General features: G+C 36.7%; 1 protein-coding gene across 1 annotated transcript; it reads left to right on the top strand.

The window, feature by feature from the left end:
- Positions 1-21,139: 21,139 nt before the first annotated feature.
- Positions 21,140-195,245, top strand: LOC120767848 (roundabout homolog 2). Its single transcript, XM_040094147.1, has 12 exons — positions 21,140-21,471; positions 120,569-120,762; positions 151,804-151,906; positions 171,104-171,388; positions 171,896-172,036; positions 174,076-174,207; positions 174,390-175,715; positions 178,085-178,183; positions 178,500-178,740; positions 179,484-179,644; positions 182,957-183,137; positions 191,563-195,245. Exons 1-12 carry the CDS (start codon positions 21,333-21,335, stop codon positions 193,457-193,459), a joined length of 4,899 nt encoding a protein of 1,632 aa, XP_039950081.1. The 5' UTR covers positions 21,140-21,332; the 3' UTR covers positions 193,460-195,245.
- Positions 195,246-211,280: the final 16,035 nt, after the last annotated feature.

Raw genomic sequence — 211,280 nt, 5'->3', positions numbered from 1 at the left:
GATCTGCTAGGCTAAAAGTAAAAACAAAATATTTAGTTTTGACGGGCATGATCGATTGCTGGTAAATACATATACATATGTTCTAAAAATCTTAATGGCTTTTGTGTTTACTATATGTTTTTTCCGATTTTTTTGGACATTTCTGCGTATAGCAAAGGAATTTTAAGGCCATTTATATAAATATATATGTACTAACAGGCATTACCTCTACTAACAACTATATTTTGTTCACACATTTTAATATTATAAAAACATATTCTAAATTAAAATATACATACATATAAGCATTTTCACTTACTTGTAAGGTATCCATTTCAGAGCAGCCTTTCCTTACTTTGATATTTGCAGCCTCTTTTCTCACCTTCATACTCTTCTACACTAACACTTTCCCACGCGCCGACTCCAGCAACTCGCTAGCAACACATATTTTTTCTCTGACTAAATAAACACTTGAAATCGAACGCATGCACTAATATTTTACATACTTTCTATAAAGCACTCATTGCACTCTATTTTCCATAAAATTATTTTCAAATTAACACAAAATTTACTATGAAAACGTTAATTTTCTTCTCCTGTTGTTGAATTGCTATAGTTTTCATTCGCCTTAGAACAAACTAATAACTTTGACGTATAACGGATGTGAAGGCGTCTAATTGACTTTGGTTGCGACAGGGTTGCATTCGCGTTGAAAAAGTTTTAAGTTTTTCGAAACCCATTTGTTTTTAAGAAAAGTTTTTTTCTTTGAGTAAATGAAATACCGACTTTGCAGAACATACTATTATTTACAAAAGGTGCTGCGATAGGGTACATAAGTATGTATATCTAACTGTTATAGTTACTTCACAATAAGTGTTTTTTATTAAAACAATAGAGATTAACAAAGAGTAAAAAACTCTTTATACCTACTTTAGTATAAATTCTTATCAAAATTAAATATTTCATATGCAAGACTGATTCTATACCTTTATATGACTTTTTGAATTATTCGATTCGATCATTCCGTAGATAACATGGCTTACATACATATGTATATGCGATATAGCAGTCATTAGCTCGCCGGAGATGAGCTCGCTCAGTTGGCTCCCTACGTTTCATGTCATTTCCGGAATAAATAACACTAAAACTTTGATGTTCTCATCTGATCATCTTTGTGCGGTTTTCTTTCTCGAAGTGGGGTGGCAAATAGAGTTATTACCTAGGTTATTAGTAAAAGGTTATTGTTGAAATTAAAGCAAAAATCAGATATTTTTTGAACTTATTTCGTCTTTGTTTTGTATTGTAATAATTATTATTTTTGGATAAATTATAAGTGTATTTCTTTTTTTATTCATTTTAATATTAAGAATGGCAAATTTTTCTTTTTAATCACTGCACCATTCCTTATATTTTTATTTTTATATATTAAGTTGGAAAAATATTTGTGCCCACAGATTGCAACTCTGTGTGCATATCCAACTTTACTCGTCAGTTTCCGTTTATTAGTTTCTTACTTCCCTATCCGTGTGACGTTGCACAGCTGATGCGAGAAAAGATTTTTAAACGAAAGTAGCTAATAAGGGAAGCGCAAAACGAGAGAGAGTCAAATGTTCTATGGACACCTATTAATTTTTGGCAATATTTTTTTGTGATTCTAATAAAGTGTTGTACACATACATATATTTAGCTAGTAATATCAATAGCTTACTTTTACATTATATAACGGCAAAGTGATAAATTTTGAATGACATTAGCATCCTATCATAATCGGTCCATTAAGATTTGGAGAACATCCAACAACAGCAATCGATTATAAACAACAAAACTAGCCATAAATATATTTGTCTTTATTTTAGCTTCTAGCAGATTAGTCAATACGAATAATTATATTTACTATATTCAAATACTTTATAATTGCACACAACAAAACCTTTAAAGATGTGCCTGCAGAAAGCACCCTGTTAAATGAGCTTTATACACTTTCGGAATCTGCGGGACTGGAAAAATTAGAAAACACCTAAACAAGGACTGCAAGAACAATAGATTATCACCTTTGATAAACGAGAGTTTTTCACACTCCTACCACACTACTGCCTCTGTTACATCGAAAGCACGAAGTGACGCCTGAAAGCGCATGCAACCGAGCTGCGCGCATTGGGTTTCCAACGGCAATACGAAGGACAATTGACTCCAGGGCGTCTATAAGAAACTATTTTAAACATTAAATACCAATAAAACTTAATATCACTGGATTAAATATACAAGTTATGGAAAAAATGAAAAGGAAAAGTAAGCCTTAACCGAACTGTAAAACGAGTGCGGCGCGATATTAGTGCCAGTTTTGTGTGTGTGTAAGCAATTCAGCCAAAGTGAGCGTAGTGATTCGGTAAAGTGATGGCGATTCCACAGCATTGCTTATAGGAAGCGTGTAAGGTATTAGTGCGTGCGTGCGATTTGAAGTGTTTATTTCGGGCGAGGAAAAAACACATATGTGTTGCAAGCGGAGCTGTGGGAGCCGGCGCGTGTAAAAGTGTTAGTGTAAAAAATGTGCAGGTGTGAAAAGAAGCTGCAAATATCAAGGCAATGGAAAGCTGCTCTAAAATGGATACGTCGCAAGTAAGTGAACATACCGAATATGAAATGTATGTATATTTTCATTTGGAATCTGTTTTTATAATATTAAAATACATATGTAAAGAAAATACAGCGTCTCGTAGAGGTAATGCCTGTTATTACATACATATTTGTATGAATGGCCTTGAAATTCCTTAGCTATGTGCCGAAATGTTCGAAAAAATCGGAAGAAACATACAGTAACAACAAAATACAAATGCATTTGCAAATATGCGCAAAAACAATTTAGATAGTTGGTGTGTTGGTGGCACTGCATAGAGAGAGATCATACGTATGTATGGTGCTCTCATGTGAACTGTGTGCGCACGCCAAGCTAGCGAGTATGCTCTTCGTTTACGATGTAACTGGTAATGAAGTTCGATGGAGAGAAAATTTCTCATTTGCTCTAATATGTGATAAGCTAAGAGTGCAGGAGTTAAGGGTGAGAAATAAAATGTTGTTTTTTTTTATAGTGTGTATGAGCTTTGCAGCAGTATTTTTTTGCATTTAAGTGAGTGAGTGAAGGGATGGTGTTGAACCAAGTGATGTGTTGAGCACATAGAGAGTGACAGACTTCAAACGACATCTGTCAAATATTAAAATACACAAGTTCGTATGGACACAATTATGTAGTCGTGCAGCTGTCTAAATAAATGTGTTCTTAAGAACGTGTGTATTTTAAAATTTGATATAAGTCGCTTGAAGTCTGTCGTTTTCTATGTGTTCAGCTTATTATTGTTGAAAGTTTTTGATTTGTAATTACAATGCATATAATATACAATACTTGAGAAAAAAAACAGCGCACTTTTCAAATCAGTTTTTAGTTTTATTAATAAAATACATCGCAATAATTTGCTACGTAACGTTATATGAACTCTATATAAACAAAAGAATTGCAATAATTTATTTTTATTCAAAAGTTTATACTCTCAAATTCAAAATAATTTTACATTTCTATGTAAAACTATATTAATTGTTTAGTTTATGCTAGTATTTTTTTAGTATAAATTAAAAAAGCTTTATTTCTGAAAATTTAAGCTGCACATTTTTTTTTAAATATGTAGGTGTTTCGTGTAACAAATATTTAATCAAAATTTCAAAAATATTAACTATTATTAGGCATTAATATCTCATCCTTTTATTCTATTTTTATATACAGTTCAATAACATATTGTTTTACTTATAAAAACAAACATTTGTGTAAAATCTACAAATTTTGGCAATACCCATGCCACACTACTTAACCAAATTCGATCAGACGCTAAGCAGCAGTCGAAAATTAAAATTTTCTGAGAAACCATTGTGCCATTTGAAAATATTTTTACTAAAAACTTAAATTTAAATAATGTTTCAATGAAACTCTGTAAAAATTAAGAGCGCGTGTTTGATTTCATATGTTTTTTTGCTAGTGAAAAAATATGTATTGCTAGTGAGTAGTGTAAGCCGGCGCATGTAAAGTGTGTTTGTGGGATTATAGGATAGTGTAGCAGTGCGAAGAAGTCAGAAACAACAAGGTGAGGAAAAGCAAATGACATGTAAGTCATTAACGATGTAAATAGCAACAACTTTTTACAAAAGTAATAGGATGACTGTGTAGCCCAAATGGCATTGATACTCATTGAGCTTTCGATGTAAGAGAATTTGGCGATCGCAGAGAGGACCATTCTCTTTTGACTTTGAGAGCATTTTTTTAAGAGCGCGTTAGTTAGTTCTCAAAAAATTCTGCTCTCTTGACTTCATGGTCTTTCGTTATTCGCTGCTCAAGCATAATAGAGAAAGGGAGTAGGAAATCAAAGAAACGGATCCAAACGAGTAAAATATTAAAAAATGGACACAGGGTTGCATTTTTCTTTAGAATGAAAACCAAATAACTAGTTATAGATGCTGTAATATATTTGAATTATTATTTTTTTTACAAATAAAATTTAATTGAAAATAGAATTTAAATTTGTAAGTACTAAATAAATAAATAAAAAATAATTATTTCAATGCTTATTTAAAACAAGAAAAAACATGAACTTCGGTGGCACCGAAAATGGAATACTCTTCAGAAATAACGAAGTTTCCACACAAGAGCTTGATTTTATATACAATTATATACGATATAATAGTACGATTTCAAAAATTTCCTCAGATATTTTAGCGATGCTTTAGAAAGTTATACATCCCACATTTCGTTAGAAAACCTTGTCAAATGAAAAAGTTTTTCATACAAGCAATAGATTCCGATCGTTCAGTTTGTATGGCAGCTATATGCTATAGTGGTCTGATATCGATGGTTCCAACAAATGGGCAACTTCATAGAGAGAAAATTACGTGTGAAAAATTTGATTGATATCGCGAAAACTGAGAGACTAGTTCTTTTATAAGCAAAGTATCACGTATATCGTTAATAATAAGAGGAAAATAAATTAAATAAAATGAGTGTTAAATAGAAGTGATACCAAATACTTATATTTAGAAGAAAAGCCATAACCCAAGTCCACCTCAAATTGGTTTGCAAAGTACACTTATCTATAGAAATAGTATGAGAAAGACTATGTTGCGATTGGATGAGCAACGTTGCAACGCACAAAATATATATATATAAATATAAATATATATGTATACCATAGCATATAGCTGTAATATGAACTGACCGATCAAAATCAATATAAAAATCTTTTCATTACTTTAAGAAATCCTGTGAAGGGTATTACAACTTCCATGCAGCCTAAGCTTTTTCAAGTTTTTCTTTTGTTTTGCTTAAGAAAATCTGACTAAAAAACAGTTTTTTGGCACAACCACTACTTTTTGACCAAACCAAGGAGTTTTTGTTGTGCATATTTAGATTTATGCTTTTTGTTTTTATTTTTATAGGAAGCCTAACCAAATTCAAATATTTTCAGTGTTTAATTACACCCAATGTAAATATATATATTTTGCAAAAGAAAATTATATACAAAGCGACAACCAGTTGGAAGCAATTTGGAACGTTGAATTACCCACAGCAAAGCTCTAAATAGCATATTACAAATTCACGAAAAAAAAACATTAGTGAAAACCAACAAAAAGTTAAACGCGACAAGCAATAAACACTGCGTGCTACAAATATGCGACAAAGAATGGAAAGAAAAAATAAATATTTAATTTAATTATATCAGACTGACACCAATAATGGCGACAAAAACAGCGCAAAAAATGTCAATAAGCCAAACAACAATAATATCAAACACATACAAACAGTATTCACATCTGTTTGTGTTAGTTCAACAGTCGTAGGGAAATGCGAAAAAGACGAGAGTCAACGTCATTGTCATTGCACTAATATTTAATAAAAAATTCAGAGGCACGTCTTTGTGTCAGGCCGAGAAAAACCGAGACACGAGCGAACAACAGCGTAGAGCATCCAAAACAAACAAACTGACGGACAGCTTCAACAATAACAACACACACACTAGTTGCTAGTGGTAGTCTTACAACAGAAGGCACTGCTTGTGGCAGCTACAGTACATGGTACATATTTGACACCAAATTACAAAAATCAAACCGAGTGTACAACAACAACAGCAGAGTAATGCTGCTGAGGCTATAAATGTGTCACAGCGTCTATGTACAAGTACATCAGTGTCAAAGTGACACTGACAGCTCACATACACACATATCTGGCTGCGTCGAAGAAGTTAGGGGCGACGGAATAGAGTTAATATGGGGCTAAGTCAAAGTGAGGGTGGAGAAAGTTCATATTAAAGCGACTTAGAATGCTCACATTGCTGCTTTTGTGGCTGGGCTGAAGCATTTGCTGCAGCTTCTTTTATTGTTGGTTGGGAGCGTGCGGCTTTGAATAGGAAAAGCGGTGTAAATGATTACTTCGAAAGGAAAACGCAACTAATCTCTACGCATGCTTTGTTATTGTTGGTGGAAATTAAGTAAATGAAATTTCCGGAAGCATGCAAAGCTTGTTTTTTCTGTAATTTGTCTTCTTTCTTCGCGGGATCCTGTCTTGCATTAATGTGTGGAATTGCTGTCAAAAGTCTTCTTTATCTAAAATACTATATTGCTCTTAACACATATTGCAAGAACATTTGATTCAATTAAAAAGCTACTTAATAAGTTTTCTGAACTTGTAAAACACTCTGCTTCGGATAATGAATATTAAACTATTCTAGTTATTTTCAAACCGACTAGTATTAAATTTTTCCACTTAATTATTTATCTTAAATTTTGATTAAGATTCCATACAATTTTTTTCTTGGAACTGAGTAAATATAATATGTTTGATCCGTATCTATGCATTGCTAATAAACAAAAGTGGTCAGACTTAGCCAATAGGAGGGATGTAGTTTTATCACCTCGATAGTCACTTACAAGATGCTTCTAGGGATCGGTTTAAAGCTTCTTATGCGTTCACCTTATAGTCTGGACCTGACACCATTTGGTTACTAATTGTTCCTGCATCTTGCCAAAATCGACTGTCCCAGGCTTTTTCCAATTATGATGAGAGTTTGTTTCTATAAGGTCTTATGAAATGATTATAAAATGGTAACAAGTTGTAGAACTAAACAGTTAGGTTAGGTCGTTGGGTTGATTCAAAATCGATGGATTTCACTCGGGCAGATGTTCATAGTTTGTGGTATCCTTAAGCTCCTAAAAAGTGGATCACCAGATCCTCATAGATTGAATATGTGTTTCGATCTTATATTTTTCGGCTTTCTTCATACAGCTTAGAGAAAGACAGATCTTGCGAGATTCTTTTCTCGCGATAAGTATTTCGCAAACGCACAAATTCTGGTTTTTGAGCAAGGTATGCTGAGGTGACTGGGGGTCCAAAGGTCTAACGCTTGAATGCAGGAAGACTTCGGAGTATCGACTCGATTCCAATCAGCTGAAATTGCAGTAATTCTGCCCTTCCGAGCCAGTTGAACTGATTTGCAGTTTCTAACAATTCCACTGTGCCCACCCATACTAGTTTAATACGGAAGAAGCTTGAATCATTTACTTGTTTTGAGCCCACAGTCAGCGAGCTCCAAGCTAGTATACCCTGAATGCACACCTCACTGAAGGGAGCTGAGCAGTACATCTAATGCTGCCTTCATGGCAGCCATCTTCGTTTGAAAAACGCTACAGTGGTCTAGTAGTCTGAAACCAGAGTTGATGGGTGCTCCCGACAGAAGACTCCACCACCTTCTTTCCGCTTTAAATTCGGTCCATCCGTGAAATAAGCTCAATGCTTATTTTACTCAAATTTTTGCTACCCCGCGAAACCAAAGAATATATATTAACATACCTATAATATAGATATATTCTAGAGAATGTTAGCTATCAAACTTAGCTTTAGAAACGTCAGCTTTGCATTGCCATTGTCATAGTTAAAGAGCCACAAACTTACGCAGCTGGATTATGTGCTTCATGATTACTCTCTCCTGTTACCCTTCCTTTGCAGTTGCTAATTCCTACTGGACAGTTCTGGTCAAATCACAGACTACGCACAAAAGAGATACCTTGCAACAACGCGCACTTTTAGCTAATTTGAAAGTCACTATATGTGGCACGCGTTACGCGTACCTTTGCATCTGCATTGGTGCCAGTGTGTACACGCAGCATTGTGGATGAGCTAGTATGTTTTGTATGGCTTTGCGCAGCTTCATTTCAATGAACATATGTCCCTTGCCTTCTGATGCTCTTTCAATGTTTCTTCAGCGTCCCTTCTGAAACACGTCAGAGCAGTGCAGACTTTGTTGCCTCATTTTGCATTTTGTGCGTTTTCCTAGTTTTTGGCACAAATTTTGCCCTGCTTGTAGTAGTAGTTGTCAATGTAGTTAGTGTTCTTGTTTTTGTTGCTGGGTAGATTTTCTTTTGTGTCACACATTCACTATGTTGTCCCTGTTTCGCATTAAAGCGATAAGCCAAATTGATTCAGTCCCATGCCAGTGGCCCAAGCGCACGCAAAAAGCTTTGATTTCACACACACACAGACACGCACAGATGCGTACATACGCACGCCTGCTCGTGTGACACGTGATATGCTGCAAGTTGGCATTCAATTAATTAAATGTTCCAAAGTTACAGATGCGGGTCTTAAATACTCACCCACTCATTCATTCACAAGCACGCTCCAAACGGAGCCAGCACCCAAACATCCATTTTTGTATGTATATTTGTATTTGTATCTATCTGCCGAGGCTTGGTGTACTTCTAGGCGAAGTAGTATTCCAGAAACCTCTCAAGCATATATCTTTTCATACACATACGAATAATTTTGGAACATTTTTTCTATTCCATGCACCCGCATTTTGTATATGCTCACCCATATCCATATAATTTGTTGCACACTTTCGTCTCACCTCCGTTTTGCTCGAATATTCGCACATGTGCAACTCAATTCAACTGATGGGTCAATTTGATTAGACTTACCACACAAATGAGAAATAATAATCGTACACGTTCGGACATTTGGGTTAATCGATTCATTTGTTGTTGTTGCACACATTTTGCCATGACATAAAATATAGAGAGAAATGCAACGCAGCAATATTTTGTTGAAATTATGGTAGAGGGTTGGGTTTTATTAGTTTTTCTAAATTCTTGGTATATTGTGATTTTTGAAGTTTATTCTAAGGAGTGGCGAGAGTGCTTTTAAAAAGTTCATATTTTAGTTTCTTGATCCTATTTTTAGTTTGGGCGCAAAAAAAAAATAAATAAGCTCGATATTACGAAGCTCAATTCTACTTAGGCCACGTGTGTTGTAATTTAAAAGTACTAAAAGAGTTTCAAAAGGAGCTTACCTGACGGGCATTTTACTGAGTTATAGTTTACGGAGCCCTTTGAGAGGTACAAGAAGGATATATTTACTGGCGAAGTGAAAAATTCCCGTCCTAACAAAATAAAACATTTTTTTTTTTGTTGCAAAATACGTTTTTTCTTCAACATAGTTCCCTCCAATTATCGCGGCCCTTCAACTTTTTGATACCATTTTTGTTGTATGAATTGTATTTTGCTTCCAAATAGGTCTCAATTACGGCGATCATTTCTTTATTGGAAGAAAATTTCTTCTCAGCGAGCATTCTTTTGAGATATGAGAACAGGAAATAGTTGATGGGGGCCAGATCTGAAAAATACGGGGAATGCGGAAGCAAGTCGAAGCCCAAATCACAGACTTTTATCATCGTTTTCACTGACTTGAGACACGATGCATTGTCAACACTTTCCGTTTCTTCAAACGCGGCCGTTTTTCGGCGATCCTGTCCATCAGGCGGTTCGATAATGCTACGTAATAGACGCTGTTGATAGTCCTTCACTTTACGGTCAGCCAAAATTATCTTGTGGCCTCTCTTGGGCTTTCTTTCTTTCACCGTATTCGGTGCTCATTTCAACACATCTGAACTTAGCATACCCATCTTAGAGGACCGATTTCCTGAAAAAGTGTCCGGAAACTCTTCTTCAACCCATGCTTTTGCTTCAACTAACGTTTCTCTGTTTCCATTTTATCCATTTTTTCACAATAACAAAAGTTCCTGCCCTCAAAATGATATAACTCGCAGCAAATGAGCCAACATCTGTTAAATTTGTAAGGCGCATGTATATAGGTTGGGGCTAAAAGTCATATGAATTTAATTCTAGTAGCATCATCTGTGTATCAGATCAGGATTAGTCGTGCCATAACTGATAATGCATTCCTAGTTATTAGAACTGAAACTCGAACCTTGAATTTAGAGTAAGCTCCTTTGTTGAGTGGAAGCATAGAACTACCACGAATTCCAATAGGTATCTAATTTTTTTGTAGCACATTTTTTTTTTTTTATTTTACTCGAAGAAACCATCTGTGGTGATCACTCTGCATTTTTTGTATATAAATGCGACAAAATCTGATCTCCATTCGATTTTTTGATTACACATGACATTTTTCCATTATCTGAACTTTGCTCACTCTAGAGAGAGGATTAATTTAATAAAATTTGGGACTTCATTGAATTATGTACATATATACTATTATATAAACGTTCGAATTAGAGTTCGCAGAAGACCTCCGTTGAGCAAATAAGAAATAATCTTCCAATGATAATCTCATAGACACTCCCAGAGAGCAGGAATGACAGTAATTTTGCGTATATTCTGAAACAAATGCCATAGTTTAAAGAGAAATGTTCTGACGTGAATCTGTGACCATTAAAGGAGCAGCAGTATAATCACCTATACCATTTATGTTTACCCGTTTTACAATAATTTTTAGATTTCTGATAAAGTCGTTAAACTAAGCGTTCATCAGAGCAGCTGTATTCATCAATTCTTATAACTTTTCGACAGAGGGCGCTTTTAGACCCAATTTTTAGTCTATTTTATAATTTTTGGCTAGCTAGCTAAATAAGCTGTTCCTTATTCTAAAGAAACGACCTTATATTGGCTTTTATGTCCTTTGCTTCCATTGATTTTTATTAATTTCACTTTCATTACTTCAGAATATATTCCTCTAAGTTTTATATACTTTACTCTCCACTTAAATATGTAAAACACTATGTGCCACGCAATTAATCAAAAGTGAAAAAAGTCACTGTAAATAATTACCCCAATAAAATTGTTTCACCTTCATAATTTTATTTGCATCAAACTTTTCAACTTCTCAAGTTCGCAAAATAAAACAACACCAACAACAATAACATTAATAACAATGTTCACATTGGCATTATAAAGTGCAAAGCTGAAGCAGCAAGCATTTGAACAGAGCGCTGCGGCGAGCGGAAAATGTGGTCTGGCGCCCTACAAACAACAGCGAGCCACCGTCAGTCAACAACAGCAGCAACAACGGCAGCAAAAACAATAGCAGTCAGCGCAGAACTTTGTCGATACGCTTCAAACAACAAGCGAAGCTTCGCCTTTGCCACTTCACGCTAAGCAAAAAAGTACATAATGTAAACTCTCACTTTCCCGCCCCTTACCGCACCGAGAGCACCGAGTTAAGCCATTTCTTCTCGTCCACGCACCGTTACTCCGTCGCTCTTTCATCGACACCTCTACTTGCCACACTTCCGCGCATTGTGCTTAAGTTTTCCACTTTTCACTTTGACTGCCAGTCAAAGCGCCGACAACCGACAACAACAACAAAAAATAAAAAAAAAAATATATTGAAAGTTATTGTTTTTAGTGTTAGTGTAGGGGTATTGGCTGGATTATGTTGAACGTGTCTGCTATTGTTGAATGTTGCACGTTGCATGCCGTGGGTGGCGAAACCGCATAAGGCGAGGGAGAACGAAAGATTGAAGCGACACACAAAGGAAAAACACACATAGGGAAGACTGTTGGAAGTGCCATCGACAGGATATGCATCGAGCAACAACAACGTAGTGCATGATGTGAGAAAGGAAATATGGAAACTTATTAAGCACACATAAATATGTATCAAAAGTTGCATTTATTCACATATGAATGTTTGGATTCAGTTATCTCAAGGTGTTAGGCAAAGCTTTGTAGCCCTTTAGTTGTTTTTTTTTCGTTTTTAGGGGAGTGTTGTGTGTGGATTTGCAACTAGTTTGTGGTAAGCCTGAAGTGTACGAATCCACTTGTAATTTTCCGCTACTTTTAACAATCTTAATCTGTTAGGGGTGTTCCCTCTTTTCGCTTTGCCTAGAAGGTTTGGTGCTATATATAAAATATTTGACTTTTACGGCATGATAAAAAATGATAGTCCAATTAGATTACGTTGAGCAAGCCCTTGCTACTTGTTTCAAAAAGACTGACGCTTGAAATTCTGCGAAAGTTTTCTTCAAATATATGCTCTGAATAGAAAATTGACTGTTGCCTTTTTCTACGCTTGGAGCGGGTACATAGGTTGCAATCCACTTGGGTGACTGTCAATTGGACCGGAGTGAAGTAATGGATCCATGTTTCATCCATTGTCACATATCGATGCAAAAACTCGCCCTTATTGCGCCTTAACATCTGCAAACCCTGCTCCGAGTCATCAGCTTCCCATTGTTTTTGGTCAAAAGAGCTCGCGCGGCACCCATTTTGCACATAGCTTTCTCATACCCAAATATTCGTGAATAATATGATGTAAACGTTCAGCTTGTATCTTTAAACTTTGCTTTACGGTCACCCAAAATTATTTTGTGGACTTTTTTGCTGTTTTCGTCAGTAACAACCGCTCTCGGGCGTCCGCTGGGTTCACCGACCTCGGTGCTCATTTCACCACATCTAAACTTAGCATACCAGTTTTGATGATTGATTTCTCAGAGGCAGTGCTCAGAAACTCGTCATCGAGCCAAATTCTTGCTTAAACTGTATTTTTTTCCAATAACAAAAAATGCTTCACTCAAAATGATACAACTCACAAACTTTAATTCAAATGTGAGTCAAATGTCTACACTTGTCTTTTAAAGGTTCTAGTGGCGCCAGCTTTGTGTCAGGGTGAGGAATTTCAATTTTCAGTTGACCCGTTTTAACCCTATTTCCTTTGTAACAATCGGAGATTTTCGCTGGAAAAATATAGGCTTTGGGCATCTTAAGCTCTAGTGAACCAAGCCGAGAAGAAGTTGGGTATTTTGAGATTTTAGCAAATAAGTTAAAAGGAATTGTATACTATGATAATACAGCGCAGTCAAGTGCCAGCACATCTGTATTTTAACAATCTTCTAAGCAATAAAACTTTAAAAGCAGAAAAACATTATTCTGAAAATCGCCACAGTTAGGGCTGACCCTAACCTATATTTTAAGCGCAGCGCTGATGATTCCAATTATCACATGTTCAAGGGTCAGTCACAGCCATGGCGCAATACAGGACACATGAAATCAAGAAAGATTACACACACACTCATAAATAAATTTACAATGTTCGCTCCCTCACACAACAGTAGCGCCGATTCCGTTATGAAATCTTACATACGTATTTGTTAGAATGGGGAAAAACTTAATAATATTTCTGTTTCAATTCTGCACTCCACCCGCACGGAGATCAGCGCCATCAATCCCACCTACTAAGTTATCTGTCAGGCGTTCTTGCTCTCCGCCACACCAGGCCCTTAGTAATTTATCATTCACTCAGCGGGCAGCAACTTGAGCAACGCAGCGTCTGCATTGTTCTTGTTGTTGGTTCGAAGTGTGGGAGCATTTGTTGTTGCTTATTACAAAACATTACCACAAGCGCAGCGAGTCCAGGTTGGTTGGCCGTTGGCCGACTTTCCCTGCTTGCAAGGCCCTGCTTTGGGTTAATATTCGTGCTTCCACGCTTGCTGCTTCTGTCAGCTGCTGCGCTTTGTCATGTCTCGCTACTTCAGCGCACATACTTAAGGCATACTAACGGTGAATATATAACATATTATATATATATATAAATATATAATGTATTATATACATACATCCTCATATAGGTAGGGTTTCTAGGTTATTTTTATGGCACATCCTGGCGTGTCTAAGTTCGCTCAGCTTTCTTCCACTTTTCCGTCTTCCATACACTTTGCTGCCAGCATTTTTCTTGGTTTTCATTACATCCGTTGTTGCACTTGAAGTTGCACACACACACACGTATGTAGGCATGTATGTATGTTTGTGTTTTTATAATGCTGCGGTGTATTGTTCCAAGTCCCTTTTTAAGGATGGCTAATGCTTGCAGCAACTGTGTCAAATGCTCATCATCTTGTGCCGCCATGCATGAGTGTTTGTGCGTGTGTGTGCGTGTGCTTTTCGCTGTTGAGTGCTTGGGAAATCAGGTCGCAACCTCACAGTTTTCATTACGTGGCTCGGATTTTAAACTTGAGCTACGCGAAGATAAATGCGCCAAAGCGAAGCCGTGAAACGACGTCACTAAAGCCAGCTACGCCAATTAACAAGGATTTACATTTTTTTGTTGTGTACGTACGAGCTTGCGCTCGCCTTTTTTCTCCACCGCCCGAATACTCAACCGTCCACAGATGTGGCGTAAAATGAAAAATAATTGGAAAATTTAAAACATTTACCAACACATCAATATTGTGTGTGTAGTGGAGTGGTGGCTGTTGGTGGTAGGACAGGTGAAAGCTCTTAGCGGCAATCGGTAATGTCGGAGATGCCGTTATTTTAAGTATAGCATTTCTAAACTGAAACTAATTCAGTTTTTGCTGCGAGTTTGTCGACCCATTATTTGTTTTCATTACTTTTTATCTCACTATGTGTGTCGTTTTTTGGTAAGGACATGCCAATAATCCTGTGAAATCGAATTTGTTCATTTTGTAAAGGATTTATTTTTATGTGAAAACCTAATTAGTAGCACATTAGTTAGAGCTTTAGCGGAAAGTTTTAATTATTTGTCAGGCATTATATCATTTGCTATTCGTTTATGGAGGTCTGTATTCGAGTTCGCACCTATTAGGCTACAATAATTTTTTGTTGACAATTTTTTTTAATTGTTATAAAATTTTTACTCCTTTTGTTTATCTAACCAGATTATGGAGGTAATTTTTAGTAAATATTACGAATGTAAACATTTTGTAAAGTATTTCAATTTTCTATTTTCAATTATTCGACGCATTAATAACAACGCCTAGATGTAGGCAATAAAGTTTTGATTTTTGGTTAAGGTGTGAGATCGTCTAGATTTTACACAAAGAACGCTTTTTTCACTTGAGGTTAGCTTAGAATTTAGAAAAAGAAACGGGGTTTCACTTAAATTACAGTATAGTGTTCTGAACACATGTTTAACAGAGCCTAAAGTAAATAATTCGTTCCAATTTTTCTTTCGTTTAGAATAAAATATCTTTGTTAAGTCTTCTTTGAGGTCTCTGAACCGGCCGAACAACTCAAAAAAATACTATAGAAACAATGTACTTACTTATGTCGTAATCTAGACATAGGCGCAAAATGAAAATCTAGCAAAGTCGCACACCCATTCATAAACTGTATGTAATTGGAGTTTGATTGAAAATTACAAAATAAATTTCGAAAATATTTCGCGAAATTCTAAATTTAAAGAGAAGCTATCTTGAAAGCATCTATAAAATTTCTTAAACAAAAGTTTCTGATATTAAAGATTTTTATTTTCGAAATTGTTATTAGTTTTAAGGGGTTACATGAGTTTTCTCGGATAAAAACATCTTTTTTTCAAAAATTTTATTATATTAAAATTGAAATATTTTATTACAATTTTTTATTCTTACAAACATACACTATTTAAAAAGAAATTCTGACGTTCTTGAAGAAACATATTTCAAACTCGGTAATTGCGACGCCATTTCCGGTGACCTCTCGGAAGAAAATTGCACCCGCGTTGACAGGATAACTCCTTACACGATAACTCCTTACAGGATCATCTAAAATGAAAATATACGTATGATAATTAAAATCTTAACTTAGAACTTGGACGAAGGAAAAAAATTAAAATTGGATTTTTGACAGATACTTTTACAAAAAAATTAAAATTCCATAATATTTTTCAAATAGTTGTAATCGAAAAAATCTTTCGTCCAAGACTTTAAGAGTTGTATCTCAAAGACCTGTGTAAAATTTCATGAAGATCGGTTAAGTAATACTCGAGAAACTTTGCCAGCCGACTTCAAGAACACAGTTTCGAGAAAAACCCGTTTAAAGACTGCTGTGTCTCTGAAAACATTACTCTGATCCATTACTTTGAACTTGAAAATTTAGGACAATGTTCTAGAGATTATAGAGGTGTTGTAGAATTTTATAAGCCAATAAAAAAATTGGTTTTTTGAAACCCGTGTTATATTACGACTTCTATTTATTTAAATTTATTTTATAACCGACTTTTACACTAACTACCTTCAGTTCGGTGTTCCGCTCTCCACGTGTGTTCTACTACTGGATAATTGAGCTTCACGGGAGCTTTGCCAGCACTGATCCACCATCGGATCTTCCGCTGTTGCAAGATCCTTTTGGCCCAAAATCGAACGTAAAAGATCCAGTGAGCTCTTTGTCCTCAGTAAAGCTAGTCCCTTTCTAGTTATGTACACTCTGGCATGATATTGCCTTAACCGTCCATGATGCCAGGTTGCGAATCTTACCGAGACCAGCTATTGAAACTGTATGAGAGAAGACGAGGTAGAAACTTCTCAAAACCTCCTTCTTGTTTTAGCCGCATTTGCGAGATCAAGGCTCAAACGCTTGGGAACTCATTATTTCAGACATCCCGCCGAACCTGTTCAAATATATATTGACCACTAGGCGCTTTGCTGATTTATAAGATCGAACACGGGAGTTCTGCTTTTATGGGCTCACAAAGGACTGCATGTAGTAGTCCAAGTGCGATTTCGGGATCACCAATCTAACATAACTTTCAAAAATTAAGAAAAGTGTAAACATTTGTGATTATAATTGCACTCCAGTTCCTCCACAAAAGTCCAAATACTTTTCCAGCACACTGTTGTCAGCACTCGCTACCAGCAACAAACCAAAAATAGCAACGAACCGCATTTACTAGTATTCAGCGAGTTACCACAACGAGCATAATGCCTGCACGCGAACTGCTCTCTCTCTATTCACACTCGCACTCCTGCTTCCTGCGCCGACTCACCATTTTCGCCGGTTCACGGGCATAAACAAGCAAATAGCGAAGCAAGTACACTCACGAAATGTCTGTCTTCTTCGTCGCTGCCATGAATATGCCCACACGTTCCAAAGCAAATACCGAAAGTATTTGGGAAAGCCACTTGAATTCGTTAATTTCGCTTAAGTGAGTGAAGTTGTAAATGGAGTTGTGATAAAGTTGCATACAGCAATGAAAATATTTCTAGCCGAACGATTTTATTTGAGTTCAGCGAGTATGCACAAAGACTCCAACTATAACTCTTGTTTTCCTTAGTTGTTGTCGTTATTGTTGCTGTTGATGATGATGATGTTGATGAAGATGGATGAGTTTCAGTGCAATTTATTAATTCAGGTATTTACTTATGTGGCAGGGAGAGAAAAATTACATTTTACGCGTTGAGAGTTTATCGACTGTACCGTTTTGAATTTACTTAGAGTATGCTTCATGAATTTCTTATGAAAATTAGTATGCCGTGGTTTTTATTAATGCAATGAATGAAAGCAAGCAGCAATTTATTTAACTTTAAGGAGTGCAGAAAGAATTTGATAGATCAATAAGGCTTGCTTCGAAATTTTGAGGTTATACTGAAGTGAGTTAGAATTTTACAGAAATTTAGACTTAAATTCAGTTGCTTTGCCGAAAAAAAATGTCTTGAAGTTTTCGTTGCACCGAAGCTATAATACCCTTCACAAATAAACAGTTTTTTCATACAAGGACTTGATTTTGATCGCTCAGTTTTTATGGCAGCTGCATATTACAGTAGTCTTATAAAGGCGCTTTCGGAAAAGGAGCCAGTCCTTTGTCTTCTCATATGGCGGTAACCAGTATTGTTTATATGCTTTTGCCAGCAGATTTCCACTTTTCATTCTTGATCGAGGTTTTTTTTTGTTGAAAAATTTTCGTTAGTTTTAATTAAGATTGAAATAGTTAATTCTTGGTAATGTTTCAAGCCTTATTTCATACAACTTTGGCATGGAGCTTTCGACCAAGTGTCTAGTCATACCGCCAACAGTCTTTAAAATCTCTCCAATAGCTGCGAGATTGACTTTGCTAAGTGCCAGTAATTCGGATGAACTCTTGCGGTTCACTTTGGGATAAAAGCATCTCTCTCAAAAGTAGTGGTTGTTGATCAGAGCCTGACACGCATACTGATGGTCCATAGGTCCAGCGAGCACCATCTCGACTCTAATCGTATTAATTTGGGCTTAGAAGGCCTTCCCTAGGAAGCTCATTCGCTTTGAAGTTTCCAGCGATTCCGCTGTGATCGGGCACCCATTCAAGTCCCATATGGAAAAAATGTAAAGTTGTTGCTGATGGGGTTATGCATTCCTTGATAAGTTTTGAGCCCACAGTCAGCGAGTTCAAAGCCAGTTTAGCCGTTCGGATAACAGAGTTAATGCGCACTTCTCTGAAAAATCCTGTACTTCCAAGCAGCATATCTACTGCTGCCTTGATGACAGCCAATACAAAATTCGTCTCTGGTGCATGAGCAAAAAAGGAACCGCTAGGGGAAAGTTCCGCGATGCAGTGGGTTAAATTGTAAGGTATAGAATCAAAGTGATAAAGAATTTCAATGTATTCCTTCCCGCGACCCCTTATACTATATGTATATCCGGCTTCGCTAAGTCTAATATTAGCTTTCGTCACCAAGCGTCTACCAGCTATGTCTAAAGGTGCAACGTATAGAATACAGTGAGTGCCACAGTTGGTGTTGTCCTTAGGATATCACAAGTGCCGATGAAAGTGGCTTGGCTGCTTAGCCAATATAGTTTTTCCAAGCACTCTCCACCAGACAACGAACCCATAAAATATTACTGGTTTAACTACGGTTTCATAGAGCCAAAATATTTTTATATGTTTTTTTTTTTATTCTTCCAATTTTAATTTTTCTTTGTAATCGCATAGTAAGTTTTTTTTAAATCTGTAACTTGTACAAATTAAAATAATTCCCAACTTTAAAGCCCTTAAATTTGGCGTACATAATTCCATATTTAATATGCCACACTTCGCTCCAAAACCACCCACAACTCGTATCATAACAAAATCTACCTTTTAGTCGAGCAAACAATCAGCTGTTTGTGCAAAAATTCTCGCCGCCGGTAACTCGCTGTGCAACTCTCTGTCGTTTCGGCCGAGCACAGGTGCTCGTACAGTTGGTCGTGCGATTCCCGGCTGTAGCTGAAAATTCCGCGCTACACACCTGCGATTCCACTCCGAAAGGAGAGTGCAGTAATTTTGCGCCCACAGGAATTCGCTCTTTCGGAATCAAGCGCTATACCGAATATTTTTGCACATGCCACGAATACAGCACGGCCGTCGTAGCAGCTAGACGAGTGGCAACGAGTGCCGTTATATGAGCGCTTCGTAAACGGCAATTCACCACACTTTGTAATTCATTCATAGGCGTTTGTTTGTGTGTGTGTATATGTGCGGAGGTGTGTGCGTGTGGTGGCCTGTGTAAATAACTTCAAACTTCCTGTTGAAACGAAGCAAAGCAAAGAAACAACAAAACCAAAAACAACGCAACTTGTGCGCTCCAGCAACTGTGTACTTCCTGCCAGGACACGAAATTCAGTTGAGCTTTGGTTATCGTGCGAAAAGGCCGCAACTACGGTTGTTCGACGTCGTAAATGTTGGAATTTTTTTCACGCAAACTGTTGATGATAAACCAATACAGAGTGTGTAATGAACAGTTGTGTTCGGGAAAGTGTTGAATTTATTGAAATTGTGACGAAAAATGCTTTTAATTTTAACTTAAAGCTGTAAAGATTTTGCTGCAACTAACGGTAGTTCAGTGTGTGTGCTTTAAATTACTCTTTAGCCGGCAGCGCTGGCCGTTTAAGCGGCTAACTGGCCGAGCAAAGACAGCGCAGTGCGAATTTTCAAGCGTTGCAGCACTTTTAAATTGCCAGTGACTTAAATTCCTGCGTGTGTGTGTGTTGTGACTTTTCCGTTGCCTACGTTTAGGCACTTAACCCAACAACAGCCGCAATTTAAGCCGCCTCCAACATCCTGCTGTTGCGGTTAAGCGCTTGTTCCGGTCGCGTTGCTGGCGCTACACCGCCGCGCCGCACCGTCAACGCATTAATATTGCAGTCGTTTGCTGCGTCACGCCGTCACGCCGCCGCCAACATTTGTTTATCATTGACGCCGTTACTCGCTAATTGCTGTGATTCGTCGTTGTTGCAGACGCTGCTGCGCCGCTCAAGGCTCGTTAGCCGCTGTCTGGCTTCGCTTGGGTGCTAACTTACACAAATCCATTTTGGGTTAAGTGCGACAATTAATTTTTGTTGTAATTATCGGCGACGTAGTTGGCAGGCGTTAAAACTGTCTAATTGAATTGAATTGTGGACGCAAACGAATTTGTCGAGCGAGCACTACGTGTTTGTGTGTGTGTGCGGGTGCTCGTGTGCATTAGTAGTACTTGAAACACTTGTGTGTGCTAACGGCGCTCAATGTAACGCTTGACTGAAAGTGTAGCGCCTTGAAGTGGGCTATGTTTTTTGGATATTTGTGGCTTTTCTTGCTGTAAACGGTTTGTTGAGTGAATTTTTTAAAAGTTTTTTGGAAAATTGGTGTACTTTGAAAACTGATTAAGTTGCAATTGTTAAGAAAAAAACTTTAAAACAATTGCGGTTTAAAAAATAAGTTGCAAACTCAAAATTTCTTCAATTAGAAATTGATGTGAGTATTTTTTGTATTAAATATATTCAAAAATAAAAATAAAAAATGTAGTTGTAAAATATACAGATCTTGGTGGCTTAGCGTGTGTTGTACAATTCTACGACGAAATGCAAAAATACATCAAATTTAATATAATCAAAAAAGTTTTACGTAAACTTAATAAAAATACAAAATTTGTAAAAAATGTCTATCAAGTGCTTTAAATTTTTTGAAAATGTGCGCTAAACGAAATTTTCAAACAAAATTATTTATACATAAACTAATTTTAAAGTTCATTTTGACTTAAATACAAACCAGATATGCATAATTGAAGCAAAAAATAATTAAATGCTTCATTATAATGGCATTTTCATGCATACACAACATAACTAAATATTTACGAAAACATAAATGTAACCAAAAATCCAAACATTTAAGTCTCGAAAATGTTTTTTGCAAAGTTGGCACCAAAAAACAACGAAATAAACACAATAAAATTAATTTAAAGTTGACTTTGAGCCACAAACATTGTTAGGCGCAGCAAAAGTAATAAATTAAAAATACAAAAATTGACAACCCTGCAAATAAAATGCTACTGCTTGGCCTCTTCAGCCACCTGCTAAGCAGTGGCAAGTTCTGGACGACGCGGCGCACAAACGCCAGTCAACACATGGATATACGATTTGTCTTCGTCATATTTTTTCTGCTCAAATGGTCACATGCACAAGGTAAGCGACAAGAAAAAAACAAAAAAACAATTTAAAAAAAATGAAATAAAAAAATATATGCAAAAGACAATAAGAAAGTATATGAAAGAACCTCAAAAAAATAGACAATAAAAAGGTAGAAGAAAAAACCTCCAAAAATATTAAAAAGAAAAAACAAACAAAAATCTTAAAAGAAAGAAAACAGCAAAAAATTTATACAACTTTAAGTTGCCAAACAAACAGCAACGAAAATGTAGCTAAAACCCAAAACAAAAACAAATAAACAACAAGAAAGAAAAATACAAAAAAGAATTGTACACAAACCCGCACCAACAACACAAAGCTCATTTAAACTTTTTGTGCTTGCGTTGAAGTGCAATAAATTTATTAGTTTGAAGTTGTTACAACACAGCACATAAATAACGGCATTGTTATAGGCGAGCTGTAAGCCATATAAATGTAAAAGTCCAACTTTTCCGGACGCTTGTTTCAGGCGATAAGCGTGTGATAAAGTGTGGCGGATGCTTGTGTGTGTGTATTTGTGTGCCTCTAACCTTAAATGTGCCGCTATCTACTTAAGTAGAACGGCATAATACTATGTAGATTACCGCTATATGTATACATTTACATACCTTCATACCCATTTAGGCTCCTGCTGGCTCTCAGGCCTGGTCCTTGCCAGGCACACGTTGATAAAATTGCCTCAACAGGCGGCAATAGACACGTAATATGATTGTGTTTAATGTTTAGTACGTGACCAATGAACAGAACGGAACTTTTGCTTTTAACGGTACTGCCTTTCATACATTTTTTCATGTAAGGCTTTGTTTAAGTGCAGAGTATTTACGATATAGTCTAATAAATGTTGGTTCAGTAGGTCAGGTAGCGCATTTATATGTCGAAAAATATAGAAGCTTTGTAGACAAAAATGAAGCGTGGCAATTTCAGGTAATGTAAACATCAGTAGGCAAGCTGAAAACTATCACATTCCAATTTTCATTTAGGAAGTAAGAAACCACTAAATGCTGCGAAGCTGATTTTTTATTTCATATACTTGATATTTCGTAGAGCCAGCTCTGAAATCTGACATCTTACATATCCTGTGAAAATTTATTTGCTATTGTGGGCAATAAGTAGTAAAACTTTTTAATTTACATTTCGCGCGAAAACCCATTCGTCAAAATATGCTTTTTTACGTTGGTATGACTGTCAGTGACATCTCTGCCAAATGTCACATTAAAATAATCTTTAGTGTTTAGTATACGCTTGTCTCTCTGCAGTACATAAAGTGCATTCGGCGATTTTTACGATGAGTAAAATTATTCAGCAAAGTAGGTCCATTAAATTTCATATTGGAAAACAAATTTCTGGTGCCAAAAGGTTCAGAATGTTAGAACAGACGTTTCCAGAGTAGTGTCATATATACATATTTTATACAAACAAAGAGTAGACATTTTATCAAACAGAAGGTTTTCTAACTTTTCAGATAAATGTGATATTTTGACGTGAGAATTCTTGTTTGAAAATTAGGTTTTTTTTATTTCGACTTAGTATTAAAAAAAACCTAATTTTTCAAAATGCTTCCGTTGCTTTAAGAGCTAAAACCAGCAAAGCAAATGTATTTATTTATTTATTTATTAAATGAAAAATAATAACACAATTATTATCTCACAGAGTAAGATAAAAAGTAAGTAAATAATAAAACTATATTGTCTTAGAATATCAAAAATTTTCAAAGAAAAAAGATATATTTCTACTTAAAAAAACAGCGTTTTTGGAACATAAGAAGGAAAATTTACTCAAAATTTCGTATATGAAGAAAATTTGTTTTGCAAGTTGAAATGAAGAACCTAAAAACTTGGTTGACTGAATTTTTCAAACAATTTTAGAAGTTATGAGAAAAATGTGTTCATACAAAGGTGTTAGATCCTTTTATTACCTACAGTTCTGGCATATAACATTTCTCTATAGGTCTCCTGGTTTTGTCAGAAATCGAGCTAAACCATTTTAATCATTAAAAATTTAACCATGCCCTTCCCTTTTGCTTCTCGACCTCAGATCGCACGTTAATTATTTTTCCTTTTATTTCTGCTTCTTTTCCAAAGGGTTTCAACCAATTATATATTGAATTTTTTCACATTTTATCACTTGCATTAATTCTTCACTGGCCTAAAATGCTGCCGTTGCTTAAAGAGCTAGAACCAACAAAACAAATATATAAATATATAATATAAGGACAGTATTGACTCGAATAAACACATTTTTGTCATACGGATATATAGTACTATTATAATGAAAGAACTCAAATTTCATTTTCCGTCTCATTCCTTCAACGAATTTTTGGTAAAAGATCACCCATAGGCACTGGGGTTTTGTTTTAGAAAAGTCCACTTTTTTGCCATAAATAACGGATACAAGTAAATTTCTACATATTTTTCAGTCCAACAAACCATAATCCGTCTGATCAAATTTGACCCGGACTGTAATAATTTATTTTTTCCATTTTTTCACGCATCTCTTTTGTGACCTCCGCCCGGCGTAGTTTTTTGCAAAAGATTCAAACCCAAAACTTTAATCAAAATATGTCGAGTCGTTGCATAAATGATGTTGAGATACTCCGTTATATCTCTCGCTTGACACAAATTTCCGACCCCCACTGAATGCTTTGTGTTGCTGAATTGCTTATGTTTGGAATATAGTAGAATCCCTATAGACACTTGTGCAATATTTTTTACAAGTTCAGTTCGCACGCGCAGTTTAAATTGTCTAGTCCGGTTCAGTTTTGATCATGACTTGGTCTAAACTAATTTTGTTCTTCTAGAAGAGATTCATTACTGATTTCTAAGTTTATATCATGTGCGCTTCATACTTATGTCAAAATGATCAGCTGGGCATGAAGAATTGATAAGGTTCGGTTGTAGGTTATTCAGGTATTTTTTACTCGAGCTGTGATTGCATGTGCAATCGAACTAGTTAAATCATTGGAATATAGAGATTACAAATTTTTATTAGTTAAGAGATTACTGTACTAAAGGTGTTTCCTGTATATAGATATTAATAATAATCGTTTCTCTGTCTTCTTAAATGCTTAAAACAATATTTTAAATTTATATAACTTCTCGACTTATTTGACAAGAAATCTTGCATAAGAGGTAACACTGCTTCAAAAATAGCTGAAAGTGGTCAGCCTCTTCTTCTTCTAAATATGTATGAATATTATCTCTAAACATATAAGAGTGTAAAATCGAGAACCTACTCTCATGCAAGTGACTATTATTTTTCAAATAATGCCTTTCTAATGATACCATCACAGGTTTTGGTGCTTTAGCCTACAATATGTATCATCTACTATCTTTCTTCCTTTGGACTGACATAGTTGGAAGTACAAAATTTTGAGTTCACAGAACTTTTCATAAATACATGTTTATGTTATATTTTCTGTAATGCAAATTGGTTCCACCTAGAAAATGGAGTTAATATTTAATATTTTCGAAGAAGATGCTCCATTAAATGTTTTAGTCAGAAAGTAATGGATTATAGTAGCCTAAGTTAATTAATTACTTTTTTGGTAATACAAATCAGATAGTTTAACCGAATTGTAGTATTGAAAACTGATAGCCGGAATGAATGAGGCAAACTACTTGGTTTTCGTTGATTAGGAATAAGTGTTAAAACTAAGACTGTTAGTTAATCACAAATATAAAAACCAAAACAAAATTTCTTTATTGATAAGACAAGTCAATAATAATAAAGGCATTCTTACAGAATACTAAGTTTTGTGCGAGCAATTAATAGCTCTTAATTCTCTATTTTAAATATGTTTTAATAAAATGCAAAAAAAAAGTATCATAATAAAATCAAAATTTAGTTTTTTATTGCTTACGATTCACTACAACATATCATATATGTATGTAATATCGTAACATTTCAAGCTTCCGCTCTCAGATATAACCAATATATATCCAACTTATAACCATTTCATAACCAAAACCCAGACTTTGTTGTTTTTTGTTTTGTTGTTTTATGAGTGGTTTGTGGATTTTTGATCGCCTGTAAACCTGCGAAAAGTGATGTTGCGTTATCTTGCTTTTTAAGTGAAGATATACTTGTATTAGTTAAAGAGGAACGAATATGAAAAAATGATCGATTTTTTTCTTTTTTAGTTAAAATGCAAATAAATCCTCCAAACTGCAGTACGAACTACTGAAAAATTGAACCAAAATCTTTAAATACCTGGTCCTCTACTACTATAATCGTGAATAAGATTCAGGATTAAACCCACATTCAAATGGGGAACATATTTCACAGTCTATTAAGGCTTTGCTGATAAGATAGACTACCATTATCATCACAACAGTAGCAAAAATTTCTCATATTTATACTATTATACCTAACACCAGCCACTCACTGAAACATATCACCTTTAATGTCTAAAAATGCACTACGTGTTCACCTTAAATCCAATGCTCGTAATTTACTCAGAGCATGGCCGCCGCTGAGAATTTGGGTTAACAGGCAGCGACTGTAATAAATGCAACTCAAAAAGGAAAGTCGAAGTTAAAAACAACAACGGAAATAAACAAAAATTTGGCAACCAACTGCTTGCCAAAATATACGACGATTTTCCCAGAAAGCAACAAGAAATTGTAGTCTACACCGATATCGATTTCTTGCCTAGCTGTGCTGGCGCTCGCATGAAATTGTAATCAATATGCAGGACTCGGGGAAAACGTGGGCAAACAGAATTTATGCCCTTTTGACTGCAGGCTAGGCGGTCAACGATATGAACTGCAGCCACATGGCAGTGTGCTTGATATGTGGAAAATGTATAAGAAAATGGAAGAGAGAGAAATTGGGCAAGCTTTATGCTTAGGCTAAGTTATAAATAATAAAAGCTAAATATGTACATGCATGTACATAAAATTCCATAAAATCTGCCAAATTGTGGGGGCCGGCACAATAATTTCGATAGTTTTAAAGGTAGCCTTTCGGTATGCCCTTGAGTGAAGCATACATTTAGGCGCTCAAGCAAAAAATAACGAAAATCCTAGCAAAGGGAAAGGAATTCTATGTGTCTGTGCACACGGTCGCTTGACTGACGAGCACCTATGCATGCTAGGTTCGGATAGCGGGCGCTGAAGCGTGGTATAGTGTGGAGAGAGAGAGAGAGAGCGCGCGCATGAGGGGCCGACTACCTTGCACGGCGCATGAAATTTAGCATTCAGATATGTAAATGATAATTGCCTCAATGGTGAAATGAATAATTCATATGCTGTTAGATGCGACCCAACAAATGGACAAGCAATTTGCACGAAAATACAAGCGCACGCACAACAGCGACAAAGTGTTTTGCGCGTTTGCTTTACATTTATATTACAAAATGTTTGTTGGGGTGTGTGTATGCGTGAAATGCATAAATGTAATTGTATATATATATGTACTTAAGTGTGCGTATGAGCCCATTTAAATGCAAATAAATCCCCTGATTAAACGCTGAAAAAAGTGCCGTTTCGCAAGCGTTAAGCGCTTGAGCTTCGAAAAAAACGTCCAAAATGCGCAGCCGGTGGCTAATTCATTTTACAATTCCATGCTCAGCCAATTGCCTGAAATGTGTAATTGAATGAATTAAATGCATAAATAAATGAGTGTATGAATAAGCCATAAATGCGTGTGTGTATGTGTTTGTTGGCGTTTTCATAATGAAAGCGCGCATATCCGGCAAACATTTACAACACGTTCTCGCACTGCGCTGCTGTGCGGCAAGCGTACTGAGGCGTAAAGCGAGGGCGCGAAAAAATGTTTATTTATTTAAAAATTACCACATTTAAAATTTCGCACACAAAACGCGCTACTAACTGTAGTATTTCACGTAAATAAAAGGAAAACAAGGAAAAAAACTAAGGCAGCAGATAACATTGCGCGTAAAATTGCCGCAATTGTTGCATATACCCAGGCGCTGTGTGCTCAAATGGGCAAACAAAAGCATGGCGGTGGCAGAAACAAAAGGGAAATTGCAGCGGCAGCCGTAAAATGCCAATAAAATCGGCAAAAATCAGCAATAGCTTCCGCTGGCGTGCACAAGCATGTAAAGAGTGTGATGTGTGTGTGCATGTATTTATATTGCTGCCGCTTATTTTTTATGCAGCACATACATATGTGGATGTGTAGGTATGCATACTCGTGTCCTCTTATTTTATGACCGTTGCAGGATTTATTTATACTCCAGCGTAAAATCGCGCATATCCGCGCAGAGCTTGTTTATTTTACAACGCTGTTACTCATACCGATAGTACCCTGCAGGAGCATCGGTAATAATTTTCATACTTGGTAACATTATTCACATTATTTTTAAAGGTCAACTAATTCTTTTGGTAGAAATTATTATCTGATGTTAGTTTAAAAATTAAAAAAAAGAAATAAGAAGAACTAGTTTTTTCGAAAGTGGTCTGCAACTAGTTACTTTGAGGTCGGTTTCATATATTTATTGTAGTAACTAAATTGCAATACAGAATATGTAAAATGTTTAAAATTATATAATCCATTGAATTACTAGTTCCTTTGAGAGTAGTTAGAAACTAGTTGGTTTGAAATTAAAATATTTATTTGAGTACCTAAATTGCAAGGAAGAATTTTTAAAAATTTAATTATTTAATGAATTATTAGTTATTTTGAAAATAGTTCTAAACCAGTTAGCTAGAAATTTGCAACAAATTATATAAAACAATAAGAAATGGGAAGTTAGTATGTAAAATGTCTTAAAATTCAAATATTTTATCGAATTACGAGTTGTTCGGAAATAGTTCATAACTAGTTACTTTAAGATAAGTTTAAAATACTTTTCAATAACTTAGTATATGTACAATTTTATAAAATTGTTTAGTCTATCGAATTGGCAGTTCCTTTAAGAAATAGACAGAAATAGTACTAAACCAGTTTGCTTGTAGTTAGTTCTTTTGATAGTGCTACACCAGTTAGCTTGAAATCAGTTTCAAAGAATAAAAGTTTGAAAAATTTGGCTTGAAATCCGAATAACAAGTGTTTTTCAAAACTAGTTCATAAATAGTTATTTCAAAACCAGTTGAGGAATATATATTTAAGTAACTAAATATTCTTATGAATAAAAAAAATTAAATAAAACAAAGACTAGTTCTAACGAACCTACTCCGCAACTGGTTACTTTGGAAGTAATTAAAAATTATATCTTAAAAAATCAGTTGATAATATTAGTATTTGAATAGTCTATCGAATGACTAGCGAGAGGATTTCGAAAAGGTAGTTCATAACTAGGTACTTTGAAACCAGTAAAAAACATACATACATACATATGTTATAGTAGTTTCCATAAATGGTCACAAGAACATTAAAAAAAATCTTATAAAGGACTAGTCCTTACAAAACTAGTCCGCAACTAGTTGATTTAAAACACTCTTAAAATTACATATTTTGAAAAGCATTTGATAGCTCATTAATTTTGAACGAGTTTTGATTAGTTAAGTCGACGCGTTCAAAATATTAAATAATATTTTAACAAAACTAATGAACAGCGAGAGATGAAACTTTATTATAACACGTAAATATCATCCAAACGTACCTCAGCAGCAGTTACTTTCGCAATATACAGTTATTATTCGCTTTTAGTCCTGGCTTGCGCTGGCTTCATTCACTATTTGCTTATGCATATACATATATAGTACAAGTATATACAAACACATATATATATACATAAGTATATATGTATTATAACATGCTGCCAGGTATTTTTTGTGCACTGTAACGTATTTTTCCCACTAGTTGACCGTTATATTTACTGATATATTTGACCAACTGTGCCTTTGTGCATTGTGGCACGATTGCTTGCATTGTGAAAGCATATGTGTATTTGTGTGTAGCTTGTCCACGCTGCGCCAATGGCCGTTTATACGCTCCATTGTATCCAAAGCTTATAAATACACATGCTCGTATGTATGCTTGTTTGTGTGTGTGTGTGTTATGCGTTGAGGCATTTAGATTGTTCGCCATGATAAAACAACGGATCAGACAACCAAATGACAGGATATTATTCAATTGAGCACAGTTTACAAGCTATAGCGCCTGCCATATTCGCCAATGTAAATACCTATACACATATACATTCAAATATGCATATGTGTAAAGCCAGTCTCTATCTATAAAAATATGTACGTATACATACATATACAAAAAAAACAGCATTATGAATACCAAGTAGAGGATATTACGGAAAGCTTTGAGCTCCCACAATCTTAGAAAAAAAGGACCGAAAACTTTACATACATTGAAAGTGATGAATTAAGGTTGCAATGAAAAGTTATAAAGATTTTATTATATAAGAAAGCTTCAAGCAAAGCAATAACAAAAAAATAAGTTCTCTCATTTGAATAATATGTCGTTAAATTTTATAATATTTTTTTTTTTTTTTGAAATAGAGCCACTAAAGAAATTTCTCCTCGTGGTGGTCAACGTAACAGACAAAGGATTCATAAAAAAAACAAAAATTTAAATTGCAGTACATGAGAATAGGTCCAGATTAATCGATGAATTTGAAAAAGAAAGCATTTTTGGCAAAGTTGCAAGCAGAATAGTATGATTTTAGGTATGATTTTTAATCATCACAGATGGAAGTAGCCAACTGGTTTAGTCTGACGGACCGCTCTCTCAAAAGTGCCATCTTCTAAACTTTTATTGCTATTGCCTTGAGACCTTGGGAAAATATTCTATACATATCATAATATTCAAAAAAAAAAAGCCGATGTCAAAATCGCCGTAACCCGTTAACAATAATCGTTTTTCATGCATCTATTAAGAACTCCAGTCAATAACACCTAAAATCTTAGAAAACGCAAGAAAATTGTTTAATTTATGACCTTGTTTGCTAACGTTGCCTACCTTTAGGCGCATTCTTGTACTTTGTTATAAACAAGCTGCTGTGAATGACAATTTAATTGATTTTCAGATTATTTAATTGATATTTAGATAATACTTTGATTTTCAGCTAAAAGTTTTCATCTTAAAATTGAAATAAGAATTCCGAAGAATATTTTTATTTAAACAAAAAAATGCTTTTAATTATGTAGTTTTTAGTTTTTACTTTTAGGTTTGATTTGTTACTGTTTCATTAAGCTTAAAAATAATAATTTCAGTTTAGTTTTTATAAAACAGTAGAACATTTTAAAATATACAGTTCTGTATGCTAAACGTTGTCTACAATTAGGCGCATTCCAATAATGTATTAAACAAGGCATAATGACAACTCATACAATGGCGTCAAATGTTTATCGTGTCATCAGTTTGTTTAATTTTTATGGGATGAAAACGGTTTATCGTGCTCTCAAACTATGGGTCCCAAGAAAAAAAGTTATATGGCAAAGTTGTAAGTAATGAAAATATCTATAATTTTTGTTCACACAACTTTTTCACATAAGCTAAAAAATGTATGTGAAAAACTCAAAAACCTTATTTTTTTGCTTTTTTATTAAACTATTTTTTTATTTAACTGTGCACAAAACTTTGTTTTCTTTCTCAAAATTTGTGGCAAAATTACCTTCTTATATCCCAAAAAGAATTTTTGTATAAAAATTGTTTTTTTCTTTCTTTATATTGATCAGATATCGGAAAAAAATCATTTTTTGTTAACAAAAAATTTGGTAAAAATATGCCTCTCTCCTAAATCAACTCCTTCGCATATAAATGACAAGGAATTTGTGTCGTGACATGCTTCACTTAAGCAGAAAATTCACAAATAGTAAATGCGCATAAACGCCGCGAAATATGCAATGGAAATGAGGACAACCAAGCGGAATCGGCGCAAATGCGGACCTCGACATCAATAAGAGCACAAGCGTACGAACATTAAACTGAGTCTGAATAGATGAAGTAGACACGCTTACAAACACACATATGTATACAAATACAATGTCTATGGAGTAAATTCTTATACAAGTAAGTCCCCAGCACATTTGATTCGTGTGTGTCTTCGAATATATGGATGCGTAGACGCTTGTATGCCAGCTGCGTGCTCACCGCAATCAACAAAACAAACGGCGCGCCACACACAAGCAACGCTGTGTGCCGATAAACCGGCACAAGTGTGTTGTTGTGTGTGTTTTTGTTGGCAGGGTGGCGGTTTATATTGAAATTCAATTGCAGTGCCAGTCAAATCTGCTGAGCCGTGATGTGGCATGCACGGTGGGTTTATCATTCATTGATTATGGATGTGGGTTTGTATGGATGTATATGTACATATTTACATACAAACATGTGTGTGTATATTATAGTTTCTGTACCTTGCTAAGAGCAGGCGTATGTGAATATTTGATACAGTCGGCCTCACGCATTTACTTTTTGTAAAGTTTTTTTCTGCTTGCCTGCGCTTGGCTACTTTTTCTGCGAAATATCAAAACAAATAGCTCTGAAACATATGTAGGGAGGAATTTTATATTCCTTTGTGAGCAAAAAACTTACATGTGTGTATGTATACTTGCACTAAAGTCACAGTGACCGTGTCAGTTGCTGCAAGATATTCACTTGAGACTCGATTGTAATCTCGAGCGGCTATCAATTCCATATCACTTCGAATGTCGAAAGAAAGAACTCTTGCAGATCAAAGTAAAAGTATATACATATATGAGGAAGGGAATGTGAAAAGAATACAAAGGTAGCATAAGTTTTTAAAATATTTGCTTAAATAACAAGGCTGATGCAAGTTATTTCGAAAAAAGAAACAAATTTCTTTGGAGAGATTCAAAGTGTTAAGGAGTAGATATCAAAAAATTTTAGAAAAGATAGAGGTAAAGTTAAATAATGGGTTGTCAAAAAAGTCTTGCGGTATTTTTATTGATTTTTTTTTTTTTTTTATTGAAATTGAAATGAATTTTTGATGACTCATGCCCAGCTCTTGACCGATGCTACGGCTGCTACTATGCCGGTCTCTTTCGACCAATTCAGCGATTTTATCGCAATTTTCGACGACAGGCCTTCCGGAGCGTGGCGCATCTTCGACCACCTCTACACCAGAACGAAAACGTTGAAACCATCGTTGTGCGGTGGAAATGGAAACTGTATCGGGTCCATAAACTGCACAAATTTTATTGGCGGCTTGAGATGCATTTTTGCCTTTATCGTAGTAGTACTGTAAAATATGCCGTATTTTCTCTTTATTTTGCTCCATGTTTGCGACGCTATAACTCACGAACGACTTAAAAGAAACGACAATCAATCAAACGGGTGTTAGCGCGTGAAATGAGCTTTCCAAAAAGGTATAGCTTGACCCGATGCGACGAAAAAGACTAGAACTACGCGCTTTCAGCGCCAACTAGCGAAAATACCGCAAGACTTTTTTGACAACCTAATATAAGCTACATTATAGAAGCATACTAAAGCAGCAGTTATTAGTATTAGAAAGTATTATTAGTGAAAAATTCTCTTTCATAGCAGCTTTTGTACCATAAACTATATGCATGTGCCTCAATGTAGGCTGCGTTTAGTTGATTATACTATACGTTATAAAATTTCATATCTCTCGAAAGTTTTTAAATGGAATTACCAAACATATTTTTGTTTTAAAACATGAACCTTTCCTTTTTACTTTTTGTCCTCAGATCGCTAAAAAATTAGTTTTCCTTTCATGTTTGTTATTTGATTTTTCTCTTACTTTTGGTTTTAACCCACTATGACTGTTTTGCTTCCAAAAATTATCTAACCTGGTCGAATTTGTGAATATTCTATTTTTATTAGGCCATACATAAAGTGGAGGACATAAAGGTAGCACAAGAAAAATGTAATATTTATACAAAAATCATATGATATTTATAATCGCGGTACCTTTTAGGCCTGCAAAAGGAAAATTAAGCAGCCTTTTCCATCTGATCAAATTTGACACGGACTGGAAAAATCAGCTTCTAAGTCGAAGTTGTCTTCAGCCGATTATTGGTTTTTGTGGTATTCGCTTCAAACATTAACCAAAATGTTGTGATTCTTTAAATTTTATGATATATTCGTCATTAACAGCGGTGGAAGAACAAAAGCAACCAATTTTTCGATAATTTCATGCAATTTCATAATGTCTTGAGCTACTAAAATATTTGTGTTCGTTATAAAGTAAACTTCTTAAAAGAATTTTTCTACATTTTAAACGATTCCTTATGAGTGGTTTCAGCAGAAACACAAAATTTCAAGCGAAATATTGGGTATCGTGGTGGTGAACATAAAACCTGTGATTTAAATTACTTGTAGGTACCCTCAAAATATTCAAAAATGTTTGCTCGAGCCACAAATATGTGGAATAACATCTACCGGGGAAGCAAAAGTGTAAGAACTTGTTGGATATTCGTTCAAATAATGGCCAATCTCTTATGTGAGGCATCATATGCTACAGACTCTTGATGGAAGTAGAGAAAAAATTTCTGTGAAAGAAAATGTTGAAATAACTCCGAATATGTCGATTCATGCGTGCCGAAACTCATTAAATTTCAAGAAAGGTGTTTTTTAGCAATACGAGATGAGATAACTGTACCTATAAATGGGTTTCTTTATAATATTTTCTCTATATTTGCATTAATTAACTAAGCTATTCACGCTTCAACACTAATTTAAGCGGTTTGCAGTAGCCCTTTTTATTTCTAGTTCCTATTTATTCACACAATTACACCTGTGCCTGTGCGCAACAATTTCCAACATTCCCAGGTGCTTGCTGAATAAACTTCCGCATAAAACTGCCCACTGTGTGGTAAAAACAACAACACTATTTTCGCACAGCGCACAGCGTGTGGCCATGATAATGAGGATAACAACGGTGTTTGCACAATAAACGCGATATTTATGTAAAATGTTGGCTAGTTGTTATTGCTGTTGTTGCTTTTATCATCAGCAACAGACACAAACGAGGAAATTTACGTTGCTGTTGCTGTTGTAGCGGAAAGTACAGCTGTGAAAACAATTGGCAACGGCAAAAGGATGCAACGCACTCACACATTGACATATACACATGCAAATAAATATGTGTGATGTGTGTGTGAGCTGACCTATACGATATTGTTGCTCTTATTGTCATTACTGCTTTAATTGCCGTTGTTTTTGTTGCTTTTGTTGCTGCTGTTATTTTTGTTGTTGTTTTTGTATTTGTTGTTGCTGTTGCTGTTCCTGTTGCAGCTGCTGCCTTTATGCTCGCGCATGTTTTCACTGCCACATTCTGTCTCCGCCACTGCCGCTCCCGCTGCCTCTGTGTCCGGCCCCGCCCGCTGCATCTTGTCAGCGCCACTGTCGTCATGTTGCCTTTGTCGCACACCATGTTGCGCACATCAAATAAAATTGCTTAATTAACTTAATCAAAATATTGTTGATGTCCTTTTGCGGCGGTGGCGTCTCATTTGCCAGCGTTCACGCCACGCTTCGGGCTAAATGAATGAATACTTGTATTGTGGTCGCTGTATTATTGGCAAGTGCAGGTGTCCACAAACACCTACACACACACACATATATATACATGTTGATATCGGCATGTTGTATGTGTTGGTGTGTGTGTGCCTGTATTGGCGTCAGCCTTTATCATTCTTTGTGTGCGCTGAATATTTTTATGTGAAAGTGGACACTCACGACTATACATACATACATACATTTGCATGTGTGTGTGCGTTTTATTTGTTGGCGGTTGACACATGGACACAAGGAAATGCTTACTTTTGTGCATGAGAGTATGTATCTTACAAGTGTATACCTCTGCTTGTCTACATGTATGTGTATGTTATGTTATTTTTCTACCATTTTGCTGCCCAAATTTTCCGTCTCATAATTATGCGTCGGCACGTAATATTTTTAATAAAGTTACATCAATAAAAATTAAAAGCTTAATTCATTAAGCTTACAGTTATATATATATGTATATACATACATGTATACAAGTACATAGGTAAAGTTGAGAAGCATAGCCAAAGGCGCTGAATACAAATAAGCAAAGTAGCAGAACAAATATTATAGCGGGTTTTTCAGAGAATCACAGCGTTCGGAGTTAATCTGTATGGCAAGTTCATTTTTGTGGCGCCTGCATGTATGTCTTCTTCTTCTTTATTGGCGTAAAAACAGCTTACGCAGATATAGCCGTGTACAGCCGACATACTATATATGTATGTATGTATGCATAAGTAATGGCAATTTTTAAGGAAAATTAAGTAGATTAAAAGATGGTATATACAAATATACTTATATATCGTGGTAGGAAAATGTCTGTCGAACAGGTGATATAAAGAATATCTAAAATGTATTTACTTCAGTTGCAGCTATAACACTATTCACAGGCATACTTGTTATATGCTAGAAGTGCGTAAAAAATCTTTATATTGATTTTGATTGATCAGTTCGTATAGCAACTATATGCTATAGCAATCCGATCTCAGCAACATGTTCGATGATTACTTATTGCCATAGGCAATATTCTACTGCTGTGGGCAATAAATAGTAAGACTTTTTAATTCAAAGTTCCCGTGAAACCCATTTGTCGAAATATTTGTTTCTAAGTTTGTGTGACTGTCGGTGATATCTATGTCAAATTTCACATCAAAATAATAATTAGTGTTTGCGATGAATGAAATTATTCAGCAAAAAGCTCCATAAAATTTCGTCTGCGGGTTCAAATTTCTGTTGCCAAATTCTTCAGAATGTTGAAAAAGGTCATCGGTTATAATTGTTTGTCGTAAACAAGTCTTTTTGATAGCTACATACTAATTATTCAAAGAGGTCGGAGAACGCGTTAACGATAAACCACGTCCCCGACGGCCATCAACACCAACTTCTGATCAATACGTCAATAAAATAAAAAAATCGGTACTTGCGATTCGACGATTAACTATCAGAGATCTTACTGGCATTAATGGAATATCGGAAGGAGCAATAAAAATCATGTTGACAGATCATTTAGACCTTAGAAAAGTGAAAGCACGATTGGTTCCAAAATCACTAAAATTTTTCGACAAACAGCGTTGCGTTAACGTCTGTGAAACAATGCTTTCCGACTACCAGGATGTCATGAAACATATTATTACTGGCCATGAGACTTGAAGCTATGCTTACGACCTGGAACAAATGGTTAGTCGGCTAGATTCTTCGTGAGTTGTGCGCGAAATTTTCAACCAATATCGTGCTGCAACTACCGTATTCGCCTGATTTAGCTTTGTGCGACTTTGGGCTATATAGCAAGCTCAAATGACCACTCCAGGGAAACCGATTTGAGTCAATTGAAGGCATTATACGTGAATCGCTACGCGGATTGAAGGCTATTCCGGAAGTTGACTTTAATAACTGCTTTGAGGACTGGAAGAAACTTTGGCACAGTTGTATTAGGGCCAAGGAGGATTACTTTGAGGAGAACAACATAGACTATGAAGAATAAGTTAAGAATATTACAATTATGACCAAAGTTTTACAATTTTTATCTCGTAGTAGTATCGTCAAAAAAGTTTTCCTCACAAGAACTTGGTTTTGATCAGTCAATTTATAAGGTAGCTACTTGTATATGCTATAATGATCCAATATCGGCCTTTTCAAAGTGTGTGGTTTATTTTTTTTAACCTGGACGCTATAATTTCACGTTGCATATTTCATTCAACCACACGATGGATTCTTTATTTCTCAACCATGGTATATCAAACAATTTTGATGAATAGTGAAAAACTGAGATCTTGTTTTGCCAAAAGTATATATAGGTTTTGAAAGCTAATATAAAAATTATATTAAACAAGTAAGGAAGGGCTAAGTTCGGGTGTCACCGAACATTTTATACCCTCGCATGATAAAGTGATAATCGAGATTTCATTATACGTCACGCTATAATTTCACGTTGCATATTTCATTTACATATTTTTCAAATACCGTATTTGTGTAAAGTTTTATTCCGCTATCATCATTGGTTCCTAATGTATATATTATACAGAGAAGGCATCAGATGGAATTCAAAATAGCGTTATATTGGAAGAAGGCGTGGTTGTGAACCGATTTCACCCCCATTTCGTACACGTCATCAGGGTGTTAAGAAAATATAATATACCGAATTTCATTGAAATCGGTCTAGTAGCTCCTGAGATATGGTTTTAGGTCCATAAGTGGGCGACGCCACGCCCATTTTCAAATTTTAAAAAAGTCTGGGTGCAGCTTCTTTCTGCCACTCTTTCCGTAAAATTTAGTGTTTCTGACGTTTTTTGTTAGTCGGTTAACGCACTTTTAGTGATTTTCAACATAACATTTGTATGGGAGGTGGGCGTGGTTATTATCCGATTTCTTCCATTTTTGAACTGTATATGGAAATACCTGAAGGAAACGAATCTGTAGAGTTTGGTTGACATAGCTATAGTAGTTTCCGAGATATGTACAAAAAACTTAGTAGGAGGCGGGGCCACGCCCACTTTTCCAAAAAAATTACGTCCAAATATGCCCCTCCCTTATGCGATCCTTTGTGCCAAATTTCACTTTAATATCTTTATTTATGCCTTAGTTATGACACTTTATAGGTTTTCGGTTTTCGTCATTTTGTGGGCGTGGCAGTGGGCCGATTTTGCCCATCTTCGAACTTAACCTTCTTATGGAGACAAGAAATACGTGCACCAAGTTTCATCATGATATCTCAATTTTTACTCAAGCTACAGCTTGCACGGACAGACAGACATCCGGATTTCAACTCTACGCGTCACCCTGATCACTTTGGTATATATAACCCTATATCTGACTCTTTTAGTCTTAGCACTTACAAACAACCGTTATGTGAACAAAACTATAATACTCTCCTTAGCAACATTGTTGCGAGAGTATAAAAATTAAATTATCAAATTATATTTCAAAATTATTGTCATCTTCATAACTCCGATCATATAATTTTAAGCGAAGTCTCGTCGGTATGATCATCAATCCAAGGAAAAGAGTCAAAAAACAGCTAGTTTTCTGGGGTAGTATTCTAAAAATATTGATTTTTTGGGTTCAAAAATCCTTAATAACTATATTCGCTGCCATGGTGTCTAACAATATGTTGATAAAATGTTAGGTTTACCAAAAATTCGAAGAAATAATCAATTGCATGCGGTTCACAGTTCAAAATGAGTCCTTGTTCCTTGTTTGCATATACCAGTTATTAAATGCGAAAAGACTGTCTAGAACGTACACTTATACAAGTATGTTGGGTCCAATTTTTTGCGGTTTTCTTCTAAAGTAAGGACTGTAATACCTTATACTTTCATAACGCAGAGTAAAAAATATATATTATTAAGTACTCATAAATATCCGAGAGACCTAAATACCCAGATTAATGTGAAACTATTTAGTTAGGCGCTACAGTTCTCTTTCTCTTCCGAGTTATTTACATTGTAAACTGAAATGACGGGTCCGCTTAAATCTCATCAATTCAGTAAAAGAAAATAAATTTTTAAATTTATATTCTAAAATATTCCATATCAAACAACCACACTGCATCCACTGAGAGCTGATCTCTTTCTCGCATATCATTATGCTGCTATCACTTCCGTGGTGTCGCTATCAAATGACTTTGCTCCATCACATGTATGAAAGAGGAATATACTTACATTCGAGTATGTACGAGTATGAGAAACGAGAAATGATATGCAGAATCTTTTTTCTCTGCTTCTAGTCACACATGCATTCGAAATGTTATCTAGAATGCAAAAAGAGTTCGATGAAAAGAACGTGACTTTGTGAACGTGAGTCGGGCAAAAATAGGTCAAATGCTGGAGTTAGTGCAGAGTCATTTAACGCAATGGCGTCGTCACATGTTCGCTCTCATGAGCGATTAAATGCGAAAAGATGTAATAAATTTAGATAGCATATGTTATTCTTATCAAACTTTATGAGATTTCGAGTGGCAGGGGGTGAATTTAAGATGTTAGACATGGGCTTAGATATTGGAAATGCTTTGTAGCATCAATATTACTTAAGATATGATGGTAATTAAGGGAGAAATGGTGATCAGACCCAAAATTAATGAAGATAGCATAAGTGTAGTGTGTCTGAACTTTGTTATGGATGAGAAAAATTATTTTTCTTTCAGAAATCTTCTTAGTCGTGGTCCTATAGACCTTTTTAATGTGCTCAGGATCCGTAAATTCCATTATATTAGTTATTGTTGATACTTCTTTCAGAAAAATATGGGTTTGAGGGATGTTCGACAAAGAATTGGACACATTAACCGAACAAACTTGAGCTGAACAAATAAACTAATATGACTGCATCTTGACCTCTTCTTTTTTCATTTCAGGACTTTATTTATCATTGCATGTCTTTAGGCGTTATATTTATATTTCATTAATTTCATCCCAAAGAAATGTCTACTTCTCAAACGGTTATTAGAATACTAAAATTTAATATTAGGACTAAATTTTTACCGTTATTTCTTAAATAAAAACAAAAGTCTATAATTTTTCGAAATTGTTGTATTTTAAGCTTTCTCTTTTAATGAAAAGTGAAAGCCATGTATATAATTCTTTACAAAAATATTAAATTTTAATTATTTTTCATGATGTGCAAAATCCGTTTAGGATGAGTTGATGCTGTGATTGTTTTTTCTTACTGTATGCTCATTCTTTGGTAACCGCTACTTCTTAAGAAAGCTTGATGCCACCGCCAGAATGTCATTAATCATATTTTAGAAAAGAAAAGAATAATGTATTCTTTGGCTGACCTGTCAATCACACCAAATTACACATTGTTAGCGAACCATTACACAAATTTAAAAAAAATATTTGTGGAAAAAAAATTAATTTGAGTAAAACGCTCACAAGTAAGCATTTGCTTGATAATGCTTACCGAGAATAAAGTCGGTTGTTATTGTTCCTCCTTCTATTATCCTATTTGCAAGTCATCATTGAAACTTTTTGCAACTATATCACCACAAGCTGTCTGAAAATTCCGCCACAGCCTGCGATACTTTTTTAATTCGCTTTAAATATAAGAAACCTAATGAATACAGTTGGGTCTATGGTCCATTAAATATTAATTATACAGTCGTCGCATTCCGGCCACCATTATACAACAAATATTCCACAAAAAAGTCTCCAACAGGCTACTTATTGTGGGCAACAAGTATTCGAGTTCCAACTGCATTGCTCGGGTAACGCGCCAGGCATACGCTTTGTAGAGGTAGCGCGCCTATACTGCAAGCCCCCGCGTTTGCTGGTCATTGCCATCTTTGGCCCGCGGTTATTTGCCGAGTTTCTGTGTCAGCAATTAAAATTCATTCGTCATCCAATTTGTAATTATTTGTACGTTTTTGCCGCACGGAAGTTGCAACTTCAGCAGAGCAGGCGCACAGCACCACCAACCGTCTGCCTGAGTCATCAATACTTTACAGTTATGTGACTTCGTTGTTCGCGCAGTCAAAGCCTTTAGTTGTAGTTTCGATATAAAAGCTAAAAAAAAAAAAACAAAAAAAAACAAGCAAAAAACATTTAATTTCAGCAGTCACGTGATGCGTTGTAAAGCTTTTAACAAGTTGGTTCGTTCGTTCGGACGTTCGCTTGTGATAAATTTTCACGACTCACACAATTGAGATCGAAATCAGTTAATGAAGCATTCTTTACAACATTGTGAACAAAATCGCAGTGCTAATTTTGCGTAAACACGCATGTCCTGCGACAACAAGGATACCAGCTGGCCGACAAGCGCGCGCACTTAGCGGAATGTGGCGTGTAGTTATGTCATAATTTCTATATACATACAATACATATATTTATAGTGAATTCTTGTGTTATTTTTACTTACTAACGGCCGGCAAATGCGCCACTGTTCGCATGCAAAAGTAGAGGCTTTCGTGTGAGCTGTCGTGCATTTTAATTAAATTTTAATAAAATCAATATTACTTAATTGAGACAGCAAACAAAAATACCGCCACTCAGTCAGGCAGTCAGTCGCTCACTCATTGCTCACGTTGTGTTGCTGACTATCAGCGCTTGCCGGGTATCATGCGCCCGCGCATTAATGCAAATAATAAAATATTAAAATGTGTCATGAAATGTGGAAAATGCGCAAATAAATTGAGGCTTGTGCACACCATCCAAATGAAAAAGGAAATGCATATTTAATGGCGTTGTAAATTAAAATCAAATTGATAACTAATGGATAGTGAGGTTAAGTGCAGTTACAGTTTTTAAATGAAAACGGCGAAAATATAGTGAGGCAATTTTAAAATAGGAGAAAAACTTATTAAATAAAAAGAAAAATATGGAAAAAAATTGATTTTAAAAAAGTTACAAAATTAAAATTGCTTTAAAATTCGCTTATGAAATGTAAATGATACTCTAGTATGCCATACCATTAAAGCTACCAACAAAAGCAGTGTTAAAATAAGCGCAGTAAAGGGAGAGAGAAATAAGAGAATGAAAAAATGATAGAACATTCCGGCGTAAAAGAGCTGGAAGCTAGGTGGGAAGATTTAGTGGCCTTCTGACTACCCCCTTAGACCTTTCGGAGGCTCATTGTGGCAGCACCGAGACTAATATCCCTTGTCCTATAGCCTCCTGTCTGAACCACTTCTAAAGAAGTTCATCAGTAGGGAAAGTTTTGTTTGTGCAACTTTTAAAGCATCGTCAAGAAATCCCTAACAGATAGTTGCGATTATTTTGCATGGAAGATCCTTTGCAGACTCCTTTTCCTCTATCTCATGGCAGCTTCTACAAAAGTCATTGTATGCATTATATCTAGTATGCGTAGATTGTCATCTTTTAGCCCCGCTATGGTGGAGACTAAATTGAGGAAGATGCATTAACTTTTGTCTTATCGGCCACTTCTTCAGAGGCACACAGAAGACCTTGAAAAATGGATTTGCCCATGAAAGGCATGCTGACGTAGAGGCCATTCAAAAGGCTTGCACCGGCATACTGGCGTCCATACCGGCTAACGAGCTAAAATACTCGTTTGACATGCTTTTGCACCGTGCAGAAAGCTGTATTGAAGCAGAAGGAGACTATTTTCAATAAAATAAATTGATTTTGCCGAAAAAAACATTTGTTCTGTTTGTTTTTTTAAAGTCCTGTTTACTTTGGAACGCACCTTGTATGATTAATAAAAAGGTTACAAATCAGGATTTGAAACTTGGGCTGGTTGAAGCGACAAAACAACAAACACAACTACCAAAGAGGCAATGGGTCCGGTAGACAACAGAAAGGAGAATCACTTCTCGGCTCAGAATACAAAAACACGGCAGAGGGTTCTTAACAATTAACGAGCGCTTAACAGCACAGCTTACTTCCATAATTAACTTGCAACAAAGTCAGCTATTAGACTTAGGGAATCCTTTCTATTAGTCACCTCTACATAATGGGGAGAATTCTAAACGGGAACTTACTAACCGTTTTTGCCCAATACCGAAGCTTTTCAACTCTGCATTCTCTTCCATAGAAGCGTGAAAAAATGGATGTTGGGAGGGAGGTAGATTTGGGTGGTGGTGTCCTTTCAGCAAAATTAGGCGCTCAAATCAATATAAGGCATTTTATAGGAATGTCATCGGAACTATTGGTATAGAGTTTCTTGACTACATTTCGGAAATTGCATAATTAAGAACATTCGTACTGATGAACTTCATCAAACGTAGGGGATTGGTCAGAGAGGAAGCAATGTATTGAGGGGATTTTAGTTCTAGTAGTTTCACAATAGGTCTTCTAAAGATATAGGTGCGTCATCAGAAAGTCACTCTACCTACTGATCTACCTAAGCAGCTCTAACCATATCAGCGACATAGTTGGGTATGATCTTCAGACACAACTGTCGGAACCACTAATACCCCTACAGCTATTATATAGAAAAATAGGATAGATATTAGTGCATCTGGTGCTCCTTTAGATTCCTGAGTTTATACTTGTATCCATCTTGCTAAAGTGGCAATATATTTTACTAACTCAAACTAAAGCTAAAAGAAGTTTAGAGCATTCCAAAGACTCATAAATACTTCAAATAGGGTGAAAAAGTCTAGATCTCGCAGTTCCGAAGCAAAACAGAAACCTCTGGTTTGACTTGGGTCATCAAACCAACATAATTCTTCTGACCAATTTGGTTGAAGATATGAAGGATCAGGTATTCATCGAAATTATGCAAGGAAAATTGTCTATAAAAATAAAGACAACAACAACAAAAATTGATGTTACTTAAAAGCAAAGACAAAAAAGGCTTTTTATGAAATGCTCACCCATATTGCTACAGAAAATCTTAAGTAGACTTCGTACTTTATTAGCTTAGCATGCAAGCTGTAAAATAGAAAGGCTGAAAAAAACGAAAATTATATATTATATGGATATACATTCCATTTTAGAACCCTTTTAGCCATTTCCTGCAATAAAAATTTAATCAGAGCGAAATTATACATACATATGCCACACACATACGTACAATTAATGCCTATAAAAAAGCTCTTGCTGCAGACCACATTCTTAAATTACCAGCATTGAAATTGTCACACACAAGCAAAACTGCAATAATGCACACATACACACACAGCGTGATTATCGCGCACAGCAAATGTGAGAGGCATACACTCAGGCGCACGTAGTTGCAATAAATTTTAAATTGCGACACATTAGCACAGATAAAAACTACATACGAGCGGGCAAATTAAACAATGCAAATGCCAAAAAAACAAACAAAACACACATTCATATGCATAAATGTAAATACCAGGCCACATGCCAGGACTAATGTGTGGCAGTGTGCGTGAGCGCTTACTTTTGCATGCACAAGTGACAGCAACCGCAGAGCCACAGCCACATACCATCGCATATGCACTGGTGTGGGCATAAATTTCTGCTGTGTGTGAAATTGCTGCACACATATGTATGCATGTGTGTGCGTGGCGTGTGAGGGGAAAAAGCGCATGATGAAGCAAAAAGTATGTTGACTTGGCAAATATGACAAAGTGTGCATTAGTTGACAGTTCGCACTGTCACAGTGCCTTGTTGGCCGCCTTTGCGGAGCCTTCACGACTAAAAATACGCAAAAAGCCGCATGGCAGAGCACAGCGAGGCATGGCACAGCACCTCACCGCAGCAGAGTTCGGCGCGTCAGGAAGCAACTATGCAGCCCTTTGTCCTGTGCGTTCGTGCATTCTCGCTGTCGCCATATCTGCTGTTTGGTCTTTTAGCGGTTTCTCCTGTTGAGCTTATCTGTAATATTACAATGGCAATGCGCTTTTTGACGCTGCCGCAATTACAATGAAAAAGACCGCGACAAAGACAATACAGCGCGCTGGGAATGATGTGGCAGATTATGGTGGATAAAAAGTGCAAAAAAACAACAAAAAATAAAAGACAATGCAATGAAATATAAATATAAAGCAAATACAATGCCACATAAAGTGGCAGCAAAGCAAATATGCGCGACATAAGGACAGCGCAAGCTGGATAACTTATGCTTGTATTCATACACACCACACACACACATATGCAGGTATAATGCATATTTATATATAATTAAATATGTATGTGCCTGCATCGCATATGTGTGGCAAGTATGCATAAAAAGCACTTTAGTGGCGCTGGTAATGGTGCGCGTGAGAAATCGCTCTCAGCTCTTGTGTGCAGAAATTTCCAAATGTGTGCTTTAATTAAAAATGTGTCACAGGAGTAAATCGCTTGTGCCACACAAAGGAGTGAATATGCGACTGAAAGTGGCGAGCAAAATGTGAAATCATAAAGCTAGAACAAAATTCCAATGGTGCACAATAACGTAAGATTGGTTGTTATAACAAATGAGAATCTAGCACAAATTATCAAGTATTCGTTTAGAAATTGTCGGAGGCGAGAAATACTAAAGTTGAGATTCGTTCCCACGACAGTTGGGTTTAAGTAACCGGAATGAACCCAGATCCGTTATCCGTTCAAGTACTGCCAACTCGGCACCATATCTCAAAATTACTTTATAAATGTTTCTGTGGCTGCAAGATCAACAACAAAAACTAATGTATAGATATAATTGTGATAAAAGATTGGTGGAATATATCTTTTTTCTGCCAAAAATGAGAAATGACCGATAGTTTTAAGTGTCTCAGCAATAAGTTAGGCTGTTAATGACCTCCCTTGAAATGTTAATTAGATCTCATCTCACTTCTCCGAGTTGGAAAGGTTATGTCGCGGGGTTGGTCCAAAATCGATGAATCCCACTTGGACAGATATTAATCCGTTGTCTTAACCATACACTCTTGAAAGATGGATCACCAGATCCGCATCGATAGACGAAGCGTTTTGTTCTTAACAAAAATGATTAAAGCGATTAGTATCAATTGCAGCAACTTATCTAGTTTCGCCAAAGGTGTGTAAACTCACCTATATTTCAAACTTGAAGAGCTGAACAATTGAAAAAGAAGTAACAAGATGATTCCACCGCGCTTTCCTCCATAGCTTTTGACAGAATATTTACCAGTAGCGCATGTAAACCTATTGGACAGTGTCTAGTCAGAACACCTATAATTGTGTCAAGATTGACTTTGCTAAGTGCTAGTAGTTCGGTTGACGTCTTACGGTTCACTTTAGTTTGAAAGAATCTCGCAGTCGCACAGGTTCTGGTCGTTTATCAATGCTTGACTTCCAGGGAGGTCCACAGGTCCAAGACCAGAGCATCCATTAAAATCGGATGAAATTGGGAAAAGGGTGCCCTCCTTAGCCAACTCATTGGCTTGTAGTTTCCAGTGACAGCTGTGACCGAGCTCCCATATGAGTCTAATATGTAAGTAGCTTGAAGTTATTGCTAATGAAGTCAGTCACGTCTTGACTAGTTTTAAGCGCACAGTCAGCGCCCTCAAAACCAGTATAGCGGTTCGACTGTCGAAGTGAATGCTTTGAAGGAAGCTGCACTACGGAGCCGTATATTTACTAATGCCGTGATGACAGCCACCTCCGCAGTTGGTCCTTAGCTTCGGTCCTTTCTTAAAAAACTCACTGTACCCCTTTTTCAATGGCTTCGTCTCGAGCCCAATTCCCTCGTACTGAGCTGAAAAGTAATTGTCAAAAGAGGGTTCTGCCGACCAGTGATCTCGGTTGGATACCCACATTTCTTAAATCTAATAGCAACCTTAGCCACATAGCACCTACCAACTATGTCTTCAAGTGCAAGCTGTAGAATGACATTGAGTGCCGTTGCCAATACCGATGTAGGCCGCTCTTTGAACTAGCTGGAACTGCTCAACTAGTGTAGTTTTTCTAAGCGCCTTCCACCATACATCGACCCATAAAACAATATTGGCTTAACTACGATTTCATAGAGTCAGACCGTTGCTTCAATTACTTTCTCAATGATATTTGATTTCTATGAACGCTTCTTTTTAAGGATAATACCCAAATACTTCACCATGTTCACCGGTTGAAGACAACAGCCTCCCAACGAGTGCAGATAAACATCTGAGATTTTGTATATACTTGTAAATAAAACTTAGGATTTATGCCTAATCCATTTCTATCTGCCCATTTGGTAACCACAAAGTAGCACCAGCGAAATCGAGAAACTAAAATACTCCAAAATATCTGCCGAAAACAATTCTAGAGCTTCTCGGTAATTGTTTGTTTTATAAACCCGGTCTTACTAGTTTGCAATTCAACTTTTCAATTTATATCATTTAAATTATAGAATTTCGTTTGCTGGCTTTCTTAAAATTGAAATTCGTTTGAATGCTTTATTGCTTTTATTTTTCAATTTTCGGATTTGATAATCATAACACTTTAATAAAACAGCTAATCGGAAAATATGTTTTGAAGCAATACCTTATAATTTTAAAGATCTTAAATTCAACAATGACGCAAAACTCGAATTTTCCAATAAATATTCATCAAGATTTCTTATATTAGCTAAAGTATTAAGCCTAAGCAAGCAGATTTAATTCTCGATCAGAATAAATTTTGAAACCATTTAATTGAAATTATGGATTTAAAAGGATCGTAGTAACAAGTAGAATGATCATGGTGCTTGATATTATGTACTCTACCATATTATGTATGACGACTAGTTCCCGTCGAGCAGTCCTGAATAAAAATTTACTTCATACCATCCTTATCAGGAATATTCCATTCGATTATTAGTATTATGATACGCATCAATATATATTCAAAACACTGTTTCATCAAACGTGAGTAGTGTTCAGGCAACTTCATACTAGTTGCTTTACATAATAGAAGTATAAGTAAAACTTGGTAGTATAATAGCTCAAATACCATTTCTATATATCACAAAAACTATAGTAAGAATATATACATATGTAACTACTATACATATATGCAAAACTCCCCAACAGTTTACTTTACTGTGACCTAAAAACACCAACTCACAAGACCTTCGGCAAAAAGCTTAAGACCAGCGTTATCATACTTCAGAAAAACGCCATCTTAACCTTTGAATGCTTAAAGGAGCAAAAATAATAACAATAAAGGAGAACAATAGCTGAAAATGGAAAACAAAAGAGCCCTCGCTACGCGCAACAGACTATAATTCAAAAGTAATACAAAAGTCTCGCAGCGCCAAAAGCATAACGGCGCAAGTGGAAAACAATGGCGAAACTACAAACTTTGAGTGCAAAGAGAGAAAAAAGAAAGAAAAGTAACAATAAAATCAAAAAATAAATAAAAGAGCAGCAAAAACTTAAAAAAAAAACCGTATATGCAAGTATGAACAAAGGAAAGCAATGGTTTTAAGATAAGGCTTAGATATAACTTCCAGGTCCACCTTTGAGATCATGACGAAATCTTAGAGCGCGATTATTTTCAACGACAGTAGTATCTCGCCCAATAAAAGTTAACCTTAAAGCAGTTTTCGAGATGAAGAATAATCCTTGGCCCCCAGCGAATATTTCCTGTTCTCAGATCTCAAAAGAATGCACACTGGGAAGAAATTTTCGTGAAATGAAAAGACGATCGCTGAAACTGAGGCCTTGTTTGATGCAAAGGACAAATCGCTTTACAAAAATGGCAGCAAAAAGTTGGAGGGTCACTAAAATCAGTATAATTAAAGGGTATAAAAAACTCGAATTTTGTCAAAAAATATGCTTTACTATGGCAGGTCGTGGAATTGACGAGTTATTTTGGCAATTTTTCGAGCTCTCGTGCAACGATTGTTTGGCATTTTTCGTTGAATTTGTTTGTTGCTTTCTTTCACACTGTGTTATAAGGGCGTACTACACTATCATAGTGCGTTGCAACACATGACTTATCAAGATGACCTAATAATAAGAAGCTAACATAATGCTAACTTCATTACATTCAAAGTATAAGAAAGGAATTACCTTTCTACTAAGTTAGTAATACAGAATAGAGCGGGTGACCAGGAGTTACCTACCAAATAGTTATAAAATATTTTCAGTAAATATCTCTTAGTTCTATTTTGGCTCAACAATATTGTTGAGTTGTTTTTGAATTTTTTCTGCTATACGAAAATCGCCTCAACGACATACGCGCGCCATTGGCAATTTATAAATTTTTAAGCAGCCCTAAAAAGTGCGCTAAAATCTACAACAGCAGCTTAAGTGTCTATTGTTTGGTATTGTTTGTGCAAGAAGGGCTAACATTCAAGTTGAAGAAAGGAGACTATTTTATATATTTATAGGTTGAGAAGCAGCTAAAAGTAATTCGCTATACAAAAATTTTCAAATAAAGTGGCTAAAAACGCCAGTGGACACACACACGCAAGCTGATAGAAATATGACAAAGCTTAACAAAAGCTTAAGAAAAGAAAACGGTAAATGCATAGTTAACGGAACGTATCCGCTGGTATGGACGCAATGACATAATGGCGAATATCGGACAAGTGGTATATTGACCGAGTAGAGGATACGACACAGTTCGCAACTCTGAAGTGCCGAAGGATGTAGGGCCAACAACGGTGGGCAGTAAGTACTTAAGCGCTTAAGTTTCAAAGTACAAGCATAAGTGGTCCTTTTTGTTGTTTTAGAACAGAAAAAATCCAAATGAATTTGTGTAACTAATAAAAAATGCAGAGACTAGAAAATAAAGACGATGAAGAAGTATGTGAACAATGTTAAAGAAAGGCGAAAAAAGTCGCAAAAAGAAAAGCAGCAAAAAACTTATTGACATTTAAAAGCTTTTCATGTAATCATTAAAATTGCAAAATTGACATTTTCAGCACAAATCGACAGTAAGCAGCATGAGCACGAATACTAAGCAAAGTAGAAGCAGTAAAAGTGTAGCGAAAGGATGTGCCAGGAGCAGAGCGCAAACTGGCTCAATAATAAATGAAAGCAACATAATGAGCACACCAAATGCATTGTGGTGCAAATTTGAGATATTTTTTTGTTGCAGTTGCAGCTGTAGTTGAGAAAGAAGGATTTGCATAAGCGGGTCACGCGCGTAATTTATAATTCCCTTGCTTTTTTTATTGTTTCCTTTGTTATTAATATTTTTTTTTGCTTTTCTATCAGGCAGATATTGCAAATGGAAAATATATACCCGTATATACGAATTTATAATGCACCGTTAAGTGTTCAAATAAAAATTTATGCAACTTGGCGGCAAGGTTACCCCTGATAAGTTATATTTTTATGTCAGGATTTGCTTGGAATTATGTTTGAAGACAATTAAATGCGATTTAAAGTGTGCTCAAATACCAGTGGGATGCATAATGTCTATTTCAACACACACACACTAATAAAAGTTTGTTGTTGGCGGTAGGGGAGGAAGTAAGGCGTAGTTTTCTCCGCGGGTTTTGCGTGAGGAGCCTTAAATGAGTGCATAAAATGCTTATTTTTCCCATTAAAAGAATGATTTGCAGCTAAACGCTCGAAAATAATATTTCACTCCCCCCATAGTATCAGTTATTCACTTAATCTGTACATTAAAATGTTATGGCAGATTATTTTTAGAAAAGTGAAGAGGGTGAGTTATAGGCTATAAAGATTTAATACATAATTTTTGGAAGATTTCGAGTCCACAGATCTTTACTTAATGAAACATGGTATTGAAGAAAAGAGGATGTTAACAAAGTGATTTGAATATGTGGACTAAGCCTTCCATCACTGTACTAAAAGTCTCAGAAGCTTAAATGATAGCTAAAAACAGTTCTCAACGTTTCCGTCAGTATATTTAAGTCTACACATTCTTCTACTAGACTCACTTGCGTTGCCATATATCCATAAACTCCTCTTTTAACGTATTTCCTTTTCAAATCGATACAAACTCTAAACACAAAATAGCAGATCAATTGAAAAATCACCAGTCTGTCACATAGTTGACGCTACTTGAATTAAATCCATATGGTTTTTTGTTAGTCCTAGCATTGAGAAGTTCTACTCTATATATTACATTGTTCTCGAATCATTATTTTGTGAATTATATCATTTTGAGTTAAGCAACTTTCGTTATTAAGAATTTGCTTTTTTAAGACCTTTTATAGAACGACGGATCATTGTTGCTATATATTTTGCTATAATAAGACAAATTGTCAAAAGTAGCCTATTAAAACAACATTCCAAAGCACTAAGTTAAATATTTTTAAAAATAAGCTGCCATTGTCTTCAGAAATCTGATTCCATCAGCAAATTCAGCTTTTCGTACAATATAAAACGTTGCCTACATTTTGGAGCCTCTTAGCAGAGACACACACCTAATGCATGTTTTGTCCATCTTTCAGAATATATTGAGTTTCTTACTCAAATTATGATATCCTTAAACCATTGTCACCGAACTCGAAGCGACATTCTCGTTACTTATAAACCTATTATTGCAATTCGTATATAAATTATTTTCTACACAATATCTACATCCATTACAGCTGACTGCCCCACACCGATAACTCAGATGCAATAAAAGTCAAACAAAGGCTATTATCATATAAGCCAATAAAAATGCGTCTGTCCGAGGTAGCAAAAATCATTTGTTCTTATGAGTTTTGTGGCAGCAAATAGCCAAGCGCAAACCGGGCGAAGAAGAGGTGGGATAATTTGGTAATAAAAATAGATATCAATTTGATAGGCAATGAAGGAAAGCTTCTCCGCCGTATCGAATTACATGTGAGTGGAGCTGAGTGGAGGGGAGAGAAGAGTAGAGGAGAGGGCGAAGTGCAAGCGCCATTAAACGCAGGTTCCTGTGACTCTTAGATAGCTACAGCAGGAGATAATGCATATAGCAGATACAAAGCATTTCTAAATATGTATGTATTACATACGTATCATTTTATTAAAGCTGAAATTAATATTTTCTTCAAACAACCCAACGCTGTATTGGGGGGCGGAAGGTATACAAATCCAATTTATTTGATTCCAATAAATGCTGACAGGCTTCTCGCACAACCTTTGTCAATTGACTAAGACGCTTAATGGCAGAGACAAGCAGTATTTACATACATGTGTGTGTGTGTATTACATACTTGGATGTTTTCTATATCCTTACTGCGTTCTTGGATTTTGAAATCGTCGCAAATCGAAGACAATTGCATATGATTTGTAGCGTTTCGCTTTTCACATTGAAGGGATTAGCGGTAAATGGGATTGATTGAGTATAAGCAGAGTCAACTAAGGTATTATATACCTTATATGTATATATGAAGCTTAAGCGGCATTTGTAATGGCTGCGAACTAAATTGGGGGCATATCATGTGATATAAGCCGCTTTTCGATTCCTTTTAGCGCTCAGCGGTCTTAAATCTTATTGCTGTTAAGCCTTTATGCTGCAGTGAATTGCTATTTGAAGGCAATGCTATTTCGTCTATATTCGATTCGTTTTAATCTCAGTGACCTCACGAATTAAGCTTTTTTTATTAAAAGCGTTAAAAATTACTAGAGAAATTGAATTGGGTTTCTTAGGGCTTTAGAAGAACACGACGGTAATACTAGCTAGTTGAGCGAACTGAGTTTCGACATATGAGCATATTTCGCGTTACTCTACGTAGTTTAAGGCATTGTTTTGAGATTTTTTATAAGAAGTTAAGACCTTAAGCTGGTAATGAGGTCAATCCCAACAGGGGTTTCGCTTGAAAAGCTTACAACGTCACTTAAACCCCTATAAACCCCTTGCAAATCGGCAAAGTGCTTGGGCCGATCACAAATTTGTTGAGACCGATAATGTAAGTTTCTAATATGTCTCCTGGTTCGCCAAAGACTTGACTACCGAGATGTTTCCGCCTCAGCCTTGCAAAGGCTAGAGAATGGTGTCAAAAAATTTTGCAGTCGCATAGGAGCGGGTCGTTAACGAGCGCTTCCAAGTGCGCGCGAGGTGCATTAGAGCGCAGGATTCCAGCGGAGGTCCAACTCGGTCCCATTACAATGTGAGCGGGGAACATCACCTCCTGGATAGCTCGAAGGCTTTGCAGTTGCTAGCGTTTTCGCTATAATCAGGCAACGAATCTGATGATAGAGGTGCTTGATGCTATTTCTAGTGAGGGCAGGCAGTCCCTCTTTAACTTCGAGCGCAAAGTTAGTAAGTTCAGAGCTTTCAGAGTGAATGGGCACTTCCGTGAAAGAGACAGAACTATTGTAGCAGTACGTTTACCACTACCTTAAAAGCAGCCATTTCTGCTAGAAAAACACTACAGTGGTCCGGTAGTCTAAAGCTAAGACTGACGGAGAAGTCCTGACAGAAAAATCGCCTTCCTAGTTTTGATCTATTAGCGAAAAAACTCACTGCTCCTTCTTCTCCAGCGATCTTTTCCCATCCACATATGTTTCGTCGGTATGTGGGTGGAGGAAAAGCCGCTATGATTAACCTCTACATTGGCGGGATTTATGTTTTCAGGAATACTGTTGAAAAAAGAGAGAATTCCGGCGTGTCTTTGTTCCGACCCCCTTCATATGGCCGACAGTGGCATTATGTGCTATGAACTGAATGTACTGGGAAGACTTTTCAACACAAATTTCCATATACTTAGCCTTAGCATAATGATTAAAATTAAATATTAAAATACTAAAAAGATGAGGTTTGGTTGTCGTACTAAAAATATTTTCGGATAGTTAGTTAAGGTTGATACATATTTTCTTTGAAATTGACTCTGAAGAAAGAGCCAGGAAAGCTCTGTGATGGCTGTACTCTTTTCTATAGAAACTGCGCGATTAAAGCTCGATTTATAGCGGTATATTAGTCGATTGAGGACTCTTTCGTAGAATAATCCAACACCGCTGAAGTGATTCCGACCTCAAATGATCACCAGGGGATGTTGTCCGTATAATGAGCAACGGTTTAAAAAACTTTAAAATTGGGTCAGCTTAGATAGCTGATCCCTCAGGATAATGGAGGTATAAGTGGAGGGATACTTGAGAGCCCCAAGGTCAGGCTGTTACGTTCTGTCCTTTGTTAAGTGAGACGAAAAACTCGTATAGTTGCCTATTAGCTATCGGAAAAGTGCTCTGAATCCATCACCGATAGATCCGATTATCTTAGGATGGCTTCGACCACCTTTTCGCATTTTTAAGACATTGCCATCCATATATGAACACATAAGTTGTGATATTCGCCAAAAATGTTTTCACGCCGAGTTAGCCAGACTGCGGCAGATACTCACACAGGCGCAGCTGTCCAAATTTAATGCTAAAACATCAAAGCACCAAAAAAGCTGAGGGGGAAACGCAAACATATGTATACATTTTATGCATGCGCTCTAAAAATAGCATATCAAACTCCAGGAAAATATAAATAAATATTATAAAATAGAAGTCACATAAATAGGTGGGTCTTTATGCATGCCCCTTATTTATGTATATTGGAACAAGAAAAGTCACTTCGCCGTAAGCGCTATCATCTGCGCCATGGCGCTCTGCTCACGCACAACTATAAACTTAAGCAGATCAGGGCATTCAGCTGCGCTTATGCCATACACTTGCGGTTTATTTTTTTTTGTTGGATATTTTCCATGCTTCAAGTTGTTATGCTTGTTGCTGCTGTTGTTGTTATGCTAATGAAATTGCCAAGATGCCATAGCACGCACACATTCGGCGAGCGCGTGCCACCCTCAAGCCAGCTATTATCCAGCAAATATGTATGCGGTATCGAAGTAAAACCGAATATCAGCAAACAACTTTGCATACTTCAAGGGGTCTTAGCCGCTCCACCCGCTTCATATACATACAAGAATATCAAGTGGACACTTGATGCTTAGCCTAAGCAGTGATGCGTCGCAAGTGAAGTGCGTGTAGTTGAACAATATTTGCGCATATTGTAGCTATGCACACACACACATACACGTGCTTGAGCATTAACCAAGTTAAAGATTTCACACACACATACACAAATTTTTGCTTTCCTGGCATAAAAATTATTTGAAGCGCCTTAAAACTGCTCCCCTCCCTCGCAGCTGAGCACAAAAAATTTAAATATGCTTTGTAATCAGATTTACCGTTATTGCATGTATGTGGGTTACGCTCCCTGCGTTCGATTTTCGTTTTTGTTCCGTTTGATTTTTGCCATAATGATGAGGGTTTATGATAAATGATTGGAAATATGTTAGCTAGCATTGATTTTGCCCCGCACAAAACGCCGTTGAGGGCATAACGGTAGCGTGGGCGCAAATAAAAATCGTAAAATTAATTCCAATCACACACCAATACTTATGCACTTCACCCACATGTCATTGTAGCGAAGGGTCAGCGCGCAGGCAATAGCATTCAGGTTCAGCACTTTCCACACTACAGTCGCCCCGCCGCTCCCGTAAATGTGCTAGGCTTTAAATGTGCCGCCTGCAAGAATGTTGCTAACTTTGCCGCAAAGTTTGCGATTGCTCTACTTGACAGCCCCAAGCTGCGGCGGCTCTTAAGCCCTGCTCTCCATCTCGCTCGCTATCTCTCTTGGCAGTCATACGTGTCTCCGCTTATTTCCTGACTTTTTACAAACATTGTTTTTTCTATTTATTTATTTGCTTGTGTGTTTGTACTTTGTTTGGCCTGTGCTAAGTAGAAAGTTTGATGTGTCCACTATGTCGTAGCAGGCATATAAATTGAAAAGTTTAAAAAGGCCTGCGCTGCTCTCACAATGCCAGCGCAGTGAAAAGTTTCAATTCGTTTATGTTGTTTTCGTAGAATTTTTCTTTACTTTCACAGTCAGTTTTGTTGCTTTTTTTCCATTTTAAAAGGACTTTGAAAATTTTTAATCATGTCATTTACAAGTTTCAGAAGTTTGCAAAATGTTCTTGACTACTTTGGAAGCTTAAGAGAAACACTTTAAAAGCGCAAATTAAGTAGTTTAATCTGCAAGGTATTTAGTGAGGATTTGAGGTATTTATAATGCGAGAAATAGCTAAAAAATATGTCGTGAGCTTTCATAGCACCAAAAATACATTATTTAGGAAAATCTATCAACAAATAGAATTAATTTGTATTAAAAAGTTATAAATATTTCTTAAATATAATGTGTCAGACCAAATTATATTAAAAGCAATTGCTAAATATTAGAACAAATCTATTATGTTGACCAACTATAACATTATTTATTATTTTATGCGGTGCTTGTCATCAAAAAATATTGCCTACATTTAGGTGCGTTTTAGCGGAGACATAGACCTTACATTAAATATGTCATTCGTATTTCTAATCAAACTGCAACCTATTTTCTTTACCATTTTTACCATTTTGGTCGACCACTTTTGGCCATTTTTCCGCTAGACATTATTCCATTAGTGTGAAACTGTTCTCATTTCTTGGCGAAAAACTGAGACAAATAATTTTCACAAGCTTCTCTTGAAGCAAACTTTACTTCATTAAGGGGGCTCTGCAATGACCGAAACAAATGATTGTCCGATGGTGCAAGGTCAGTGCTATATGGTGGATGCATCAAAACTTCCCACATAAGCTCTCCCAGTTTTTGCCGAGCCATCAAAGATGTGCGTTGTTTAGCGTTGTCCTGATCAAGGCGAATCCCTTTCCGTAGCTTTGATCTCATCAGTTGTTGGCAGAAAAATGTAGAAACAATCATTCGACCAACTCATAGCGGATGATTCCCTTCCAATCCCACCAAAGTCTCAGCATAACCTTTCTAGGCATCAATGCTGGCTTTGCGACCGTTTGTTGAGCTTCACCACGCTTGGACCATTATCTTTTGCGCACATTTTTGTCGTATTTGATCCACTTTTCGTCTCCTGTTACTATTCGCTTCAGAAATGGTTCAACATCATTTCGTTTCAGCAAAGAATCGCAGATATTAGTTTGATCCAAATATTATTGCCTACATTTAGGAGTGCTCTAGCAGAGACACACACCTTATGAGAAATTCAATTATGAAGTTTTGGTTATTAGAGAAAAGGATTGCCTACATTTAGCAATGTTTTAGAAGAGACACGCACTCTATATTAATTTTTTAATCAAAACTCAAAATGTCTAAAATATTTACATTTTCAAAAAACCACCTGCGGCCTTATATAGTTGCTTCAATATTTAGAATTACTCTCCTGACTTTTCCGCTTTTAAAAGCATATTTCTTCTCTATCCACTCGCTCTGGTATTTCTTTGTCAATCGCGGTCTGCAAAAAGTTCGAAACTCCACGCACCGCTGCTTGTCTTCCGTCCACAATTTTCAACAAAGTCTTGCGCCTCAGCGCCTTGGCATAGACTATAAATTAAATATGCATACCCTTAGCGGCAAACGCCGATTGCTACGCGGCTACTTGAGTGTCGGCTCCTTTGACTATGTGTGTGTATGCGTGTTTGAGTCTACGATCGGAATTTAATATTTATGAAATGCAAATATTAAACAAATAAAAACCAAACATGCAAAGGAATTTATGACGGTCACATTGCCTCCAACCAGCGACCTCAACCTTATTCATATCACTGCGCGCCTTAGTCAAGGAAAGGCAATCGCCGTTCTTTCTTATTGTCTATTTTTATTTTGATGTTTTTGTAATTTTGTTGTCGTTACTGCGTTTGGATTTTGTTTTATTTGTCTTTTATGTGCAAGTTGCATGCCACAGCGTTGGTTACACGCTCTGCTCGTATACTTTCTCCATTGCCTATTACGCTCATTAAGTGGTTCGAATGCCTATATTCTTTGGACTGTAAATGTTTGTTTTACGAGCGCTGTGGCAACACTGAAAACAAAAATCTTAAATCTCAGCTGTTGGAGGTACGCCTTTTTGCTTTATTATACGCGTTCGGGGAGGGACGTGTAAGGACTATTTATGTGTATATAATAAATATTTTACCTTTGTGGAAAGCTCATTTCACGCGCTAACACGTGTTTGATTGATTGTCGTTTCTTTTAAGTCGTTCGTGAGTTATAGCGTCGCAAACATGGAGCAAAATAAAGAGAAAATACGGCATATTTTACAGTACTACTACGATAAAGGCAAAAATGCATCTCAAGCCGCCAATAAAATTTGTGCAGTTTATGGACCCGATACAGGTTTCAACGTTTTCGTTCTGGTGTAGAGGTGGCCGAAGATGTGTCACGCTCCGGAAGGCCTGTCGTCGAAAATTGCGATAAAATCGCTGAATTGGTCGAAAGAGACCGGCGTAGTAGCAGCCGTAGCATCGGTCAAGAGCTGGGCATGAGTCTTCAAAAATTCATTTCAATTTCAATAAAAAAAAATTCAATAAAAATACCGCAAGACTTTTTTGACAACCCATTATATATGTATGTGTATCTGCTCTGTAAAATATTGCAAGAAGCATACCTTTTGGCGCTCGCTAATTAGTATCGGAAATTTTATTCAATCAGCTGTTGACTTAAACTTCACAAAGGGTTAATTGAATAAGAGATAATGTGACAGTTGGTTCTACCTAAGCCTTATACATATATAATGATCGGGTCGTACATGAAATGTATGTATAAGTGCAATTGAACTGAAAGAATATGCTAAAATTTATGCGCTTCTTTTTCTCCTTCTTCTTCTTTGGCAGTACAATCGTGGGTCGATCTGGGCTGAGAACGTACAACTTCGTCAATTGCCTCTCTCTATATCTATCCCAAGTGCAGACTGGTTTCTAAGTTTTTAGCCCTTTCATTGTATGAGTGGAGGTCCTTGCTTCCGTTGTTGAACCACAAGGCCTAACCCATGCAATCGTTGCATTTTTATTCGCTGAACTATCGGGTGATTTTTTAAGAGCTTGATAACTTTTTTTTAAAAAAAAACGCATAAAATTTGCAAAATCTCATCGGTTCTTTATTTGAAACGTTAGATTGGTTCATGACATTTACTTTTTGAAGATAATTTCATTTAAATGTTGACCGCGGCTGCGTCTTAGGTGGTCCATTCGGAAAGTCCAATTTTGGGCAACTTTTTCGAGCATTTCGGCCGGAATAGCCCGAATTTCTTCGGAAATGTTGTCTTCCAAAGCTGGAATAGTTGCTGGCTTATTTCTGTAGACTTTAGACTTGACGTAGCCCCACAAAAAATAGTCTAAAGGCGTTAAATCGCATGATCTTGGTGGCCAACTTACGGGTCCATTTCTTGAGATGAATTGTTCTCCGAAGTTTTCCCTCAAAATGGCCATAGAATCGCGAGCTGTGGGGCATGTAGCGCCATCTTGTTGAAACCACATGTCAACCAAGTTCAGTTCTTCCATTTTTGGCAACAAAAAGTTTGTTAGCATCGAACGATAGCGATCGCCATTCACCGTAACGTTGCGTCCAACAGCATCTTTGAAAAAATACGGTCCAATGATTTCACCAGCGTACAAACCACACCAAACAGTGCATTTTTCGGGATGCATGGGCAGTTGGCCACCAAGATCATGCGATTTAACGCCTTTAGACTATTTTTGTGGGGCTACGTCAAGTCTAAAGTCTACAGAAATAAGCCAGCAACTATTCCAGCTTTGGAAGACAACATTTCCGAAGAAATTCGGGCTATTCCGGCCGAAATGCTCGAAAAAGTTGCCCAAAATTGACTTTCCGAATGGACCACCTAAGACGCAGCCGCGGTCAACATTTAAATGAAATTATCTTCAAAAGTAAATGTCATGAACCAATCTAACGTTTCAAATAAAGAACCGATGAGATTTTGCAAATTTTATGCGCTTTTTTTTAAAAAAAAGTTATCAAGTTCTTAAAAAATCACCCGATATATTCATACAGCTCATACAATTTCAGGTTCCATCATTTTCGATATTCAGCTGCCATGCGAACGGCTTTAAAAATCTCTCGAAAGCTCCAAGCGCTTTTTTATCTCGGTTTGTCATCGTCTTGTTTCAGAGCCGTATAATATTACGAGAATAATGACAGACCATTGGAGCCTAATCTTTGTTCGTCGAGAGGTGAATCTGCTTCTCAACTACCTACCGATCTTAAGGTGGCACAAGTTGGCAAGAGTTATGATATTCTGCGCGGGACTTTCAGTCTTAGATTATGTCTATATGTTCTATATATTTGCTTAATGCTTTAAGGCTTTTTTTCTTATGAAATTTCTGTTCAAATCGAGGAACAAAAAATGAGTCTACTACATATGATTACTACAGTTGTACGGTGATTGAGAGTCATAACACATCTCAAAATGATCTCTTGATTCGAGACCTTCTTTAATCCATTAAAGGAACTAAAGAAAGTTGTTGATGAAAGGCAAATAACAAAGATAATAGTCGAAGAAATGAAAAATAGAAGAGCAGCAAACGAATCTGAAGAGCATGAAAACAAAGCAAACAACTTGAAAGTAAACAAGAAAAAACGAAAACAACAAATAATAACAAAAGCAAAACAATTTTCAGTATTTCTCATGCGAACAGAACAAGGCTGTGAAACAAAAACTAAATAGAATGAGCAGCAACGAAGAATAGAAACAAATTAAAAGCAAACAACGAAATGGAAATTAATAAACATAATTGCAGAAACGGCATTGAAAACAGTGTAGATTATAGAAAAGAAACGCCTGTGTTGATTGGTAAACAAAAGAAGAAGAGTTATGAAAATTAAAACAGAAATTGAAATAGTAAACAGAAGAGCAACGAGAAAGGCTATAAGCGGAATGTAAATCTTTCAAACCAAAAATGGAATAAAAAATCACTTGAGGCTTGCAAAAAATGCTCGCCACACAATCGAAGAAAGGCGAAACGACTAAAATTTTCAGCCACAAGTGCATATACAATAAAAACTAGAGTGCGCACAATGGCGGATTCCACAAATCATTGAAGCGGCTTGGAAGATTTGTTTGCAGTTATTTTTAGAGATTTGCAAAAGTAGTGAAAGCGGAAAATTACGCCACAGACAAATAATAATAACAAAAAACCAATCTCTTAGTTACTTGCTACAAAAAAGGCACTCGAACGTCGGCATTGTTAGCGCGCAACGCAGCGCAGACAATTTTCGAACAAACTGCTTTTAGGCGCGCCAGCGAGCAACAATGTTGCAACCTGCTTAGGTATTGCCAACTTTTGCGCACCCTGCGTACACACTTCAACCTTACTTGAAGGCAACAAAGCAATCATAATGGGTGTGGTAAAACCGTAGGCAGCGGGAGAATACCATGGAAGTTATTGAAAATAAGACAAGAAGTAGAAACAGAATATTACAAGTGAATTGGAGCAGATATTTCAGGCTTGCTAGGGAGGTTACAAAAGATATTGTGTTGGTTCAATATGCGAACCTCATGTATGGAGCCGCAGCTGCTGCGTGACCACGCAGTAATATTGCGCCTGTAGGTATGCTAAAGCAAGATGTGTGCGAGTTTTTTGAACTGAAAGTGAAACCGTCGCCAAACGCTCTATTTCTTCATAAACACTTGCAGCCTGTTTGTCTAGCTGCATAAGTAATTTTCGCTTGCCATATCACTTACTTTTGCTCTAAATCTTACATTGCGCTCTATTTCGAAACTTCAGCTTCCTTGCGACCTGCTGAAAAAGAATGCATTTGCATTTTTCATTTACCACGCACTTTTCACTTCTCATTCCACCTCAAATCGTTTGTAGCACGCTTATAATTACTTGCCGCTTAATGCATGAACTTTATAAGAATATATACCCACACATATGCATATTTACACGAATGCATCATGAATGAAACTCACTCGTCTAAAAGCAATACACAAACAACTATTGCCTGCAGCAGAAGTGATGGCGGCACTGCCACTGGCAACTTACGCGACACAACAATTAGGGGAAATGTTAACAAGCGCACTTTTCAACTTGCCACCAGTCAGACAATTAGACAGGCGGGTAGTGTGTATGGTATAGACAGGGTATACATATTTTTATATATCAATGTGTATAGGAGTTTGCGGAATAGATAAATAGCTCTTTAAAGGTGCTGCATTGCCATCAAATTCAAGTAGACAGGTTCGAAAAGAGTACTTATTATCCCTTTTTGGACCGCACTTGGGTAAAAGTCTGGCTGTAAGGAGCCTTTAAGAAGTTGTGAGTTGTGAGTGAGTAATTTACATTTAAGTTTTTAACTGATTTTATTATTATTTCATTATAATGAATTTTAACGCATCTTGATCCCTCTAAACGTCGACTTTTAATTTTGAATAATTTGAAAAAGTGTCTGACGGTGAAGAAGATTTGTCGCTTACAATTATCTGATACCCAAAATGCCAAACGATTTTTTATTATTACGATGTGTACAAGTCCAAAACTTAGTTCCCGAAAAACTGGCGGCTTCTAAACAAAAAAAAAAAAATTTGAAAATATTTTAATGTCAGAAAATTTGTCAAAAATATTACTCCTTCTATCATGAGTCTTAAGAAGGACCTCATTTGGAGAGCTTCTATATATTAGACCATAAAACGCTTATAAATCGATAAAGCGCTTTGAGCTGATCACAAATTAGTTAGGACGTCTTATGTCAGCTTCTGCTGTGACTCCTAGTTCGCTGAAGGTAAGATCGCCGAAAGCCTCAGCCTTAGAAAGGCTGGACAAGGAAGTCTTTAGACAACTTTGACAACTTGTGTCCAATATGATTATCAGTCTTACCGCTTGAATGCTTATTGAACAATTTTTAATAAAAACCCATACGATTGCGGTGAGATGAACTTTGCTAAGGGCAAGTAATTCAGAAGATCTCCTCTGTTCTACTCTAGACAAAACGGATTTTGCAGTTGCAGGTAGTAGATGACCTGCGCCTGCTAAGCGCACACCAGCTCTATTGAACCATTGGTAGAATGCAAGATGCCAATGTAAATACAACTTGATCCCTTCCATTGTGAGCGCTAGAATGCTCCCGCTGGCTAGGTCGTCGACTTCGCAATTGTAGTGATTTTACTATGGCCAGAAACCTAAACGAGTCTGATGACGAAATAGCTTGCTGCTATTTCGAGTGAGAACAGACACTTCAGCTCAGCGCTAGTGTTGCCGCTCTGCTGTCGGAGTGAATGTTAACCTCCTTAACAGACGCTGCATTTCGCGGCAGTACCGCCACCTTATAAGCATTTCTCCCTGACAAATGCCGCAGTGGTCTGGTAGTCTAGAGCTAAGTTCGACAGAGAGATTCTAACTGACAACTCCCCCGCCAATCTTCCCTCATAGCTTCGACTCATCCATGAAAAATCTCACTGCGCCAGCGACTCCTATTATACACATGTCTCTTCTCGGTATCGGAGCAGAGAAGAATCGCCAAGTATAATTAGGTGGAGTAAAATTTTTCTCTTCGACTTTAAAACCAGCCTTTCGAGAAAAGGATGTGTTTAGACGTAGATTACACTAAAACAAAAATTGTTTAAAAATGTGCTCGGAAACTGATTGCTGAAATAACTTCAAATTGATTTTGTTATATAAACCAACTTTGAGGTACAGGCCAACGATTTGAATGATAGCTCAAAACAAAGCAAAAGTATGGACTGAATTGCAGATCTAAACATAATAGAACCTTGGGTAGCCTATATGCCAAAACCTGTCGTAAAAGGAGACTCGACTTCACCCTTCTTTAACTCTATCATCTGTCTAGTTAATAGTTATATGTAACATACTTATATGTACATATGTATGCTGGTATCTTCATATGAGTTAGCAAAAACTGTACGGAACTTATATACATACATATATACATACATAGATATACAAGGCATATTTCTATGAATATAATGAAAATTATTTCAACTCAAAGTTAGTTTGCATTATTTCGCACTACACACACATACACTCTTTTTACAACAAATTAATATGTTGGCACATATAGTGTTCCACACACACGCAAACCAGCCTCCGTTTATGCGTTTATACATATATGAGTAGATATACATATGTATGTGTACGTGTGAGTAAATTAAACAGCACGCTGACACTCTCATTTCAATTCTTCGCTCTTCTTCGCAGCGATCTTCTTGAGAGTTTGCTTTGCTCGATGCTCGACAAAGCGCATTGTTGTTGTTGATTGCAAGCAATTTAAGTGCAAACATTGTTGCACAGGTATTACACACGCACGCACATAAGCGAGCAGGAAACACACACAGTCAAATGCATTGATAATCGGTAAAAGAGTTGTCAGCCGGCAATCTACAGAGCTTGAGCGCATTTTTATTTCGCAACTTTTGCACAGTTTTGCTTTTTTTTACTCCTTTTCACATTCATTATTGCACTACTTGCAAGTTTCATTTCTATTTTTGTTGTTGTTGTGCAGTTAAACTCCTTCGTGCAGCGACTGGCGTCTTGCGCTGTTGACTGCTGACTTTTAACGTTGTTGTTGTTGTGAGTAACTGTTGATTGTTGCTGTTGTGTGCTAGATATCAAGTTGTTGTTGTTGTTGTTTTGCATTGTTACAGCTTTAGTTGTTAACTGCTTGCAATATTTGCTTTCAATACACGCACACACAGAACTACAAACGGACTCACATATAGACACACACGTGTGTCTGACTTATGCAACTACTTCCGTGTGTTTGTTTGTGTGTGTGTTGGTAGTTGTTGCGACATTCCAATTGCAATGTTTGCTTGTACTCACTCGCATGTCAGCCAGCCAGGCAGCCAGCATTGTCACAATGCCAACTTCATTATCCTTGTTTATTCCTTTTGAATGCTTGTTTTCCTTTCATTACTTATCTTCCAACGATGATGATTCCCACTCTCGGCGCAAGTCGTTGAGACAGCTGTGGCAGTTAATGATAATGACTTCGTCAGTTGGTTAATTGTTCTACTTAAATGTTGTTGTTGTTGTTGTTGTTTTTGTTACTGTTGTTGTGCTTTGGTTTTTGTTCTTTAGCTGCAAACGAGAGGAAATAAAAGAAAGCCAAATAAATAAAGCAACATTTGTTGAACTCATTAACACGAAGAAAAGATTACTTTGAATGCAAGTTTTAAGTAATGAACGCATACATATTTAATTTATAAAGTTAATTTAATTTTCTGTGTGACAAAGTAACGGAAGTTAACTTATATGGGTGTGCTTTGTTTGAGTGAAATCGTAATAAGAGTGGCAAGAGGATGAGGATGAGAAGTTTGCATTAATGGGTTATATTCATATGTTAATTTAAAAAAAAAAATATTATAAGTAATGACAAAAAAGTACAAGGAATATTTATTCTGTCGCCTCCAAAGTAATCTCCATAAGATGTAATACACTTTTGCTAACAATTTTTCCTCGAAACACTTTTCATAAGCACTTCTTGGACTGGCCTTCAGTTCCTTCTGCGAATTTTGTTTTATCTCTTCGATCAATTCAAAACGGGTTACACGGAGCGGCATTTCTGTTGGGGGAATTAAAGACAATCACACGAATTCAAAACTGATGAATATGGTGGTTGATCGATGGTATTCATTGAGTTTTTGGCTTTAAATTCGGTCACAATCGTGCCTCGATGCGACGGTGTATTAACATCGAGTAAAATCCATGAATTGTCCTTCCACAATTCCGGCCATTTACGGTTGTTCTGACACAAATGTCTCAGTATGGCCAAGTGTAACTCCTTATTGATCGTCTGTCCTTCCGGAACAAATTCATGATGCAGTAAACCAAAAACAATGAGTCCCATCTTGATTTTTGAGCGGCTTTGGCGTGTTTTTTTAGTTTCAGCTCTTTTTCCCTTTCATTCCGATGATTGTTGACTTGTTTGCTTGTCAAACTCATAAGCCCATGTGTCATCGGCAGTTATAATGATCTCTATGAATATAGGATCAGAATTTGCATGACCAAGCATGTATAAAGGGACCTGGTTACAGTACTCTTTTTGAAGAAAATTTTGCTTTTCGGGACAAGTCACGCAAGAAAGCGTTCATAACCAAAATATCCAACAAAATCATTTGAACGGACTCGCGAGAGATGTCGTGCTCTCTTTCCAGCTCTCTAACACTTGTTAGACGATTTTCAACGTATTTCAACGTATTTGACGTATTTGAGATAATTTTAAGGCGAAAAAGCTTCGTCACGGTAAGATAATATTTTTGGGAGGTTCTGCTGGATATCGGCTAGGGGTCTAGGGAATCCCAAGTTTCTTAAAGTTAGTAGCTGTTTATTATACTAATCTTTTAAATGTACATTATTTGTTATTTATGTAAAAAATAAAATATTTATTCAAAAATATTTTGCCGAAAACGCATTTTTTCTAACCTGCAGGTGGAGATAAGCTCTTAAGAAAGCTTTTTTAGTGTGACAATTGAACTAAATATGCTGGCTTGAGAGTAAAATTCAGAATAATTGTATTTTTTAGCAAAATTTATTATAATAATACGATTTCATTATTGCTATTATTCTAAGCTTCGATTTTTAGTTTTTCACCTGAGCTTAAATCATATGATTTGATATCACCTGACTTCAACCAATTTAATTAAAAGCGTAAAAATGGTAGATTGCCGGTTTTTGTTTTAAATATAATTTTATCTAAGCTGCGGTGATCTGACATCACATGATTTCATATCAGGTGACTTAATGGTACTTAATAAAAATCAAAAATATAAATGTTGACAACGATTTCTACATTTTGCGGTATTTGTTATGATTATATAAGATCTGTTTCTGATTTCTAAGCACTTCCTTCATTTGACGTCGGATGAATGAGTATCACGTGACTTCAATTGAAATAATTAAAAACAAAAATTTTATATTGTATTGTATCGTACGATAGTTCAAGTGAAATTGAGAATTATCACATGATCAATATCATATTACTTGACATCACGTGACATAATTTTTTTTTTTAATTAAATAAATGAGTATTATTTCCAGTCTTGTTTTTTGCTGTATAACATTTTTAGCGAAATAAAAAATTGTCATATGATCTACATCACAACATCATATGATCTGGGATCACTTGATATTTATATATTTTTAAATAAACAAACTGCAGCTGTGGATTCCGTTGTATAATATTTCTAGCGATGTTTAGAATTATTACATGTGCAACGCAGCATATGACCTGACATCACATGACTTAAATTTATTCAAGTAAATAAAGAGAGGGTATTATTTGCAGCTTTTATTTGTATTGAAAGTTAAAAGAGTTAATTAAAATTATATAATTATTACTTTCAATTCGATTTTGTATAAAAAATAGCCCTTGATATGACATCATGTCATATAAAGACTTATACTAAAATTAAATTATTACTATATCTTCTATTCTGAAAATTCGGAACTAATTTCAGTGGTTTAAAACAGTAGCAAAGTGTTTTTAAAACTAAATATTATGTTTAAAATTGTAAAAAGTCAAAACCTCGGATGTGATTTCACATATTTTTTAACACATATTTCATCATATTGATATACTAAACTGCGCAGTAATCGTTTTACAATCTTACAAGTAAAATATAAATACTGTACTCATACAGCGATTATAGACAACATCAAAATTCTATTTTTCACCGAAACAGCCACCCATCTTCCCGTAATAAATTGCATCAAATTAATTTGGAAAAGTGAACTTCAACTCCAGTCACATTTCAGCAAATTTCATTTCCTGTTGCACAGCCATTGAGCGATAAACCATCCACATTGCTGTTGTTGTTGTCATGCTACAGTTTATTATTTATTTTCTCGCCTCAATTTAATGCCGTTGTCATTTTTCGCATGATGCCTAAAATCTGCTCAATGCTGTTCGTGGCACTGATGACCGACGCTGAACAACGCTGTGATGCTGACGGCAGAAGTGAACAAATGAATGAATGCACGAAATTTATTGCATCGAAATAAATCATTGATTTTAGTTCCAATTCAATTGGATTTCAATTTTTTATAATGACAGGCGGCGATGGCTGCTACTGACGGGTTATAATAGAGGCGAAAGCATGCCCTGACAATGACGAATGCGGGATGTGCGTGCATGTGGGAGGGTGTGTGCGACTACTGTGGGTCTAGACTGTTTATATGAGTTATTAATAACGGAAATTTAGCTGTGTAAAGTTATAAAAAGGATTAAAGTGAAAAAATATGTGCTGCATACTTTTCGGCGCTTAAGCTTAATAATAGAACTAACCGGGAGAACTTAGTATATTTCTAAAATCGACTTAAAATATAATTTGGTGATATTTTGTGATTCAGCTGAAATGTTTCTATGGCTGAAAAACAGTTAGACTCTTTTACAGCGCCTAAAAGTATGCATAATTTCTTTATGTTACCAAAACCAACTTAAAATATATTCTTCTGATATTTTTGAAGACACTTTTACAACAGACCCTAAATATATGCAGAATAATTTTTTGAAATCATTTTCCTATGCAACTTGAATTTTTTTCTTAGTGTCTGTTCGTTTCATCCACACTCTAGACTGAGAATGATTCCAAAAATAAAATTCCAACAACATTCGGTTGCTTTTAGTTCGCCGATTGGTTAGCCCCATAGCTTTGTCTATGTAAGTATTGCCAATAGCAACAAGAGCCATTACAACAATACGGACAAGACTGCGTTTTTGAGCACCATCGATCAATGACAAGAGTGCAAATGGAAAAACATTGCCAAAATAAAATCTTTCCAAAACGAAAATTCAAAGCTTTACCCGAAAAACGTCAACAACAACAACAGCAATATATGAAAAATGCAAATACTTCAGACTTAGCCAGCCAGCAGGCAGACAGTCAAAACATTCAAATCATCGTCAGCGTGCCAAATGCCATCAACAACATCATCGCCGAATGGTGGAAAACAAATTCATATATATGAATGTACCGTTGTCTCTGCTGAACTGCCAAAAATGCAAAACAACGAAAATATTCGTCAGCGAAAATCAAAAATAGATAGAAATTTGCGCAAACAATTCCCGAAAATGCAAAGTGCTCTCAAAGCAGCGCGGCCTAAGCGACGGCTAACACACACATACACACTCGTAAGCATGAGAATATTTGTTTAGCGCTTATGTAATGGCATTCAATGAAAAGTTCCAAGTCGACAACAACGAAATCAATAAAATTTCAGCAGCAAACATTTGCATTTGGCCAAATTAATGCAATATCCGTTGTGCGCTATTTTTCGCTTTTAATGTGGCGGGCGGGAGGTCATGAAAAAATATATCGTCATATATTTAGAAAAAATCATTTATTCAAATACTCCACCTAAATGCATTGCAATTTGTTTGAAGTGTATATTTGATATTGAATATATTTTATTTTTGTTTTTGTGCTTTATTGTTGTTGCAATTTCGTTGTAAAGTCCATTAATGGATAACATATGGTAGTGAAAATACTGTAGCTTGCCACTCAATACTCGGAAATTAAATGCGCATTTGCAAGTGCAGCTTAAATAAACAGTTATTACAGTTGCATTTTCAATTACATATATAGATATGTATGTGTATATACATACATGTTAATGTACATTTACTTTTTGTATCAGCATGAGCCATCAACAAAACTGCATTTGAAATCAAATTAACAGTTTGTTGTCAATAAAAGCTTTTTAGACATTTAGTGTCATTGAAAAAACTATTTTTTTATAACAAGTAATCATAAAGTAAAATGTAATAATAGTCAAAAATGTACATACCTATGTCAAAAAAATAATTTTGTTCTACAGAAATGCATTTGGATGGCTCTTCTGTTACTCATATTATTTATAAAGCAATTTATAAAATCAGCATATTTGTACTTTACAAAAATAAAGAAGAAGCTTTTCAATATCTCTGTGTAAAATGTCATTCTATTGACAAAACTATGCAGTTATGGAATTTCCATTAATGCTTCATAGGTGTGAGTCTTCGCTAACTTAAAATGAAATAAGCCTAAATGTAGACAATATTACTGCAATTTCCTTTTAGCACTTTTTGAATTTTTTGTAAAAAATGTTAACAAAAACTACTTTCTTGTATTAAAATCGCTTACAAATTACAAAAGTTTTCTCAAAGCACGTTCCTTCTTCTAAGTTGGCCATCACACAATTATATTTCATAGTATTTAAAGGGGTATGTCCTCGCTAACTGAACATGAAGTAAGCCTTGATGTAAGCAATATTATTGAAATTTATATTTATAGGTGCATGTCTTCACTAACTTCGCTTAATATTATTGTAGGCCGTAATACATAATTATATTTTTTTCATAATTGGTTGTTTATATTTTTGCAAAAATCAAGAAAATGTTGTGTATAAAATCCTTACTTTTTTTGAAAGCAGAACGACCTGGAAATAATTTTTAATTTTTTTCTGAGCATTGTTATTGAGTTTGATCCTTAAGTAATGAAATTGGATGTAAAATCAATTCTATAACCAGTACAACATTTATTGAAAGCAATGTGTTATTCTGCTGAGATTGAAAAGTATTTACTTTTTATACTTTAAAACAATTTTTTTATTTGTAATCGATAATTTGTGTTATTATCGATATTGTACGTTTACAAAATTTTTGATTTGTTATCGATATTTTGTATATACAATCAAACATATTTTATTATAATCGATTACATCAGCATATCGTTATCGATTTTAAGTAATTTGTATATACCAGTCCATCTATAATTATTTAGGAACATTGATTTTCGAAGCAGATCCTTGCTCTCTATTCACTTATCAACAATGTTACTTTTAATCGATAATAAGCATTCTGAGGTGCTTTATTTCGTTGTTATTATATGGTGCTTGTCTATTGTGGATTGTCAGCCTCTAAGTCTGTATCGATAAATAAGAACCATAATCGATAACTGCTATTTTCATTCTATATTCATTTATAAATTAATTTAATCGACATTTAGTAAAATAACAACATATTTATTTTGAAAACCAAACATATGCTGTCTATATAGTAAATAATTTTTAATCGATGATGAGCCCTCTAAGGCACATTATTGTGTTACTGCTTTATGGCTGTAGTCGTTCTCAAGTAGCGTAACTGATAATTTGTTTCTTAGACTTGTCATTTTTATCAATAGATAGCCACTATAATCGATAACTCTTAATTTTTAATCGATGTTTGGCACAAAATTAATTTAATCGATATTTAGTACAAAATATAAATTTAATTAAAATTTGCGTTATTGAATCATTTTCCTGAGTTAGACGCACTTATTTACAAAGCAAATCCTTTCTGTCAATGTGAGACAAAAGAAATTATGTAAGTAATTTTACCCCATACTGAGAACCTTCTAGCGCTCTACTTTACTGTTATATTAAAATTATAATAAAAAAAGGTTTAATTGTATACAAATTTTGATTCTTTGTAAGTAGTTTAACTGATAATTAATTCCTTACAGTATTAGTTTTTATCGAAAACAATAAATTTAAATCGATAACTTTTTTTAATCGATATTTTATAATGTAAATAAATACTATCCATACTTCATACCCTAAATTAAATTAATCTATGATCGTGTTTTTGCATCATCGAAGTTATTCTCGATAAATTTTAATCTGTTTTTGTTTGCTTCCACACTTTGCACTCATAATCGATGGTTCTTAATTTTTTAGAGTAAATAAATATAATTTCATACATAATTACAGAAATACAATTAATCGATTGTTATATTTCGGAGTTATCGAAATTATTTTCGATATTTTTTTTATCGAATTTTATTTGCTTTTGTTGGTAAAAATCACGCAAAATCGAACTGTTGATATTTCGAGTACATACATGTATATAATTTCATATAGAATTAAAGAAATACAATTAATCGATAAAATGTTACAGAGTTATCAAAATTATTCTCGATACCTTTTAATACATTTTTTATTGATAAAAAACACTCATAATCAAACACTTTGAATTTTCTGGAGTATATAAATATAATTTTATACATAATTACATAAATAAAAGGAATCGATAAAATGTTACAGAGTTATCGAAATTATCCTCGATTAATTTTAATCGATTTTTATTGAATGTTTTTTATCAACACAATAAATTTTTAAGAAGTTCTAAAAAATTTTCCAAATACTTTAAATACTCACCATCGATCACTTATCAGTCTTTTTAAAAGACTCACACCTTTTGTCTTACACACGCACCAAATGAAAGAAAAATTATACTACCACATGCCAATCGGCAGAGCTAACGTTACATGCTAAGCTGCAGCGGCCAACAACAGCAAACATGTCTTCCGCCATTTTTCAATTTTTCACACAACAATGATGTTGATTTGATGATTCACTGCGACTAGTCAATGTGATTCGGCTGCCGAGGCACTACAATGCAATCAACGCAAAGCGACACACACACACATACACATAAATGCTAGCAACCGACTTACAGCGGCCACTGCTCGTTGTATAGTTTATTACGTTCGACTATCAAATCCAGTTTTGCAATTTCACAATCACTTGCCACTTGCCGCACGCCGCTTGCCACCAGCCATGTTGCACCAATGTCCGGCATTTGCGATTCAAGTGTAAATGAAATATTCGTGAATTTTGCAAATTCACAAAATTGAAAATTTTTGAATTGTTGCCACACAGCGGAGGCAAGTAGGCGAGTAGAGCATGTTTGATTTCTTGTTGTTAGTGTTGTTGTTAATTCGACTGGCTGGCTGACTGACTGAATGAATTGGCTGAGCGTTGTGTGAACGTAACATTTATTGAATTTTTCAAACCATCCACAGACATTACGTCAGTAATCTATGCATGTATGTGTAAACATATAAGCACTTTTGTGTGCGTGTGTATGTGAGCAACACGTTTTTGCGTGAACTGGCAAACTGATTGTTTGACTACAATTCGAACTGCCCTAACTGGAAGTGATGTGTAGGTGACAGTGAGTTTGCGAGTGACTACTAGCGCCGTTCAAGTGTATATTCGTGTGTGTGTGAGTGTTCCACGCACACTGTGTACAGTCAGCTGCAGTGTAGTAGTGATAGGAACTCTGTCAGTGAGTGAGACAATGTGACAGCAAACGTAATAAATGGAATTGCCGCCACGTTGATCCTTTTTGGCACACACACACACACATGTGCATATGTGTAGCTGTATATATAGCACCTACACACCTTCACTTCGATCGACACCCACTTTTACAACTATATTTACAACTCTATTAAGCTATCAGCTGCCTCGCTCCACACGCCAACTCAGCGCCGTTAACTTGCTGTACCACTACTGCCACTACACACACATTTATATACATTTCCACACACATATCTACTTCCATAAAATTGCATTTCATTGCTGACGATTCCAATTTTCGGTGCTCTTACGCGACAGGTGAAGATGGTGGCACCGTTGCCGCTGCGCAACGACGTCACATTGACTGTCGAACATAGCGACGATTAGCTCGTCACTTCGACGCTGCCTTTGACGACGACTAACAACCGTTGGAGCGCTGGTGCGTTGGTTCGGCGGAGTGGGTGGCTGGTTGGCTTTGTTGGCGGCTTGTATGGCTAGAAATGTTGCTGGCTTTCTTTGTTCCTATTTCATGTCAATTTGACAGAGAGCTTTGCGGATCTGTAGAAAATGAAATTCCACCCACACACAACCACACACTCAGACGCACACATATACATACATATACAATATAACAGCATGCAGCAGCAATGTTCGCCTAGCGACAATTTTAAATATTAATTTCCAGTTGCGTTGTTCGAAATTGAACAAAGTGAATAATTTCCCTTCTTTTTACCTTTACTCGCACATCGCTTTCCTCTCTCGCTCATACTCATGTTCTTTCTCTTTATCGTTGCAGGTAAGCGGATTACAATTGCCAGATTATGTACCTATTAATGGAGTTTTCGGCGACGGTCGCTCGTAAATGTAAAACTTTGTAAGTCCATATGCGTGTGTGTGTAACTGTATATGTGTGTGTGTGTGAATGATAGCATAATGGCATTTTACCGGTTATTAAGTGTGTACATGTCGCTGGCGCGCAGTGTGTGCGCTCAATGCTGCCGATTAAGCGCGATTGTGGCATTTAATTTGTGTTTAAACTTGCATTTTAATAGTTTTGTCGGTGATTCAGTTATTTAAGTGGCATCATTGTAATATGGAAATATGATTGAGGCATTAGTGCTGAATTAAAATACCACTTTGTACCTTTTAAGTTGAAAAAATGAGCACAAAATGTGAATTGAAAAATGTTGAAATGCAATTTTTATAATTTTTTAATGCCGTTTTGATTAAAAATTATTGTAGTATTAGATAAATTCGTTGAATATGAAAGATAGTAAAAAATGGTATTATACTATTTATCGGCTCCATAAATATATTGTTTTTTAAATCCGTTAAGCGTTTTTTAAATCAATATATTCTTTTATGCTGTTAATTTCTGCTTTCAAGCTTAGTCGCCAAAGCAGTTATTTGAGTTAAAAACTTACATTGAGTAAAACCGGGTATAGAAAGGGTTGTCTTTATTTGTGTCTTCTTCGAAGCACAATATGTTCGATTCTCATACCAAATATTTAAGTATAGAAGAACAAGTCTGGTACTAGTGCTTTTCAATCCAAAAGCTTCTATCGAAATATTTTCAATTGACTCATACAGGGATTGTCGATTAAAACAAATTTATTGAACCAATCGTCACAATTCTTTAAAGACTTTGAAACTAACGCTGCCAGCGGGATTTCCAAGCATTAAAGGCATCATGGAAGGCATTCTACGGAATAGCCTTGAGAGCCGTGGTGTATGCTGCTTGGATCCTCTCCGTCATATCACCTTTCATCGGTCTTTTCAGGCAAGGAAACAAAAAAGTTCTGGGGGCCCATCTGGGCTGTAGGGCGGCTGTGGAAGCGTTAAGATGCCAGCCTTGTTTAGGTAACTGTTCACAAGAAATATGATGGGAGCCGGGCGTTGTTGTGGTGCAACTTCCAATCGGTGGTGTTGGTTGTTGCAGCTGTAGAACACGCAAGCGCTGTTGTCGCACCGTGTTTTGGTTGTTGACGCCACTGTAGGGTGTTGCGGGGCCAGACTTCTGTAGCATGGGGCAACGTACGACATATTCCATTCCACTCACGTTCCGACGTATGACGTTCTGACACAGAGCAGATTGTGCGAGGAATCAGCAGTTCCTGAGTTGTTCTGGCACGAGAATCGGAGTGGGACTAAAGTCGGGAAGGACTGATGAGAATAGCCGTCATGCTACCTGTTTGAGCTCCAATGGACCGTAGGAGTCCTTTGTTGGCCACTCGAGTGGATTGCGGCGCACTACGCGAACTTGGTGCAGATTCCACAGCCGTAGAGACTAATGTCGCAGTAATGCGTTGACAGCATGGAGCCAAGTAACTCGTGGACCACTTCCGAAAGTTTTCTCCGATTTCGGGTTGGAATCAATGCCAACATAAGTTATTCTAGTGGTGACAAATTTAATCTAAAACGGTGTTAGTTCTGTGAAAAAACAGATCTTGACCCGTTAAAATTTGGGCAATTCCGCTAATGTACAACCAGCTGCCGTCGGAGTTGTTCGCCATTAACAGTGGAGCCATAAACACTTTCACTGACTGCCTCTCTGTAAATAGCATACTTGGAGTCAAACCACTACCCATTGCAGACGACGAACTCTAGTTGCCGCGAGAATTGACAGTGACTCTTGCATAGCTTCGTTCTGGATACTTGCTATGATGTGATTTTTAAACTCTTACATATCCAGAATCGACGTCGACATATCAATTATATTTCCAGCATGCAACGAGTCCTTGCATGACTCTAACCACCTTTCGCATGCCCCGCTAATCCCACATATCTGACACCCCTCTCCCTATGGTCCGACCCCGTCGAAACAGTTCGTTTCCTGTCGTTTCCACTGCTGCATTGATTCCAGCTCCTCCAAGGAAGAAACCTGAAAATAAAAAAAATCCCGTTAAACTAGAAGATTGGATTTCTCTTCGAGTTATCACTGTAGCACATTCGAATAATTTTAAACCGAGAAAAACGTGTTTAAATACATATAAACAGACTCAGCTAATTGAACTGAGCGCCTACCTTTTAGAAAGCTGTAACTAAAATAAATTGAGAATTTGAGATATCGAATTGAAATATTAGTATGTTATTTCTAAAGGTATGAACTATCGAAATATGAAAAAAATATCGATGTTTTAAAATTAAAACTTAAGTAGAAGTAGTTCACTATTTTTAGGCTTTGTAATTTTGTCGAAATAATTTTAAGCTATGAAGAAGAGTTAAATTTTCTATATTCATCGATCTTTTGTTTATTGTCTGCGGAGCATTTAGGCTCAATTCGTTAGGGCTATTTAAAGGTTTAATGTCCCCAAAAGCTTGCTTTGTATTGGCAAACCTCACAATGACCTCAATTTTACACCGACGAAGGTGGCGCTTCTTGTGGAGAAGGAACACGATGCCAGCACTCCAAGTCATATTCTAGAATCTCGCGTACAGAATATCATTTGTCTCCTTATTGATCTTGCCTATAACCGTCCAGTCGCTAGTCGACATTTACCGATTCCGTCGCTATAGTTGCGGCAGCGTATTTTCCATGTCCACCAAATCCCGTGTGGTGCGATTAACTTCGTTTAAGGCACTGACGCAATATTGCTGCGGTCCACCAGCTCCAGTTTCGCAACTTTTCATAGATTTTGAAGCATTCTGACAACTTCCCTCATACATTTCAGCCACGTGTCATCATTACGCTTTAGGATTATGACCCGTCATGGTATCGTGCTCAATCATATGGCGGCAAGTGTGCACTTTGTTCGGCTTCCATTTAGCTTCATCACCAGTATTTTCCACCGCCCTTGTGAACTATGTCCCGCTCATAGACCGCGCCAAGATCAAATCTCATTTCGAAATTTCGTTGGAAATTTGTCGTCCGCGTGCTTGACTTCTAGCTTCTCTCTATGTCCCTATACTTCCTCTTTTCAAAGTCGCCTTCGGTTCGCTGTCCTTCGAACATTGCCTCTTTTCAGCGATGTGTTCCTCATTGCCATTTGTAAATACTGGACCCAAGGGATTGCCCAGTTACGAGTAGTGAAGTGTGTCCGGCCGTTTTTAATCTACTCTACGACCCAAACCAACCGTTTCACCGCGTCTGTCTTTAGGTTGAACTTTCTTTCAAGTCGGTTATATATCGTGACAACCGCTTTTGCATTCAACACCTACTTGCTTGGGTTTTACCAGGATCCTCTCTTATTGCCGGAGTTGGAACCGTCGGTCACTTGATCAAGAGAGCGAAGAGTTCTGCTTCTTTTTTCATGTTAATACTCATCATCATCATCGGTTTCATGCCTACGAGTTCTCTCGGACTGTGGTACCTGCAGTGTAGATGTGGCTTGGTGGTAGTACTCCCGTTACAACGAAAGTGAGGTCTCCTGAACCCTCAAAATTTTGAAAATTCATTATAATCTTCTTATTACCAAACGATTGGTTGCCACAGATATAAGAAACGCTTTACAAAAAAAAAGTAAATGCGGTCCACTGCTTAAATTTTCCTCACAATTGTTTTCACTACCCATTGCATTGATGTGCGCAATTGAATGGTGTTTTTGAGTAGGTGGAAATAATTCAACCATTCAGTTGAGTAATTACGTGAATACGCACGAAATTTTCAACAACAAAAGCAACAAAAATGTGTAATCTGTTGCTTGTGTGGGCGGACGTGTTCAATGAGAGACTCGTCAGCAGCCTGCTCACCCCTTAACAAGGCACATTGCACAGAAATAAAAGCCATCCAACACGTTTGCTCACATATACGACCACCTAAGGAGCAGTACCTGCACACCAATTACTCATAGATACCTTATCGGTTGTTTGGTGACACGGACTGGGGACATAACCGGCAGCCAAACCTAGAACCACCCAACGGCTCGTTTTATGCTTATACCTCAACCCTTTTTTGCTTCGTTTTTCAAGGAATAATCAGCCTGCGTGGCTTACGCTACATTTGGTTGCCCCACACATACATATGTACATACACACTCTCATACATACATAAATATGCCTACAGTTGACTAAAATTTCCCCAGCAATGTGAGTTGCATTTCCAAAGCATACCTTCGGGCGCAAGCACCATTTATTCACATATGTATGTATTTAGCTTTGTGTCGCATGTCACTGCATGTGTTCATGTAACTATGTCTGTGTGTGCATGCGAAAGTTTTGCATGAAATAGAACTGTCTCAACATTGATTCGTAATCAGTCACCCACTCGAGCAATCAGTCAGTCAGCCAGACAGTCAGTCCGTCATTCATTCGCTCGCACAATATGTACGATTTGTTTTTGTTGTTGTTTCATACGAGCATTGCTGCATTCATAAACTGCTTGGCTTTGCCTTTGCTTTTGATTGAATCAATGCTTTTCCGCTTTTCTGCTTTTCAGCTGGTTTGCTGAGCCACATAACGCCTGCTGAGGGGCCAAAAGGGTTGCATAAAAGTGTGTATGTGTGTGTGTGGCACTTTTGAGGTTTGAATGAGCGCCCGGCCGACACTGATGTCCTTTGTTGGCGGCAATAGCGTATTAAGTTATTAAAAGCAAATTAGGGTTGAAGTTCTCCAAGTGACACATCACACACACACACACACCGCTATTCCTGTAACAAGCATATGTGTATGTATGTGTGCTTGTGTAAACCAAAAATATTTAAGTATTCGCAAAGCGAGTGAAAAGAGTTTCTAGTCCAAAGCAGGAATGTTCTATGGCTGTTAGCTGATAACCGCTTGCGCATACCGCGCTTGTTGTTGTTGCTTTTAAAATTATTTTTTGTTGTTGCATTTGCTGTTAGCCTGTCATTGTTGCTGCTGGTAGCGCTAACGAGGTACGGTAATTATAGTGTCGGGTTAGTCGATATAAGCCCACCAGCAAAACAGCACGACACACACACACATGCTTACAAATTTACAAATTTGTAACTTCACACACACACACACGAAGGTTAACATAAGCTGCGAATGTGAGCACAAAAAGGGTGAATTGGTGATTTGCTGTAGCGACGGTTGATTGAAATAACATACATACACATGCAAGAATAAACACACATACATACGCATATCCATGTATGCATACAAATATAGGAGCTTTCCTAAAGAATTATGGCATTCCATAGTTATACCCTAAACGGGGTATAATAAGTTTGACACGAAATTTTTAAAAACTCATCAGGAAACGCTGAAGATTCTATATAGTATATATATAAGTTGCTATGTAATTTATCTGTGTGTTAAGCTGAGTTGATTCAGCCATATCCGACTATCTGTATTTACGCGAAGTAGTCCCTCAGTTTTTGAAATATTGATATGAAACTTTACACACGTCTTTTTCTCACAAAGAGGCTAGTTATTTATGTGAAATGTTAATATCGGATCACTATAGCTTATAGCTGTCATACAAACTGAATGATTGAAATCAAGTTCTTGTATGAAAACCTTTTTCATTTTACAAGATATCTTCAGGAAATTTCGTATGGATCATTTTCCAGGGAAAATATATAATCTCTGAAGAAATTGATCAGATCGGCTCACTATAGCATATAGCTGTCATACAAACTGAACAATTGAAATCAATTTCTTGTATAGAAAACTTTTTAATTGAAGAGATATCTTCAAGAAATTTGGCGTGGACTATTCTCCAAAGAAAACATGTAATCTCCGAAGAAATTGTTCGGATCGGTTAACTAAAGCTTATAGCTGTCATACAAACTGAACACTCGAAATCAATAGTTTGTATGGAAAAATATTTTATTTGAGGAAGTATCTTCAAGAAAGTCAGCATAGGTTATTGACCAAAGCAAAAACACAATATACAAAGAAATAGTTCAGATCGGATAACTATAGCATATAGCTACCATACAAACTGACCGATCAAAATCAAGTCGTTATGTGGGAATTTCTTTTTCTTTTATATTATTCTATTTGATAAGTTTTTCTCATTACATTTAGCATCAATAATTGACATAGGCGACTTTATATTCTGCAATAAATTCGCTCAGATCGGATTACTATAGCATAAAGCTGCCAAGTAAACCGATTTACTAGAATGTTATTGTATGAAAGACCTGTTTATTTGTGTAGGGTATTATAGCTTCAATGAAACCGTAGTAAACTTTTACTATTGTTTTTTCTTCTCATTTCCTTTCAAATCAATTTGCTTGCATAGCGTATTTGTTGTGTTTGTTGTTTGTGTACCCTCAACGTGTGGGTGTGTTATCTTATTAATGTTTTGGTCGTTAACGCGCACTCATAGAAATTCCAGCTAAAGCTAATACACACACACACACGCAAATATAAATAACACATGTGTGTCTTAGCGCGATAACCGTTAGTTGTACAGTAGCAATTTTGTTTTTGCTGTTTACACATGTTTCGCTTTTGTGCTTTAATGTCTGATGTGGGAATTTTAGCTAATAAATATGAATTAGTGTAAACATATATTATAAACACCACACAACTACTCACATATGCCTATAGAGCCCTATGCTACATACATATACATACGCTTGTGCATATGTGGGTGCGTGCGTGTGAATGAAATTGATTATTGCTTGTGTTTTCGCACGAATCCTTGGCGTAGTAACCTAAATGTTATGTAAGGCATTACTTCATACATAATCGCTGGTAAACAAGTGTTTGTATGTGTGCATGTGTATGTGTTACCAATTGTTTACATTTCGTATATGTTAATTATATGTTTACAAGTCATAATTATTTTTAGATTTATTTAATTACACTTTCGGTTGACCTGCGACATATAGAGAAAATAAATCGATATGATGTGTGCAAATTTTCAATTATCTCTTTTGAGAAATTTTATAATTATTAGGGTGATCCATGCTTATATCTTCTTCTTTAGTGGCTTACTTAACTTATACTTATACTTATACTTATACTTATACTTATACTTATACTTATACTTATACTTATATTTATACTTATACTTATACTTATACTTATACTTATACTATATATACTTATACTTATATACTTATACTTATACTTATACTTATACTTATACTTATACTTTATACTTATAACTTATACTTATAATTATACTTATACTTATACTTTACTTATACTATTTATACTTATACTTATAATTATACTTATACTTATACTTATACTCCTATACTGTTCTACTTATACTTATACTTATACTTATACTTATACTTATACTTATACTTATACTTATACTTATACTTATACTTATACTTATACTTATACTTATACTTATACTTATACTTATAACTTATACTTATACTTATACTTATACTTATACTTATACTTATACTTATACTTATTATATTTATACTTATACTTTATACTTATATATTTATACTTATACTTATACTTATACTTATACTTATACTTATACTTATACTTATACTTATACTTATACTTATATTTATACTTATACTTATACTTAATACTTATACTTATACTTATACTTTAAACTTAAACTTAAACTTAATACTTATACTTAAACTTAAACTTAAACTTATACTTAAACTTATACTTAAACTTATAACTTATACTTATACTTATACTTATACTTATACTTATACTTATACTTATACTTATACTTATACTTATACTTATACTTATACTTATACTTATACTTATACTTATACTTATACTTATACTTATACTTATACTTATACTTATACTTATACTTATACTTATACTTATACTTATACTTATACTTATACTTATACTTATACTTATACTTATACTTATACTTATACTTATACTTACACTTAAACTTACACTTACACTTAAACTTAAACTTAAACTTAAACTTAAACTTAAACTTAAACTTAAACCTAAACTTAAACTTAAACTTAAACTTAAACTTAAACTTAAACTTAAACTGAAACTTAAACTTAAACTTAAACTTAAACATAAACTTATATGTATTTAATTTTAGTTTTATAAAAGTATTTATACAAAATGTTTCCAACATCAAATAAGTGTTTTTTTCAAACTGGCTCAAGGTTTCCATATCAACAAAAAATGGCACTCCCTGTATGTCATATAATATTCACTTTGCCTCCATCACACATTTCGCACTTAATTCCAGAAAGAACCAATTAACATTTTGCTGCACAAAATTATTCCACAACTTGCCGTCAGCGCATCAGTGCAAAAATAAGTGAATTCCACATTTGGTTTCTCAACAAAAAATCTGCAACAAATTTATATTACTTTCGACAATCTCATTCAAAGTGCATTTAAAGTTTGCAATACTTTTTCCCAAAGGGAGTAAAAGAGTAAAGAAAAAGCAAAAGTAATTCACTTGCAATGGCCAAAAATAACACCTTGCTAAGTAATTTCTTGCAAACAAGCGGCAAAACTTTTGCTGCCAACGGCCAACGCCATGACAAACCAACCCATTTGCATGCGCTAGCACTAAAAACGCCCAAAACTATGCAACGGCACACATCAGCAGGTGGCACACGGCACTCGGCGCACGACGATAGCGAAGTGCTCTAGCGCGCAGCTGGAAGTCAGCCAAAGTTTTAAATTAATATATCAAAATTCAATTCCTTACGCAAACAGTTCGCTGTACCGCACCCCCCAGCCCCCCGGCAGCCATACATATAGGAGCGCACACATAGAGAGACGCGCAGTCGGAGTGCAATGCGAGTACTTCGAGGTAGTTTCTCGGCGAGGTGAATGTTCGATGTTGGAGAAAAAAGCGAAAGCCGCGCTCGGTGGCACGTCTCCCTAGGCGAAATGCAACTTTCACAAGTTTATCCAATGTTACAATTCCTCAAAAAACAAAAAAAGAAAACCAAATATCAGGCGAAATAAAAATAGAATGAACCTGAGCGAAAAAGTTTGGCAAAAAATGCAAATGCACAAGTTTTCAATTGACGAAGCCTCCATGCAACTCGTTCACTGACTTCTTGCAACAACAACCACATGCAATGTCGCAGCAATGCGCCTAGAACTTTTTGGTGTATTCTTATTGTAAATTGATGTTCTCCAAATCAGCATTATGTGTGTATGACGAACACACATACAGCACGATGTATGTTATAGACACACAGCGCTTAAGCGCCTAAAAGCCGGCAATGAAAGCAGAAAAAACAGAAAAAGCCGACATAGCGACGAGTAAATGGAAATAAACATTGAAATGCAGCCGCATAACTAGACATACAGTGGTAAAAGTGCCATGTGAACCAGACGTGAGCTGCAGGTGAAGCAGTTGGTGCAAAAAGCGTCATATAAAGGTGTGCAGAATTGTGTTCGCCGGCATTGGCCTCGGTTGACGTCGATTGGCGTCGGTGGTGGTTGCCATGCCTGGCTGCTTGCATTTCTTTGCTGCTTGTAGTCGACACATGCACATATGTACATTCCTCTCTATCTCTTTTTCTTATATAAATATCGGCGTATATGCGAGTATATAAGCTTTGCGCTATGCTTGATCTGTTTGCTGCCGAAATAACTCTTAGTGGACTTATTTATTTTGCAAAAACGAAAATATTGCGTTCTCATGAACTTTACTGCACTTCTTTAAATGTGACCCAGAGCGGCAGTGTATGAATATACATATATGTAAATAATACAGGGTGCTCTTACAGCAAATAAGTAATAAAAAGACGTCATGTTCAAAAATCGGCTGCGGAAGTAAATATAGTCCAAAATATTCAGCTCATTTAAATACAAATATATAAGCTGAGCTGATAAGTTATAATAGCTTAATTGCAGTCTTACTAAACTTTTTCTTTTATCTTAAATATTAATCAGTAACTCACGTGCGATCTGAGTTTGAGAAGAGGAAAGGGAGGGGCATGATTGAATTTTTAATCTATGAGCATGGTTTGACACGATTTCCGGAAGAACTACTTCTCCTATAGAAAAAATTTATGCGGTGAATTTTTAGTTAATGAATAGATCTATTACTTTTATCTTGACACTTGTTTCTGATAACCTCAAAATTTATGTGAAAGAGCTGAAATCCTGTATGAACTGAGTTAAGGGCAGATCTTTTTGTCTGAAATATAAAATTTATACCCTGTCCAGAAAGTATCGGAAATTCTTCAATTAAATCTGGCACTTATTTGGAAGGCAGGTAAATTTTTTTTCTTTAATCTGTCCTCAATTATGATGCCAAAAATTAGCGCGATCTGTCAACCGGTGTGTTTACAGCAGCTGTTCTGTCAGGGTGTATACTACAATTATCTTAAAATATTTTAACCATTGAGCTATTACCCAGAAAACTTCTCATAAAATAATAAAACTTCAAAATATGTTTTCTTCTTCTTGGCTAGAAATATTAAAAGGATTATTTCCTAACTTTTTTCTAAATGAAATACTTAGTCGAATGGCTTTAAGTGACGCTAATGGAAGAAATAATCTCGTTAGTTTTGATATAAAAATATTACATAGATCGCCTTTCATATTTCTTAAAATGGTAACCCTAGTGTTCCAATCTGTTAACTGACACTTTTATACTAAAGTTTGACATTTTTGAGTGTATACATACTCAGAATGCTTGGCATACGAGCTGTATTTGGGTTGTTTACAGTAACTAAAAATATTTGTCTCGGTCGAAAAATGGAATTAAATCGCGAGAACTTTCAAGCGATTATTTTTAACAAATTTTGATGTGGATTTAACATTCAACCGAGGTCGTAGATCACTCCAAGACGAACTTCGTTTAGGTCCTTAAAAATCAGTTGTAGTTCGGGAAACGATCGATGCTATGTATAAACTGTTATCGAAAGAGCGTCATTTGACCTTTGATTAAGACAAATATAGGCATATTGGGGCTAATATACATTCAATATTACTTAAACATGGTCGACAGAAATGTTAAAATAATACGATAACGGTACTTCGAAATACTCCTATGAAATCGTGACAGGTGATGAATGATGAATTTACTCACATGAGCCCGAAAATAGACATCAATCGACTGTATGGGCATTTGAATGTGAGCCGAACTGAGTACTCAAATCATCCATTTGATAAGTTCTCTTTATTGCTGTACATAAACTAGGATGCCAATATTTTTCGACACTTTAAAAGATGATTCATGCACTAAAGGGATACATGGGGTACGGGTTTCAAAAAATCGTTTTTTTTTATTATTTTATTAATCTTCACAACACTTCTAGAATATGGTCCTAAATTTTTAAATTGATCTGAATAATAGTTGCGAAGATATAGCCTTTAGAACTTGTGCGCTCGAGGCTAGCTAGGCTAAGTGCGCGGCCTTCAAACCTGTTTTTCTCGAAACTGTGTTTTTGAAGTCGGTTGGCCAAATTTCTCGAGAACTACTTAATGGGGAAATTTTACACAAATCTTTGAGATACAACTCTTAAAGACTTGTACGAAATTTTTTTTTCCATTACAACAAATGCCTGCGAAAAGTCCAGTTTTCGGTTTTTGTTTTCCTTCGCCCAAGTTCTAAGTCAAGGTTTTACTTAAAACACGTACTTTTTCACTTTAGATGATCCTTTAAGGAGTTATCCTGCCATGCGAGCGCATCTTTTTTCCGAAGGGTCAACGAAAATGGCGTCGCAATGGCCGAGTTAAATTTTTTTTTCTTAAAATTTCAGAAATTATTTTTTAATAGTGTATGTTTGTAATAATAAAAATCGTTAATAAATATATCTCACTTTTTATAAAAGAAATTTTTTTTTGAAAAAATACTGTTTTTAACTTAAAAAACCCATGTAACTCCTTAAGAAGCAATACTTGTTTTTGCTTTCCAATACCGAAATATAAAGACAACCTACATATTTGTTAGATAGATAACTTTCTGTACAAAAGTACATCTGAAATAAGAAATATTTTAAAAAATTTCGGTTTAAACGCCTATCTACAGCATTAAAAAAGTTTTCGGATCTAACTGAACGAATAAAACTAAGTCAAAAAGAAATTATAATGCACTGTCAATAGAAATAAATTTGAATCAAAGCGCTTACATATTGTACGTGCTCATATGTATATAAGAAAAAGGAAAATAAGAACAATAAAAAACAAAAAACATGAAAAACGCCTGAAAAAACTACAATGTTGCAAGTACACCAAGCATTAGAACCAACATGCCACATATGTATATATGGTAGATACATTTAAATTCAAACAGAAGAGCTGAGGGAGCAGCACCAACTTTGGCAATAGGAAGCACCAACACCTTCCGCTCCATGCCAACACTCATACCTACATGCATACATATATAGACACATATACACATGTGCATATGTTCGCAATCATTCGCAACGCTGGCTGCCACAGCCGCTTTGACTGCTTACTGCTGCTGGCGTTTCGAGGACAAACTTTTCACATCGAATTTTCTAGCTCAATAAATTTTTCAACAAAACTTTGTCATTCGGAAAATGCAGGTGTGCAATGCCGGCAACAACAACAACAAGAAAAACAAGAAGCCACGGTGGCTGAGAAGAGCCAAAAGGGAGCAACAAAAATGTTGTTTACGTGGGTCCCACACTATATACATACTTATGTGCATATGCAAGTGTGTGTGCAGCCACCTAAGCTTTTTTGTTGCATTTTTTGATAGAATTTTTGCTTTTTAACACCCGAGCGAGGTGCGAGCTCCAGCACCTACTTGCTTTGCCCTGCAACACCGTTGGATTTTTGAGGCACTCGCCGCTTTTTTGTGTTATTATTGTTGCTCGTGTTGCTTTTAACGTTCTGTTGTTGTTGTTGCTATTATTTTGCAACATTTTTTGCCACAAATTTTTTAGAGCATGCTTGCTTCGCCTTTTCTGTGCGCAGCACAAAAGCGCCGGGCGAGCACTTAAAAGTCCGTTTGCGAGCGTGCGCGAGTGTGTGTGTGTGACATGTGGTGGCTGCGGCATATGTGGCAAGGCGCTTTGCAACATTGACAGTGTGTGAACCAAAGCATTTGTGCTGGTTGCTTGCTACACTTACCTTATAAGCATACGTTGAGGCGCATGCATAAGGTGTGTTTTTGTGTGCGTGCGCATACTCATGCGGTGCCTTAACACTTTGTGGCTTTTGGACCGATTAGTGTCAACATGTGTTGCAACATTTCACTTACATGCGGCTCGCCCGATGCAACTATTACCCATAGCTTCCGCCTTGCTGAGTGTGTGTGTATTAGTGCGCGTATTGGTGTGTGTTCATTTGTGTGAATTTTCATATGTGTTTGTGTATGTCTAGCCTTTGGCACATGCTGAGTGCCGTTGGCAGACGCTAAGGTGCCGCTGGTTGTACTTTCACTTAGCCGACTGAGAGGGTTTACGTACTACATATACATACATATAGGTATAAATATATACTTACATATACAATGGCAGCTATAGACTTTATATGCCTAAATTTTTATTTTTCGTTCTTTCTATTTTTGTTTTTTTAGTTTTTTCTAACTCCTACATATGTCCGACTGTCTTCTGTCTATATATACACGAACTAGATTCTCAGCTTTCGAGACATCATTCTGAAATTTTGCTTACGAGCTTTCCTCCTCAAGAAGATTCTCCCTTGTCAGAACTACTAATATCGCACCACTCTAACATGTAGGTGCCTTACAAACTGAACAATCGGAATAAAATTTTTGTATGGAAAACTTCTTCATTTGACGAGATATCTTCAAGAAATTTAGAATGGACTATTGTTTAAAGCAGTGGTCTGATCTGCGAAGAAATTTTTCAGATCAGATAACTGTAGCCTATAGCTGCCATACAAACTGAACTATCAAAATCAAGTAAATGTATGGAAAACTTTTTCATTTGACGAATTATTCCCACGAAATTTGGCGTGGGTTATTACCTAAGACAACGAAGAAATTTCCGAAGAAACTGTTGAGACCGAGTGACTATATCCTATAGCTTCCATATAAACTGAACGACCGGAATCAAGTGCATATAAAGAAAACTTTTTCATTTGACGAGTTATCTTGAAGAAATTTGGCATGGACAATTACTTAATGGTATAGTCAAATCGTTGAAAAAATTTCTCAGATCGAGCGACTATAGCCTATAGCTGCCATACAAACTCGCCATTCAAAATCAAGTTCTTTATAGGCATTTTTTATATTTGTCAAGCAATTTTTTATATTATAGCTTCACTGCATTCGTAATTAGCTTTGTTTCTATTATTATTGCACATTTTCTTCCCCTTTCCCCGCTTCTCTGCTTTAAAAATTTGCCACTCATTCTCCTCTCCATCCAGACTTTAAAGCCGATACCTCTTCGAACAACTGCAACTCTCTAAAACATTTCTACTTCCATATAGTACATACAGTTCATACGCTAACCTAAACAGACGTTAATATAAATATGAATATATATGTAATACACATACATACTCATTACAGATATGTACTTACATGCTAATACACATTCAGCTATACATACACGCCATCCTTTAACTTTCTTCCTGCTTTCAATTGCATTGGCACCGCCACCGTTGTCGTTGTCGTTGGCGCGACCTACTTTCTCAACACTATTTATTCAAATTTGCACAAATGATGATATGTACTTACGTTTATGTGTGCCATCGCATAGAAATATGCATGTACTTTGTGTGTATGTGTTCACAAAGACATTTAAAGTTCTTTCACCCGTGTCGTCCCATATGTGCCATTAAATATCTAACTACGCGCATTTGCAGCAGTTGAAAATTATAAAAAAAGCACACAATAATAATACAGAACATTGCAATAAGTTTGCATTTGTTTTTGTTGCTTGTTATGCCATAAAATTGTTTACTAAGTCAGTGGCGCAGTTGTGCAAGTAGTTCCATGGCGAGTAACGTGTGTATTTGTCGGCACTTCGCGATTTATTTGATATAATGTGGTGCAAGGTCTGCGATCGATGCAAATTTATTATTGTTGTTGCTGTTTAAAGCAATTTTAGGTACCAGAAACTTAAACGCATATATATTTATTGCACATTTTTGTGGGCAGTTATGTTTTTGTTGTTTAGTAGTAGTTCCTGTAGGCGTTGTGTGGATACTTTGAGTTTATATCGCAACAACTTTGCTAAATTGAGAGCAGTATTTCCTTCATAACTTGATTTCAAAATGAATATTAAAAAATGTGTAGATTTTTTTGTAATTTTTTGCTTTTACTTTCTTGTGTGTTTTCGACTTAAGTCATCAGTTATTCGAGATTTCATATCTTCATCATCAGGAGGCAGTTGTTAAACTCTTCCAAAGGGCTTAGCTTATCAGTTATAATTTTTTGCTTATATTATGTCGTTTAGATTATAGACTCTAGAAGAAATTAAAAAAAAAATTATCAATGCATAAGGGTCTTCAGATTCGCTGAGTTACCCAAACTTATCAACTCCACCACATTTTCATCTCATCCTACTTTCAAACCTTTAAAGGTATTCTTGATATTATTTTTTATATAACTAATGAGAGTAATATTTAGTGAGAGCCGATCTCTGTCTATGCTCATAGCATATTTTTCCAAAAATCCAAAAAATTTCGAAGGAATCTATAGACTAGATATCCATGGCATCCCTCTTCTTCGCCTACTTGTCCTTAGAATTCAATTAATAATTACACTGCAAAAACCAAAAATTCAAAATCGATATCTGATAATCATATACAAATTCTTTCCTTCCATTGCATTTCATTTCTTCTTCCATTTCTTTCCTTCCATTGCAATCAGTCGACTTTTGATTTTGCTCTAACAAAAAATATAGCATACTTTCGTGCGCCAACATTACTCACCACGCTCAAGTGTCTATTATTATTACTATTAATATTAATAGCGTCAATTATTATTTAATTTGCAAATGTGCATTTCATAACAAATTAAAAAATATATATATTAAATTCCCATAAACAGTTATTTATTTACACTGGTTTATTTTTATTTAATATCCGCAACAAATGACTCGCTTAATTGCGAACCACTTTTATACTTATATGAGTTTGTGTGTTTTGTTGTGTGCAACTATGCCACAATAATAAAAATTGAATACACATAACTATATAAATTTACTCAGGCATGTGTGTAAGTGTGCTTAATTGTGTATGAGTAAATAATAGTTGCCACTAATTGATTTCATTTGACATGCAACGAAATTTTTCGAACTTCACAAACGCCGCGAAAAATTAAAAAATATGTCAGGAAAACTGTAGATTGTGGTAAAACAAAAAATAAAGTGGAATAGAGAAAATACAGATATTGAAAAAGCAAAAATAATAAAATGAATTTTTGTGTGAAATGCAAAAAAATAGACTTCACTGAAGAGCTAAGAAGCAGAGAAGAGCATAACGATGAAAAATTTGTATAACAAAAATAATTGAGAATATTAATAAATAAGATAAAGATAAGTAGGGATAATAATATGGAGGCCAGGTAGCTTTCTATTGCATTTCGAGTGAGAAACCAGAAGAAAATAAGTAAATATGCACTTCCTTATTAATAAATACCCACTTATAGGTACAAGCATGTTCCTTCTGTGTGTTAGTTAGTCTATTTGTTACCTTAAATAAATACGTGTAGGAAAATTAATTACATCATGCAAACATGCAAATATGGTGAATGCAATAAATTACAGCAAAAGGAATTTCGGGAAGCATATAAACTCAAGCGCACATACTCACATCAATACTCTCATACACCTTGCATATATTATATATAACATATGTAAACAGTGTCAGATACGTGTGGGTACAACACTCATAGTCGAATTTCTATGTGGCAAGCACGCTTGACTGGCTGACAAGCGAATGACTGAGTTGTTGTAATGCCTGAGTGCAGAGTGAAAATTGATGGTGAGGTTGTAGTTAAGCCAGCCAACTATTGCAATAGTGGAGCTATATATACATATATGTATGTGGTGTTTTTATACTTATATGTAAAGTCACATAGTTATTACCCATAAAACCTTACTCACGCAAGAAGATATTATTCATTTACTTCGCAGTATTCTTTAAAAATTGATTACTTAACTTTGGAAGATACAAAAGTGCAGGGTTGCCATACGATTTTTTAATTTATTATCAATTTCTTGTTCATGTTTACTATGATTTTGCTTAAAAATAAAAATTTACCAAAGAAATATATAAAATTATGAAAGAGTGGCAAACCTATAAACAACTGGTTTGTCTTGAAAATTATCGGCTATAATCTATGCCAAATTTCTTGAAGATATCTCATCAAGTGGCTAAGCTTTCCATTTTATATACTATCACTGTTCTACAGAGTTGCCACATAATACGATTTTCTAAACGAAAGTAAATGTTAAGCCAACTAAAAGACAAGCCCAGCTGGTCATACTTGAACAGTTGCAGGTAAAGACTTTGTAGTATCAGAAAATTTTACTATTTATTTCTATTTGCTGATGCAACAGATATCTGGTTATATGTTCAACACTGCTGGAAGTAGTTAAACAACACTTTCTGAGCAGATCTGAAGCTTTCTAATACAACAGTGAGCCACAAGAAGCCAACGGAGTTCCAATCCGTTCCCATTCCGCAGTTATTAAGACTGAAGTGCATGTGCTAGCAAGTTCATCAGTCTTATTGTTTCTTGCAATATCGCTTTGACCAGGCACTCAAACCAGCCTAATCATGTAGTATTTAACTCGATGCTAGAGATAAGGATTCAAGACATCATTTTACTAAACTTGAGTGCACAGTGGACGAGTGCAAAGCCAATATCGCTGCCCTATTGTCAGAGGGCATTGGTACCACTGTGAAGAAGGCTGAGCTCTAGATATCTTGCTATGCTTATGGCAGCCACTTCAGCTTAGAAGATGATGTAGCAGTCATGAAGTATAAAACTGGAGGTTTAGAGAGTTCCAGACCGAGTGTTCTTCTTTACCGGCCCTCTCCGCAAGCCTTGTTTCATCCGCAAACAAAAGTCTAGGTATTTAAATCTATCCCGCCAGCGTTGCCCTTAAGCTTTTCCAGAAGATTATTAATAAACATGATCCAATGAAATGGAGAGAGAACTCAGGTTCGATTCCGCTCCAAATCTATTCAAAGCTTTAATGACCGAAATACGTTGTTGAATGCCGCCACGGAAGGTCTCTACTACAAATTTTTGCTGCACGTGGTTCTCTTTAGCCAGAAGATAAGAGTATGCAATGCAGTTTCCATGCTTGACACTCTATTTCTTGGAATTATACCCTTTAAGTGCGGGTCAATAAGTTTCTGTAACGTTTTCAATAATAAAGAGGAGAGACTGAGGGGTCTATAATCCTCGGGCGACAAATCGACACATGTGATCCCATCCCGGTTATGTCATTAAGTGTTGCTTAATTATTTGGTATTAAATACTTAACATTCAATATAAAAGCAAAAGGTATGCGTTTCGGACAAAATCTGCCTAAATGTAGGCAACCTTTTTTTTAAATTCTCGAAATATGCTTGGTGGGTGATCATATATGCTTAATATATGTTTATATAAGTATATAAACAACCGAAAGCTATTATATTTCATAGTCGAAATGAACGTCAAATCAGAACCGCAAAACAACAGCTGTTCCGGTTTTCACAGAAACTTCCTGCAAACTGCCAAACTAAAGCATACACACCGTGCCCAACTTACAAATGAGCGTATGTAATTGCATATGAGAGTATGTAATTGCATATGAGAGTATGTAAATGCATGAGAAATGCTCGGTCCACTTACTAGCTTACCTACTCATGAAACTACTTAGAGCAGGCTCACCTTCGGCATATGGCAAGCTAAACGGGGTTGCTTCAACCGAATTAAATCAACGCTCTCAACATTTTGCATGCATACATAAATTCCTGGCTGCACACACAGACATACATATGTATGAGCGGCGCCTTGCAACATTAGCTACTTCCCGTTACATGGCACAGTGGTAGTGCTTTTTGCTGCCGCTGTCAGCCAGCCGGGCAACAACTTGCATGCAACTGCCACATTATTGCTTGCGAAAACACGCTGCCAGCATGCATGCTACATTTGCTGCATGCCACATTGTTACAAATGCATACGCTTATGTAAATAGCAGTAAAGTAGTGAGCTAACTGTATATTTTACTGTAGTTGCTTGCCTAAAGCGGCACCTATGTTTCGTAGAGTAGGTGCTTTTGCAGAAGAACTGCAACTATTTGTGGCACATATGCCGTTATTAATGTATTGCTTGTTGTTTTTATTGCTCACTGCGCGTGCGACACTTACTTGCCACACACACATACCTATGCGCCGGCGTGTAATAGTGTATAAAATTTATATTGCCACACTCATGTCATCATCTCTTCGTTGAATTATGACAAAGTTAATATTGTTATTAAGCATGCAGAGCGGCAGTGCGTTGCTTGCCACACGCATAAACCAGCATATTTTATTGCACACTAACAGAGTTATAAATATCTATGTCTATTGCCGAGCGCTAATAACACCACTTATGTATGTAGAGGTATGTTGCACGCATGTATTTATGCCACTGCCACCACATATGGTTCGACTGCGTTGTTGGTTATGTTATTTATGTTGCAAGTGTCAAAGTTTATAGGCCTTGTTGCATGTTGTTCGCTTTAAAACGCTCGACATTCTAAATAATTATAAATACATACATGCATACACATGCACTATGCGCCGCTATGCGTGTGCCTCATTGTAATTGAGTGAAATTTATTGCGTTGACAATATTTTATAAAAACAAATCAGTTGCTGTTGTGGATAGATTTAGTGCATTCACGCAAATGAGCAGCACTAAGCCATTAATACCGGTCCTATGTTAAGTGTGAAGGAGTTATGTTATGTATTATTACGTTATGTAATATTATGTTATGTAATATTATGCTATGTAGTATTATGTTATTTAATGTTATGTGTTTTACAATTATATAATGTTGTGCTTGTTCTATTCGTTCGTGCAAAATACACTTGCCATAAATATGTACTCACATTTAAGTTGTTATGAAAATTTACAAGCATGTAAACACACACACATATAAACATATACAGTAGTATGCCCAATTTTAGCCGCATATACTAATATCTGTTGTGCGTTTCATCATCTCTACAAATCACTGCCTAAAATTATAGAAATGCCGCCAACAGCTGACTTATGCTGGCCTCTCTGCCATATACTCAAGCCTGACAACTTTCAGATATGTAAATATGTGCACATCTTAATCCAACATGTCCTCATTAGTTCTACACAGCAGGTCATTTTCATTGGACTGCAATATTTATATGCCTGTTGCCGCATATTAAATATTTACGCAAACAGGCTCCTATTACTGCTTATGAATTTGTGGTGTGAAGTCTCCTAAGCGCTTGTACTCTAATGGGGATAACAAGGTGTCGTCGCTTGTGGCACACGGGCAAGCAATATATGTATATGGGAAATTCAGAAGCGGAACAGGTTGGATAGGCTCAGAGAAAAAGATGGTCAATTAAGCTTTTTAACTGTCTCGTTGCAATCTTTCCTCTCAGTTTCTCTCCTTTCATATCTGAGAGGTTTTTATGACAAGCTTTTAAGTTTAAGGACGGTAAAATCGGTCTGTTGGCGGACCTTTAAAACGGGCAATAATTGTGAAAAGTTCGTAGGTAGGTCTTGTGGGTTACTAATATGGTATGGCGAATAATCATGATAAATGCATTTATGATCATATGTGCTAAGTACAAATTTGGTATTTCCATTTCAACATAAAATTCTCTTCGTTTAGACCTGTAGGTTTCTATGTGGTTTTATAAATCATCAAATGATTTAAATTACCTTTTTAAAGTTTCTGCTTTTTATTTTTATTAGTTTTTTTTTGAAGGTGTGGTGAATATTTTAATTCATTATTATTTTTCCTCATTTTCACCTCCGTGTGGGTATGTAATTCTATTAATCATCTCATTTTACCTTTTATAAATTTTTGATTTTTTTTAAACGTGTGGTGAATATTTGTAAATCTCACCAAACTGTCACTGTAATAAGAAGAACATGCCCTTGACATTTTTGGTATTTTTTGGAAGAAAATATTTTTGTTTTGCAGGTGTAAAAGAAAGAAAGGGAAATAATATTTAATCCCGGTGTCGCAGTTAATAGAGAACTAATTGTTTGAAACCGAAGGGAAGATTCCAGAACTTTACAAATACATACCTTGCCTCTGAGTACTTTTGTATGAATGTAGTTCCATAAATTATGAAATTATTTCATGTGCCCTTTTCAGCCCTTTAACTTTTTGAAATAATTTTGTTTTTAAATGTGTTGTGAAATTTTTGAAATCTCACCACAAAATAAGAGATCGTTGTGAAGAAGAAGCGTTCTGGGGATCGCACTCTCACGGTAAACTCACTTGCCTAGTAGCTTTTTTTTGTTTTAAATCAAGTTTCTATTATTTTGCAAGTGTGGTGAATTTTTCAAAACTCACCACCAAGTCATAAAATTTATACACTTTTGTTCGTTTCAGCTTCTCTACATTTTTAAAATTAAGTTTTTCTTTATTTTAAAGAAGTGATGAAATTTTTGAAATCCACCACAAAATATAAAATCGTTGAAAAAAGAAACTTTCCGTTGTCATACTAATAAGAGAAACTCACTTAACTTTGAACTTTTTGGATCTTTTGAGGTAAATTTTTTTTTATTTTCTAGGTGTGGTGAATTTTTGAAAACTCACCACAAAATGAAAAGTCTTTGCGGAAGATAATTATTTAGTTATTTGTTATTATGTATAATTTCCATAAATGTTTGAAGCTCACTAGGAGATTTCGAAGCTTTTTTAAATATCTCTCCTCTAACATACATACATACATATGAAGGTAAGATTTTTGCACGATAGATAAAGGCTTTTACTATCAATATACATTGCCTTCTTGATTTTTCTAAATTTGAAAGCACACCCTCACTTACATATATTCGATTTAGTCTACAGAAAGTCAATATGGTTCGAGTTAAAGTTTAAGCTTTACTTTATTTCGAGAAAACAAAAGATTGGACTGTTGTTTAAGTCTCTCTTACGAAATATTAATCTTATTTAATAAAAAACGTGCAGGAGCTTATTTGCATTACTTTTGATTCCAAAAAATGTTTCAAGGTGAACGCTTTTCCTACAGCTTGTGGAAATCTTTTATGATTGGATATATGGTGTTCATGTATATGTCCAATCAAGCATCCAGATGTTCATGACTAAATCCAAATGAGAAAACTGTGAATCCCTTTAAGCATTTTATAAAATTTTTGTGGCATAAGACTTTGCTTTTTACAGATACCTTTACAGGCGTCAAAATGTACTGTTTCTTCAAGTCTGTTTCTACCACCTACTTTCTCAAAAAAAATGTAAGCGTAGACTATTTTAATTTCTTTAATACGGAACAACATCATTTTAAGTTATTTTTCCATAAGAAGAGACGCCTTTACTGCTCTAGAAGATATCCGTTGCTATAGGCCTATATTTGTGCCTCACAGTTCTCATTACCTTCGTACTTGCTTCTAATCCTATTTTTATATTACCTCGCATTCTTTCAAATAAAGGTCGCTCATAATCTAAAAACTCCCCCATATATGTATAAGAACCCCATCTTCACAATGACCTACGAAAACACATAAAATTTTATGACCTACTCGAAAATTTCGTCGTCAGAAATTGAAAATGCCTAAACAAACAGGAATTTGTATGCAAAGCAGAAGGCGATGAGCACGCAAGTTAAGATTGACATCTGTCAGTTTATAATTAAGTAAAGTGAAAACATATTTTCAACCCACACTTCAAAAAAAAAGTTAGCTCTCTAGCTTCTACCGGATAGCTACAAAGTATAATCATTTTCTTATGCCCTGCGTATGGCGAAATTAACGCTGTCGGCGTCATCATCATCAGCATCTCCATCAACATCAACAACGTGCCCAACAACAAAACAAATGCATGCACCCTTATGCTGGCTTGTTGTTGTAGCCCACACTTTGCCTCTAATTATGTCAAATATGCTGGCGGCAAATGACTCCAGCTAGATAGCTAGGTAAATAAATAGCCGAGTGGGTGGGCAACTTGAATGGCGCGTTTACGCCCACCAGCGCCAGGCGATAGCAGCATAAGCAAGGCTTTTGAAACAAAATTTCCGTGGCTAAAAGTGTGCTGAGAGACAATGGCGGCGTGAGCGCGGGTACACAACAAGTGACAGCGGAAAAGCGACAGTTCGGGCGACAGCGAAAGCAAACCACCCGCTGGTAATGCATACGTTGGCGAAATCAAGTGTCTGCCGCGCCTCTTGTCGCAACGCCAATGTTGCCATTGAGCCCTAAAATATTACGCAATTAAGTATAATTGAAAATTTTCACTTCAAAATATGACGAAAACGTGCCACAGCCGTGACAAGAGGCACTGAGTAAATAGAATGACTTTAAGTAGGCTCTGCTGATGTGTTTATATGTGTCGCTTTTGAACATGAAAGATGTGGGTTTAAGGCCTAAAGTAAATATAGTATTATACCAGCTGGGAAATATGTGCGTTTTGTTGAAGTCTAATCTGCTAGTTTGCATTATTTATCTCCAAGTGAGGGTGTTCCACTGGTCCATTTTCGGTTTTTACTGATGTTTCATGAAATTTTCAGTATACAAGTATATTGTTGATTCTTATACTAATATCTTATATTATGTTATATAAATACAAGTTTCAGAGTTTATTCCAGATAATCTTTATAAAAGTGGTTTGCTGTTCAGATTATTATTTTCTTACTTTATGATCTGCTTTTTCAGTCTAATTAGAGTCTTTTTCAAAAGCTGTATTTTTTTAGGCAAAGTAGCCTTGAAATCATTAAAGTCACTTGTCAAATTAGTCTGATAGATCTGTAACCTTCTCTCGAATATATAGACGGGTTAGTACTAGCACAAAGTCCTGGCAGCGACGTGACTGACCACAAAGTCGAGTTTACATAACCCGGAGTTTTATCCGACCAAGGACTGTCAACTCGGCAGAATTCTTCCACTACAACAACAACATCCACACAAAATATTCAATGAATCCTTCGTTGTTGCTGCACGAATAATTTATAGTAACTTTTCCAACTTTTTTTTCAAGCCAACTCTCAATGGGCGCTCAAACCATGCAAGTCAGTTGCCGTTATGACTGCTTTTTGCTGCCTCTTGTCTGTTTACACTACATAAAAGATATATATGTACAAATAAATGGGCAACTTTTATCTAGATTGTTATCAAAAAAGACGAGAATGTTGCCGAAGACAAGCGAAACAGTAACAAGCGGCCTAGAAAAATAAACAAAAATATGTTTGATGCTCTTATACCGTTATTAAATATAGGATGGGCGAAAATGGTAACTTCACAGCGGAACTTTGCGATATTTGAGCACACATACTGGTATAGGTGGCGCTAGAGAAGAGAGATCTTAAGAAGAGTTTTCTCCGAACACTAGGTCTTGTCGAACTATTGGATGGGACAAAACATCTATATTATATTATAAATATATGAAAGATTTTTCGAACCCAAACTGTCATTAGTATATTTTTGAAATTTATGAAGCTGGCAAGCAACTATTAAAACAGGGTTGCCATGTAATTTTAATTTGGAAATTTTTATTGATCATATATTTTTATAATTGCAACATTTAGAAAGCTCTAAATGTTTTCCAGAGCTCAAATTTATATATCTTTATAACAGGGTTGCCATCTTTATTAATTTTAAAAATATATGTTGATCTTACTTAAGTAAATGACAGCTTTTTAGGAATCTTTGACTATATCTATTTAAATATATTTTATATTTTACATGAAACCTGGTCGCTTTGCCTCCAAAACAAAGAGAGAATCATTCAAAAATAAAACATTTATATTTCCCGCTTCTATACAAAATTTATCTTCACGCCTTTATATAAGCACCAAATATATTATTACCGTTATTTTCTTGCGCTTTCTGCCAAAATTATCTTAGTCTTCCGAGAATTATCTGTGCAAATCAACCTTTTGCTGCACAAAACTACTGCCACAGCGCTGTTGCTTGTGCGCAAAACCCCAGAGTTGATTTTGTATATGTACATGAGTATATATGCATGTCCGTTCATATATCTGTCTGTACCATATCTCTGCACACTAAAGCGGAATTTCATTTCCAGCCGGACAAAGTGTAGAATAATTGCGACAGGTTTGCTCCATAAATACTCTGCATACACTTTCACTCATACATGTGCACTAATCTACAAGTATATACTATATATAGTGGGTGGATATGCATGCAAATATAGTCACTGAGTTTCTGGAAAAGTTTGTCTTCTATTTTCTCCACTTATCTACTACTATTGCCACCGCTGGCTACAACCAATGTGTCAGTGTTTTAGTGACATAATTGTATTTGTGTGTGTATGTGTGTGGTCGCTCAGGAAAATTTAGCAACAATAAATTTTGCGCTTAACTTGCAATTTGTCTCGAGAGAGTCAGGAATGTAGGAGCAGCAGTGTGTTGTGAAAATGAGTTTTTGGCCAGAGTTTTGCTTGTGTAAGGCAAATATTTGCTCTAATTGCGTAGATTACTTTAAATTTTGTACTGAAATTTATTTTTCTCCAGAAATTGTTTAAGTTTTAATTGGAATATAATTTGCAATTTAATTATTATTAATTCTAATTTAAATTTAATTTACAATTTCTCTTTAAATTTAATTGCAGTTATTATTATGACTTTAATTTTGGTTAAATTTTGGATTTAACTTAATTTTTTTCACTAATTTATTTGTAATTTCAATGTCAACTTATTTTACTTTTAATGTTAATTTTAATTTTAATTTCAAATTTCACTAAGAATTTAATTTTAGTCTTAAATTTAATTGTAATTTTAAATCAGTTTATTTTAATTACAAATATATTTAATTTTAAATTTAATTTAGTTTTTAATTTTAATTTTACCTAAATTTTAATTATTATTAATTATTTTAATTTTAATTTTTAACTTTATTATTTATAATATACTTAAATTTCAATATAATTTTAATTTTAATTTCTCTTTTAATTTTAATGTTAATTTTACTTTAATTTTAAATTTAATTTTATTTGAAAATTTTTAAATTATTTTAAATTAAAATTTCTATTTGAATTGCCATCTGAATTTTAAGTTTTATTGTACCTTAATTTGATTTTAATTTTGATATTAATTCTTACATTATTTTTTAATTTTAATTTTTAAAAATTTAAATTCCAATTAAAATAAAAATTTTAAATTAAGATAACTAAAATTAAAATTAAAATTAAATAATATATAAAATTACATTTGAAATTTTGTTTTTACTTAATTTTTATTTTGATATCAGTTTGTTTTTAATATTACAACAACTTCAATTAAATTTTATTGTTAATTTTAAATTTAGTTTTAGTTTTAATTTTGTTTTTAAGTTTTATTTAAAATTCAATCTTTATTTTAGTAGTAATTTTACTTTCAAATTTAATCCCAATTTTAATCTTAATTTTTATTTTAATTTAATTTAAATTTTTAATTTTAATAATTTTAATTTTAGTTTTAGTTTTAATTTTACTTTCAAATTTAATCCAATTTTAATTTTAATTTTAATTTTAATTTTTAATTTTAATTTTGACTTTAATTTTAATTTTATTTTTAAATTTAATCTTAATTTTAACATTAATTTTATCCCAATTTTAATCTTAATTTTTGTTTTATTTCAATTTCATTTTAATTATAATTAAGTTTTAATATTAGTTTAATTTTTAATTATAATTTTAAATTTAATTTTTATTTAAATTTTAATTTTTTTTCATATAATTTCAATTTTAATTTCTGTTCTCTGCAATTCAGTGAGAGATACTTAAACTACTGTACTTGTAAAAGATCGTTGAGTTATTGCGCTTTTGGCCGTCATGTTCGGGAAACAACTACAACTACAATTGAATATGATACTCAAGGTATAACAAAAGCAAAGAGTATTTAAATAATAAATTAAATAAACTGAAATAAAAAATAAAAGTATTCCTGGAGTGTCATATCATATCGCCTACGCTTTTTACTATGTGTGTACCAACAATAAAAACACTTCAAACTCGCTCTCACAGACCGTTAGCTCGTTCAGTGAAATATTTTTGCCACCTAAACGAGCGAACCCTTCAAAGCCACACTTCATACAAGTGTATATGTGCAGCCGGGCGTGCGGTGCCTGAACTTTAATGTTGCTCATACGCCTGGTTGGGCGCTATGAAAATTATTGTTTTGGGTCAGTTTGTGTAGGTTCATGCGTTGCAACGCCACTAAAATAGTGTTACTTGACAGCTTTTACTCGAGCATGCTTGTGACAACAGCAAAAGCAACAACATTATATACGTGTATATGATATAACAATATTTATTTGTTTCGCTCATAAATTCTTAGAGAAATTAGCATTTTGTGGTCTCTCTGTTGCTAGTTCCCATATGCATCGACACACATGATAGTGTGTGTGTGTTTGTTTAAATACATATGTAAGTGTTGTTGATACGCGTCAACTGCTGGTGTTGGTGTGTCGTATTTTGAGTGATTTAAAGCGGTTTGCTGTGTCGGCATCCGTTGCTGCTGTTGAAACTGGCACATGCAACTATTTGCCAACAACAAATACAGCAACACATTTATTTTTATTGTGCTGCTCTAAATAGTTACCGTTGTTTTTGTTTAGGCTCGCGTTTTTTGACTAGGCTTTGGGCCAAATAAATTTATGTGCCATCCTAGTGGCATACTTTTGGGCATTTAAATTCTCATTACAGTTAACTTGATTAAAGTAATAAATAAGTGTGAGTGTACTTGTGCTATTTGGCCAATAGCCTGCTGTGTGTCGTTATCCGCAAATTAAGTGTGGCGGTATTTTGCGAAAGTTTGCATACAATTTTCGCCAACTACATATTTAATGATGATGAAGCGGTCGTGTATTTGATAGGGATTTCCAGTTTCGCTGAGTTGCTACCGTACTTGTGTGCTTGGATTGCGGGTTATGACGTTGTGTGTGCCTGAAAAATAATTCGTGGAGGTGTTTAAAAGTTAACTTTGGGTATTATGTTCCTGTACTTATACGTATATAACTGATAACAGTGTCTCGCCAACCACGAGTTGAATTATTTCGAAGTCGAAAAAAAATTAAGGTCTAAACTTGATCCATTGTTTCTCTGATAGCCTGCTCTACACATTTCCTGCAGTGTTCTCGATCTGTCAGTTAGAATTCCCAGCATGTTCCTACAGTCTCGTCTAATTACGCTCGGGGTATATGTTGCGTAGTTTTGTCACTTCATCCCAGCGACCACGTTACCCGATGCAATCCATGGTTCCTGGACTAAAGCCAATTCGTAGCCGCCTTTCTCTAAATTGAGAAGAAGCTCGGTAGAGGCGACCTTAGTTTTGTGGAGGTTCACCTGGAGTAACCTCAGCTCTTGGTTTTGAACCAGCAGATAGCTTGCTGGATTCTTTCTCCATTTCCATTTCCTGTAGAACAACTAAAATAGCCCGAATCTCTTCTATGCCGAGATCCTTTTCTACTTCAGCCGTCTCCAACGTGTTTTTGTTGCCGTCCGCGGGATGGCGCTTCTTAAGGCGAAGGAACACGTTTCCAAAGGCCCACGCCATCCTCCCGAACCTTGCGTATAGAATATCCACTGCCGGCTTATTGATCTGGAGTATGCAGCTTTGGCCTCCATCTTCGTTGATGGATTTCGCCACCCTTACCACCCTCCAGTCGATAGTCGGATTCTGTCGTTGTAGCAGCTGCAGAGCATGTTCCGGGTCCACCACGCGAGGTATGGTTACCTTCGCTTTGGGCACCTATGGAATACTGCTGCGGTTCACCACCTCCAGACTCGCTCTTTCCCACAGACTTGGAAGCATTCCTACTGCTTCCCAGGTTAACGTCGTCGTTTCATTTGAAGGGTTTGAGGGCTTCCAATAGCTTCATTTCAACTATTTTCTACAAGACTCTTTAATCTAGAGTCTTAAATAATCCTAGGAGGTTTTGAATTACTAGAGATCTAATTCCAGAAAGTTTCTTTTATACGATTTGACATTTCTCCAGTGAATAGAATTGAGGTTAGTTTATATGAAAGGTTGAAAATTTTTTTTATTTGTTTTTTTTTTTGTTAAAAAAAATGACTTTTATGTATACCTCATAAATTGGTTAGATTGTTTTCTTGAACACTAACAATTCTTTAAATTGATTTAAGATTCTTAAAATAAAACTTTCACATCCTTTTCTGAAACTTAAGTTATGAAAAATGAAATCGTTCACTTCTTCAATTTTTCCCTACAAAATTTTTGTCTCAGCAAATTTCCGCACATTTTCAAGGAACAAAACTGTAAATATACCTCCCTTCCTATCATCACACATATATATGACTGGCCATAAAACCACCCAAACATAAACAAATCTGAGTCATATGAGTAAGTGCAGCCAAAAATAATACATTTCTCATAGCTGTCACAGACTAAAAGGCAGGAAGGACAGCAGACATGCAGGCAGACTGTCCAATACACTAACTGATCGGTCAAGAAGTCTAACACTCTTTCAATTACGATAATTGTTGACATATCACGCGCGCCAACACTAAAAACAAACACACACGCACGCCTACAACTACACACACAGCGCCATGCGCAATCACTCAACAGGGTGTTTAGGGCAAATGACAAGCGAGTTTTGAGAAATTATGAATCATTGTTAACATTATGAAATGACAATGAAAACAATGCAAACAAATAGAGTAGAGAGACAACACTGCAAGTAGATCAAATGGCAGCAACAACAATGTGTGGACTGGACAGTAAGTGAACAAATAAACCACTGCTGCGAAGGACTCCCCCTTGACAAACAGAATTTATGGAAAAGCCAAAAAAAAGCATGTAGAAAGCCGTGTGCATACAGGCAGGAACAAACAAAGCCACAGTCACACTCACACACACACACTCACATATAATATACACCCATTAGGCGTGTTTCCCTGCTGCGCAAGCCGGCGCGCATGCAAGCAGAAGGCGTAGTTTGGGGGTGTAGTTCGGTCGGTTGGCTAGGTGATGCAATGAAATACAAAACTTCAAAAGGGCGTAAATACCAATTGAACAAATATTTTCATTTATATTCTTGTTTCTTTTTTCACTATTTTCTGCTTTTCTAAATATTGCGTGTCACCGGTCGAGCGCCCCTCAAAATGTTCAATGAATTTTGGTGACGTTTTTCGTCTTTGTTTGTTTATGTTAGATACTTACATGTGTTTGCTTACATAACACACAATATATAATGCATACATGTATGTGTGTGTGTGTGTCCAATGTTTATTCGACAATATTTTGTTCAGTTGAGCATGCGAGGGAAAACATATTTTTTCGTGCTGTTGAAGTGAATCCATGAAGAAATTACATTTTAAAGGGGAATGACAAATACTATAGCATACTTTTATGCGCTGCGTATGGAATTTTAGTTTCGATGCAGGCATTATAAGTAAAAGTCTTACAAAAGAAATGATAAGTGAAATATTACAGTGAAAAATTCGAAATGCAAAAGAGCTCAATTGAAGTCTAGATTATATGAAATTATAAATATTATATCAAATGAGACCAAAAAATTGTTAAAGCATAAATTTAATGCCGTATATTTAACAAAGAGAGTTTTTATATATTATAGGTTTATATTCTTCGTTGTCTTGGACTAACCTTAACATACATATAAAACCAAAATTTTTCTTAGTGTCAGAAGAAAAGTCATTCTTAGTCATGCCTCAAATGTTATGAGACAATATTTTGACGGAATTATTGAAGAAAGAGGTGAAGTTTAATTGAGAACATATTACATACATATGGTACCTTTTCGTATCTTCTCCTATATACTATACATCATTTTATTTTTAAAGTTACATACATAAGTTTAGCTTTAATGACTTGAGTTCCGCTGGTTCGACTTTATAAGAATAGTGCCTAAAAAGTGTGAATAGTAAAAATTATAATTATAGTAATTTTTATAATCTAGTGGAATAGTAAAATTAATAACGAAAGGAAAATGTTGCTGACAACATTACAGAATCCCCTTAGACTAGTGTCTCTGCTCCTAATACGAAAAATATGCTAAACAGCATTTGTTTTTGGATTTATAAAAATTCATCAAATAACTAAAGGTGGTTATTTTTCTCTCACGTTGATTATCCTGTTCTAATTCCAACCGTTTAACGCATTGATTTAGTAGGCAACGATAGGGTTTTCCATTTAGAGCGCTACAAAACGATTTTATGATATCAATGAAATTCTTTATTCCTGTGAAAGTACATACAGAAGAAAGAAGTCAAAAAGAAGGAGTCGGAGTCCGAGGAAGACGACGATATGGGTTTCGGTCTCTTCAACTAAACAGCTCAACATTAAAGTGTCATTATGTATGGAATTCGATTACTTTTCCATGGCCACTATGAACACGTTTGCAGAAGTCCAGACACCGAACCCAATTTTTGACGGTTTTCAAGCATAAATCGGCCGATCAGCAGCAATTTCATGTTCGATATTCGTACGAAGTTCATCAATCGTCGCTGGCTTGATGGCATAGGCCATAGACTTGACATAGTCCCAAAGAAAATAGTCTAACTGCGTCAAAACGCATGACCGAGGCGACCAATTGACTGGATCATTTTCTGAGATAACACCTTCACCAAACTTGGTTTTCAATAAATCGATTGTGACATACGCTGTGTGGCTTGTGGCGCCGTCCTGGTGGAACCACATATTGTCCAAGTCCATATCATCCAACTTGGATCAAAAATATTCGGTTGTCATTGAGCGGGAGCGATTCCCATCCACAGAAACGTGCCGGTCTTGATCATCACGCAAGAAGAATTTTTTCAGGATGCAATGGTGACTCAAGAAGTACGTACGAATGTACTTTCACAGAAATAAAGGATTTAAGTGATATTCCAAACCGTTTTTCTCTTAGATCGCATTTCTTTCCATGATGAAATGGCGAACCCTACTGAAGAGGAATGTGAAAAAGAGCGGGAAAAAATATAGAATCGTTTGCTGTCCCTATCGGTCTAATTTTGTAAACCCGTTTTGAAAAACCCGTTACTAATCATGTGAAGTCAACTTGGGCAATATATAGAATATCGTTTGCATCAATATTTATCCTCAGTAGCTTCATGAGAGTTTCGAACTCTTCGTCACATATCAAACGATATTATATCCTATTTTCAAGATCGAAGTTGTTGTTGTTTTCGAAGTTGAAAATATTATTCCAGTTGTGTAGTATATGAGTACCGCTCTCATGAGAGCAATATCGAGAATAATAAACTATGTTTTGGTTAAAAGCCAGACTTTCTAAGGAATAAAATAGAGCAGTTCGGGATTACAAGGATGTATATGGTACTGAACAACAAAAAACAATATGCTCTACGCACTAAGCAGACGCAAGTTGCGCAAGGAACCACTATAGGGTGTAGTTGACACATAAATTGATCGCAGATATTCAAGTACTTGTTTGGAAAAGCTCTTTGTATGAAAATATGCCCGGGACAACACAATTCTACATATCACGTATACATCATTATAGCATATAGCTGCCATAAAAAGTGACCGATCAAGACCAAGTTTTTGTGTGGAACACTTTTTTATTGGCGAGATATCATCATAAAATTTACAACAAATTATTTGCGAAGGCAGAGCTACAATCTCCGAACATATTATTCTGATCGCGTCACTTTGGCATATTAGCAAGAAAGTCCTTTATGAAGAATTTCATAGCTTTGTTAGCGCCAAAGTTATCGTTTGCTTCCGTTTTTTTCTAAAAACTCACATTTTTTCAATTCAGTTAAATTTGAAGTTATATCCTAGCATACCTTTACTCTTCTAACTTCACATTCAATAGAGAATAGACTTTTAATTTCAGCAAAACATTTTCAATGTCATAACATTGTGCTGACTCATCCGAAAACCCCATATGTGGGTGTTTCTCTATACGACCGCTTTTCTACGCTTTTTCATCGTAACTGCAAGCAAAGTAAACAGCAGAGGGAGACCGTGTTGCTTTTATTTTAGCATACCCAGCGAGCGTGTTGAACACAGCCACAGGGCACTCCCAGTTAAATAAAATGAAACAAGCTCCAATCTAACGATAGACTAACAAGCCAGCCAACAGGACAACCACGCAACCAAACAACCGAACAACCGGCCTGACCAGCTGACAAACAAAATAGTCAACGAACCAGGCAACCAGCGAGCTAAACAACATGAAACAAAAAATCAAACCAAAACCAAAACGCAGCAGACGATGAGTGTAAAATAACATTACATGCAGTGTGTCGCTGTTGTTGTAGTTTTTAACATGCAGCAAATCAACGCGGGTGGTGACTGATGACTGAGTGCAAAGGTGGCGCTGACGCTGCCGGCAAAATTAGTGCAGGAAATAAAAACAAAATTCTTCGAAATTAGAGGGATTGTAAGCGTGCTTGTGTGTGTGTGTGTGAACGTGAGGGTTGCAGCGTGCTTATGTGTGTGTGAATATATGCTTATGTTGTCGGTATGGATATATTCACCCTAACATATCCTTAGCATAACAAAAAATTACTCGAGAATAAAAAACTGACAACAAGCAGGGGTCAAGAAAATCCAAAAAAAAAACACAAAATAGTGAAAACAACGCTCGCTGCCAAGCAAACAAGCCTGCAGACGTTCTCATGAGTATATGCGCGGCGAAAAGGTTAAAGCATATATGTGAGCGGTGTATGGCGCAGTCCGAAAAATGTAAACATGGCCGCAGAACATTTTGCATTTTTTGCATTTGTGCCGTTGAGCAGAGGCAGTTGTCAATATTGTTGTTGTTGTTAGTTTTGTACTTTCAACAGCACAGCTTAATTTGAAAATGTCTTTAAATCTACGCCTTAGTTGCTATTGTTGTTGGTTACTTTTGTTTTTTTTTCATCTTCCATTTTGCTCGCTTTCGTCGCTGTTCTTGCATGTATTTTCGCTCAACTCTGCCATTTTTACTGATTGCTCGGCATAGCATGTGACTTGTTGGCACATTTGCAAAGCTAAAAATAAAAACAAAACCAAATTTTATTTGTTTGTTTTGTTGTTTTGTAAACACAACAACACGACGCTACTTTGCGAATGTTTAGCAGCGACCAGCAATCAACAGAAACTCAACCGAAAATCCCAATACACAAATGACTAAGGGCAAAGGTCAAACGACTGCGTTTCGCATTGCCAAATTAAGTGTGTAAATAAACTTAATGATTGAATGGAGGACAATTTTAGTTTGATGGAAATTTAAAAGGTTGACAATTTTTCGGCATTTACTTTGCAAGTACACAAGTTTATATGAAACGTTTCCCGTACAAAAAATAGTCGGAATGAATTTAATTTTTTTATACAACGAACATGTACCAAAATTGTTACAAAGGAAACATCGGATACCCTATTTCTTCAGTATGACCGGGTGCTTCTTTCTCTGTATATATATGTGGGAACTCAACCATTAAATTTTGGCATATCGATCTGAAGCAATACACATGGACTTTTTTCCTAAGAAGTTATTCACGTAACGGTACCACCGTTATTAGATAAACTGATGAATCAAAATTAACCTCTTCTATGGAAAACTTGGTTTTGAACAGATATCTTCAAAAAATTTGTTCGTCGGCCGTTATTGTTACTATTGAAATGCACCTGTGAAGGGTATTACAGCTTAGATCGAGTTTTTCTTTATACTTTGAAAAAATTTTGTCTCAAAATATTCTTAATACACCATTTTTGATTAACTTGAAAGTCAAAATTTGTCTGACGTCTAATTTTGCATAAAAAAATTTGAATTTCTTCATAAAGTCATACCGAAGAATGGCAGCTTTCTCAAAATATGGGTATACCCATAACTGACAAAAATAGTTAGAGTAGATGAAACAAACACTCGTGAAAGTTTCTTCTCGATCAACCCTATCCGAATCGATACTGTTTACGGACAGAGTTTGGTAGAACTGATTTTTGGCTTAAAACATATAAGCTCTTCCTCAGTTAGCAACGTTTACCTAGCTAGGCAAAAAGCTAAATATGGCGCGCTTCTTATTCCAATTATTTAAACTTTTCTTTTCACTTCGAACATTTTTGAAAGATTACAAAAAAAAAATTTAAAATAAAATTATCTTTGCCCAAATATTTTTTTCGTTTTGGCCCGGCAAATTTGATCAAATCAAAACAATGATTGATAATATTATGGAAAATTAAATACAAAACATGCACAATAAATTCGTTAGAGATCGAATCAGGTGTGTACACACAATATTTCTTTTTAAATTCTCACTAAGTGTGCCCCTTAAGTAAGTCTAAACCCTTATCAATAACGTAGAACTCACAGTGTAGTCTACATAGACAACAACCACACTGAATCTAGTTAAGACAAATACCTTATTTGCTCAGTTTCTCACGCAACTGTGAACGAAATATTAACCGTAATCAAGCCTAAAAAAAAAATAGAACAAAACAAGATATCATTCTTTTTATCATAAAAGGAAAAACTTTCTCTTATATACTCCTAATTCCTCCACTCCTCCGAGGCAACACAAATTATTTTACAAACCACAGAAAAAATTAATAAAAATTATTAAATTATAAAAACACATTTTCTCCAGATTGAAAGATGGCCGTCGCAACATATTTCACTCAATCCCACAGTAGGCATTTTTACGCACTGTTCTCATTTCAAAGCAATTTGCAACAATTTTGTAACGAATTGTAAATTTAACAACAATTTCACAAAGTCACTTGCTACAAAGTAGGGCAACTGCTGAAAAGTGGTTAGTAAATAAATAGTGCCAAGCACAGTTTGCAGTTGCATCAAATAAAGCTGTGGGAAAAATGTTTATAAATTGCCTGACTGTTAGACGGAAATTCAAAACATGCCACACGCATGCAACAAATGTACAAGGACTGCCGTAACAAGCAGAAAATAATGGCAAGAAAAATGGTAGGAAAATAAAAATATGAAGTGAAAAATTACAGCAAAAATGCATACACCAACAACAAAAACATGTAGTCTAACTAGTATAGCAAATATGCCGTCGTAATGGCATTCCGGCGAAATGCACGGAAATATTGCGGTGAGAAATTGAAGAAATAAACCACAAAAAGATATTTAGGGTATATATAAATGCACCGATTTGTATATTTGTTTTGTTGTTTATAAGTATTTGCGTAGTAGGTGCAATTTTTTAGATAGGTCACCATCAATCTATATGGCCGAAAGTATTAAATTTTTGCGGTTGCCAGATGTGAAATTGAAATACTTTTTTCAAACGTATTTTCAAATAATCTTAATGGTATTTGAAGACAAAGCAGAGGTGGTCATGTGTCTTCCTAAACCAATTAGTTATTCGTAGGAAATTTTGAAGAGTAAGGAAGTCGAAGACAAAATAAAACATTTTAAATTTCCGTTTGGTTCAAACTTAGTTAAGCAAACACCACAGCGAATTTAGTTCAGACAAACACCTTTTTTTTTGAATCTAACCTAGCTGTGAAAAATATGTATAAATATGTAATTATTCATTTGGGTTGAATGATAACTTAAGTTTTAACCAAATTTATGTAAGCTTTAGAAATTAGAAAGGTGTATCGGATTCGACATGACTATGCTTGTGGAGAATGCAAAAGTTCTGCTTTTCACGTTGAAATCGCCAGTTAGGAGGGAAAAAAGCAATACATACTTGTAGTTCTAGCCAAAGATATTTAGTTAGAATTACTGAAATCATTCTCAGTGGCTCTCAATGTCTCTACCCGGTTCTCAGTGCCACTCCATAGTCTTCCACAGTCATCATTGGTCTGCAATGGCTTTTCTAATTACTCAGTGGTACTTATTGGTTTTTATAGATTTTCCTGCCTTCTCGAAAACTCGAGCTTTTCTCAATACCTCTTCCTGGTTCTCAGTGGTTCTCCCTACTCCTCAATGGCTCTCTCACGAGGTTTTCTCTGATTCTCAATAGCTCTTTCTGATTTTCAGTGACTCTCCCTGGTACTTTCTGGTTCTCAGTGGCTGTTCCGTGTTCTCAGTGATTCTCATAACATTTATGTTGTTCTCATTGGTTTTCAGTAGCTCTCCCTTGTTCTTAGTTACCTCCCTCCAGAATCTCTATAGATTTAGCAGATTCTCAGTGGCTCTCCACGGCTCGGCCGGTTATCAATTGCTATACATGACTCTCAAGGACCTCCCAGTTCCCAGTGATTCTCTCTGGTTCCCAATGACTCTCCCTTGTTCTGGTTCTTTCCGATCTCGATTGGTTTTTCCAGGTTCCCAGTTCAGGTTCTCAGTGGCTCTCTCTGGTTCTCAATGGCTCCATCTGATTTTTCATGGTTCTCTCCGCTTATAAATTGTTCTTTCTCTGGTTCGCAATGCATTCTCAGGATCTCGGTGGATCTCTCTGATTCTCAATGGCTCTAAATGACTCTCCCTGGTTCTCCGCGGTTTTCAATGGCTTTCAGTGATTCTCATTGGTTCCTTATGAGTCTTCCCAGTTCTGAAAAAAATTGATAATGAAAGGATGAAGCGGAACAGGTACCAAAATACCGCTATCATATTTGACTGCTTACTGCTGAACTCTCATAATCTTTTCGGTCACTTGAAAGGTATTCTCTCAATAAACTTAAATGAGGGAAAAATAATCTTGTCATCTGAACCCTTCAATCCCCTTTTTCAGTTTCTGAAAAGAACCGTATTTCGTTGTAAACGCATTCAATCAAAGAACAGTGAATAATTTCCCTCATCATTTATGGTACACTAAGTGTGCAGCATCTTTAAACCACAATATTTGCATGCAATGAAATTGCAATATGAACAAGCAGCAACAACAAATCTAGCACTGCCATGTGAGAGATAGCCATAACGAGTGGAGTAACAAGCTCGACGACAACAGCTGAAATAATATGCAACAGTAAATGAAATGAAAGCGAAAAATAACGTACAGCCAACAACAGCAACAACAAGAAACAACAAACAAAGCAGTTACCGTTTTAAGCCTTCAGGCCAAATGACCAGCAAACAAGCAACTGTCGTGTAACGGAGCCAAGGCAACTGCCAGGCAACACACAGTTGTAGCAGCAATGATTACACATACACACCCACACACACACACGTACATATATGGAAGCATGCATGCAAGCCAGCAGCCGTATATTTATGTGCAATTTGCAATAACAACATCATGTGAGCGCAACAATTTCAATTATGCCGGCCACTGAATGTTGTTTTTGTTGTGAATTCTGTCGTTGTTATTGTTGATGTAGAGTTTGTTGTCAATAATGTTGTTGTTGTTGTCGTTTTTGTTGCCATTGTTGTCCTTATCATTACGGCCACTATTGCTGCCTTCATTCTTCTAGCTGTCGCCGCTCTTGTTTTTGTTATTGCAGCTGCAAGTATTCATGGCAGCAACAATTTTCGCACCGCTCAACGGCGCATGTTGCACGAGTAATTGTAATTGTAATTGACATTGCATTACATAACATAAAGTGTTGTTGCGCGCATATTGTTGTTACTGTTGTTAGTGTTGTGTTGTTGTTACAAAAACAAACGGGGCAAGCGAAAATGAATGGTGGCATCAACATGCAACGGCATTTGAGATAAAGTTCATAGCAACAACTGCAACAATAACAACAACCACAGTAATAATAATGCATACATACAACAATAACAACAACTACACTAATAATAATGCATACCAACAACAACAGCAGCAATAACAACAAGCTGCGCAGCGATATGCCTGTCAAAGCCACTAGCGTTGAGCGTCGATTGGACGGGTCATTTGCTTACGTATGTATGTGTGTGTGTGTGTGAGCACCGCTGCGACCATCATGGCCGCTGCGGAAATGGAATAGCCGCCGGTCAAATTGTGCTTGGCGTTCACTATAAAATATGCAACGACTTTTGGATGCATGTGTGTGTGTGTAATACTCGTATGTGTGTGTATGTTTCGCCGAATTGCTTGTTGTCATTGTTGCAACAACATTTATGGCCGTGCCACAGTAATTGCTACGTTCACAAACGTGCCATGTTTACTTCCATGTACTTATGTTTGCTCGTGTGTGTGTATGTGTGTGTGTTCGCTCACATGTAGATTTTATCGTTTAAGCGCACAATTTTACAGTAGTTAAAATGTCAACAGCTTGCTATTTTTTAATTATTTTGCGGCAACATGCCTCTAGGTTGTAATTGATCTTTTTACATTGACATCAAAGCAAAGCGTATTTGAGTTATGCACTTGAAACATGTGAGCAAATAACGACACATGAAAATTTTACTACAACTTATCCAAACTCTTTTAATACCCTTCAAAAGTGAAAGGGTTTTCCATACAAAAACTTGAATGTGACCGACTTGTTTGTGTGGCGGCTATATGCTATAGTCGTCCGATCTGAATAATTTTTCTAGGGATTGCAGTGCTGCTCTTGGTGATAACTTGTGCTCAATTTCTCGTAGATATTTTGACAAATAAAAAAGTTTTCCATACAAAAACTTAATTCCGATCGTTCAGTTTGTACGACTGCTACAGACTATAGTCTGAACGATTTATAAGGAGATTACTCGGATATCTTAGGCAATAACTCAAGAAAAATTTTAGAAAGATATCTTTCAAAATAAAGGAGTTTTCCATACAAAAATTTAATTCCGATCGTTCAGTGTGTATGACAGCTAATAGCTATAGTGGTACGATATCGGCCATTCCCACAAATCAGCTGCATTTTGCTGAGAAATGGACGTGTACAAAATTTCAAATCGATATTTGAAAAACTTTGGGACTACTTTGCGTATATGATATACACACAGAGAGGAACAGCTATGCTGACACATCAAAACACATGCCTAAATCGGCACAACGTTACATGGCAATCATTTATATATACATTTTATAGGATCTGAAACGAACGAACTTTTGATTATTACAAACTCGATTGCACACTTAATATTTCCTCTTCGGGTTGTAAATATGCTTCGGACGAATGACATACTATACACACATATTTATTAGTTATGTAAATCTACAAGTATTATGATCCGTTAATTCAAGTTGTGCCATACTAACGCCAAATAAAATGAGACGATGCAGCAGATTGAAAACATACTCTCTCGACCAATAAAATCCACGAAAGATGGCAATGCGATTGGCGCGCAGATTCTTGCCACAAAAATAAACATCCAACTAAAAAAGTATTATAAAATTATTATAAACATTTTCACATGAAAACATCTTTACTCACCACACGCTTCAACTCAGCGCACTCCGCGCATATTTGACCACGCCGCGTCAGTGTTGCCACAAGTATAGTGAAGTAAGTGTTGAGTTTTGCATCCAAATCCGTGAACATGTCACTGGTCGTGCCAATGAGCAATGGATTTAAAATATATTTGACTACCATTGGCAATAGAGCGCCAGTAACGGCACCCTGATAAATGACACACATAATGAACTCTTTGCTGAGATAGACACATAATATATTGTCGAGCACAAGCAGCCTCTCGAACCAACCGAAATATGCTAAAAAACTCATAAGCAGTTTTTCCGAACGTGTACGTAAAGCGAGTGCGCCACGAAGCGCTTCGTTGATGCGCTGACATTCGGCTGTGCAATCAGCTGTTTCGCTTGCCAGTTGTTTCTCAGCCTGCTGCTTAATATATCTGAGCAAATCTTCTTGCAACATTAGCAGTTTCAAAATCCCCATATAATTCGCGATATAAACGAGCTCAAAGACGGGAGAGATAAAAATATTTACGAGTATAATGTTGTAGGTACGTGGAAATACTATTAAAGCTACAAGCAATACTATATATTTAAATAAGAGCAATAAGAATCTGCGAGATTCAAGTTTCCCTTGCGGCTGACCACAAAGCAGCGAAATATTGGCTTGTATTTCCAAAAACTGATTGAAAAACCGTTTCAAAAATTGACTGGTTTGCTTGCATTGCATTTGATAGAAAATTGTCGTCAAACTGCTTATATGCACGATTAATATTAACGACATGTAATACATGGTAAAAAGTTCTACTTCCGAAAACTGTTGAGGCTTTTGCAAATATTTCGCGAAAAAGTACAATATCATCGCTGTTAAAAAAAGAACGTATGCGGCGACAATAAAATTCATTACATATTGTATTGATTGTCGAAGGTATCGATTTCGTGCTCTGATCTCAAACCTTTGTGTGCTTTTGTTGTAATACAACTTGGTGAAGAAGAAGTAGCGTATGAGTTGATAGTTGAAACGCGCACACAGCGCAAAAATGTCCAGCGCCATTTTGAGTGCGACCACTTTGAAGTAAAAGTCCGACGGAGACTAATTTGTTGAAGCTACTGGACTTAGTATTAAAGCTTAAGTATTTCTATATTGCTATGTGTACAAGTATAGCTGTGCTGTACATTATCATTAATTGCAACAATTTGTTGCACAATTATCATTATTAGTGGCAATATACATATTACTTACACACTATCGGCCACAATGGGCCTTTTAATTTTAACAGTAATGCTGATTAAAAGTGGAAATAGTTAATATAACTTCCTCATGAATGATTAAGTGTCTAGTTTAATTTTAGGGTAGCACGTCGCATCCACATCTCATCACAGTGTGGTTTATTTGGGCACTTTCTGTGAACTCGAACTTTATGATTAATCAAATTTTGGTTTTTAAACTACGGGTTTGAAAGTGGTGTTTAATCTCAAGGCGCAATTTCTGGCTCATTTTTTAATTATACATCGAAAAACAGACCATCTTTTGTCTTTAACTTCAAGGTTATAAGTGCTGTTTTAGCATAAACATCAACTTCTGATTCTCTTTCTAATTTTCGATAAACTCGGATATTGTTTTATCATTAAACACTGAATTTATAAGTGGTGTTTATTGTTAAACACCAATTTCAGGTTCATTTTCTACTGTTATGCTTAACTAATGACCATTTTTATCGGTGCTGGTCCATTTTCTAATTCTACACAGAAATTCGGACCATTTCTTTATTATAAAACTCGAATTTATAAATGGAGTTTAAGGTTAAACACCATTTTCAGGTACATTATTTAATTTTGGGGTGAAGTTGGGATCATTTTTTTCATCGTGAAACTCCGTGTTTATAAGCGGTGTTTAACACTAAACGAAAATTTCTGTTCCGTTTTCTAATTTTGCATCGAAACTAAAATATTTTCTTAATTCGTAAAACCCCGAGCTTATGTGTTGGGTTTAATGCTAAACACCAAACTGCAGCGCCTCCTAGAGGCTTGTCCAAGGCGCAGATCGTATATACGAAGGCTAGATCTGTAAACACTGCACTCCAAACACTGGTATTTAATGTCGCAAGGGCTGTTGAGTATAAGGAATATGGCTTCGGAACATTCCTGGAAATTCTGAAGCATTCAACAAGGTCTCTGCGGAATCTATTCTGAATATTATCCACACAATAGGTGTTGATCCTACTATACAGCATTGATCAGAAGTCTTCTGACCTCTAGAAGGATAAGAGCAGATTGGAACGACGACGAAAATGTCCCAAAAACTTTGTAGAGGACTGGGGTGGTGAATAAACTGCTAAGAACTTGGACGACGAAGCCCCTAAGGTAAGGGACGACATTGTCTTCTGAATGACCGGTGGGTGTCTACAGACCATTAGCTGTACTATGATCACCTACTATGATTGTATTACATCAGAATCCCAAGCGAGTCTGGGGTTGAACCCGTATCTGCTTGTGTTCACAAGAAAACACAAAAATTCTCTATGGAGGTTCCCTTCGATAAATGGATGACAAGCTCCAAGTACCTTACGGTAGTCTTGAACATCAAACTACTGTGGAAGCACAATGTGGAAGAAAGAGTGAAAAAAGCTAACACCGCTTTATATGCGTGTATACAGATGCTGGGCACAAGCTGGGGACAATCTCTCACGCTTTGGTGCTAAACAGCTGTTGTGAGACCAATCCTGCTTTACGGTGCAGTAGTGTGGTGAACAGGCGTACGGAATTCAACCTTCCGCAAGCAAATGGAAAGGGTTCGGAGACTCGCATAACGGTGCGTAACGTCAGCTTTCAGAACAACTCCAATAGCGGCTCTTGAACTGGTACTAAACCTGCTACCTATAGACCTCATCGCTGGAAACTCGACTACCGGCTGCAGGATAATTTACATATAGAACCTTTGGTCATAGCTCGGTGTATAATGGCGGTTGGGCAAAGACCGACTACATGATCCCACTTTTCAACTGAGAAAGAAGGTTCAAAGTGAATATAGAAAAATACTCTAAAAATGTATACAGATGGCTCGAAGGACGAAGAAATTGGTGCGAGGATATGCTGTCAACATATACGTCAGCCAATCAAGGCAGTAACAACTTATCGCATATCGGCCAGAAGTGTCTTAGGAAGCAGAACAACAGTGGAAAGTGTTGCCAGAAGCAAGCAACTTCACTTTTACCAAGAATGATGTGCAACTAACACCCGAAAACGTGATCTGGATTGGAAATACACAATATTAATACTTATGCTCGATAGAAGAGACTGTAGGAACATGATCGGAATACTAGCCAGCGTCTGGTGCCGACACACGCCCGCAGAATGATTAGACTGCAGAAAATGTCCATAGCAAGGCACCAAGGAAACAAAGGAGCATCTCGTGTGCACTTTTCCCCCAGACGTAGAAACATTTTCTTCTTAATGCAGTGAAAGGGTTAGATATATTCTCTTAGCATACCGCGATTTAAAATGAAAAAGGCAAAAAAAATCAAAACGACAACCCTCACCCTTAGAGTTGCTCTTGTCTAACTTTTCTACTGCGTTCAACTCCGTCGCAATTTTATATTTAACGCAACTCTGCATAACAGTAATTTTCACTTTAACCCATTAGTTCTTGCGCTGCTTAGCCTTGCAAATCACTCAGACACACAATAATTAATGAGCGCCTACAAAGAAGCTTATTTGCTAAAAGGTAAGCTACTTGCGCCGAGCGCCCATGCTCCATAAATTTTGAGCATTAGCATTTTTTTATATTTTCTTTTATGCTTGCGACCGTCAACGCGTTGCAATTTTTAACTCCACGCGCCATTGCGTGACAAGCGAAAACTTTCGTAGGAAAGTTGAGGAAAATGTTGCCACTTTGTTTTTCATTTCTTCACCACAGGCACAAACGCCTCGGCCAGCCCATAATTTACATGACAAAGGCCGACGCTATGAAAATATAAATTATGTGTAAATATTGTTTACAAACAAGAAAGTAATAGTTAAAAATAGCAAAAATAACAAAAATAAAACAATGTGCAAATGCAACAAAAAATCAACTTGAGGAATTGCGCTGCTCCTCGTTTACCGTGGCAGTCCGTTGAGTCGCGTGTCGACTTTGTTTACTCTTGCCACCTTTTGACAATTATTTCGGTGCTTAGCCGCCGCTCAGTCCGACCGCTACACGTGCTTGCATGCAACAAAGAAGTTTGTGTTAAATTCATGCGCTCGTGCGCGCCAGCTTGCCTCTTACAATTTTTCACAACTTAGCGGCGGCAGCAACTTTGTGCGACTTTGTTTATCACCTCACGGTTGGACGGACGGTAGCAAGGGTGGACGGTTTGCCGCCTTTTAGCGGTGCACAATTTTAGCCACTTTTCGAGCGCGTTGCAAGTTGCAATGTTGCAGGCACTCAGCTGAAGTCAAGCCAAGCGTTTTATATCGCTTGTTGCAAGTTGTTTGCCAGGTGTTGGCAACGCGCGCGTGCCACACTAAATTTACAAAGAATATAAACTGTGTAATGCCAACAATGCATAACTTTGTGTACTCGTTTGCGTACAAAGGACAATGTGGCAAGCTATTTTATAGAGAAAAGAAGAGAAAATGTAAATTGTTAAGAACTGGAGAACTGGAGCAGTTGACAAAAGCGCGTAGTAAGAAAATGTTGAATTCTTGTATGCCTCTTATGCATGCAACATTCTTGCAATATTGGCTGCCATATGCTGTTTATAAGCGTCGCAGATTGCTGTCGTAAGAATGCTAAATAGGAGAAAGTTAACTGCGATTTCTTAAGCAAGCACTTAAAATTCAAGCCAAAGTTTATAAAAGTAGAGTAACTCAAAATGAAAGTGGGTTACACGCAGTAAGGATTATGGAGAGAAGATGTGATTACTAAGGCTTAGTAACTGATAGATGAATGTAATAAAGCTGGTATTAATTAATTTTTAAACTATTTTGTACCTGCCATATATAGCAGGAGACAGCCTTTTTATTTAGCTCGAATTCCGCGTTCTGTGGTAGCTTTTCTAATAGCCACTTTTCATGTTCTCATTCACTCACTACCTATATTTTAATTATTAAGCTATCCCTTCCTTTATCTCGTCTTTAGCCTTCAGTTTTCTTAAAAAAAAATCCCTTTTAACCCTCAACCTCAAGCTCCGTTTCTCTCTAATGATTCTCAAAACCTTTTTTTTTTCTCTCCGTGCTCTCTGTGTTGATCTTTCTACCCTGTCAATGTCTCTCTATTAACTCTCAAGATATTCCTCTCTTTCTTTCACTCTTATTTGCTAGAAGTGATCACGGGACTTTCTGGGTTGGTTAAGTCAATATTGATTCCCAAGCGAGTCAATCTAGTTAAATCTCTTCAGTTACGTTGAAGGTTGTTTTATGATCCTCTCAACGTATTATACTTAATACAAATTGGTATTCGTAATGTCATCATATAGGGAAAAATAAGGGAGATTTGTATTGGTATTGAAATTAGTAATGATATTGACATAAGTATTGGTATTGCTTGGTGTTGGTATTGGTCAATATTGTATCAATATTTGTTATAATATTTCTTTCTATTTTGTATATACATATGTAGATAATGGGTTCTGTTAATGGCGATACTGATTGGTATTGATATTGGTACTGGTACTGTTATTGGTATTGATGGTGGTATTGTTATTGGTACTGGTATTAATATTGATATTGGCTACTGGTATTGATATTGGTATTGGTACTGGTATTGGTATTGATATTGGTATTGCTATTGGATTGATATTGATATTAATAATGGTACTGGTTTTGGAATTAGTATTGGTATTGATATTGGTATTGGTATTAATAATGATACTGGTGTTGGTATTGCTCTTGATATTGATGTTAACATCATTGCTGTTATTACGAATATCATTGAAACTATTATGAAAGTCTGTATAAGTATTGAAGTATTGGAATTTGTTTCTCTGCAAATATCCCAAAAATAACATCAGTTCCGGTTTTTTTAATTGCAAACCGGATTTATATTTAATTTAATTGGAAAGTACTAAAGCGCAAAATACAAAGTACACACACTTAAGTCTCAAGTGCACTTCGGCATAACACATGCCGCTCGTCTGCAGGGGCTCTGCAGAGGCGTCTGTGGGCACTGCTTGGATTAATTGGAAACCCATATGCGTGAAGATATTTTTCATTCAAATGTAAACTCAAGCGGAAACGTTGAAAATGCACCTTGAAAATGCACGAGCAACACGTACAAAGCGTATAGCATGTGGCATGTTGCAAAACACTTGAATGAGACACTCATATGCGCGACGAGCAGCGCATAGAATGTTGCCAGTAAAGGAATTCGTAACCAACTGAAACACTACAATACTGAAAATAAATAAAAAGGGGATAAAGGATAGAGGAGTGCATAAGAATGATGAAAACCATAAAGGAAATAAAAGTAAAATAAATAAACAAACACATGTGAGTGCGCATTTGCTTAAGGATGTGCGTCCTTAAAGAGGAAGTCAGGGTTGTGGTGGCATTCAGCGGCAATGTTGCATGTGGCCTGCCACATATACTGGCGGTGAGTGGATGTGGCGGGAGCGATGGCAAGCTATCAGCTCGCTGATGCCACCGGCAGCTTAGCGCGGCAAAGGAAGTGCTGAAATGCAGTTGGCAATTTACATTGCGATCATTTGCAATTCGCATTAAGTTTATAATTCCTACGAAGCTATCTGAAGAAAAAGAAAAAAAAAGTATATAATAATAGTATGCGTTGCCGTCGCGATTGTAGGCAACGATAGGGTGAAGCAGCAGTGTGGCTGCGCTTTAAGCCTCACCTACTGCCTTCTCTCCCAAAGTGCTGCGCTTTGCGCTATCTTCACCCCACACATACATGCATATATACTTTCATAGGTGCATCACTGCGTTTTACCGTTACTTGCCTTCTTTTTATTAACATTTACACATAATGCCGCCGCTTGCATTAAAATATTTCTTTCATTTCTTTTCGTTTCGTTCGCAGGTTCACATCCGCCACGGATAGTGGAGCATCCGATAGATACGACGGTGCCGCGGCACGAACCGGCGACACTTAATTGCAAAGCAGAGGGCTCACCAACGCCCACAATACAGTGGTTTAAGGATGGTGTGCCGCTGAAGATACTGCCCGGATCCCACAGGATTACGCTGCCGGCAGGTGGCTTATTTTTTCTCAAGGTAAGCGGCAAATAGCCAGCAATGACAATAAAAACAGCAACAACTAAAATTTAAAATAGTGCCGCTTGCAGCTATTTGCGCGCTTTGTTTTATTTATTTCCTTTATTTTTCTTTTTCTTTTTCTATTTGTTTTTTTTTTTTTTCATTCTTCTTGTTTTCCTTTTTCATCTTGGCATACATTCGCCCTTTGCACTGCATTCCTTTTAATTTGCTTTTTTTTTGTGCGCTGTTTGATAATTTCTTAGTTTATTTTCTCGTTTGTTATTTACTTCTTTTCTGTCATTTGCCCGCTGAGCCGGATTTATGGGTCGCTGCTATGATAATGGGAATGGCTCGTGCACTGCGCTTTGTAAATGAGCCTGTGGCGTTGCAATTATACGAAGGCCCAACAAACCTTGCGCCTGCATACCGTTACCTATTTTTTAATATATCCTACTCTCGTATTGTGTAAGCTTAGCAAGTGCGCTGGCGTTGACAATAAAGACGGCAGCTTATTTACCTGGATTTTTTCTTTGTCCTTCCGGAGTTCCGTTGCTTTAGTCGGATTTTTTTGTTTTATGTTTTTTTACTTTTTATATTTTTAATTTAAATACACACTTTTCGTAATATACTTTAATTGAAATAAACGAAGCTTGACTGTGTTTGCAGAATTAATTTGCTTGAAAGTATGCTGAAATTATCAATTTACCTGGTATTCCATGCTTCTCTGCAAATGTTTAAAGTTCTCGATCACAGCTAGACTTTTTGGTAGATGTTCATGTATATAAAACATATTATTCTATATTTTTTTATACAAATTTATTTAAAGTTGGCGGTGAAAATCTATCAATGACTAGTGTTGTCGCAGATATGGTGTATTCCCAAGATCGTCATTTGACCCATCGTTTGATTCTTATGGCCATTTGGATAGTCTTTTAATCCACAAAGTAATTACTTATTGGTACTTTATTTGAGCATTGGCATATAATCTATGGTAGTAAAATCTTTTAAATTTGTCCAAAAAAATTAGAATTATTAAAATTGTCCTTCAAACAAATGGAGGGGTTTTCTTATAGAATAGGTTAGGCTAGGTTAGATGGCTGATCAAAGATCGTACGTGTACTGCTATATGTAGTCCTTTATGAAGGCAGTAGACTGCTAAAAGCCCCACAACTAGGAAGAGGCTAGCCTTACTGAAGGCAAAGAGATTACTATATCTCTTGCTATCGATATTGGGCCAAAAAGCTCAGCTATCTAGTAGTAGAAAACAAGAGGATACGGTAGCACCAACTAGTTTTCATTCTACCGATAGCGGTTCTAGTGTACCTTTCCTTTGCTAGCTCATCAGCTTTACAATTTCTTGCAATTCCGCTGTGGCCTGGCACCTAACCAGTCTTATCACAAAGACACTCGATGCTATTGACAGCGACGTAAAGCACTCCTATGCCAAACCTGAACGCACTGTTAATGAGTTCAAGGCTAGCATCGTCGCTCTGCTATCAAGCGTATAATCGAACGCATTTTGGTACATCTTTTATACATTTCGTCTCATCTTTCATACTCAGAAACGTGAACAGATTTAAATTATTGAATTATATTATTATAGCTAAGTCACAAACCACAATTACCTCACATAGCTAAGACACATACCACTTATTTGGTTGCAGAGCAAATTAGTAAAATAATTATGCAAGAAAAAATCAAAATATAATTCTAATCTTTCTCGTTTTCAAGAATTTTTGGAAGTATATAGCGTAAATATTCAAGACCTCGCTTTAATGATGTTTTTATGATTATCTCTCTATAACTATTGTATAAAAGTATCAAGAAATGTTTGAAAGAATAATTAATAAACCTACAGTCCGTTTTTCGCCTTCAGCATATTTTCAAGCGATTTTAATCACGAATCGTAGCAGTATTTGAACTTAGCATATATTTTTACCTTTTTGTAATATTAGAGATCCAGGCTTTTCTGTAATTCCGATCGGTTATTGCAATTTTTAGAAATTTTTTAACAAAAATTTCAACTGTATGCCAGTTTTGAATATTATATATCACCAATATGTAATATTCGCTTGGTATGATAAGTTTGCCACGAAGTTTGTAACACGCAGAAGTAAGCGTTCGAGATCCTATGAAATGCATATACATATGTAAATACAAATGATCGGCAAGACAAGCTTAGTCGATTTAGCCATGTCTGTCTATCTGTGTATATGAGAACTTGTCCTTCAGCTTTTGAGCTATGTAATTTTTCAACACGTACTTTCCTCCCAGAAGGCTACTCAATTCTCGAACCTTCAAAAATCAGATCTCGATAGCTTATATCTGCCAGCTTGCCTGCGATCAGTATCAAGTTCTTCTATGGAAAACTTTTTTAGTTGACAAGATATCTTCATGAAATTTGGTACGAGTTATTGCTTAAAACAACGGTTTAACCTCCGAAGAAATTGTTCGTATCGGACTACTATTGCGTGTAGCTGCCATACAAACTGAACGACCAAAAACAAGCCCTTGTGTGGAAAACTTTTGCGTTTGCCGAGATATCTTCACGAATATTGGCATGGGATTTTTTCCAAGACAATAGAGTAATCTCCGAAGAAATTGTTCAGATCGAGTAAATATAGCTTATAGCTGTTATATAAACTGAACGGCCGGAATCAAGTGCTTGTAAGGAAAACTTTTTCATTTGACGAGTTATCTTTATAAAACTTTGTATGAACTGTACAATAAAATAGTGCTACAATATCTGATTAGATTTTTGGAGATCGGACAACTATAGCATACAGCTGCCATACAAACCGACCGAACAAAATAAAGTTTTTGTCAAGTTTTTTATTTAAGAAGAGAAGAGAATCTATCTTCGAAATCGAAATTATAAAAAAAGACCAAAAAGAATGTCGGGCATTAATCAACTTTTTGTTTGCTCCTAAAATAAATATTTTTGCTTACACAGCATCCCTTGCAAAAAAATATAATTTTTCTCTAAATTTCCTTAAGGTATTTCGCTGACCCAGCATACTTCAAGCGGGCCGCCTTATGCCATCGCCATCGCCATTTTCATCCTTCACAATCTTCTGTTTGCTAGATAATTATCTTTCAAGTCTTAATGTTATTTACTTTTTAATTTAAGCCTCAAGCGCTCGTTTCCATTTCTGCGTTGATAATTACTTCCTGACTCGCGTTTTTGATTTGCAATTTTTTTCTCCCGATTTCTTTGTGGCTCAAACAGTTGCCTTACACTTTCTTTGTGTGCGTGCTTCTACTTCGCATTTTATTTATTTTAATTCTTTGTCCATTCATATAACTTTTATTCGCATTTAAATACCCATTCTGCCATGTTTCACACCATTTCTGTTTTAATTTGCAGTGTTTTTGTAATTTTTTGTGCTTTTTTGCCTTTTGCCATGTTTTATTTCCATTTAAATTCTCATTTCTCAACTGTTGAGCGTTTGAGCGCACTAATTACTTTTTCATATTTTTTTTTGTTGCATTTCTTTTTGTGCACGCGCAAATTCTCCATGGCAAAGCGCTGCTGCTTTTTTATGTTTTATTTTATATTTGCTTTTTTGTTTTTTTGCTTTGCTGTGCCTGGCAGCCGTTAGCAGACGCCGGAATTTGACTTTAAATTGCAAAGAATGCCGAGAGTGTGCAAGAAAAACGATTAAAAGCAAAAATGCTCAACTTCATTAACGTTAGGTAAATAGCGTTGGCAAATCCAGAGGCTATATTTAATTCAACTTTACGAACATTCAGCGACCTTACTTCATCCACTTTGCGTTCGACTACATGGCTCTAATGCTGCTGCTGTTGCATATACACAGGCGCACTCAGCGTACACCTTGCCATATTGCGCAGCGCATCATCAGCACTCAGCTGTCATTTCCCAACTATGCGTTTATTTATTTTTACTGCGTTTGATGAGTTGGCGTATAACTCCAGCGCTCTTGTTGCACGCTCGAAATGCGTTGCAGTCGCTTAAATTCTCCGGCAAAAAATGAATTGAACGTCAGCTGCCACTGAAGCTACTGTAATCTACCTGGCGTTCACCCTAGTTTGAGAGTTCTTGCAATCCCTCACTGCCCCGCTAACAGCCTCGCACCTTTGTCAGCGCTCTGTCTGCCGTGCGTCTACTGTCTGCTACCTTGGCTAACTGTTATTCACTTATACATGCATACACGCGCATACATGTGCCTGGTGCAAGTGGTGCACTATGTTTGTTTACACTCGCATCGCTCTCTGTCTGTCATGTTTGTTTAGGCATACATGTGTGTGTATGCATACGCGTGCGTATGTGTGTGCTTGTTTGCTTTCTGCTTTTAGTGCACTTCATACATATGCAATGTTTATTTACTTTCTTGAGTGTATTTGCTTGACGCAGACGAAAACTGCGCTCGCATGCTAGCGCTTGCTTGTCAATGTGTGTGTGTTTCGCTTGTGAACTCCAGCTGTCAGAATTGGCAGGCTACAAAGCGACACTTTAAACAATTCCGACGAAGCTCACGCTGATGAAGTTTGCTTATACGGCAACTAAAGGAGGGTTTTCTATGCAAAATGCCCACACTTCTTTATGAATATTTTAATAACTAGCCTGCTAATAGCTAGAAATAAATAATGAAGATAGTAGTTGTATACGTATTTACCTCGACTTGTGTCTAATTTTCTTAAGTTTTGGTAATTTTATGTGTAATATTTTCGTATAAAATGTTCTTCATTCAAAATAACTGCGACTTCTGTGTATCGAAAAAGTTTTTTAGCTGTACATATATGCAATAGAATCAGCAGCGCTTGCGCGATCTTCTAAAATTTTTTTTTTAATCTTGAAAAATTTTACAAATTCGACTTCAGAATCTTAATTTCTTTATAATAGTTCAGACGGAGTAGTTTATTCCGCTGGGAATCTTTAAATGAAGCTTTACTTATTTTGATACGATATTATCAAAAAAACTAATACAATTTTATATAGTGATAGTTCTATGTAAATTATTTTTCTTCAAAAGTGCTGTGTAATGAATTTTTCTTATTAAAAGAAACTGAAATAAATGTAAAAGTAATCAAAGAACCATGCGGCAGTGCTATGATATTGATAGCCCATGGCGGATGAGCAACTAACGTTCTACAAAGGTTCAGTGATGCAATAGGGAATATATTGGCTGAAATAATAGCAGAAGAAAATTATAGCACGAATATACTTACATATACATATTTATATTTAATATATATAAACATAGAAATTAAAATTTTGTCACAAGCAATTTCTTTTACGGGAGTTAACAGAAGGAAGAAGTCGATGTCTACACATATTCCTTATATTACATATATTGTATATCTCAATAGACAAATTATTGTGGAAATACATATTTTTGCATCAATATTTTAGGTTTATAACTTTTTATTTAAACCAACACTAATGGCTTCAAATATATCTCGAAGCGTCATGGCGTATAAGTAATATTTTAAAGTAGTATTTATAACACATTTAAAGTTTTGTTAACGTAATAATAACAAGTAAGATAGGGGTACAAACGAACATTTTATATCCTCGCAAATTGCAAGAATCAAAGCCAGGGAAGTACTTTAAGCAATCATAAGAGTAAAGTCAGCCGAATGTTGGAAAATCCTGTTAATAGTTATATAGGGGCTAAACCAAGTTTTTGCTCAAGTGTATCTATTTTAGGCACAAAAATAAACTCTTATTTTCATTGGGATAACTCAAATATTGGCCAATATATATAGTACAAAGTCATCCCGAAGTTAGAAAATCTTTATATTAAGCAAGTGGGTGCTAACGGAAGTGTTGCTTCAATTCGACCCATTTTTGACATACAGACATACGATTATGAAAGAAGAATTATCCCTTAATTTCAGTTATATACATCACTCATTGACCCACATTTTCGATCAAAAGTTAACTATAGGCACCGGGGTCGAAATACTCGGTACATAGGGGCTTGAACAGTTTTTAGTGGATTTAAACAATTTTTGGTTATCAGTTGGCTAAAGGCATTATTCGTGCAAAGTTTTATACCGTTATATTAATTGCTTCTTGACTTATGTACCAATCAAGTGAAATTTAAAATTGTGATATATGGGAAGAAAACGTTGTTGTTGTTGTGCGATTTCGTCCATTTTCACACTGGGACATAAGAATATCAAAAGAATGCTACATACTAATTTTTCTTCGAAATCGGTTAGACGGGTCCCGAGATATGGGATTTCACCAAAGTGGACGGTCACGCCTATCATCCAATTTTCACACCAGCTTCTATAAAGTTCTCTCATACTATCTCGGCGGTAAAATTTAATGTCTTTGGCGTATTTAGGTATTGATTTATCGCGGTTTTAGTAGTTTTAAAGGTTTTAAGTAGGTTATTTAGAGAGTAATTGTCGGTAGAAATTTTTATAAGATTTGTACTCAGCAAATATGGTTGTTGTAACTTAAGTGATTTAGGTAATATGTACATTAAACATGTTAGAGGGCGGGACCACGCCCACTTTTCCCAAAATTTTTTCCCGAAGGTGCCGATTTGTGGATGTGGCAGTGGTCCGATTACGCCCGCCTAGGAACTCGATACTCAGGAGCCCAAATACTAAGTTCCATCAAGATATCTCAATTTTTACGCAAGTTGTATTATTAGTCATATAAAAAAGGTTTTCCATTTAGGACTTGTGTTTGATCGATCGATTTGTATGACATTTGTATGACATAACATCTAAACAATTTCTTCGTAGATTGCATCGTAGCTTTAGTTTACAATATGTGCTAAATTTCATGAAGATACCTCATCAAATGAAAGAGTTTTTCATACAACGAATGGATTTCGAGCGATGGCGGCTATATGCTGTAGTAGTTTGAGATCGATATCTCGAATACTTAGGGAAAAGTCCGTAGTATATATACAAACAGATGGACTTGACAAAATCAGCTCGTCATACTTCATAGCGCCACCGACGTTTCCTTCTGAATATCTGCGAACTTCGAGGCAAAATTAATAAACTCAGTTCAAGGTGAAGGAATTTACATACGATTATTATTAACAATTTTGTTTAAAAATTTTGGAACATAACACTAAACTGTTTTTTTTTTTTAAATTTTATTGTATAGCGTTCACATTCTTTATCACTTATTTCGGACCAAATTTAAGATCATCAAAATTAAAGTTTTTAAAAAATTTAACTTCCAAATAAATTTTACCAACTATACGGACTTCACATTCTGCGACATCAACAGGGCGTATGAGTAACTTTTATAGGAAAAGCAAAATTATTCATCCTTAAAAGAACTAAACCAAACAAAGTTGCCGCACTTTCACTGCGCGCAAAATGTGCTCAAACACATAAATATATGCCAGCACACACATATACATACATTGCATTTGCCACACACATAAGAAGCTACAGCTTCTCACAAAGAACTTTATGAGTTTACTTAAAAAAGCTGCTAAATCACTTCAAAATATACTTATTTTCCGCGAGAGTAGCATAAAAGTTCTAAAGAGCTGCTTATGTGCCGCTCCTTTATGCGAATACACTTGCATTTCTTTTAAGCAACCATTAGTTATTGCTGCCCATATATATTTTTTGTGAAAACACGAGCAAAGCAAACCCACACACATACACATGCACGTTAGAAAATACGAGAGTGGAGTTTGTATGAGTTGAAGAAAATTGCGCGCATAACTCTTTGCCGGCAAGGCCAGCACTAACACAACTATACGCAAGCACAGCAAAGGCGGCAAGCGAGCGCAAGCGAAACGAAGTACGAAAAACAAAATTCATCGTTGCCGACACGCGACCTGGCACTACCCTATGGTGGCAAATAAATTGTATATACTTGCGCAAAAGCAGAATTTAGTGGGCATCATAGTGAATGAAGTAGATAAAGCGCGCACGAAAAGCAACACTGAAGGAGAATGCCCAAACTTACAAGCCTTCAAAAAATGAGTATGTATGCGTGGATGCGTGTATGTGGCACGTAACTTGGAAACTTCGCCGGCCTTAGACAACGCTTTATGCGCTGTAGATGTGCCTGGTTACAGAAGCATACACTCAAACGCACTTCTGCTTATAGAAATAAGACTCGACTGCCTTCGCTAAGCAATAGTGTAGCTCAAGTATGCCATGGTGACTCCCAGCGCATTAGTCGCTAGTAGATACGCATCCGCACTCTAGACGAACAATGTCTTATTGCTTTTTCGGTGGCTGAATTTCTTGGTTGCTTGCTTCATTTGCTGCGCTGCTCAGCTGTAGCTTGCTACGTGCTCATAGCACTCGCTACTTCGCTTTGTCGGTGTGCACGTCTGAGCGTTTGTACTTGTTTCCGAGTTTCTGCTGCGTGCGTGTTGCGCGCATATTTGTCACAGCCGCTGAGTTAAACATTATCTCGTAAATTTGCTTAATGCTTCTTTAAGTATTTAAATAAGCGCCGTTGTTGTGCTGTGAAAAATTAGTTTTTCGAGTACTTTTTTAAGCTTTGGAAGTGTGAAAAGTGCTCGTGTTGGCAGGATAATAAAATGATTTCGTTTAATTTAATGCAGTTCGCATATAATAAAAAATTTTGTATTAATTTAGTGAAGTAAATATATAGTAAAGGGTATTAAATCCAACTTACCATCGGATCGCTTAGAAGACACTTTGGGCTTCCTTTATCACCATCAATCATTTGCCTATCATCACCAGGAGCGTGAAAGTTTTGTCCTGCACATATACATGTGTTTTTCCACCATTTCGCGACATCTGGCGTCCCAAGTGTGTAAATTAGGTGTTTCAAATGCACTGAATCACCTAGTGGATATTGCAGGCTTCCATAAGCATCACTAAGCACCTGCCACTACAAAAAAGAGCTACAATCCTCTAGCGATTAACATGATCGATCGATCATTTTTCTATAGTATGGTAGTTTTGTTCGCCTAACGGTTGTTTGTAAGACCTAAAAGTCATCGAAATGGATATAGAATTACATATAAATATATGAAGGATCAGGTTAATGAGACAAGTTGAATTCCTAGCTTCCGCCCGTCTGTCTGTCTTGAAAGTGATAACTTAAGTAAAGGTTAATATATATAGATGAAAATAAATACACTTGTTCCCTGACACCCAAGAAGAGTTGGTATTACAAATACGCAGGACCATTGCCACGCCCAAAAAATTTCTTTACGCGAAAGCATATGAAAAACTATCACTAAGCTCAAAATTAATATACAAAAGCATAACTAGAGACAAGATATCGCAGTACAAAGCGGTATGTGTAAGCTGAAAATTTTGTAAAAAGAGGCGTGGTCCCGCATTCTAATAACTTAAATTAATATATCTTACCAGCCAACAGAGCCATTTCAACGAAACTTGTTGAAAGAAAGTATTTTGATTGTTTCTTTAATCACTGTGAAAATGGACTCAATCAGAGGATAACCATGTCCCCGATAACTCTATAACTCTTTCATAGGAGTCGGCATCAAAGTAGGACAATGGACGATCTTTGGATGAAATCCTTTGTCTCAGAAACTAATCGACTAATTTCAACCAAGTGTGATGACATGATTTCGAAATTCGTATGTTACTTTGAGAAAATGTACAATCGAACAACCACCTTACTCAACTTCCTATAAATAAAATTTCAAATTGAATATGAAATTTTCACTTTACCTTTGACACTCAAGTACTGCCACTAAGGTATGCCCTTTGACGTCCAAAAATAGTTGAAATCAGATTATAGCGTTTTTTTTAGTCTACAAAAATGTGGACCTGAATGCCTATAACTGACTTTTTTATGCAAAAATATCTGTAAAATTCTGACAAGTTTACTCATAATAGTATGTTCTCAAGGTCAAATAGGGTAAAATCGTGTCTATAGGTCCATTACATCCTTTCATACATGTTTAGTTTTGGATAGATTCTAAAGCTTTGAATACACAGGGAATTGCCTTACCCTGTAAATGCTGTGTCACGCACAGCCACCTAGATTGTGCGAGAATACGAAATTCGAAAAATATAATATATTATTTATATGATCTTCTCGGGCCTCCAGCCTTCTTAAGACGCACCTGAAGAGCTGTATTTAAAATATCAACAGTTATAATAATATCAAAAAAAAAATTGTTATGAATTTGTGCAAAGCGTATAAGTTACTAAGCCAGTTGAATTGGTTTCTATCATATTGGAGGGTAAATGTTTGTTCCATCATAATTTAGAAGCATTAGGAAGTGACATTCTTACTTAAATTTCATGCTGCCTGCTACTCAGTAATCTCACGATTCTGGGTAGAGAGAAGACTACGCAAAATGACAGGCACTGGTCGCTTGCGCCTAACTGTGGGCTTTACTATACAAAACATCGATTTCTTGAGGTAACTTATAAAAGGAATTTTGTCTGAAGCGATAGTCAATATTATACATATGTAAATTTCAAATACTTGCAAACGCAAATGATTTCAGAGATCCTTGCTGAACTTTACACTGCATAAGATTTCCCTTAAATAAATTTAAGATAAAAATAAAAAAACTTACATTTAGAGAATAGCTAACTCAGAAAATTTATGGAAAATCACCATGCATGTAAAATCAGTTTTAAAATATTTAATTTTTTCCTTTTTTCAAGTTAACCAGGTCTCAAATAATAGCTTTAATTTACATCGCCAAAATCTGTATTCACCAGTGATATTCTGGTAACTACGACAACATTGCCGACAAGCCACCAAAACAACTCTCCGCTGCTGTGGCACAATCACAAACGAAATCACTCCCCAATGATTGTGAACGCTGAAAATTTATGATTATTTTAAATTAAAACGGAAACAAATGTTTTCAACAATGACAACGCCAACATGGAAGTAGAAGATGGGGCAGAAGGGGGAGCGATAGCGAATACAGGCAAATGCCAACAGTGTTAGCGACTGAAAATAAAATGAGAAAGAAGAATTCGCTGACCAAACGGAGCTGTAATAAAACAAGCTAAAAGGACAAAGAGAGATAGACAGAGAGAGAGAAGGAAAAATAGTGAGTGTTGGGAGTAATGTGTTTGCAAAATGCCCTCAATGGTGCGTGGCGAAAGTCGTATGGCCGCAATCACGCATATGAAGCACAGACACACCTATAACACACTTAACAGCCACACTGACGCAGCTAGTGGCTTGCGGGCTTAGTGTTCGCAGGCAGCGCAAATTCAAGTGTTGTAATCCATATATGTTGGTAACGGTGTATTTAGGTTTTAGCCATTAAAGCATCTATTGATTTGGTGTTGGGCGCACGCAGCGTTGGTTCTCCAACCGCCTGGTGCGCTACTCGATGGCTAAGCATTGATAGCACTCACCAGCGACGCACAAACGACACTTTCCGGTCTGCGAAGCTATTCGCATTGGCACAAGCATGCGTGTATTTGTTTTGAGCCATGGATGTGTGGAGGTTTGCGTGTTTCTCTTTGGAGTTTGTGTGTATTTCTAAGCAATTTCAATGGATCGTTCTCCTATTATTAACAATTTTTTACTTCATTCTATTAATTCAGCCATTTATTCTGTTTAAGTCATAATAAATTCATTTGGCTTTTCGTACTTGCAACATAACAAACAAATGCGAGAAGAACTAGAAATCTCATTTTTATTATTTTTTAGATTAGTTGTGAAACGACTTTTGTTCTAAAAAACATTCTTGACGTATACTACTTAGTATAACCATCATAAATAAAATAGGTTATAAGAGTAGATTTAAGATTTTAGAAAATTTGTATTCACGTTTATATACAACATAATGTATTGATAGAGTCTTTGCTCTCATTTCCCATGTAGGCCATTATGTTATGTTGTCCTTTTTGACAAATTGAGAGTCACTTTGATCTCAAGCTGACATTGAAAGAAGTCAACTTCAATAGTTGCTTGTAATAATATCTGTCTGTTCATGTGTCACTTTCAGTTCTATATTTAGTATAAAAATAATCATGGATTTTAATCGATTTTTCATCAAAAAATCGTATGATAAGTATATTTAAATCCTACAGGAATGTGAAATTTATCACATCAAATATGATGTTTTAACAAAATTAATTTTTTTTTAACATTTTGCATAGAAAATACCATTAAAAAATAACATCCGAAAAGTTTAAATCGATATTTTGAACAGTTTTGAGCTATAGTCTTCTGAAATTCTTCCACAGGGAGCATCCTTTTGAGATCTGAGAACAGACACATTTGTCGCTGGGGGCTAGATCTGGAGAAAACTGTTGGTGCTGATTCACAGTTCAATCAGATCTTGCCCCTATCGACAGTTTTCTGTTCGCAGATATCAAAGAATGCTCGCTTGGTATATATTATCATTTGCCGAAACTGTGGCTTATTTTGAAGCAAAGAGCATATTGTACTACAAAATTGGTATCGAAAAGTAGGAGGATCGCTATAATCAGCGTGTGACCCTTGAAAGGAACTATTTTTAATAAAAAAAAACGAATTTTTGCATTAAAATGTGTTTTACTATGATAGGACGGGGACTTTTCAAATTCACCTGCTCTTTAGTCGCATTCTTCAAAGACTATATTTTCCAAATTTGGTTGAGTGAGTACTCGGAGATCAATTATGCGATCAATAGAAAATTGTGTATGAATGTTGTGTTTGCGGTACCGCCACTAATGATTTACAAAGACCAAAAAAAAGAAAATGTTGGGTGAAATTCAACATTTTTCCTAAAACACAACCATTTTGTGAATTTTTTGTTGCTTCTTTTGGAGCACAAATGATTAAGCGAACAATAAACTCCAGGCAGGAAATTTGTTTTTTCTTTTTGATTTTATACGAGGAGAAGCCCGGAATCACTAAAGCCTCCACCAAAGGGGCTATTTTTATAACACCGTGAGGCATAGCGTTTAGCTCCAAAAATATTGAATTTTTTTTTCAAATTTTTATTGTGCATTTTAAAATATGTATATATGTATATATATGCCTTACAAATTCTCAAACAATTAATATAAATTTTTTTTTAATTTTGGAAATTCGCCTTGTTTCATGTTATCATACTAAAAGTGTCCCTTAGTAGCCTTAACTATAAAAAAACGATCCAAATTTTATTTAAAACTTTTGAACAATTCAGTTTTGTTTAATACGCACGAGTATGAGTCCACTGAATATATTTAGCAAATAATTACTGACAAAGTTTATGAATAAACAGTACACCATGTCGTATGAGTAACTTTTAATTTCATCAACTTTGTTTACTTCATATTTCACCTGGTCAAATTAAACTCTAAAAGCAAAAGCTCTGCAAAATCAATAAACTAGCTTAGTTTACACAGCTTGTAGAAACTGTCATTAAAAGTTATTTAACATATACATACATAAATATGCATATATAAAATATAATTGCAAGTAAAAAAGCGATAAAATCAAAAGTGAATGTAAATGCATAGTAATATCGTGTAATAAAATAAAAATAGAGAAAAGCGAACAGAGCTTAGCGCGATCTCATTAAACGCAAATCATTTGCTACTTTACGCACAACTAAGCTGGGCATTAAAGGAGGGATACTTCATATTCGCGGCTGTGTGAATGAATATACAAGCAAGCTGCTGTAAATTATATATTAATGTATTTTTATGCAGAAATGTTTCACATTTTCTATTTTCCACTTTCATTCACTTTTTTCCGCAATTTTTTTTATTAAAACTTTTAATTTTGCTAAGTCATTTGAGTATAAATATATGTATGCATATGTATATAGCGCTGTATACATATTTTTATGTGTGTAAGCTAAAAAATTATGCGCTTAAGTATCGCCGGCTGGCACAGCAGCTATTCAGCAGCGTAGACAAAGCGCTGAGACTCGCATTAAAGTGTGAGACAGGTGAATGAAGGCACGAAAGCTAGCGAAAGCAAAACGAGATGAAACAAGCGGAACAGCGACAGAGATTGTGGCATGACAAATGAATGAAAAAATATCATAATGGAAGAAGCATAGTACGATAATATATGTATTTCTTACCAGTGTATGGAATCATGCCAGTTTTAAGAAGCAGAATTACAGCAAAAGCAACAGCAGCAAATAATACCTAACACACACATACTTGTATAACACTACAGTGGCAGAAAACTGTAATAACATAAATTGTCTAATAGAAAAGAAAGTGCAAAGGCATGGCGAAAGCGTGTAGAAACAGCAAGTGGTCGAATGCCACCTAACTACAGGCAAGCCATTGCTCCTAGTTACATGCTAAATCCTTTTTAATGAGCTCATTTCAATAGCAACACGAATGCTAAGAGCACCAACTCACAGATGATATTACATTCTACAGATATAAATGTATATATTTACATAGAATGTTGAATAAATTCTCTATGTCTGTGCTAAACAAAGTGTGCGAGTAACTGCGCGCCAGCACAATATTTATTTATGTAACTGTACTTTATTTCTGTGCTGCATTCATTTGCTAGAGCGCGCATTTCTCACTTCGTTTGCGTGCTACATTTAATAAAAATAATAAATGAGTGCGTGATTGTAATAATAAGAGCTGCAGGAAGAATTAAGCAGCATCTTTAATCTCAGTCAGCGATTGAGGCAAGCATTTGTGCGTGATTATTAAAGATACAATACAATACAATAAAATAATAAAGTATTTGTTGCTATAATATGGAATTTCATTTAGTCTCATTACAGTGATGAATTAGAACGCAATTAGAAATATTTTTTAGGTTATGTTTTATATTTTTCAATAGTGCGTAGATGATAAATTAGAGGGAAATGTAGATATAAATGCTTTTCTTTCATTTTATATGTATAGAAAAAGTTAAAATTCGTAGGCACGCATAGCAATTATAAAGGCAGCAAAATGTTACTCATACGTCATGGCGTTCCCAATATTTTTTCAGTTCAGAAGATGGATGGTATATAATAGAAATTGAAAATTAAATGATTAAAGTAAAAAAGTAAGTAGTTTTTACGGCTACTATATGCTATATGTAGTATTACGATCTGGCCTTGTCCTGTTTTCAGTTTATATGGCAGCCATATGATAGAGTAATCCGATCTGAACAATTTCTTCAGATTGCATTATGCTGACTTTAGGCAATAATCTATGCCAAATTATTTGATGATATCTCGTCAAATGAAAAGATTTTCCATACAAGGATATGGGTTTGATCGTTTGGTTCGTATGGCAGCTATATGTTATAATAGGCCGATCTGAACAACTTCTTTAGAGATTGCATCTTTATCTCAAACAATTACCTAAACCAAATTTCGCGAAGATATCTCATAAATTGAAAAAGCTGTCCATACAAGCACTTTATTCCGATCGCTCAGTTTGTATGGCAGATATATGATTAAGTAACCCGATCTGAACAATTTCATCAAAGGTGGCAGCATTGCCTTAAACAACAACCCGTACCAAAATTCGGGAAGATATTTCGTCAAATGAAAAGGATTTCCATACAAGAATGTGGTTTTGATCGTTCAGTTTGTATGACAGCTTCATGCTTTTGTGCTTCGATATCGATGGTTCTCATAAATGTTTAGCTCATTGGCGAGAAAGAGGCTTCTGCAAAATTTCATATCGATAACTACTAAATTGAGTATATGATACCCCTTTTAATTTCATCACTTTTTATTACCACAAAATGTTGCTCATACGCCATGGCGATCCATTTTTTTCTCATAATTGTGGAAAGTTTTCTGAGAAACGATATTTTAAAAATATTGTGCCACATATTTTGTGCATAGCTAGTAGACATTTCTGAAATAAAATCCACTAGCCATATCAAATTTGGTAAGTGAGCAAGAAAATGTTAGTTATTTGGGAAAATGTATTTCAAATTAGTAGAAGAATAGTGAAATATTTCGTAACACTATATAATAATAAATAAACTTTTAAATATTTTGAGAAAATTATTTGGAAAACTAAATTCTGAAATACTGTATAAATTGCCAGAACAAAGTATAGTAAATGTTACTCATAAAACGTGGAAACCAAATTGTTGAGGCAATTGTGCACTATTACATGGTTGAGGAATGAACATTTTGATAGAAAGCAATACATTTCTGTATATTGAGAGAACATTTTGTATTGAATTCTATGATTTTTTATAATAATTCTTATTCAATATTGAATTTCCGTGAAATATACCTTGGAACAAAAATTATTAAATTTTCGCATATACCGTTCGTTATAAGAAAAAAGACAACAAGTTTTTAAAGGTCAGTACACAGCAGTCAGAAAATTTAATTATTTACCACAGACTGACTTCTAAGACATTTTTCTCCCATTATTGTCCAGTTCATCCCCACTCTCAATGAATTTAAACAGTTGATATGAAATGTTTGCTTTTGTTGCCATAAAAATGTCAATCTTAAATGATGTAAATAAAATATTAGAGCCACACACACACAACGCAAAGCTCACTCATATATGCTTAATTCCAATTTCTTCTGAGCATATGAACACATGAGATTAAAATTTTTTTCTCAACTTTCGACTGTTGCATGATTTCCAGCGCACGATTACGAACTTTTTAAAACTTACCAAAAAGTAAACAAAAAACAACAAACAATAAACGCAAATGAAATTTTACAAAGTGATGCGACAACAACAACAAAAAGCACAAAATCAGCAGTAGAGCGAAAGAAACGCAACAAGAAAAAAAGCAAAGCTACCAAAGTAAAGCAGAAAAAAGTGAGGAAAAGCAGAATATAACACAACAACCAACAAGCAACTTGATATGCTTTGCGAATAGCTGTGTCAGGCAGGAATGTGGCTGAACACAGGAAATGTTGTGGAAGGAAATAATGCGACGAATATTATCCACAAGGCGCACGAGTGTGATGAGTGTGCGTGCGGCAGGGAGCTGAGCAAATCGCAAGGAATGTAAAGTGGAAAAACAATAGGCAAAAAGCAACAGCAACAACAATTACAACGACTACCACAAGGCTAAAGCGATACAAAGGATACGCAATTGTGAATGCGTAGCTGTGCACACAGTCACACATACGCATATGTTATGTGCGCTGGCGGGTATACATATATGTATGTAGTGGGTGGATGTATGAAGTAGGCTGCTGTAAAAGCCTCAATGCAACTGTTGTTTGTATTTAGTGTACATATACGTTTGCATGTCGGTTGTGTTGCTAAGAAATAGCATATTTTCAAAAATTCCGTTAGCAAAGTTTGCAAGCACAGCAGAAATTCGACTCAGGCACACACAAGCGCACACACAGTTATGCGAAATCATGTTTAGCCATATTGTATCTAATGCCGGTGCCTTTGCTCCTTTATTTCTCGTAAGCTTACTGCCAAGTTTGGTTGCTGTGTGTGCTGCTTCTTTCTTTTGACGCATGAAAATGCTTGAATTGTGAATTTACAAAATGCAAAGGAAAAGAATGAGAAAAAACTCCTGTTAAATGCTGCGCGTTTGCCTAATTTTATTATGCCTTCAATATTTTCATTTTTTTGTGAAATAATACATCAAGTTATACTTTTGATATATGCAAATAACTGTTATTTGATAGTCCTTTTACTAAGAGAAACTGCTGAAATTATACGAAAACATATATAAGCATCTTTTTTGTATTTTAAATATTTTCATTACTTTTTGCATTTTTGGTTGCAGAAAAGAGAATGAAAAGATTTTTTGTTTTTTTTTTGTTTTTGATTGGTCAGTTTGTGTGGCGTATATATGTATGTATATTTCAGTATGAATTTCATGAGTATAGCTTGACGACTTAAAAAGTTATCCATACAAGGCTTTGAAATTGAGTGGCCAGTTTGTATGGCAGCTATATGCTATAGACGTGCGATCTGAACAATTTCTCTGGAGATTCTACTGTTAACTTGGAAAATAATCCACGCTAAATTTCGTGAAGATATCTCTTTAAATCAAAAAGTTTTTTATACAAGAACTTGATTTCGATCGTACAGTTTGTATGGCAGCTATATGCTATAGAAGTTTGATCTGAATAATTTTTTTGAAGATTGTAATTTTGGCTTAGATAATGGCCTGTGCCAAATTTCGTGAAGATACCTTGTCAAAATTAAAAGTTTCCCATACAAGGGCTTGATATCGATCGTACAGTTTGCGTGGCAGCTTTATGCTATAGTGGGCTGATGTCGGCGATTCCGACAAGTGAGCAGCTTCTTCTGTCCAAAATTACGTGTACAAATTTTCAGAGTGTTATCTAAAAACGAACTCAAATTCTTGTACGACTCAACTTAATTGTTATTGGTGGTGTGTTGGCCTACTTTTAGGCGAAAATTTATATCTCATAATTTGTTCCAACAAATGCAGAACCAAAACTAAAGTCGAAAGCAGAGTAATAAGGCAAATATTAGTTATTTCGAAGCTTTCGAAGCTTATCTTCGATCTCTCCTTCTCTTCAAGAAATATGTAGCAAGCTTCTTTTAACCTCAAAATAGTTTCAGAAATTCTTTCATACTACCATCAATGGAAATATTTACTTTTACACTATAGCCAGGGACGTAATGTTTCATGCAAGGTTGTTTACTTAACTACAAATCTTAAAAAAAGGTCTCATTACGTGCTTAATGCGCGGTTTGAAATGCCAGCGCAGACTCTGGCGCTCATCTACCGATGCTCAAGCACTTGTGGTTGGGTGCTTCAAAGCGTAAATATGCGTCACTCCACACTCGTGAGCATGTGGTTGCTATGATGGTATATGTGTTTTTTTCTTATATTTCTTGTTGTATCTGTTGTTACTGCGAAATCCGCTTAGAAGCGCAGCTCGTTAGTCAAGAAAATAAGCACTTCTGCCGTCGCAAATCAAATATAAATTAAATTTAATTATTTAAATACCTCGCTCTGCTGGCTGCACACACTCACTAGGCTCGGGAACAGCAACTTCTCCACCGCTTATAAGCTCGCATATATGTAAGTATGTATGTTTCTCTTAATTTATTTGCTGGCACTGAATTACTCAGCATTTATGCGGTTCATTTAGGCGCAAAAGCAAAAGCCATTTTCGGTTAGCTGACAATTTGTCAGTCTCTGCCTTGCACCGCGCGTGCCTGTTGCCTGCCACTCATCCAGTCAACCAGCCAGCCGGTGAAGAGCTCAGTTTGAACAAGCGTTTGTCAAGGGTTATTTAATAAATTTGGTTTTAAGCGTGTTGCTTGGTTTAATTAAAATTATTTATTATAAATTAAAATGAATTTCTAATGACTTTGCTCATTAAATGTTAACCAGTCACTGTTGATTGGCGGAAAGCACTACTTAACGGTTAAATGTGGCAAATTGAGTGAGTGTTGTTTGTAATTAAAAATGCGTTGGTTGGACATTAAATTGTAATTATAATAAATTTGAAAATATCTCATTTATGAATATGCCTACGCCATATTATTTTTTATTACACTCTCGCCACATGTTGCACGCAAATATTATTTTAATATTCAGCTAATGACAGCATCAAAAGTAATCGCAATGAATACTCGTATATGGTATTATAAACTTGTGTATATATATTGAGTTGCTAGAGAAGAACGGGAAGAATTGATTTCTGTTTAACCTTATAAACCATAATTTAAACAAACATTGGGAGATTTTATTAAACTTTGTTCCAATTTTCATTGAATTACACAGAAGCTACAAAATTTAGTAGAGACGATTACAGAAAGAAAGGTTATCTTTGGTTTTAAAATTTTATAAATGTGGCCCCGAATAGCTTCAATACAAGAACTAATTTTTCAAAAATTCAAAATTGTCGGCCCATAAATTCGACATCTTCACGCAGAACACTCAAATAGTATTCCCTGTTGACTGTTTGGACGGTGGAAAGTAATTTAGAGTGTACCACACCTCGATAATCGAAGAAAAGCGTCAACATAACACCTGCTTTGACGTATTTCCGCCAATGATGCCAGTAAGATCTCTGACTGTCTATCGTCGATTCTTCAGCACCAATTTCTTTATTTTATTAACGGGCTTATCATCAGTTGATGTTGATGGACGTTTCGTAGTCAACCCGTTCTCGACCTTCTTTGAATAATTTGCACCAATCAAAAACACTTACTCACGACAAATAATTATCACCAAAGCCCGGAGAACTTAAATTCAAAAAATAATTTCCGTCACGTACATCTATTTTAGCATTTTTGCAAATAATGGTGCTTTGACTCCTACACTCCTTGATTGTAACGCAAAAAATGCTACCTTTTGGATAACTTTTACTATAATTATCGGGTTTAGCAACCGAAAAGTAGCAAGAAACAGCCTTTAGCATCACAGTCACATATGGCTGCAAGAAGACTCACTTTTTTATAAGCTAATAACTAATGGCCTACTATTAGCAATGTCAGATAGATGCAACGGCGTGATATGAATTTCGATAAGTTTTGAGGCCTCATAATCGACACTTCTTCCAGTCATTCACACCGTGGGGTACCCAAATTTTTTAAACTTTATCTTGCTAGTGCGGAATAAATGCCCAAAATACGCATGTTTTCTTCTTCAGATGATTATCGTATGTTATTTCGTATCTCATAAACTGTTCTATAAATTTTCATCAAATTCGGTGTATAGCAGTCCTATTATTTTCCATTATTATGGGTTTTCCATATAACGCCAATTTGTATTCCAAGGTACTGTTTTGCTTTAGAGCAAAATACTTGAGACAAAAAACGGATAACGAAATAAAACTTTACATCCCTGACCCAAATATAGTGGAATTCTAAACATACTTTACTCTAACTCCCATGTACCTAATGTAATGCCTTCGACCCTGGTGTTGACTCTACGCTAGATCTATTGATAAGTGAGGAATGTTTATACCCTACACTATTCAATAATAGTGACGAGCTGAGTCGATTTATCAATGCCCGTCCGTAAGTCTATCTACGCGAACTAGTCCCTCAATTTTGTAAAATATTAAAATATGTGAAATTTTGCATACGTTTTTTTTTCTCTCCAAAGACGAGCTCTGCCCTCGGAAGCTCCGATATCTAGGCGCCATAGCATATAGCTGCAATACAAACTGAACGATCGAAATCATATTCATGAATAGAAGACTTTTTTTATTTTAAAAGGTATATTCGTGAATCTTGTCATGTGTTATTCTCTAAAGCAATAATGCAAGCTCCGATGAAATTGTTCAGATCCGATAACTATAGCGTATAGCTGCAATACAAACTGAACGATCGAAATCAAGTTCTTGTACGAAAGCTTATTTAATTTTGCAAAAATATTTTCACAAAAATTTTTCATGATCTAAATTGATCGATCAAAATCAAAACAAAGATCTTCTTGTACTCTTTTTTGATATGAAAAATGCAACTGTATAAGGTATTAGGGCCTCGGCGCTGAAATTAACAGTTTTTATTGTTTTCGAAAAATGCCGTTTTGCGTTAATCATTTTATACTGAATTCTCCTTTTCTTCATTTCCATGCTAAGCATTAAATAATGTGTTCTACTGAAAAAAAATCAGAAACATTTTTTTTGGGGTTTTTTCAAAATCCTAGTTTGACCTGTAAATATTTCGGTTGAAGCTGATGGCCTTTGCAGCTAACGTTGATACTTTTTGTGTTGTTAAGGTTTCATTATGTTATCCTTTTCATTAATAATAATTATAATAATATTTTCGCTTGACGTATTAAATACATTGAATTTCAAACTTAATAAGGTTCTTCAATGTACATATCATAATATATTTAAAGAAAAAATATATAAATAAAGCTCTTAACTCGCTTAAAATAGACAATCAACAAGAACTCACGTGTTGTTCATATATTTTTGCTGTTTCCTGCTGACAGCGACGAAAATTTATCGACTTAACTTCGGTTTTACTGCGTGCGCTGAGAGTGTCTGATAATGTTTGACTGTGTGCGTGTTTGTATGTGTGCTTGCTAGCGACTTTCAACTTGCTTGCTTACAAATTTCTTCGCAAAATTTTCACCACCCGCACACGCATATGCCGAACATGGCGCGCGTGCACTTTGCTGTTGTTATTGGCGAAGTCGTAGCAACAAAATAACAACCACAACAAAAGTCGCAAAACCCATACCGCCACGCGTAGCGTAAGCGATGCGGAAAAGTTCAGAAATACAACCGCAGCACCACAATTTTCTTCCGACTGAAGTGAAATATCGCCGCAAATGCATATGTATATGTGTATGTCTGTGTATGTGTATGTGAAGCTAGCAGCTGCTTGCGCTCCTTGAAGTTTACCGTAGCACGCACGCACAATTTAGTTAACACAGTGCTGAGCTGCTTTAGAGTTACATGTACCATACATAGTTGTATGGAGGAATGGCATGTGTGTGTTTGTATGTTTATCTGTTCCTGCGCCACAGTGAAACGTAATTATGGCAATGGGAATGTGATGCTTCCGCTCACATATCAGCGCTCGTGTGCAGCCAGCGCGTGCAGCGCGAAAACGAATCCTCTCACAAACGCATTGTGGCGTGCTTTGTGCTCACCGAATGTGTAGTTTTAAGTTGTAAACAAGAAATATGGAGACGCAAGCCCCGCTGACTGCCAAGCAAACTCACACATGTAAGCAAATAAATAACTACCAAATAGTAAGAATACACAAATATATATCCGTGCGGCATGTCCTTCATTTGCTGCCTTTCCTATACTCTACACACACATACACATATGTGTGTATGCAGTTACCTTTTTTGGCATTTAAACTTAACAACTTGTTTGGGACTTGTGTCATTACAGTTGCCTTTATTGCTTTTGTGTAGCGATTCCATGCTTGTTATTGTTGTTTTCTCTTATTTATTTATGTGTCGATTACACATTAAGGCATTATTACATTTAAGCATGAGTGTGTGTGCATGTTCGTGTGTATTTATTTACAATCGCTTTCTATGCAGGCATATTTACACAAGCGTGCATTCATCATTTATTTGCCAAAGTGTTTGCTTTCACTCGCTCGTTTCGATGTACAGCGACATACATATGTATGTGTCGTTGTTGTTGTCAAGTGTTTATATTTTATATGCGTATGTATGTTTGTTTTGCATAGATTATCCTCTTTTATTGCTATACTGAATTTGATTTAATATATTTTCTCAAGAAGATAAAATGGATTGAATATCTTTTGCGGTGTTTGCGCTGGTTTGTTGGCATAAAAGATTAAAAACTTTGGATAAAATATTTTGAAATTTATTTTAAAGTTCTTATTTTAGAATAAATATTAAACACTCATCAAATTTTTTGAGGAAATTTGAGGAATTTCTAAGGACGATCGCTTTAAATTGAATATTTAGAATTGTTATATAAGCAAAACTGTTTGGGCTTGTCAATTGTGTAAGATAATTTGATATACACATTTATTATATTCTAATATATCTAACTTAATTTTTTCTGAAGGAGTTTGCCAAGTAAATTTGACTGTGTTATATATATTGTGACAAAAAAATACCCGAAAATTGTAATTTCAATTCTCCGAGGAAGCAATATAAAAAATGTATTTTGCTAAGTTGGTAGCACTGTGCTTAATCACTATGCCAAACTTGAGAGCGATCTGTTAACCAGTTTGTTTACAGCAGCTGTTTAAGTCGGAACACCTCAGTATTGCATTGCGATTTATACAATGGATATCGAACAAAAAAATAGTCTCAAATTTTGTATGTCTAACCAAATTTTGTATGCAAATGTTGGAAAGGGCTTGCGGTGATTCGGTTTTTTTTTCAAGAACTCAAGCCTACGAGCGCTACAAAGCCTTCAGAGGCGGTCGAGAGTTCGCTGACGACATGCCTCAATCTGGACGACTTCCAACCTCTTCAACTGATAAAAGTATTAAAAAAGTGAAGGATATGGTGCTTGAAAATCGTCAGGCAAATGTTAGAGAGATAGAAAGAGAGCTCTGCATGTTTCGCAAGTCCGACCGACTTATTTTGGTGTATATTTTGAGTATGAATCGCGTTCTTGTTCGACTCGTTCCGATAAAACTGATTTTTTTTCCAAAAAGAGAGACAAAGACAGATCTCTTTGGATATAATTGATCGGGCGTATTTCGATCCTACTATCATGGAGAGCATTATAACATACATTTATGAGTTTAACATGCAAATAAGTCAACAATCATCGGAATGGAATGGAAAAAATGAGCCGAAAACAAAAAGAACATGCCTAAGTCGCTCAAAAATCAAAGTGACGCTCATTGTTTTTTCGATATTCGTAGTTTGGTACATCATGAATTTGTTCCGAATTTAAAGCCAAAAACGCAATGAATATCATCGATCAACTACCGTATTCAACAGTTTTTGCTCCGTGTGATTTGTTCGTGTTCCCCAAACTGAAATTGCCGTTTCGTGGAACTCGAAGATACTATAAAACAAGAAAGAGCTCAAGGCCATCCCGAAAAGTGCGTATGAAAAGTGTTTCTAGGACTGGACATGTCGTTGGCATAAAAGTATTAGATCTGATGGGGATTACTTTTAAGGTGATAACATAAAATTTTTCAAGACCTCAAACCTGAGAGTCTCACTTAAAATGTAGCTTGCTGTAGCTTTAAGTATGTATATACAGTTTGAAAGCCTTTATCCAAAAGTTCCAAATAACATTCATTGGACGATCTTGAATAAGCTGCTCTATATGGGCTTCTCTCTTTTCATTCTAATATTCCCTTATGGCCACACTAACTCCGATTTAAGTCAAACTCTTTGTTTTTGTTCAAGAAACTCCACATTGGTTTCCCTTCTCTTGTTTCTAGGGCATCCAAAGGTCGAATCGATATGCGACGTCAATCAGCTCTATAAACCGTTTTTGTTACTAACTTGTTGATTTATTGATTTATTTGAAGTCATCGAGCAAAAGTGCTTTGAATTGCCTTCAAACTTTCCAACAGCTTTCTTGTAGAATCAGAGCAGAGTTTATTTGTTAACATAACTCGATTTTTAAATTTGAAAAAAAAAAATGATAGTAAACAGAGGTAGACTTAATTTGGATTTATGGTATACGTTCTTCCATTACCTTCATATCGTATTCAAAATTAAATTATTATTAAAATAATGACAAATTTAAAAAAACAAATACGTTTTTCTCAATTATACATATGCTCAAAATATTCCATTTAATTCTTATAGGATTTACTTCTTAAGTGATCACTCTAACAGATATATTTTTTATAGCGACTCACTCATATTTTATACACACAAAATACTCACATGCCTTAACGTGTGCATGTGTACATATGTTTGAGTTTATTTGCACAAGTGTTGCTCGTTAATGTTATAAATTGAGTTTTGAACAATTTTCTGAATGCATTCAAGTATAACAAGCAACAAAACAGCTGTTGGACTATCAACAACTGAGCAACAGTGATATAGGAAGAGGTGGAGTGTGAGAGAGAAAAAGTGAGAAAGTGCGTATAATCAGTGAAAGGTTGCGAAAAGTTATGAGGGAGTGTGTGTATAAGTATTATAAATGTGCAAACATATAAATTTATTTACATTAGGGTGGTTTTAAATACAGTAAGATAGTTTTTAGAGCAAATTTTATCGATCGGATGCTGTGGATACTATTATGCAATGAATAGATTTCATTTTAAAAGTCCGTTTTTGTTGTTAAATGAAACAAAAACAATATTATTAATACTTTATGGACTGTTAGAAAACTTTGTGTCTTCTAATTTACAATGTTTTTTTTTCTTTGAGTTCTGAAATTCATAAAAACCAAAATTCCAATAAAACAATGAAATTTCAAATGTTAATATCTTTAAGTTTGATTTACGAAAGAATCGTACAACACTTTCTTGAACAGCATTCAATTTCCTATAAAATTCATGAAATGAGCTATTTTTTCAAGCAGTTGTAAGGAAGTTATGAATTTTCATATCTGATAATATGGAAAAAATAAACCAAAATGTAAGACATTCTTTGCAATTAAGAGCACATACTTGGAGTCATTTTCGTAAAATTGTTTATCAAACAACTCTTCAGAGTACAAGACACAAAAAAATATTTGGTCTTTTGAGCCACCCTAATACACACATACACTGCAAGACACTTTTTATAACCTTTACTTTGATATATTTACAATTTTTTGTTTATATTTGGACTTTATGCTGTGAATATTATAATCATGTGCATGTTTGCGCAACCCCATCTAAGTATATATAATATGTATGTATGGCGCATTGAAAATAGGTCGTCTCCTGATAAATTCATGCAATTTTTCTTGCAGTTTGGGCGCTTCAGTCAAGCATTAAATTGGTGCTTGTTATGCGTAAATTTATTCTTGTTTCCTCAGGACTTGCAAAAGTTTTAATTTCGTAAATTAAATGCAAAATGCAGGAGAGTAAACGATTTGGGATTAAAAGTATATTATAAAAGCAAGAAAACCCCTTAACTTTCGTTGCAGAGAAACACAAATACAAAATATTGCTTACAAGAACTGGATTTTGTTCGGCCAGTTTGTATGACAGCCATACGTTATAGTAATCTGATCAGAACAATTTCTTAGCAGATTACATGAATGCCTTAGGCAATAAGTTATGCCAAATTTCTTGAAGATATCTCGTCAAATAAAAAAGTTCTCCTTACATGGATTTTATTTTGATTGATCAGTTTGTATGGCAGCTATAGGCTGTGGTTACCTAATATGAATGATTTCTTCGGAGGTTATAGCGTTGTTTTCGATAATAATCTCAGCGGAATTTCGTGTAGATATTTCGTCAAATAAAATAGTTTCCCATACAAGAACTTGATTTTGACCGGTCAGCTTATATAGCAGCTAAATGCCATAGATGTGCGATATTGACAATTCTGTCAAGTAAGTAGCTTCTTAGGGAGATCAGGACGTGTGTAAAATTTCAGAACGTTATCTCAAAAACTAAGGGACTAAACATAGCTACGTCGACGCAGCTCATCATGCTGATCATTTATATACTATACATGTATTTTATACAAACTTTGTGACAATCTTATTATATCCTATTTAGGTTATAAAAATACAGCTGCTTCGATATAAATTTTCTTAATATTTGATTTTCTCTAAGCTGGAATACTATTTTATTTATTTTCAATTTATCCCTTAGAAAAAAATTAGAAAATTGTCAGTAAACTCACGTCTGTGTGCCTGTTCATATCAGTTGGACACCAACCACATACTTATTCCTTGTCAAAACTTAACCCAGTCTACTCATGATCTAGAAAAAAATGAAATAAATAACCTAAAAAATAAAATACATTTCTTAACCTACTCAAGCATATTTTTCATTTTTACAGTGGAATCTATTTTTTAAATTACCCAATTTATATTGAGTGAACAGCCATCAATTCACTCAATACAGCCAGCGCGTGCATGAACACACACCACTAATCTCAGCATGACTGCCGCACTTGTGTACATTACATTACACACACACTGGCACACAACTCCATTTTTTATACATTTGCGATTGCTTGGCATCCTTCATCAATTTATATGACGCATAAGTTTGCTAAATTGCGTCTCATCATAACCTGGCTATGATTTATTGCCGCAATTATTTACCTACTAAAAGTGTTCAGCATCCCTTAGCAGCGCTACAGGCACACATACATATTTGCTTATGTTTATATACGTGTGTGTTTGCGAAAAAACAGCCAAAAAAGTTGTTAGCGCCAATCTGAAATCCTTTCAATAATGCAATTCATCAAAATGCAAAACAAGCACAACACTTCGATACATACTATATGCATGCAAGTGTTTGTGTGACTGTGTGCGTGTGATCTGCTAAAAATTCACATCACTCATGACACAACATGTGGCACCAAAACACACACCCATTCTGATTTCACCCACCCACGCTTTCACCTATGCTCACCTTAAATAGCGGTGTGCGCAGTGGGTGTGGCAACAAGAAAATTGGCAGTAAGCTTGCGAGAAAGTGAAAGTTTAGTGAAAGTGTGAGTGAAAGTATGCGGGGGAGGCAATGCTCCAATTTGCATATTTTTGCGATTTTTCTAAGCAAATAATGCAAATTGTTTAACGTCACTGGTGAAACCGTGCGAAAGGTGGTGAGCCATAAAAAATTACCCAAAAGATTACCCCACATTGGGTTGGGTATGTTCAATAATTTATCTTTATATATTTTTTTTTATTTTAAAGGCACTTTCCAGAATTGATTTTCATCGAATGCGGTTTAATACACCATTAATAATAATCTCGCCCAAAAATATGTGCGCTCTGAAGTACTAAAATTGAAGGTGTTTTAAATTTATTTTTTTTAATGTAACCAATAAGAAGCTTGAAGTTTCTTAGTAATAAAAATTCAAAAATTTATTTGTACTACGAACTAAAAGCAGTACTAAAATTATTTTGTGATTCTCAGCACTTGCAATCTCCCTTCATTTTCTGGCAACTTAAGTAAATATCGAATTTTTGTTAAAATAATTAGCTACCAAATGCAATTTAGTACTAAAAATAAAATGAAATTTAGTACTAAAGCCAGTATAAGTTGAGCTGAAATATTTGTATTAAAAAAATAATTGAAGCGTTTTTTATAATACAAACTTTTACTATTTGAATATTCCATTAACTGCGGCAATTAAGTTCCAAAACTACTTTCGTGCTAAAAGAAACCTAGATTAGGGATATTTCCAATATATATTAGTATTGTTAAATATGTACTAAAATGGTCAGGTAGATTCAAAAGATGAGAAACTTTCGTTTTTATAAAAATTTGGCTTAAAACTTTATTGATTTAGTACTAAAACTACCTAAAAAACATCTTAATGTTGTTATGAAAATAAAATTTCAATATATCCGGGAATGATTTTTGACCACAATAAAGGAGTTATACAAAAACATAAGTAATTTAATGTACTAAAAGCTACTACAGCCAAATTGATTTGATAATTGTTCTAAAATGTGTCGAGTTTTAATTCATCTTTACTGACGTAATTTGTCGAATAGGATACTTTTTTTAATAAAATGCCTTAAATTACTCAAAATTTATAAAGAATTTTTAGTACATCTCGTTTTATGCTTCCGAAAATATGTATTCCTTAACTTATTAAAAAAAGCTTCCTGCAAAATATATTTAAAGTTTTAGTAATACTATTTTTTAGTACAATAAAATATTCACTTTTCATTTTATAGCCCCTGGAATACCCATTTAAAAGTAAACATTAATTCTTGAAATATTATTTATTTTAGTACTTTTTAGTACTTTTTAAGTACAAAAATTTGTTTGGTAAAGTTTTTAGTTTTTCCATTTATTCAAAAATTAGTACTTCAGTAATTATTTTTTTCAATTTTTTTTGTTAGTAGTAGTTGGTTTTGGTAATAACTCGAATTGGTACTAAATTTTGAAAAACGTATTAAAATATTACACACTCACTTAATCAAAATTTGAGTCGGATCCTTTAAATTATGGTGAGAATGCATATTATTAGAAAGCTTAAATCATGACTTGTATATAATGGATCTCCCTGACACTTTTTGATATAGATTCCATGAATTATGTTAGCAGCAACAGGATCTGCATAGTGACTCATTCGTTTCTATACCAACTTCCGCTGTGGTGTCCTCAAGGGCCTGGACGAATCTAAATCCCTCAGTTTGGCAGAATTGGGTTGCAGGCCCGGATAAGCTGCATTATCTGGTTCGGTTTCGGTAGTGTCGCTAAGAACCATACCCTTGTTCGTGGTTGGAATAAATTGCGGATTTATATATGTACATAGCTGTACCGATTGCTCGCCATCACATGCTGACATTTTGTTCTGGCCTAAGTACTATCCAACATTCGTGCATGATGATGGCGGACCTGGACTGCTTAATGGGAATTCCAGAGCCATATTTGTGAGAGAAGCTTGCACGTACATATTTAAATTGGGCTATGGTGATTTTTCTTTCGGGATATTCCTCATCACATCAGCGAAACATTTTGCGGATTTCACGCCCTTTGTCTTCGGTCTTTTGCTGACAGCTTAGAACGTTCAACTGACCTCAGTCTCGTGCCTGCCACTGTTGGCGGTTCAAGCTCAGGTAAAACTCAAAAATCAGTCGATTCTTAGAACTCTTTTGTGAAATCTTCATTGATTAGCGATTACAGCTGCACCCTATCTTGCCCTTGCACCTAGACCAAGCTTCGCTTCTGTCTTTGCGCTGGCTGTTTTCGAGCTCGTTACTTTTCTGACTCACATTTGGGACTCACGAGTTTAGGGGAAAGTATGTTCGCTTGCGCATATATCCACGAAAGACTATCTTATTAAAGAGGCCTTTAGGGATCTGTAAGCTCCGGGTGCATCTGGGTTATTTAAGGGCGTCTAGATATGTTGATTCTCGGCACGGATCGCATGATATCTTGATACAACACTTCCTGTACCCCGAACCATACCAACAATGTGCTATGTAGGAGCAACGAACGCCCAGGTCCTTATTCACCTGATTCTCTTCCCCTGAGTGAACGTCTTCCACTTCCTTCGCTTCCTCCGGCGGATACTGAATCTAAAATCTTCAAGGCTGGCGTGTTGTATTACATCCGGACAACATTATCTAGCCTACGTAGCCGCTGCCTCTTGATTTGCAGAACTATATCGATGTCGCCGTATTTCGTACCCTCATCCATCTATCCATAAATTATCCGTTACGAAAGCGCAAATAATCATAAATCTTCCGCAAAACCTTTCTCGCGAATACTTCTAAGGCCGACTCATTAAATGATAGCATTTCATATGCCTCCGCACCATATTGCAGAACGGGAATAATGAGCGATTTGTAGAGTTTGGTCCTTGTTCGTCGAGTATTAGGAAGAGTGATTCTTCATTGGATTTTAAAGCTGATATTGTTGATTATGCTGGTTCCAGGATAGACCGAAACCATCTACGACTTCAAAGTTATGACTGTTAAGAGTGACGTGCGAGCCAAGTCGAGAAGGCGAAGACAGTTTGTTTGATGACATGAGATATTTCTTCTTGCCCTCGTACAAAACCAGAACATTTAGCATAATTTTTTTATTAAAGAATTTTGTATTAAAAATGTAAACTGTACTAAAGAATTTTAAATTTTTATGACAAGTTCTTTTTATAATATATTAATACGTATTGTCACATTCCACACATACCATAAATTTAAGCAAACCAAATTCTCTCTCCATTTGTTAAACTGCTAAAAAACTAAGCATATTTCAACTTTCTTTCTTCGCTTCCAGGTTGTAAACTCGCGTCGCGAAACGGATGCTGGCGTCTACTGGTGTGAGGCGAAAAACGAGTTGGGCGTGGCGAGAAGTCGAAATGCGACGCTGCAAGTTGCCGGTGAGTTCGCAAGAAACTTCATACATTCATATAAGCAAATAAATCTAATATGCACACACACACACATACAGCTCGATATCAATTACCATCAAATAATAAATAAGCGTGTGTGCGCACATTTTATGGCACGCCAAAGTGCAAATACTTAAATGCATATGGCGCTACTTAGAGCCGCGCAACGACATGATAGGGTTAAAGGATATTTGCAAAAAAAAACTGAAATAAAATTTGCAAATAAAATTAAAGACAAGCAGCGCGCAACTGGAGTCAATCGGGGCAACGATGCTGCCACTGGAGACTTGAGGCGCGCGAGTGTGCTCTTTCTGAGTATGAGTGTTTGTGTGAGTTGAGCGTGTGTGTGATAGTTGAGGGTATACTGCATATGTGAAAGTTGAGTGTGGCTGTGTGACATTTAAGAGAGTGTGTGTATGTCATTTGAGGGTGTGTGTGTGTCACGTGAAAGTATGCGTGTGATATTTCAGAGTTTGTGCTGCTCACAGACGACTTTTGCGCGTTTCACCATTCGCCTTGTCCCCCGAAGCGCCGCTGCTCCTTTACTGCCAGCCTTGCCGCATCCACACGCACATATGTTCTTAAGTTGCATGCGTCTGCTGTCAGCTCAAATAACACGCACTTCTACAACAAGCTTGCACGTTTAAGCTTCTTTTTTTGGTATTCTTTGCTCAGCTCTAGCTCAAGTTATGCGAAATTTATGCAAACTTGCTTGCTTGACTGAAGAAATTTCCTAGCACGCGTGTGCGGCAGCGCAGCTACTTTGTACCACAACCACAACACTGTGTCGCCGCTACCTTTTCGACCGTTATATTTAACCAGTTTTACACATGAGCGGTCGCATACGCGAGCGCAAAGATACACAACCCGTGAAATGATACTGCCGCCAGCTTGTTGTCGCCCCTCACCACCGTTAAATTGTATATATTTTTTGCTGCCACATATTTTTCATGCTCCCACCTTATTGAATAGCTGCTGTAGCTAATTTCTGTCAATATTCTTTACTGCCTTTACATTTTACTCTATTTTCGCTCTTCTTCATGTAGTAAGGCCTTTAACGGCATGCAGCTCTTGTGTGTGCGTGCAACATTTTTCAATTTCTTATTTTTGCTTTCAAATCGCTTGGGGTATATTTTTCAATATTTGCATGAAAATCACGAAAGGCACGTCGATGCTGGTTTGTCAGTTCCATGAATCGAGTGAGGTTGGCATCAACGCTGCCAGCAACTGTAATACATTGAAGCACCTAAACCGTTAGCAGGTATTTGCATCAAACTGTGCTGGTATGTGTGTTTGTATGTAAAAATTCTGCGCCACTCAGCTGCTGCTGTGCACACGCTCCTGGAATTATTAAATTTTTTCACTCCTTTCGCTTATTTGTGCGGGTGCCCTTTTGCCCAGCGCCAATCTTCATGACTTCCAATCAAATCTTTTCACCTTCTCCCTGCCACTTTATGCCTCCTCATTTGCACTTTTATTTATTTGTGGTTTGCTACTTCCACATTTTCTTACTGCGCTGCCCTTTTTCATTGTTGCACGTACTTTGTTGCGATAGCTGACGCTGGCACCTACTTTACATCCACTCAAGCAACGAAACAAGACTTGCATATTTTATGGGTGCACATATTTTATTAGTGTATCGCTTTTTTGCCACTTACTCACCTCTAACGGTACTTGGCGTGGGTTGGAGCTGGCCGTGTCCACTTCTAGTTGCCACTGCCTTAGCTAAAGTTGATTTCAGTTACTTGTGTGCTTGTATGTGCGCTTGTGTGCAAGGCTACTTTGCTGCCACATTGTCATGCAGCACGCTGCTCGTTATTGCTGCTGCCATGCCACGTAACTGAAAGTCAACTTAAATCGATAAAAAGTATTAAAAAGATTCCTTTGCTACTTTTGCCGGTGAAATGCTTATGCAAATGGCAGAGATTGTCGTGTAATATTTACATAGTAACATACTTCGTGCCGCGAGTGTGCAAACTGGGTTAAATTTATGCAGTAAAAATGAAAATTTTCTTGTAACAGGTACTTAATTGGCTGTATTTACCATGCAACAAATGTACTTTATTGTTGCAACACTGGAGTTTTATTGGAAAACAACTCATGCCACAAAAAACGGTTAATTCGGCTTTGTAGCAATTCAAAGATGATTCAGGATTACTTTAGCAAATTAAAAAGACCGAATTACATCGTTTGTTACATCAAACTTTATATCTTGGAACTTCTTTGTTTATGTTGAGATCTTCACCTTTTCTCTTTGTACTTAAGGTTGATTTGAAATTGAATCTAACTTATAATTATCAATTGTAGTGATAGGATTGGGTAATCCTCTCCATTTTAGTGGTATTTCCTTACGATTTTCCAGACCAAACCGCTGCGTAAGACACGTCATAGTTCAACAATCTTATATTTTAAACATTGTGACGTAAATATTTGTTTTACTATTTCTTCTTCTTTGTTTGGCTATTTGGTGCCATTTTAAAATACCAAGTGCAGCCAGGGTCTTATCCAACTGAACTCTCCAAAAGAATGAAGGTCTTTGTCTTCCTCTGCTTTCCCCGGCGAGTACTGCGTCGAATACTCTAAGATCTAGAGTGTTAACATCCATTCGGAGGACAAGAAAATCTAGTCTATAGTCAATTTCTAAGTCTAAAGCCACACTGATAAGATCCAATCAGTTTGTTTACGTTTGTAACAACCCTCATTATTTTCAATTTCCTTTACTTTCAATTACTGCTGAATATATAACTCACCGTTATAGTCTACGGTATCATGCACACTGGCATCCGTTACCTTCTACAAGCATACCTGGAACTATAAACCTTTAGCTTGTCACTATGTAGGTGATCTATCCTCTTGCTGCTTATCGCCACAAAACACATATTCCAATGATCGCGTGACAAGTAAGAGATGTTTAAATTGATTTGGCAGCCGGCATCGACATTGCAGCAAAGAATCGGTATCAACATTAGAGAAGAGAACGGCGGAACGACTGTCTTGTTACCTGGAAAAATTACTGCTTCTTACTCTCAACTTTGTCAAAATGTGAAAAAGTTATGCAATAAACTATTTTAGCTTGTTTTAACTAATTTCGTGGCTCCAGTGGACTGTCATAACACTCTGTTGGATAAAGTAGTTAAGCCAAGACCAATTTTATAGTTGATCGCAATTTCTGTCAACTTTGAAAAGTTGAAGCATTTTGTTTACATAATATACCTTGAACAGGGTACATTATCAGCGTGACGAGCTGGGTCGATTTTTCATGTTCGTTTGTCTATCTGACAGTGTATATACGTTCCTGTTCCTCATTTTTTGAGAAACTGCTCTGAAATATTGCACCCGTCGTTTTCTTCTCAAGAATAAGCAGCTTCTGTCAGAATAACTGAAATCAGACCAGCATAGCATACAGTTTCCATACAAACTGAACGATCGGAATCAGGTGTATGGAAAGCTTTTTCATTTGACGAGATATCTTCAAGAAATTTGGTTTGGACTATTTTGTAATGCATATTTTTTACTATTTTTTCTCCGAAGAAATCTTTCAGCTCGGATCACTATAGTAAAGATGTAGATGCCACACAAACTGACCGTTCGAAAGTTCCAGTAAAAATTCTTTTGCATTTGTAAAGGGTATTATAGCACCATTGACTAAATTATGAAACGCTCTGTACATAATCGCCTGGCATTAGCTATGATGTGGTTGATTTTTGTAACATGATCAGCTACTTTGAAAAGTATTTTTTCCCACTTATTCAGAACTGAGCGTAGAAAATTAGCTTCTCAGTTCTTTTATAACAAACTCAGATTTATTAAATTAAAAAAGTGACAAACTTTAAGTGATGCGCTTAGAGAGACAATTTGTATGGTGAATAAAAAAAAATATTTATTGCTCTTCAGAATAGAATGATCCATAACTAATGTGCAACTTTCTTATATTTCAACAGTCATTCAAACCATGCAATAAATAATCTGCCGAAAAAGCCTTGAATAAATTTTCAAGGATGTCTCTATCTGAAGGCATTCTTTGTTACTTGATATTCATAACTTGAGCTTGAGCCAATATATATTTTGTTCAAGTCGAAATTTTCTAGACTCCATCTTCTAATCTTAGGAACAATATTTATCAACATGAGCTCTCTCATTATCAACAGCTTGAACTTGGCTTGTCTGGAATCTAATTGGTGTAGGATCTGTAGCAATCGATAGTAAAGGTAGTAAACTGAAAACATATTAGAATTTGAACCATTTTCTTAGCGGAAAATAATTTGCAGCGAAGCATAAATAAAGAGACTATATTTAAATTGACATTTTGGAAGATGTCTATATCTCAAGGTTTTTTTTAAGCTCTAATATGAGTATGTTTATTTTTAATTCGAAATTTACGAAGTTGTCTATAGTCAATGCTTAATAAGCTCTACTAATTGAAATTGGATTTCTAATTTTTTTTTTTCAAATTCAATTTATTTAAAGCTCACTTAACATTATTAAAAGCTTTTGTTATTACCGCGAAAGTTGTAGCACTCCGAGAATATGAGAACAATAATACAAGGATCAAAAAGTATGCCTCCAACTAAGTATACTAATTTCATCATAAGTAGATGAGAATTCCTTATCAAACTGCCTCATTCACCACACACTTTAAAGCAAAATTCATAACAATTTCCATAAGAGATTTTCTGAATGCCAAATCCACTTAAATTGTATGGTTTCATAATTTCGTCAAGTTCAAATGTGCGCCAGTGATGCGTATACGCCATGGCGCACGAATACAATATGAGGTGATTGCAGCCATTAAAATTCAATAACATCACCGGCGGCAATTGGCTTTGTTATTGGAATGTTTCCGCAACGAAACAGAGCAACTGTGCTGCCATATTGCTGTAACAACACATTATAATACACAAATATTTATAAAGTCTTCCGCGCAATTCACTCTCAATGGCAATTGAAAACTCACGAACCCAGCTAAGCACATGGAAATGAGAGCCAAGGCAGGCGTATGACAATAAATAAAAACGGTGAAAGTGCAAAAATGGATCAAGAAATAAATTGAAATCAGAACGACGAGCCGGCTGCGCGCCTCAGATTTGCTATGCCGACAAAGATGACCTCGAACCGAAGGCAACTGTGAAAGGTGCTGCGCCTACAGGTATGCTAAGGCAACGCCACACACAACTTTCAACGTATTTGTAGCGCCTTAAAGGTGTGTATAGTGAAACAGTTTGCTTGTAGGCACCTGCCACAAGTTGCAAGAACAACAAAGCAGCCAACACAATGCTTTGCCGTGCGATATGAGCAAAGCCACATTTCCGTACCATTTCCAACAGCTGCAGTAAACTGCCTTCATTTAATTCAACTATTGCCGATAGGCAGTGGCGGAAAGTGTGAAAAATGTGAAATAAACAATATTGACTTTTTCTACGTCATTGCCTGCCGTGAAAGGCACACACACACACACATACACGCTTACAAACACGACAAGCCGACGTGCCATTTGATGTGCGCATATCATTTTCGTGCAAAATTTCTGTTTCCCTAAGCGTAAGAGGGCAGGCCAACAACAAAAACAACAGTGCAGCGCGCCACTTCGCTACACGCTGCCACTTTGCCACACACAGCGACGCCGCAACATTTATGTAATTTCCTCTTAAATTTCCTTAAACAGTTTTGTTTTACTTGCCTTGATTTGTGTGGTGGCACCCAGCGCCAAACTCAAACACAAACATACATATTTATATGTAACAGTTCATAAGTAACGGTATTTTGCCTGCACAAGGCGCTTATTTAACCTGCCACATTGCATATTGCATAGGCCTACCAACCAGTGCTAAATGTAGCTGCCTGCCACAAGCCTGTACGCTTTATTGCCACCAGCGCCACTCACCCACACACACACACGCACACAAACTTTTCGCCATTTTTCACCTTATCCGTCTGTTTCCATTTCGCCACGCGTGACGTTGACGTTGACGCCGCCCACGCGTCCCACTTACCCTGACCTAGGCGCTCAACGAGGCAACCTTCCTCGCACGCGCGTGTGTGTGTTTGTGTCGCTGTGTAATTCCCGTTGGCTTCAAACGGCTTTGTATGCGTGATTTCCCGGCTGTTTCTAATGTTGCGCGCTTGTCACTGCCAAACACCACCTTTGCCCCTACCTGCGCATCGATGCTGCTGTTGATTTTGATTAATTTATTGATTGTTGGCGTGCCTTTGCTGACTTGCCTCGCACTTTTCGCCTTTGATTTTCACCAGCAAATCGCTGCACACACACCAGCAGTTGGCGTGTTGTGAGTCAAGGCACTCTGTTAATGGTTTGTCGACTACGCACAAACCCACACATACTGTGTGCTTTCTGGTTGGGTGTGTATATGACTCACAACACCAGTTCACACTGGCAAATATCACCTTCAATTTAAGGCGCGTCTGTGCGCCTTTATATTTTCTATAAATATAATTTATTTTTATTTTATTTTTTTTTTTTTGTATCACTTTCTATTCGCTGAGTGTGCTAGCAGTGCTTTCAATGCCCTGCCTCCATTTATCAGCATTCATAAATCCAAATAAAATTTCCTTAATTCGAACCATGACTGCTGCGGTCATTTCCGTGTTGAGCTCTGCAAACGCGTTGTTGTTGTTTCGAATACCATGTTGTTGTTGTTTCGAATACCATTTTGTTGTTGTTTCTACTACCTTATTTTTATTGTTGTTTTATTTTCACTTTCAAAATTTACCTTCCTGCGTTTGCCTTTGATTTATTATGATTTATGTGCGTAGTGTTTTGATGAGAGATTTATGACTTTGACATTAATATTCATTAGTATCGATTATTTTTCCGGCTTCGACTAGCCTTTGTAGACCTCACGATAATTCGCAGTGAGTTGGGTTGTAGTCGAGAGAGAGAAAAGAGCGCTAACCGGCGTTTTAAGACCGTGAATTATAATTTAAATTTAATTTAATTTTTTGATGAAGGCAAATGGTTTCGCTGGTTCTAAAAGGCGGAAATTCAATAAGAGACCAAAGTGGAAGGTTTAGTCGTAGATGACAGTCAGATTCTTTCAAAGTATTAATGGAAAGCATGTACTCGTATGTATCGAGGTTCACCTGAAAGTATATCTATTCGAAGTGCAAACATATGTTTTTCTATCCTTTCATAAATTTTTTCAGATATTATTTCTAGTACCCCTTAGTCTAAGGCTTAGATATAGACCTTTCTTAGTTTAAATGGATTTCTTATCGAAATAATTACAATTTACGATAGTTAGGTTTTAATTTCAGATGAATTTTATATCTCTCAAGACTCAACTTTTCTTAGTCCTCACACAACAAATTTTGAGTTTTTCTTTTAGACTTGAAATATATGGTAGCCATCTTAGTGCCAAAAACTGTTTTGTCTTTTGTGAAAAATAAATTTCAAATAGAGTTCACACAAGTGTTTCAGAGCCAATTAAGGCCATAATAAGTTAGTTGAATTGAAGAGGAGTTGACGTCCATCCCGCCCAATAATTACTTTTGGGTTAGAAAAAAGACAAATACATATATAGAGTCCGAAGAAGGGTTTTTTCGGTAATAAATTTACCTACACTCCTCACTTCTAGCCCTAAGAACAATATTTATCTTCTTGTGCTTACTCTCATTCTCAACAACTTGGCTCGTCTAAAATCAAGCTGTAGTAAAAACTGTAGCATTTCGTGAATAGACTGAAAATGTATTAGAATTTGTGTCATATTCTAAGCGAAAAATAATTTTCAGTGAGATATGAGTCAAAAAATTCTATTTAAAAAGTGAATAATACTGAATTGGTTCTACGGAACACCTTGTTAACAAGAAAAACTGCTAAGCGATATAATATGTTAGCTGATGTGTCAGTAGACCTAGGCTAAATGATTTTACTCTGTTGAACACTTTTGACGTGTCACCAATTCAAACCAACATAGTAAAAATACGCTATTTCTACTACCAGTGTACATATGTAATATCCTCACAGTAGTTTAATATCACTCAATCAATCAGTAGCAAATACTCGAGGTATTACCATTAAAATTACTAATTACAAAAAAAAATATTTTTAACAATACAGCTAATAATAGCAGTAATTACTAAATGTAATCTAATACCATTACAATCAATATCCAATACTCGAAATACTACCATTACAATTACTGATTACAAAAAAAAAAAAAAACACGTTTACCAATACAACTAATAACAACAGTAATTAATTATAGTACTCTTATACCATTACAATCCCATTACTCGAAGTACTACCATTACAATTACAAAGATATTACTGGAAGTACCAATGCAATTATTCATTACGAAAATATTTCTTGTACTACAAAGACTAATAGTAATGGCAATTACTAATGATAATATGTGGCATTAGATTATCTGCTTCTACTAAATACTATAAATTCTACCATTACAATTACTGTTTAAAAATACTTCCGCACCAACTAATAATAATCGTAACCACTAATCCTAATCTACGACTACAATCAATATCCAATACTCAAAGCACTACCAATACGGAATCGGGATAATGCTAACTAATTAACCTAACCATTGTAATTATTGGTTACTATTACTATTACAATTGCTGATTACCATTACCATTACCATTACAATTACTTATTACCATTACCATTACAATCATCTACTACAAAATATTCATATTAACAATGCAACAATACTTAAATAATGATTACTGACGATAACACAACTACTTACTTACTACTTTTAATTACAACCTATGTAATTCCTTTTAGCACACCAGTTTTCAAAATGCGTCACTACCATTACTCCCTTGTTCAGCACCAATTGTCTCCGATTGCATGGAAGTACATTTTTACACACTTGTCACTTCCACAACTTTGCAACGGAAATGAGTCCAAAAAGAGAAATGCAAACGAAGAACAATAAATGTGTCTGCAAAGAAATATGCGAACGTAAAAAAGCCAGGTACTTAGGTACTCAGTCACTTTGCCACCTAACAACTCTGCAATTCATCAGCTTCAGGAAAAGAAGTCACTGCGAGCTGTGAAAGGAAAGGTCCGCGCTCATTCTTCTCTAGTAATTTTTCATGCTTTTTTGCGTTTGCGGGGCATTTTTCCTTTTTGCTGTTTTCGCCGGTTTTTTGCGAACATTTCTCCCATTTCTTGTGGTCAATAGTTGCCGGTAGGGTACGAGATTCAAATACTTATATATATAAATATATTTACAACTGTAGTGCCTTTGCTAAACACCCTTTGGCTGTGGCTGATAGTGACACACAGCGTCGCTGTGGCAAACTCCCCAATATTTAATGCTGCCACAAGGTTTGCTTGACTTTGTTTTTGTAGTCTAGTCCAAGCGACAGGCAGAAGTGAAATAAATCAAGTTTTGTTAAGCTGACCGCACACCTTGCCACACACAAATATCAAATCACGCAGGCACACACATATGTATTTATATACAAGCATACTCATACTTAAACAGTACCCTTTTGAAAGTACTTATATACACATACATATACATATATGTAGCCATGTATAAAGGTAGAATTTATTTCTGTGGTGCCCTTCATCGTTAGTTGATATATTTGCTTGCATTTTTTCGGTATGTCTGTCTATCTGTCTGTCTGAGTGCCTTTATGTTCCTTCTACATTTCGCTGCCAGCTTCAATTCTCTATCCACTTTTTCACATTTCAATACTTTACTCTTTGGGGTTTTTCCCTGAATTTTGTCGGTCCTTTTGTCTGCTCGCTGCGTTGGTTGGTTAGGTAATGGATTTTGATTTTTATTTTCTACGTTCGGTCGCCGGTTTGGTATTTCTCTTGTCAGTTAGCGGCAGTAGCATTACTCACATACTCTCACATAGAACTTCATCGCTTATGTAATTTGCGAAATTGAATTAAATTTATGCAATTATGGAAATTAAAAGCGTTTTTTGGCTAGATAGTTGCACTCTCTAATAAATGGAGGGGTTATGTGTGAGTACCGGTTAAAAAGTCGTACTTATATTCGATGTACATACATTTGGAGAGTTGAAATTTGTGCCTTATTTTTGTTAGTAAAGCAAGGCAGCTAGAACCTTTGATGTCGGCTTATTAATAATATCTTTAAATAAAGTTATGAGAATATTACAGAGTTTGAAATAAATGCAACCCTGTAGCTATGGCTGGTGTGGAGAAATAATAATCGTTGAAAGCATTTATATTTTCCGAAAGCACTCAAACGATAGGTTTATAAAATGAGGCTTATGGACTTAGTTACCTATAGGGCCCCAAAGATAGAAATAACGAGTGATCAAAGTAAAGATACATTTTCAAGGGCCGTTTTTTTCATAGGTCACGTGTGTGTCGTGTCAAGCTGTCATGTAGACAATGTCCAGAGTATACACGAAGACCGTGAAGAGTCTACTGGGCGCTGTTCGCGGGAACTCGGACTGACGTATAGACTGACTTGGCGCAATTTACGTCTAAATCTTAAATTGAAAGCGTCAAAAATACAGCGTGTACAAGAACTGAAACCGCTCGACCTTCCCACGTGACATCGCTTCGCGCTATGGGCTTTTGGAAAGTTTCAAGAAGATCCGACGTTTTCGTACGAAATTCTGTTCAGAGAGGAATCGGCCTCACTATTTCTGGCTCAGTGGGTATGCAAAGAAAGCAAAATTGCCACATTTAGAACGAAGAGAAAAAAATTCAAGTGCTGCCGTTTCATCTAGATCTTGTGGGCCGAGAGAATCATCGGTCCATATTTAACCAAAAAACGATGCCAGTCAATGGCGACCATTATCGCGTCATGATAACCGATCATTTGATGCCTAAAATTGAAGCTCGTGATCTCGGCGACATATGGTTTTAACAAGACGGTGCCACTTTCCACACATCGCATCAATCAATGGATTTATCGAGATAACACTTCGGTGAGCAGATAATTTCACGTTTTGAGCCGGTCGATTGGCTATCAAGATCGTACGACATCACACCATTAGTCTTTTTCCTGTGGGGATATGTAAAAGCTAAAGTCTATGCGAACAATTACGCTTCGATTCAGGCCTTGGAGCATTCATGCGCCAGTGACTAGTCGAATGCTCGAAGGAGTCATCGAAAATTAAACTCAACGGATGGACTATCTAAGACGTAGGCCAAGTAAATAAATTTGAAGTTTCTGCCTTTTTTCTTTAAAAAACTAGGGAACGTCGAAATGGATCACTCTTTATAATAAAGAGAACGAAATTCATCAAAGTATTCTTGGTCTGCCTTTCAATAAGCATTCCTCAAGATAAATAATTTCAGAAAATATATTGAGATTAATTTCCGTTTTAGTTTTCAAGGAAGCTATTTAGACGCATATCGGAATTACCAACTGAAAACTTAATTTTTTTTAAAGAAATTCAACATTTACTCGTACTAAATCTTTGCTGAAACTTTTCTGTGCTTTTAATTCGACAAGCTTATATATAATTATACAGAGATATCTGTATATACATATGTATTTTATGTATGCCTTAAATTTATTTAACTATTTTTGTTTATAGATAGATATAGAGATACCTTAAAGCGTATACATAGATCTGTGCATTGGCTATTCATTAAGACTTTGCAACTTTTCGAATTTTTATTTTTTCACTAATTTTCTCTTAATGCTCCACACAGTTTTTCTTTTGTTTTTGTTTTTGTTTTTATTTTTGCTATTTGACATCCGCAATTAGTGACACTTTCTGACTTTCAATTCCATTTCAACCATTTGGCCCATACATCTTACTCGTATTTGTCTATGACAGACAGTGAAGAAGGCGACGGACAATTTCACAACACGAATTTCGAACAAAAGCCAGCAAAAGTTATAGAAACATTTTCAAAGAAACGAAAATAAAATAAAAGAAGCAGAAGTTGCAAAGCGAAGTACGTGTGTGGCAAGTGGAAACGGCATAGACAACAAAAACAAATTGACGGCCATCAACACTAAAGTAATGAAAGTAAATCTTTTGAAATTTCATTTGCTTCAAAGCACTAAATCTCCTGTCCGTCTGCTGCTTTTTACAAAATTAAAACGAACGAAATGAATGCCATAAAGCAAGATAAATATGTATAAATATTTCCTTATGCGATTATTTGTGAGAAAATATTTGCTTCAATTAACTTGGATTAAAGAAAAATAGTACTGACAATTGGAACTTAAATTCTTATATGCAAAGAAGCAGAAGAGAGAAAATTTAAAGTTTAAGTTCTTTAAAAGACTAAATTTCACTCTAAATTTCGATTAAAAACGAGTTTTTTGCATTAATGAGGACACATTGATATAATAAAGGGTGCTAACTGGCAAATGACACGCGTGATGTTTAGCTCCAAGGTCTGCATCGAAGCGGGATTGTCCGCATAGTCTTCAGACTTTACATATCCCGACAGGTAAAAGCCTAAAGTTCTGACATCACACGATCTAGGTGGCCAATCGACCGTCATGTATTGAATTATAGTTAAAAGTTAAAATATTCAAAGTTTTTTTCTTAAAGAAAATATTTAAAGCAAATTTCCAAATTAATAGTTAATACGGAAGAGCCCTCCGCCAAATATTCCTCAAAAATCTATGTGGACCTCCAATCATTTTCCACTTCAACATCAATGCAAAAGCTTTCTTTTTATTACTTCCTCACTAGTACCGGCATTATTGAGCATCTTTAGTTGCTGCTTAATACGAGTAGTCTCGGCATTGCTTATTTTATTTATTTATGTTTCATCAATTTATTATCGTTTTCTTTCTTTTTTCTGCCGTCTTTTCCACGTCAATACAGCCAACTTTCATTGAATACACGCGCTCGATTCGCCCGGTCCCCGAGTCATTTTCAATTTGATTTTTATACGCCCGGACACCTGCGTCGCGCCGCAGCAGAACGATCACAGCCTCACTTATTCTAAATACACCTCCATATGCACATAGTACTTCTGCACTGACCGCTCACTCGCCAATTTCTTGCCGCAACTCGCCTCCTCGATGTATTCAACTTTTTTCACTTTTTTTATTACTGAGGTCCAGACGCAACTGATGCCTCAATAAATGTGAAAGCAATAGGAAAAGATGAAATTCTTCACTTACAGTCGCATTTTTTTTCGAATGTCTTTTTATGTGTTTGTGTGCTCATTCATTTTTCCTTACTCCCTGCTCGGCTCGCCGCTGCAAGTGAAATCAAAAGTTGAAAAGTTTGTTGTTTTGACTTTTTGTTGTTGCCCTATATATACATATAGTGTCTGACTGGTGGTTCCTTCCTTTGGAGAATACATAAATGTCTGACTTTTACTGACCACACGGACGGACATGTGTTGGTTGTTTTTGCTCTCTACTACTGCTGCTGCTGCTGTCGTTACGAGTATTATAGTTGTTCAACTGGCCCTCAGACAGACATTATTGTAATTGATTTTTCTGGTGTAAAAATTTAATCATCGCACAAACAAGCGTGTGTATTTGTATGAGCATGTGTGAGGAAGATATTTATATACATATAAGTGTGGGCTTACTCTTGTGTGAATTGAAGATGTTGAAGTACATTCCCACACATGGATTCGTATCCACACACTAGAGTATACATGATAGGCCACATTTATTGTAGTTCTACTGCGAATGATTCACTTCTTTAATATTGCTAGAGCTGAATCTATTGACTTCTGAGAGAATACTGAATTGTTATGAGAACTACACTGCCTATGCATAAATATGCATCTTTACTCAGAGAGCAAGTATGCATATATGTTTTAGAATTCCAATATTATTCTAGATCCGCCCCTTCCAAATCGAATCAAAAAGTTGGCAAATGCCGCTTTCATGTAGTGGATATTAATCTGAAGAATCTTCATTCTCTAGACTTTTCGCCCGAAGTTCAAGTTCCGCACATGCAAAAAACTTCTCGAATAGTCTCTCGAGATTGCAGACAGAGTCGTAGGTCGATGATCCGCCCTCAACGCTCGCTGCGTTCACAGAGGATGAGTCTACATCCATGGTCGTTTGTGACACTGTTTCCGTATCTTCTGTCGCTCTTGTAGCTTGTGGAACATCCACCGTGACTTCGGTTGAGACGATCCTAAGTACCATCCTTTTTTAGACATTGGTAATGGCACCTCTTGCCTCGATGAAAGGACAAGCGGACTCCTTGTTCATGAAAAACAGCATATGCCGATATGGTTTATCGGTTCTCATTGGCCTGATCACCCTCTAGTCGTTGGAAAAAACATATTACAGTAACGCAATATCTACTCCATCTGCTCAGGACTTCTGAAGGAAGTCAAATACGAGCGCGAAGTCTCCGTGAAGGATTCATCTTGACCAAAGTTTTTAGTTTAGCTCTCTTCCAAACCTCTACAGCCCTAGCTACCACTTCTTTATACTTGGCGGCTCTGACCATTCGTTGGCCCACCTGATCAACTTTTATATACATAGATGCCAACTCGCTCTCTCTGACCTTGGAGTTGGACCGGAGTTTCTTTTAACCAACTTCCACTCCTCGGAGATGTCTCCTTCTTCCTTTCTACGATCCGGCATTCCCAGTTCTATTGAGTCAGCCCGTTTAGAGGTTTCGGTAAACGTTGTTGCTGCTAATGTACAAGGTTTCTTACCAAGCGAGTGTTCCTCCTCATGTGACCTCTGCCGCTTAGTTGTTAGTTGTGACACACTCGATCCAACTAATCCGTCATTCTCGACGCCGCTAAGCATCCCTCTAGTCCACTCAAGTGTGCTGCCATGCTGCTCATATGCCTGAACAGTCTGCCTGCCACCGTAGCGAGCTATTATTTTTCTGCCATGCGGTAGTCCGGCTTCAGCTTCCAAGTTGCAATCGACTTTTTTCTACCGGAACATTTAGCATTGCTTTTAGCTCCCGAACCCACCATGAATCAAGCAAAGGAAACTTGTCATGGAGTACGATTTCATCACTTTTTTCTGTTGGGTTTCTACTCAGAGCCGCTATACAACTCCCGGAAGGGAATTTCCCTTCATGGTCCCAAGGTTATCTCTGCTAAGAGGCCTGGGTGAAAATTGACGCACACATTTATGAGGCAGGACAAAGCTGGAGTCCTTTAACCCACACCGTTCTCGGAGGCCTGCCACGGTTTTAACCAAGGTCAGGCCGTTTGGAGTATTCCAAAGCCGTGACGGCCGCAGGTCATTTAGTGTTACCTAGGATACACTGCAGGGATGCGACATACCTATTTGTCTCCGAGTAAGCATATTTCAAAAAACCTCTTTTGAGAAAAAATCATAATTGTATTTAAAGAGTGAATAGAAACGAATATTTAATATTCACCCTTCGCAAGCAGCACGATTATGCAACTAAGTTTCGGTCAAAGAACCTTATAAGTTTATATGGGTGTATTTACCGCTATAATGCGCGTCAATTAAGACTCTCTTGTGATTGTGTGTAATAATTGTGGAAAACTTCGCCAACTTGTGGGTTATTTTGTATGCACACATTTGGGGGCACTTAAGTGAACACATAACTTCAAAGCTCAGCTTTTGCGCCAATCACATGCAGGTCACCCCAACACACGCTTTAGCTACTCACAACCACATACATATGTATATCTATAACAGTATATGTTTGTATATATTTTTGGCATGCTCCCTTTAGTTTGGCTCATTTGTTGCAAGCAATTACGTTAATTGCAAAAATGTCAAAGTTCGGCGAAAAGTTGAAATTGTTGTTGTCACTAAAGTCAACGTCTTTGTAATTATATAATTTTAGCTACTAACTTGCACTAACTCGCATTACATAATATACATATTGTACATGCATGTGTAGTAGTGTGTATGTATGTATATTAAATGTGGCTGTGTGTGTATGTATATCTGTGGCATTCGCATTTCATTCGCTCACAGTCGGTTGAAAGCTTAGAAATTACACATAATTGCTCGACCCAGCAACGAGATTGAATTGAAAGTATAACTTTTGGCTGACATTAATTAACGATTCCGTCTTTCAAGTTGCGGAAATATGTCGGGAAAGGCGGAAACGTGTGGTTGTGTGTGTCTGTTTCTGGCTTAGTGGTCTAACAAATGTCAACTGCGATTTGATTAATTGTAGAGCGCAAAGTTTTGGACACAAAATTGTGAAAAAGACCAACAAATGTGATGACTGATTTATTTAGCAGCAGAGTGCTTGCATTAAGCAAGCACTTTTAATGTTGGCGAAAGTTTTTATAAGTCAATGCTTAAATTTTTACTTTATTTTTTAATAGAAAATATAGCGTTTCATTATGGGCGCTTATATTTTAATTAAATACTTTCTAGAAAATAGTTTTGCCGCAAAATGTAGGCAATCTTTTTTATAGCTAATATGTTAAGGGGTTATTCTAGTCTAGAACCATATATTTCAGGTATTTTTTGAAGTGTCGTAAAAAGGGTAATTAATATTTCAACTATACCTTTTTCTATTAATAATTAAGTAGCACTACACTGGTATAGGACAAATAAAACAATTGTAAAAATTTCAAAAAAAATGGCAGCTGATAAATTGGAGGTTTCTAAAAATGGTCACATGACCACAACCTTAACCCTCCACGCATTCGTCAATAGAAACTGGAAAAGAAGAAAATTATATCTAGAATACGGTCGCGATGTCTGAAACTATGGAAAACTTTTAAAACCTTCTTTCACGATATTACGACTGCCTGAAAAAGTTACTTTTGTAACCCTTTTTTCGAAACTTTCGTTTTTGTTTTTTTAAATAGTAAACATGCAAATTTGAGGATAGACGAGCTCCAGATACACACAACTGTATAAAGAGAACTCTCTTTTTTAAATTTGCAGGTAAATCGATCCAGTAGAACCTGAGAAAACGTGGGTATGATTTTGGAAAAGATGGTTTCGTGAAATGCACGTCATTTAACCGAACCAGTTTGAATGCTGGGTCAGCAAAATTCCTTTGAAATATACTTTGAGAAATAATTTGAATTTTGAAAAATTCGCTTGTAGACATATTATTGAATAGTTGAACTTTGAAAATGTAAAATAAAAATATTATTTCTAGACTAAAATGCCCCTTTATAAATTGAACTAGCATAAAACTTATAAATTGTGGCCTACAGTAAGGCGCTTTAATAGCTATTATGTGAATAATAAATATTAAAAATCAAATCTGAACATTGACATTCACTATAATATTAATAACAAATTTATTAAAAACTCTTAGACTTAAAATATTAAATAGGTTTATGAAATTTTACAGTTCAAAATATATTCACTCTCAGGAAATGAAGTCTTAATCTACTTGCGCGATTCTTATTTTAGTTTCGTCTCAATTTTTTAAAGCAACCGAACCGCTTCACAAGCTATGCATAGTTTTTTCGGTAAAAAAAATCGCCAAAAAAACGTTGCCTACATTTAGGAGCGCTTACTTGTAATATTCGTTATCAACATTTACATAGATTTTCTTATTTTTCAATCACGAATAACAGCTTAGATCACTGCTAAAATAAATACCTTATTAACTGTTGAGAGTTTTCGAGCCATGTGTTTGATGTAACGGTTAGCTACTCCCCGTAGGATTGTAAGGATTAGATAATTTATCATCGGGGTCAACCAACGGTAGACCTAGGAAAAGTGCTGTTTCGAGGTGGTCGTACCATTGGGAGAGGAATGTGTGATGTTAGGTTTAGCAAGACATGCAAAGAGGAAGTTAGTGTCATACGAGGACTCGTCATTTGATATATCAGGGTCGATTCTGGATAGGTAGCAGTTCAAGCTGCTACAGTATTCAGAACGAACCTGCGCAAGGGTCACTCTAATATGGGATGTTATTTTACTCCAATTACGCCATTCACTGAGATGGAATCGAGGTACCAATGGCTCCACTGCCAGTGGCTCCACTGCCAGTGGCGGTCAGTGCATGTCTGAAGTTTGTTGCGTGCGAAGTCTGGTGAGCGTATTGTTTTCCGTCGTCGACGTAGTTGAAGAAGGACCTCTTGATGCTCCTATGAGGCGGTTTCGCTACTAGCGGTGACTGCAGGAATGATTTCTGCAATAGCAGAATATGCCTGGAGAGGAGCTCATTAAGCTTCTTAACTGGAAGCTCGCAGGCCTCACTGTGCAGATGTTCGATGGGAGACATCAAGCGACTTTCCGTTGTGGTCTGGAGTGCAGTGTTCTGACATACCTGTTTTTCTGTGTTTCACTGCATCCATGAAGGCATCTTCTCCTGCACCTAAGCTCACTGGGGTCAGTTGAAGAAACGCGACTTTTTCGCAATTATTAGTAATTTTTTTTGTGAACTTAGGCTAAAAATACTTTTTGTAGGAGCGAACTAACTATTCTCTGATGCCAAGATTAGAATGTCTAGATCTTACTAGTACCCCGAAGAGAAAACTAACTTCTACAAAGGAAATCCGAATCTACTTAGTTTATCCCTATTTAATTTTCGTGTTAATGTTAATATGTAACCGGCACCACTCACCAATTATATATTAGTTTTTCAGACATAAAAAAAACGTTGCCTACATTTAGGATGATGATTAATAAATAAGAAAAATAGAATCCCTAAAAACTGTTGCTTATTTTGGAAGCATCTTCCATTTTGCCTAAGCTCATAGAGGCTAGTTGGAAACATGCTCATTTAACTAGTATATATTTTTAGAGTAAATTGAAACACATTTTTCAAAAGAGCAAACTATTTATTATCTGATGCCAAGAGCAGAGCGTCTTGATCTGACAAGTACAGCGAACAAAAATATAACAAAAACATTTTCTATATTCTTCTATCCTAGACGCATGATAAAGCAGACTCCACTTTAAACTATCAATAAATATAGTTGAAGACTCACACACGTCGGTATCATTTACACTTATTCACACTTATTACACACATTCATAGAAACTTCCGCTTTAAAACGCCTTCTACCACATATTCAATATTGAACACTAAGTATGCACTTTCACCAACCAGTCGTGCATAACCCAGTCACACCACACCCAAGCGGCAAAGCTGCTCTCACGACACTCTACGCTCTTCAGCGCCGCTTCCAATTGTCTGGTATGCCCGGCATTTCTTAATCGTCTCTTATATCATTTATTTGCGTCTAATCCTTCATTTTCCCAGCGCCGGCAGCATTTTTCGCATTCTCATCCACACACTGCTTACCACCCACACAATTTATTTAAACATATTTCAAATGCAATAAAAACTATTTTCTTTTCTCCATCTTTTTTTTACTTTCTTTCGAACAGTGCTGCGCGACGAATTCCGTCTGGAGCCGCAGAATACACGCATAGCACAGGGTGACACAGCGCTGCTGGAATGTGCCGCACCACGTGGCATCCCCGAGCCGGCGGTGTCATGGAAGAAAGGTGGCCAGAAATTGGATTTGGATAGCACGAAGCGTATACGCATCGTCGACGGTGGCAATTTAGCCATACAGGATGCACGTCAAAGTGATGAGGGTCAATATCAATGCATTGCCAAGAATCCTGTGGGCGTACGGGAATCTGTGTTGGCGACGCTCAAAGTGCATGGTGAGTGAGGCAAATGGAAAGCATAATATTTTCTTTTCTTGTTTTATGCACACACATGATACTAGCTAACATATATGTATGTATGTGTGCGTGTGTGGCAAACGTCTTACGTGCTCGTAAGCTAGTGTCAGTCCGTTGGTGTTGGCTCCGTTTTGCAGGCAATTTACACAGCTGATTGGCAGCGAAATTGACTTGGCAACTGACAACTGGCAGCTAGCTATACACCGACTTGGTTGGCTGACCAATGTGTCATGTATGGCACACACACACACACATACCATACAATCGCCTACCTGCATACATATGGTACATATCTGTTGGCCACAAACACGGTCTCCATGATTAAATCGTAAATTTCTGCTGAATTTGCTCCACTTTCGTAGGCGTTTGCCTTTCTCAGAATTCAGTCATTTTTTATTCCTGCTTGCCTAATTCGTATTTATAGCCACTTCGATTTATTTGCTTCCTCGTTATTGTTTTTGTATTTTCCGTTGTTTACCGTTCCAGTGAAACCATTTATCATACGTGGCCCACATGATCAAACGGTGTTGGAGGGCTCATCGGTGACGTTTCCTTGTCGCGTTGGCGGCGATCCAATGCCAGATGTTTTATGGTTGCGCACAGCATCCGGCGGAAATATGCCATTGGGTAAGTGGAATTATGACTCTGTGAAATGTGTGTTGCATACGTGTCTTTTCTTCTTTTGGGTAGAAGTAGGTTTTATGTAGCTTAAAGCTTGGTTGGTGAATTGAAGTAATTTAAATGCAAACTTTGGTAAGATCGATTTTGCTAGATTACTTTATAGTGATGTCTTTTTTTCCCACATGGTACACGGAAGATTTTCCGCACTAAGTCTTGCTTAAGTGTAAGCTAGGTTAGCTGTTTGAGTAAGAGTTCTACTTTCGATTTGTTTACAGCCTCATTATAACCAGCTCATTAAGAGAGTCTTATTATATAGCACTTATCATATAGAGACAGTTTCAGAGAACTATTCACTTCAAAGGATTTCGTTCATAGAAGCTAGGGTGTTAAAAAAGTACAAATCAGAGCCCTACAGAATGGTCGAGTTTACGTTATTTAATATAAAGAAAACCAGTATATGAAATGTTTCATAAGTACCCTTGAGCTCTTCGTTCGCGATAACTAAATGGGTTGTTGCTCTACGTATGATGGTGACGGATTCAATGTTTTATAGTAAGCCCCGCATAATATTTCTAAGAAGTAGCTCATTTAAGAGCATTATCTTCTTCAAGTCAATTTCTATCCTTATATGTAATAAATTTTTGCCTTAAAAACAAAGACTCCCGAGGACAGAAATCCGAATACGTAGTAACGATTAAGCTTCTCAAAGAACCAGCAGGACAGAAAAAGTGAGTGCACTAAAATATCAATACTTCATTAGTAGTTTTAGTTACATTATAGATTCTCAGAAGGAATCTAAAAAAGAGTGATTGTCATAAGCGTCCATAAATTTCCTGGCTTATATAAGAAACCACCCTTTGTGTTGGACTTGTCAAAAGCCTTTGACACTGTCAATCATAAAAGGCTCCTAGAGGACATCGAAAAATCCACGCTACCTCTAGAGCTGAAGAGCTGGGATATGAACTATCTTATCTGAGCAGTCAGCAATCATCCGTACTGTTTCGAGGACAAATCTCTTAATAAACATGAGTTAAAAAAAGCGGTTAAAGAGGGTAGTGGCTTCTCCCTGCTAATGTTTAACTTCTATACTTCGAAATTCCATCAACCACCAGAGGAAATTTCCATCAAACGCAGATGATTTTAAGTTATTGACGTCATGCGAAGGATTTGATTTCATGTATGCGAAAGTAAACAGCTACCAATCCGATCTTAAACGCTTCTTTCCTGCAAGGAGCTTGAAGGCCCTCCCCCACCAAATCCACTGGACAAAACAATACAGAGCAGGGGAGCAATATCACAATTGATGGCGAGAAAAACGCGACTGTCAGAAACCCTAAGATTTTAGGTATTACATTCAATAGCCTGTGTTTTTTCACTCCTTCCGGTCAAGGAACATAATGCAACCCATTCCAAGCAGCCAAGCAGTTTCTTCTGCGAAAACACCCCTGCAGTCATCTGCTTGAAACGAAGCCGCACCTAGCAACATCAAAAGGTCTTATCTTGAATACTTCAACGATATAGAACAGTATGGCGATCGGACTGCAGACGCAACAAACCTTAGACACGGACTGGCCGCCATTCAAAGCGGAGCCAACAGCACCGACTCCTTCCAGTGAATGCCGAATTTAGAGTCAAACCACCACTCACTGGAGAGGAAGAGCTCGAGATACCCAGAGAATCTAAAGAGATCGTTGTGTAACTTCATTCTGAATATTGAAGCAGTTTAAACTCCTACCTTTCCAGAATATATTACTTATACACCACATTTTTGTACAGCGTGCAATGCGAACTCGATCACTCTAACTCTTTGAATGCCCAGCAGAACGCACGTTTCAAAAACCCTTCTCACTATGGTCCAACCCCTTCGAAACAGAAAGTTTTCTGATCCTAGCGTAAGATAACTTTGTCGTGAAACAACCCGAATCTTGCCACCCAAACAGGGAGTAGACAGTAACAACAAAAAACTAAAATATTTGAAATATTAATTTAAATGCTTTCCTTCTTCCGCAAAAACTAACCTAAACTTGTTGCAATCCTTTCTACAGATCGCGTTAGTGTGCTTGAGGATCGCAGCTTGCGTCTAGAGCGCGTTACAATTGCGGATGAAGGTGAATACAGTTGCGAAGCTGATAATGTGGTCGGTGCGATCTCCGCCATGGGCACGCTGACCGTGTTTGGTAAGTAGAGCTCGCTCCATTTAGACCATAATAAAAAGTAGTTGCTAGCAAATAAATAGTTTACCTACGCACACAATATTTAAGCTAATTCATTTGTTCATTACTATTCCGCAAACCCGCAAAAACAATATTTTGCACTAACGAAACCTTATACCCCAAACGAAATGTTCGCCTACAAACAGCACCTCCCAAATTCATACAGCGTCCAATAAGTAAATCCATTGAACTGGGCGCCGATACTTCGTTCGAATGCCGGGCAAGTGGCAATCCGCGCCCCACACTCTTCTGGACTATTAAAAATAACCGCACAATCGTATTTCCGGGCGCGCCACCACTAGATCGATTTCAGAGCATTAACACCGAGGAGGGCCACTCAATATTGACGCTGACGAATTTCCAACGCACCGACCGCGATTTGGTTGTGGTTTGTAATGCCATGAATGAGGTTGCAACAATAACGGCACGCGCACAGCTAACACTCGACTCGCAAGAGGACCGCCCACCGCCCATTATAATTGCCGGCCCGGTTAATCAGACGCTACCCGTCAAATCATTAGCCACATTACAGTGCAAGGCCATTGGATTGCCGAATCCGACTATTTCCTGGTATCGCGACGGCATACCAGTGCATCCGAATGCTAAAGTGAACATCACAGCGGCCGGCGATTTGATAATTTCCGATTTGGACCGCAAAGAAGATCAGGGTTTATACACATGTGTAGCGAGCAGTCGTACGGGCAAGTCCACATGGAGCGGTTATCTGCGCATCGAAGTGCCCACCAATCCGAATATTAAATTCTATCGTGCACCCGAACAAACCAAATGTCCCAATGCACCCGGTCAACCCACCATATTGAATGCATCCGCCAATGCGCTCACTATTGTCTGGCCAACTAGCGACAAGGCGGGCGCCTCACCACTACTCGGCTACACGGTCGAGATGTATTCAACGAATAAAAGTAAGACGTGGATACCGATAGCGGCACGCTTGACTGAACCCATTTTCACGGTTGAAGGCCTTAGTGGCGGTGCGGCGTACATGTTTATTGTGCGCGCTGAGAATGCACACGGTTTCTCGCCGCCCAGCCCCATTTCGGAGCCAATTACGGCGGGCAAATTGCTCGGTGCCGGCGACGGTGGCGTTGTTGGTGGTGTCGGCGCAGGCGGTACAGCCACTTCGGAGCTGCTGCTCAATGAAGCGGAAGCTGTGCTGCAGACCAACGATTTGGTCGAACTACTCGAGGCCAATGCCACCGATGCGACGACGGTGCGACTCGCTTGGGACATTGACAGCGGTCAGTACATTGAGGGCTTCTACATTTACGCGCGTGAACTACACTCGGCCGAATACAAAATGATGACCATATTGAATGCGGGTAGCGGCGCGTCGGCGTGCACTGTCAATGGACTGGAGAAGGCGAGCATGTATGAGTTTTTTCTTGTGCCATTTTTCAAGAGCATCGTAGGCAAACCGTCCAATTCGAAACGTGTGCGCACCATGGAAGATGGTAAGTAGCAAATGCGAGAAAAATTGAAAGTGGGGTACCTACATATGTACATAGTCAGTGAATTTTAACGATGCTGTCCCAATGTGGCAGTGTAGCAGTTTGTAGTTTGTGTGTGAGTGTTTATGCGCCTTGAAGTATGTGTAAGGGACTTTTGTCCACTTTAGGGTTTTATGTGCTCGATGCTTGATTAGGTTCACATTCACATACCAAAACAATGGTCAGAACAAAAGCAGAAAACTGTACACCTATAGCTACAGCGCCAGGAAATAAAAGGCAGACGCACACAAACACATTTTCACTGACACAAAATGCTCCCAATTGTGTGCTGTGATTGTCTTTTTGGTCACAGCAGCTTTAGTTGAGTGATTTATGGCCAAAAGTGACACCGCTCTGAACGGCAATTTTCATTTAAAATCGACGAACACCAGCCACCTATTAAAATTGGATCGAGCGACTGGCCATGTAGGAAATACTTAATGAGTTGAGGTACCTTTTTGCTACAGGAGATTACAGGAGGATAACTGAAAGGAGTTGAGTTGAATACTATTACTTATTTAGTATATACTTTCTTAGCTCTTTGATATAGGATTGAAAGAGTAGAGGCTTATAGGATTAGAGATTAGAATACCACAAATGCTTTTGGATAGTTGTTTACACTTTAACTGAAATAATAACAGTTATATTTCGGGTAGTATTTCTAGATATATCAGTTTTCGTAAATTTAAGTTGTTTAATCTACAATGACTTATTGTAGGCTCCATTTTCATATATCACACTTAAAAGTTATAATCAAAGTTTTGGCCAACTTGTTAGAGAAATTTAGAAGACCTATTAAAGTCAGGAAAGATGAAGTCGAAGCATTTCGAATTTCCTGGACTGCCTAAACTATAGAGTATTTTGGGATTATCTAGACGCTGCGCTAGACTCGCAAATTTTAGGTTTAATGATACTTCGAGATAAAAAAATGAACTGCGTACCCGGAATGGTTCTAGATACGACTGACATTTTTCATAACTAAGAATTTTGTGTGCCTCTATAATGAGAAATTTGTCTTAGTTCTCAAGTCTACAGGCTTTTTCTTTAGAAATATTGGACGTTATTCGATGTAGAAGGCGGGATTCCCTTATAAGGCCGTACGCAGCATTCCTTCACGATTTTCGATTCGTTGATATACTTTTACATTCATATTTGATTAGTCTCGGAGTCATCCTCAATTCTTGATTTTCGATTATCGATAGATTGGGTTATATTGGGTAATGCTGGAAGTTCATTTTAATTTGAGACTGAAGTATTCGTCGTACAGAAAGCCAACTCGTTTGGTGAACTTTCAAATCGACATAATATCTAATTTTGATACTTCGCCTAGGCCCTTGAACTACGAAACTCCATTTTTCTAAAGTGAATTCTTGATAACGCTGGACAGAAGCATATAAGGTGTTCCAGCATCATGTGACTTCCCTGTATTTTCTCTATGTATCGTCGTTACTTATGTTCATCTGGCTCGTTTGTGTTGCCAGTAGGTTGTGACCTGTCTTTTAGCCAACAACCGTTCTTTATACCTTTCAAGTCCAATTGCACGCGTATTTTTATTCGGGGATCTCACAGATGTTTTTGATGATCTTAAATATCTTTGAGGCATTCCACATCGCCTTGATTTGTTTGTCAGCCCTCTCAGATTCAGTGTATATATCTTTTACTTACTTCGGCTTTTCCTGTACTGGTTCGTTAGCCAGACGGATGGCACTTTTGGCAATTCCAACAGCTATTCTCTTTCCCATAATTCCAGTGGCTTGGGGAACTCTTAGCCCCGAAAATACCCGTTTTATATGCTCAAAAAAGTTATAAATGACAATAACAGATCATAGGTTTTAGAGCTCATCGCTCCAAGCAAAAATGCCAAGCAAATTCTTTCATTTCCGTCATCTCTCACTGATAAAAAAGACCCTCTTAAACTCCATAAAGCATAATTGTACAAAAAATCTCATGTTTGATCCCCGAAATTTGGAAAAGGGAGCAGCTATATACGTATTAGTTATATTTATAAAAATTTACAATTATTTATTTATAAACTAATCCGTAGCTGTCTTATAAAGAACACATAGCTTCTATAGCGCTTAATCTAAATAAAATTTCCCTAAATATTTTTCGTTTATTTTTTTCCAAATTTTCGCTACTGGGTCATACACAACCCACACCTACACACCGCACAACACAACAGCACCACACGCTTTAGTACACTTTTGCTCCGCATTAGATTGCTGCCACTTAACATGGGTCACTGAGTACCCCGACCAACTACACATGTACACACACATACATACATACACACACCCGAAGCGATTATATTAAAGCGTCAATTTCATTTGCAGTGCCCGAGTCGCCGCCGCATGCCATGGAGGCCATACAATTCAATCGGACATCGGTGTTCCTCAAATGGCAGCCGCCCTATCCGAATAAGACACGAAATGGTGCGTATAAAATTCAAATAAACACAAGCACAAACCGACACACAAACTGATAGTACGGAAGACGGAAGTCTCTATGAGGAAATGTGCACAAAAGGCACCTTATCTCCTTACCTTTTTGTACAACTCGAGCTGGGTTTGATACCTGGAATCCATATCGTTGACAATTTTCATTTTAGCTTCGAGTAGAAATGAGATTTCTGTTTTCTTTTACCATGCATATTCTAGCATTTTACATGCAACTTTTTTCAAATTCTTCCTTTTTCCATACTTTTCTGCTCCCCTTTCACACGCTTGGTTTTCGTTGCTCCCGTTGCAGGCATTTTAACCAACTACAATGTGCTGGTGAAGGGTCTGGACTCGCACAATACGACACGCATTTTCAAAAATATGACCATCGATGCCGGCTCACCGACATTGCTGTTGGCCAACCTCAGCACCGGCGTTACATACTACATTTCCGTTGCGGCCGCCACCAAGGTGGGTGTGGGCCCATTCAGCAAGCCGGCTGTGCTGCGCATGGATCCACGCACACAATCGCTCGACACCGGCTACACGAGGTATGTATGTGCACGAGTGTGTGTTAAAAGCACCGGGGCGCCCAGCACGCACACATCCCCACATACACCTGCTGGGTGTGTATGTGCGACGTGGGCTTTAGTTGACCAAAGCAAGCGCCAATGGCATCAGACTATTTGCGTCCAAAAATAATATTTTTCACGTCGTTGTTGGTGTTGTTGCTGTTCGTGTTGTTGGTGTTTTTGTTGCTATCGTGTTCCGCAATTACGCTCGCACAGCGCTGTTATTTGTTGTTTAAATGGCCACCAACTAGCCGGCGTGCGAGTTGGGGCGCCCGCCCTTGGGCTGCCGGCAATCAACGCAATCACAACACGACAACAGCAACAAAAACAATAACAGCATAACCATAGGCGACAAAACATCAACAGCATATACAGCACATATAACAGCAGCAACAACAACAACAACAGCAGACAACATACATGCAACAGCCATAAATCGACAGCAATTTCACTTGTTTCCTGCGCAAATTTGCTGCTGATTAAAGTGAAAATGTAGTGCTGTTGCTGTTGTTGCTGTCGCTGACTGTATTTGTTGTTATTGCTGACTGAATTTGCTGGTGCTGCTGCCTGCTGGTTATTGGCATCTTTGGCATGTGTCCCCACCCAATGGTGTCGCTTGGTTTCATTCATCCTTTTCACTGGTCTCTAGTACATTAATTTCCATTTTCTCATTTGCCGCACATTATTTCCATCGTTTCTCATCGCTTTTGTTGCTTTCATAGGTATCCCATCAATCGCGACATTGCTGATGATTTTCTAACACAGACTTGGTTCATCATTCTGCTGGGCTCCATTATAGCGTTAATTGTGTTTCTCTTCGGCGCTTTGGTGCTCTTCAAACGCTATCAATTCATTAAGCAAACATCGTTGGGCAGTTTACATGGTGAGTACCGCACACACACACGAACTTTATTTCTCCATATAATAGTTATACTATGTATACACATACGTACTATATATTTTCATATATTGGATACCTGATCCGTTTACCGAGTATGAGGTAATAGATAAGCGTAATTGTTTCCTGGAGGTAAAAATATTTTTTCTTGCTTGATAATTGCTTAGAAATTGGTTTTTCATATGACATAGATAATATTAATTGCTTTCTCAGCTTGTTTGTCCGATTCAAAGCAGTGCGTCAGTCATCTCTACCCTTCGGTAGCCAGCGTCAAATATTGTACGAGGCTTAGGTTTCTTCTTATAAAGCATTTGCTGACACTATGCTGCAGAAACTGGTATCACATTGAGCACTTTTAGAGCTGAAAGCCGTACATCCATTTAAACACTTAAGTCTAGAAAAAATAACCAAACATTTTGAATCACCTGGACTATGTTGATCCTCCAGGTCCAGGCTTTTCAATCCATTTTTCATTTTGCAATATTTTTCGATGATATCACTTAGTTAGGTTAGGTTAGGTTCGATGACTAATCCTCAAGATGGAGATGACACTTGGACTACAATGCATTGTATGTAATTCTTACTGAATCCATAATAAGTCGTCAAAGCGGCTTGAGGTCAATACAAACCTTGGACGTTTAATTTCTGTTCTCATCAACTCAGCGTTATAACTCTAAATGTGAGCTCTCAAGTACCTTAATTTCGCAAAGTTAGGACTACAAAGAAGGAAGTATTGATAAGTGTATTTAAATCTCGTCTTTCTCCAAACAAATGCTCTGGCTGGCACCCGGTAGCCTTACAGCTTGGGTTCCCCTGTTAACGCGTTAGTCAAGCTCTCGTGAAGCCCAACTTTCCTTAACCAGCCTTGAATGCGAAATTAGTAAGCTCGAGGCCAGTATCGTCGCCCTGTATAGGTAGGGCATAGTCGCTTCTCTGAAGTAGTATGCATTCTGGAGTTCTAAATCTACAGCTAACCATCGTCAATCTGGTTGACAATTTTCTATCTAATATCTTTTCTCGAACAACCTAAGAGCTCTTTATAGGATATTCGCATTGTCACCTTATATACATATCTTAGAGCAGACTCTGTAAACTTATAAAGGGTTTTTATAGAGAGAACTTTCCTCCTGAATTGCTTACTCACTCCGAAGTAGCTCTTAAGAAATAAAGAGCATTCGATTCTAACGGATGATCCAAGTAGAAGTACCTTCGCACAAGACGACCATGGAGAATCGATTCGGTTCGCAGCAACCCGGACTGACGTATGGAACGACTTGAAAAGCATATAACGTCGATGTCTTAAGTAAAAAGCGCACAAAATACAGCTTTTGCTAGAATTGAAGCCGCTCGACCTTTTCGAGCCAAATTTTGTTCAGCGATGAGGCCCATTTCTGGCTCAATGGGTATGCAAACAAGCATAATTGCCGCATTTGGGAAGAAGAGCAATCTGAAAAGATTTACGAGCTGCCATTTCATTTAGAAAAAACAACGGCTTGGTGTGGTTTGTGATTCGGTGGAATCATCGGATTTTATGGGATTTATTTAAAGAACAACAATAATAATTTCATGTTTTGGGTCGGTCGATTGGCCACCAAGATCTTGTGATATCACACCGTTAGATTTTTCATGTTGCGTGGAGTGAAGTCTGAAGTTTATACGGACAATCCCACATCCATTTAGGAACCTCGAAGTCAATCCTCCTTTGTGGTATTCTGTTTGTCACGTTATACATATTGTAACAGACTCTGGAGACTTTTCTTCTCAATTATCCACCCATTCAGAAGCACCTCTTGTGAAATGAAAATGACACTAGAATATACATATTTCCGGGCTTTTAGATCAGAAGATAGTTCACTGAGATAGGAAACAATAAGACGAATAAAATATCTACAGTAACAACAATATCTGTTACAGATAATATTGTCAACCGACGATTCACGTCGTATGCAATATGGTCAAATAGTGGCTCTCGTATTTAACAGTGCACCAGCTCCTTTGATAAACTGGCATTCTTATAGAATTTTTCGAAAAACAAAATAGTCTTCAACAATGCTCGAACTAGAAGTATCTCAAAATCAAGGTTAAATAGACCAAAATTTTCAACAAAGGTAATGGAAAAGCGGCTTAAAGAACTAATTTCAAAGAAAGTATCTCCCATATAAAAGCTGATAGTATTTTTCTTTCAAGCCCTTTAATTGCTTACATACCAACATATAATAACTCATATCATAAACCTACTTTCCTAACGAGCTTAATTAATTATTATAAATATTAATAGCCGCTCTAAGCTGTTTTATCGATATAATCAAGCATTTCATCAAATTTCCTTGAAACTTCCTGCTTGTCGATTTGAGACTGTTGCACGAAGTACTTCGCCCACAAATACACAATGTTTTTATACCAAAAATAGTATCTTAAATACCGAATATAACCCAAAAATAAAACAAAAGCAATAAACATTTTTAGCGCAGTAAAGAAACAAAAGCACAACAATGCTTCACGAAGCCGATTAGCGATATCCTGCGCTGTAGTCAAGACAGCCACAAGTGTGTAGAAAAAAGGTGGTTCCACCGCCTCCACCATTGCAGATACATAAATTTGCGAAATGCAAAAGCAAAGCTGCACAAATTTACGAACAAAGCGCATTGAGAAATGGCGGAGAGGCACGTGAAAATCTCATTAATTATGAGCACAATGAAGGAGAATTTAGAAAAAAAAAAAAAAGTAAATGCAAATAAAATTATAATAAAGCAAACAAAAGGTACATAAAATGTAGCTTAGCAAATTAGGCGACTTGATTAAGAGCTGCGCATTATCAGCGAAAGGATACAATAACTGTCATTTGCTTAACTACACGCAAATAAATCGCTGATGAGGCGTGAGCGGTTGGAGTAAATGAGTGCAGCAAAGTTTGTTTTTTTTTTTTTTGCATTTTATAGGTCTCCTACTCAGCTTTAGTAAAATTAGCGCAAGAAAAAATACGCCAAAGGGTTTAGAGCACGCAAAACATAGATATTTTAGAAGCGCCGCCAGCCGTGTTTCCCACCCTAATGAAGCGATGTGAAGGCATTTGCTATTAACGCTACAACCGCTGAGCGCCTCGAAAGTGCCTTAGGTGCTTCGACGAGTACGAATTCACGAATCCACCAAGGCTTCAGATTTGCACACACATAAATATATAATACATACATACATATATATTTATCGTATATCTCCGTATATTAATTTTCTTTCATTTCTCCTCCACCATATATGCTTACTCATCCTGCGTTTGCATTTTTTGCTTTCTTATTCCAGGCAATCACGCAATCGGTGCGGTGCGCAAATTTCCTACGCTACCGTTAAATGCCAATGGTGTTTGGATCGATCCGACCGGCGGTGTATGGCGTCAGGCTAGCAATTGCACAACAAAGGACCAACTTCCGGATTACGCACAAGTCACCGGGCAGCAAACGTTGCCATTACCCGATTATGAACGGTGAGTTATAACGCTCTTATTTTGGTAATTTCCAATACAAAAGCCTGCACAGCCACACACCCATACACACACACACATTGGTATATGCAAATGTAATCAAAAGTCGTCAGTTTGCAGGGCGTTATCGCTTGCCTCACCTGCGCGCCCAGCAAATTAGTTATCTATTGTGCAAGCGCAAACAAAACGGCAAAGTGTTGCCTACATTTAGGCGCCCTAGCACAAACGGTTACGAAATGTGCGTGTTGCGAATAATCTAAGCATGGCACTGCTTGTAATGTACGGTTTGTGTGTTGTTTGCCTTAGCCATAAGCATATATCAATGCTTAGAAGACTTCCTCCTCACTCCACGTTCTTCCTTTAATTACTTTGCTTACTAATTTGCATTTGTGGTTTCACTTGATTTTTAGTTTTTTTTTTATTATTTTGTGTGGTTTTGGTTTCTTACTTTGCTCCGCGTTGTTATTTTCTTTCTTTTCTTGATTTCTCCCCTTCCCTTGCAGTGCTTCGCATTTGCTTTAGTTTCGCTATTTATTTCTGCTCTATTTTCACTTCCGATTTTTGCTTCTTTTCGTTAACTCTCCTTTGCCACAACTTTTGAACTATTAACTTCCGCCGATAAGCGTTCGCAAAAGTTTCCGTTTGTAGCTATAAAATTAAATGTTATTGCCTTTTGGCTGAAGTTATCTCTTTAATTGTCTTGTTTTTCCAATTTTGTAATTAATTTATGCTTTTTAACTGTGGAACTGAGGATTTAAATAGTTAGCACGGATTCTAGCCGTCATTTATTTGGTCAAAGAATGTAATTGGCCCATAAATGGCGACAGATACAAAGTTATCAAATAGGTATCTTTAAAATTACGTCTGATAGTATTATGTAACCATTTTCAGACTTTTTTGTCCTAAGATTTATCAGTCCATTTCCGTCAAACTCTGGTTGAAGTTGAGGAAAGTGGGATTTCAGTGTCGCAAAGTCTCTTCAATTTATCCAAAGGTGAAAGGTGCGACGTAGAATCGGACATGAATCAAAAAGGCGGTGGAAGAACTACACAGCTTCGTCTCCTGCTTCCTTTCGTATTCCTTTCATCTTAAAAACGGTATCCTCATTGAGAGATTCCGACCAATCGTCCGCACACCTGAGCAGCTGAAAGAGTCCGTGGTGCTAACCGGCAATTCGGCAGCTAGGAAGTGTCATCTGGTCTTCTCTGACGACTCCTATGAAAACTCCAGGTGTAGTCACTGCATATGTTTCCATATTCTCTGCTCTAGTCACGCACAACTGTTAAACGCTAAACATTGGTTTCTGTTTCGTCTGCGGTCGCTTAACCGAAGGTTAGGGTTTCTTAGTGTTTGATGAAGTCAATGAAACTCCCATGAACCTTACAGTGGCTCCTCAACTGGTATTTATTATTTTGAGTTCTTTTCGCCGACCCCCAGCACATTCACTCTTCTTTTCGTACCTTTCAATAATGAACTGCCATCCGGCACACTGTCCGATTTTAAAGTTGGTTTCGTCTTTGTTTCTCTCTCATTTGTTTTTGTATTTCAAGTTTATGTGGCTTTTTACTTACCACTTAACCGAAAATTGGCCATTGTTTCCTCAACTGAAGCTGCAATTGTGTCGTCCCCTCCGGAACCTTTTGCTCCATGCAAAGGCTTCTATGCTTTTCTGAGTCCCCGGTTGGCGTAAACGAGTTTCCTGACCTGGTGTTGAGAATTTCGTCTTGCGCTATAGTCCTACCTAGAGTTCTTGTCAGCCTCAATCCCCTGTCTCTCAGTTCCTTACAGAAGTTAGCCGTGCTTCTTGAGAGGCTTCTGCAATACCAAGATGGAGGTTCCGTCGGCATCGGTAGTGAGATCCATCCCAACATTTCAACATTAATTTGTATCAGTTCGGCCCAGGGTTCAAATCCAAAACTAAATTCTAGACAAAACCGCCGTTGATCTGGCCTCAATGGCTAGTAAGTACAGGGTTTGTCCGGAAAGTAATAGGACTGTTTTTTTCCGCCGCGATTGCACTTCGGAGAGTGCGCGCACCAGATGGATTCGGTAGAGGACGTTCCTAGCTAACAAACGAGCGGCTGGTCAGTTGTCTCCGAGCACCTGGAGAGTCAGAGGACAAACATTTTCGCGCTACGTGTTTCTGTGAATGGTGCAATCCCGAAAATGCAGCGTTCGTTAGAGCAGAGGTACGCGATTAAATTCTGTGTGAAACTCGTAAATACGCTACAAAGACGTTTGATATGATCGAGCAGGCTTACCCGGATATTGCTTTAGCAAAGACAAAGGGACCGGATTCGCCCAAAAAAGGAAAAAATAAGCAAATCCAAAGTGAAAACGATACTCACTGTTTTTTTTTTTTTTGACATCAAAGGCATCATCCCCCATGAATTTGTTACTCCGGGACAAACCGTCAACGCCAAGTTTACGTGGAAGTCCTCAAAAGACACAAACGAAAGATTAATCGGTTCCAACAAAACGTCGCAGCCGATTGGAAGTTGCACCACGAAAACGCCCCGGCTCACACGGCTTTTCTTGTAAACAGCTACGTAACCAAGGCCGGCATCCCAACACTTGCACAGCCACTCTACCGCCCAGATGTGGCCCCTCGGACTTTTTTTTGCTTCCTTGCCTGAAAAAGCCAATGAAAGGCAAGCATTTTGAGACGAGACAGAGGGGATCCAAGCAGCATGCACCTCGGCACTCAAGGCTATTCCAGAGAATGCCTTCCGTAACGCCTTCAATGCGTGGAAATCACAGCGCAGCGCTGCATCGACACAGAAGAAGCCTATTCTGAAAGTTTTTATAGTAACGATTGATTCAATAATTTTTTTTTTAATCCTATTACTTTACGGACAAACCCTGTAGTCAGATAATTGCTGATGATAGCATTGAGCATTACGCGAGGTACACTCTACCAACTATTTCGCTTTCATTGGTGGCTTCGAAGTAAGAAAACGTTTATATGCGCTTATTTGGAATCAATACTGTTTTATCTTGAAGAAGTATGTATCAGCAGAATTTTTATCACAAGTCTACCCTTGACTTCATTATTCACTGCCATGCCAGGGTTGCTTATATTGCGTAAGAAGAAAAAGCAAGTTCTGAATAGTCGCCTCAATTCCAATACATACTCAAGTGTCGATTAGACTAATTAATCAATAAATTTATTAGCCTTAATTAGGAACCTTGATATTTAACCTCGAAATTTCCGGATGCACCACCACTGCTCGTCGAGGAAAGTAATGCCCCAAAAAACTAAAACACTCAAAGTCAATGAGTAAACCGCTTATTTTGCCAGCGTATCATATAATTAAAAACCAGCGCTACAGCCGGCAAAACAGCAGCAACGCGCTTGAAATGAAAAAATGCTTCAAAGTCATTAAAGTGTTACACTTGAGCGCATTTTTAGAAAACTGCCGCGAATAACGCGACGAAGGAAGGACGTCGAAAAGTGGAAAGAAATGCAAATCAAATGGCTGGCAGCTGGCATTTTGGCGCAGCGCACGCTGAAGCAAACCGCCCAAACTTAATGAAAGCGAAATGAAATGTTTAGGACGCGGCCACGTGTTGTCTGCATACCGTTTTTGAGCGTGCTGTCAGCGATGCAGAAACAATTATAACAACAAGAACACGGCAGCAATAAACAAACAGAAACTCTAGCAATGCACAACAGCACTAACAACAACAGTGTCGGCTATGAAAAAAGCACAAATTATATATAGTATATTATATATATATGTACGTATATATACTTTTTATTTTTTATATTTTACTTTCGCCTCCCACTCGCCGCTTCCACGCCTGTTGTTAATACCGCCCTGCAATAATGTCTAGCATACTGTCTATCAGCGTTGTTGTTGCTTTAACTGTTTCACAGCCCCACTGCCTGGCTGTGCGCTTCTCAACCGCCGCGCCCGCCCACCTCTTGGCGCGCTTAATGAATTCCCAGCGAGTTGATAACCACCCCTACTCCACCTCTTTAACCAGCTCCATCCACTCCCACTCTCCGCCTTTTGCGTGCTGCCGAAATACACATTGCGTATCCCTTTCGTTGCTGCTTGAAATTGAATGTAGCAAATGAAATGAAAGCGGTAAGGTAAGCAGCTAACGCTTGCAGCCCTGTGCTTGCATTTATTTGTATATTTTTTGTTGCTTTTGTTTTATTTGTGACCACTGCTTTGCGCATTTATTTACCTTATTGCGTTTGCATTGTTTTACATCCCTTTTTTTATTTAGTTTATAGCTCCACACCCTTCTCTGCCAATACCTGCTGCTCTGCGCGCTCCCTTCACTGCTTGAAACAGACTTCATTTCCGGTGTAGCGCACATATACTTTCGCTGGGAAGTTTCATTATATCCGTTTCGCATTTGGCAACGCGCGCGTCACCATTAAATTTATTGCCATCAAAGCCATTAAAATTGTGATTTTTTAATACACTGACTTTTTACACACCCAGCTCTCCTCTGATCCCTCATGCATCCCTCACTCGCCCGTGTCTCTTTATTGCCGCTTACCTTGCGCTGACTGCTGAACGCTCACTCAACTGCTTTAAAATCTGCTATTATTTCTTGTTAATGACTATTAAAAAATATATACTACCGTTAGCGTAGCGTTTTAACGGTTTTTTAGCATTGATCACGTATTCACATTTTTTCGCATTGATATCCATATAAAAGAAATTCCAATTAAACCGTTTAATTGGCACTTTTACAATCGCGTTTATTGCTGCCATTTTCTATTATTTATGAGCACATCATTTTTTTCTATAGTTCAGCACATTTGTTGTTAAAAGTTAAAGTGCATGTTGCTATCTCGCTCGCACCCAAGTTTCTCTCGTTTGTTACCTGTAATTTATGTCAAATGGATATCGGTAATTTATCGGTCGTCCGGTTTATTGACAGCAGAAATAAATACGTGCCCATTCCATCGCTTTTTCTCTGCGTTCTAACGGGTGATTCCAGTAGAGGTAGTTTTTTCCAAAATCCTTTTTTGACAGATCACGAGTGAGTAGTGTCAAGCTGTCATGGCTTTTACGCCTGAATAACGTTTATTAAGAAAACACAGGGTCTGTAAAGAATTTGTTTCGCATGTTTCGCTCTATTTATGGTCAAAATAATCCGCCTACTGAGCATACTGTTTGCAATACCGTCACCCATTCTTGAAACCCAGCATTCATTATTACACATCCGAACGAATAGACCACGCCCAAAATTCAGCGCCATTCGAAGGAACACGGACTGACGAATGAAACGACTTGCTGCATTTTACGTCAAGATCTAAAATTAAAAAAGGGCCAAATACAGCTTGAGCAAGAACTGCAACCGCTCGACCTTTCCAAGCGACACCGCTTCGCTCTTTGAGCGTTTGAAAAGTTCCAAAAAGATCCAACATTTTCGAGCAAAAATTTTTTTCAGCGCTAAGGCTCTTTTCAGGTTCAACGGGTATGTAAACAAGCGAAATTGACGTATTTGGGATGAAGAACAACCTGAAAAGTTTCAAGAGCTGCCATTTCGTCCAGAATAAACAACGGTTTGGTGTGAGCCGCTGGAAACATCAGTCCATATTTGTTCAAAAATGATGTCGGTAAGAACGAAACCGTCAATTGCAACCGCTAACGCGCCATGAGAACCGACTATTTGATGCTTGAAAATGAAGCTCGTGATCTAGGCAACATTTGGTTTTAACAAGACGGTGGCACTTCCCATACATCGCATCAATCAATGGATTTATTGAGAAAACACTTCGACGAGCAGCTAATTTCACGTTATCGGCCGCTCGATTGCCCATCAAGATCGTGTGATATCACACCGTTACACTTTTAGTCCTGTGTGGATATGTAAAGTCTAAAGTATAAAAGGACAATACCGCTTTAGGCCTTGGAGCAAAACATCAAGCGTGTCATTCGCCAGTTACCAACGACTCGAACTCGAACGAGTCATCAAAAATTGATGCTAGAAAAATGCGCTCACCTAAAGCTTCCTTATTTAAATTGATTGTTTCATTGGGTGTATGGCATGCAGCGCCGTCTTATTTCAACCAAAGGCCGTCCATATTAACATCCTCTAATTCAAGCACGAAAAACTCATAAATCATGACTCTATACCGTTCCCAATTAACTGTATTAACCATTTTTGAGGAAATATGGACCAATGGTTCCTTCTGCCCATAGAGCACACCAAACAGTGAATTTTTGACGATGTAATAGCATCTCAACAAAAGCTTGTGGATTATCATCACTCCTAATGCCACAATTATGTTATTGTAGTACCCATTTAACCAAAACTGAGCTTCATAGCTGAACAAAACTTTCCTGTGAAAATCGTGGTTGGTGGCTATCTTGGTTTGAACCCATTCACCGAACGTACATGGCGCTAGATGGTCGTTCGGCTTCCATTCTTTCACGAATTGGATTTTGTAAAGCTGAAATTGAAGATTCTTCCACAGTATCTTCCGTACAGTGAATAGGCACAGCTCGAAGTATTCCGCGCAATGTTATCCGATGCTCTGCTCACAGCACCAATTGCGTCTTTGATGTATACTCTAAGTCGTTTTTAAAGGTCTAATTATCTTCTGGAGTAAACGTGGTGCGAAACCAATCCATGGTTGCTCGAATTATCTACTCTGTTGAGCGTTTATTCCAACTGAATATTAGACGTCGCGAACCAAACCATTATTTCGGTAAAAACCTCGCAGCTTCGCAACAGTACGTAGTCTAGTTCAACCAATTTGGTAGCGGCAACAGCTGGAGGCGCCTGTGATGGCAGAAGAGCATTTTTTGCCTCGCTAAATAGGTCGTTTTTCTTCAATACCCGACTCACAGTATTCGCTGTAGGGCACACCAATTGAACTCCAAAAAACGATGGTCATCGGCTTTTCGGCTGATAGATGATAGTCTACGCTTCTTCGGAGTTTATCCCAAATTTCTGTGAAGGGAACTCACGGTTGTATTTGCTATTTCGATTAAGCAAACACGACACCCACCTCGGCAAAAACTTTTTATTAGTTAATAAGTCATGGAACCAATACGAGATTGTGAATTTTGTTCTTGTACCGGCAGAAAGGTCTCCTGAAGTTATTTAGAGGAATTCTGCCGGTTTGATAGTCCTCGGCGGGATAAAAATTCGTGTCCGTTCCAATTACGTAGATCCGACTATCGTGGAAAGGAATCGTGGATATTTATTACGTTATCCTCTGCTTTTGCCATTTTCGAGGCACCTGAGTCTGCCAAATCAAAAGTTGACGACTCTCTTCCCCAGTTTTTGACGACAGCGAAAGAGAAGAGTCATCGAAGACTGACTCCAAGTGCTCCTTAATTCCACTGTGCGAATTATTTACGAAAAACTGGGGTAGAATCAAAACTGATTGCGCCCTTTTACCATTTGTTTAAAATCCGCATACCGACCCGCTCCCAAGTTCTGCTAAAACTCTGTGCATAGCCGTTGGTAAAAATGTACCATGCGATGATTTCTCTGGCCACCTTATTTATTGCTTCTTATTGGTTGCAAATTGCGTAAATTTAAACGAATTGCTTAAAAATTAAGTTTCTCTGTTTAGCTGATTACACATGTAAGTCTATCAGCGCATAAGTAAGTAGTTTAGGAATAGGAATTCAGCGCTATTTGATATTTTTAATGTCTTCATTTAACGCGATTTCTTTTGTAACCTACTGCCAGCGGTCATTTTCCGTTTCCGGTCTCATGTAAAACAGCCAAAGCAGCCCCATCCGCCGTCTCACAGAGCCAGACCGCAGACCAGTTACACTTGCTGGATAATGCTAACGAGCACCGACCGGTGCTGCCACCCAGTCCTCGACTAGCCCTCTTTTTAAGCACCCAATTCGCAGCGCGTGTTCAAATGTGTATGTGCTTGAATGCATTTATTTGTAATTGTGCATGTCGCGACCAAACAACGCTCATAAATACTCAATCATTTTGCCAAAAACAACAACAATTTCCGGCAACGAAACCCCGGCACAATGCGGAATGCAAGCGAAAACCGGCCGACCACTGGGGTATGCGGCGAGGCAAAAAAGAAAACGGGAAACACCACAACGGCATGCAACAAACCAATTGAAGTTGCTACACAGGAATCGAACATGCAACGTAATGTTGCAATATGCATGTTTGTCGCGGTATGTGGTTGTGTGACATATGCGCGGCATAGCACCGCGTGCCGGGGCATATTCTCGCTGCCAAAGGGCAAGCGTTCGCGTAAACGCCAATGGCAAATAAAATGTATGTTTGTACGATGTACTTCCGTTCTAATGAAAATGTTCGCTCGTTTGCCAGGAAATAACAGCAACAATAATGAAAGCAAAAAACACTCACCCAACCCCACACATATACATACACACGCACACTTCTTCGCCAACTCTTAGCTAACTGAAAACACATTTCTCCTTCTTCTTTATTTCACTTTCGGTAGGCTGACACCGCTCAACATGCCCGATTATGCTGAGGTTGCATGTTCAACATTCAAAACGCCCAACGGCCCACTGGGGCACGTAACGCCAAACGGAAATGCACATGCCATATTGCAGCAAACATCCGGTGGCAATGCTGGTGGTGTTGGTGGGAACAATGTGCCAGCCATCGGTGGCATACACAATGGCAATGCGCTCTATGATAGCTGCGGCGCGTATGCAACAACGAATTTGGTGGCGAATGCCAAACTCTATCAGAATCGCTATGCCACAACCGCGAAAACAACAGCCGCTATGTCAGCTTCAACGGGCAATGCCGCCGCCGCCGCCAACGGTAAGGCAATGCGCCAATTGAGCAATGCCAACGGCAACAATAACAACAGTAGTCCGGCGCATAATAAACACGATGACTATCGCGCCGCTGGCATGTACTCGGCGCCACCCAGCGCGCACTATGCCGGCCTCATCGATTTGGCCGCGTCGAATCCCTTCAATGACAAAATGACCGCCTCCACCGCGTCTACGGCGATTTTGAGCGCCTCACCAGCGAAAAGCGCAAGCCATAAGAAAACCGACGCGAAGAGTTTGTACAGTGGCAGTCAGCAAAAAATCAATATTACCGAAAATAAACTGGATCTCATGAGCAACATCAGCCGCATTTCGCCCACACCGACCAACGGCTCGTCCGGTTCATCTGCCGCCACCGCGTCCAGCTCCGCGGGTAGTGATAGCATGAGCGCAACAACAAATGCGCTTATGCCACGCATGAATCCCTTCAACACTGGCAACATGAGCGCCAACACCAGCAGTGGCAATGCTAATCAACGACAACTACAACAACAGCAATTGCTTGCCGCCAGTAATGCGTTGCGGCAGGGACTTGGCGCCTTTGCCAGCACCACCTTGGCCGCGCAGATGGTAACCGGCGGTGGCGCGGGCACGTTGCGTCGCCAGCGTCATCCGAAAATATTCAAAAGCGAAAACAACATTAACTTTGGCAGTCTATATGGCAGCGGCAATAATGCAACTGCCAGCAATAATAAATCACAATTGCTCATTAACCACATCGGTGGCGGCGGTGGCGCTGGCAATGCACTTACACTTAGCGCCGCCACAAATAGCAGCGCCGCGCATTTTGACTTCCTCACAGGCGGCGAAGATGGCGCGCTAAGCGGTGGTGGCTGCGGCGGCGGCGGCGCGCCACTAACTAATGCGATCAACGAGGCGGCTAGCGACTTTGGCGCCGCGCTTAGCACATCAACGAATCAACTGCTCAATGATTGGGCTTCCAGCGCCAGCGTCGCGGCTGAGCAGCAAACCAACACACATGCACCGACGTTCTCGCAATCGCCAGCGCATCACCACCAACCACCGACGAATCAACAGCCACACCAACAGCAAAACTACAATCACAGCTTTGGCAGCAAACAGCCGAGTAAGCAGCATTTGTACGTGAAGGCGAAGGACGGCTCGTGGTCCACCGTCTCCTCGGATGCATATCAATCCTACAAGCAGCAGCAGCAACAAGCGCTGACACAAGGTGATAAGCCACAACAACAACAGCTACAGCAGTCGCTAGCAACAGCAAGTCATAGCAGTAATTTTAATGCCAGCAATAATAGTTGCATTAGTAGTAGCAGTAACGGTAGTAGTAGTATTAATAGTAGTAGTAATATTGCGGGCGCCGCTCAGAAGAGCTTTGATAGCTGCTTAAATGAATTCAACGCGTCGCTGCAGAAGGTCAGCGCTAGCGCTAATAATAGTAGTTGTAATTACAGTAATATGCCCGCCACCCAACACACACCCACCCATACACAGCAGGCCACAGCGCAATCACAGCCAACAACAACAGCATCAGGGAAGTATTTTACGAGCTACGGCAGCAGCGATAAGGTGTAAATCATGAGGCGTTTACGCGCTTTCGGTTCGCTGCATTTCCACATTCCTTTCTCTCGAGTTCAAGAGCCGAATTTGTAGGTGGCGCTCGCTTTCCTAATTACAAAGCGCATTAATGTGTGTCATTATCGCGGCGCGCACTCGGAGATTTAAGTGCGCAAAGCTGGCCAGCGACAATGGGCGGTGTGTGTTAGACCAAAAATTAGTGGCCGGCGCTGTAGTTAAGCGCAAGCTGAGGCGTTAAATATTACATATAATGTAATCAGTTAGATAAAAATTAAAGAGAACCCCTGAAATGAGGTGAAATGAGTGTAGTTGTTGGTGTTTTGGTGCATAAGTTTGGCGGAAACGGACATTAAATGCAGCAAGCCATTGTAAAACGAATATTTGTCGCGTGCAAATTATAGCAAAATATGAAGCGTACTTAAATTGTTACGATCCTTAAGGTAGTGAAGCTAGTTAAACGATATCACGAAATAAAAAAGCAAAAAAATATTTAAAAAATGCACGCAAATTCGAAAATCCTACACGAGTAATAAATATAAATAGCAAAAATAAATCCATATTAGAAATAGATTGTTTCATAACACATATATCCGTGGAATACTGTAGTTATATGTGGGAGAAAATGCACAAGTTCTCAATTAACCCGCCTAAACCGCAATGAATACTTTAACACGTTCGCATTCGTGCTCTTTTCCATTTAAGCTTTCATTTAAACAGCTAGCAAATTGGACATTTCAAAGTTCCTGTTTAGTCTACATAACTTTTCTATAGCATAATTCCAAACAGTACGCAGTAATATGAAAAATATCAGCGGTACCCGTAATTTTGTTTTCAGCACATTATTCCATGAATTTTTAGATGAGAATAATATCAATCGGTGTTTCCAAACCTTTTTCTGAGCAAAAATCGCGCAATGTAATCGACGAATCTCAAAAAAATGGGTTAAATAGTTTGAATATGGTGACACACCGGTGCCTTGAAAGCCACTACCACAGAAAATGGTGAGACAAGTATGACGTATTGGCCGACCGTAAATTGAAGCTCCGCGAATAGCTGATACGGCAGCTGGCTTAGAATGCTAAGTAGACCTCCTCCTGCAAGTGTTGATAATGAGAGAGCTCTCGAGCCCACACCGGATAACAAGCTTACAGGGTTTGCCCGGAACGTAATAGATCTGAGTCGATTAAAAAAAATTTGTTGAATCAATCGCTACTATAAAAACTTTCAAAATATGCTCCTTCTGCGTCTATGCAGCGCTGTCAACGCGATTTCCAAGCATTTAAGGCGTCACGGAAGGCATTCTCTGGAATATCCCTGATCCTTTTTTATCGGCAAGGAAACAAAAAGTCCGGGGGGGCTTTAGGGTGGCAGCGAAAGCGTTGCAATGCCGGCCTTAGTTAGGTAGCTGCTCACAAGAAAGGCGGTGTGAACCGGGGCGTTGTCGTGGTGCAACTTGCAATCGTCTGCGAGTCTTGTCCCTTGATTGACCCTTCGTTTGAGTCTCTTAAGAACTTTCACGTAAAAGGGGCGTTGATAGTTTATCCAAGAGGAACAAACTCATAGCGGACGATGTCTTTGATATCAAAAAATACAAAAACTTTGGGCACACGAGTCACATTGTCAGTGTGTGTCGATGTCGCAGGTCTACCAGTACGGACTTCATTAGCGACCTCTTCCCGGTGAAACCACCTTTTACTAAAGCAACACTTGGGTAAGCCTGCTTGATCATATCTCTGTCGCAGATTTACCGAGTTCACAGAAAATTTAATCGCGTACCTGTGCTATAACGAACGCTGCATTTTCGGTTTGCACGGCTCACACATCGCGCGAAAATGTTTGTTCTGACTCTCCAGGTGCTCGGAGACAACTGATCAGCCTCTAGTTCGTTAGCTAGGAACGCCCTCTACCGAATCCAGTTGGTGTGCGCACGCTCCGAGGTCCTCAGTCCTATTACTTTCCGGACAAACCCCGTAACAGTGTTTAACAGCAATCTGAAGGCGTTTCTGCGTCAATTTGTACTCGCCGATTAAAAATCCGCGAAATAGCTGAGACGGTAGCTAGCTCAGAAGGCTAAGTTGATCACATCCTGAAAGTTTTGATCATAAGAAAGCTCTCGAGCTATGAGGCCGCGTCTATTAGATCAAATCGCATAGACTAGAGATTAAGAAAGAGCCAAACAGTGGAATAAGCTCGACGAACTTTAGCCAAAGAAGGTGTAGAATATTAAATTGGTGAGAAATTCGCTAGATGTTATCTACATTCAACACCTAAGTAAGAGAAAAATGGCCACAAGGCGCTACCATACCGAAATGTTGGACCGATTCCACCGCTAAATGTTAAAAAGAACAGCTAGTTTCTCGAAAAAAGTACTCTTTCATCGGCTCAGACCTCCACCGTCACCATGGCCAAATTAGTAGAATCACGCTATAAACTGCTGCTGTATATAACGTATTCCCCCAATTTGTACCAATGTTACTTCTTTTTATTCCCAAACTAGATAAATTCGTTCGATTGAAAGAAATTTGAGTCGAATGTCGGCACCTATTTTACAGAACTCTAGGAAATGTAGTATTTTCGAGCGGATTATAGAAGTCAAAGCATAATTGGGTCCACCATGAATTAGAAATATACTGTGGGGAAATAAGTTGACTTTTTTCAAAGTTTTCGTATATCCTTTGTATGCCAACAACTTTTTGGACCGCCATCCTATACTTATTTTCGTAAGATCTTTAGTTCCAAATTGCAGTTTATATGGAATTAATAGCTAAACAATATTTATTTTTTTTTGAAAAATCAGTCTAGAGAGACTTCTAATGGATTTTTATGAGTCTTCAACAATTTCAAATTATTGTTTTCCTGCAAAAATATTGAAACTATTGTGCTAACGAACTTTAGAAACCTCGAAATCTAGTCACTATACAATGCCACTATGCACCTTAATACTACAACTTCGAACTGTGAATAAAATGAAAACGAATGTGTCTACGAGAATACAGTTGTAAATAGTTGAAATGCATTTATGATTGATTTGTATATGATCTACTAAAGGTATAACAAACCGGGAAGCAGATACTAAGGGTTAAAATTAAAGTTATTTATGAAGTAAAAATAAATTAATTATTAAATAAATGAAAGTAAATATTAAATATAGGAATAAAATATATAAAACGTATATATATACTAGATAACTATATATATATATATATATGTAATAATATATACATATGTATACATTTATTTTAGGGTGGATAAAAAAATCTATTTTTCCCGCTTGCTATTCTAAAAAATGGGTTCTTAGACACCTGTATGAAAGTAGCTCTCAATTGTAACGGAAATTATGTTTATGAAAACGAGAAAGAAAAAAACAAAAAACTCTAAGACTGAGGAGCTTCTCGTCACAATTAAGAGCTCATATTTGGAGAGATTTGTGAAAAGAAGCTATTTTTCAGAGTACAAAGCGAAAAAAAAAAAAGTTTTTTTGACCCATCCTAATATTTATAAAGCAAATTAATGACGAAAAGTTAGGAGCATAGGTTAAAGGACACACCTACGATATTTATAGAAAACTGCCAAAATGAGGGCATTTATTTATTAAAAAAAACAAGATTTTATTGCAAATAAAAATAAGAAAGCACACACACACCACCAGATATAACAGCATTACAAAAAAATTATAGGAAATAAAATATAAAAAAAATATAAAAATTATAAAAACGCGAATGTAAACAAAAGCAGCTAAGAAACACGAGAATAACACAGAAAAAAGCAAAACGAAAAATATTCTCATATCTTAAAAGAAAAAGTATACTGCACATAAGATTAATAAAAAAAACAAAAAGAAAATCCTAAAAATCCTCAAAATCGATGATTGCCAGCAACTGCCGCACTCACACACACGATCATGTACATAAATATATATGAGAAAATAGTTAGAACTTAAAACTCGAACCCTCCTGCTGAACCCTGTAGCAAATATGTAGTTGCAGCCCACGACACGTTGCACCAAATCAATCATGCAACAACAAGAATTAAGCAAATAAACAAAAAAGAAAAGAAAAAACAAAAAAGGGAAAAAGCGAAAAAGCGAAAAAGAAAAACGAAAAACGAAGCGACAACGCACGCAAACTAGAAATTTATGAAGACCTTACCGCAAGCAAAAACAAAAACAAAAAAACAAAATATCGTACTCACCTATAATTATGTAATTTGTAATCTAAAGAGCGCTCCCCCTACAACCCTCCACCTTTTTGAGCAGAAACTAGCAAAGAGCAAAAGTAAAAACGAAATTGAAGTAAATAATGAAAATATGTACGAACGCTAATAATAAGGCTGTTAATTGTATTTGTAAAGAGTAAAATTAAATGATATTTAATTAACTATGTATTATAAGCAAACAAAATTAAACCAACGTAAATAAATAATTATGCTGAATAAAATAAATAAATAAATACAAAGTTGTGTAGCTTTCATTTACGCTGAATTGATACCTAACCCTTGCCATAGCCCCAAATTTTTATGCTAAGCGAAATAGCCTATTTTGCTACCCTTTACCCGGACGTAGTTGCTAAACCTCGGTTATAACCGCATAAGTGGTGTCTGCGCCAATAAAGAAGAAGAAGACGTCGCTAAACATTCGAAATACAATAATTGGAAATGAGAGCGCTAGCGATGGAAAAATTTTGTGACTTTTGATTGTTTTCGATAGCTTTTGAAAAAGTGAGTAGGGCGTGGCCCTGCTTATATTATCGAAATTTTAAGAAGTGATTGTTGTTGGTAATCTATTATTTAGATAATTTCTAGATATAAGGATCCCTTCCAGATGAATGCCGATGATTTTTTTTTTAAATATGACATTAACACATTAATATAGTACTGACGAAAAGAGGACGTTTTGAAGGAGTTCCCATTATATTTTCGAGAACCAAAACATACAAAATTTATCAAATTGGCTACTGAATAATAGGTAAATTTAATAATAATATAATTTAATACAACATTTACTCAGCAGTAATAAGCCGTAAACAAGAGATGAAAAGAAAGAGGTCACAATTGCCACCTTATCAAAAAGTATATCGAACGAGGTATAAAAAATCATTTTACCCATGGACAAAAATAAAATGCAAAATTAGAAAGAAAGTTTGCAAAATACTAAAATGCAAAGAACGATATGTTTAACAAATATCAAAGTGAGAAATCATTGATTCTCATACGCAATTCCTAACAATGAATGAGTTTTTAATACCAGACTAAACAACTTGTGGCTAATAAACCACTTCGAAGCACACCTTCTTCCTTTCTTTTCAGTTGAGGAACCGCTTTCCCCACAGTATAGAATTGATTTCCACGAAATGCTTTTATCTCCTTCATATTCCAAAAATATTCCGTAGGCAATGAAAGCCAGCATAAGCAGTTACTATATTGTGCCGGATAAGACAGAATTTCGGAAATTTATTTCAACGAATGTGAATGTGCTTCCATAAGAGACACTAAAAAATACAAAAAATGTTTTTAGTTGCGTTTAAAATGAGGTTTATAGGTCTACATTCAAGTATTAACGGAACTTGTTGGTTATTATCTTTCTTGAAAATGTTGAAATTGAAAGTTCAGTGCCAGGCGAACTAACAATCGACTCACAAATCAATTAAAAATGGTGTCTGAAATGTGTGAACAGGATTTCGAAATACTTGCGTCTGCACTATTTTATCTGGATCTGGCCGCGCGGATTTTTTTGTCCTCTAACGAACCATGCCATAAAAAGTTTATTTCAAAGTTGTTAAAAGACTCTGAAAGGTGAATAGATTACGCCAATTTTATCTTTCAGCTCTTCGAGCGTGTCTGGTTGATTGGCGTAAACCTTCAGCCGTTAAATCACATAATTTTGGCGGTCATTTGACCGGATAATTTCTCGAAATTAACGAGTCGCCAAGCCTTGCAGGCAATGTGTCCATGCTTAGACATGAAGCGGCTTATCATAATTTCGGGTAAAAAAGTCATTCAGTATCGTGTTATAACACTGGCCTTAGCTTTTAACGGCATTTTTTGCCTCATTTTGAAACAAATAAGACCCCGCTGTATCCCGATCTACACCAAAATGGAAATTTTTGGCGATGCAGTTGCATTTTCTGAACTCCAACAGCGACAATTTTGCTTGTTGACGAAGACACTAAGTCAGAAATAGCCACCGGAGAACGTGAATTTGCGTAAACACATGAACAATCTACCAAAGTGAAAAGTAAAGTCAAATGTGACATGATGAAATAAATGACAAGCCTCTCTGAAAACACTGAAATTTGAATGAAATCCATAAACAAACGAGGCTGCTAAGAGCTATCAATATCACTCCAAGCCTATTGGTAGACGCGTTATTATAGAAACATTTTGGATATTATTGGTTCGAATTAACAATCGCTACAACTACTAATCGGTCGTTTCGACTACAAAATTTTTTATCGAAAATGGAAGAACGCTGTAATCTTTGCAAATGTCGTAATTGCTTCAAATTCATCCTGCCTTCTAGCGTTTTCCTAAGTATTTCGTCTTGTAAAATGCAAAATAACGTATGATCAAAAAATCGCAAGCGAGATTTTTATTGCTTCCGATTCATTACATTATATCACATGTATGTAGTATTAAATTTTCAGCTTCCGCTCTCCGATATATCAAATATATAACCAATTTATAACCAAAACTTGCCTTCGAATATACTTCAACTGAGTAATGAAATCGGATTGAAAATAAAAAAAGTGATTTGATATCATGCCTGATCAGAGAAAGAATCCAGTTTTTACAGTACGGTCGAACTTTGAATCCTTAATAGCGCTACGAAGTTTATAATACCCAGAATTAACCATCGGAGAATACCTAAAATATACATACATATACATGACCGGCTTGGCAAAATGAATCGTGTTAGCCATGTCCGTCTTCCAATCTGTCTGTATATATGCGAACTAGTCCAAGGGTTTTAGAGACAAGGCCTTTTCTTCACAAGAGTTGCCTATGTATAAGCACGGTCGGCATTGGTACACTATAGGTTATAGCTAACAAATTGATCAAGTGCTTCTATGGAAAACTTTTTCATTTGAAGAGATATCTTCACGAAATTTTGCCAAAATTGTTTATCAGAGTAACGGTAAAATCGCCGAAAATATTTATCAGATTGGACGACAATAGCATATGGCTGACATATAAATGACCGTTTCCACGACACTCAGGTCTACGTAACTGAAAAGGACCCGGATTTTAATTCTGCGAAGGAGTGTCAACTCGGCAGAATCCTGCCGCTACAACAACAACGACATCGGATCAAAATCAAGTTCTTAAATGGAATATTTTATATGGCTTCAGTGCAGGTGACCACTACCATACTGGATTTATGCTAGATCTCTGAAATATTTTTACATTTTTATTTTGTCCATGAAAATAAAAATATTTATTTTATTTGCTTTTTTCCAATTACTGAAATTATATCATTGAAAAATAATTGCTTAATTTAGGCGAAAGCAAATAAAATTACCGCAGAAATGTTAGTCCATTAAATAGTTAAAATTTATTAAATAAAGCTTAAGCAGCCGAGCTGTTAAATGTGTTTGCCGGCAAAAACACGCAATTATTACAATTCATTAAATTTTTATTTGAACACATTTATGGGCATTTGATTTCACTTAGCCACGCATTTACACATTCGCACATTTCACACGCACGCACACAGGCACACACACACACAGAGATAGGCACTCATTTGAATGCATTTCATGGCATTTCATTTCATTTCAAATCGCTTCGTATCATTACATTATTCATTCACTCAAATGCCAACTCAGTTAAATTTAATTGCAGCCACAACAATTTGGCCATTAAAACGTCGCCACAGCGCCTACATCGTTTTGGATAATTCCATGGATTTTATCATCTAAATGCGGACCACGGAAAGTGTGGCGATTTTCCACCGCTTCATACTTTTTCCGGATTTTTTAGGCAATGCAACGCTGATGAGCAGCGACAACAACAGAGAAACAACAGCGGCCATCGGCAGGACAGTCGATTTGTACAACAACTCACACTACTCTGGCTTGCACTCACCCCCTTTTGGGCGGACCAACACGCAAAAGCCGCTTTCAGTGTCCGCCTTCTCAATAATTAAGTAATATTTCATTGCAAAGCAGCTGGCGTAAATACTTTTAAGGGCCAACAACATAATGCTCGGTTGCGATTTACACACAGCGAAGCCACCAACCAGTCCGCCGAACCGGCACCGGCGACCACAATTTATGCAAAATGCGCATGCAAATGCGAAAGTGTGGGTAAAAATGTTGCCACATTTGGAAAACGATCAGCCCAACGGCAACCAGAGTGCGCTTCACTTTCGGCTGCATTATGCGCCGCATCAACCGTTCGGCCCAACCACCAATCCTTTCTCCAACCAACCCACCATCCATCCATCCAGCTACCTTCCGCCAACCAATTTGGTTGTAAATGCACATGTTAGATTTCAATTAACCTAAAATGCATTGCTGTATCATTTAAATTTTAGCATTAGCGTCCGACTGTCCCGGCAACATGCAACATGCAACAAATGCATTCATATTGACTGTGTGTGGCATACACACAAATGAGTGCAATTCCTAAGCAAACGCTACTAAATGGTTGCTATCCACGCTCACTCATGCCCTCAAACACCCTGCTGCTTCCCCTTCCCCCACCCACTTCAATCGGCATTTCGTGCTTTCATATTTATGACTATAGTATGTTAGTGGCCTCAGCTTGTAACATGTGGCATGTGGCAACATATGTTGCATAGAAAATAGCAAATACCAAATCACAAATAACATTTTGTTACATCATTGTTGTTGTTGTTGGCGAAAATTCATTTGCCGACAAATGAAATGGAATACCGGTATGAAATGAAAATTTAGCACATAGCCATTGGATTCTGATCGCACCAGCATGGATAGCATGAAAATGCATGCATATGTGCATAAGTATATACGTATATAATATAAGGATAGATGAAGAGAAATAAATATATTTATTGCTGCCTCAGTCAGCTTGAATAATCCGAAAGGTACTTTGTTGAGGAAAATCATAGTTCCATTTAGGCACCCGATAAATTGTAGAAAGAAAATTTCTTTCACTGGTCAGTGGACCTAGACAGGTCGGGACTCCACTTACTTCAACTTTGCAAAGCCTTTGTTTGACAATGCCAGCCGAAACAGAAGCGTATTCGTTCGGACACTATTCTATTTCCATTGCAGATGCTGTGGCTGAGCAACAGCAATATTGTCGAGGAGCTCGATTCTAACATTAATTTAGAGATTCCCTATCACCAACGCGACATTTTTTTCAAATAGTTGTAATCGAAAAAATCCTTAGTCCAAGTCTTTGAGAATTGTATTTTAAAGCCCTGTGTACAATTCCATGAACATCGGTTAAGTAGTTCTCGAGAAACCTTGCCAACTAACTTCAAAAACACAGTTTCGAGAAAAACGAGCTTAAAGACGGCTCCCTTAGCCTAGCTAGCCTCGAGCGCACAAGTTCTCAAGGTTGCATCTTCGAAACTATTACTCGGATCAACTTGAAAATATGGGCCAATATTCTAGAGGAAAAATTCGTCTTTTTGAAACCTATTAATTCTGAACGCCAGGATCTTGTATGATCACAATAATGTGAGATGGTCAACAAGCAGTATATTGTCATGCCCTTCGAACCAAAAATATATCGCAAAAAGTAAGGTTGGTTTTGTTCACATTGTAGGGCTTCCAAATTGGTCAAGTTTTCGAAGTGTCAGAGTCAAGAAATCCAAGAGACCTCCAACTCAAGTTATCCAAATTTTGCAGATTAGTTACCTCAAACGGAGCACCTTTAAAAAGTTTTGGATCTCATAAAGGAAATGTAATGACATTTCACATTTATTAGATATGAGTATAGATGCACGCGATATAGATTTTTTATGAGAACAGCTGATCTCATTGAATGCTTTCGCAGTCAAATCCACACTTAACCCATTTTCCGTTAAATATTTGAATTGCTGATTTAGTAAGGCCTTTTTGCAAAAAACTTCCTAAATTTTTGGAATAGTTTTTGTTTGGTGCCTTATCGGAGATGAAAGATCGAAAACAGTATTTTCGGAACATTTTAATGTTTTACTATTAAAGGCGTTAAAATGCAGTTACAGCAAAATTAAATTTATATCATGTGTGCTGAGAGGAAACTTGTTTGCAAATTTCGTTCCAGCTATTCCAATCTTGATGAAGCACCATGTTAAAGAAACCCTCTTGAAGCCGATGTGACTAAAATAAAGTCGCTGGTCGATGCAAATACTCGAATAACAACTGAAAGACGAAATTTGGCTAACGCGACCCCTACCAGGCACGTGAAACGTCCAGGATTAATTTCGGAGCTAGACATATGAGTTCCTCATATTCTTACGGAACGAAATTTGTCAAACGTCAAAAAGGTGATCAATTTGTGACGCGCATTGTTACTGGTGACGAAAAGTGGATTGTTTACATGAATGTAAAGGGCAAAAGTTCAAGTTCTAAAAAGTATGAACCAGCTTAAAGCACTTCGAAAGCCGAGCGTCACCAAAACAAAGGTTATGTTGTCTATTTGGGTGGATTTCAAACGAATCGTTTATTTTAAAGTTTTTCCCGACAATACCAGTGTTAGTTCTGAAATGTATTGGGATAAGCTGGATAAATAAAATGTTACGCTCAAACAGCAAAGACCAGAGTTGATCAAGAGAAATGGTATAGTGTTTCACCAGAATATTGCGAGACCTCATAAAAGATTGATCACTCGCAACAAGCTTTTGCAGCTTGACTGTGACATGTAGCCACACCCGACATATTTTGAAAGCCTGCCACCTTCGGTATTACTAGTTTCGGTCTTTAAAAAATATTTTGTATAGGCGAACCTGCACTTCAAATCAGAAAGTCAAAAAGCATTTGTATTAGATTTTTGCCTGCAAAATTTCATGAGCGTGGCATAAGTTTCTTGGCCGAAAGATGGCAAAAGCTATTCGATCAACATCGAGTAATTTCATAAAAAACCTTACTTAGTAAAAAATCGTATTTAAATTGCACCAAAGAAACGAAATTGCTTAGTTAATGACTCAATAGTACTGTCTGGTCTCCTTGCACCTGTCTATCTGTTGGCATATAAACAAATCGCTCAGTCAGATCTGTAATTGAATTTCTGTATGAAAGAACATATTTAGAATGGATTAAAAAATATCTGGAACATTTAAATTAAGATATGAAAATCCTAGTCTATATCTCCAACATTGTTTGTAAACCGGCAAAGGCAAATCAAAACATCGAAAAAATTATCTAGAGCATTGATAAAGAGGTTGATAAATGTGACTCCCGGAATAAATGATAACTGAAATAATTGTAGAGAGTTGAGCTATAACCGAGAATTTTACGGAATCGCCTTCAAGACTATTGCCATAATCATCTACGCTGGAACGCCTTTCACCAAATTTTTAAAAATGATTTCAATTTTACGGGTTAGCAGGTTCTATGGTTTCCTCTGGTGCTGTTATTTCTGTCGCAATAGAAGGTTTTTTCTCTTGTAAAATCTTGTCTTTAATTTTTTTAAGGATGTCAACTTAAAATAAACTTAATTCTTTTCACACCAAAAAAAGGTAAAAAACTAGCAACTGCCAACTACTCAAGGTTAGAATAACGGCAAATTTTAATAGTTTATTACAACACTCTCTTACATAGAAAAAACTAAAAACAAAACGGTACAAAAAAAATTATAAAGTGGCCCAAAATCTAGCTTTGGCTTCTATGGATCCAGTGCACGCAGCAGCACTGAACTGTGAACCAGTGAGACTCACACTGCTTTTCCTCAAATTTCTGTAAGCACCGCTGGGCACCACTGCACGGCATACTGAAATTATATTTGTAGGCGTTGGTGCATTCAGTCGTAACTTTATGGCCCTCTTATAACTGTTACGCAGCTGTAGCGCCTTCACCACCAGCTTCGTCCCCAAACCCAACCGAAATTGCTATTTTCCACCAACGAACTGCTGCTTGACTTGGCCACTTTACTTCTTCCTGCCTGCCACGAGGGGCTGTGTTGCTTGTATTTATTCGAACAAATTATTTGCGCTGACTATAACGCCCCCACACCGGCAGCAACCGATTCCCTAAGAGCTTCGCTGGTAGTTCGTAACGCAAGTTCCGCATTTGGTTTCATGCGCTACGGCGCTAGTGTGTTGGTGTACTGTTATATTTTATGCGACCCGCCTGCGCCATGAAGAGTAAAGCGCGCCTGTTTTAGTTTTTTACGATGTCCTGTCGTTTACATTATCCTTTTTTATATCGCTCGTTTATATAGAGAGCACAGCTTAATAGCAACTAAACAGCACTAACATTATTGACAACTATCTTCGGCTATTACTTGGACATAGCAACAGCAAATGTGAGTATAGTTGGTTGGATGGCATTAAAGATGGGAACAACAACAGGCTTAAAAAAAAAAGCAACAACAAATACAACTGTCTTGTAATCATTATTGTACGCTTTCGTTGCCATGAAGTGCTCCACCTCCAACACCGCCGGCACACCATCGTCCTCCTCCCCATCATCATCATCATCAGCAGCGTCTGCATCGTCAGCCAAACTAATGGCCTATAAAAGAATCAATTTCCAATACGCTTAGGCTGCTGGCCGCCCAACGATACAAACACATAAGCGCACACAGGCACTTACTTATGTAACCTCATCGTGAACAATAGCTCGTTGTATCCTTTGAAGGTCGCTTCTGGTAGTCACTAAATGCTACGACTAACGGTCAGCATGCTGCCACACGTCTGTCAGCTGCCGATGTGCTGATAGCGTTAAAACGCTGCCCTTAACAAAATGCTGCGTTTCTGAAGCCTCAGTTCGGATACAGGTCTGTCTGTGTGTGTTCTTTAACTTCATTTCTTCATATTCTTTCTTTTCTTCGATATACTAGTTTCCTCTACCGTTATTTATCCAATACAAAAATATTGTAGTAATAAACCCGGCGCTTTTATTGAGGGTTAAGCAGCAGCATGTCAGCACTTTAGTTGTAACTAAATGCTTGAAAGCGCTCATAGTTTCTCTTTTCAAGCTTCTGTACACTCAGCAGGTTCTTCCTGTAGCTCTTTGTACTCGTATTTGTTGCGTTGCAAAAATTTATGTTGTCAATAAAGTTCTTCGGCTATTGTTGCAAGGCGGATTATTAGCAAAAATAATGGCTGACTATCATTGGCTGTGCGGCAGCAACAAAAGGGTTAATGGGTTTCAAGTTGTTGACACTAACAAGATGTTAGTTGGCACATAATAATAAAGAAAGTAAAATATAATAGTTGATGACCAGCAATTTAAGTTTGAAAATGTTGAATGTGCAGAAATTGGAGCATTCTCTTTAAAGAGCAGCGTTTTGAGTAGAAGTTTTTATATAAAGTAGTTTTTGATTCTTTAACGACTATTTTAACATACATTGTGACAAATTGGAAGTTGGGAATTGTAAATAAAATGCAAATTGTATGATTATTATTTTTTATCCTGCCGCCCTCAAAGTAATTGCCACTATAATAATAACTAAGCCCAACGATGTTTCCAGTCCTCGAAAAACTTTTCATAAGCACTTTTTGGCATGACCGTAGGTCTTTGAACAAATTTTGTTGTATCTCTTTGATCGATTCAATTTGGGGAACAAGAAAAAAGCACATGAAACCAAATCTGGTGAATACGGTAGTTGATCGATGGTATTTATTGCGTTGGTGCATTATCTTCGGTTAAAATCCATGTATTTTTCTTCCACAATTCTCACGCAAACGCCTCAATACGGCCAAATAGAACTTCTTATTAACCGTCTGTAACTTCGAAAAAAACTGAATCTTGATGATATCGAGTCATGTAGTGCGCAATTCGGTACAATTCGAAACAATTATACGAGTATTAGGATTATGCTCTATTTACGTTTCCAAAAAATGCGCAATAAATTAGAAAAAGTTGATCAGCAGATCAGCTGCACAACACAATGTGTTCTGAAGTAAAACTTCTGAATCATATACAACGACTCTTCTTCAAATTTGTTTTTCCAATGGAATCACCGCTAAGGGTTCATGGAAAATGTTGCAGTGTTTAGGGAACTCTACTTTATCACGAATTCAAGCATTTGATTGACACTAAGCATTTAGTGAAGCTCACGAAGTCATCGAAAATTTATCTCATTTATCTCAACAAGATTAAAGAAACAGATCTTGAAGTTCGTTAGGTTTGTTTCGGAGAGTTAGCAGAAGATTTCGACAACTATTATGAATGCAATCAACATGTTGTGGCTAATACGAGTATTTTAGGTATAAAACGTGCCAATGCTAAATTCTTACCAAAAGATCTCACTACAGCCCATTCAGTGATTGACTGTTTGGCCACACTAATCGCTGAGTCATCGTATCCACCAGATTGGGCTCTCTGTGACTTTTAACTGTTTTCTGAATTGAAAAATTCAATTCGGGGAAAGCGACATGAGTTCATTGACATTGCGGTTTGAAAATTGTTCGTGTTGTAAACTAACAGCTGCCAAACATATGTACATATAAGAACATGAAATGGGAAAAATAGATTTAATATTCGGTTTGCGAGCAGTTTATACAGACAAGTCTGGATCTAATTTGATTAAGTGCATTATGACGAATATGTTGAAAGACTTGTGGGTAACTAAAGTATCCAAATTTTTCTCTGTAAATGGATTTAGTGTTAGCATGTAAAGTTGGATTAGTTCTGGGAATAAATCTGGTTTTCCAATAGATCGTCAACAACTGAGAAGTTATGAATGTCTACTGAAGTTTAGAGCCTTTAAGAAAGAAAATCAAGTAGCTACCGAACAGATGACAAAAATTTGCTCATATCAGCATTACATACATTTCTTTCTATTTTCCTTTAAATCTCTCCCAAAAGAACTATCTAAACAGTAAAACAAGTAAAAAGTGTAATAATAGAACTATTTCATCTAACAGTAGGTTATTGAAATCACTTAATAGGGGACTATTTTACTATTATTTACGATATAATTTTGAATAAACAGTTGATGGCGTAAAGCATCGGATCTAAATTCTATATTTGGCAGAGTCACTGTTTGGTGTAGATTTTGGGCTAGAGGCATAATTTGACCACACTTTTTGGAAAATGAGGAGAGGTAGTGACTGTTACTGACGAGATGATATCCCAGTTCTTTTTTGCCGAGATTGGATGATATTGATTTGGCCATACTAGTTGGCGGTGTAACATGTCTTACAGCCTGTGAAACACTTCAATTACTGCGTGAGACATTTTCTGATCATGTACTCTCTCGTTTTGGCGATCAGAATTCTACATATCTACACCACAATGTCATAATCTGAAAGGTGACACTTGTTCGAAAATTAAAAAAATATATATATAACAAGAAAGACAAAGCACCCCGCCATGTTACTAGATTTAAACGCCTAAGAACCATAATTTTTTTTTAGAAATAGGTTGCCAGAAAATTTAAAAAAAAGTTAAATTAGTTAAGAAATTATCATAATATGTCTTTAAAAGGAATTAGACTCTTAGCCTTGGCCTTAAGCCTACAATCTTCAATAAAAACATATTTGGGCAGAGTTCCACCTGTTAAAAAAATAATTTTTGCTCAGTTGAAAATATAAATGAAATATATTAATTTAAATAGGTTTAGTTAAGATTTTTGTGGAGAACAGGGTTGCCACCAGTTTAACTTTTTTCAGTGCAAACGGCATACAATTTCTAAGAAAAATCTGTGGTTATTTCACATATAAATAATACTTTTAGGTAAAGCATTGTAATGTAATGACATAAGAAACGATATCAAACACTTTAGAAAGCCATAAATCGCTTGTTAACCCAATTTTCAAAATTACTTAAACCAAAAGAGAATAAGTTGCCATTTTATTGCACATATTTTATAAACAAAAATTACTATTGTTAGAAACAATTAAAAACAATTTATATTACCAATAAATTTCATTTAAACCATAAAAGCATTTAAGCAAAGAAAGAATTTTATTTCCAAACTTCGACTATGAAATCTTCATAGTACTTGACCGCTTCCAACCACTTCCAGTTCCTGCGAAATCAGCCAAAAAGCTCAAATGTCATAAATTTAGATTGCAAACGTTTTGGCAACTGAAATATTGCAGACAGCATTGTTGACCTTTACGCATTTTATTGGGCAGGAAGCGGAACAAGGGAAATGGTCAAAACGAGAGGGAAAAAGTAAAAGCAATGCCAGCAAAAGTCATATTTTTACGACCTTTACCAGCGTAATATTTAAGATTTTACGATATCGAACTAATTCTATGTGATGCCGGTATAAAGGGACACATACATACATAAGTGTAATATATATGTGTCCAAACAGTAGCAGCGTAAGGGCACCATACCCCAATGGCGCAAGGGAACGACGCACAAGCACAACAAGCGAGCGGTATTACATACTTTGATAAGGAAGTGCACAGTTTTCTGCAACTCAGGCGAATTGCTAACAAATTTGATGTCATAAAGTGTAATATTGCTAAATCCATACTTTTACGACTAGTCCCATATAACCTCACTAAAAAAAGGAATCGGAAATACAAAGTAAACGGAAGCGGGAGGAACGGCCGCCGATGCCATTTAAGGCAGAAATGTACTAAAAGCAATAATAAGAGAGAATTGTTTGTGCACAACAACACGAACAAGAGCAATGCGTTCTCATACGATGAGATGTAAGCGCAAAAGTAATAAAAATTATCAGCAAAACAAAATCGGAAGATAATATTTTTTTTCAGTCTTATACTGCTGACCAGTCGTATGTCTTACTATATACTGGTCATTTTGGAAGCTTCAGCATGTAAACAATACAGAGTTAGGTCTCAGACATAAATAAATTTGATAAATTAAGGAGTTCTGTTCTGACTCTGTATTTACAGAGTAGATAGAAGATACATATTTCAGTTATACGAGTATGTAAGCAGGAAATATCTTCCAATCACATCGAATACCAAATTATCTGGGTTTTCGTGACTTTTAAAAGCAACAAGTCTACAACTCGGTTGGCGGTCATCAAACATCAAACAGCGTCGAAGGGTTGCTATATGAGTACGTTCCACCAAGAGATAGCTGTTTATCCGTTCCCGCGACAGTCGGGTCAAAGCAACCGAAACGGACCAGAATTTTTACCCGGCCTAGGACTGCTAATTCGGCCCATTCTTCGAAATTATTTCAGGAATCTTTTCTGTCTCTACAACAACAACAGCTGCAACTCCAACCTTCCATTCGCTACAGGTGTTATTTTGATTCCAAGGACGTCGTTCAACGAAAGGCAGTCGATAAAGTTGTTCATGGCTCCGCTACGAATTGCCTTCAACACTAGTCGTAATTTAGTGACATCCAAAATTTATGTTTCTAAATTTTTCAAAAACTCAGAGAAAATAATTCGAGAATAGAGAAGGTGCAATCTTCTACAAGAGTACAAATGTTGATTTACGTCGAGAACATCGATATCATTGGCCATAACAACTTGGCCGATAGTTTTGCTTTCTCCAGGTTAAATAAAGGAACGAAGTAAATGGGTCTGTTAGTGAACGAGGGAAAGACGAAATATAGCCTGTCGTCAACCAAATAGTCGTCGCGTTCGCGCCTTATCTCCCACGTAACTGTTAACAGTCATAACTTCGAGTCGCAGATAATTTCATTTATCTTGGAACCAGTATTAACACCTACAACAACGCCGCGAAAGCCTCGAAATTCAACGCAGAGTAACTCGTACCAACAGGTGCTACTTCGGACTGAGTAAG

The sequence above is a fragment of the Bactrocera tryoni genome, chromosome 2, assembly GCF_016617805.1.
Source record: "Bactrocera tryoni isolate S06 chromosome 2, CSIRO_BtryS06_freeze2, whole genome shotgun sequence".
NCBI classification, from domain to species: domain Eukaryota; kingdom Metazoa; phylum Arthropoda; class Insecta; order Diptera; family Tephritidae; genus Bactrocera; species Bactrocera tryoni.
The sequence above is the reverse complement of the archived record's forward strand: the minus strand, read 5'-3'. Positions and strand labels throughout refer to the sequence as shown.

Bases quoted from the DNA above. Each gene is read 5' to 3' on its own strand.
- LOC120767848 (XM_040094147.1), top strand. From the start codon at position 21,333: ATGCTACTGCTTGGCCTCTTCAGCCACCTGCTAAGCAGTGGCAAGTTC. The intron at 151,907-171,103 runs GTGAGTTCGCAA...TCTTTCGAACAG, and splicing joins TGCGACGCTGCAAGTTGCCG to TGCTGCGCGACGAATTCCGT. The intron at 175,716-178,084 runs GTAAGTAGCAAA...TTTCATTTGCAG, and splicing joins TGTGCGCACCATGGAAGATG to TGCCCGAGTCGCCGCCGCAT.